Raw genomic sequence first — 234,341 nt, forward strand, 5'->3', positions numbered from 1 at the left:
AGAAATAAGTAAATGGCAGTTCAAGAGGAACCTAGGTGATATGGCTGAGCTTGAACTTTACCTATTGAGAAATTACAGGTAGGGGAATAAAAATGACCAGACTTGAATTTTAGTAAGGTCACTTAGGCAGTAATGTGGAAGATATATGGAGGAGGCATGGAGCAACTGAAGCAAGGAAATATTAAGAGCCTACTGCAGTAATCTGGGTTTGAACTTAAGAGGGCCTAAGAGGGCAGGTAGTTGACAATTTACAATCTTGTGACACTCAAAATGGTCTTGATTAGCAGCATGAGCACATTTGAGAAGCCTGTCTGAAATACACAATCTTGTGCCACATTCCTTACCTTTAGAATCAGTGTTTTAACAAGTACTCTGGTGGCTCAAATGGTAAAGAATCTGCAATGCAGGACACCTGGGTTCACTCCCTGGGTCGGGAAGATCCCCTGGAGAAGGGAGTGGCTACCCACTCCAGTATTCTTGCCTGGAGAATCCCAGAGGCGGCTGGTGGGCTGCAATCCATGAGGTTGCAGAGTCGGACACCGACTGAGCAACTAACACTTCCAGGTAATCTGTATGTCTGGGAGGGAGAATCATTCAGACAGAATAGAAACACAGTATGGGCAGTTACTGGAGACAAAAAAAAAATCACTCTTAGGTGTGGTCAGTTTGAGGTGTTTATGGAACATTCAAGGAAGCTGCTCCATAGCAGTTGAGTATGTGGATCCTGAGGCTGGGTTGGAGATGCAGTTTACCATTTATCAATCTGTTAGTATTTGAAGCCATGGTCCGACCCAAGTTTCCTGGAATCTGCCCAGGAAATCATATCATTAGGCAGAGGGCCCAGAGGGAGCACTAAGAAACATCATTATTTAAAGTTCCATATAGCGAAAGGTATCCACAAGAAACAGAAGGAGGTTCCAGTGGGAGGTCTAAACAACGTGAGAAGTGGGAAGAGTTCCAAGTGGCAGGATGGTCAACATTCTCATTTTCCAGCAGAGCTCACATAAGAACAGACAAAAGTCCATGCATTTGGCAATCTTGATGTCAAAGTAAAGCTATGGGTGGAGATTATTTCCCATTAGTTCGTTCTTGACCTTAGTATGTGGGGATGCAATTTAGTTTCTGCTTTCAAAGTTCAGATGAGTAGAGTATGTGAGAGGAGCTTGGTATGGAGCCACTTTGCAAATGTTCTCTCTTCCAGTAAGATGGTAAATTCTTTGAGGAATAAGGAAGGCACATAAAGATGAGTAAGACCCAGTCCTAACCCTCAGCGTTTATAACAAATAAGAAATAAGGTATCCATAATACAAGATGGGACATATATTATAAAATATAGGGATTCAAAAGAGGCATATACTACATCCAAACAATCAGAAGAGGCTGCTTACTTCCCCTAAATTGTTAGTACAGAAATGTGCTTACTTAACATTTACATACTTAACACTTAAACTATATTAATTGCTGACTTTTCTCTCAACAAATCTGATGAATTATTAATAAAGTCCCACTTATTCCAAAATCCAAGGAAACTTCAAACTCATTCATGAGATATTTATTAAAATAACACATTTAGGGAAAAAAATCAATACAATGTATACATCATTACTGAAAACTGTATACCATCATACAAAAAAGGATTTTATTTTGGGAAGTCGATTCCTAATTTATGGCAAGTTTTACTTTAGAAATAAAACCACAAAACAACACAATCTAATTCAATCTTAAAGGCTGGCATGCTGAGCAAGGAATGTTCTTATTCTTTGTAGGAGTTCCTTCTTTACACTGTCAGGTACCAGGGCTGAAATATAAAAATAAAAACATAAGAGTAAGACGGTTCCAATTAATATTTATCAATTTGAGATCTGGTACTTTATTCAGGATTACCAAGTGAAATTTCATAAGTAACCCTCATGCTTCAAAAAAAAAGACATCTGAGAAAATAAAGTATATTTGAAATTTATTATTTGAAAGAACTATCCAATATCTAAAAATATACTGCACATGTGAAAATTCTTTAGGAATAGAAAAGGCCTTTCTGAAAGAGAGGCTATAAAAGATTGCTAAATCTGATTCAAATGGAACTTCATAAGCCTGGTTAAAATCAAACAAAAAAACAGAGAAAGCACTCTTACAAAAACAGGGTAAACTCTACTCTACAATTTCTTCAACTTGATATGAAAAAGATCAGCAGGCTTACAGAAAAATGATGAAAGGAGAAGCACACAGTTCTTGAATGTCAAAAGAATTTAATCTCACAACAGAAATGAAAATTAAAACTACCATTCAGATAGCATGTTTTACCAATCAGACTGGCTCAAATCCAAAGGTCACTAATATATGTATTGGCAAGACTTAGGGAAAATTGGCCCTGTTACATTGGCTGGTGGGAGAATAAATTGATACAGCATATTTGGGGAGATAATTTGGTGATACTGTATTGAAATAAATGCATATATTCTCTTAAATCAACAAAGATGCAAAAGCTTCAACAATAGTTGCTTCTGTCATATGTTCATATTTCAAATCTTGAATCATGTGACTGACTCTATTACCTACTCTGAATATTAAACCAAAAATGGGGAAATGGGAGTTCCCTGGTGGCCTAATGGTTAGGATTGCAGGCTTCACTGCCATGTGGCCCAGGTTCATTCCCTTGTTGGGGAACTGAGATCCCAGAAGCTGCAAGGCACAGCCAAAAAAAAGAGGGGGGGGGGGAAAAAAAAAGGGGGGGGGGGAAAGCCCTGATCCTTGAAACTTAATATTAAATGTCAGTTATTAAATCTACACTATTTCCCCCCTTTCTGGCTACTAATAAACAAGGACAAGAAGGAATTAACTTTAACCTCTAAAGTTATTTGCTTGAATCCAGAGGAAATGAAATATTCAGATATAATTCAATATTTCTACAACAAATTCCACAAATGACAGAAATAAGACAGATACTTCTTTTTATAAATTTAGTATAAACCTGCCAAATAAGGACTACATAATTAAGTCCACTGGAAATGTGATCAGTATGTATATTAAATATACTTTTACTCAAAATTATGATGACTGAGAACAGATCAGCTGCCTTGGGGTTACGGATGAGGTGTGACTATAAAGGAATAGCTTGAGGGAGTCTTTTAGAATGAATCTATACATGGTATAAAGTTCATAGAACTGACACTAAAAAGGGTCAATTTTACCATATGTTAATTTAAAAAAATACTTTCTTAACAATAAAAAGAAAATATTTATTTTTACTTTTCTTTTTTGCTAATTCTCTAGCAGGGGAGCTATAAGGGATTGAAATATCCAACACACAAGCACTGAAGGAAATACAGAGATAATTTCTACCCTGTTAACAGATGTACTTCTTAAATGTTAACAGATTAAGCATAAATTACAGAAGAAAAGTAGAAACAAAATATAGAAATTCATTTAAAAATATAAATCCATGGGGAGGGCAATAAGTACTGCCCCTGCCCTGAAATATGATTGATTAACAAAGTTATGTTTTAAAAGATGGCTGGAAAGGACCATGGGATGCTATAGCTCTTTCCAGGTGGTAGCAATTCAGGGGCCTAGTATTCCCTAGTAATAATTTCAAAGTGATTTACTTTTCACACTTCAATTCTTTTTACTTTTTCTGTGTGAAGAAACAACTAATGGGTTATCTAATTTACCTGCTTCCACTTATAACTACAACCACCCCCTACCGCCTTCCTCAAAATAAATGAAAATAATCTAGTTACACCTAATTATTACATATAGACTTAACATTATTTCCTGTTTCTTTTGGTTTCTCTTAACAAGGTATTAAAGGGAGAAATTAAGAAAGCAGCTGAAGTGTGAGTCTTAAACATGAATTACCCAATCGTGAAGTTACGGAGCTACCAGATTCTTAATTAGACATACAAGAAGACAATTTTGTTTATTTTTAATAAGGAAAGCAAGCAATGACTCATGGGTTGGTGTAAAACACTAAATTATTAAACATCAGGCTAAACTTTACAAATCCTAGCTTCCGGTAATATTTGCCTCTATAAAAAAATCCCAAATTTTAGAAATTATCTGTTTTAACAACCATATCAACTTACAGGGGTATATTGTTTTAAGAGTACAAAACATTTTACACTTCATTTGTTACTCAAAACTGTGCAAGAAAGTTGGCGAGGCAACTATAACACTTTCCAAAGAGAAGATGCAAGTATACCCACATAATTTTAGAAAGAGTGCTTTTCCTTGTTAAAAAAAAAAAAGAAAACCTGAACCAGCAAAAGAGAAAACAAATCATGTCTTAGCCCACATTTCCTTTCACACAATTTGTATTCCTTACCTCTGCCTTTTGGTGTGATTTCAGCCACCAAGTCATCAACAGTAACGTGTTCTAGTCCCTTTTCTTTAATTACCTCTTATGCAAAAGCAAAAAACAAATCATATCATTTAAAATCATTATCTGTAAGAAAGATTTTCATAGAGGAAGGGTTAAGATCATGTTTTTAGAGTCCAGACTGGTCTTTAAAAAAAAAAAAAAGAGGACACTTCTTTTTTTCTTTCTAATGAAGATTTAGTTCAATCTTAAACACAGCATGTATTCACCAGGTCCAAAACATAAGACAAACAGTTGTAACAAGTAGAATGAATTTGAACTGTAAATTCAAATTGCCCAAAATTAAAATATGGAACAACTCCTTTGCTCCTTTCTCTTTTCTATGCTGGACCAAGAGGAGGAGGAGGAAAGCAGTTAGCACTTACTGGACCCTTATTATGTGCTGGGTGCTTTGCAGTATTTAATATTCATGATTATCTAATGGCCTGCGCATTTTTCCCACTTTGAAAGTGAGGCAAGTGATGCTTAAAAATTAAGTAACTCATTCAAACACGACTTGAAATCCAGCTCCAGTCTTACACCGAAGGTCTATATGACCTTAAACTCTATGCTTTTGTTAATTTGGCACACTGCCCTCTTTGGATTAACGATATCAAGTCTCTATTATCATTACCATTTGTAGAAACCATTACAATGAGAATTCATTATAAATATCCAGAATTCCATCATGCCAAAAGCTGAGCCAGAAAGGAAGGAGGCTCACCTTAGTGACTTGTCGAATCTAGCTAATGGCATCATCATCAATACCCAGTAATTTCACAAGCTTCCATTTTATAATTTAAAAAATATAAGTAATTTTCTAAGAGCTTTTATAGATGATTTTTTTCAAAAATAACACTAGTAAAGACAGGAGATAAAATTTCTATAAGTCTGCCAGCCAAAACATGCTCAATATGTTACTAAGAAAAACTGACTAGGAATCACTAATGTTTCACTTCCAGTAGGCACACTGAGAAAGGTGGGATATTTCATGCCAGAGGAAATCTTGCCTCAATTGTTTTAAGAGAAACACAAAGAAACATTTCTAAAATTTAAGGAACAGGTCTACATATGATCACTCAGTGCAAGTAGTCTATACCACATGATTCAATTTTCTATTTGTGTAAAACTATGCTTGAACACTCAATATATCTTAAAATACTGATTGTAATTTTTTCTAGTGAATTTCAGACCCATACAGTTGAGAGCAATGGAATTAGCTTATCTTCTAAATGAAACTGATTACCTTTACAGTGTGCCTTCAACTGATCCTTCCAGCCACATTCAATTAATTTAGCTCTCAGCAACTCTTTGAGGCTGTTGAAAAAGAAGTGTTTCCAAATTAAACTACAGCAGCGTACAGTATCTTAGATAGGAATGTTTGAAGCAAAGCTTCACTGTTCAATGCAATATCCCCTGCCTTCTGGTTACAAAACTTTTAATTTAACCATGATCTAATCTTGGTTCTATCACTAAAAAGTTCTTTGATCTTATGTGAGTCTTTTAAATGCTGAGCCTCATTTTCATCATCAATAAAATTCAGTCAAGTGGATGGGACACAATACTTCGTAAGAAACCCTACTTGGGTCTTCTTAAACACTTTCTACTTCCCTCCACCAACAGGAATATTGTGGGTTTTGTACAACTTCAAAAGGATATTAGTTGAGTTTGAAGCAGCTGTACTTTTGAAAGCTTCAAATCCCAGAATCCATTCTTTAACTACAAATTCTTAACCGTTAACTATCTTACTGCCCCATTATCCCTCAATCTTATAGATTTCCCCCTCCCTTTTTCTCATTACCCTTCTAAATTATACACTAGCTATGTTATGTGTTGGTAGCTCGGTCATGTCTGACTCTCTGTGACCCCATGGATTGTAGCCTGCCAGGCTCCTCTGTCCATGGAGTTCTCCAGGCAAGAATACTGGAGTGGATAGCCATTCCTTTCTCCAGCGGATCTTCCCGACCCAGGGATCGAACCCACGTCTTCTGCATTGCAGGCAGATTCTTTACCGTCTGAACCACCAAGGAAGAATTTTAGTTACTACATTAACTATGGTATTTCATTAATTCTAAGACTGTACTTTCCCACATTTTAACAATCCAGTCATTGGCCTGCCTATCATAATTTAATTGGCAGTATTTTCCTTTCTTAATGGTTAAAAAAATAATGGTATGTATTACAACTAATGACATCATGGGTGCAAAAAAAATTTTATCTTCTGCAAAACCTACTGCTATAAAGCCTCAATCTTCAACCTAAATCATCTCATTTCTAAGCTTAAACATGTCGAGTCCCAAGCCAAACTGCTTCTTTTTCAATATTCCTAACATCCACTACGTGGCCTTTCCATCTTGATGTTTAATTAAGTAATTTAATCTTAACAGGACCAAAACCCAACTCGTGCTTCTCTTCCACCTCAAGCTGTTCTTACCAGAAAGGCAACTCCATTCGTCTTGGTGCTCAGGCTAGAAACCTTGGCAGCCTCCTTCACTCAGTAATTTTGATAACACTAATATCCAATCTATAAGCACATCCTATTGGTTCCAGTTTTTAAACATATACCTGAAATTCAAATGCTTTTCACCACCTCTGCCATTACTAGATAGTTCAAGCCACCATCTTCTCTTGACTGGACTGCTGCCAAAGCCTGCTGACTTGTTCCCCTGCGACTTCCCCTGTACACTGCCTTCTCCTCTCCCAGCTCAAAACCCTCCAAGGGTCTCCCAGTTTACTCAGAATGCAATTTCAGGTCTTTACTATAGCCTAAGTGACCCTGCATGGTGGGCCCTCTCCCCAGTGATGTCTCTGACTTTACTGTTTCTCTCCCTTACCCAATGGACTCGGTCTCAGTGGCTTCCACGGGTTCCTCAGAAGGCCAGGCAAGGGGATGTCCTGGCAGTGCAGTGGTTAGGACTCGGTGCTTTCACTGCAGGGCCCTGGCTTCCATCCCTGACAAGGGACTGAGGTCCCACAAGGTGTGTGAAATGCCGCCAAAGAAAAAGAAAAAAGCCAGGCAAGCTGTCTCAGGACTATGGCTCTTGAGTCTCCCCACTCCCTCAAATCTTTCTGATCTCTTTATCAGTGAGGTCTACATTTTTTCCTTTCTATAACACACCTGATTATTCTCTGCTTTACTTTTCCTCTAGAACTCCTCACCATCTGACACATTGCACATGTATTTTCTGTCTCCTTCCATTAAAATGTAAGCAGTATAAAGAACAGACTTCATTTTGTTCACTATTCTATCTTCAGACCTTAACAGGACATGGCAAATGGTAGAAACTCAGTAACTTAAAGCTACGTGAATGAAGACAAATGAAAAATAATACATAATCCCCTACAGCCATTCCTGGCAATACTATCCTCTTGGTTTCCCAAGGCACTGTTTTAGAGGCTTTCTTCTTCCTCATTCCTCATTATCAAGGGCTGTTGATTTTACTTAAAAAAAAAAAAAACAACTTAAGTTCTTTCCTATTTTGCTATTTTACTTTTAGCCTGATATTATCTCTGCAATCTATCTTTAGTCCTTCAAATCTCCTTCACACTGCCAAAATAACATTCCTAAAGTGCAACATGATCTAGTCAGTCTCTTAAAATTTTTTAGTGCCTCCCACCACCTAAGGATAAGTCAACAAATGTTTTTGCAAACCTACCACCTATTTTTCTGCCATTTTTTTGACGGTAAAAACACTCTGCAACTCTGGTGTAAGAAATCTGGGTAAGGGCTCTAGCATGGAAATGTGAGCTAGGCAAGGTGGATCATGAATGGAACAAGGATGTAACCAAGTTAAGTCCATTGCTGAAACTACTAGGAGAAAGGTAGTCTTAGCTGGAGATGTACGTTTTGAGCTCCTAATTCCTGCAACCTTGTGTGTAGTGCCTTCTGGAAAATAAAGCCAACAGAGGAAAGTAGACATGAGAGAGGAAAATAAAGACATATTCTTGGTGACACTTTTTGAGAGACTGGACCCAGTGGTGCCTGAAGCACCTTCAAACCCTAGACTTTCAGTTACACGATATTATACATTTCCATTAGTTGAGCTAGTTTCTTATCTTTTTTAATGGAAAGATTTCTGATTATACAAAAACCACATTTCTCCTGTCCACTGTCTTTCACATTTTAATTGCACAGTTCCCCCAGAATATTATCATATTAGAACAAATTTCTTTGACTTTGCATATTTGTTTCCATCTGCCCAGACTGTCCTTTCTCTTTTACTGTGCTGGGGAACAACTAATTCTTCTCTGCCAGACAAAGTAATACTTCCACCATTCTGGGAGGCTTCACTGATCATCTTAAACTCCAGGTAGAAGCTGAAAGTTCCCTCTTAGGGAACTTATGAGGATTTCTCTCATACAATTTATCACCCTGCTCCTGGAAGCCTTTTTTGATTCTTTAGCCTCTCCTCTGCACTTGCAAACCTGTTCATTCTTCAGATGTTTACTTGGCAAATTATGTGCTAGGTGATGATGCTGGGTATACAGTCTCTGCTGTGGAGGAACTCAGATCCTACTTATACAAACTAGCAAAGTAGGCCACTATAATACAAAGTAATTAAATGCTATGACAGAACAAGGTATTTGGGAATTAACAGATTCCTGGAAGAGATGATATTTAAATTAAAACCTGATAATGAGCTCAAATCAGTTAAAGATGGGGGGAAAGAATAATATTTCAGAGAGTAAGAACAGCAAATGCACTCTGAGGATATGAGAGCTTGGTAACTGAAACTGGTTCCATTATGTTGACTCTCTGTTAAAAACTGGGCAACATTTTATCTCCAATGGCAGTTACTTGGGTATGTATTTTTCTTCTCCTTTAGACTACACATTTTTTGAGAGAGAGTCACTTCCTGTTCATCTTTGTACATGATTCACTTCCATCCAAGTCTTGCCATATTGAACAGACCTAAGCATTTTTTTTTAATTGATGTTAGGAATTGAAGTTTTGGATAATCTCAATTTTCTGTAATTATTTCTACTAACATCAGTATTGTTACTTGATAACTAGATTCTTGTAATATAACAAAATTATAGTTTAAAGATGTTAAATGTAATTTATTAACACAATCTATTACTTACCGTTCTCTTTCTCCAGTTTCTATCAACTTTTGGTTAATCGCTGCTCTCATCTGCGCATCTTTGTTCATCTTGCTAACCTGAACATCAACATGTATTTTCAGATATAGAACACTTACGAAGCACTGTCTTCTAAATCCTCTAGGCTAGCACCTCAACACATGTTACAGTCTATCAACTGAAGGGGTGATAAATTTCAGCAATGTGTTGACAATGTCATTACTCTCAATATTATTTACTGTTTCCCAAGAAGTCATAATGATGAACTTTACAATTCCCCCCCCCATATACCCTTCATTAATAAGTCTTTGGATAATAACAATTACTGTACATTTATTAAATGCATATGTGCCTGGCACTGAGCTAATGTGTTTTTATCTCATTTAATTCCCAGATCTTATTCTTTTATGTAAGTAGTATTAACACAGTTTATATTTTACAGGTGAGGAAACTGAGGAGCCAAGATAGAAAAGTGAACTCAGATACTGTGACCCCAGAAGCCCCCAAATACTCTAACAGCACATAATAACTGACTGTTAATCATTTCTGCCTCTTAATTAAATGCATTCAAAATTTGGGGGAAGCTATATAACCTGAATATCAATAAAAGATTAAGTACAGTTGGTGACAAAATTTCCAGGTAAGGCTCTTAATCGCTTTACTCTTCACTAGGATGTACAGAATTACAACCGCCAAACTAGCTGTGTGTGGGTGTGTATGTTCTTTATCAAAACTTGCAGGTTGGGATAAAGAAAAAAGAAATCTCAAATAAATTTCTAACTTAGAAAATTCTTAATTTTCAGTAAAAACAGACAACCAAAACGATGTAGAAATAGGAGGAAGGTTAAGTTGTAAAACTTGGAATAAGCTAACGTTACCCTACTTATCTGTCATTAACTTGAGAACTTTTGTCGTCTCCCAGCTCGCCGCCTATAAGAAACCTGAGAGTGGCGGTGAGTTTTCAGAGTTGTGTTTTTTTTTTTTTAATGCAACAGGAAAAGGAGAGGTTGAGAAAGAACTAGGATATGTTTGCTTTTGCAGTTGGAGGCTAACATTTTCAAAATAACACTAAGGTCTACAGTCAGTACCTTCCCTAGAATACTGAATTTGATCTTGCCTTCGCCCCGACACTACGGATAGTGACCTTGGACAAGTCAGTTCTTAAAGGCCTCAGTTTTCTCACTGGTAAAACAAGGGCGCTAGGGGATCCCTCCCAGTTCAGACATTCTTTGGGAAAATAGAATAGGGCGGAGACAGCGGGAGAGGCGGGAGGGGAGGAGCCAGAAAACAAAGCGAGGACTGGCTTCAGGCCAACTCCGGTAGCACGCCCTGTCGGAGAGCCCTACAAGGCCCGCGAGCGCGGGTCGGGGAAGCTAACGAAAGACAGCACATCGAAAGGAGCCTGGGCTGGGCCCGGGTCCCGGCCCTGAGGACCACGGGCATAGCTCACCACCATCACCGCGGGCGAGGGCCGTCCCTTCCCAGCGACGAAATGACCCTTGCGCTGACGACCGTTACCTACCACACTCTTCGGCTGCCCGGACCTAGACCCTCAGTAGCTCGGGCACCTAAGCACACAGAAAGCTAGCACACGCATTTCCGGGGCGGGGTCTCGCCACCCTGCCTATAAAGTGAGAATTTAACTAGCGCGGGCCGCCTCCTGGTCGCTCAGCCTTCTGGGTAAGAGAGTCCAGATCCTGCTGTCGGACGGCCACTGAGTTCCCGAAAGACTACATATCCCAGCATGCAACAGAAACAACTTTCTCGTGGACACTACATTTCCCAGAAGGCACGCTACGCCGCAGTGTTTTCTGGGATGAGAACCACGCCGCCTCCAAGCCACGGTGCTACCAGGGAAGCGCGGACCTTTCAACGAGAGGTTTACTAATTCTCACGCTGGGCCCCTGGAAGGCGATGGAGGTAGCCGCTAATTGCTCCCTGCGGGTGAAGAGACCTCTGCTGGATCCCCGCTTCGAGGGTTACAAGCTCTCCCTCGAGCCGCTGCCCTCTTACCAGCTGGAACTTGACGCAGGTGGGAAGCGGCGGCACCCTCTCGCACTCTGTTCCGTTCCCCTTTCTTGTTTCCTTCGGCGCGACCCGTCGTGCATTTTCTTCTTTGCTGACTTCGGCTAGCCAGGCGTCTGTGGCTTTTCTCACGGTCAAGCCGAGCTGGGGTTGACCATGGCTTTCTTTGGAGAATGACGCCCATCCCCGACCCCCAAGGGAGTCGCCTTCGAGTAGCTCTGGCGTAGCAGGACCGTGGGTTCCGTGGGGTCTGCTGCCCGGGCTCCGAGAGCCTGCCCAGGGTACTGCCTAGGCGCCGCCCGCCTGTCGGTCCTGGTCTGATCCCTGCTGCAGAGAGTGCTCAGGACAGGCTTTGCTCTTGGAGCATCCTCTGTGTACGTTGAGAAGCCACATCTCTTTGGAGGACCTGCTCCTGTCCTCTGGCTGAGACCCAATTCTTAGAAACTCCATTGCAGTTATAGGCTCTGTCAGATTGAGGACTCTGTCGTAGATTTCATCTCGAGAAAAAAATGGAGACGAGTTGGTTTAGTACCCACACTTCTACTACTTATTTTGTTTATCTGTCGGTGGCGGGAATAATCGTCCCCGTTTTTACAATGTAACGAGTGGCATTTTTGTTGACGATCAAGAGCCCAGAGATTGCATTTTTAATACGCAACCCTGCTGATTCTGATTCATGTTGTCAGTGGATCACACTTTGAGCGATAATCTAGAGTTAATAGGTTTTATAGTATCAAGCAAGGGTTTATTCGTTTAATGGATAAATTATACAAACTCAGCAACCTCTCTTGAGAGCCTGTTTTATGTTACATGCTGATACAATCAAGATGAATATAATACAGTAATGTAAAGTTGCTATTGTCTAGCTAGGAAGAAAAGTGTAAGCCTATAATTACAAGAGGATGTGGTAAGGCAGTGATTGGAATATGTACAAAACATAGTGATGGTGTTTCCATGTTTGTCAAACTAGCCAGAGACATCTAGGAAAGCTTCCTGAGGGAGTTGATATCTCAGTTGGGCTTTAAACAATAGGTAGGAGTTGATCAGGGTAAGAGACAATGAGCTTGCTGTTTCTTTTCATTCCTTCTCCCACCTTACATAAATAAATGATAACTCCATGTTAATTAGCCTTACATTAAAAAACCACCTCAAAACTCAGTGGCTCAAAACAGTAAGCAGTTATTAGTGCTTGTAAGTCTCCAGGTTAGCTAGGTGGTTCTAGTCATGACTCGGCTTTCTCATGCATTTGGGGTTCTCTGGCTTATAGGCTGCTGTAAGATGATTTCAGATGGTCTCCTCTTGGTTTGCCTCCATGCGGTCTCTCATCCAGCAGGCTGCCACAGGCTTATTCCAAGAGACAAGCAGTGCACAAGAGTTTTTTCAGGCTCTGCTTGCAGTATGTTTGTTGTTGTTCCCCTGGCCAAAGCAAGTAGTATAATCAAGCGCAGAACGGGTATGTATGGGAAGACTTCTAATGCAGGTCGTCATAGTCATTTATGCTTTAGTCATCTTTGATGTATTTCTTTTTTTTTTTTTTTTAATCTCTGTAGGGAAAGAGCAAATTAGCCAAGATCAGCAAATTAGTAGTGGTCAGGCTCTCGCCCCACAGCCTCGCTCTTGCCCCACGTTTTGTAAATACGTGGTTGTGTAACAGCTGAGATCATTTCCTGCACTGTGCCGGTGCAGTGCCCCATATGAGCAGCACCTGAGAAGCCCTCGGCTGCGTTACAGCTGTGTCCGCTAGGTCAGCCGTGAGAGGAGAGGATACGGTGTTCCTGTTTCTACGGCTGCCGTACCAGTCAGGAGACAATAAACGTGTCTGCCATTCCTACAGGTCCTTGAGTTTTCTTCCATCATCCCTGCTCATGCCTTGCCTACCGTGGGTTCAACAGTGCGCAGTGAGGAACAGCGAGACAATCACCTATTCAGTTTCTCAGCAAGGCCTGTCAACTCAAAATCTTGTCTTCTCCATGCCTCTACCCTGGTCCAAATCATTGATATCTCACCTGAACGATAGTACCTTCCTGACGAGTCTTCCCACTTTCGATTTTGGGCACCTTCATTCTATTCTCTTTAAGGTAGCACTTGTGATAGTTTTTCATTCTTTCTTTATTTAATATTTGTTTCCTCCACTAGACTGAGCTCCGTGGATACAGTGGTGTTTCTCTTTTGCTCAGTGCTCCCTCTGTAGAGACAGTGGTTGGCATAGTGGATACTCAGTACATTAGCTGAGTGAAGAAGAGAAGAAGTTGTTGAGGTCATTCCATTCCTGGGAAAGCATGAGCAAAGGGGAAACAATTAGACTTTGTGCAGGGCACTACTGCAGTGCTGTTTTGCAGGAGCAAAAAAATCTACTGGGAGAGTGAGAAGATTTAGGTAGGTGAAGGCACTTTTTATCTTTGGCTTTTTTTTTTATCCTGTGAGTCAGTGTTTCCCAGACTTTTCCATGGGCAATTACCAAGTAAAGCTCAGCTGTCATAGATTTACCAGCTTTTTAATTTCCTTCGTGGAGCTGTTTCTTAAAAACTATCATGTCCTCACCCACCTTTTCATAATCAAAAGGATATTTTGACACCAAGAAAGCAGGAAGCAAAATATCACAATAAATATTCCTATTAATTGAGTACATTGACTTTGTGAAAAACTAAGATATTCTTTTTCTCCCTCATTTCACCAGTATTGGTCTTAGATTATTGTTTGGGATGCACAGGTGGAGGTGATGAGGTGTTATTTACCTTAAGGTCTTAAGTAGAGACGGGAAATCGCTAAATTGGGGATTGAATAGTTCAGTCTTCGGGTCTTTCCCTGTGGCTCAGAGGCAAAGAATCTGCCTGCCAGTGCAGGAGACATGGGTTCAATCCCTGTGTCGGGAAGATCCCCTGAAGGAGGAAATGATAACCGACTCTAGTATTCTTGCCTGGGAAATCACATGGACAGAGACACCTGGCAGGCTACAGTCTATGGGGTTGCAAAAGAATTGGACACATCTTAGCAACTAAACCAGGAGTTCACTCCTAGGCTCTGGGAGATTGAGTTTGGAGGATGAGGGGAGTGGAGACAGGGATACCAGTTTGGAGGCTTTGTGGTAGTTCACATGAGCAGCTTTCATTAAGAATTACTTGAGGATGATGAAGAAAAGGTTAATTCTTTTAAAAACTGCCATTTCTAGAGAGATTGTGAGATGATTGAGCTGCTCCTCCTGATGGTTTGATTTCTTTTATAACCAGCCCAGGGGGTTTCAAATGAATTCAACAAACTGTTGGCAGGCTCCTCTGGTGTGTGACGCTCTGCATTTGAGATGTGAGAATGAAGGTGGGGTGTCTGGACTCAAAGAGCTCAGAGCATTAAGTTTTATTCTCTTGTCTTATGTGTTGTTAAATTGCTCTAAAACCCGCTATGCTACCCCCTGTGACATTGCATAAATAGTAAATGTCACTCTGTCTTTTTCTATCCCAAAGGACTAAGCAATAAAAATCTTTTGTATAAAATGTAACTACCCTTTGACCCAGCACTTCCATTTCTGAGCATTTCTCTTACATTTTTTTTTTTTCCCCTAGACTCTCCACTTAGTAACTGTATATATTTTTACTTAGCTAACTCATACCCCATCCTTTCATCTTGGTTTACAAGAAAGTCAGATTCCTTTCGTGACTGTTAGAACCTATACTATAAAATCTGTACAAATTAGAATATGTACTTTTCCATAGACCGATTCTTCATAGACTTTATCGAATTTCTCAGCATTTGGTATCTGTTTTCTCTACTAAGACTATTCTCTGTTGAGAGTCCTGTATCCATCTTTTTCAGTGTTTCATCTCTGGGGCTGAAGCATGATTGATTAGTAGCAGATGATTTTATATCACACACAACATTAAACAGCTTTTGTTGTTGTTCATTCACTCCGTTGTGTCTGACTCTTTGGGACCCCATGGACTACAACATGCCAGGCTTCCCTGTCTTTCATTATCTCCCAGAGTTTTCTCTAATTCATGTCCGTTGAGTCCATGATGTTATCTAACCATCTCATCCTCTGTCGCCCTCTTCTCCTCCTGTCCTCAGTCTTTCCCAGCATCAGGAACTATTCCAGTGAGTTGGCTCTTCACATCTGGTGGCCAAAGTATTGGGAGTTTCAGCATCAGTCCTTCCAATGAATATTCAGGGTTAATTTCCTTTAAGATTGACTGCTTTGATCTCCTTGCTGTCCACGGGACTCATAAGATTCTTCTCCAGCACCATAATTTGAAAGCATTAGTTCTTTGGCACTCAGCCTTCTTTAAGGTCCAACTCTCACTTCGGTACATGACTGCTGGAAAAACCATAGCTTTGATTAGATGAACCTATGTTGGCAAAGTGATGCCTTTGTGTTTTAAATATGCTGTCTAGGTTTGTCATAGCTTTTCTTCCAACAAGCAAGCGTCTTTTAATTTCATGACTGCAGTAACCATCCGCAATGATTTTGGAGCCCAAGAAAATATAGCCTGTCACTGTTTCCATTGTTTCTCCATCTATTTGCCATGAAATGATGGGACCAGATGCCATAATCTTAGTTTTGAATGTTGAGTTTTAAGCCAGCTTTTTCACACTGCTCATTCACCTTCATCAAGAGGCTCTTTAGTTCCTCTTCATTTTCTTCCATGAGGGTGGTATCAACTGCATATGTGAGGTTATTGGTATTTCTCCCAGCAGTCTTGATTCCAGTTTGTACTTCATCCAGCCTGGCATTTCGCATGATTTACTCTGCATATAAGTTAAATAAGCAGGGTCACAGTTCACAGCCTTGACGTACTCCTTTCCCAATTCTAAACCAGTCTGTTGTTCCATGTCTGGTTCTAACTGTTGCTTCTTGATGTGCATACAGGTTTCTCAGGAGGTGGGTAAGGTGCTCTGGTATTCCTCTCTCTTTAAGAATTTTCCACAGTTTGTAGTGATCCACATAGTCAAAGGCTTTATTGTAGTCAATGAAGCAAAAGTAGATGTTCTTCTGGAATTCTCTTGCTTTTTTATGTGCTCCATTGGATGTTGGCAATTTGATCTCTGGATCGAGTTTCTGAATCCAGCTTGTACATGTGGAAGTTCTTGGTACATGTACTGTTGAAGCCTAACTTGAAGGATTTTGAACATTACCTTGCTACATGTGGGGCTTCCCTTGTGACTAAGAATCCACCTGCAGTGTGGGAGACTTGGGTTTCATCCCTGGGTTGGGAAGATCCCCTGGAGAAGGGAAAGGGTATCCACTCCAGTATTCTGGCCTGGAGAATTCCATGGACTGTGTAGTCCATGGGATCACAGAGAGTTGGACACGACTAAGCAACTTCCACTTTCGCTTGCTACATGTGAAATGAGTGCACTTGTGTGGTAGTTTGAACATTCTTTGACATTGCCTTTCTTTGGGATTGGAATGTGGCCAGTCCTGTGGCCACTACTGAGTTTTCCAAATTTGCTGGCATATTAATTGCAGCACTTTCACAGCTTTACTGAGATATAAATGACAATAATCTACAGATATTTAAGTGTATAGTTAGTTTAGACATGTGTCCCTATACACTTAGGAAGTCATTACCACAATCAAGAAATTAAACTTAGCCATCATCCCCAGAATTTCCCTTGTTCCTTTTTGTATCTGGCCCAGAGTTAGTCAGGAGGGAACAGTTCAGTTCAGTCCAGTCGCTCAGTCGTGTCCGACTCTTCGCGACCCCTTGAATCACAGCACGTCAGGCCTCCCTGTCCATCACCAACTCCCGGAGTTTACTCAGACTCATGCCCATCGAGTCGGTGATGCCATCCAGCCATATTATCCTCTGTCGTCCCCTTCTCCTCCTGCCCCAATCTCTCCCAGCATCAGGGTCTTTTCCAGTGAGTCAACTCTTCACATGAGGTGGCCAAAGTACTGCAGTTTCAGCTTCAGCATCAGTCCTTCCAATGAACACCCAGGACTGATCTCCTTCAGGGTGGACTGGTTGGATCTCCTTGCAGTCCAAGGGACTCTCAAGAGTCTTCTCCAACACCACAGTTCAAAAGCATCAATTCTTCGGCACTCAGCTTTCTTCACAGTCCAACTCTCACATCCATACATGACCACTGGAAAAACCATAGCCTTGACCAGACGGACCTTTGTTGGCAAAGTAATGTCTCTGCTTTTTAATATGCTATCTAGGTTGGTCATAACTTTCCTTCCAAGGAGTAACTGTCTTTTAATTTCATGGCTGCAGTCACCATCTGCAGTGATTTTGGAGCCCCAAAAAATAAAGTCTGACACTGTTTCCACTGTCTCCCCATCTATTTCCCATGAGGTGATGGGACCAGATGCCATGATCTTAGTTTTTTGAATGTTGAGCTTTAAGCCAACTTTTTCACTCTCCTCTTTCACTTTCATCAAGAGGCTTTTCAGTTCCTCTTCACTCTCTGCCATAAGGGTGGTGTCATCTGCATATCTGAGGTTATTGATATTTCTCCTTGCAATCTTAATTCCAGCTTGTGCTTCTTCCAGCCCAGCGTTTCTCATAATGTACTCTGCATATAAGTTAAATAAGCAGGGTGACCATATACAGCCTTGAAGTACTCCTTTTCCTATTTGGAACCAGTCTGTTGTCCCATGTCCAGTTCTAACTGTTGCTTCCTGACCTGCATATAGATTTCTCAAGAGGCAGGTCAGGTGGTCTGGTATTCCCATCTCTTCCAGAATTCTCCACAGTTTATTGTGATCTACACAGTCAAAGGCTTTGGCATAGTCAATAAAGCAGAGATAGATGTTTTTCTGGAACTCTCTTGCTTTTTCGATGATCCAGCGGATATTGGCAATTTGATCTCTGGTTCCTCTGCCTTTTCTAAAACCAGCTTGAACATCTGGAAGTTCTCGGTTCACGTATTGTTGAAGCCTGGCTTGGAGAATTTTGAGCACTACTTTACTAGGCATGTGAGATGAGTGCAATTGTGCGGTAGTTTGAGCATTCTTTGGCATTGCCTTTCTTAGGGATTGGAATGAAAATGGACCTTTTCCAGTCCTGTGGCCACTGCTGAGTTTTCCAAATTTGCTGACATATTGAGTGCAGCACTTTCACAGCATCATCTTTCAGGGTTTGAAATATCTCAACTGGAATTCCATCACATCCACTGGCTTCAGGAGGGAACAGGGAGGAAGAAAAAGGCTCCCCTTGTAGCCCACCAGGCTCCTCTGTCCACATGATTTCCCAGGCAAGAATACTGGAGTGGGTTGCCATTTCCTTCTCCAGGGAACTTTCCAGTCCAGGGATCAACCCAGCTCTTCTGCACTGGCAGGCAGATTTTATTTTATTTTTTAAACCACTGAGCTACCGGGGATGCCCCTAAGGTTTATAATGTACATCTTTAAATTATTACATGGTGCATTCAAATGATATTTTATTATTTCATGTATAGTTTAAGAACCTTACAAAAGTATACTTCCATTTCTCTCCTTTATGCTTTGTCATGCGTTTTACTTTTACATATTACTATCAACTTACGTTGTTGTTCAGTCTCTTCTGTGTCCGACTCTTTGGGACCTCATGGACGCCAGGCTTCCCTGTCCTTCGCTATCTCCTGGAGTTTGCTCAAACTCACGTCCATTGAGTTGTTGATGCCATCCAACCATCTTAGCCTCTGTTGCCTCCTTCTCCTCCTCCTGCTGTCAATCTTTCACAGCATCAGAGTCTTTTCCCCTGAGTTGGCTCTTCACATCAGGTGGCCAAAGGATTGGAGCTTCAGCATCAGTCCTTCCAGTAAGTATGCAGGGTTGATATCCTTGAGGATTGACTGTTTTGATCTCCTTGCTGTCCAAGGGACTCTCAAGTCTTCTCTAGCACCACAATTTGAAAGGATCAAATCTTAGGCACTGAACATTTTGTTTAAATAGTTAATTTATCTCACATGTAACTCCATGGCTGATTCAGGTCAATGTATGACAAAAGCCACTACAATGTTGTGAAGTAATTAGCCTCCAACTAATAAAAATAAATGGAAAAAGAAAGAGATGTAAAAGTAGGGGAAAAAATCTTAACATATTTACTCCTATAGTTGCCATTTTTGGTGCCCTTCTTTCCTTTATGTTGATCCATAGTGTTATCTGTATAATTTTCCTCTGCCTGAAGGACTTTTAATATTATAGTGTGGGTCTTCTGGTAATGAAATATTTCAGCTTTTGTGTGTCTAAAAACATTTTGCCTTGGTTTTCGAAAGATAATTTTTTGCCATGTACAGAATTTTAGGATGATGGGTTTTTTTTTTTCTTCAGTACTTTAATGATTTTACCCCTGTGTCTTATTACTTTTATTGTTTCTCATGAGAAATCACATGTTATCCTTTGTTCTTTTATGCATGATATCTCTTTTTCCTCTGGCTGTTTTTAAGATTTTTCTCTTTCATACTGATTTAGAGTGGTTTGATTGTATTGTGTGTTGATATGGTTTTCCTCATGATTCTTGTGCTTGGGGTTTGCTGAACTTCCTAGATCCTTGAATTTATAGTTTTCATCAGTTTTGGCAAGTTTTCAGCCATTATTTCTTCTACTCTTTTTTTTTTTCCCCTTCTCTGTTTTCTCCTTTAAGGAATCTAGTTACCCATTATTTATTGATTTATTCATTTTCGGCCGTGCTGGCTCTCCGTTGTTGCCTGCAGTCCTTCTCTAGTCGCGGAGCACAGGCTGTAGGTACGTGGGCTTCAGCGGCTGCAGCCCGTGGGCTCAGGAGTTGCAGCCCACGGCTCTAGAGTCCAGGCTCAGCAGTTGTGGACACGGGCTTAGCAGCCTTGCGGCACATGGGATCCTCCCGAATAAGGGATTAAACCACTGTCCCCTGCATTGGCAGGTGGATTCCTAACCACTGGACCTGCAGGGAAGTCCTCGTTACCCATTTTTAGATTATGAGACGTTAAACCCCAGCTCGTCAATGCTGTGTTTATTTTTTCTGTTTTTGTTGTTTTGTTTTTTGTTTTTGTTTGTTTTCGGCCATGCTGTGTGGCATGCAGGATCTTCGTTTTCCAACCAGGCAGCCTGTGCCCTCTAAAGCAGAAGCAGAGTCTTAAACACTGGACTGTCAGAGAAGTCTATTAAGTCTGTTTTATTTTGGATAGTTTCTATTTTCGTGCCTTTAATTTCACTCTTCTTTTCCAATGTCTATTCTGTCATTAATTCCATCCAGTGTATTTTTCATCTTAGTTTTCATCTCTCGAAGTTTGATTTAAATGATTTTAATATCCTTCATGTCTCTAGTTGTCATTATGAACATTTGGAATGTACTTTAATGTTTTATCCTGCTAATTATAACTTCTGTGACCGTTATCTGTTTGCATCTGTTGATTGATTATTCTCTTCATTGTGGGTTTTGTTTTCTTTCCTCTTTGTGAATCTGGTAATCTTTGGATGCAAAAAGTTGTGAATTCTACCCTATCAGGTGTAAAACACTTTTGTATCCTTATAAATCATCTTGAACTTTGTTCTGTGATGCAGCTGAGTTACTTGGATTAATTACATTAACTTCCCTGGGTCTTGTTTTTTTTTTATTTTGTTTAGCCAGGTCTGGAGCAGTGCTGAGTCTGTGGCTGAGACAGGACTGTTCTGAGTACCCGGCCTATGAGTTAGGAGTTCGCTCTGCTCTACCTAATGGGAACGGTCACCGCTCCCAGCCTTGTGTGAGTTCCCATCGCTACTCCCTCTAGTCCCTTCAGTTGGTCCTTTCCCTGGCCTGAGTGGTTTCCTCAAACAGGTGCCGTTAGTCGTCTGCTGAATATTTGAGAGAGGCCCTCTGCCGATCTCGGGAGTCCCTCTCTGCGGCTCTCTTCTCTGGTACTCTGCCTGGTGATCTGTAGCTGCCTTGGTCTCCCAGACTCTCAGTTCAGGTTCCTTGACCCAGGCAGTGGGTCACGCTCTCCTTCACTCGCCCCTCTTCGTGCTATGGGCTGGACACTCAGTCAGGGCACTAAGCTGGGGCATAGTAGAGCTGACCTCATTTGTTTCTCATCTCTTAAGGACCACTGTCCTTTGTTGCCTGTAGTCTCATGTCTTGAAAATTACTGTTTTATATAATTTTGTCTGATTTATTTTGCCTTACTGGTTGTTTCTGAGGGAAGGATAAATCTGGTCACTACTATTCCATTTTGGCTGCTCAATACATGTTTTTAAGTGAGAGAGTAATTTCTGTAGAATATTAGAGCTGGAAATAAAATTGAAATGGATTCATGAGCATAATGAGAAAATGGGAGTGTAGACTGTTTTTTTAGAGAAGTTTGAGAAATACAGGGCGGAAGAGAGTTCTGCTTTGAGTGCAGAGCAGAGGAAACCATTCTCATGTGTTTTGTGAGTGCGGAGTTTTTTACATATTTAGGTGAAGGAGAAGGGGCCAGTGAAAAGGAGATAACCATCTTGGCAAATAGATGGGGAAACAGTGGAAACAGTGGCTGACTGTATTTTTCTGGGCTCCAAAATCACTGCAGATGGTGATTGCAGCCATGAAATTAAAAGATGTTTACTCCTTGGAAGGAAAGGTATGACCAACCTAGACAGAATATTAAGAAGCAGAGACATTACTTTTTACAAAGGTCTGTGTAGTCAAGGCTATGGTTTTTCCAGTGGTCATGTGTGGATGTGAGAGTTGGACTATGAGGAAAACTGAGCGCTGAAGAATTGATGCTTTTGAACTGTGGTGTTGGAGAAGACTCTTGAGAGGATCCCTTGGACTGCAAGGAGATCCAACCAGTCCATCCTAAAGGAGATCAGTCCTGGGTGTTCATTAGTAGGACTGATTTTGAAGCTGAAGCTCCAATAGTTTGGCCACCTCATGCGAAGAGCTGACTCATTTGAAAAGACCCTGATGCTGGGAAAGATTGAGGGTAGGAGGAGAAGGGGACGACAGAGGATGAGATGGTTGAATGGCATCACCGACTCAGTGGAGATGGGTTTGGGTGGACTCCGGGAGTTGATGATGGACAGGGAGGCCTGGCATGCTGCGGTTCATGGGGTCTCAAAGAGTCGGATACGACTGAGCGACTGAACTGAACCAAACTAAACGGGCCAGTGAAAAGGAGATAACCTGAGGAAGGGCACAGAAGAGGCAGAAGAGAAGGAAATCATCAACAGCTATGTGAGAATTAGCCTTGGAAGGGAGAAGAGGAACAGGGAAATTAAAAATTAACACTCTTCTTAGGCATCATATAGCAAATGCTTCACATGTTTTCAATATAAACCTGTCAATAACTTATAGGATAAGTATTGTTCACTTCTATGACAGGTGAGAAATCAGAGTAGACAATTAGTTAACATACCCTTAAGCTGCTCATCAGAGGCTAACCTGACCCAAAAGCACATACTCTTCTTGGTCCCTGGGCTGTTTCTTCAAGGCAAGGAGAATAAAAGCTGGCTAAAAAAATTTTAGACAATAATTAAAATAAAGGGAGAGAAAAGCCATGTAACCGTTGTTTTGTGTAAGTTTACTATAAAATTCATGCCTACTCTTCTGGAGGAAAATTTGGGGAAAAGCAGATCTAAGTATGATGGTACAGAAGCATTATATAAAAGTTTAGCGGGAGCAGTACTGCTAAATCTAGCCTTGCCTTGTTCTATACATTTGCTTCAGAACTAGCTATACAAACTTGTACTCTTGCTTCCTTACATCTTTATGTGAAAAGAGCAAACTCGGCAGCTAGGTGAAAAGAAGATAAATGGTCTAAGAAGTGACCTTTGTAAAGTAATTCAGCCTAATTGTAAATTCTAAGAGGACAAGAAGCTGTAATTGTGGCCATCCTTAGCATCCTTTGGACAGGGATCATATCTGTTTTATTTACCACTATTTGCTCAATGCCAAACACCATGTCTGGCACATGATAGACATTCAGTAAATGAATTTGTGAATGAAAATCTATAGATTTTTGAGGTCCCATGCATGCTAAATAAGAAAGGTAAAGATTAAGGGAGACTCCCCTCTTGTTAGGCTCCAAGTGCTTTTTAAAAGAATAAGAAAAAAGGCCTTTCCAGCAGGGCTCTTGTAGTATATTTCCAATAATAAAATAGTTTACTACACTGACTTCTTAGCTCTTTGTTAAAGAGGTCGCTCATCTTCAGTCAACTCACAGAGCCAAGCTAGCTTGGAGACTCCTAGCCGTCCTCTCCTCCTGTAGGCTCCACAGGAGAGCCCTGCTGGTGGTTAAGCTCTGTCACATTCTGGATGTTGCTTTTCTCCTTTCATTTCCTCTACCTGTCTTTTTATGCTTGAGATGATCGACATGGTAAATGCAGTAAATTTAAGTATTTAATGTGCCCTTTTCTTGTGTCCTAATAGATTACACAAATTAATGTTATCAGAATGCAGCAAGACTGAGACTATTTCATGGTTTCCTAACACGGTTTTCCAGATCTGTACATTCACAGTCGAGTACACATTTGTACTAAGGCAAAGGGCTAAGTCTCTGGCTTGTTCAGGATTGCCCAGGTCTCTGGCACAAGTATGAAGAAAATGTTTGTGTTGTATCCTTGCCTCATGTTACTGCTTTGCGCCATTATGTTAGCGTGTACACTTCCTGCAGTATCAAGTTTAATCCACACAGTGGTGCTAGAAAACCAGGAATTGATGATTGTTTCTAATCAGCGTGTATGTATTTTTAGCTTCCATATAAAATAAACGCTTCCTGGAGTTACGTAATAAGTTGCCTCAGGCCCTATCAAATCCAGCATAAAGTTACAATGATTTTTCCTCTGACAGGTCTCTAAACCTCAGCCGTTCTTGCCTGGATGACTGCAGTAGCATCCTGGTGGCTCTTTCTGGGTTTCCTTTGCTCTGCTCTGTTTTCCGTCTTTAGTTATAAGTAAACCTTTTGTAAATTTGAATCTGGACCTTACTCTCCTACTTAAAAGCTCATACATGAATTATTACATTGAGTTTATCAGCAAAGATGAATATTGCAAGGCCTTTGGGATCCACCTTCTGCCCAGTTCTCTAGTAGCTTCATGCATCTGTAGCCTTTCCTTGTGCAGTTCTCCTTGTGATAAGTGGGGTGTGGGTGTGTGTGTGTGTGTGTAGGCGTATTTAAGTTAACTCTACCTTACCCTTGTGTGGGCACATGCGTGCCCAGTCAAGTCAGACTCTTTGCAACCCCATGGAATGTAGCCCGTCAGGCTCCTCTATCCATGGGATTTCCCAGGCAAGAATATTGGATCCGGTTGCCATTTCCTGCTCCAGGGGATCTTCTCGACCCAGGGATCCAACCCATGTCCCTTTGGCTCAAACTTTTGAAAGCCTTCATTAATCTCCCCAAGTAGATCATCCAGTAATTTTTCTCTGTAAAATTTATTGCAGTTTAATTATATATTTGTTTGATTAATTATATACATATTTACATTTATATGGGTCTTCCCTCGTAGCTCAGCTGGTAAGGAATCCACCTGCAAAGCAGGAGACCTGGGTTCAATCCCTGGTTTGGGAAGATCTCTTGGAGAAGGGAAAGGCTACCCACTCCAGTATTCTGGCCTGGAGAAGTCCATGGACTGTATAGTCCATGGGGTCGCAAAGAGTCAAACATGACTGATCAACTTTCACTTCACTTCACTTACACAAATATATAATGTATTTATTTGATTATTTGCCTAATGTCCATTTCCGCACTGGATCACAAGTGTTAAGAAGATAGATTCTGTGATCTTCTGACTTTTAAAATATTTGCTGCATAAATGTAAGTCAGCCAGTACTCAGGATAGGTATTAGAAGCAGGGACAGGTGAGCATTTGGGAAAAAAAGATGAAAATACTTGCAATCAGAATATAGTAAGGTGAGTTTCATAATGAAGGTAAAGTACCGGCCTAGTTTAGTCCATTTATGTATTTCCTTTTGGAACAGAAATTAATTCTAGGTCATGGGCAGCCCTGAACTACAAGGGTTTCTATCTACATAGAAGAGAAGGAGAAGTGGGAGACAGATTTAAAATTGTAGAAACAGCTAAGAAAGTAGATCTTATAAGTTCTTATAATAAGAAGAGTTGTAACTATGTGAGTTGATGGATGTATGTGTTAAATAAACTTACTTGGTAATCATTTCACAATACATTTATCATTATGTTGTATACGTTAAACTTATACAATGTTGTATATCAATTATATCTCAATAAAGCTGGAAAAAAGTAAAATTATGGAAGTCTCTAATGTCCTAGTGGAAAAAAAAAAGCACTGTTCTTTCAGTAGGAAACCTTGTTTCTGTTCCAGATATGATATTGTTTTGTTCTGTACTCTTGGGAAAGATGTGGTATAATGTTAGAGTAGTCACCATTTACACTTCATTTGTTTCCATCATTATATAATGAGATAATAAAAACATTCTCTTTATTTCTTAACATGTAGTAAAAATGAATGAGTTAATAAGAAAGGATTTTTAAAAGTACAAAAACACTTTATAATGTAGTGCACTTAATATTTGCCCAGAAGACAGAGACTCTTTCAATTTTAGAATTTCTCTGTTCTTTTTATTTATAACTACAAGGCTGCTGCTGCTAAGTTGCTTCGGTTGTGTCTGACTCTGTGCGGCCCCATAGGCGGCAGTCCACCAGGCCCTGCCGTCCTGGGATTCTCCAGGCAAGAACACTGGAGTGGGTTGCCATTTCCTTCTCCAACAAGGAAGAGGTACCTAAAAGAAAAGAGTGTGGTGTGAAAAGCTCTATCTCCCACAGCACTGTACTATAACTTCTGTAAGGGAATGGCCTTGTCAGTTTGATTCATTGTTTACCCTTTGCACACAGTGCCTAGTTGGTGCCCAGAAATTGTTTTTGAATGAATAATATAAGTAAATTGTCCTGAAGGACTTGGTAATTAGTGTTCTGTTTTTTTTTTTTAAACTTTGTTGGCATTCTGCAGAAAAGAACAATCTGAGCAAAGCTCTTGGTTTTATGTTTATTTTTCTTATATTTCAGCTGTGGCAGAAGTAAAACTTCGAGATGATCAATATACACTGGAACACATGCATGCTTTTGGAATGTATAATTACCTACACTGTGACCCATGGTATCAAGACAGTGTCTACTACATTGATAACCTTGGAAGAATTATGAATTTAACAGTGATGCTGGTAAGAAAAAGATCTATAATATTAGGATTTTTCCAATAAATTTGATCTTTAATTTTCATTTTTCATCTGATGGCCACAGAATTGAGGTACACATACCTTTAATATATGGAATTGTATCATCAGTTTGTATAAAGCTTCATTTTGTTTAATTCAACTTTAATTTTTCCCTTCATTCCTGTTACTTTAACTTATTCCCCTCTACTCCTACCAAGGCAACTACTTAATTTATTTTATATCTCAATATTGATATAACTGTTCATGTCTGCTTGTTCTATGTGAATTAGCCCTGACGATGACAGTGGATTTATCTGTGTTTTCCTTTTGGTTAACTTTTGCATTATGTATTTTTAAGTATGTTAATTGAGAATAGATCTTTTAGGATTGATTTGTCTGCTGTGGATCAGTCCTTTTAGTGTTATAAAATATCCCTGTTTACCTTTGGGCTTTGGGAATAATTTCTGTCTTGAAATCTTCTGATATTTAATATAGCTGTCCTGGCTTTTTGTTTGTTTAATTAGTATTTGTCCTTTCCTATTCTTTTTCTTTGAGTTTGTATGTGTTAGTATTTTTAAAATGGGCCTTGTAAAGAGCATGTAGTTAGGTCTTGTTTTTTAATCCAGAATGACAATCTATGTCCTTTAATTGGCTTAGTACATTTATATTTAATTACTGTTATGGTTGAGTTTATGTTACCATTTTGCTAATTCTCCCTGTTTTGTCCCATCAGTTTTTTTGTTCCTTTGTGTCCCTCTTGTCCCTCTTTTTCTTTAAAAAAATTTTTTTATTAAAATTCTACTTTATTTTCTCTTTTGGTTTTTTATTTAAACCTGCTTGTGTTATTGACTGTGAGGACTACTCCATTTCTTCTAAAGGATTCTTGCCCACAGTAGTAGATATAATGGTCATTGAATTAAATTCACCCATTCTGGTCCATTTGAATTCACTGATTCCTAAAATGTCGATGTTCACTCTTACTATCTCCTGTTTAACCACTTCCGATTTACCTTGATTCATGGACGTAACATTCCAGGTTCCCACGCAGTATTGTTCTTTAAAGCATCAGACTTTACTTTCACCACCAGTCACATCCACAACTGGGTGTCGTTTCCGCTTTGACTCAGCCTCTTCATTCCTTCTGGAGCTGTTTCTCCACTCTTCTTCAGTAGCATATTGGGCACCTACCGACCTGGAGAGTTCATCTTTCAGTGTCATGTCCTTTTGCCTTTTCATACTGTTCATGGGATTCTCAAGACAAGAATACTGAAGTGGTTTGCCATTGCCTTCTCCTGTTGGACCATGTTTTGTCAGAACTCTCCACCATGACCCATCCATCTTGGGTGGCCTTACATGGCATGGCTCACTCATAGTTTCATTGAGTTAGACAAGGTTGTGATCCATGTGATCAGTTTGGTTAGTTTTCTGTGATTGTGGTTTTCATTCTATCTGCTGTCTGATGGATAAGAGGCTTGTGCAAGCTTCCTGATGGGAGGGACTGGCTGTGGGGGAAAGTGGATCTTGCCTTTGGTGGGCAAGGCCATGCTTAATTCAGTTCAGTTGCTCAGTCGTGTCCGACTCTTTGCGACCCTATGGATAGCAGCATGCCAGGCTTCCCTGTCTATCACCAACTTCTGGAGCTTACTCAGACTCATGTCTGTTGAGTTGGTGATGCCATCCATCTCATCCTCTATCGTCCCCTTCTCCTCCTGCCGTCTATCTTTCCCAGCATCAGGGTCTTTTCCAATGAGTCAGTTCTTCCCATCAGGTGGCCAAAGTATTGGAGTTTCAGCTTCAACATCAGTCCTTCCAGTGAATATTCTGGATTGATTTTCTTTAGGATGGACTGGTTGGATCCCCTTGCAGTCCAGGGACTCTCAAGATTCTTCTCCAACACCACAGTTCAAAAGCATCAATTCTTCGGGGCTCAGCTTTCTTTATGGTCCAACTCTCACATCGGTACACGACTACTGGAAAAACCATAGCTTGACTAGACGGACCTTTATTGGCTTAGTAATGTTTCTGCTTTTTTATGCTGTTTGGATTGGTCATAGCTTTTCTTCCAAGAAGCAAGTGTCTTTTAATTTCATGCTGCAGTCACCATCTGCAGTGATTTTGGAGCCCAAAGAAATAAAGTCTCTCACTATTTCCATTGTTTCCCCATCTGTTTGCCATGAAGTGGTGGGACCAGATGCCTCGATCTTTGTTTTCTGAATGTTGAGTTTTAAGCCAACTTTTTCACTCTCCTCCTTCACTTTCATCAAGAGGCTCTTTATTTCCTCTTCGCTTTCTGCCATAAGGTTGGTGTCATCTGCATATCTGAGGTTATTGATATTTCTCCTGGCAATCTTGATTCCAGCTTGTTGCTTCATCGAGCCAGCATTTCACATGATGTACTCTGCATATAAGTTAAATAAACAGGGTGACAATATGCAGCCTTGGAGAAGGAGATGGCAACCCACTCCAGTATTCTTGCCTGGAGAATCCCATGGACAGAGGAGCCTGGCAGTCCACGGGGTCGCAGAGAGTCGGACACAACTGAATAACTGAGCACTACAATATACAGCCTTGACGTATTCCTTTCCTGATTTGGAAACAGTCTGTTGTTCCATGTACAGTTCTAACTGTTGCTTCTTGCCTGCATACAGGTTTCTCAGGAGGAAGGTCAGGTGGTTTGTTGTGATCCACACAGTCAAAGGCTTTGGCGTAGACAACAAAGCAGAAGTAGATGTTTTTCTGGAACTGTCTTGCTTTTTCAGTGATCCAACGGATGTTGGCAATTTGATCTCTGGTTCCTCTGCCTTTTCTAAATCCAGCTTCAAAATCTGGAAGTTCATGGTTCATGTACTGTTGAAGCCTGGCTTGGAGAATTTTAAGCATTACTTTGCTAGCGTGTGAGATGAGTGCAATTGTGCGGTAGTTTGAGCATTCTTTGGCATTGCCTTTCTTTGGGACTGGAATGAAAACTAACCTTTTCCAGTCCTGTGGCCACTGCTGAGTTTTCCAAATTTGCTGGCATGTTGAGTGCAGCACTTTCACAGCATCATCTTTCAGGATTTGAAATAGCTCAACTGGAATTCCATCACTTCCACTAGCTTTATTCCTAATGATGCTTCATAAGGCCCACTTGACTTTGTATTCCAGGATGTCTGGCTCTAGGTGAGTGATCACACCATTCTGGTTATCTGGGTCATGAAAGGCCATGCTTAGGAAATGTTTAATCTAATTTTCTGCTGACAGGTGGGACTGTGTTCCCTCCCTATAGTTTGGCCTGAGGCCAAACTATGGTAGGGGTAATGGCAGTAATGGGGACCTCCTTCAAAAAGACTTATGGCAGCACACTCAGGACTGTTGGAGTCAGCTCCTAGGATGGTCAGTGCCCCTGACCCTGCGGCAGGCCACTGTGACCCACGCCTCTGCCAGAGACTCCTGGACACTCGCGGGCAAGTCTGCCTCAGTCCCTTGTGGGGTCACTGCTCCTTTCTCCTGGTGCACAAAAGGTTTTGTTGTGGTATTTTTAATTGTTAGTGTAGAGATTGTCGTACTCATCCTTAACTTATCCTACTTTTCTTTTAATTAATGTTATTCTGCTTAAAAACAATGTAAAAACCCTACAGTAATATAATTCCTTTACTTCCCTTTCTGTCTTTTGAGCTATTGTCATACATTTTGCTTCTTCATATGTTGTAAACTTCATAATACATTGTTAATGTACTTGCTTTAAGTAATCAGTGGTCTGTTAATAGTTTCCTGACTGCTCCTTGCTCTTTCCAGCTTTCTTGTATATTTCATCTACAGAATTTATTTGCTCTTAACACTAAATTAAGTCCTTAAATATTTCCTTTATGGCAAGGAATACACTTTTTAACATGTAATTTTAGAAGAGGTAATGCATTCATGTGATTTAAAAAACAAGAAATTTAAAGAGATATTTAGTAAAGTCTTTCTGACCCTCTTTTTATCTGTCCTTTCCCTCTATTACTTCTTTTGACTAGTTTTTTGGTATATTCTTCCAGAGGTAGATTTGTGTGTGTATGTATGTGTTTGATTTTTATTTTTCTGGCAAGTATAAGCATAATGTGATATACTTGTTTAAAAAATACAAACTCTTCACCTTGGCGACTATAGCCTATAATGCCCTTTTCTCCAGCTTCGTCTTTCACCACTTTTTACCCCGCATTCTAACGACACCATGTTACTAAAATCTGCCTTGTGCCCCTCTGTCTCCAGCCCTTTACCTTCTCTGATTTCTGTATTGGACTGCTTCACAGTCTTCACTTAAGTTTCAGCTAACCATTTCATCTAGGAAGCTTGCCCTGAGGTCCTCCCTTTCCTCCTCCAGGATATTCAAACCATTAGTCTCAGATCTGCATGGACTGTGAGTTTATCTGCATAGGGCTAGATAATAAATGTTACAGGGTTTATGGACCAGACAGTCTTAAGTCACAGTTGCTCAGTTTTGCTATAGTAGTGTGAAAATAGCAATTCATAATATGTAAACAGTGAGTGTGGCTGCATTCCAGTAAAACTTTATTTACAAAGACAACAGGCGAATTTTTAGGCTTATGGAGTATAACTTGCCAATCCTTGATCTAGGCTGTGTGTCTTATATTTTTATAATCCTAGTAGCCAACAGAAGTCTTAATCAGTATGTTTATAAAATGGGTAACAGTTCCTTAAAGCTTACTGGCTTTACACTTTTGATATGATCTTATTATTTCTTCTTCAGATAAAAGTGTGAGTCTGGTTTGTTGAGATAGTATTACTGAATAAGAAATATTTATTTCTCTTCAACAAACATTTATTGAATACTGCTACCTGTCACCATTTAAGTGAGGATAGATGTAGAAATAGTGTGGAGGAGGAAATAGTTTACTCCTATGCATGGTCAGGAGAGGGATGCCAACAGGGTCACAGGGCCAAAAGCTTGGTTTTATCAGTTCACTCATTGATAATCATGATTTTGGATACTAATTCCAATTCAAATCACAGGATTGGAAATTTAGAGAATTAAAGTTCATGACTGCATTTGAAATACCATAGATAAGTAGTGTGGCCTACTTATCAGTATCTTTTTCTTCTATTGAAAAGTTTCCTTAGGAAATAAAATTATTTTATTTGGTGGCTTTTTTTCTGTAATTTTTTTTTGATAGCTTACTTACATGGAATCAGAGCAAAGACTGATACATCTTTGATTCCTTATCCTGTCCCATTGTCTAGCTTCTAATAATTCATTATAGTTCCTTATTAGGCTTACTGTCTCTTTGCCTATCTGTTGACTCATTAAAGACACTGTGTACACATACACTGTATATACACTGTGTACTGGGAAAGTGTGTACAGGCCAGGTAGCCTGTACACAGACACGTTTACTCTTTTGCCCACATATGATCATACACAGCCATACTCTGCATATGCATAGTTAGCATTTTATAGTGTTTTTTAAATTTAAGGACTCATATTTTTTAGAGTCCGTTATGCTTTGTTTCAGAAGACAAATCTAAAATCTGGATAGTTTTTAAGAATATTGACTAACGGAGCCTCAGTCTAATTTATACTGTTCACTTGACATTCAAAATGTTTGTTGAATATGCAGTATATGTTATGCATTATTGTAGGCACTGAGAGTGCTGCAGTGTACAAAATAAAGTCTCTTCTAGTTTATTAATTTCCAGTAGAATGTGAACTGATCTGCTTCCTTTCCTTGCTTTCCCAATTTGAACTTGACATTGAAACAATAACCTTTTTTGTATGTTTGTACGTGTTCAAAGCAATGTACATCTTTCTAAATGTGTATTTAATATGTATTTAATCTGTATTTAAATATGTTTAACTTCCTAGTAAAATTAGACAGATTCCCCCCCCCCCCCCCTTGGAGAGCAATAAGGAAGCCATAGTTTTGAATGCGTGACTTCTGGGAGAACTTCTGCAAGTGGCATTCTTCCCCGGTCCTCAGTTGTCACTCTCATCCCTGAACTCCTTTAGCACTTCATGTGTATTCTCTTTTAGGCAATTGGATTACAAAGTCCTTTTAACTATTTAGTTGAAAAGACATAAAATACACTCTAAATATAGTTTATTAGCTCTTCTATCAAGAAGACCTACATTTATCTATATACCTTTTTCCCCCGCCAACTAGTAAGTGACAGCTGTATGCTTGAGTGAGAATCCCCTGACCTGAATGCTAGTTTCTGTAGGTCATATCTCCTGGGCTGCCAGATGTCCCCAGAGAGGAGTCCTCTGGTTTCTTGTCTGAGAGGTTTAAGGCCTGATTGTGGCTTTCTGCTATCCAAAGAAAAGAAAAGAATTTGTAGTCTCATCTTTTGCATTCCTCTGTTTTCTTTCTGTGGTGTCCTTCACTCCTGTAGTTACTGGGCCTGAAGGCCAGAGTCAGTCTAATTAAAACTTTCAGTGGAGAAATCTCGTCTTTTGATAGATAGAGTGAGTTTATGTTAATTCGGGGAGAATTGGCATTTTTGCGAACCTTCTTTTTTATTATATTTTGTTTTATGTCCTTAAAGTAAGATTTTTATCATTCTCCTTTGGTCTTATGCTCAAGTTTAATTTTGACTATTTTATGGTTTTTGCCTCTTGTTAATATAGTTTTTTCTGTTTTCGTTCCTAGAGGTTTATTGATAAAGACTATTTGTTGTATAAGCAGTCACCTTAATTGATAATTCAGTGATTTTTACCTGTTCCCATTTAGGCTTTCAAAATTGATAGTTCCGTCATTAGCAAAAGGAAATGGTTTTGTCTCTCCTTTTCTAGTATTTGTGAAAGTAGAAAAAACATTCCTGTGTCATTTCCTTTTTGTCTTCTTGAAGAACCTCTGAGACAGTGTTGAATAATAGTGGGGATTGCAAGTATCTCTGTTTACCTTTTGATTTTAATTGTAATGGCTTTTAAATGACTTGAATACTCACTATTGGTTTTAGATAGCCCAGCTGGTAAAGAATCCACCTGCAGTGCAGGAGACATGAGTTTGATCTCTGGGTTGGGAAGATCCCTGGAGAAGGAAAAGGCTACCTACTCCAGTATTCTTGGGCTTCCCTTGTGGCTCAGCTGGTAAAGAATCTGCCCGCAATGCAGGAGACCTGAGTTCTGATCCCTGGGTTGGGAAGATCCCCTGGAGAAGGAAAAGGCTACCTACCCCAGTATTCTGGCCTGGAGAATTCCAGGGAATTCCATAGCCTCGCAAAGAGTCGGACATGACTGAGTGACTTTCACTTTATTGTTGTAAACTTGCTTCTTTCAGTTTCTATTCAATATTTTTATTATGCCTGATGAATTTTATTGTATGCCTTTTCAGAACCCACCTATTGTTAATGATTGTGTGTTTTTATTATCAGTGTAGTAAATTAAATTTCTATAGTTAAAAAAATTCCTTAAGTTTTGCAAATTAATTATTTTAGGTTAGAATGCATTATTCTTTTGATATATTGTTGAATTCTATTTGCTGACATTTTATTTATAATATTTGTATTTGTTTTCACAAATTATAATTTTTTTTTATTTTGATTATGTTGATAACAGGCTTTGATTAAAGTTTTGTTGGCTTCCTTGAATTGTAGAGTTTTCTGGAACTGAAATAGTTTAGAATTGGAGTAATCTACTCTTTATATATTAAATAAAAATTCTCTTCAGACCTGATATATATCCTGTTCTTTTTAATGGTAATTCTCTAACCACCTATCCAGTTTATTCTGTTGTAATTGGTTTACTCAAACTCTGTTTCATGGGTAGTACTATATATTTTTGCTAGGAAAAAAAATTATCTTTTCTCTCTTTCATTTTCCTTAATCAAACTTTACAAGGATATCATTATTATTTTATTTTTAAAGGACCATATTTGGGATTGTTTTAGTTTTCTGCTTAAGTCAGCTTTTTGTCTTTGGTTTTCAAACTGTATTGCACATGAGAATCATTTGGAGCAATTGATCAAAACAAAAAGCTAATTTCAGGTTGTGGTTCCCAAAGATTCTGATTCAGTTTGTTAGGGTGGGTTGTGCTCTGGGAATCTTCATTTTATCAAACATCCTAGATGACTTAGCTTCTGGTTTGGTGACCAAGTTTTGTGAAACTCTGCACCAGTGGTATAGAAGAATACTACACTATTATTTTTTTGATCAGCAACAAAGGAAATCAGCTAGCTCTTTGAATTATATTGGGGGCAGGTGGAGAGTATTGGCTGCTGTGGTTATACATTGGCTTTTTTTTTTTTTTTTTTTTAAGCAGAAAACAGTTCTTCCATACCTTTTATTGTCTGATTTTTTTTTTTTTTTTAAGTCAAAGGCACACATGCACAAATCTCAGGGAGGTTTTTATTTGTGGCTGATTTACAAAAATGACCATCCTTGTTAATTTGGGCTAAACATTATTGTGGTAACAGTGAATGAAGGCTGTGGGGCCTAAGAAAGGAAATCCACAAGTTGTTTAACCTTTCGATTTTATCAGGAGCCAGCAGGTGGCAGCAGGGCAACACAGGTTTATAGAGGCGTTGTACTGACAAGGTCCGAACCAGCTTAATTTGTGGGGTGTGTGTTCAGTCGCTCAGGTGTTAGACTGCAGCCCGCCAGGCTCCTCTGTCCATGGATTCTCCAGGCAAGAATACTGGAGTGGATTTGCCATTTCCTTCTCAGGGGATCTTCCCAACCCAGGGATCGAACCTGCTTCTCTTGCGTTTCCTGCATTGGCAGGAGGATTCTTTACCACTGAGCTACCTGGGAATCTCAGCCACAAGCCACTGAGCCAACTTGTGGTTTACAGTCCTTAATTTCAGAAAAATGTCAGTTGAGAGGAAGTTCACTTAGGAAGTAGAAAAATTCCAGTTCCTTAGAAAAGCAAAAACAAAGGGGAAAAAGTGTTTAAAATTTGATTCTTTATTATATTGTCATTTTATCATATTAGGGCTTGTTTTAAAGTACTGTGTTCTGTTTCTTAATATTTAGGGGATTAATTCTGTCCTAATTTCTTTTATCTGAAAAACTCATGTTTTTACCAGTAAAGAAGAGCATCATCTTGTGATGCCTCTTTAAATTGCATGTAAAGGTCCAGAGGAGAGTTACTAGATTCCATCTGAAGCATGCACTTTTGAGGCTGTGTCTCAGAGTTACTGGTTACAGCTACTTGCTAGTCCAGCTTAGTTATTTACCAGTATATTCTTGTCTAGACCTGAGTCCAGCTTATGTTCTACAGTTGAATTTACTAGCAGGGAACCAGTGATTTATCTGGTTAAAGAAAAATGAGAGGTGTAAAGTTCTTGGAACTGTGTGTGCCTAATACATTATTGAAAGCTTTGTGGTACATAAAGACATTACTTAATCAAATTACAATTAATTTAAAACACCTTTTCTTACAGTTCTAGCAAAAAAAGTGGGGGAAAGAAGGAGGATATAGTAAGATTTTGTTCCCTTCCAAATAGTTATTAGTGATGAAAGTCTTCCTCTAGAAAAAGATCACTCCCTTTTCAAAGGGCAAGTTTTTAAATATCAGTGTCTTATAGTAAATGGCATCCTTGTTTAGTTTGACCATTCTTTTTAAACTTGAGTAGTGTTTTCTATAAATGTACATGTATTAGAAAAAAGCTCTGTTAGTTCAGAGCTTCTCTTCTTATAGCTGTAACTAAGAGATCTCCAACTGTTTTAAGATGTTTTCATAAATACGTGGTTTATGTATTAGTACTAATTTGCTGTTTGTTTAGAGTGTCCTTTGTACACAATATGTGGACAGTGAGATTTTTGTAATATGTTTCATTGACTCAGGAATCTAATTAAAATACCATATAATGTATTAGCCTGAAAGAAAAACTGAGTATAGTAGTTTTGCTCATACCAGAGGGTTTTTTTTTTGGGTGGGGGGAGGTGTTACTCTATAAGTTGTGTTCACTTCTGATGTATCATTTGTTTAGAAAAACTTGAGAACTGATTTCTTCTCAAGAAAGTGTGGAATATAGGAAAGACCAACTTTTGGAGTTCAGTCAACCAAGATTTGAATATTGGCCCTGCCATTTCTAGCAGTGGAGTTATAGGCAAATTATTTAATTTTTTTGAACAGAGCTTTTTATCTTCTTCAAGTGGGATAATAATTTCAACTTCATAAGGTTTGGAAATAATTAAATGTGATGGCAGAAGTCAAAGCACTTATTTAATACAATACTGTACATTATTATCATTCAAGAAGTACTCCATCTATCATTGAAATTTTAATTCTTCCACAATTCAGCTGTGTAATGTTATCTCAGAATGATTGTCAGCAGCTTTGAACATAGTAATGTTAACTTTTTTTTGACTGAAAGAAGAAAATGATTGGTTGGGACCAGGACATTATAGATGCTAATTACATAAAGCTTTATTATTAAGATGCTGTAGAACTGTTAATGGAGGGTATTCAGAAGTAATTTAGTACTCTAATTTGATTTATTAATGCAGAAGAAAATATTTTGTTGCCTACAGTCCATTTAAAATTAAAATGTACTCTGAAAATTAGGTTTCAAAAATCAGGAGCATTTTAGGTTCTTTCACATAAACTATCATTTAACTTTGACATAACTGTGTGTTTTCTTTTGCATTTTTAATTATTTTTGGCTTCACATTTGTATATTTGAATATCTTAATCATTATATTGGATTTTGCACTCATTTATCTGATAATCATAGTCCATGGGGTCGCAGAGTCAGACACGACTGAGCGACTTTCACATTCATATCCGATAATCAGATGCCTAGCAGTCTCAGTTATGTGAGGCCTTGTATTTAAAAGAAAATGGCTTAAAGCCTTCTTTAGGATGGAGCATGAAATGAAGAATGATCCTTTCCTAACAACGGTTCCCTAGCTTAGATGTTGTGAAGGGCATGTAGTGGGGGAGACCACTAGAAACTTTGCTTTGAAACAACTATTTTGAGGAAGAAGTTGCATTTTATTTTAACTTATTCATATCTTTTAATTATGTATGTCACATGTAAATTATTTAGTGTTTTAAAAAAAAAAAGTCAAGCAATGTATTGAAGCAGTAATGGAAATTTTCCCTTCACCACCAGTCTCCTTTACCAGCAGATCTCGTTTTCCTTTCTAACAGTAAACACTAGAAAAGCCTGATCTGTCTATAGCTTACTCTGTGCTATGATATCATAGTGTTTGTTCCAACATAGATGGATTTATGTGTTTTCTGCATCTGCATTTATTTTTTTTTCAGTCATTATCTTAATGTCTTATAAATCTACTCAGGGGACTTAGTGGTCTGGTAGTTAAGACTTTGCCTTCCAATGAAGGGAATGCAGGTTTTCAATCCCTGGTCAGGGAGCCAAGATCCCACATGCCTCACAGACAAAAAACATAAAACAGAAGCAATATTACAACAAATTCAACAAAGACTTTAAAAATGGTCCACATAAAAAAATCTTTAAAAAATTAACTCTACTTTAGTGTAACTAAGTTATTTGGTATTCCAAATAATGGTTGTTCCAGTTAACCATTCATCTGCCAGTGCACTCCAGGCAAAGATGCCAGGTACACCTTTATATTTGAACACACTGGATTTATTACTTTGTGAAGCAGAGGAGGGATGTGTACGATGGGGAACCACAGGGTGTCTCAGTAAGAGGATGTTAGAAACGCCATTGTAGGATTAGGCTTGTATTAGATGGTTTGGGGAGAGGATTTTAGGAACTGGGGCTTTGCTCTGGGTTGGCTACTGTTAGGAAACGGGATAATTCCATGATGGGTATCTTAATAAGTCTTGTCCAGAAGGAGGGGAGACTGGACCAGGGCTTAAGCTGTGATTAGTAATATTGGCATGGATTAGGATCCTATTTGAGGCTTTGACAACATTCATATTTTATATGTATTCAGTTACCATTATGGAGTGATGCTGTTTTAGTCTTGTTTGGTCATAATGACAAAGTGTCCTCGTCAGACTGTGTCCTCGTCTGATGATGATGTTCTGTGAAATTGTTTATCAGGAAAATATAGCTGTTAGTGTCACGTCAGTTTAGTTCAGTCACTCAGTCATGTCCGACTCTGCGACGCCATGAATCGCAGCACGCCAGGCCTCCCTGTCCATCACCAACTCCCAGAGTTTACTCAAACTCATGTCCATCGAGTAGGTGATGCATCCGGCCATCTCATCCTCTGTCATCCCCTTCTCCTCCTGCCCCCAATCCCTCCCAGCATCAGGGTCTTTTCCAATGAGTCAACTCTTCACATGAGGTGGCCAAAGTACTGGAGTTTCAGCTTCAGCATCAGTCCTTCCAATGAACACCCAGGACTGATCTCCTTCAGGAGGGACTGGTTGGATCTCCTTGCAGTGCAAGGGACTCTCAAGAGTCTTCTCCAACACCACGGTTCAAAAGCATCAATTTTTCAGCGCTCAGCTTTCTTCACAGTCCACCTCTCACATCCATACATGACCACTGGAAAAACCATAGCCTTGACCAGACGGACCTTTGTTGGCAAAGTAATGTCTCTGCTTTTTAATATGCTATCTAGGTTGGTCATAACTTTCCTTCCAAGCAGTAAGCGTCTTTTAATTTCATGGCTGCAGTCATCATTTGCAGTGATTTTGGATCTCAAAAAAATAGTCTTTCACTGTTTCCACTTTTTCCCCATCTGTTTCCCATGAAGTGATGGGACCAGATGCCATGATCTTAGTTTTCTGAATGTTGAGTTTTAAGCCAACTTTTTCACTCTGCTCTTTCACTTTCATCAAGAGGCTTTTCAGTTCCTCTTCACTCTCTGCCATAAGGGTGGTGTCATCTGCATATCTGAGGTTATTGATATTTCTCCCGGCAATCTTGATTCCAGCTTGTGCTTCTTCCAGCCCAGCGTTTCTCATGATGTACTCTGCATATAAGTTAAATAGGCAGGGTGACAATATACAGCCTTGATGTACTCCTTTTCCTATTTGGAACCAGTCTGTTGTCCCATGTCCAGTTCTAACTGTTGCTTCCTGACCTGCATATAGATTTCTCAAGAGGCAGGTCCGGTGGTCTGGTATTCCCATCTCTTCCAGAATTTTCCACAGTTTATTGTGATCCACACAGTCAAAGGCTTTGGTGTAGTCGAGAAAGCAGAAATAGATGTTTTTCTGGAACTCTCTTGCTTTTTTTGATGATCCAGCGGATGTTGGCGATTTGATCTCTGGTTCCTCTGCCTTTTCTAAAACCAGCTTGAACATCTGGAAGTTCACGGTTCACGTATTGCTGAAGCCTGACTTGGAGAATTTTGAGCATTACTTTACTAGCATGTGAGATGAGTGCAATTGTGCGGTAGTTTGAGCACTCTTTGGGATTGCCTTTCTTTGGGATTGGAGTGAAAACTGACCTTTTCCAGTCCTGTGGTCACTGCTGAGTTTTCCAAATTTGCCGACATATTGAGTGTAGCACTTTCACAGCATCATCTTTCAGGATTTGAAATAGCTCAACTGGAATTCCATCACCTCCACTAGCTTTGTTCGTAATGATGCTTTCTAAGGCCCACCTGACTTCACATTCCAGGATGTCTGGCTCTAGGTGAATGATCACACCATCATGATTATCTGAGTCATGAAGATCGTTTTTGTATTGTTCTTCTGTGTATTCTTGCCACCTCTTCTTAATATCTTCTGCTTCTGTTAGATCCATAACATTTCTGTCCTTTATTGAGTCCATCTTTGCATGAAATGTTCCCTTGGTATCTCTAATTTTCTTGAAGAGATCTCTAGTCTTTCCCATTCTGTTGTTTGTTTTCCTGTGTTTCTTTGCATTGATCTCTGAGGAAGGCTTTCTTATCTCTCCTCCTTGCTATTCTTTGGAACTCTGCATTCAGATGGGAATATCTTTCCTTTTCTCCTTTGATTTTCGCTTCTCTTCTTTTCACAGCTATTTGTAAGGCCTCCTCTGACAACCATTTTGCCTTTTTGCATTTCTTCCATGGGGATGGTCTTGATCCCTGTCTCCTGTACAATGTCATGAACCTCCGTCCATAGTTCATCAGGCACTCTTGTCTATCAGATCTAGTCCCTTAAATCTATTTCTCACTTCCACTATATAGTCATAAGGGATTTGATTTAGGTCATACCTGAATGATCTAGTGGTTTTCCCTACTTTCTTCAATTTAAGTCTGAATTTGGCAATAAGGAGTTCATGATCTGAGCCACAGTCAGCTCCCAGTCTTGTTTTTGCTGACTGTATAGAGCTTCATCTTTGGCTGCAAAGAATATAATCAATCTGATTTTGGTATTGACCATCTGGTGATGTCCATCTGTAGAGTCTTCTCTTGTGTTGTTGGAAGAGGGTGTTTGCTGTGATCAGTGCGTTCTCTTGGCAAAACTCTATTAGCCTTTGCCCTGCTTCATTCCGTACTCCAAGGCCAAATTTGCCTGTTACTCCAGGTGTTTCTTGACTTCTGCTTTTGCATTCCAGTCCCCTATGATGAAAAGGACGTCTTATGAGTTAGTGTCACTAGCTCATAGCAAAACCAAGTCCTCGCTGATACTACCAGGCTAGCATTGGATGTCAGGTGCTGCTCTTCTCTTCCTCACTATTGATAAACGACTAGATTGTATCTTAGTTTTTATTAACACATTTTGTCATTTTCATTATTAAAATAAACATTCTTGTTATGTGGATCTTAGTGTACATGTGCAAGTTTTCTAGAAGTGGAATTGTATTTGTTGTTGTTTAGTCACTAAGTCGTGTCCAACTCTGTTGAGACACCATGGACTGTATCCTGCCAGGCTCCTCTGTCCATGGGATTCTCCAGGCAAGAATACTGGAGTGGGTAGCCAGACTCTTCTCTGGAGGATCTTCCCAGCCCAGGGATAGAACCCGTGTCTCCTGCATGGGCAGGCAGATTCTTTACCACTGAGCCACCTGGGAAACCCACTAAAGGGTGTATAGCACATCATAAAATTTGATTTATAATCATTGTGAAATGCCTATACTTCTGTTCCTACCAACAGGGCACCTTAGCCAAGAATAGAGATTAACAGTCTAAGATTTTTTTTTTCCTGGCTAATGGAGGTATATTATTTTAATCATTTTTTTTTTTTTCCTAGTGAGTTTGAATATTTTGGCCTTTTTTTTTAAACCATAGTTTTCCTGTTCATATTCTTTTACTATGATAAAAAAAATGATAACCTTGTCATTCTTGTTGAGTTTTAAAGGCACTTTGTATGTTATATATACTGTGTTATATTTGTGGCAAGTATTTGCCTTCCTGACTCCTGTATGTCTTTTATTTACTCATAAGAAGGCTTTCTGCACACTGAGATTATTAAAACAATCTTCTAACAAAGCGACTTTACTTTTCTCTTAAAACATTTAGATAATTGATCTATCTGGAATAAGGAATGTTTTTGTATAATTTTTTTCCTAAAATTCCCTAATGTTCCACTATTATTTGTTGACTAGTCCATTTCTTTCACAATAATTGGAAATTCAACATCATGTTTTAAATGCCTACACAGGCATTAGCTTGCAGTAAAATTTCTCTTACTTGCCTTTCACTTAACTGACTGGATTAACTGATATTCTCTCTTCTCTTTTAATAACATACTGACTGAAGACGACAGTAAGCTTGATGTGTATTGCTAGTCGGCTACTCAGTTCTCTGCTGTTATAATTCTGTTACTGCTAGCTGAGTTTTACATCAGTAATAATCAGATTTTCTCATTCTAAAAACTTGTCAACTGTGTTTGTTGGTGCATTTTCATTTAATGCAGTATTATATAAATCAGTAAAACATGAGTACAAAAAGAAGGAAAGGTGCCCTTTTAAAGAAAACAAAATTGCATGCTTTAGAAAGAAACAATGGGTCACTAAAAAACTTGAGGCTAATAAGGACATGGTTTAATTAATTAAATCTTTCTTAGTGTATGTGTATATATATTAATCTAAACAGTTCTAGGAGCAGGGAATGAAATACATGAAAAGTGAAAGTCACTCAGTCGTGTCCAACTCTTTGTGACCCTGTGAACTATACAGTCCATGGAATTCTCCAGGCCAGAATACTGGAGTGGGTAGCCCCTCCTTTGTCCAGGGGATCTTCCCAACCCAGGGATTGAATCCAGGTCTCCCATGTTTCAGGCGGATCCTTTACCAGCTGAGCCACCAGAGAAACCCTGAAATATGTGAGTCAAGGCTTATTTCTATACTGCAGGAAGACCTGTTAACTGAAAACTAAAACAACAATAAAAATCGAATACAGTTTGATGTATGAGGGGAAGTTTATTTTCTGAGTTGTAACCCTTCTTTATATATTTTTTTGTAAACATTTTAATGATGTAATCCATCTTACTACTTTATATTATGGGCTACCCAGATGGTTCAGTAGTAAAGACTCCACCTGCCGATTCAGGAGATATGCAAGAGACACGGATTCGATCTCTGGGTCGGGAAGATCACTTGGAAGAGGAAATAGCAAGCTACTCCAGTATTTTGGCCTGAAAAAAATCCCATTAAGAGAGGAGCCTGGTGGACCACAGTCCGTGGGGTCACAGAGAGTCGGACACGACTGAGCATGAAGCACGAGACACTATATTTATAAAGCATGAGACACTATATTTATAAGGAGACACTAAATTTATAGCATATTTAAAAATGTGTTAACAAAAACACAAGTTGTTAATGCATAACATAGCATTTTCATACCACAGAGATGTCTGTGTAGGAATTTAGAGCATGATGTGATATTTCCAACTAGGTAAAAATACTGATCATTAATTTTAAACTTAAGAATGAAGACTAGATTACTGCATTGCATTTGTTATCTATTGCTGTATAATAACTTACTTCAGGACTTAGTAACTTGAAACAATAAACATTTGTCATCTCACAGTTTCAGTGAGAAATCAGAATGGCTTAGCTAGGTGGTTACCTCTCAAGATTTCTCAAGAGAATGTAGCCAAGATGTCAGCCACAACTGCAGTGATCCGAAAGCCTGACTAGAGCTGAAGGGTACACTTCCAAACTTCACTCACGGGCTGCTGGTGGTTGTCAGGAGCCCTGAGTGCCTCCTCACGTGGGTCTGCCGCATGCAATCGAAGAGAAAGAGCAAGGTACAAGATGCAGTCTTGTATGACCTAACCTAAGAAGTCACACACCGTCACTTCTGTTTCTTACAAGTGAGCCAGTGGGAAAGCTCGTACTCAAGCAGGGGACTTGGACACCTACTTGTGAAGAGGAGAGTCACCAGTCCACTGCTGGTATTTTTATTTTGTGCGTTTTGTGTCAAGGAGAGGGAGGGATTCATTCATAATATTCTGCTTCTGTTTAGGACACTGCCTTAGGAAAACCACGAGAGGTGTTTCGACTTCCTACAGATTTGACAGCATGTGACAATCGCCTTTGCGCATCCATCCATTTCACATCTTCTACCTGGGTTACCTTGTCAGATGGAACTGGAAGACTGTATCTCATTGGAACAGGTGAACGTGGAAATAGTGCTTCTGAAAAATGGGAGGTGAGTTGTTTATCTTCAGACTTAATGCTGAGTCTGGAAAGTATATGCAAGTTAGATCTTAGTGATTTTGAAATAACACCTTTTTAAGGATGGTTTACATGTGACCTCTTGATTTTTATAATATATAGTGTTTTGGATATCTTTTAAATTATAAAATGTTTACCTTTTATGAAACTGATATAGTAGCTATTCCTGTTTTGATCTGGGGTGAGTGCAGTTGTCAAGAATTGCATTTGTTTTTCAGCAAATACCAACTGAATGCTTTGTAAGTATAAAGCAGTATCTTAAGCATTGACCTTGCTACCTTCTTTTTTGTAAAGAGTTGGCCAGAGAATTACATTGTCACGTCTTTTCTCCTTTTCTCATGTTTTATTCTCAAATATATTTACAAGCCTAGGACACTTCTACTGCACCACTTGGCTATCTGATATGTTTAAACTAGTCAAATAGTAACTTTACCAGAATATTCCCTATTTAGAAAAATATACCATCGCATCAGTTCAGTCACTCAGTCATGTCCGACTCTGAGACCCCATAGACTGCAGCATGCCAGGCTTCCCGGTCCATCACCAACTCCAGGGCTTACTCAAACTCATGTCCATAGAGTCAGTGATGCCATCCAACCATCTCATCCTCTGTCATGCCCTTCCCCTCCTGCCTTCAGTCTTTCCCAGCATCAGGGTCTTTTCCAATGAGTCAGTGCTTTGTGCCAGGTGGCCAAAGTATTGGAGTTTTAGCTTCAGCATCAGTCCTTTCAGTGAATATTCAGGACTGATTTCCTTTAGGATGGACTGGTTGGATCTCCTTGCAGTCCAAGGGACTCTCAGGAGTCTTCTCCAACACCACAGTTCAAAAGCATCAATTCTTTGGCCCTCAGCTTTCTTTATAGTCCAACTCTCACATCCATACATGACCACTGGAAAAACCATAGCTCCTTTCCTGATTTGGAACCAGTCTGTTGTTCCATGTCCAGTTCTAACTGTTGCTTTTTGACCTGCATACAGATTTCTCAAGAGGCAGGTCAGGTGGTCTGGTATTCCCATCACTTGAATTTTCCACAGTTTGTTGTGATCCACACAGTCAAAGGCTTTGGTGTAGTCAATAAGGCAGAAGTAGATGTTTTTCTGGTATTCTCTTGCTTTTTTGATGATCCAACAGATGTTGGCAATTTGATCTCTGGTTCCTCTGCCTTTTCTATATCCAGCTTGAGCATTTGGAAGTTCATGATTCACGTTCTGTTGAAGCCTGGCTTGGAGAATTTTGAGCATTACTTTGCTAGCATGTGAGATGAGTGCAATTGTGCGGTAGTTTGAACATTCTTTGGCATTGTCTTTCTTTGGGATTGGAATGAAAACTGACCTTTTCCAGTCCTGTGGCCACTGCTGAGTTTTCCAAATTTGCTGGCATATTGAGTGCAGGACTTTCACAGCATCATCTTTCAGGATTTGAAATAGCTCAACTGGAATTCCATCACCTCCACTAGCTTTGTTCGTAGTGATGCTTCCTAAGGCCCACTTGACTTCACATTCCAGGAATCTGGCTCTAGGTGAGTGATCACACCATCGTGGTTATCTGAGTCATGAAGATCGTTTTTGTATTGTTCTTCTGTGTATTCTTGCCACCTCTTCTTAATATCTTCTGCTTCTGTTAGGTCCATACCATTTCTGTCCTTTATTGTGCCCATCTTTGCATGAAATTTTCCCTTGGTATCTCTCATTTTCTTGAAGGGATCTCTCATCATTCCCATTCTGTTGTTTTCCTCTATTTCTTTGCACTGATCACTGAATGAAGCTGTCTTATCTCTCCTTGCTGTTCTCTGGAACTGCATTCAAATGGGTATATCTTTCCTTTTCTCCTTTGCCTTTAGCTTCTCTTCTTTTCTCAGCTGTTTGTAAGGCCTCCTCAGACATTTTGCCTTTTTGCATTTCTTTTTCTTGGGGATGGTCTTGATCCCTGTCTCTTGTACAAGGTCATGAACCTCTGTCCAGTGTTCTTCAGGCACTCGGTCTAGCAGATCTAATCCCTTGAATCTATTTGTCACTTCCACTGTATAATCACATAAGGGATTTGATTTATAACTGTAATTATGTACCAATCTCCAAGATGCCATTTTTACTTCAGTTTTTTTAAAACAATGTAACAGGCTTAAATCTGAGGGGCAGGTTTGGATTTTAGTAATAATGTGAAATTAGTTTCTTCAGAGCCACAGGTTTTGAAAGTAGAGTGACACTGAGTTGTGCTAATAAGTACAACGTGATATTGCTGCCTTCTAAATTTCAGCAGATGGCCTTTAGTTCTAGGTAGCTAAAGTGATACGAATTTAATATTTTACATCTTATAAAACATATTTATCAGACCCACAGTTGCCTGTAGACACTGGGCTTTAATTATTTGAGAAAAACCAACAAGCCTTAGTGGTTTACCTTTCTTATTGTTATACCAAATGCTGCACTACCAAATTGCGGTATGTTCAAAAAGCTAAACAAAAACACAGTGAAATACTAGAACAAGAGCCTATTTATAGGAAACCTTTGCAGTCAGTTGCAGTTTTAAACATTCTGTTCCTGCCTCCAATAAATTTTTCTTTTCTTTTCTTTTTTACTGAGGATGTGTGGTATAAAGCAGCCAGCTACCTGAAACAGTTGAAAAGAATTTGGAGAATGATGGACAGGAATGATATGAATGAAAATGTGTCTGTTATCAAGCTATGTGGATTCTGTTGGTTTTCAGTAGGAAGAAACACATTGACCCTCTTCACCTTCAGATTAAATAACACCATGTAGTCCATCAGAAGAAAATTCATATGGGTTTATGGTTCATTCAGTTTCTGCTATGTATATCTCCTTGGCCCATATTAGGTCTTCAATAATATTTTAAAAATAAATTAAAATTTTAAATTTATTCCATATCCTCTTCAGTATATATACTGCCATAATGAATTCAGTCCTCTCTGGGGAGGTGGGAACAGTGGGGAAGTTATGAGACCAGGGCATTAACTGAAGTGGAAGGGATACTGTGGGGTATTGGTCACTTTGAGAGAAATAACTCAGAGTTTTGGGACTTTGCGGGAATTGGTGTAAGAGAGGAGGCTAAAGGTGGAAGTGATGGGGGCATGGTATGGCATAAGGGGGCCCAGCAAGCGTGGTGTTGATGACTGAAATGTAGAAAGAGAAATGAAAGAAGGCAGGGAATGTGTGGCCTCTAACGTGATGGGAGTGCTGTTTATCAACAGTTTCACAATTGATTTGCCAGGCTTGTCAGAGGACTGGAAACATCAGCCTAGGGATTGTTAAAAGTCCTGACATGGTCTCTTCTGGCCTCACTCACATGAGAGAGAAAGAGCGGGAGGAAACAGTAAACTGGCTGCTTGGACTTGGCAAAACTTAACTGCTGTTTCTCCCTACTCTTATTTCCTCTTGTCTCCCAAGCAAAAACAAAACCCACTTAACCAAAAATATGTCTGTCTTCTCTTCTCAATTTTGGGTATTTAAGAGAGGGCCTGCCCTCCGCTCACCTATGGAAGAATTTAGAATTGATTCCAAAGGTCTGCTATTTGAATAATTTTGGCAGAGTTGCTCAAACACAAAGGGAAATTAATGACATTAAAGCACACTTTTCTTTTTCCTGAACTCTAGTTATAACTTGCAATGTTTTGTTAGATTTGGTGTACAGCAGTGATTGAGTTTTATATATATATTTATATTCTTTTCCATTGTAGTTTATTTCAAAGTGTTGAATATCGTTCCCTATGTTATACAGTGGGACCTTTTTGTTTATCTGTTTTATATATGGTAGTTTGTATCTGCTAATCCCAAATTCCTAATTTTTCCCTCTTCCCTCTTCCCCTTTGGTAACAATAAGTTTGTTTTCTGAGTTTTTTCCTGTTTTGTAAATAGGTTAATTTGTATCATATTTTAGATTTCACATATAAGTGATATCATATTTGTCTTTCTCTGTCTGGCTTATTTCACTTAAGTTTGATAATCTCTAGGTCTATTCATGTTGCTGCAGATGGTGTTATTTATTCTTTTTATGGCTGAATAGTGTTCCTTTGTATGTATACCACATCTTTATCCATTCATCTGTCTGTCGATAGACATTTAGATTACTCCCATGTCTTGGCTGTTAGCTGCTGTGAGCATTGGGGTAAAGCACCCTTTTCTTTATAAGGCTTTCAGGTAGCAGCCCACATGAGGGGATTCCAGATACAGGTTTAAAAAGAAAAAAAGAGCTAATTCTTGTGTTTCAGTTAGATTTGTATTCAGCTATTTATTTTTTCATTTATTTGAAAGACTTGTTTAGAAATCAGTCTTAAAACCTTTCCTATTCAGTATTTAACAAAAATATAACAGTCTTTTAGATTATGTGTTGTAAGAAGAATTTGATAAGATTTTGTACATCTTTCCATGATGCTTTGATTTGCTTTTTTTTTTTTTAGAAGAAATTTAAGGATTTAGCAGTTAGTGGAATTATCTTTTTAGATGAAATGAGATCTTCTGTTTCTGAACAGTAAGAAAGTTTTCATGATTTGTTCTCCAGTTCCTTTGACTCTTTGTAAATTTATAGAAAACAAACAACAAAGCAAACCAAAAACAATAGGAAAGCAAGCACACACACACGTATATACAACAGTATTCAGAGACTAAGAAGAAGGCAGAAATAAATTAGATATGAGATATGATTAATGTATTAATATATATCATATAATGTATAAGATAATATATAACATAAATGGATGGGTATAATATTATATATTAATATATCAATAAATTAGATATGATATCTAATAGATATGAGACAGGGGAAGAGATGCAGTAAGGGAATATTGACCTCATTTCCTCTGTATGGAGCACTCTTTTTCACTTGGCAATTCTTTTCTAGATTGCTTTTAATTCCCTTTCCCTTGTAAATGCCATTTGGAGGCCCTGTTGTTTTCTGTGAGTACTGATCAGTTTTCTCTGTTAAACAAGTAGATCTTTTCTAAAAGTTATTTCTTTAAGCAGTATTTTAAACTTGTAAGCTTTTATTTCAGGGCTTTTTTGTTCTTGTGTCCTTGCAGTAAACAGTATCCAAATTACTTACCGGATTGTCAGAATTCTGTGTTTTTCTTCTGTGCTCAATGCATTCATGTAATATGTTTTTGTGAATGCCATCTTTTTTTCTTTTTTGTAGATTGTATTTAATGAAGAGCTTGGGAATCCTTTTATCATAATTCACAGTATCTCATTGCTGAAAGCTGAAGAACATTCAATAGCTACTCTCCTCCTTCGAATAGAGAAAGAGGAATTGGCTATGAAAGGAAGTGGTTTCTATGTTTCCTTGGAGTGGGTCACTATTAGTAAGAAATATGAAGGTAAAACAACAAAATTCTGATCTCTCTGCAGTGGTTGCCATAATTCAATAGATTTTGAAATGCAAAGCTGTTCCTGTAAATGCTGTTTGCTTTTTCTTAGGCATTGTGTTGTGATTCTAGTACCTGCCACCCATTGGAATGAATATTTATAGGTAGTTTCTCCTTAGGTATGGATTATAAAAAAAATTATGTGCTTCCACAGTTGAATACACGTTTTGTGTAAAAGGAGACACTATTACATATTTTGGAAGAATTTAACATATGTTTTTAATGTATACAAAAATATATGTTAATATGTAACATTAAGCACAAGATTTGTTCTTTGAAATATTTACCGTAATTTGTTCTTCCCAGTGTTGTAGCTTTATCTCTAGAGGAACACAGTAACTTAAATCTTTAGATTAGATGTTGGAAACTTTCTGTGAAGGGCTAGGTGGTAACCATATGATCTATCACAGTTATTCAGCTAGGATCTTGTGCTGCAAAAGCAGCTGTAGATGAAGGCATAAATGAATGAGTATAGCTGTTTGTTTATTAACACTGATGTTTGAATTTTATATAATTTTGCATGTATTTAAATATTCTTTTGATTTTTTTTGAACCATTTAAAAATGTAAAATTTATTCTTTAGCTCAAAGGTCATGGTTTGCAGATCCCTGCTTTAGACAAATAAAAGCTTTGGTTTTTAAATCAAGGTCCACAACATGGGAGAAATCACCACGGGTGTTCTTCCTTCTCTGAGACTCTTGGTTCCGTGACAGCCTTAGCTCAGCCCACAGTGGCACTTGGCTGCAGCTCCTCGGCTTCCATTCTCTTCATCTTTGTTTGCTTCATTCAGCTGGGCAGTTATATTTAGACTCACCTTTCTTTTTTTCTCTCCAGCCAATTTTAATTATTGTAATTGTAGAAACGTTCTTTCTGTGGTTCACTTTAACTTTTCTGGATGTTTCAGTTCCTTTTTTCCCTGAATTACTAATATAATTGTGTTACTTTTTATTTTCTAATGAATATAACAGAGCAGTGTTGTATTTCTAGACTGTGTTGAGTGAAACATTTGATAAATTACATTTTGTGGTCAAGTAAGTTTGAAAATGTAGGCATACAATAGCCACATTTCACATTAAACATAGTTAAGTTTCTAAAAATCTTGAGTAAAAAAAGAAAATGTAATTTTGATCCAGCCTTTCCCAACCCATTTAGCCATGGAATTCACTTGAGACCCACTGTTTTCTATCCCATGTGTTGGGAAAAACCATCCTATAAAATACAGAGTGTCTAAGTTTGGGTCTTTAGAGCCAGGTAGGACTCTGCCTTGCATGTACCTATGAAAGAAAAATAGTAATTTTTACTTCATGAAATGAAAAGTCTATTCTTAAATATATATGAAGTGAATGTGTGAAGGTAGGTGAGGATTTAGAGAGAAAAATGACATATTTTAGAATGGGTTGTATTATGTATGTATACGTATTATCATGGGAAGGATTGAGGGCAGAAGGAGAAGAGGTCGTCAGAGGATGGGATGGCTGGATGACATCACTGATGCAGTAGAGATAAAGTTGGGCAAACTTCGGGAGATGGTGAGGGACAGGGAGGCCTGGCATGCTGCAGTTCGTGGGGTCACAAAGAGTTGGACACGACTGGGTGACTGAACAACAACAACATAGTATTATGCATAACTCATGATGTTTAGTTATGATTTTTTGACTACTCAGTGTGAAGCTTATAAGTACTACCCACTGTAATAAACATTTTGTTATCAAAAGTAACAATGTTAAGTAAAGGTATGGACTCAAATGTTTGAGTACTTTTAAAGCAAAAAAAAAGAGAAAAAAAAACACTTACTTTCATAGAATAAATTCAGTTAGTTTACCAGAAAATTTCAGAATGCAGTTAGTTTTTCCTATCTTTAAAATTCTAAGTACAATTAATTATATTTTATGGCAAATAGATCTATATCTGAATGTATATAAAAATTATTTTTACCGTAAAAGTTATTTCATTTTAAGAAAACCTGCTAATGGGCAGAAAATAGTCCACACCACACTTTTTCCATTACCATCAGTTTGTGGCTCTTGTCAGAAGACACCTCTCATATATGGGCTGAGAAAGTAGACAGGCTGTAGTCAAGGAACGGGTAGATTTTTCAGAGCTTGATGTTCAGGTAAGTAAGTCACTTTTACAATTTAGAGCCCTGCTGTCCAATAGAAATTTTTCCAAAATGGACATGTTTGCGTGTGAGCCACTCAGTGTGATAGCAGCTAGGTATGCGTGGCTTCTGAACACTTAAAGTGTGGCTTGTGTGGCTGGAGAAGTGAATGTCCATTTTTACTTAATTAAACAGCTACCATGGCCAGTGGCTACCACATTAGACATCACAACCTAGAACAAATTTCATCAGACCCATTTTTGAGATTTTATTTACAGAATATTAGGTTGTAAATTTTTTTATCCTTTTCTAAAAAGATACCTATAGTCTGATTTTTAATAGTACATTTAAAATATTTAATTTAAATTAGAATTATATTTGAATATTTTCAGATATTTTTATTATAGTTTTTTGTTAATAATTTTCTTGTTCTAAAATGCTCTATTTTCTCACAGATAATAAAAAATATGAAATGGCTAAGTGTAATATTCTCCGTGGGAAGTCCGTGCCACATTATGCCGCTATTGAGCCTGATGGGAACGGTCTGATGATCGTCTCCTACAAGTCCTTTACATTTGTTCAAGCTGGTCAGGATCTTGAAGAAAGTAAGGATGAAAACATGTCCGAGGAAATCAAAGGTAATTTTACTTTGAATCTCCATAGAACTCCTGTGTAAAATAGACCTGACTTGTCCTCTTAGCTGGGTTATGAGTTTTACCAGGTCAGGATTGCCACTGAATTTTTCTTTGTTTTCCTTTATATTTCCCAGAATAGCCTTTCATAAAATATGCCACTTAGGTAGTGTGAACTGGTTAAATTTAATACTTTCCATAATTAACAAAAATGTTTTTTAAAATCTATGTATTATCTTACCTGATTAGATATTTAACAAATACTTAATGAATAAACAAATACTGATGTCTATTTGTTGTTGATATTTGAAAATCCAGCATATTAGTATCATAGATAGTAATTTTTAAAAATAAGGTAACCTCTTTTCATATGAAAGTGAAAGTCGCTCAGTTGTGTCCAACTCTTTGTGACCCCATGACTATATAGTCCATGGAATTCTCCAGGCCAGAATATTGGCGTGGGTAGCCTTTCCCTTCTCCAGGGGACCTTCCCGACCCAGGAATCAAACCAGGGTCTCCTGCATTGCAGGCGGATTCTTTATCAACTGAGCTATCAGGGAAGCCTCTTGAGATAGGTATGAAGAGGCTTATAGGCTTATCTCTTCATATAGGTATGCTAATTACGTGTTCTTCCCTTTCATACTGAACTGAAAGAAAGTTCCTAGGGGGTAGAATCACTTAAGTTTTTTCAGTCTTGGATGAATGAATGAAGGTAATGTTTTAGAATAAAAGGGACTTTCAGATAAGTAAGGTGAAAAGACAGCCCTCAGATTGGGAGAAAATAATAGCAAATGAAGAAACAGACAAAGGATTAATCTCAAAAATATACAAGCAACTCCTGCAGCTCAATTCCAGAAAAATAAATGACCCAATCAAAAAATGGGCCAAAGAACTAAACAGACATTTCTCCAAAGAAGACATACAGATGGCTAACAAACACATGAAAAGATGCTCAACATCACTCATTATTAGAGAAATGCAAATCAAAACCACAATGAGGTACCATTACACGCCAGTCAGGATGGCTGCTATCCAAAAGTCTACAAGCAATAAATGCTGGAGAGGGTGTGGAGAAAAGGGAACCCTCTTACACTGTTGGTGGGAATGCAAACTAGTACAGCCACTATGGAAAACAGTGTGGAGATTCTTAAAAAACTGGAAATAGAACTGCCATATGACCCAGCAATCCCACTTCTGGGCATACACACTGAGGAAACCAGATCTGAAAGAGACACGTGCACCCCAATGTTCATCGCAGCACTGTTTATAATAGCCAGGACATGGAAGCAACCTAGATGCCCATCAGCAGACGAATGGATAAGGAAGCTGTGGTACATATACACCATGGAATATTACTCAGCCATTAAAAAGAATTCATTTGAACCAGTCCTAATGAGATGGATGAAACTGGAGGCCATTATACAGAGTGAAGTAAGCCAGAAAGATAAAGAACATTACAGCATACTAACACATATATATGGAATTTAGAAAGGTGATAACGATAACCCTATATGCAAAACAGAAAAAGAGACACAGAAATACAGAACAGACTGTTGAACTCTGTGGGAGAAGGTGAGGGTGGGATATTTCAAAAGAACAGCATGTATACTATCTATGGTGAAACAGATCACCAGCCCAGGTGGGATGCATGAGACAAGTGCTCGGGCCTGGTGCACTGGGAAGACCCAGAGGAATCGGGTGGAGAGGGAGGTGGGAGGGGGGATCGGGATTGGGAATACATGTAAATCCATGGCTGATTCATATCAATGTATGACAAAACCCACTGGAAAAAAAAATAAAAAATAAAAAAAAGGGACTTTCAGAAGAAGTTTGTATTTGTATGCAAAGAATTCATGTTCTAAATATTCAGGATAACATTTCTCTATAATCATTGCTGTTCATATTTCTGATATTTATAGTCAGAGAATAGTATATTTTACTTAACAGATTTGCACAGTATTTAACAATCATATGTATTACTCTTTGAAGCTACCCTTTTTATTACTTTAACAACTTAATTATTTAAAATAAAAATCAGTTTCACATTTTTATGTACTTACATAGCTCTTTAGGGTCTCCCTGAGAACTCACTTGGTAAAGAATCCACCTGCAATGGGAGACCTGGGTTGGGAAGATCCCCTGGAGAAGGGAAAGGCTACCCACTCCAGTATTCTGGCCTGGAGAAGTCCATGGACTCTGTAGTCCATGGGGTCACAAAAAGTTGGACACAACTGAGCGACTTTCATTTTCGCACAGCTCTTTAAAAAATAAATTTGTTGAAAAATATTTGAAAATATTTTAATAATAAATACTTGAAAAATATTTTCTCCAGGTTTATAAATATGAACACCTGAATATAAGAGTTGTGTATGGTGGCCTTTTACTTCCCCTCTTAACAGCTTACTTTCCTCACAAGTGATTTTTTTTTCACAAGATCCCTTTCTGAATAAATTCTACTGCTTTGTCTTAGTTATAATGTTAAACTCTCCTGGAGCTTAGCCAGAGTAGCTATTTGTATTACTAGACCACATGCCCTTTAGGACTCCTTTGGTGAGTGGTTGAGGAAGAATGAAGGACTGCCTTCATCCTTGGAACCAGTTTGCCTGGTAGCTAGGCCCATGTGCTTCCAAGACAGATTTGCAGCCTAGTTGGAACACATCATGTTTTTGTTTTTTTGGAACACATCATGTTTTTAAATCACTAGCCACTAGTGTTTCTTTCATTGACATCTCACGTTACGTTTGAATTCCTCCTGAATTTGTTCTTCTCTTTTAGTGTAAACCACTTCCATTTTAGTGTAAACCCTTCAGTTTTTCTGTTTTCCTTCTAATAAACGGCCCTTACTTAACTTCTTGTACCTACTTCCTCTTGGGAAATTTCTTCTATATTTATTTTAATATCATCAGACTTTCACAATAAGAAAGGAAAACGGTTGTAACTTTAAAATTATGGATAGTTTGTTAATTAGCATGCTTTCTTTTAAGCTCTCTTCTGAGTATATATGCTGGTTTCATTTTCTGTAAACTTCAGTTAGACTGATATTACTTATTACCTGGGCTTCCCAGGTGTCTCAGTGGTAAAGAACCTATCTGTCAGTGCAGGAAACACAGGTTCGATCTCTGGTTCAGGAAGATCCCCTGGAGAAGGAAATGGCAACCCACTCCAGTATTCTTGCTGGAGAAATCCCACGGACAGAGGAGCCTGGTGGGTCTCAAAGGAGTCAGACTTGACTTAGTGACTAAACAACACCAATGTTATGTTTCTTTCTGATGAGTGAGTAGACAGATTAATGTTTATGGATGCTACTGAGCAAATATTTGTCCATTTTACATTTACGCCCTGCTTTCTTACTTCATGGTTATAGTATTATGGGCCTAAAAGTGTTTCTTAGGTAGATAGCTTTTTAGGAGCCAAGCATAGGGGATAGTGAAGAGGTGAAAGGAGGATTCTTTTACTGGGAACTTAGGCTAAATATACTGACAGCCCTTCAATTTGCTATGAAATTGCTTTCACATTGTGGGGATAAAATAGGCAATACTTTTATAAGGAAAATATATATTTTATTTTTGTGTGGATGTCTGTCCCACCAAATAGTTGTAGTCTCCTATATCAGAGAGTTACTACATTGCCCCAACAGTGGCAAATCAAGGTTGTGATGAAAGTTTCAGGCAGGGTTTATGACATATTTGGTATTCTTTTAACTTGGAATCCTGTGTGTGTGTGTGTGTGCATGCATGCATGCACGCATGCTTGGAATCCTGTGTGTGTGTGTAAGAGGAAGAGGGAGAAGCAGGGATACTGGGAGGTAGGGAATAAAGAGTTGCTATGATTTGTATTTTATGAGTGTATATCTTCTAGGGCATTAGGTAAGCCTGGAACAGGGAAATGTCAAGTGTGATTGCTACAACACTTTGAGTGAAAATTCCCCAAGGAGATCTCTATGTATTTGTTCATAATTACTTTTTTGTGAGAAGATCACTAGAAAAGATGCTAGATAGGTGTTCTTTTGTATGTTCTAGTTTCTGATTTTGTATGTTATGTTGTAGTCTCTGTGTTTTTTTTTTATTACATAATACATTTTTCTTTTCCAAAGAACCTCTGTATTACTGGCAACAGACTGAAGATGATTTGACAGTAACAATACAGCTTCCAGAAGACTGCACTAAGGAAGACATTCAAGTACAGTTTTTGCCTGATTCTGTCAACATTGTACTGAAGGGTCAGAGGTTTTTGGAAGGCAATCTCTTTTCATCTATTGATCATGAAAGCAGTACATGGATAATTAAAGAAAATAATAGGTATTTTTTTTTTAGTTTTATTTATATTTGAAATTTTACCCTTTATTATTTTACTTTTTTCTTCTTTTTATCCTTTCTGCAGTGGTTACATCAAGGGGGAATAGGCTCATCGATACTGCCGATTATTTTTCTTAGGATAGATTAACAATGGAGTTACTGTGTCAAAGAGCGCGGCTGTAGTTAAGGTTAAAGACACTCGCTTAGGTGCTATTTGCACTACATTGTCATGCTTTCCATTTCAGCTTTGGATACAACAGAGTGACAATAATAATAAATGGTTGAAAATGACTATTTGAATTTTCACATTTTAAACTTTCTAATGGAAATAATTTTTTTCTACTGACTTTTAATTTGCTAACTAGATAATATATTCCTGTGCTTACTGTTCATTGTTCAGTCGCTCAGTCTTATCCAACTCTTTGCAACCCCACGGACTCCAGCATACCAGGCTTCCCTGTCCTTGGCCATCTCCCAGAGTTTGCTCATACTCACGTCCATTGAATTGGTGATGCCATCCAACCGTCTTATCCTCTGTCATCCTCTTCTCCTGCCTTCTGTCGTTCCCAGCGTCAGGGTCTTTTCTAAGGAGTCAACTCTTCGCTTCAGGTGGCCAAAGTATTGGAGCTTAAGCTTCAGCATGAGTCCTTTCAATGAATATTCAGGGTTGAGTTCCTTTAGAATTGCCTGGTTGGATCTCCCTGCGGTCCAAGGGACTCTCAAGAGTCTTCTCCAACACCACAGTTCAAAAGCATCAATTCTTCCACGCTCAGCCTTCTTTATGGTCCAACTCTCACATCCATACATTACTAGTGGAAAAACCATAGCTTTGACTAGACGGACCTTTGTCTGCAAAGTCATGTCTCTGCTTTTTAATACACTGTCTGGGTTTGTCATAGCTTTTCTTCCAAGGAGCAAGCATCTTTTAATTTCATGGCTGCAGTCACCATCTGCAGTGATTTTGGAGACCAAGAAAATAAAGTCTGTCACTGTTTCTGTTGTTTCTCCATCTATTTGCTATGAAGTTGATGGGATCAGATGCCATGATTTTAGTTTTTTGAATGTTGAGTTTTAACACAGCTTTTTCACTCTCCTCTTTCACTTTCATCAAGAGGCTCTTCAGTTCCTCTTCACTTTCTGCCAATAAGGGTAGTGTTATCTGCATATCTGAGGTTATTGATGTTTGTCTTGGCAATCTTGATTCCAGCTTGTGCTTCATCCAGCCTGGCATTTTGCATCATGTACACTGCATTTAAAGTTAAATAAACAGGGGACAATATACATCCTTGTCTTACTCCTTTTCCAGTTTTGAACCAGTCAGTTATTTTATGCCTGGTTCTGATTGTTGCTTCTTGACCCACAGACAGGTTTCTCAGAAGACAGGTAAGGTGGTCTGGTATTCACATCTCTTTAAGAATTTTCCACAGTTTGTTGTGATCCACACAGTCAAAGGCTTTAGTGTAGTTAGTGAAATGAAGTGAGTCTTGATATGAATCTAAATGCTGAGAGTCTAAGAACTGTATATCTAATTCACAAAGTTTTTTAGGCTTTAAATTGAACAGATATCCTGAAATCATTTTATTAATGGAGATAATAAATTAATGGAGATAATAATTTGGTGACTTGGTTATATTTTTTATATATATTGTTTAAAAAACTCTATATCCAAAAGGTTCTTTTAAAAATATTTTATATTTCCATATATTCTATTTAAACATATCTCACTAGTGTGTGCGATTTGAGGATAGCATTTTTAAATTGGCAAACCAGCTGGAACATACTGTTAAATATAAGTCATCAAGCAGTAACTGAGCCAAGATTTAGGAGAAGAACTGGACTATATGCAAAAATAGATTCAACATTTAACACATGAACATAGACCAGTATTGTTTTTCCATGAAATTTGAGGTGCTTAATTACTATTTAATGTTACAAAAGATAATTACAGTGATGTGTGTGTGGTATCATTGGTTTAAAACACATGATATTTTTATATTATTCGTCTCATTTTTAATAGTTAATGTTCTAACTTTGAAAGGATTTGCTAACTAATCTGTATTATGTATGGAGCTATGTATCCCTTTTTGCTTGGATGGTAGGATGTGATTCTAGTTTTAAAATGTAGAAATGCATATATGCTAAAAGAGTGACTGAATATGCAAATTTAATGATGGTTCATAAATTCTTTATAAACCAAGACTGTATGAACTTGTTGACTTCTTTAGGTAGCAACTGACTAAGAACAGTATTTATACATTCTGGTCAGTAGGTACAAGTTCTTTAATAGTTATTTACATATATTTTTTCAGAGAGGCAGAATAGTGCAATAGTAAAGAACATGGACTTGGAGCCAGACTGCTTTTCTAGCTTGTGACCTGGGCAAGTTACTTAACTTCTCAGTGCTTGTTTTGTTATTTGTAAAGTGGAGATGCTAATAGTACTTACTTTCTTTGTGGTGAGCCATAAATGAGTTAAAATATGTAAAGTGCTTAAGACAGCACCTAGCATGTGGTAAGCATTAGGTAAGCATAGCTGCTGACATTGTTTTTATCATCATTAATCATCCTCATCTTTTGAGATTAGCTTTCTCCTTAGAAGATAGAACTATATCTGGGCATTATTAATTGCAGTGGTAACTTTTAATGCCAATGATAGAAACTCATTATGTAAGAAAAATATTTTGTATAGTCTCTTTAAATAAAAGTAGTTTTAGAAAATTTTAAAGTGCTGTAGTTAATTCATGAGGTGGTGATAATACCCTTGAAAATAGCTGATAGGTTAACATGTTCTATTTGATAATTATGATAATAGTTGTTATTGTGTTCTTGCAATTGTTTCCTTGCAATTGAGTTCCAGGGCATGGGTTAGTATGACCCATGTGTACCAGAGATGGCACGTGGAAAAGGTTGCTTTGCCGTGGAACAGGTGCTACCACCCTCCTTTTCTCTGTATTACCACAAGATACTGGATTCTCTTTCCTAGTCAGGAGGCACATGGGCAATTCCCTATCCCATGTCCACAGTCTGCCCTGACTCGCCTCTCTCCCCCTTTCCCGCTGTATTAGTCCTTAATCTTAGAGTTCCCTTATGGGTTCTTTTTTTATTGATTTAAGCTGCCTGATCTTTAGTAATCATATTATGACTACTAGTTTGGTGATAGTGAAGGTAATTGTTGGCTCCACACACAGAGAGAGACCTTTAGTTATAGGCCCTTTCCAGTTAACTTTATGTGCCCATCACCCCACCTCCATTCCCCAGTGAAATAACTCATAGGTACATGCTGCTTATGTTTCCATTACTTAAGATTGGTAACAGTCAGCACACCTAAACTGCAGAAGTGCTTTCTGAGGGTGATTTGACTCTTGCCCGTCAGTCCCGTGGTATTTTCTTATTTTTTAAGTCTACCTTGTTTACGCCTGGATTATAGGTTTTCCATCATACTAAAATGAACATGATTTTTGGTAAAACATTCTTGGGACAGCAGACGGATAATTTCTACGGAAGATTCTTCTGTTTGATATTGGTTGTATAGTTTGTGTAGCTGCTTAATGTAACATAACTTTCCTCATTTTACACATCTAGCTTGGAGATTTCCTTGATGAAGAAGAATGAAGGCATGACATGGCCAGAGCTAGTGGTCGGTGATAAACAAGGGGAGTTTATAAGAGACTCAGCTCAGTGTGCTGCAATAGCCGAACGTTTGATGCATCTGACCTCTGATGAACTGGTAAGCGATTGCAATCGTAGTGGGACTTCCCAAGGATTCAGAAGAATGTGGGGATTATACCATGTTTTTCAAACATTATTTTGCTTTTCCTAATGTAAAAGACATTAGGTCTTACTGACTAGTGTTTGAATATCGCTTGAAATTCTAATATTTATTCCCTATTCACTAACTGAATACATATATGTGTGTGGACATGTTGTACATTCAGGGTAGGTGTGCATGCATGTGTATATGTATATGTGTATCTCTTGGTCTCTCAATATATGTAGAGAGAAAGGGAGATATGTAATTGATCCTTGAACAATGCAGGGGTTAGGGGGCCCACCCTGTACACTCAAATATCTGAGTATAACTTATAGTTGGTCTTCTATATCTGCTGTTCCACATCCTCAGATTCAACCAGTTGCGTATTATGTATTTCTGTAGTGTGTATTTTAAGTTCAGTCGCTCCATCATATCCAGCTCTTTGCAACCCCACGGACTGCAGAACGCCAGGCTTCCCTGTCCTTCACCAGCTCCCAGTGCTTGCTCAAACTCATGTCCATTGAGTCAGTGATGCCATCCAATCATCTCATCCTCTGTCATCCCCTTCTCCTCCTGCGTTGTCTTATAAGTAGACCCTTCCAGTTCAAAGCCATGTTGTTCAGGTGTCAACTGTATCAGCCCACATATCTGTATTCTCCTTAAGAAGAATTGACTGACCAATGCTGACAGGGACAAAATTTTGATTTTATACCCTACTTTGCTAATAATCTATTTGTAATCATTGACATTTTTTTTGGTGATCTTAGAATATCACAAGGGGTGTGTATATATACATACTACATATAACTATGTTTTTGTGTTGAATATGTTCCTCCTCTGATAACATTTAAGATAATGTTAAGAATTTGAACAAATACAGCAGTACACTAGAACTTCAGTTATCTTCATTTACCAGATCTTACATCAGCACATTTAAAATGTCTGACTTATTGCCATCTGGAATTATAGCAATGAGGAGGGTTGTATAAAGAAGTATTTATACTGTAGAGTTAGTTGCATCCTAAGATAGAAAAGAAAGATTAGAATATTGAAAGTAAATGTCTCTGACAAAAGAAAACATGACCAAAATGGAGAAACCATGTTTCACATTTTCCAGCATAATGGAGAATTTCAAGAATCACTGAAATTTTATGTACGACTACAGAACTTTGATTTCATAGCCTTGTTACAAGTCATACAGACTGCATTTCTCTATGCTCATTCATTCAGCAAGTATTTATTGTGATAGTGCTCTGGGGATATAATTATAGAGACAGTAATGGAGGTTTGTTGTGAAATTGTAGATAATTGCTGCTAACTGCCTTTTAAACTTGATTTCAAATGAATGTTGTTAAATGACCAAGTTATTTATGCCTGAATACTAGTGTATTTGTTAGTTTAAAAATAACAGAATTTTGTCATCTCTAACTGAAGGCAGTTTTTGTTTTTCAAATCTTTATACCTTTTCTTGCCTTACTGCATTGATTAGAACCTCTAATCCACAGTAAGATAAAATTACTTTTTTACATACTGCTGGTTTGATTTCCTGGTATTATTGAAGAGCTTTACATCTCTGTGAGGAATATTGGGGTCTATAGTTTTTGTTTTGTTTCTTTACTTTTTGTATGTGGATAATGCTGAGTTCATAAAATGAATAGGGAAGTGTTTCTGTCTTCTGTTTCTGGAAGAGATTGTAGACTTGACATTATATCTTTTTAATGTTCGATGGAAGTTTCCAGTGAAACTGTCTGGAGTTATCTTTTTTTGAAGGTTTTAAACCATAAATTTAAGTTGTTTAGTAGATATTTTGGGCATTTATTTCAATCGACTTTATTTTTCTTCTTTTTTTTCAGTTTCCAGTTTCGTTCATTTCTGTTATGACATTTATTACTTTCTCTTTGCTTGCTTTGGATTTATTTTGCTATTTTTTTGAAGGTGAAAGCTTAGATGATTTTTTTTTTACCTTCCTTTTTTAATGAAAACATTTAATTCTGTACACTTCCTTCTAAATACTACATTAGCTGCATCGTCCAGATTTTCTGCCTGTTTGTTTAATCCCATTAATGATTGATTTGATTTGTTGCTGGCTTTCAGTTTTTTGCCTGGCTGGTTTATTCTTTGTCTGTTCTTAAACCTAGGGCAGAACTTTTCACATATCTTAGCTTAAAATGTGGAATGTTTACCAGGGTTTCTCCTCCTGTGTAGGCCCTGATTTCTAATATTTGTCTCCAAGTACCTTGACTATTATCAAAATTCAGCCTCTTAGCCTTTTATCCGCTGCTTTCCCTTGTCTTTTTCAGCTCAGCTTGAAATAGCAGATGGCTTGAGGAAACAGCACGGAGTCTTGGGTTTTCTTACTTTCTCTTTTCTCTGTAATCTTGTCTTTTTCAGTACTGGCTGCCTCAACAGTCCTTAGCTTTTAATTTTTGCCCTCTTATTTCTAGTGTTAGTTGCTCCAATTCTTTGGTACCCTATGGACTGTAGCCCACTGAGCTACTCTCTCCATGGAATTTACCAGAGAATACTGGAGTGAGTTGCCATTTCCTGCTCCAGGGGACCTTCCCTTCCCAAGGATCAAACCTGCATTTCCCATATTGCATGCAGATTCTTAGCTAAGCACCTAGGGAAGCCCCATTTGAGTAACTGAAAGGGAAAGGGAGGGAGGGAGAGTACCTTCTGTTCTACTGGATGTACGTATCTTCTTGAGTCACTGTAACAGAATGCGTGCATGCATGCTAAGTCAACTTCAGTCGTGTCCAACTCTTTGCAACTCTATGAACTGTAGCTCGCCAGGCTCTGTCCATGGGATTCTCCGGGCAAGAATACTAAAGTGGTTAGCCATTTCCTTCTCCAGGGATCGAACCCGAGTCTCTTATGTGTCTTGCATTGGCAGGAGGGTACTTGAGCACTATAACCACCTGGAAAGCCCATGGCCCAGCTACTTGCTGGAATTACCTTCTAACCAGCCACTGTAATCATTGTTTTTTTTGATATTTAGAATGGAGCAGACAACCATAGCTAACTGGCTCTATATCTCAGCTGGAAATGGACAGATCTGATAATGTCTGTAACTGAGACATTTAGTTTCAGACCCTTGCGGGTTCTCAAATTCTGAATAACATGACTGTATTTTGGCAAACTAGGTATGTGGATATTTTATCAGTTGCTATAGAATTGTATTTCTGTTACATGCATGTGAATATACAATTTATAACTTGAGTAATCCTTTTTCACTCTTTGAGAGAAAAACATCAAACAGTGATTTTTGCAGACAGTGAAACATACTAAAATCAGTGATTCCATTTATCTCTGCATTTAACTTCTTTTAACTATACCTCTGTGTTTTTGTTTGGGTGGATATTTGTGTGTGTGTTTTAATGTTGATTCTAGAGATTATGGTGTACGTCTTCAACTTATGACCATGTGTCTTCAACTCATATCTTGAGTTCATTTAACTCATATCTTGGGAACTTTATAGTATAATTCTGTTCCTCCATCCTTTTTATTACTTTTGTCATTTTATTTCTACCTTAAATAAACTTTTAATATGTTGTAACTTTAGTCACGTGTCTTTTAAAGAGATTAAAAACTCAGTGTGGAAAAGTCTTGAGTTGATCCAAATATTTGTCATTTCCTCTTTCACACTGTTTATTCAGATTTCCATCTGATGTCATTTTTTTCCAGCTGAAGAATTTTCTTTATCATTTCTTGCATTATATTCTGCTGGATAAATTCTTTCTGCTGGATGATTCTTTTGTTTTTCTGCAGACATACATGTGCAAAATGCATGCTATCTTCTTTCAAAGCTATTTTTCTTAAATGTGTAAGACACTGTTGACAGGTTTTTTACCTTTCAGAGCTTCAAGCATACTCCATTGTTTTTTGGCTTGTATAGTTTCTAATAAATCAACTGTCATTTGTAACTTTGTTCCTCTATTTGTAGTATGATTTCCTCTTCTGACCACTTTAAAATTTTCTCTTTATTACTTAGAGAATGATTTTATTTTTCTTATTTTCAGCAATTTCATTGTAATGTGACTTACTGTGATTTTTTTTCTTAATGTTTGTTATGCTTGAGATTCTTTGACCTGTAAAATTATGATTTTCATCAAGTTTGAAAAAAAATTGCCATTATTTCTTCAAATTTTTTTCTATTCTTCTTGCATCCTTAAATACTTACATGTTAGACCATTTGATATGGTTCCATAGGCCACTGGGGTTCTTATTTTCTGTGTCTGTTTTTAGTTTTTGTCTCCTCTGTGCTTCATTTTTAGATGGACTCTTTTATCTTTTACTTGGGTTTCCCTGGTGGCTCAGGCAGTAAAGAATCACACCTGTAGTGTGGGAGACCTAGGTTTCATCCCTGGGTTGGGAAGATCTCCTGAAGAAGTGAGTGGCCACCCACTTACTCTTGCCTGGAGAATCCCCATGGACAGAGGATCCTGGCGGGCTACAGTCCATGGGCATAGAATCAGACCCAGCTGATTGACTCAGCACAGCACATATTACTGTTTTAGAGAGACTGTTGCATTTTAAATAGACTCAGACTGACTTGTTGTCTTTTCTTCTGCCATGTCTAATCAGCTGTCAGTACCATCTATTCTGTTTTCCGTTTGAGATGTTGTATTTTTATATCTAGAATTTCAGTTTAGTTCTTTTTTATATCTTCTGTATTTCTCAGTGTTTGTTTTTCTTTATATTTCTGAGTATATAGAGCATGTTTATAATAGATGTTTTCATATCTTTTTCTGCTGGTTCTGGCAGTCTACTATTTTTGTGACTATTTTTGTTTAAGTTTTTATTGGTCCTGAGCCTGAAATTTAATATTTCATTATTTCTGTAATCTCAACATCTTTAAATATGAAAACATTAATTCTCTTATTGTTTATTTTCTTTTCTGGTCCAAGAATCCAAATCCAGATAAAGATAAACCTCCTTGTAATGCTCAAGAGTTAGAAGAATGTGATATTTTCTTTGAAGAGAACTTCAGTTTATGCAGATTTGATGGCAATACATTAAAAACTACTCATGTGGTAAGTTCTTGATAATGATATTTATAAAAATTTGTGAATAGAGAGAAGTTATTCAGATGAGATGATAAGTGATTGACTAAATACTATTTTGCAAAGATAGATTGATTGGCATTTACTGTCTGTGAAAAATTTCTTCATTTCCTAAAGTAGCCATCTTTTCACACCATCACCCATAATTAAACAGTGTTGTATGTTTGATACTATTGCATAGTGATGTCTTTCAGTGGTTTTTTTTCTGTGCAGGTTTTTTATATGTAGTTGTGCCTGCAATATATGACAACTTAATGTCTAACTGTTCCTCTCCTTCACTGTCCTTTTGTAATATTTTTTAGATACTTAACTTTTTTAAAACTAATAGCTGGATATTATGATACTCAAAGGAATTACAGAAAGGAGCATTTCTGGATTATACCTGTGTAGAGAAGTGATGTGGAATGGCATAAGATCAGTGGGTAGAAAAGGTATCATTGAAGTTTGTTTCAAAATTACTTACTCTTAAGATTAATTTCTACATCTGCTGTGGTCTCACCCCATCAACATATAACACAAATAACTTCTGAAAAGCACAGAGATAACATTTTGCTTACCACAGTGTACCTAACACCTGTCAAGGGTTCTGATTCTGATAGGTGCTTAAAAACATTTTTAGACTGATCTGTTGGTGACAATCATAAAAATGGTTTCATTTCCATCTTGGATCTCACGAAATTTGCATGTACTTTTATGTCTCCTGTTCTTTTTCAGTCACTCTTCTAATTGAACAGAGTTCTTGATCATATTATTTTATGTAATCTGGTCACTGATCCAAAGCCCAGATGATCAAAGTTCTTAGGTTTTCTTGGCATTTTGCTTCTTAGATGTTTTTTAGTTCTGACATAATCCCATAGATAACTCCCTTAATTATGAGTAAAGAAGAGCCATTACACACTCTTACTGCCTTGGGTTAGATTTTAGAAAATTATTCTAAGTACTACTGATGAAAAACTCTTGAACCTTGACCAACTGTACACTATTTATTCTTAAAGAATCTGGCCTTTCTTCCTAAACTTATAGTCCTAGGAGCTATAACTTTTAGATACTGTTTCCTGCCTAACTTTTATAGAGAAGGCACCTGATCTTAGATGTCATAAAACGTTACTGTTTTAGCTTAGCTTCTCTGAGAATTTTACTTCATCGTAGTATAGTAGTACTAAGTAGTATTGATCAGTAGTTTAATCTTGGTCACTGAGAGGCATCTAGTTAATGATACTGCTCGCTATTTTGTTTGTTTAACATACTATAAGTTAAAACCAAGGACTAATAGAAGGGGACTGAAATAAAACCTTTATTACTGACAGATTAGGGTACAAATGCCCTGTCTGCTGACTAAATCCTAGAATTTAGCAAATAGCACCTAACCTTAGTCACAGGCAGTGCCAAACCAGATCTGGCTGACTCTGGTGGGGCTCTGGAAGCATCTTATTCTCTGAGGCCTGTAGCTACCTAGAGGAAAAAGTTGATAGAGCAGAGAAGAATATACTTGGAATTTTCTTCTTACATTTACCACCCAAATGTCACTTCACTCCTTAAGGATTTATAGAAGGTGAAGTGTTATAGCTGTGGACCTTCTCAGTGTCATAGAAATATACATCAGGAGTGGGAAAGAAGTAAAATACATAATAAACAGGGATAATCCTTCTAACTTTGAAAAAAAAATTTGGATCTGTAGAACTGTATTTCATCTTTTTATTTTGCTGATCTGTTAGGCTATAGTAGGTGAGGTTTACATGAGATCAAAGATAGAGCCAGTATTAGGAACTAGATCTGTGGACTTTCCAAATGTTTCACCATAATTTTCCCTAAATATCAGGATCATAAATTATAATTTCAAGATTCTAAACCACTACAGTCTGAATAAAATGTGTTCCCATAGAGCATGAATGATACTTATTATAAGCAGGTCCTATCTTTGGAAAGTTAAGAAATATATAAACAATCCCTCATTACATGAGTTTATAGGGACAATATTTAATTAAGTATTGCAGCATTTTTTACATACTTTAAATATTTAATCAGAGTTCAGTGTTAATATCTCATTTAAGTATAATAATGTATTCTTCTGCTCCTTTGTTATAAATTAATTGACCAGATATAGATGGGTTTATTTCTGGGCTGTCTGTTTTATTCCATTGATCTATGCATCTGTTTTTTTTTTTTTTTTTTTTATGCATCTGTTTTTATGCCAGTATTTTACTGTTTTGATTATTATAGTTTTGCATTATAGTTTGAAGTCAAGGAGCATGATGCTTCCAGCTTTGTTCTCTTTCTCAGGATTGCTTTAGCTGTTTGGGGTTTTTGTGGTTTCATACAAATTTTAGGATTGTTTTCTTTTTGTGAAAAATTCCATTGGAATTTTAGAGAGATTGCATTGAATCTGTAGATTGCTTTGGGTAGTATGGACATATTAACATTATTAATTCTTACAGTCCATGAGCACATTTATTTATGTTTTCAGTTTGTTTCATCATGTCTTACAGTTTTCAGTGTACTAGACTTTCACCTCCCTGATTAAATGTATTCCTGGGTATTTTTTTCTGTTGGATACAATTGTAAATAGGGTTATATTCTTAATTTCTCTTTCTGATAGTTCATTATTAGTGTATAGAAATGTAACAGATACCTGTATATTTTTGTATCATGCAACGTTACTGAATTTGTGTATTAGTTCTGACAGTTTTTTGGTGAAATCTGTAGTGTTTTGTAGATACAATATCATATCCTATCTGTAAAGTGACAGTTTTACTTCTTTTCAGTTTGGATGTCTTTTCTTTTTCTTGCCTGATTGCTCTTCTAAGACTTTCAATGTTTAATAGAAGTGGCAAGAATGGCTATCTTTGTTCTTGATCTTAGAACAAATCTTTCAACTTTTTACCATTGAGTATGATGTTAAATGGGGGCTTGTCATGGATGGCTTTTATTATGTTAGGGTAAGTTTCTTCTTGAGGGTTTTTAAATAAACACACAAGGGGTGTATTTCAGTGAACCCTTCACTAAAGGGACGCTGACTTTTGTCAAGTGCTTTCTGCGTCTGTCGAGATGATGGTATGATTTTTATCCTTCATTTTGTTAACATAGTATGTGATTGCATTTATTGATCTGCAGCTACTCAACCATCATTGTGGCCCTGGAATAATTAATCACTTCATGTTGTATCATCCTTGTAATGTATATTGAATTTGACTTGCTAGGCTTTTCTTGGTTTTTTCATCTGTGTTCATCAGGGATATTGGTCTGTAGATTTCCTGTTTTGTGGTGTTATTGTCTGGTTTTGGTATCAAGGTAATGCTGAGCTAGCAAAATTAGTTAGGATGTGTCCCCTACCCTTCCCCCTCCCCAAAAAGAGTTTGAAAAGAACTAATATTAATTCTTCTTTAGATGTTCAGTAGAATTCACCAGTGAAGCTACCTGGTCCTGGACTTTTGTTTGTTGAGAGATTTTGGTTACTCCTTGCTAGTAATTGGCCTGTTCAGATTTTCTGTTTCTTCATGATTCAGTTTTGGTGAGTTAGTTCATTTCCTCTAGGTTGTCCAATTTGTTAGCATATAATTGTTCATAGCAGTTTCTTATACTTTGTTGAATGTCTGTGGTATGAGTTGTAATGTCTCCTTCATTTCTGATTTCATTTCTCTTTTTCTTGGCATATCTACCTGAAGCATTTTTAATTTTGTGTATTTTTTTCAAGAAATCCATTCTTAGTTTTATTGATCTTTTCATTGTCTTTTAAGTCTCTTATTTCATTTATTTTTACTTGGATTTTTTTGTTTTTTTCCTTCCTTCTACTAACTTTGAACTTGGTTAATTTTTAGTTCCTTGAGATGTATGTACAAGTTAGGTTATTTGAGATCATTCTTATTATAGGCAGTTATTACAATGAATTTCCCTCTCAGAACTGCTTTTGCTGTGTTCCATAAATTTTGGTGTATTGAATTCACATTGAATTTAATCTCCACATATTTGTAAATGTTTGAGTTTTCTTCTTATAGTTGATATCAAGTTTTTTGTGGTCACAAAAGATCCTGATACTATTTAGTTTTGTTAAATTTATTAATTCTTGTTTTTTAGCCTAACATGATCTATCCTGTAGGATGTGCTATGCATGCTTGAAAAGGGTGTTTATTCTGTTGCCTTTGGGTGGAATGTTCTGTTTATATCTTTTAAGGCCATATGATTTAATGTATCTTTTAAGGCCAATAGTTCCTTATTAATTTTCTATCTGGATAATATGTGCATTGGTGAAGGTGGCTTATCGAAGTCCCCTATTATTATTGTATTGCTGTCTCTTTCTCATTTTAGGTCTGTTAATGTTTGCCTTATATAGACAGGTGTGCTCCTAAGTTTGGTTCATAAATATGTACAAATTTTTGTTGGATTGACCCTTTTACTATTATATAGTGACCTTCATTGTGCCTTATTGTAGTCTTTGTGTTAAAGTGTATTTTGTCTGACATAATTGAGCTACCTCCACTTTGTTTTGGTTTGCCTGGAATATCTTTTTCCATCTCTTTACTTTTAGTCTTCGTGTTTCCTTATATGCAGTGAGTCTCTTATAGGCAGCATATAAATGGTTCAGGTTTTTTAGTTCATTCATCCAGTCTTTTGATTGATGGTTTTATTTTAATCAATTTACATTTAAAGTAATTATTAAGAATGTATTTTCTGTTTTGAAGTTGCTCTTTTCCTTTCTTCTTCCGTTGATTACTTCTTTTGTGATTTAATTTTTTTCTCCAGTAGTATATTTAGATTCCTTTATCTTCTTTATATTTACTTGAGGTTTTTGCTTTGTTGTTACCATGAAGCTTACATAAAACAACTTACGTTTATAACACTCTATTTTAAGTTTATAACAACTTAAGTTTGAACAGTTCTAAAGCTCTACAACCCCTACCCCATGTTTTGTTTCTGATTTCACAATTTACATATTTTTATCTTGTTTGTGTGTTAGTTGCTTAGTCATGTCTGACTTTTTGCGACCCCATGGACTGTAGCCTGCCAGGCTCCTCCATCCTTGGGATTTTCCAGGCAAGAATACTGGAGTGGATTGCCATTTCCTTCTCCTGGGGATCTTTCCAACCCAAGGACTGAACCTGGGCCGCCTGCATTGCAGGCAGACTCCTTACAGTCTGAGCCACCAGGGAAGCCCATTTATCTTGTTTATCCCTCAGTAAATTGTTATATCTTTGTTTTTACTACTTTTGTCATCCTGTCTTTATAAATTAACCCACACCCTTTACAACCTAGATGATTCAGAATTTTACTATATTCTGTACATTTGCCAGTGAGATACATACTTTTATGGTTTTCTTTTTACTAATTAGCTCCATTTTGTTTCAGCTTAAAGAAGTTTCATTGACATATCTTAGGCCTGTCAATTGGTGATGTACTATTTCAGTTTTTGCCTGTCTGGAAAATTCTTTCTCCTCGCATTCTGAATGACAACTTTGCCAGGTAGAGTACTCTTGGCTGGAAGATTTTTCCTTTCAGCACTTTGAAAGTATTGTGCTACTTCCTTCTGGCCTCCATAGTTTCTGCTGAAAAAATCTGCTCATAGTCTTATGGGGTTCCCTTGTATGTAAAAAGTTTTTTTCTTGCTCCACCTCTTTAGCTTTTGATGCATTAATTACAAGGTGTCTTGTGGGTCTGACTTTGGGGTCTTCATATTTGGAACTCTGTGGGCTTCCTGGGTCTGATTATCTGTTTCCTTACCCAAATAATGGAAAATTTCCACCATTCTATCTTCAAATAAGTTTTCTGTCACTTTTTCTCTCTCTTCTCCTTCTGGGGTTCCATAATGTAAAAGTTAGTCTGCTTGATGTTGTCCGTTAAGCTGTCTTCACTTTTTTCATTCTTTTTCCTTTTTGCTGCTCTGATTGATTGAGTTGAACTATCCTAAGTTTGACCTCAGTGATCCTTTTGTGTCTTTTTATCTTCAGTTTATTCAGTTACTGCATTCTTCAGCTCTGTGACTTTTATTTGACACTTTCTTTGATCTTCTAAAGCTTTATTGAAGTTCTCACTTCATTCGCTCCTACTTCTCTCAGTCTCGGTGGGCATCTTTATGACCATTATTTTGAATTCTTTATCAGTTAAATCACTTATTGCTGTATCATTAAGGTCTCTTTCTGAGGTTTTATCTTGTTTTTCCCTTTGAAGCATATTCCTCTGTTTCTTCATTTTCTTTGACTTGCTGTGTTGGTTTTTGTCCATTAAATAAAATAGCCACCTCTTCCAGTTAAAGAAGTGGTCTTGTAAAGGAGATGAAGCTTAATTGTTCCACTGTGCCCCTAGTTCTTTGTTGCCTCTCAAACTTTGTGATTGTCCAGGCATCTTATTTTGGCTTTCAGTAGTTGAGGGTGTGCCAAGACCTATTAGCGTCCCAAAATGGAGGATCTCAGTCAGCACCTGAATTCAGTCTGATTGGAAGCCAGACCCTCAGACATCACCTTTTAAAGTATGCAAATATGTACAGTCCTGTGGACTGTAAACATAAGTCCCGCTGTCCACCAGAACCAGATGATCTAGAGGTGTACCCTGAGCAACAGGCACAAAAAATTGGGGCACCAGATGAGTATACAAGCTCCTTTCCTAGAAATACCGGTGACTTAGAGTAAGGCAGAGGGAATGTGCAAAGATGGCAACCACTGGCCTCAGCCTCCAAAAAGCAACTCAGTAATCTTTTATATACATCACACCAGAAGCCTATCATTACTCTGAAGCTCTAGGACAGGCAAAGAGTCCTTTTTCACAGAAAGACTGGGAGTGTATCTTGCCATCTGCATTAAGCCCTGATAGTGGTAGCCAACTAGGAACTGTCTCTAATTGCTATAGTCCCACAGTACCCGGAACACAAGTCTCACTGACTACCAGACCCAGGCCAACAGTGAGCATCCCCTGGGCAGCAGCCACAAAAACCAGGGTACTAGATGGGAAAGCAGGGACACCAGATGTGTGTACAAGGTTCTCTCTGGGAGATACTGGTGCTTTGAGGAGATGCAGAGGGAGAGTGCAGGAGATAGTGCTTACTGGCCTCTGTCCCTAAAGTGTATTTCAGTAGGCTCCTAGATGGGTATTGAATTAAAAGCTTGCCCCTCCTTCATGGGAGGAGGTGTGAGTTCAGTATCCTTTTTCATTGCTATCTTGAACCAGTATCTCAGTTGAGTTAAACTCGAGGCCAAAGTTTTTTTGTATAATGACAAGCATTTTGATTTTTCTATTATGTCACTTTTTATGAATATAGGCCAAGATTCAGTGAAATAAAAATGCATAAATGTTGATGTTGGGAATAAGTGGACTGATAATAACTGGAACATCTCCAACAAATAATACTCAGTCCATCTTTTCAAAAACAGATTTGGTAGGTCAGTGTATTGTGTGCAAGTCAAGGTCTAGCTGGTTAAATGTAGCTTGTACAAAAATAGTGTCTTGTTATACCCAAGAGGTACCACTTGGCTTGTCACTGGGCAAAGGAATGAAGGAGGCTCTATTATTGTGGCTATTCAGTAGTACATCCATTTTAGGCTTCAAATACTTGGGTAATTTGTACTCTTTTCTGCAGTGTTTATTTCAAGTTTCTCTTCATTTGTTGTGACTTTGGACAATTTGAAATTCCCTACACATGGAAAGGTCAGTGTATGTCCTAATTTTAGAGAAGAAAAAGCACTAAAACAGAAAGGTCATGACTCTGTATTGTAAATGACAGGTTTCCCAAAATACAAATTCCCTCAATGAAATGTAAATCAGGGTTAGAGTATGGCATTTGGAAAATAAAATGTTAAATGAATATATGTAGCAACATAATAAAAGAGAAATATTAAATTTCAGAACTGAAGAAGAAAAGTAATGAGATGTGATCACTGGGGTGTAAAGCTCAAGTCAGAATTTTAGATATAGTTGAAAATGAATTATTTTTGCTTTTTTCCAAAATATTAACCACTAGCCACATAGCTTTCAAGCAGTTGAAATGTGGCTGGTTTGAGATGTACTGTAAGTGTGAAGTATACAACCAGATTTTGAAACTTAGCGTGAAAAAAGAATATGAGATATGTTCTTAATAATGATTTTTTATATGAATGTTCATGTTGAAATGATAATTGATTAGTTAAGTAAAATGCATTTATTAAAATTAATATATCCCATTTCTCTTTTTAATATGACTACTAGAAAACATAAAATTTTGTAAGTACCTTGCATTTTATTACTGACAGACAACACTGATCTATAGAGATCAAATTAAATACAGCCTTTTGTTCAATCAAAAGGTGACAGGATGTTTTTAAAAAAAGTAAACTACAGTGAATTTTGCAGATCATGTGGTGTTTGTCATTCACTGCTTAAAACCTGAGAATGAAACAGCTGAAAAGAATATTTGTAACTCATAAGTCATTGAGACAGCAAGCAGAGGAACAGGAAATAGTTCATTTAGATTAATATCATTAAGAAAAATAGTAGAAATTGCAGTGTATTCTGTATACTGATTCTTTCAAAAAGATATTAAGAATAGGATCAGAGTTTATAGAGAAAGGAAATACATTTAGAAAGTATCTAAATCAGTGGTTCTCCAGCTTTCAAGCTCCTTGGGGTACTGAATTTATAATTTATTTGATTACATCAAATTTGACTATAGTAGCAATGAAGCTGTGTAATAATTCCCCTGCTTTTATGATCAGAGTAGATGTATATCTCTGTTACAGTGTCTGAAAATGGGAGGAGACATTTCCTACTGCTAGTTGTTACTAGAGGATGGACCTGAATCTGACCACTAGATTGATGAAGAGGTGTTCTCTTCTGGAAGAGTTAGCAACCACCAGAGCACCATTTAAGCAGCTGACTATGAATCAGCTTCTTCCCTGGAAGCAGTCTGCACCCCTGTCCCCAGTTCTTGCTAATTACCAGGCAGTAAAGTAGGGGACTATTCATTGCCTGATTTACTGTTCAGTTTGATCTGCATGTTTGTTACTAGTCCCCACAGACTTCACTCAGATTGTATAAATTGAACCATCAGTTCAGTTCAGTCACTCAGTCGTGTCCGACTCTTTGCGACCCCATGAATCACAGCACGCCAGGCCTCCCTGTCCATCACCAACTCCCAGAGTTTACTCAAACTCATGTCCATCGAGTCGGTGATGCCATCCAGCCATCTCATCCTCTGTCATCCCCTTCTCCTGCCCCCAACCCCTCCCAGCATCAGGGTCTTTTCCAACGAGTCAACTCTTCCCATGAGGTGGCCAAAGTACTGGAGTTTCAGCTGCAGCATCAGTCTTTCCAATGAACACCCAGGATCTCCGTTAGGATGGACGGACTGGTTGGATCTCCTTGCTGTCCAAGGGACTCTCAAGAGTCTTCTCCAACACCACAGTTCAAAAGCATCAATTTTTCGGCACTCAGCTTTCTTCACAGTCCAACTCTCACATCCATACATGACCACCAGAAAAACCATAGCCTTGACTAGATGAACCTTTGTTGGCAAAGTAATGTTTCTGCTTTTTAATATGCTGTCTAGGTTGGTCATAACTTTCCTTGCAAGCAGTAAGCATCTTTTAATTTCATGGCTGCAATCACTATCTGCAGTGGTAATGGTAAACTACTCAATCTTTCTTCCTAGGACCAAGAATAAGATAAAGGATTGTGCTCTCATCATTGAAATTAAACATTGCATCTGATGTCCTACTTAGCACATTAAGACAAGAAAAAGAATTCTATCTTTATTCAGTCATTATCCTGTACATGAATATACTTACTTATCTACCAAAAAGCACTAGAAAAAGAGAATTTATAAAAGTTACAATATAAAGTCAATGAACTTTACTTCTGTGTAAAAGACAAAACATATTGGGAATCTAAAAAAGTATACTTTAATTACAGTAGCTTCCATAATATGAAATAATGGTATTAAACTGAACACTAAAAACTTCAAAATATCGCCATGAAACAAGAAGACAAACCTAAGTAAATGGAGACATACAATGTCCATGAATGACAAAACATTATTAAGGTATCAATTCTCAAGTTGGCCTACAAATTAAATGCAATTCCAATAAAAATCCGAGCAAATATTTCTGTGCAAATTGAAAAGTGACTGTAAAGTTTTTTCAAAAACAAAACCAATTTAGGAAAATAAAAACAAAGGTCAAGACTAGAACTATCTGACAGCAAGACTACTACAAAGCTTTAGAAATCAAGCCAGTATAGCACTCTCTAAACAAGGGATCAGCAAACTTTTCCTTAAAGGGTCAGATAGTAAATACTTCAGGGCTAAGGGCCATATGGTCTCTTTTAAAACCACTCAACTGTTTATATAGTATATAAGCAGCCACAGACAATACACAAATAAATGACTATAGTTTTTATTCCAACAAAACTCTTACCAATCAGGTGGGGGGACAGGTAACCAGTAGGTTACTTATCCTGTTCTAGATATAAACCATTTGCCACAGACATGTATTACAAATCTCTCTTCCTCACTGCACATTTCCTTCTATACTCTCATAATGTTATCTTTTGATAAACAGATATTCTGAATTTTGATCCAGCTGAACACATATTTTTTAATACTACCGCATAATTGCACTCATCTCACATACTAGTAAAGTAATGCTCAAAATTCTCCAAGTCAGGCTTCAGCAATACGTGAACCATAAACTTCCAGATATTCAAGCTGGTTTTAAAAAAGGCAGAGGAACCAGAGATCAAATTGCCAATATCCACTGGATCATCGAAAAAGCAAGAGAGTTCCAGAAAAACATCTGTTTCTGCTTTATTGACTACGCCAAAGCCTTCGACTGTGTAGATCACAATAAACTGTGGAAAATTCTGAAGGAGATGGAAATACCAGACCACCTGACCTGCCTCTTGAGAAACCTGTATGCAGGTCAGGAAGCAACAGTTAGAACTGGACATGGAACAACAGACGGGTTCCGGACAGGAAAAGGAGTACGTCAAGGCTGTATATTGTCACCCTGCCTATTTAACTTATGTGCAGAGTACATCATGAAAAACGCTGGGCTGGAAGAAGCACAAGCTGGAATCAAGATTGCCAGGAGAAATATCAATAACCTCAGATATGCAGATGACACCACCCTTATGGCAGAAAGTGAAAAGGAACTAAAAAGCCTCTTGATGAAAGTGAAAGATTAGAGTGAAGAAGTTGGTTTAACACTCAACATTCAGAAAACTAAGATCATGGCATCTGGTCTCATCACTTCATGGGAAATAGATGGGGAGACAGTGGAAACTGTGTCAGACTTTATTTTGGGGGGCTCCAAAATCACTGCAGATAGTGATTGCAGCCATGAAATTAAAAGATGCTTACTGCTTGCAAGGAAAGTTATGACCAACCTAGACAGCATATTAAAAAGCAGAAACATTACTTTGCCAACAAAGGTTCATCTAGTCAAGGCTATGGTTTTTCTGGTGGTCATGTATGGATGTGAGAGTTGGACTGTGAAGAAAGCTGAGTGCCGAAAAATTGATGCTTTTGAACTGTGGTGTTGGAGAAGACTCTTGAGAGTCCCTTGGACAGCAAGGAGATCCAACCAGTCCGTCCATCCTAAAGGAGATCAGTCCTGGGTGTTCATTGGAAGGACTGATGCTGAAGCTGAAACTCCAGTACTTTGGCCACCTCATGGGAAGAGTTGACTCATTGGAAAAGACCCTGATGCTGGGAGGGGTTGGGGTCAGGAGGAGAAGGGGACGACAGAGGATGAGATGCTGGATGGCATCACCAACTCGATGGACATGAGTTTGAGTAAACTCTGGGAGTTGGTGATGGACAGGGAGGCCTGGCGTGCTGTGATTCATGGGGTCGCAAAGAGTCGGACACGACTGAGCGACTGAACTGAACTAGATGAGGGGTGTTTTTTTGTAATTATTATCAGAGTTGATGTATAATGTTGTAAATTAGTTTCAAGTGTACAGCAGAGTGATTCAGTTACACATATACATATATCCTTTTTCAGATTTGTATTCCATTTAGATTATTAGGGAATATTGAGTAGAGTTCTCTGTGCAATACAGTAGGTCCTTGGAGGTTATCTATTTTAAATATAGTAGTATGTATTTGTCAAAACCAAGCTCCCAAATTCTTCTACCTCCCCCACCTGTCCCTTTTGGTAACTATAGTTTGTTTGCTGAACCTATAAGTGTTTTGTGCTTTCTAAGTAAGTTCATTTGTGTCATTTTTTAAGATTTCACATAGAAGTGATATATTGTTTTTCTCTGTCTTCACTTAGTATGATAATCTCCATCCATGTTGCTGCAAATGGCATTATTTCATCTTCTTAGTGGAATATTCCATTGTATATATGTACCACATTTTCTTTATCCATTCGTCTGTTCATGGACATTTAGGTCCTTCCATGTCTTGGCTATTGTAAACAACGCTGCAGTGAACATCAGAGTGCATGCATCCTTTCTAACCATGGGTTTCTCTGGATATTTGCCCAGGAGTAGGACTGCTGGATCATATGGTACCTGTTTTTAGTTTTTAAGGAATCCCCATACTGTTCATCATAGTGGCTGTACCAGTTTACATTCCCACCCACAATGTAGGAGAGCTCCCTTTTCTCCATACCTTCTCCAACATTTATTATTTGTAGATTTTTAATGAAGACCATTCTGACTGGTGTGAGGTGATACCTCATTGTTGTTTTGATTTGCACTTCTCTAATAATTAGTGATGTTGAGCTTCTTTTCATGTGCCTCTTAGCCATTTCTGTGTCTTCTTTTCTCTCTCTCTCTCCTTTGAATGCACAGCTTGCAGGATCTTAGTTCCCTGACCACAGATTGAACTTGGGCCCCTGGGAGTGGGAGTGCTGAGTCCTAACCACTGTACTGCCAGGAAATTCCCTGTATGTCTTCTTTGGATTAATGTCTGTTTAGATCTTCTGCCCATTTTTTGATTGGGTTGTTTGTTTTTTTGCTATTGAACTGCCTGAGCTATTTGTAAATTTTGGAGATTAAGCCCTTGTTGGTTGCATTGTTTGCAAATATATTCTCCCATCCTGTGAGCTGTCCTTTCATTTTGTTTATAGTTTCCTTTGCCATGCAAAAGTTTTTGAGTTTAATTAGGTCCCCTTTGTTTATTTTTGTTTTCCGTTTCTTATTTATTTTAAAATAATATTTATTATTTTACTTTCCATTACTCTAAGAGACGGATTGAAAAAGATTGCTGCAATTTATGTCCAAGTGTTCTGCCTATGTTTCCCTCTGAGTTTTATAGTATGTGGTCTTGTATTTTGGTCTTTAATCCATTTTGAATTTATTCTTGTATATGGTGTTAAAAAATGTTCTAGTTGCATTCTTTTACATTTAGATGTCCAGTTTTCCCAGCACCACTTATAAGAGACTGTGTTTTCTCCACTGTATATTCTTGTCTCCTTTGAAGTGAAAGTCACTCAACTGTGTCTGACTCTTTGTGACCCCATGGACCCCAATTCTCTATCCATGGGGTTCTCCAGGCAAGAATAATGGAGTGGATTGCCATTTCCTTCTCCAGAGGATCTTCCTGACCCAGGCATTGAACCGGGTCTCCTGCATTGCAGGCAAATTCTTTATTGTCTGAGCTACCAGGAAAGCCCAAAAGTCTCCTGAGACCTCTTCCTTCCCTGCTGTTTTTTGAGGCCCAAGAAGATCGTGCTGTTTTCTGTGTTAATACATTATGTGTGCTGTGTAAGGTATAGTGTGGGCGAGGCAGAAAAGGAAAGACAACCTCAACAGAAGTAGGTTACCTTTATTCAGGCAAAGAGGGGCGACAGTCGGCCTAACGACCAGGCTGAGCCCCGAGAGGAATCAGGGAGGCTTCGTACTTATAGGGAGGTTTGTGGAAGCGATAAGGGAAATGTTAATCAGGCTGGATGTTTTGAGTATTCTTTTGTTGAGATGACATGTGTAGTTGGGCAGGGGGTGATAAGTCTTCTGGGCATGTGTAGGGGATGGGCAGTTTCCGGAGAGGGGGCGATAAGTCTTCTGGGCAGGTGTAGGGGTTGGAAGGTTTCTGGACAGGGGTTGATAAATCCCAGATAGATGCAACCAGCCTGGAGCACCAGGGTGGAACTAAAGTTCTGTTTTGTTTTCTCCGAAGTTAGATGATTCAGCAAGGGGCCTTTGAGACTGTTGTTCTCTTTTCTAGGCCCAAAAGACTCCTTCATGCTGTGCTTAGTCACTCAGTCATGTCTGACTCTTTGGGGCCCCATGGGTAGCCCACCAGGCTTCTCTGTCCATGGGGGATTCTCCAGGCAAGAATACTGAAATGGTTTGCTATGCCCTCCTCCAGGGGATCTTCCTGACCCAGGGATCGAACCCAGGTCTCCTGCATTGCAGGCAGATTCTTTGCCGTCTGAGCCATCAGGGAAGCCCATGAATACTGGAGCAGGTAGCCTATCCCTTCTCCAGGGAATCTTCTCAACCCAGGGATTGAACCCTCCTCTCCTGAATTGGCTGACAGATTCTTTACCACTGAGCAACCTGGAAAAATCTTGTCTCCGTTGTAGGTTAACTGACCATAGGTGCATGGGTTATTTCTAGGCTTTCTCTCCTGCTCCATTGATCTGTATTTCTGTTCTCACACTGGTACAACACTATTTTGATGACTGTAGCTTGCAGGATGGCCCAATCCCTCCAGCTCCATTTTTCTCAAGGTAGCTGTGGCTGCTCAGGGTCTTTTGTGACTTCATACAGATTTTAAGACTTTTTTTTGCTCTAGCTCTATGAAAAATAACATTGGTAATTTGGTAGGATTGCATTGAATCTGTGCATTGCTTTGGGTCATTGCTTATGGTCATTTTGGCAATATTGATTCTTTCAATTCAAGAACATTGATATATCTTTCCATCTACTTGTGTCATCTTTGATTTCTTTCATCAGCATCTTACAGTTTTGGAGTATAGGTTTTCTGTCTCCTGAGGTAGGTATTCCTAGTGTTTTATTCTTTATGATGCAGTGGTAAATGGGGTTGTTACTTTAATTTCTCTTTCTGATCCTTCTTTGTTAGTGTATAGAAATGCAACTAATCTTTATTAATTTTGTATCATGTAACTTAACATTCATGGATGAGCTTTAGCACTTTTCTGGTAGCATCTTTAGGATCTTCTATGTATAGTATCATGTCATCTGCAAACAGTGACAGTTTTACTACTACTTCACCATTTTGGATTCCTTTTATTTCTTTTTCTTCTCTGATTGCAATGGCTAGGACTTCCAAAACTGTTGAATAAAAGGAGAGAGAGTGGACATCCTTGCCTTGGTCCTGATCTTAGAGGAAATTCTTTCAACTTTTCACCATTGAGCATGATGTTAGCTGTAGGTTTGTCATTTATGGCCTTTATTATGTTGAGGCATGTTCCCTTTATGCCCACTTTTTGGAGAGTTTTTATCATAAAGTGTTGAATTTTGTTAAAAGCTTTTTCTGGATCTATGGAGATGATCATATGGTTCTTATTCTTCAGTTTGTTACTGTGGTGTATCACACTGATTGAGTTGTGGTTATTGAAGAATCCTTGCATTCCTGGGATAACGTGCATTGGATTGTGTATTATCCTGTTAATGTGTTGTTTCTAACTGTGGCCTTTTCTTTTCCATTTGGAGAAGGTCCTTCAGCAGTTGTTGCAAAACTGGTCTCCCGGTGCTTTAATTACCTTTTTGAAGATCTTGCTAAGTATAGTCACATTCTGAGGTGCTGAGGGTTGAAACTTCAACATATGAATCTAGGAGGGGATACAACTCAGCCCATAAGAGTATCCGTCACTTAGATTTCAGTAATTATTAACATTTTGGCACATTTTTTCTGTTTCTCCTTTTTTTTTTCTTTAAACATTCAGGAGTAAGTTGACAACACCATGCCCTTTTACCCCAGTGCCTCACATATATACTAAAAACATTTTCTTACAGAGCCGCAATACAATACAATTCAGGAAATTTGACGTTGATATACATTAATACTTTTATCTCATATAGAGTTCATATTCAGATTTTAACAATTGCTCAAGTAACATACTTTACAGCAATCCCCCCAGCCCCCCCCCCCCCCCCCCCCCCCCCATGATTCAGGATCCAGTCACATGTATCATATTGCATCGAGCTGTGGTGTTTCTGTAGTCTCTCTCAGTTTGGAACATCCAATTAGGCAGCCTTATGACATTGACTTTGTTTTCTACTTTTTACACTATTTCCGTTACTTCCTCGAGGTCAGATTCTGAGTTTGCATTTTTTCCAGGAACCTTATATAAATGATGTTTCACATTAGGAGGTACTTGGTTGATATTTACTGTTTTTCTCCTATTGTGGCATTAAATATGATTACATGGTGTCCACCAGGTTTCCCTATTTTAATAATCTTCCCATTTGAATTAGTAAGTACTTTCTATGAATGTTAAAGTAGTCTTTGGAAAGGACTTAGATTTTGTCATGTCCCTGTTTTTTCCCTCTCTATACTGGCTTCCAATCTTGTCACATTTAGAAAAATGTCTAGGATCCTCACTGTATTTGATATATTCTAAATTGAGTGATCAGTGTACACATATAACATGAATATATCTGAGGCAAAAATTTCACAAAACAGTAGTACCATTATTGTGTGTGCTCAGTCCCTCAGGCATATCCAACTCTTTGTGACCCCATGGACTGTAGCCCATCAGGCTCCTCTGTCCATGGAATTTTCCAGGCAAGAATGCTGGACAGGGTTGCCATTTCCTACTCCAGGTGGTCTTCAAACCCAGGGATGGAACCATGCAAATCCCTGACGTCTCCTGCATTGGCAGGCAAATTCTTTACTACTGTGCCACCTGGGAAGCCCAGTGTAACATTGTAGTCACTCAGTCGTGTCTGAGTCTCTGTGACCCCACGGACTGTAGCACACCAGCTGCCTCTATCGATGGAATTTTATGAATAAAAGTACTGGAGTGGGTTGCCATTTTCTAATCCAGGGGCTCTTCCTGACCCACGGATTGAACCCTCATCTCCTGCATTGGCAGGTGGATTCTTTACCACTAGCACCACCTGGGATACCCTATTCGTATTGTACAAGACATTTTTCAGTACTCTATTCCATACTATTTTTAATGAAGTAAAATAGAAAATTGTCTTCTTGGTCTAACTAAATTGATTTTGGTACCAGTATTGAGACCATAGTTAAAAGTCATTGCTCTCCAATACTGACTGTCTCTCATTTTTTACCATTTTTTCCCCTAGCTTTCTTTTATTAAGCCATACTGGCCTTAAAGTCAAGATTTTATAAAACATTTTGGTAGTTTTCAGACATTGATTTTAGACATACCACACATGTACAACTTTCCAACACAACTGACCAAGCAGAATACACGTTATCAGCTTTTTAACCTCAATCTCTTAACCACTTGAGTTTGAGGATTCTTCCCCCATAAGGTGGGAATTCCTATGTAGTGAAGGTTAAATAGGATTAAATAATTTGCTATGAAAAAGTATTTATTGATCTCTGCCCAGTGAGAAATCAGTAAATCTTAAAATCTTTGTACAGAGATCCTAAAACCTTTGTAATTTCCTAAGTAGTAAGAGCACTAGGTTTTTGGTCTTTGATCCTGGTTTCTAACATTGCTCTTAATTCCCTTGAAATTTCCTGGGTGATAGGAATGGCTTTTACTCCAATGAGGCAGTACTTTGTGGGTTCCTAGATAGTTTCACGATGGGAGCTGGTCAGCAGAAAGACCACACCATGATCTGAAGACTGGAACTTTCAGCAGTAGCCTTCTCCTAACCTCCAGGAAGGAGAGAGAGATTGGAGACTGAGTTAATGATTAATCATGCTTATGTGATGAAATGTTTGTAAAAATCCCAAAAGGACAGAGCTTGTAACACTTCTGAGTTGAGCACATGGAGATATACTAAGAGGGTGGTGTGCCTGACAAGGGAATGGAAGCTCTGTTCCCTTTTCTCAGTAGCTTCTGCTATGCATCTCTTCTATCTGAATGTTCTTGGTTATCCTTTATCATATCCTTTTATGGTAAACTAATAAATATAAGTGTTCCCCTGAATTCTGTGAGCCATTTTAGCAAACTATTGAACCCAAGGAGAGGGTCTTTGGAATTCTTGATTTATGGTCAGTCAGTCAGAAGTATAGGTGGCAAGTTGGGATTTGTGATTGGCATCTGCAGTGGGGGTGGTGGGGGAGCAGGGGAGTCTTGTGGGGCTGAGCACTTACCCAGTGGGATCTGATGCTGCTTCCACATAGGACACCCACCTGGTGTCAGAGAACTGCTGGATATGTGAAAAAACCTATACATCTGTGTCAGAAATGTTTTGAGTGTGGTAGTATTGTGAGAAAAAAGGAGAAATGGGGGGCGGGGGTGTTTTTCCTTATTCATTAGATACAGATCAACTCAGTACTTCATGGGTAGTAAGAACAGAGGTGTTGTTTTAGTCTCTTAAGTCTTGTCGAACTCTTTTGCTACCCCGTGGACTGTAGCCCACCAGGCTCCTCCGTCCATGAGATTTCCCAGGCAAGAATACTGGAATGGGTTGCCATTTCCTTCTCTAGGGGATCTTCCTGACTCAGGAATCAAACCCAAGTCTCCTGTATTGGCAGACGGATTCTTTACCCCTGAGCTACCTGGGAAGCCCAAGAACAGAGTAAATTTTAGTCATTTATTCTATGTACAGAATATGAATTTGGAATTAAATTTTCATGTCATTAACTTTTTGGTCTGACCTCCCAAGAGATACATTATTTATGAATAGATAAAACCTTTTCCTTAATACTGCTTTCCAGTTTAATTTGGTAATAACAGTGATTAAAGCTTGTTTAAATGTCTTCACTTTGACATATGATTTTCAGAAGTCTTTAATTGCTAAGTGAAGAGTATTGCAAAGAGAAGAAAAAGACAGTCAGTTGACTACTTGAAATTCATGTTCCAAGTTTTTCTATAGAGAATGAGTAAGTGAAGTCACTAAGTCATTTCTGACTCTTGGAACCACATGGATTGTAGCCAGCCAGGCTCCTCTGTCCATAGAATTCTCCAGGCAAGGATACTGGAGTGGGTTGCCATCCCTTCTCTGAACCCAGATCTCCTGCATTGCAGGCAGATTCTCTGCCATCATTTTACTCTAATTGTAATCTTCACTGGTACTTCAAAGATAAATGCTACCTTTTCTATAATAAACATGAGAATAGAAGAAATGAGGATTTCTATTTTATTGGTCAAAGGGTTTTATGAATCTGAGAGTTTTTTTTAAGGCAATAAGATTGTTCGGCATTAACAAAGAATGAGTTTTTCAAATAAATAGTATAAATTAATTCTTCGCATTTAAGTGCTAAAACTATCTTTAAGGCTTATTTATAAAATGGAATCTTAGAAAATTTATTATTTACCCAAAATCTTATGTAGAGCATTCTGAAGAGAAAGTAGCATTTTATTGATTGTTGAATGTCATTAGAGTGAACATTAATTACCATGCTGTGATGTCTGTATAGTAAAACCCCTGGGAGCCTTTGATGTTAAGTCGGTTCTTTAAGCAGTCTCAGTCTACTGCATTAAAAAGTTGTGGTTCTGCATGGTTTTTGTTTTTTCCACTGCTAATAAGCTGTTGGACACTGTTCTTACCTGTGACAGTGTCCTCCCCAGACAGACATCCTTTTTCTTCTTTCTTTTTTGCTGTCGCATTTTACTTTCAACTACCAAAGTAAACAGTTGTGAATTCAGTGGGATTTGTGACATCTGTTCTTTTTTTTTTTTTTAATTGAAATGTTGACTTTTCTGCTGTACTACAACAAAGTGACTCAGTTATACACATATATTTTTTATGTTCTTTTCCATTGTTATTTATTCCAGGATATTGAATATAGTTCCCTGTGCTGTGTAGTAGGTCCTTGTTGTTTATTCATTCTATGTGTAATAGTTTGCATCTGCTAACCTCAAACTCCCTGTCTGTCCCTCCCCTATTCACCTTCCTCTTTGGCAACCACAAGCCTATTCTCTATGCCTGGGAGTCTGTTTCTTTTTTGTAGATAGGATCGTTTATGTGGTTTTTGTTGTCACATATAAGTGATATCATATGGTATTTGTCTTTCTCTTTCTAACTTACTTCACTTAGTATGATCATCTCTAATTGCATTCACATTACTTCAGATGGCATCATTTCATTCATTTTTATGACTGAGTAGTATTCCATTGTATGTATGTTCCACAACTTTATCCGTCCACCTGTTGATGGACACATGTTGTTTCCATGTCTTGGCTATTGTGAATGGTGCTTCTGTGAACATCAGAGTGCACATATCTTTTTGAACTATAATTTTGTCTGGATATATGCCCAGGAGTAGGACTGCTAGATCGTACGGTAGTTCTGTTTTTAGTTTTCTGAGGAACCTCTACACTGTGTCCCACAGTGGCTTCACCAGCTTCCATTCCCACCAGCAGTGTACCCGGGCTCCCCGTGCTCCACATCCTCTCTGGCATGCTTTTGGTACACTTTTAATGATGGTCATGCTGACTGGCATGGGATGGTACCTCATTACAGTTTTGATTTACATTTCTCTAACAGTGATGTTAAGCATCTTTTCATGTGTCTATTGGCTGTCTGTATTTCTTCTTTGGAGAAATGTCTGTTTAGGTCTTCTTCCCATTTTTCAATTGGATTCTTTGTTTTTTGTTGTTGTTGAGTTGCATGAGAAGCTTATATATTTTGGAAATTAAGTGCTTGTTGGTTGTATTGTTTGAAAATATTTTCTCTCATTCTGTGGGTTGTCCTTTGTTTATGGTTTCCTTTGCTGTGCAAAGCTTGTAAGGGTCCATTTGTTTATTTCATTGTTATTTCTTCTGCCTAGGGAGACTGACCTAAGAAAATATGGGTACAGTTTGTGTTAGAGAATGTTTTGCCTATGATCTCTTCTAGAAGTTTTATGGTATCTTGTCTTATATTAAAGTCTTTAAACCATTTTGAGTTTATTTTTGTACATAGTGTTAGGGTGTGTTGTAGCTTCATTGATTTACAGCTAACTTTTCCAGCAACACTTGCTGAAGAGATTGTCTTTCTCCTGTTTTATATTCTTACCACTTTTGGTGAAGATTAATTGACCTTATGAATATGGGTTTATTTCTGGGTTCTTTATTCTGTTCCATTGATCTGTAGATCTCTTTTTGTGCTAGTATCACACTGTTTTGATCACTATAGTTTTCTTGTATTGTCTGAAGTCTGGAAGGGTTATGTCTCCTGCTTTGTTCTTTTTCCTCAGTGTTGCTTTGGCAATTGCTGGGGCTTTTATGATTTCATATAAATTTTAGTTTATTTGTTGTAGTTCTGTGGAAAATATCATGGGTAATTTGATAGAGATTGCACTAAATCTGTAGATTGCTTTGAGTAATATGGCCACTTTAACAATATTAATTTTTCCAATCCAAGAGCAAGATATATCTATTTCTTTGAATCATCTTCAGTTTCCTTTACTAATGTTTTATAATTTTCAGCATGTAAGTCTTTCACCTCCTTAGGCTTTTTCCTGAGTATTTTATTTTGGGGTTGTGATTTTAAAAGGTAGTTTTTAAAAATTTTCCCTTCCTGATATTTCATTGTTGGTATAAAGAAATGCAACCAATTTTTATATGTTAATCTTATGTCCTGCTACCTTGCTGAATTCATTTATCAGTTCTAATAGTTTTTTGTGTGGAATCTTCAGGGCTTTCTATATATAGTACCATGTGATCTCCATATAGTAACAGTTTTACCTCTTCCAAATTAGAACCTTTTATTTCTCTTTCTTGTCTGACTGCTGTGGCTAAGCATTCCAAGAGTAAATAAAATAGAAATGGTGAGAGTGGGTATATCTTTGTCTTGTTACATATTTAAGCTGAAAGCTTGCAGCTTTTCACTGTTAAGTATTGCCTATGGGTTTGTCATAAATAGCTTTTATTATGTTAAGATATATTCCCTCTATACCCACTTTGACAAGAGTTTTTTATCATAAATGGATGTTGGATTTTGTCAGATGCTTTTCTTTTCCTGCTTCTAATGAGATGACCATGTGGTTTTTGTGTCCTTTTTGTTGATGTGGTTGATATCACGTTGATTGATTTGCAAATGTTGAGCCATCCCTGTGAACTTGGGATGAATCTACTTAGTTGTTCTGTGTGATCTTTTTTATGTGTTGTTGGTTTCCATTTGCTAGTATTTTGTTGAGAACTTTTGCATCTGTCTTAGAGATATTGGTCTGTAATTTTCTGTTTTAATGTTATCTTTGTCTGGTTTTGGTGTCAGCATAATGATGACTTCATAGAATGTCTTTGAGAGTGTTCCCTCCTCTTCAGTTTCTTGGAAGAGTTTCAGAGGATTAGTAGAAGTCCTTTATATGTTTGGTAGAATTTGCCTGTGAAGCCATCTGGTCTTAGACTTTCGTTTGTAGAAAGTTTCTTTAGTACAGATTGTATTTCACTTTAGTGATTGGTCTGTTCAACTTGCCTATTTCTTTTTGATTGAGTTTTGGTTCTTTTTGATTGAGTTTTGGTGGGCAGTACATTTCTAGAAAGTTGTCCATTTCTTCTAGGTTGTCGAATTTGTTGACATGTAATTGTTCATAGTATTCTTTTATGTTTGTTTTTCTTTTTTGAATTTTTGCAGTATCCGTTGATATTTCTCCTCTTTCATTTCTTATTTTATGTGGGTTTTCTCTCATTTCTTCCTGGTGAACATAGCCAGAAGTTTGCCAGTTTTGTTTACTCTTTCAAAGAACCAACTCTTGGTTTTATTGATTTTATTTCCTTTCTGATCTTTATTATTTCCTTTCTTTTGCTGAGTTTTTGTTTGTTCTTTTTCTAATTCTTTTAGGTGGTAAGTTAGGTGGTTTATTTGAGATTTTTCTTGTATTTTTAGGAAGGCCTATATCTAAGGACTGTTCTAATAACTGCTTTTGCTGTATCCCATAGATTTTGTATGGTTGTGTTTTGACTGTCATTTGTCTCAAGGTGTTTATTTCCTTTTTAATTTCCTCATTGACCCATGGCTTTTTTAGTAGTATGTTTAGTCTCCATGTAATTTTTTTTCCCTCATTTGTTTTCCTGTGGTTGATTTCTACTTTCATGCCATTGTGGTCAGCAAAGATGCTTGAGATAATTTTTATACTCATAAATTTGTTGAGTTTTGTACCCTAGTATATGGGCAGTTCTAGAGAATGTTCCATGTCTACTTGAATGTGTATTCTGTATTTTTTGGATGTAATATCTTAAAAGTATTTTGGATGTAATATGTTTAAAATTGCCAAATTCAGACTTAAATTGAGGAAAGAAGGGAAAACCACTAGACCATTCAGGTATGATCTAAATCAAATCCCTTATGATTATACAGTGGAAGTGACAAATAGATTCAAGGGAATAGGTCTGATAGAGTGCCTGAAGAACTATGGATGGAGGCTTGTGACATTGTACAGGAGGCAGTGATGAAGACCATTTCCAAGAAAAAGAAATGCATAAAGCAAAATGGTTGTCTGAGGAGGTCTTACAGATAGCTGAGAAAAGAAAAGAAGTGAAAGGCAAAGGAAAAGAGGAAAGATATACTCATCTAAATGCAGAGTTCCAAAAAATAGCAAGGAGAGATATGAAAGCCTTCCTCAGTGATCAGTGTGAAGAAATAGAGGGAAACAATAGAATGGGAAAGGCTAGAGATCTCTTCAAATTACAGATACTAAGGGAACATTTCATGCAAAGATGGGCACAATAAAGGACAGAAATGATATGGACCTAACAGAAGATATTAAGAAGAGATGGCAAGAATACACAGAAGAACTATACAAAAAAGATAGCCATGATGATGTGATCACTTATCTAGAGCCAGACATCCTGGAATGTGAAGTCAAGTGGGCCTTAGAAGCATCACTACGAACAAAGAAAGCTAGTGGAGGTGATGGAATTCCAGTTGAGCTATTTCAAATCCTAAAAGATGATGCTGTGAAAGTGCTGCACTCAATATGCCAACAAATTTGGAAGACTCAGCAGTGGCCACAATACTGGAAAAGGTCAGTTTTCATTCCAATCCCAAAGAAAGGCAATGCCAAAGAATGTTTAAACGACTGCACAATTGTACTTGTCTCACATGCTAGCAGTGTTCAAAATTCTCTAAGCCAGGCTTTGATAATATGTGAAGCGTGAACTTCCAGATGTTCAAGCTGGATTTAGACAAACTAGAGCAATCAGAGATCAAATTGCCAACATCTGTTGGATCATCGAAAAAGCAAGAGAGTTCCAGAAAAACATCTACTTCTGCTTTATTGACTATGCCAAAGCCTTTGACTGTGTGGATCACAACAAACTGGAAAATTCTTCAAGAGATGGGAATACCAGACCACCTGACCTGCCTCCTGAGAAATCTGTATACAGGTGAAGAAGCAACAGTTAGAACTGGACATGGAACAACAGACTGGTTCCAAGTCAGCAAGGGAGTAGGTCAAGGCTATATATTGTCACTCTGCTTATTTTACTTCTGTGCAGAGTACATCATGAGAAATGCCAGGCTGGATGAAGCACAAGCTAGAATCAAGATTGCCAGGAGAAATATCAATAACCTCAGATATACAGATGACACCACCCTTGTGGCAGAAAGCAAAGAAGAAATAAAGAGCCTCTTGATGACAGTGAAAATGTTGGCTTAAAACTCAAAATTCAGAAAACTAAAATTTTGGCATCTGATCCCATCACTTCATGGCAGATTAGATGGGGAAACAGTGGAAACAGTGAGAGACTTTACTTTTTTGGGCTCCGAAATCACTGCAGATGGTGACTGCAGCCATGAAATTAAAAGACAGTTGGTCCTTAGAAGAAAAGTTATGACTAACCTGGACAGCATATTAAAAAGCAGAGACATTACTTTGCTGACAGAGGTCCATCTAGTCAAAGCTATGGTTTTTCCAGTAGTCATGTATGGATGTGAAAGTTGGACTATAAGGAAAACTGAGCGCCGAAGAATTGATGCTTTTGAACTGTGGTGTTGGAGATCTTGAGAGTACCTTGGACTGCAAGGAGATCAAGCCAGTCCATCCTAAAGGAAATCAGTCCTGAATAAAGATTGGAAGGACTGATACTGAAGCTGAAACTCCAGTACTTTGGCCACCTGATGAGAAGAATTGACTTCATTGGAAAAGATACTGATGCTGGGAAAGTTTGAAGGCGGGAAGAGAAGGGAATGGCAGAGGATGAGATGGTTGAATGGCATCACTGTCTCACTGGACATGAGTTTGAGCAAGCTCCAGGAGTTGGTGATGGACAGGGAAGCCTGGCGTGCTTCAGTCCATGGGGTTGCAAAGAGTCAGACATGACTGAGTGACTGAACTGATCTTGATAAGTACCAGTTAACTCTTAATTGTTCTATTGCGTCATTTAGGATATCCGTTGCTTTATTGATTTTCTGTCTAGAAGATCTGTAGATTGATGTGAGAGGGGTGGTAAAGTCTCCTACTGTTGATATTATTGTATTCCCATCAGTTTTCTCTTATGTCTGTTAGTATCTGTTTTCTGTATTTGGGTGTGCCTATATTAGGTGCTGACAGGTGTAAAATTCTCTTCTTGAATTGATTCTGATCCTTTTATCATTATATAGTGTCCTTCTTTATGGCCTTTGTTATGAAATTTGTTTTGCTTGATATAAGTATTGCAACCCCTGCTTTCCTGTCATTTCCATTTGTATGAAATACGTTTTTCTATCCCCTCACTTTCAGTCTGTGTCCTTTGCCCTACGGTGGGTCTTTTGTATGCAGCGTAATGTAGGCTCTTGTTTTTTAACCCAGTCCAGCATTCTGTGTCTTTTGATTGGAGCATTCAGTCCACTGACATTTAACTATGTATTTATTGCCATTTTAAACTTTGTTTTCCAGTTGATTCTGTGTTTCTTTGTTCTTTTTTCTTTCCTTTTTCCTTTTAGTGATTTGATTATTTCATTTTATGGTTGTGGTTCTCTTTTTGGTTTTTACGAATCTATGATTTGTGGTTACCCTGTTTTTCAAGTATGTAAACTGCTTCCTATAGTTTCCCATTGCTTTAGACAATGGGTTCAGACACATTCTTAAAAAAAGTCTGTCCATACATTTCCTTACTCTCTTCACCCAGTTTCCTTACTTTGCCTACCCACATTTTATCATTTTGATACCTTTTACATCTTTGTTTATGCTTTTGCTCTTCCTTGTGTTTATAATCACTTTCACAAATACATGCTTTTTCCTTTTCGACCTATATACTGGCTTAAGTGGTTTACTTTGCAGTTGTGATTTCCTTTTTCTTATATCTTCTTGCTTCTTTTCTATTTAGAGAAGACCTTTCAGTATTTCTTTTAGGATAGCTTCAGTATTGCTGTACTCTTTCAGTTTCTGCTTCTCTGAGAAAGTCACTCTCTCTCCTATTTTAAATGATAGTCTTGCTGAGTATTCTAGGTTGCAGATTTTTCCCTTTGAATTGGACATCTTGTTCTTGATTCTTACAGGTTATTGCCCATGCCAAATAATATCTTATTTCCCTGCTGCTTCAAATTAATCATATGTCTTTGCTGTTCTTCAGACATTTTCTACTTACATTTTTTTGTTTCTGTAGCATCATATAAAAGTGCATGTAATTTTCATTGTACCTTTACACTTTTGCACTTCATTTTCATTCACTTAATTAACTAATTAGCAAAATTAGTTTGCTCCAGTTTGTAATCTGATTTTGATTTCCTTTTATTTTGGACAGAATCCTTTAGTCTGGGCTTTTACAGGTTACAAGGAGCAGAGAAGACCTCTCATTATCTCAAGTCATAGATATTTATTGGGAACATATGTGGAGACTACACGGACTTGGGAAACAATCTGTTTAGATCTCAGAGAAATAGAAGATCATTCTACAAACAAATGCCTTTGCAAGTTAGACCTAAAAGAGAAGTGAAATTTTGTTTAGAAAAATAGAACACAATTATGACGACAGAGTATTCCACTTGTCCTGAGAATCAAGTGTCCCTTGCGGTGTTGTGCTGTACTGTTATTATCATCTTATTTGCTTTCCGTGCTCCTATCTGTTACTTACTTTATACTTCATATTATGATTTCTGCTTACTGTAGTCTCTCTGGGTATGTTTTTTGCTTCTCTTCTTTGCTGGCTGTATGAATGTGTTTATTGTTTATTTTTGGCATTTAGACTTAGAATTTTTTGTTTTTGGTCAGCCGTTATTCCGTGTGGGATGCACCTATCCAAAAAAAAAAAAAAGAAACCCCACATCTAACCATTTCATAAATCACTGGATAAAAGATGGTTTCCTTTTAGTTAATTATCTACCCTTGATTATGTTAGGAGAAGCCAAGGTGTGAGATCCTGCGGTTTGCCTACTTGGGTATAGGGAACCTTTTGTGGATTTTGAACTATCACTAGTCTGCTCATTGAAAGTGGTTTGCTTTCTATGCAAGTTTAAAACAGTAAGCAGGAGACTTCCAATTCAGTCTGGGGTGTAGGGACCTGGAAAGAATGTCATTCCGAATGTAACAACAAGAAAAGCCTGGATAATCTGTAAAATCATTACTTAAAAAAAATTTATCAGAGATCTGAGGTTACATGGCAACCAACAAGTTTGAAATAAAGGAAAAACAGGTACCACCAAGAAGAGATTGTATAGGAGAGCTGGTTCATCTGAGCATGTGAAGAAGAAAAGTTTACCGTATAAGTGGGTAAGAAGAATTCAACAAACCTCTAAAGGGCTTGGGGGAGCTAGCAAGAAGTATAGAACCCATGGGATTCACAGATCCTGTTTATGGACCTTGACCAGAGCCTGATGAGCAAGACTGGGGACAGGGGAAGATAGCGGGAAAGCAAGTAGCAAAAGCCTTAAGCTGATAAGGGAAGAACATCAAATCTTAGCATCTTAAGGGCTCAGAAGAATACCCACTGCAGCTGGGGGAAAATAAAAATAATTTTTAAAACACCATCCCTATGTCTGGGGAGGGGCAGGAAATCAACAGTAGACTATTAGGATTAGGATGCTTCTACCACTGAAGATGAGGCAGCACCACTGAAAAGGCTGAATATATATGAGCAAGAAAAAACTAGTAAACTTTAGTAAAAATTAGCAGAACTGAAACCAAAGAGGGTGGAGGTGGGGTGGGATTAAAAAACAAACAAAATAGCAGCATCCAAGAACTGTGGGGCAATAATCTAATAGTGTAACATACATCTAACACTGTAACAACATTGGTAGGTGAAATCCCACTTACCAAAATAGACCATATTCTAGGCAATAAGATGTCAAGAAATTTAAGAGTAAGAATCAAACAGAATTTTCTCTGACCATAACAGAATTAAATGAGAATAATAATTCTTTTCCTAGTTGAAGCTTCCATCTTGAACTAGGAGACGAGCAAACCAAATCCTAAAGCAAGTAGGAGAAAGGAAACTTACAAAGAGTAGAAATCTATGAAACTGAAAACCAAAAATAATAAAACCAGTGAAATCATAAGCTGGTCCTTTGATAAGATCAAGATAGATAAAATAGTAGGCATAGTAACCAAGGAAAAAGACAACATAGATTACTATATCAGGAATAAAAATCGACACATCAGTACAAGTCCAAAAGATACTAATGTGTAATAATGGGGTGTTAAAATAACTATTTTCATATATTTGACAGTTTAAGTGAAGCTAATTTCTTGAAAGACAAGCATTACCTCAGTTCACTCAAAAAGAAATAGAAAGCCTTATTAGTTACATCTGTTAAAGAGATTGAATTTACTGCTAGGAACCTTCTGACAAATCTCCAGACCTAGATTACTTCACTGGTATGCTATACCAAATGAAGAAAAAATACCAATTCTGTACAAACTTCCAGAAAATAAAAGAGGAAGAAACCCTTCTCAACTTGTTTTATGAGGCCAGTATTTACCCCTTTTATAGCAAGGATATGGCAAGAAAAGAAAACTGGAAAAAAAACCACCAGTATCCCTCATGAATATAGGTGCAGAAGTCCGCAATAAAACATTAGTAAATGAAGGCCAACCATAAGTAAAAAGGTTAATACATCATGACCAAGTAGTATTTAGGGAATTAATTCAAGGCTGATTCATCAGCATTCAGATATCAGCATAAATAAGCATATCATCAGACTAAAGAAGAAAACTATTTGACCATTCTAGTGGATGCAGAAAAAGAATTGACAAAACTTAGCATCCGTTAAATTTTTAATAAACTAGGAGTTGAAGGTAATTGCCTCCTAGAAAAACCTAGATTTAACATCGTACTTCATGGTAAAAAAAAAAAAAACAAAAAAAAAACAGTGCTTTCCCCTAAGATTGGTAACAGGCCAGGGTGTTTGCCCTCATTACTCCTCATCAGCGTCACGCTCAAACTCCGAGCTATTGCAGTGAGGCAAGAAAAAGTAGTAAAAGGTATAAATAATTATCAGGAGATTCCAAGAACGACCATGAGAAAAATGAAAACACTTTTTAGGTGTTAACTTAAAAGCAGTGTTTATATGCAGTTCCTTTCTCTACTCTTTTTTTTTTTTTCTCTTTTTTTTCTTTTTTTTTCCTCTTTTTTTTTTTTTCTCTACTCTTATATTGCAACTTTTGAATGGAATGATGTTTCTTTTCCTAATGTGGCCGCTGGCAATCTAATAAGTATCATACATCTTAAATGGTGTTAACTTTTTAATTTAGTTGTATGGATCTAGGATTTTAAAAACAAATTATAATAAACCGTCTGATAATTTACTGTGAGACAAAACATTCCCTTTAAATGAGATGATTTAGACTTCTATCTTTATGTAGTAAGAGTAGTTTATTATAATTTGTTTTTAAAACTCCTAGATACTTGGCTTTGAGTATATTTAAAGCATCCAGATCTTATTTAAGGAATAATTTGGTCACTTTCGAGGGGACAGATCCTCCAACTATTTGCTGAAACATATGTATCATAGAAAGCTATAAAACTGAAAGCAATAGAAATACAGTTGAAATTACAGAAAAAATGGAATTTGACAGTAAAACTTATGATAAAATGTAACATAAAAGTCCAGTTAGTTGGCGGTGATTTTGAAAGTAGACCTCACTTAGCTATTGATTCTCAGGAGCAAAGGGACGCAAAGAGAAGAAATAGTCCGTGAACGCTGTGTGCCTGTCCCCCCTTCTGTAGAGAACAAGCACTGGCCCCTCCCAAAAGCCCTATCCCCTGGCACTGCTGGGGCAACACAGATTGGGCGGGTGTCTCTGGATTCTCCTGTGGCCGATAGACTGGTGGAGAGCCACCTCACGGCTTTCCCGGCTGAACACAGGTCAGGTCTCCACCTTTCATTTTAACCCAACATTTTATTCTCTAGTCTGCTCTAAAACCCATGGAAGCAATTCGGTGTGTATTTTATGTTCTCTGTATTTGGTGTGATTTCTGTTACTTAGGCATTTTTAACTCTAGTAAACAGTATTTGTAATGAAAAATATTACTGCAACTTCTTTCCATTAAGAAAAGTATTCCTGTGGATGGAATTCAATTATGAGTCTCAATCTGATGAGTTTGTATTAAAATGAATTTCTTTAGCCATCAATATTGCAATAAAAATTTTAACATAATAAACATTCTTTACATTTTACTATAAATAGACAGTATGAAGTTAATAACATATAAACAGATCTGAATTTTGAACCCCAGCATTGTGGTTTTTCTGTGTAGCCTAGAACAGGTAACTCAAGCTCTCTCAAGTATCTATAAAGAGAGTGACAGCCTTGTGGGTTATTGAGGTTAATATTTATAATATGCCTGGACGTATAGAATGTGCTCATAAATCATAGTAGCTATTATTCTTGGTAGTTATTATTGCAAGTTAGCATTTGTAAACTTCATATTTGTATTGTGGCTTAAAATACATTCTCCTTATAAAATTGGTGCTTTATATTATGTTTTAAATAAGTTAGTATATATAGTGCAGTGGTTAAGAACATGGACTCTGGATTCAATGTCAGCTGCATAGCTTATTACCAGACTGACCTTGGGCAGGTTAACTGTCCTCAGCTTTAAGATAGACCTAACATTAGCACATTTCTCCCAGGGGCATTATGAAGAGGTAATGAGATTAGGTATGAAAAACGTTTAGAACAGTTGCTGACATGTAGTTCTGTGTGTCAGTTGTCATCATTATTATTAATTACAATAATTTGTTGTTGAGTAAATGATTTATTTTTGTTTTTGTTACTTTTGATTTTAGGTGAATCTTGGAAGCAACCAGTACCTGTTCTCTGTCATAGTGGATCCTAAAGAAATGCCCTGCTTCTGTTTGCGCCATGATGTTGATGCCCTGCTCTGGCAGCCACACTCCAGCAAACAAGATGATATGTGGGAGCATATTGCAACCTTCAATGCTTTAGGTATAAGCAAGCTCTTTGACAACCTTTGACGTTATATCAAAAATCAGTCTTTTTTTTTTTCTCTAAGTTTCTTTTTTTTGGTTTGTTTAAATTTGAGCTGTCCTAATTACAGTTGGATTGACTTGTGCTATAATTTGGTTGCTTGTACATAGTTGATGAATGTTAGTACTTTTGGAACAGTAGGACTAATTTGTTTTTATGTTTGTGCAGAAGATCAGCACAGAATAGAAATCAGAGTGTTTATCTAACCTCTTGAATCATTCTGATCAATTACTTGCTTATTCCAGCTAAGCTGTACAGTATTAGAGTATGAACAAGAGGCTTGGCAATACCCTACATGGAACTTGTATTCAGCTTTCTTCAGAGTAGTCTTCAGTAATCATAGAATTGCTCTAAGGTTAAAAAGCACATTAGGAGACATCTTTCATGGAACTTAAGTGTGAAACAGAGCCATTATAATGCAAACACTTAGGGAAAATGGTGATGCAGAAATGAAATTTATTCTGTAGGATAAAAGGGAAAATACTGGTAGGGCTTGAAACATTTTGAACTACATAATTGTAGACTTATGCAATAATTGATTTAATGTCAAAATACATTAGTATTATGTGGGAGAAATTTTTTATATGAATTAACCACAGCTATTGCTCTATTGAAAGGTTATTTTAAACTGCCAGCAGGAAGTAAAACTATGCATTTTGATTGTTATATATGCACAACCCTAATTATAGAAGATATTTTTTCAATTGTCCCTTATAGTTAGTAATATAGTCTGTTAAAGTGGTTAATTCAGACTCCAAATGGATTTTTATGACCTGAAATAGTTTGATTGAATAATATAGCCACATAATTTCTAGCCTTTCTACTAAAATTCCCGATTTTTTAAGTAAGAGGAAAGCTTTATCTTAATTTTCAGATCCTTCTTTTGTATCCCTAAATCCTAGTTGAGTGGAATTCTATTATGCTTGAGTTAAATCAACATTATATTAGATATGTAGTCTTGAGATGTTATATACATTATTTTGTCAAGATTAGCCTGGAGAGTTAATTCTAAGCTGTCAAATAGGTGTCTATGTCCTTCTACTTTTCCATCCTCAAGCCCTGCTTAATTTTTTTAAAAAACCAGCATTGATCTGCCTGTGCTCCTGGTTCCTCTGGTCATTCATTGTTTGGTGAGGTCTCAATTTATATTAATGTTATACTTCCTCTCTCATGTTTTAACATTCAGTAATCATATACCAACCTGAAAATTGCTGATTTATACTTTAGAATATAAAAGCCCTTTTAAGCTCTAAAGTTTTAAAAGATTGTTTTTTCAAAGTTTAATGAGTTTTCAAAGGCTATCCTAATGGAATTTTTAAATTAGATATTTGAATTTTCTTTTTGATTTTGTTTTGATCTAAAGGCTCTACTTCTGAGAGGTGAAGTACAACAAATCCTGTTATAGTGTTGATGTTGTTTATAAAAATACCACTGATAATACACAAAGTGAGAATGCATTATGCACACACTCCTGAAATAACTTTGTAATAACATCTCTAAACATTTTACCATTTATTTGGTAAGAAAAAAAAGATGCCATCTCTGTGATTTATGTACTCAGTTGTTAAATTGTCATTTAAAGATATTTTGGCATGTGTTTAATGTGTTAGATTTTGCTTTAATTATTTCTGGAAGTTATATGGAAACCATGTTGTGCTTTTCTTGAAGAGATGAATGAAACACTTGTTCCTTAAGAATTAGTGCTTTATTTTTGCACCATTTGGGAAAGATTGATTGTGGCTAGTCATTAATGGTTCAGAATTTTAACTATTGTTGAATATCTGTGGTGTATATTTTTAGTCATTTCAATTTGTAATAAAATTAAGGAAATAGTAAATGTTAAATCACCATTTTTTCCCCTTCTGTTTAATATATAGTTTTTCTTTTTTTGTCTCATATTTCTTGGCAGGCTATGTCCAAGCATCGAAGAGAGACAAAAAATTTTTTGCCTGTGCTCCAAATTACTCCTATGCAGCCCTTTGTGAATGCCTTCGACGAGTGTTCATCTACCGCCAGCCCGCTCCCATGTCCACTGTACTTTACAATAGGAAGGAAGGCAGGCAAGTAGGGCAGGTTGCTAAGCAGCAAGTAGCAAGCCTAGAAACCAATGATCCTATTTTAGGCTTTCAAGCAACAAATGAGAGATTATTTGTCCTCACTACCAAAAACCTCTTTTTAATAAAGGTAAACACAGAAAATTAATTACTCCAACACGTTGGCGTCTCGGTACTGCTAAAGTATTCAGTGGTAGCTGGAAGGCTGAGCAGTTTTGCTATAACCTGTTAAGTTTTACTGTGTTAAATAAAATTACCTGGTATGAATTTTTTAAAGGATGTTGGAAATATATTTGCAATTATGGGTCTATAAACGCTATGGAATGAAGCTGCAAATTTAGAGAAAACAGCTTCTGTAAAAAATGTAAAGATAATATTAGCAAGTATAATTTTTTAAAAAACAGGCTAGAATCTCAACTTTTATATGAAAGATGTACAGTTCACTGTTTAAACAAAAATATTTATCATGTATTCTGTTCGCTGATACAGTTTCTACTTCTATACCTATAGGATAATAGTTAATTCTTGTATATAATGTTAAATGGACCGAATAGCTAGTGTAGAGGGGGATATATAACGGGTACAGCAGGTCTAATATTGTTTAAGTTTGTTGAAGAGACCTGAGGTGTTTTTTCAAAGTAAGTATAGCTTTATTTTAACTTTTATAAATCCACTTGGTCTTCCACAGAATAGATAGAGATGATAGGTTCTACAAAGTGTAGCTCTTACCATTGCCATATAACAAACCACTCAAAAACTTAGTGGTTTAAAACAGGATGTTTTATAATTTGTCATGGTTCACTGATTTGACTGTCTGTGTTCTGCATGGCCTCTCCTCCCCCAGTAAGCTAGACTGTGTTTTTTTCCCATAACAGAGAAAACATTACGAGAGCAATTCCCTAATGCACAAGAGTTTATCAAGCCTGTACTTGCATCTTATTTGCTCATCTTCAGTTGAACAAAGCAAGTAGCCAAGTCTAGAGTCAGTGTGAGGTGAGCATACAAGGGTACAGATAGCAGGTGGAATGACACTGGAAGCCGTTAATGTAACAGTGTACCATACAAATTATAATTTATCCTTGTAGTTCTCCCTGTAGTGCTGCAGTTAAAAAAGTAATCATATTTATACATTAAATATGTCTTGCCATGAATTTTAGTTTCTTACATTATTTTCTTGGATTTTTTTGGTGTGCATTTACCTGGGAAATTGTTTACTTTTAAACCGTTTTTGTATGCTTCTTACATAAATGTCAAATTAACTTTTACAATAGGAGAATTGAGATTTTAGTATGAGACAGACAGTAAAGAAAAGAGATACAAGATTGGAAACATTTGTTCCTAACATATCTCTTGCTTATCTAGACAAGTGTTTGGCTGGATTAAATTTTAGTGAAAGAAGGAAAAATAAGTTTGAGAGACAGAAAGGGAGGGAAAAGATGGGGATTACTTTCATGTTTCAGCACTTTGTCAGAATGCATTTTCCTGGAGAGAAGTATTGGGATACTTGCTACAAAGTTGGGGAAAGGCCTAAGAACTTGTAGACAGTGGAGTCCTAATAGTACTTTTTTTTTTTCTAATAGTACTTTTAATACTAGGAAAGAGACAGACTAAATCACTATCAAGCACCATGAGATCATGAACAGAGAGGGAAAAAAAATGTATGGCTGGACCAAAAAACTGGTGATATTTCCAGAATTTTTTAGTTTAATTGTCAAATTCAATGAAATTATTATTTAGATGGTGAACTATTAAAAGCTTTTGTTATGTGACAGATTTAAGTTTTCTTTAAATACTCTTAGGGAATTTAAGAAAAATACAGATTAATGTGGTGCTTAATTAACCATGTGACTATATATATAAATATATGCAAATTTCCATATGGTCGTCAATTTTCTTCCCTTTGTATATGTTATTTTTAACATGATTAATGTTGAATTGACACCTATCAGGATTATTCGTCCTAAATATTTTTGCATATTGGTCTGTGTTGAGTCATAGGGCTAGAGCACTGATTCCAAGCCATGTTTTCTCAAAATGTTTCAAGAATTCCACAAACATTTAACTTAATTTAGACAATGTTTTAGCATTTAAATGAAGTATATACAAGTGCTATGAATGTAGTACCTTGTGTTTTACTGATTTTACCATAAATTATAAATGGGAATTTATAAACTATTTGATAGTAATAAAATAATATTGTGTTTTTCATATGGAGTCATTTAACAGTATTCATTATATCAACATGTTTAATAGGCATCAGCATGTACAAAAACATATTTTCAGTGCTAAGAATAATACAGTGTTAAGTTAAAAACAAAAAGTCTAGTAATTTCTAGGTGAAGTTTCTCTTTGAATGAAAAAGTAGATGGGAGATTTGTGGAGCTGTTGTATTTGAAAGACATTTAACCAGGGATGGAACCTATACAAGAACAGACAAAAGAGTTGCCAGTGGAAAGGGTCAGAAAGAGGACAGTAAAGTTAAGAAATTAACCAAAGGAAAGGGTCATAAGAGACTACTGTGAACAATTTATAACACCAAGACTGAATCATGAGGAAATAGAAAATCTGAACAGACCATTTACTAGTAGAGAGTTATCCAAAACCTCCCAACAAAAGACCAGGACCAGATGACTTCACTGATGAATTCTGGTGAACATTTAAAGAATTAATACCAATTCTACCCAAACTCTTCCAAAAAGTAGAAGAGGAGGGAACCCATCCAAACTCATTTGAGATGGCCAGCATTACCCTGATACGAGAACTACACCAGGATACCATTGTTATAGCCACGCTTTCCAGGAAACAGACTCAGAAGGACAATGCAGATAGTGCAGTGTAGTTTATTACACTGGCGGGCCCAAGGCAGAGTCTCCTCTTAGCCAAGGACCCCGTCTGGCATTTGTGAAAATCTTTTATACCCCATGTGTACGTGTCCAAGCCCACCACCTACCCCATGTGTACATGTCCAAACAGTCAATAGTCAATAAGCCCGCAGTTACATTCCAACCAGTTAATAATCGATAAGCCTGTGATTACATCCTGATAAATACAAAAAAAAGTTTATGACCTGTCCGGAGACAGGGGTGATTACGGTATGCTTCCTCTTAGGCAATGAGTAGCCTGGATGTGATCTTCAAGGTTTCCCTGTCTGGAGGGGGTCTTATCCTTCCATTGTCATTCCCACAGGCACTAAGCAGAGAGTTCAGAGTCCACTGGAGAGGTGGCACCCAGCCGGCACGGACAGGCCTGAGATGGAGTCCAGGCCCTATGAATTCCTTCTTCATTCCCCCCTCTTGATGCTCTTAGTTTCCATAACGAGCATCACTCATTGAGATATATTGTACCTTAGCCCTCCTGTCACCCACATGAGAGAATGCTATCAACCTCTGGGTTACAAAATTCACAAGGCATTGTAGGAAGCAGGGCCCACAGAGCAGTATGATTAAGATTACTATAACAACAGTACAATGGTTTTCCACCAGTCTCCCTTTACCCAGGAGAGAACTGAAGTCCAAAAGGGAATATTTTCATTAGACATGGCTTTCACTTGATTTTGCATATCCTTCAAGGCAGTAGATACATTTCCAGACAGGTCAGGGATGTACACACAACATTCGACTTTAATTACAGTGCAAGTCCCTCCTTGGGCTGCTGTGAGTATGTCTAATGCCATCCTATTTTGAATTACTGCCTTCCTCATCTGAATTTGTTCTTCGTTCAAAGCTTGAATGGCTTTTGTACTGTCTAAGAGGGCCTGTTTAGTGAAATTAGTTAAGGCCTCTACCTTAACCATGATATCTGTTGTCCCTACAGAGGGTACAAACAAGGCAGCAAGATAGTCATACCATTGGAACACAGATCGTGTCTATCTTGCATGCAGATAAGGCAGGTTTACTGGAGGCTGGTGTAGGCCAGGCTTAATACTGCCATGGGCGAAAGCAAATCTTAATGTGCAACGCCCCACCCAGCCAACTGGTAACCATGGCCATAAGTTAAGCCCACAGAGCCACTGGGTCCCATTGGGGGCTACCCAGTGGATTCCAGGATTATATTTCTAGTCGGAACCGGGCCACTGAACAGACTGATTGGGGTGATAGGTAACTCCCCCTCTTGTCAGTACTCACCGGGAGAGGCGGGTATAGCTTGGGCGGTTCGGTTGGAGCGGGATCCTGGAAGTGTTGGCCAGAGGCTTCTGTCACTGGGATCGGAGCCTGCCCAAACGGCGGCTCTACGAACTCCGGGAAAGCTGGTGGAGGAGTAGCAGCTGTTGCAGAAACTTTACCTGGCCCTGGATCGGGCATTAAGGCGGCCTCCGGTCCTGGTGAAGCACTGGGAGGCAGGCGTGTCATTATCCAGCATGGGGGAGGGGTCAGGTCATCCCCGTCCAAATCTTGTAGAATTTTTTTTTTTATCATCAGTCAATTTTTGTGCCATTAATATTTTTTCCTTTCCCTTCTGGATACAGAACCTTGTCCAAGTAGGAGGGTCTCAAGCTAACCCTAGCCATGAGTCAATAGATGGACATTGATCCAGGTGTCCTGGCTCTCCTGTGACTACTGTATAGATTGCTTCTACTATTTTTAAGTTCACGGTGTTCTCTGGTGGCCATCCTGCTCCCACAGGGGTCCATTCGACCTCACAGAGTATGTGGAGGCAGTTAGGCTTCATCTTCACCCCATAGTCTCCGCCTAATCGCTTCTTTAAATTTTTAATCATGCACTCTGATACAGTTGCCTTAGATTCACTTTCCCCCATCTTGCTTACCTTCTCAGACCTTTTTCTACTTTTTTCGTTCTGTCTACGAAGTTCTCAGTACCCTATGTACTTCTGATATTTTCACTCAGTGACACTTAAATTGCCATTCTGCCTCGTTCCTAATTGGGGTGAGAAGAGCCTTACCTGCCATATCCCAGAGAGAGAAGGGGGATCAGCGTGTCTTTACCTGCTGGTCAGCACAGCTGAACCAGAACATCACATGGTCTGAGACTGTTTCTCCCTTAAAGTCTATTCTGCCTTGGTGGGCTTGATCAGGTGCGGATGAAAACACAGATGGGTTAAATATCTCATGTCCCAGGCCATCTCCAGAAAAGCCAATTCATACTCACTTCTGTTTCCCCCTCCTTCTAGCCTAACAATTCGGGGGGGTCAAGAATTTCACAGCAGATGGGACACCTCCTGGGGGAGGGCAGAATAGGAGCATACAAGGACCAGTTTCCTATCCTAAAAATCCCCTGGCGATCGCTTGGTAATAATTTTCCCTGAGACGGCGTGGACACACCTCCTAAAGGTCTTTCACAAATTTCCTTCTTAAACCCTAGCACGCTCGTCGACCTGTGTACCAAGCAATCGCCACCTGCCTATTCCAGGCTCCTGTGGGTCCCCGCTCTTTCTAGTCCCTCCCAGGGGGGTAATCAGGCCCCCTCTTCTACCCTACTGGGTGGGCTCCTCTTCACCTGAGCGCTCAGTTCCCCTGTTGCCGTTCACTACCTGCCAAAGCGAAGAAACCGGGCTTTGAAAGGCTGAATTCTTCCAGAGGGGCGAGGCGCCTTTCCCCCTCTAGGAGATTCAAGCCACAAAGCCTCGGGGTGGCCTCAAATGAGACCTGTCTCCTCAAAGTGAAGAGTTTCCTGGCCAACGCACCAAATGTTATAGCCACGCTTTCCGGGAAACAGACTCACTCAGAAGGACAATGCAGATAGTGGAGTGCAGTTTATTACACCGGCGGGCCCAAGGCAGAGTCTCCTCTTAGCCAAGGACCCCGTCTGGCATTTGTGAAAATCTTTTATACCCCATGCATACGTGTCCTAACCCACCACCTACCCCATGTGTACGTGTCCTAACCCACCACCTACCCCATGTGTACGTGTCCAAACCCACCACCTACCCCATGTGTATGTGTCCAAACAGTCAATAGTCAATAAGCCCGCAGTTACATTCCAACCAGTTAATAATCGATAAGCCTGTGATTACATCCTGATAAATACAAAAAAAGTTTATGACCTGTCCGGAGACAGGGGTGATTACGGTATGCTTCCTCTTAGGCAATGAGTAGCCTGGATGTGATCTTCAAGGTTCCCCTGTCTGGAGGGGGTCTTATCCTTCCATTGTCGTCCCCACAGGCACTAAGCAGAGAGTTCAGAGTCCGCTGGAGAGGCAGCCGAGCACGGCCAGTACGGACAGGCCTGAGATGGAGTCCAGGCCCTATGAATTCCTTCTTCACCACAAATAAAGAAACTTAGAGGCCAGTATCTGTGGTGAACATAGATAGAAAAATCCTTAATAAAATACTAGCAAACCAAATTCAGCAATACATCTATAGGATTACACACCATGATCAAGTGGGATTTAATCCAGAGATGTAAGGATGATTCAGTATCTGCTCATCAAAGTGATCTACCACTTTAATGTAATGAAGGATAAAAATTATACAGTTAATAGATGGAGAAAAAGCATTTGACAGATTTCAACAGCCATTTATGATAAAAATTCTCAACAAAGTGGGTTTAGAGGGGACATACCTCAACATAATAAAGGCCATATTTAACAAGCCTACAGCTAACATCATACTTGATGATAAAAAAATTTTTTTCTGCTAAGGTCAGGAATAAGACAAGGATGCCTTGCCTACTCTTGCCACTTTTATTCAACATAATACTGAAAATCCTACCCATAGCAATTAGGTGAAAGAAAAGGCATCCAAGTTGGAAAGGAAGAAGTAAAACTGTTACTGTCCACAGATGCCATGATAAATTAAAGACTCCGCCAAAAACACACTTAAAGCCAATGAATTAGGTAAAGTTGCAGATAGAAATGTCAATATACAAAAATCTGTTGAGTTTCTGTACACTAATAACAAACTATCAGAGAGATAAAATAATCCCACTTACAATTGCTTTAAACAAGAAGAATATATTACAAATAAATTTAGCCAAGGAGATGAAAGACCTGTACACTGGAAACTGTAAGACACTAATGAACAAAATGATGAAGATACAAATAAATACAAAGGTATCACATGCTTGTGGGTTGGAAGCAGTTGCTACTCAAAGCAGTCTATAGCTTTAATTCAATCCCTATTAAAGTTCTAATGGGATTTTTCACAAAAATAGAACCAACTTGAAATTTATATGGAACCACAAATGACAGCAAAAAGCCAAAGCACTCAACACATCATTGACTGGAGATGTATTAATGTGGTTTTAGAGAGTGATGGAATTACCATTATTGTGCAGAGTTGTTAGAGCTTAAAATTGATCAAGAGTTCATTAAACATTCACATTTTGCTCCATTAGGCTTTTGTTCCAGTCTTGTATACAGTATAAAATTTTCAGAATTGACACAATACAAAATTTTGAGTAAAGAATTTTAAGTGAATTTTATGCAGATACTTTGAGCAACAAACATACTAGTGTTTCAGAAGATGATAGCTCTTCATAATATAGTTCTGATTCAGACAATGTGAACATTAGACCAACAAAAAGACAAAAAACTTTAGAGATTGATTCTGATACGGAAAGTGAAAACACTTTCACGGTGTTGGAGAGTGCTCCTTTGCTTCTGTAGAAGAGTAAAGACAACAGTTTACAAAAATTAGAAAACTTTACTGGTGTCAGGTGTAACTATTGAATGTAATAACCCCAAAAGTGTTAATGAAATAACAAAATTAATTTTTGGTCAGCTGAAATAAAAATCACTGTCCACAGGTGTTAGTTTGTGCAAAAATTCCCTGGTCAATAATGAATTATGACAAACAGAGGTGGAGGCATCATGCTCCCTGATTGCAAACTGTGTTAAAAAGCTGCAGTAATCATACATAAAAAAATAAAATCATGGCATAAAAACAGAAACAAAGATCAATGAAACAGACTAGAGAGCCCAGAAATAAGCCCATTCATATATGGTCAACTAATTTACAACAAAAGAGCCAAAAATATATAAAGGGGAAAGGACATTTTCTTCAATAAATGGTTTTGGCAAAACTGTACATTCACATTCCCTGTCTTGCACTATACACAGTAGCTCAAAACAGACTAAAGTCTATAATATAAGATCTGAAACCATAAAAGTCCTGGGAGAAAATATAGGTACTCAGCTCCTTGACATCAGTCTCAGCAATGTTTTTTTTTTTTTTGGACCTGACACTAAAACCAAAGGCCACAAAAGCAAAAATAAATAAGTGGAATTGTGTAAAACTAAAAAGATTCTGCAGAGTATAAGATCCCATCAACACAACGAAAAGGCAGCCTACTGAATGGGAGAAAATCATCTATGTGATAAGGAGTTAATATCCAAGATAACTTACACAACTCAAAAATAAAAATCCAATTAAAAAATGAGCAGAAGATCTGAATATATTTCAAAAGACATACAAATGGTCAACAGATACATGAAAAGGAGTTTAGTGTCACTAATCATCAGGGAAATGCAAATCAAGACCACCATGAGCTATCACCTCACATCTATCAATGGCTATTATTAAAAAAAAAAAAAAAAAAACAGGAAATAAGTGTCAGTAAGGAAATAGAGAAAAAGGAACTCTAGTGCACTGTTGGTGAAAATGTAAGTTAGTGCAGCCACTATGAAAAGCAACATGGAGGCTCCTCAATCAAAAGTAGAACTTCCATATAATCCAACAAATCCACTTGTGGGTATTTATCTGAGGGAAACAAAAAGTAACTCAAAAAGATACATACCCACATGTTCAATCAAAAATGACAGAATAGGGGGGAGGAGCCAAGATGGTGGAGGAATAGGACGGGGAGACCACTTTCTCTCCTACAAATTCATCAAAAGAATAACTGAACGCAGAGCAAACTTCACAAAACAACTTCTGATCGCTAGCTGAGGTCATCAGGCGCCCAGAAAAGCAGCCCATTGTCTTCGAAAGGAGGTAGGACAAAATATAAAACATAAAAAGTGAGACAAAAGAGCTAAGGACGGAGATCCGTCCGGGGAAGGGAGTCTTTAGAGGACGTTTCCAGACACCGGGAAGCCCTCGCACTGGCGGCCCTGGGGGAAGTGTTTGAATCTAAGAGGGCAACCTGACTGGGAGGGAAACAATAAATAAAACCCACAGATTACGTGCCTAAAAGCAACTCTCAGCAGAAAAGTACCCCAGACACCCGCATCCGCCACCAGCAAGTGGGGGCGGCACGGAGAGGAGCGGGCGGCATTGCTTGGGGTAGGGTTCGGGCCTGAGTGCCCTGAGGACAATTGGAGGGAGCTTTTGTGAATTGCCAACGTGAACTGTGGGAGAGCAAAAGAGAGAGAGAAAATTAACCGGCCCGAACACACTGCCGGCCGTTCGCAGAACAAAGGGACCGAGAAAGTCCAGAGAAGAGCTCGCAGAATGTGGACTGGCCCAGACCCGCCGGAGGTGGGAGCAGGTCGCGGCGAGACACAGGGCGCAGGCACCCGACCGGCGCAGGCAGGGACTGGGGCTGGGGACGCAGAGGGCAGAAGGCGCACGCACCCGACTGGCGCCGGCGGAAACCGAGATTGGGACCGTGGAAGGGAGTGGGCGCGCCGCACCCGGGGAGAGTGCGCCAGTCAAGCCCCTGGCTGCCTGGACCACTCTGAAGGGGAAGGCACAAGAGCGGACGCAGCCTTTTGTTCCGCGCTTTTGTGGAACACCCGAGGGTTGGAGCTGCGCGCAGCGCAGGGCGCGCTCCATATGGAGCAGCCGGGAGCCTGAGCAGCGCAGATGGAGAAAGCAGCGCCAGCCCCTCCCCGCAGTGCCAGCCCTTCCCCGCAGCGCGACAGAACTAGCTACCTGAATAAGAGTCCACCTCCGCCCGCCTGTGTCAGGGCGGAAATGAGGCTCTGAAGAAACCGGCAAACAGAACCCAAATAAACAAAGGGAACCGCTTCAGAAGGGACCAGTGCAACAGGTTAAAATCCCTGTAGAAAACACCGATTACACCGGAAGGGGCCTGTAGATATCGAGAAGTGTAAGCTGGAATGAGGAGATATCTGAAACTGAGCCTAACCCACACTGACCGCAACAGCTCCAGAGAAATTCCTAGATATATTTTTACTTTTTTTTTTTTTTAAGTAAGGAAAAAAAATTTTTTTTTTAATTTTTCCTTTTTTATTTTTTCTCTTTTATTTTCCTTTAAAATTCCCTATTACTCCCCCATTACTCCTTAACTTTCATTTTCATAGATTTTTACGATTTTTTTAATTAGGAAAAATTTTTTTTTTCTCCTTTTTCTCTTCTATTTTCTATTTTTCTTTTTCTCTTATTTCTTTTAAAGTCCTCTAGTACTCCTCTACTACTCCTTAATTTTCATTTTCAATACACTATAACCTTACCAAAAAAAAAAAAAAGAAGAGAAACCCTATTTTTAAACCGAACTTCATACATATTTTTTAAATTTTTTGTGTGTGTTTTGGTTTTTGTTTTTAATATAGTATTTTTAAGAGTCTAACCTCTACTCTAGATTTTTAATTTTTGTTTTTCAGTATATGATATAAATTGTGAACATTTAAGAATCCAATATTCAGTTCCCATTTTTATTCAGGAGTGTGTTGATTATTCTCTCCCAATCTTGACTCTCTGTTTTCTACCTCAGAACACCTCTATTTCCTCCTTTCCCCTTCTCTTCCCAATCCAATTCTGTGAATCTTGGTGGGTGTCTGGGCTACGGAGAACACTCTGGGAACAGACAACTGCATAGATCTGTCTCTCTCCTCTTGAGTCCCCCTTTTTCTCCTCCTGCTCATCTCTATCTCCCTCCTCCCTCTCCTCTTCTTTATGTAACTCTGTGAACCTCTCTGGGTGTTCCTAACGGGGGAGAATCTTTTCGCCATTAACCTAGAAGTTTTATTATCAGTGCTGTGTAGTTGGAGAAGTCCTGAGACTACAGGAAGAATAAAACTAAAATCCAGAGACAGGAGACTTAAGCCCCAAACCAGAGAACACCAGAAAACTCCTGACTACATGGAACTGTAAGTAATAAGTGACCGTCAAAAAGCCTCCATACCTACACTGAAACCAACCACCACCCAAGAGCCAATAAGTTTTAGAGCAAGACATACCACTCAAATTCTCCAACAACGCAGGAACATAGCCCTGAACGTCAACATACAGGCTGCCCAAGGGGACACCTAACACATAGACCCATCTCAAAACTCATTACTGAGCACTCCATTGCTCTCCAGAGAGAAGAAATCAAGTTCCATGCACCAGAACACCGACGCAAACTTCCCTAACCAGGAAACCTTGACAAGCCAATCGTCTAACCCCACCCACTGGGTAAAACCTCCACAATAAAAAGGAACCACAGACCTCCAGAATACAGAAAGTCCAGTCCAGACACAGCAATCTAAACAAGACGAAAAGGCAGAGAAATACCCAACAGGTAAAGGAACATGAAAAATGCCCACCAAGTCAAACAAAAGAGGAGGAGATAGGGAATCTACCTGAAAAAGAATTTAGAATAATGATAATAAAAATGATCCAAAATCTTGAAAACAAAATGGAGTTACAGATAAATAGCCTGGAGACAAAGATTGAGAAGATGCAAGAAATGTTTAATAAGGACCTAGAAGAAATAAAAAAAGAGTCAATTAAAAATGAATAATGCAATAAATGAGATAAAAAACACTTTGGAGGGAACCAAGAGTAGAATAACAGAGACAGAAGATAGGATAAGTGAGGTAGAAGATAAAATGGTGGAAATAGATGAAGCAGAGAGGAAAAAAGAAAAAAGGATCAAAAGAAATGAGGACAACCTCAGGGACCTCTGGGACAATGTGAAACGCCCCAACATTTGAATCATAGGAGTCCCAGAAGAAGAAGACAAAAAGAAAGGCCATGAGAAAATACTTGAGGAGATAATAGCTGAAAACTTCTCTAAAATTGGGAAGGAAATAGCCACCCAAGTCCAAGAAACCCAGAGAGTCCCAAACAGGATAAACCCAAGGCGAAACACCCCAAGACACATATTAATCAAATTAACAAAGATCAAACACAAAGAACAAATATTAAAAGCAGCAAGGGAAAAACAACAAATAACACACAAAGGGATTCCATAAGGATAACAGCTGATCTATCAATAGAAACCCTCCAGGCCAGAAGGGAATGGCAGGACATACTGAAAGTAATGAAAGAGAATAACCTACAACCTAGATTACTGTACCCAGCAAGGATCTCATTCAGATATGAAGGAGAATTCAAAAGCTTTACAGACAAGCAAAAGCTGAGAGAATTCAGCATCACCAAACCAGCTCTTCAACAAATGCTAAAGGATCTTCTCTAGACAGGAAATGCAGAAAGGTTGTATAAACGTGAACCCAAAACAACAAAGTAAATGGCAATGGGACCACACCTATCAATAATTACCTTAAATGTAAATGGGTTGAATGCCCCAACCAAAAGACAAAGATTGGCTGAATGGATACAAAAACAAGAACCCTATATATGCTGTCTACAAGAGACCCACCTTAAAGCAAGAGACACATACAGACTAAAAGTGAAGGGCTGGAAAAAAATATTTCACGCAAACGGAGACCAAAAGAAAGCAGGAGTCGCAATACTCATATCAGATAAAATAGACTTTCAAATAAAGGATGTGAAAAGAGACAAAGAAGGACACTATATAATGATCAAAGGATCAATCCAAGAAGAAGATATAACAATTATAAATATATATGCACCCAACATAGGAGCACCACAATATGTATGGCAAACGCTAACGAGTATGAAAGAGGAAATTAATAGTAACACAATAATAGTGGGAGACTTTAATACCCCACTCACAACTATGGATAGATCAACCAAACAAAAAATTAACAAGGAAACACAAACCTTAAATGACACAATGGACCAGCTAGACCTAATTGATATCTATAGGACATTTCACCCCAAAACAATCAACTTCACCTTTTTCTCAAGTGCACACGGAACCTTCTCCAGAACAGATCACATCCTTGCCATAAATCTGGTCTTGGTAAATTCAAAAAAATCGAAATCATTCCAGTCATCTTTTCTGACCACATGCAGTAAGATTAGATCTCAATTACAGGAAAAAAATTGTTAAAAATTCCAACATATGGAGGCTAAATAACACGCTTCTGAATAACCAACAAATCATAGAAGAAATTAAAAAAGAAATCAAAATATGTATAGAAATGAATGAAAATGAAAACACAACAACCCAAAACCTATGGGACACTGTAAAAGCAGTGCTAAGGGGAAGATTCATAGCATTACAGGCTTACATCAAGAAACAAGAAAAAAGCCAAATAAATAACCTAACTCTACACCTAAAGCAACTAGAGAAGGAAGAAATTAAGAACCCCAGGGTTAGCAGAAGGAAAGAAATCTTAAAAATTAGGGCAGAAATAAATGCAAAAGAAACTAAAGAGACCATAGCAAAAATCAACAAAGCTAAAAGCTGGTTTTTTGAAAAAATAAACAAAATTGACAAACCATTAGCAAGACTCATTAAGAAACCAAGAGAGAAGAAGCAAATTAACAAAATTAGAAATGAAAATGGAGAGATCACAACAGACAACACTGAAATACAAAGGATCATAAGAGACTACTACCAGCAGCTCTATGCCAATAAAATGGACAACTTGGATGAAATGGACAAATTCTTAGAAAAGTATAACCTTCCAAAACTGAACCAGGAAGAAATAGAAGATCTTAACAGACCCATCACAAGCAAGGAAATCGAAACTGTAATCAAAAATCTTCCAGCAAACAAAAGCCCAGGACCAGATGGCTTCACAGCTGAATTCTACCAAAAATTTAGAGAAGAGCTAACACCTATCTTACTCAAACTCTTCCAGAAAATTGCAGAGAAGGTAAGCTTCCAAACTCATTCTATGAGGCCACCATCACCCTAATTCCAAAACCAGACAAAGATGCCACAAAAAAAGAAAACTACAGGCCAATATCACTGATGAACATAGATGCAAAAATCCTTAACAAAATTCTAGCAAACAGAATCCAACAACATATTAAAAAAATCATACACCATGACCAAGTGGGCTTTATCCCAGGAATGCAAGGATTCTTTAATATTCGCAAATCAATCAATGTAATACACCACATTAACAAATTGAAAGATAAAAACCATATGATTATCTCAATAGATGCAGAGAAAGCCTTTGACAAAATTCAACACTCATTTATGATTAAAACTCTCCAAAAAGCAGGAATAGAAGGAACATACCTCAACCTAATAAAAGCTATATATGACAAACCCACAGCAAGCATCACCCTCAATGGTGAAAAATTGAAAGCATTTCCCCTGAAATCAGGAACAAGACAAGGGTGCCCACTCTCACCACTACTATTTAACATAGTGTTGGAAGTTTTGGCCATGGCAATCAGAGCAGAAAAAGAAGTAAAAGGAATCCAGATAGGAAAAGAAGAAGTGAAACTCTCGCTGTTTGCAGATGACATGATCCTCTACATAGAAATCCCTAAAGACTCTTCCAGAAAACTACTAGAGCTAATCAATGAATATAGTAAAGTTGCAGGATATAAAATTAACACACAAAAATCCCTTGCATTCCTATATACTAACAATGAAAAAACAGAAAGAGAAATTAAGGAAACAATACCATTCACCATTGCAACAAAAAGAATAAGATACTTAGGAGTATATCTACCTAAAGAAACAAAAGACCTATACATAGAAAACTATAAGACACTGATGAAAGAAATCAAAGAGGACACAAACAGATGGAGAAACATACCATGCTCATGGATTGGAAGAATCAATATTGTCAAAATGGCTATTCTACCCAAAGCAATCTATAGATTCAATGCAATCCCTATCAAGCTACCAACGGTATTTTTCACAGAACTAGAACAAACAAATTGACAATTTGTATGGAAATACAAAAAACCTCGAATAGCCAAAGTAATCTTGAGAAAGAAGAATGGAACTGGAGGAATCAACCTGCCTGACTTCAGACTCTACTACAAAGCCACAGTCATCAAGACAGTATGGTACTGGCACAAAGACAGAAATATAGATCAATGGAACAGAATAGAAAGCCCAGAGATAAATCCACGAACCTATGGACACTTATCTTTGACAAAGGAGGCAAGGATATACAATGGAAAAAAGACAACCTCTTTAACAAGTGGTGCTGGGAAAACTGGTCAACCACTTGTAAAAGAATGAAACTAGAACACTTTTTAACACCATACACAAAAATAAACTCAAAATGGATTAAAGATCTAAATGTAAGACCAGAAACTATAAAATTCCTAGAGGAGAACATAGGCAAAACACTCTCCGACATAAATCACAGCAGGGTCCTCTATGACCCACCTCCCAGAATATTGGAAATAAAAGCAAAACTAAACAAATGGGACCTAATGAAACTTAAAAGCTTTTGCACTACAAAGGAAACTATAAGCAAGGTGAAAAGACAGCCCTCAGATTGGGAGAAAATAATAGCAAATGAAGAAACAAAGGATTAATCTCAAAAATATACAAGCAACTCCTGAAGCTCAATTCCAAAAAAATAAATGACCCAATCAAAAAATGGGCCAAAGAACTAAACAGACATTTCTCCAAAGAAGACATACAGATGGCTAACAAACACATGAAAAGATGCTCAACATCACTCACCATCAGAGAAATGCAAAATCAAAACCACAATGAGGTACCATTACACACCAGTCAGGATGGCTGCTATCCAAAAGTCTACAAGCAATAAATGCTGGAGAGGGTGTGGAGAAAAGGGAACCCTCTTACACTGTTGGTGGGAATGCAAACTAGTACAGCCGCTATGGAAAACAGTGTGGAGATTTCTTAAAAAAACTGGAAATAGAACTGCCATATGACCCAGCAATCCCACTCCTGGGCATACACACTGAGGAAACCAGATCTGAAAGAGACACGTGCACCCCAATGTTCATCGCAGCACTGTTTATATAGCCAGGACATGGAAGCAACCTAGATGCCCATCAGCAGATGAATGGATAAGGAAGCTGTGGTACATATACACCATGGAATATTACTCAGCTGTTAAAAAGAATTCATTTGAACCAGTCCTAATGAGATGGATGAAACTGGAGCCCATTATACAGAGTGAAGTAAGCCAGAAAGGTAAAGAACATTACAGCATACTAACACATATATATGGAATTTAGAAAGATGGTAACGATAACCCTATATGCAAAACAGAAAAAGAGACACAGAAATACAGAACAGACTTTTGAACTCTGTGGGAGAAGGTGAGGGTGGGATGTTTCAAAAGAACAGCATGTATACTATCTATGGTGAAACAGATCACCAGCCCAGGTGGGATGCATGAGACAAGTGCTCGGGCCTGGTGCACTGGAAGACCCAGAGGAATCGGGTGGAGAGGGAGGTGGGAGGGGGGATTGGGATGGGGAATACGTGTAAATCTATGGCTGATTCATATCAATGTATGACAAAACCCACTGAAAAAATAAAAAAAAATAAAAAAATAAAAAATAAATAAAAAGAAAAAAAAATGACAGAAAAATCTATGTTTGTTTCCAAGGCAAATCATTTAACATCAGAGTAATCCAAATCTATGCTCCAACCACTGATGCCAAAGAACCTGAAGTTGATCAGTTCAATGAAGACCTACAAGACCTCCTAGAACTAATACCCAAAAAAGATGTCCTGTTCATCAAAGGGGATTGGAATGGAAAAGTAGAAAGTCAAGAGATACCTGGAGTAACAGACAAGTTTGGCCTTGGAATACAAAATGAAGCAGGACAAAGGCTAACAATTCTGCCAAGAGAATGCACTGGTCATAGCAAACACGGTTTTTCTACAACACAAGAGACGACTTTACACATGGACATCACCAAAGGGTCAATACCAAAATCAGATTGATTACATTCTTTGTAGCCAAAGGTGGAGAAGCTGTGTACAGTCAGCAAAAACAAGACCAGGAGCTGCCTGTGGCTCAGATCATGAGCCCCTTATTGAAAAATTCAGGCTTCAACTAAAGAAAGCAGGGGAAAACACTAGGCCAGTCAGGTACGACTTAGATCCCCTACGAATATACGTGGAGGTGATGAATAGATTCAAGGGATTAGATCTAGTAAACAATGCCTGAGGAACTGTAGGCAGAGATTCATAATTTGGTCAGTAGGCAGTGAATATAATCGTCCCAAAGAAAAATAAATGCAAGAAGGCGAAGTGGGCTGAGGAGGCTTTACAAGTAGCTGAGGAAAGAAAAGAAGCAAAAGGCAAGGAAGGAAGGGAAAGGTACACCCAGCTAAATGCAGAGTTCCAGAGAATAGCAAGGAGAGACAAGAAGGCATTCTTCAATGAACAATGCAAAGGAACAGGAAAAGAACAGAAGGGAAAAGACTAGAGATGTCTTCAAGTAAACTAGAAATATCAGAGGAATATTTCATCCAAAGATGGGCACAATAAAGGACAGAAATTAGGTGAAGACCTAATAGAAGCAGAGGAAATCAAGAAGAGATGGAAAGAATACAAAAAGAACTGTACAAAAAAGATCTTAATGACCCTGGTAACCATGATGGTGTGGTTACTCACCCAGAGTCACACATTCTGGAGTGTGAAGCCAAGTGGGCCTTAGGGAGCACTGCTACCAATAAAGCTAGTGGAGGTGATGTAATTCCAGTAGAGCTATTTAAAATCCTTAAAGATGATGCTATTAAAGTGCTGCACTTGCTGATGTCAACAAATTTGGAAAACCTAGCAGTGGCCATAGGACTGAAAAAGGTCAATATTCATCCCAGTTCCCAAGAAGGGCAGTAGTAAAGAATGTTGAAACCGCCAGACAATTGCACTCATCTCCCATGCTAGTGAGGTTTTGCTCAAAATCCTGCATGCTAGGCTTTAGCCTTATGTGAACCAACAACTTCAGATGTTTCACCTGGGTTTAGAAAAGGCAAAGGAACCAGAGATCAAATTACCAACATTCACTGGATCATAGAGAAAGCAAGGGAATTCCAGAAAAACACCTACCTCTGTTTCATTGACTATGCTAAAGCCTTTATGTGGCTCATAACTGTGGAAAATTCTTAAAGAGATACGGCCACTTTACCTGTCTCCTAAACAGGTCAAGAAGCAACAGTTAGAACCTTATATGGAATATCATGGCATCCCATCACTTCATGGCAAATAGATGGGGAGACAGTGGAAACAGTGTCAGACTTTATTTTTTGGGGCTCCAAAATCACTGCAGATGGTGACTGCAGCCATGAAATTAAAAGACGCTTACTCCTTGGAAGGAAAGTTATGACCAACCTAGATAGCATATTAAAAAGCAGAGACATTACTTTGTCAACAAAGGTCCGTCTAGTCAAGGCTATGGTTTTTCCAATAGTCATGTATGGATGTGAGAGTTGGACTGTAAAGAAAGCTGAGCGCTGAAAAATTGATTCTTTTGAACTATGGTGTTGGAGAAGACTCTTGAGAGTCCCTTGGACTGCAAGATCCAACCAGTGCATCCTAAAGGAGATCAGTCCTGGGTGTTCATTGGAAGGACTGATGCTGAAGCTGAAACTCCAATACTTTGGCCACCTCATGTGAAGAGTTGATTCATTGGAAAATACCCTGATGCTTGGAGGGATTGGTGGCAGGAGGAGAAGGGGACGACAGAGGATGAGATGGCTGGATGGCATCACCGACTCGATGGGCATGAGTTTGAGTAAACTCCGGGAGTTTGTGATGGACACAGAGGCCTGGCGTACTGCAATTCATGGGGTCGCAAAGAGTCAGACATGACTGAGTGACTGAACTGAACTGAAATGATCCTCATTAGGGGAATGACTAAGTTGTAATGTTTTTACAGTTGAATCCTATATACTGGTGTTTATAAGAAGATTTTGGTTAAATCCCTCTTTATGGGTCTGAAAACTTCCTGACACTCATATATAAGGAATATTTTTTTTTCCTTTTCTCACGAAAGATGGAAGTCAATTCTAATATATTGACCATTGATTGACTGTAATATATCACTTTACAAGATTTGTGTGCTGTTTTCCAAGAAAATAAGTACTCCTGTGAGAAGTCTTGGTTCATAAAAACATGTTTTTCTGCTCTTTAATGCATCTATTAGAAAATAAGAGGAAAACACCCCTTAGTGTCTTAAAGGGAACAAGAAAACTGAGATGAATATCACCTGGGTTCCAGAGTTTCTGTCATGGGAAGGAAAAGGAGCCACCCTTTCACTTTGCTTTCAGCAAATATTTGGGGTTTAAAAGCAGGCAAGTCACATTTCAAGAGAAGTAACTTGTGTTGGATCCACTGCCAGCCACATCCATCCTGTGTCCCACCTGTCTTTCCCTTCAGCAGACTAGCCCAAGCATGTGTTATGGCTGTGTGTCAGAATGCAAGAGGGCAAGGTCAGTTGCACAAGCGTTTTTCAAGCTTCTGTTCATGTCACATTTTCTAACATCATATTGGCCAAAGCAAATCATAGTTCATTCCAAAGTCAGAGTGGAGTACTCTGAAAAGTTATGTGGCAAAGACATGAATACAGAAGAGGTGAAAAACTGGAAATATCTTTGACATCTTCCACATGTATCCATACTATTTCCCAGCAATATCATAGACTTCTAACCATTTTTCCACCCTGCTTCTTGGCACACACAAATCATATGGCACAGTGGGGGCAGAAAAATCAGGTTGCTCTTGGCCAGAAGTGACCTTGGCTATCCAAGGGCCTAAATATCTAAGTAACTGGTAACCTATTGGCAGCACAGTGATGTAAAGTCTATAAATAGGTGAATGCTTACATCAAAAGTACCGATTATGGTTAAGTGCTGTACTCAATCTCAAGAAAGAAAACCAAAATTATTGATAAAAAATTTAATTTAGAAAAATATACTGGGCCATTTAACTGGAAACCTATAATTATTACTATTTCAAATGGACATATATATTTAGCACTATATCAGCTTTTAAAATAAATTTTGTTGAAGTATAATTTACACACAATAAACTATGCCCATTTAACTTGTACAGTTGGATCATTTTAATGGACTATAAAGAAAGCTGACTGCAGAAGAATTGATGCTTTTGAACTGTGGTGTTGGAGAAGACTCTTGAGAGTCCCTTGGACTGCAAGGAGATCCAACCAGTCAATCCTAAAGGAGATCAGTCCTGGGTGTTCATTGGAAGGACTGATGTTGAAGCTGAAACTCCAATACTTTGGCCACCTGATGCAGAGAGCTGACTCATTTGAAAAGACCCTGATGCTGGGAAAGATTGAGGGCAGGAGGAGAAGGGGACGACAGAGGATGAGATGGTTGGATGGCATCATCAACTTGATGGACATGGGTTTGGGTGGACTCCGGGAGTTGGTGATGGACGGAGGCCTGGCGTGCTGTGGCTCATGGGGTCGCAAAGAGTTGGACATGACTGAGCGACTGAACTGAAGTATGTATTTTGATTTAAAAGTATTCATCTGTAATGATAATATATATTATATGTATATTCATTTTAAAGCCACTGCTATAAAATTAGTTGGAGTGGCCATATTAATATCACATGAAATCAGTTTCAGATCAAATAATACCAGGGATAAAGAAAGTCATTTCATGATAATGCAGGGATTAATCATTTAAGAGGACATAATTCTAAATGTTTATACCCCTAAAATAACAAAGCTTCAAATGCAAAAAGTAAAGACTGGTAAAACTACAGGAATAAACAGGCAAATCAACATTTATAGTTGGAGATCTAAATACCCTTCTTTCAATTATTGGTAAGTAGAAAGGCAGCAAGGATATAGAAAATTCAAACAACGCTATCAACCAAGTTGACCTGATTGACATTTACAGAAAGCATTACCAAATAACAACAGAATAACATTCTTAGTATTCTTAAGAATAAACATTCTTAAGTGCAAACTTATATTTAACAAGGTCATATTCTGGGTCATAAAACAGTTCTCAATAAATAAAAAATGTCATACAAAGTATGTCCTCTGAGCAAAACAGAATTAAATTGGAAGTTAGTTACAGAAAGAACTTTGGGAAATCTCCTGATATTTAGAAACTGCATAACACACTTCTAAATAGCTCAATGAAGAAATCAAACTAATTAGAAAGTATCCAAAATGAATGAAAATGATGTATCAAAATGTGTGATGCTGCTAAAGCAGTATTTAAGGGGAAACTTATAGCACTAAGTGCTTTTATTAGAAGAGAGATTTCAAATCAATAACCTTAGCTTTCGCTTTAAGAAACTAAAAAAGGAAGAGTAAACTCAACCTAGAGTCAGTGATGAAAAACATAATAATATAGAGTAGAAGTCAGTGAAACAGGAAACAAAACATTTGAGGAAATCAATGAAACCAAGAGCTGGTTCATTGAAAAGACTGAAGAAACGAATAAATATTTAGCCAGATCAGGAATAAAAGAGAAGATAAAAATGACCAATAATAGCAATGAGAGAGGTGAGTGAAATCACTACAAATTCTATAGATATTTAAATATGAGCAACTTTATACCAATAATTCAGACAACTTAGAAAATATGGACAAATTCTTCTAAAAGACACAGATGACCAAAGCTCAGTCAAGAAGAAATAGGTATCTTTAATTGCTTTATATCTATTTTTAAAATGGAATTTGTAGTTAAGAAACTTCCCACAAAGACTCACAGACCTGATGGCATGAAAGGTAAATTCTGCCAAACATTTGATGAAGAAATATCAATTTTACACAAATTTCTTCCAGAAAATTGCAGAAGGAATACGCACAATTTATTCTATGAGGCCAACATTACTCTGATACCAAAACCAGGCAAAGATATACAATAAAAGCAATAGACTGATATATCCTGCATGAACATGAATGTAACAATTCAGAACACAATTTTAGCAAAATTAAAAAAAAATAATATAAAGGCAATTAAGAGGGACAATACACCATGACCAGGTGGAGATTATCTGAGCAGTGCAAGTTTGGTTTAATATTTGAAATATATCCTAATGAAATTTACCATTTCAATAGACAAGAAGAAAAAATAAATGTTAAGATCTTTCAGTAAATATAAAGAACACATTAAAGTCCAACACCCTTACTTTGAATCACAGCAAACTAGAAATGAAAGCGAACTTGCTTGACCTGATTAAAGGCTTCTACAGAAAGCTAGCAGCATCATACTTAAAGAGGAAAAATTAAATGTCATCCTTTCCTGCCTCTACCGTAAGGTTGAGAACAGGCCCAGAATGTCTGCTCTCACTGCTTCTATTCAACATGGTACCAGAGGTTCCAACCAGAGCTGTCAGACAAGAAAAATAAAAGGAATCCAGATTGGAAAGGAAATAAAGCGCTCTTTATCCACAGGTGCCATGATCATTTATGAAGGGAATCATCTGGAATTTATAAGTAAAAACTATTGGAGTGATAAGTGAGTTTATCAAAGTTGCAGGAAATAAGATCAATATATAAAATTCAGTTGCATTTCTATATACAGCAACAACCAGAAACTGACAATATAAAAAATAGCATTTACAATAGCACAGTGTTCATAAATCAGTAGAGTTGGTATTGATAAAATGTATCCCCAAGTTCCTAAGTTTGTCTATAGATTCAGTGTGATCAATCCTAGTAGGCTTTTTGTTTCCCTTCTTGGTAGAGTATGGTATTGCAAAGGACCTAGAATACCAAAAGTAACAACAAAGAGTTCTTAGACTACCAGACTTTAGGCTTATTATAAAGCTAGTAATCAAGTCAATGAGCAATGTGATATTAACATCAAGATAAACCAATTGATCCACAGAACAGAGTCTAGATATAGATGCATAAATGAATATCTATGACCAATTAATTTTACACAAAAATTAAGAATAATCTTTTCAACAAATGGTGCTGGAACAACTGGATATCTATTTTCGCCTTTGCAGTAGGCTGAAAAATAGTTACACAAAGGTATTAGGTTCTAACCCCTATAACCTGTGAATATTATTACCTTATATAGAAAAAGGGTCTTTGTGAAAGTGATTATGTTAAGGATCTTCAGCTACACTGAGAGATTATCTTGGACTATCTAGACAGACCCTAAATTCAAATTGCAGTGTCCTTATAAGAAATTATAAACTCACAGAAGAGGCTGTGTGAAGATGGAGGCAGAGAATGATGTGTCCACAACCCAACATGCTGACACCCACCAGAAATTAGAAGCAAGGAATGGATCCTCTCCCAGAATTTGCAGAGAGCATGGCCCCACTGACATCTTGACTTTAGACTTCTGTCCTCAGAACTGTGAGAGAATATATTTCTGTTGTTTTAAGTCACAGATTTTGAAGTAATTTGTTAGAGTAGCCCTATGAAACCTAAAGCCTTACACTGAAGTTAATTCAAAATGGGTCATAGATCTTAATGTAAAGCTTGAAACACTGACACTTCTAAATGATAACATAAAAGGACATCTTTGCAACTCTGGAGGAGGCAAAGGTTTCTTGTGTGTAACACCAGAAGTGAGATCCATTAAAGAAGAAATTGATCATTGAACTTTGTCAAAATTAAGAAATTATGTTCTTGTAAGGATAGTCTTAAGAAAATGAAAAACAAGCCACAGACTGGGAGAAACTTTTGCACACACATATCTAATAAAGGACTAGTATCCAGAATATATAAAGAATAACCAAATTTCATAATAAGAAAAGAATTAAATGAATAAAGTTTTTTAAATGGGCCAAATTATTGAACCTGACATCACATCAAAGAAGATATATGAATTGAAAGCAACCTCATGAAAATATACTCATCATTATTAGTCATTAGGAAACTGCAAAATGAAAGCACAATGAGATAACACTATTGAAATGCCTCAGATTTGAGGCTGATCATACCAAGTTTTGACAGGATGTGAAGCATCTGAAATCTCCTACACTGCTGGTGGGAGTGTAAAATGGTAGAATCATGTTAGAAAATAGCATTTTCTAAAATGTTAAATATACATCTATCATATGACTCAGTCTTTCCACTTACTCATTCTCTTATCCAAGAAAGGTGAAAGTATATGTCCATGTACAGACTTGTACATAGCAGCATTACTTGTAATAGCCAAAGTTGAGAGCAAGCCAAATGGCTGGTGAACAGATAAATACATTGTGATATAGCTATACAGTAAAAATTGCTTGCTAAGTCACTTCTGTTGTATCCGACTCTTTATGATCCCATGGACTGTAGCCTGCCAGGTTCCTCTGTCCATGGAATTCTCCAGGCAAAGATAACCAGGGTGGGTTGCCATTTCCTCCTCCAGGGGATCCTCACGACCTGGGATCGAACCCACGTCTCATGTCTCCTGCATTGGCAGGCAGGTTCTTTACCACTAGCACCACCTGGGAAGCCCATGCAATAAACTGTTACTTGCCAATAAAAAGCAAACTATTAGTACTATCAACAAGGATGAATCACAAAATAATTGTGCAGAGTGAAAAAAAAAGGCCTAAAATGCACTGTATCATTAGATTCATATAAAATTATATAAAGTAACAAATTTATATTAGAACCCAATAAATTTATATAAGTAGGAGGGGTCAAAGAAAAATTATAAAGAGATATAAGGAAACATGGGTAACAGATAATGTTCCTTAGCTTAATTATGGGATAGTTTCATGAGTGAATTCATAAGTCAGACTTTATTAAACAGTATATTTTAAACATGCAGTTTATGTCAATGATTCCTTAATCTACTAAAATTTTAATTTAAGGATTAGGTATTGAGTTTTATAAAAATTTTCTATTGTTTAATTGTATGTTTTCATCATATTTCTGCTTTTACTAATAACATATTGAAATAGCATTGTAATATATACTTCCTCTGTTTGTGGTATCAGCATTCATTCCCCTCTAATTTGGTAGCAATACCATAATTTCTTTCTAAGACCATATATCTGCATTACTGACTCCTCCCTTGGCACCATCACTTAAGGTTAAGTCAGTCAGTACTTTGTATCCCCCTGGTCATAACGATTGGCTCATAGACAGGCACTTGACCTACTTAGAACCAATGATTCACAGTGAGCGTTTGCTGTGATTTCCAGGACAAGGGACTCCCCGGTATCTAAGATTGTAAAGAGTCTGCCTACAAAGCAGGAGACCCGGGTTCCATCCCTGGGTTGGGAAGATTCCCCTGGAGAAGGAAATGGCAACCCACTCCAGTACTCTTGCCTGGAAAATCCCATGGATGGAGGAGCCTGGCAGGCCACAGTTCATGGGGTTGCGAAGAGTCAGACATGACTGAGTGACTTTACTTTCTGGGACAAGGATTTGTCATTGAACGTGAGAATGAAGGGACAGAAACAAAACCAACCTATAGGAACTTACTGTTACTGAAGTAAGGTGAGAACCTCTCAAAATATGGACGCGTCAGCAGGATGGAGCTTAGAGGCTATTAGAGAGAAAATGGGCCTTAATTGTATCATCTAGTCCTACCCTAGCAGTGCTTAAAGCTAGATCTGTTCTTGGACTTTTGCGTAATATGAATCATTAAGTTCTCTTTTTGCTTCAGCCAGCTGGTCAAAAGAGGCCTGATTCCATGGTGAAAAATTATTTTCATCTATAGCTATACTTTTTACATTGAGATTTGGACTTTATTTTAGGTTGTTACCTCTAAGTTTATGGATGATATTTGTTACATTTTTCTCAGTAGCAACAGTAAACAGGGATTTAATAAATTACAAATGCTTTTTAAAACGGGAAATTTTTCCACTCCAAAGTTTTGCTATTCTCCTCAAAAATGTGTATTTATAGAAATAGACTTAGAAAGTAATTTCTTTGGTGCCAGGGAAGGGGGATTAAAGATTTATGGGATCTTTCAATCTTGAAACTGTATTTTCTGACTTTGACATTTTCCCTACGCCCATGCTACAAAAGAGAAAAAATCTGTAACATATTATATTTTTAAGCCATTTAGATTTTTTTCTACTCCTACAACAGATTTTTTAAAAGTATTTGAGATTTACTTTCAGTGTTTGCCAAAATAGATTTCTTACTCCTGGAATAATGGTACCAGGTGAATATTAAGAAGACTGAGTATATTCTTAAAACATTAAAACAAACATTATTCCCTCATATGCCTTTTTTTAAAGAAAAATGTAGTTCAGCATGCAGTGTTAATTCAGTCACTGAAATCACAAAACAAAGAACTTTCAAGGAACCTATATTCTCAGATCTTTTACTAAAGAGCAAATAGGTGTATTCAATGTTTTTTCTGTCTACAAATATACCAGTTTACCAGAGGAACAATAGAGAAGGGTGAGGGTATCTTACTATAGGTATAAGGTAATAAAAGCATGAAGCATATTCTTTTATAATGTTGATATAATACATTCTGCTGGGAGGCCCATTACTGGTGCTTCAGGAACCCGGTAGAATCAAATGTGAGAAAGAAAAAAAAAGAAATCAAGAACTATGAACAACATGTAAGCTGCTTTGGAAAATAGTCTAACAGCTCCTCAGAACTTTAAACATAGAGTTATCATATGACCCAGCAATCCCATGCCTAGATATATACCCAAGAGAAATAAAAACATGTATACTGATGTTCACAGTAGCATCATTCATAATAGTCAAAAAGTATAAACAACCCAAATGGATGGATGGATAAATAATATGTGATACATCTACACAATAAAATACTATTCAACCGCAAAAAGAATGAAGTACTGATACATACCATAACATGTATAAACCTTACAATAAGTGAAGAAAACCAGTTTCAATAGGCTCTACATTGTGTAATTTCATTTCTATGAATAGGCAGATCTACAGAGATAAAAAAGACTGGTGGTAGTCAAGGGCTAGGGAGAAACAGGGAATAATTGCTAATGGGTATACATGTTGGGCAGAGGCAGGGGATGATGTAAATGCTTTAAAATTGATTGGTGGGAGGGGCTTCTCTGGCAGTCCAGTGGTTAAGACTCCACACTTTCCATGCAGGGGCGTGGTTCAATTCCTGGTCCGGGAACTAAGATCCCACATGCTGTGTGGCAGGGCAAATAAATAAAAAGAAACTGAGATTGATTGGGGTGACTGCACAACTCGGTGCCTACCGTAAAATCACTGACTTACATATTTTAAATAAATAGTGATATATCTCAATGCAAACTATCATAGAAACAACACGAGAAAAAGCCTGGAGTCATCTTCTGTGCTAAATATGTATGAGTTTTTAAAACCATATTGATATTTTTGCCTTCAGCTTGTTGAAGTATTTTACTTTTGAAGAAATTTGAAATTTTTGGTTAGGGAAATTGATAAAATCAAGTTGTTCCTGTAATTTTATTGAGGGGGAAATGGTTAGATAAAGTGGTGATCCCCTCTCTTGCCAAAACTCTCATCTGGAATGCTTTTCCTGAATATTTTGAGGATTATTTGGGTGAAAGCACCCTCTTTATGTCAGTGTCTTTGTTATAGTCTACTGATATTTATGTTTTATCTACAGCTAGTGAAGCTATAAGAAATGACAAACCTATGAACATTTTGTTCTTGATAACATGCAGAGTCTGTGAAAACCCCAAAAACCACTATATTTCTGGTTTAGGATTGGAGTCTGCAAAATTCCAAGTACTAAACCCTTCATCCTAAAAAGAAAGCCTATCTCTTGACTTCAAGACTGCAAAGAATCATGGCCCATCTAAGTGATTTTGTTTTTAGAGGAAACTTTGATATGTAAAAATTTTTTCTGAACATGTTGTAAAATAACATCTTTATTTAAGTTTATTGTTTATACATTTTTGTAATAGTGAAAACTACCATTGCTTACATGTCCAGAGTCTAATTGAAAATCATTGCAGAGGGCCTAGAAAAAATATCACGAATATAAGTAAGGTATGAACCTACTAAGTTCCTTTGGACAAAGCGGAAGCATTAGTGAGAACATCCATGCAGTAGAGTTTCTCATGATCTAGAACTTCAAACTTTCTCTTCTTCCTCGCTCTCTCTACCTACTTTCCTCTTTCCTTCTCCTCTTCCTCCTCCTCATTTCCGTGCCTGTCTGTCTGTCTCTCCCCAACCCTTACCTCCCAATGTCAGCCACAGTCTCAGCAAAGTTTCCTCCGTTCACTCAGGTACTCATCTGCTGAACACCTGCCAGGAGGGACCCAATATCTAATAGAAAAATCTATCTGCACCAATAGAAAAACTAAGAGAGTGCATTTGACTGTTGGTGTATTAAGCTGATCTCCTTAATACATAGAGACTTACTGGTTTATACCTCTGTTAACAAAGGCAATTTTTTATCAAAACATCCCATGTCAAAACCACTGTAAAAAACTAACACTCCTATAACAAAAGGTGAAGGTCTCAGATAATGAGAGGTGCTTGACATCTGAGCAGAGTACAGGGAAAACTGTTTGAAAGAGAAGGTTGGTGACAAAAGGGCCTGATGTCGTAATTACCGAGTCGGCTTTATTTTACACTACATGTGGGAGGAAACTCAGATAATTTTGTTGTGCATAATTATGAAGACATCTATATCTGTATCCATCAGTTAGTGATAATGGCTCAAAGTTGGCTGAGTTCAGCACCATAGCTATTATATGTGGGAAGAAAAAGATTCTCCAAAGAGAGCTATTTCCCAAGATTCAGCAAGCTTCAGGTACATTAGTTCATTTATCAAATAGTTCTTGTGTTGTAACAATAGGTTTTCAGGTAATTTTGCTAGGTGCTAAGAATGATTAAAATGTAAACATAGATCTTCATGAAGTTCTGAACTTGATTCAGTGAGTCAGGTTTTTATTTTATTTTTTAGGTATTCCCCAATACCTACACTGCACAGTGGGGAGAATGATGTGGTGAGGGCTGTATGTTGAGTGTCTAGTTTTCAATGCAGGCTAGTTTCTTCAAAAGGTTTTATAATACCTTAAAGAATATACAGTAAGTCACTTTCATACAAATAAATGCCATTCCAAGAGCACATTCCTTTGTTTGTAAGTTCAATTTGTTAATAAGTCCAACAAGGTTAGCCTAAGTACTAAACTAACACAGTCAGCTATATAGTACTGTAATAGGTTTATAATACTTTTTGCATAAGTAATACATTAAAAAACAAACACAGAGGCATTTTTAATCTTCACTACCTTGAAAAACACAGTACAACAGTTGGCATACAGGGCTGGGATCGAGTGAACAGGCAAGAAGAGATGCTGACTGGAGGAGGTAAAGGATGGGGGAGATGGTAGAGCTGAAGGATCGTCAGCAATTGAAGATGGAGGGCAAGCTGCAATTCCACTCACGCCTGACACTGATGGAACACATGTTTGCATCTTTGAAAATTCACAACTTGAAGGTTTGTATATAGGGGACTTAACTGCACAATAGATAAGAATTATTTTGACAATTTGATATTGGGTGTTTAATGAGATTTTTTTTTTTTCCCCTGTAACTGACTACTGGAGCTCAAAGAAAGGAAACAAATGTTGCTAAGCAGAACCTCTGTTCCCACCATGCACTCCTGCTGCCTGCAGGGAATTGTAAAGGGAACTATAGGAAGTCTGGGGCTGGGAAGTAGTAAGTAGCATCACCGACTCAATGGACGTGAATTTGAGCAAACTCTGGCAGATAGTGAAAGACAGAGGAGCCTGGCGTGCTGTAGTCCAAGGGGTCACAGATGACTCAATTGAACTTCAACAGTAGTGAGATTAAAGTAGTGCTGAAAAGTATATCTATATACTTCATCTGTAAAAGTATGTAGACAACAGAGAAACTAGAGGCTTGAGAATGGCAAGAAGGCCATTATAACTGCAAAAGTTCATGAGAAATTGAGTTAGAGTAATGAGAAATAGATGGGGAAACAATGGAAACAGTGACAGACTTTATTTTCTTGAGCTCCAAAATTCCTGCAAACGGTGACTGCAGCCATGAAATTAAGACACTTGCTCCTTGGAAGAAAAACTGTGACAAACTTAGCATATTAAAAAGCAGAGACATTACTTTGCTGACAAAGGTCCATATAGTCAAAGCTATGGTTTTTCCAGTAGTCATATACGGATGTGAGAGTTGAACCATAAAGAAGGTTGAACACCGAAGAATTAATGCTTTTGAACTGTGGTGTTGGTGAAGAGTCTTGAGAGTCCCTTGGACAGTAAGGAGATCAATCAATTCTAAAGGAAATTAACCCTGAATATTCATTGGAAGAAATGATGCTGAAGCTCCAATACTTTGGCCTCCTGATGTGAAGAGATGACTCATTGGAAAATATATTGATGCTAGGAAAGACTGAGGGCAGGAGGAGAAGGGGACAACAAGGGGATGAGATGGCTGAATGGCATCATTGACTCAACAAACATGAGTTCAAGCAATCTCTGGAAGATAGCAAAGGACAGGGAAGCCTAGCATGCTGCAGCTCACAGGATTGCAAAGAATCAGACATGATTGGGTGACTGAACAACAATGACAGTGGCAGTCAAGAAGAGAGGACAGACAGACCTGTTAGGGGACAGGAGAAAAGAAGGAAGAACAGAAATTTCCCTTTTACCATACATTCAGGATTAGGAACAAGTTGTAGAGGGAATACACTGTCTTTAAATTTGGGACATGTTAAAAGCGCAACATTTTGGAACTCTCCTACACTGTTGGTGGGAATGTATTAATAAATTGGTATAGTCTAAAAATTGGTATAGCCACTATGGAAAACAGCATGGAGTTTCTGCAAAAAAAAATAAAAACACCAAAAAACTAGAGCTGCCATATGGCCTGCAATTCCACTCATGGGCATGTATCTGCAAAAAACTATAATTCAAAAAGATATATGTATCCCAGTGTTCAATGCAGCATTATTTACAACAACCAAGACATGGAAGCAACCTAAATGTCCATCAACAGATGAATGGATAAAGATGTGGTGCATATACACAATGGAATACTACTCAGACATTAAAAAGAACCAAATAATGCATTTGCAGCAACATAGATGGACCTAGAGATTATCATACTAAGTGAAATAAGTCATAAAAGCAAAAAATACCATATGATATCACTTATATGTGAACTCTAAAGTATGACACAAAATAATAAATCTACAAAATAGAAACCACTCACAGAGAACAGTCTTGTGGTTGCCAAGGAGGTGGGGAGTGGGGGGGATGGATTGGGATTATGGGATTAGTAAATGCAAACTATATATTACATAGGGAATGGATAAGCAACAAAGTCCTACTGTATAGTACAGGCAATTGTATTCAATATCCTGTGATAAACCATAATGGAAAATAGTATGATTGTCTATCTAACACTTTGCTGTATAGTAGAAATGAATGCAACATTGTTGATCAACATTGTTGATTCAATACATTTTTAAAAGTTAAAAATTCAACCTTTTAAATTTCTTTGAATCTTTTTGTGATTTAAGGCAGAATTTGACCTTCAGAAACAACCAAACCTGTGGGATCTTAAAATAGAAGATAGGCTATTAATACTATCTTAAACTTATGCATTCATCCAAAGGACAGGTTGATACCTTGGCCTTAACGGGCACAGGAGCCACAGGCATTTCAAAATCCTATCTTAAAGGTAATGACAATTTTAACTAATACTACCACCTACAATGCACCAGCCACTGTTCTATCACTTTACATATTTACTCTTTTCTCATAACAACCCTATTATTATTTCACAGAAGAGGAAATTGGAACACAGAAGTTAAGCAGCCTGCCTTAAACATTAGTTCTACAGTCAGTAAATGGCAGGGAAGCATAAACTCTAGCGAGTTTAGCAGCTACTTGTTAAATCTGCTTTGCATACACAGGTGGAAACTTGTCCATATGCTTCTTGCTGACCGTGATAATGATGATGTCTTATGTCATCTATGTCTTATGTTTCTCAGATTTTAAGCAGATAGAATTTGGGTGCAACTGTATTTCTCAATCATTGCTGTTTTTTTTGCTTTTTTTCTTCACTATTGTCAGTCTTCTGTATCTTCAGGGACAGCAGCGTTGGGAAAGTGAGTAATCAAAACTACTCAAATCAATGGGAACATTTGGTTTATGATTTCTGAAGCTCGTGATTTCACCCCATGCTTGGTAGGATGTGTCTAGATAATTTCCACTGTGGTTTCCATAGCACTGCTTTTGAATTCCTTCCAAATGCATGCTTTTTAATGGTTTCCCCAGTGATCTGATGAGTGACTGACCCCAGCTGTATGATAATTCCTAATTAGGCCTAAAAGGGTTATTATAGTTTGGTACAATGAGAAGGAAAACTGCTATCAGACTGTTTCTGAACAACCTTCCTTCTGGCAATGCTTTCTTTATATATATATATATGTATATATATATATATATTTTTACTTTCTTTTCTCCAAGTTTTGCCTTTCTAAATTAATTAATTTATTTTTAAATGCTTCTTGATGTGTTTTAGTTCTCAAGGTATCACTTCAACTTGCGTTAAATCCTGGGCTAAAAGTACTTGTTTACTTACCCAAAGACTTTGTTTTACAAATATAGCAGCCAGCTAAGCTCCCTGATTTACCTGGTGTCCATGAGTAATTCTAACAAAGCAGGAACACCTGTTGACCTATTTGCCAAGTGCCCACCATGGAGACAGTTGCAGTGTCAGATTTTTGAGATGTGAGAACTTCCCTGGTGGGGATTTAACTAGTGGTTTTTACTGCATTCCTGGTAGAACTCTGGAATGATGATTCATAAGAATTGAATCATTGTAGAGAATTAAGGAAAGGAATGGTGTATGCCATCTGTTCCTTAGCAAATGTTCTCACTTTGATGTTAACAAATATTGACCCCAGATCTGACAGCAGTATGTAAGGAAGTATGCCAACTTTTCAAACTGATGTGAAATTAGAAATTAAAGTCAGTTCATGATCATCAAACAACCAAATATAACGGACTGAGTAGGAAATGTGGTTTTTAATAAATAGGAGAATTCAGCATTGCCATAAACACTTTACATTGTTCAAAGAGAAGCTTTTGGCAACTGTACTCCCTACGTTTCTCCAAGAATTGTATTGAAAAATCACATAAAAATAAAACTATTATGTATTGATATTATTCTTCTTCAACATTCAGAAAACTAAGATCATGGCATCCGGTCCCATCACTTCTTGGCAAATAGATGGGGAAACAGTGGAAATCGTGGCTGACTTTATTTTGGGGGGCTCCAAAATCACTGCAGATGGTGACTGCAGCCATGAAATTAAAAGACGCTTACTCCTTGGAAGAAAAGTTATGACCAACCTAGACAGCATATTAAAAAGCAAAGACATTACTTTGCCAACAAGGGTCCGTATAGTCAAGGCTATGGTATTTCCAGTTGTCATGTATGGATGTGAGAGTTGGACTATAAAGAAAGCAATCAAGAACTGATGCTTTTGAACTGTGGTGTTGGAGAAGACTCTTGAGAGTCCCTTGGACTGCAAGCAGATCCAACCAGTCCATCCTAAAGAAAATCAGTCCTGAATATTTATTGGAAGGACTGATGTTAAAGCTGAAACGACTGAGTGACTGAACTGAACTTCACTCAGAAGAAAGGAATATGCTAAATGATCTCAACTCTGAATAGTAATGCTAAGCTGGTTTTACCCATTCTGAGCTATAGAATCTTAATTGCAATAGGCATCCTAAAAAGAGTCTTTAACTTGTTATATTCATTGCTGTATTAGGATATTAATTACTAATTAATGATCACAAACTGTGGTTTTAAACAAAAAATTTATCTTAACAGATCTGGAGGTCAGAAGTCCCAAATGGGTCTCACTGGTCTAAAATCAGGTTGTAGGGGAAAATATGTTTCTTGACTTTTCCAGCCTCTGGAGTCTGCCTGCTTTCCTTGAGTCAGAGTCTTTTCCATCTTCAGAGCCAGCAATTATTACAGGGAAGAACTGACTCCATATTGGATCTGTTCCTTTTACTTGAACCTGTAGCTTCCTGGTGCTTTTGTTCACTAAAAGGATACTGTCCATACATAATGACCTGCCTTGGGACACCTTGCCCCTCTGCCAGAATGTTAAAGCAAAATGCCTTTGTTCAGGACCCTGTCCACCTGTGGATGGCTATAGGAAGGATGATATTAACATATCCTCTCCCGGAGCTGGCCATTCTGGGAGACATTTGCAAGATTAATGGCCTTTTTACTTTATGTCCTCACCTCTCCCATCTCTGTTCTATACAAGAATCTGGCATCCAAACCCCACAAGATGGTTATTTTGAGACATTAGTCTGCCATTTCTCCATCAGTCAGCTTTCTGAATACAGTCATATTCCTTGCCTTAATACCTCATCTCTTGGATTTATTATCCCGCGTGTGGTGAGCAGAGTGAGCTTCGACTAGGAAATACAATGGTGTTGCAGTTTTTCTCCTTATGCATTACTCTGACTCTTTTTTCTGCCTCTCTCTTCTACTTTTTGGGACCCTTTTGATTACATTGGGGCCACCTAGATAATCCATGATAATCTTGAGCTTCCCTGGTAGCTCAGATGGTAAAGAATATACCTGCAATTCAGGAGACCCAAGTTCAATCCTTCGGTTGGGAAGATCCCCTGGAGAAGGGGATGACTATCCACCCCAGTATTCTTGCCTGAAGAATTCTATGAACAGAGGAGCCTGGCAGGCTACAGTCCATGGGATCCCAGAGAGCTGGACACAACTGAGCAACTAACACTTTCACTTTGATTAAATAACCTTATTTTTATCTGCAATCATAATGTCTTTGCCTTGAGATGTAACATATTCACAGGTTCTAGAGATGAACATGTGGACATCTTTGTAGGTTCGGGGTCAGGGGGCACTAATCTACCAACTACAGCTGTTCACAGTCTGCTGCCTAGAGTATATAGATTTTTACATCCATATTTTAGGTTTAAGTTTTTAAAATTATTTTTATTTTCTTATTTTTGTTATCCATACACATACGCACATACATGTAAAGCAATCTCTATCTTAAATCCTGTTTGAATGAAGCACTGTATAAACAAAAATGTAAATATTTACCAAACATATTTCCTATGATTATGATACAAATTCATACATAAAATGCTTATACACATGAATAATAAAAACCTAAAGATCACCCTCATATAAATAGGAAGACAGCAGATTAAAAATATTTCAAAACAATTTCTGGAAAACAAAAATTGGAAGAGGGTTGATAATGAAACAGGTAGAGAAAATGATAACTCCAATACACTATGAGCTTGCTGCTGAAGACATAGGAACCAGTTTACCAAAAGAGAACCCCACTGAGGCTGTGGGATCAGACTGGGTGGGTGGGACAGTGAATGGAACTGAAATCAGAGGGATTAATTACATGTCCCTACACAAATTCAACCATGTTTGTAGGTGTCCCTGTTCACTATCTTACTCACAGAGCAGAAGCAGACAGCTTTTTGCAAGGCACAAACGATTATCGCCTTTTTTTAAGAAGGAGAAAGGAAAACTAGAAATAATTGTCTAGAGACAACTAAGGTTTTTGGTGAAGATTTTGAAGCTTCCAAGAAAATGTTTCTCATTCTAGAGTTTGAGCCTATTTGTAGCTGTGTAAATGGTTTTCTGATGGCTCACAATGAAGTGTATTATACTAACTGACATACTTTGAATTTCCTCACTAGAGTTCCAGTCAAAACTTTTATGTAACACACAGAAATCCCTTGCATTCCTATATACTAACAATGAAAAAACAGAAAGAGAAATTAAGGAAACAATACCATTCACCATTGCAACAAAAAGAATAAAATACTTAGGAGTATATCTACCTAAAGAAACAAAAGACCTATACATAGAAAACTATAAAACACTGATGAAAGAAATCAAAGAGGACACAAACAGATGGAGAAACATACCGTGCTCATGGATTGGAAGAATCAATATTGTCAAAATGGCTATTCTACCCAAAGCAATCTATAGATTCAATGCAATCCCTATCAAGCTACCAACGGTATTTTTCACAGAACTAGAACAAACAATTTCACAATTTGTATGGAAATACAAAAAACCTCGAATAGCCAAAGTAATCCTGAGAAAGAAGAATGGAACTGGAGGAATCAACCTGCCTGACTTCAGACTCTACTACAAAGCCACAGTCATCAAGACAGTATGGTACTGGCACAAAGACAGAAATATAGATCAATGGAACAGAATAGAAAGCCCAGAGATAAATCCACGAACCTATGGACACCTTATCTTTGACAAAGGAGGCAAGGATATACATTGGAAAAAAGACAACCTCTTTAACAAGTGGTGCTGGGAAAACTGGTCAACCACTTGTAAAAGAATGAAACTAGAACACTTTCTAACACCATACACAAAAATAAACTCAAAATGGATTAAAGATCTAAATGTAAGACCAGAAACTATAAAACTCCTAGAGGAGAACATAGGCAAAACACTCTCCGACATAAATCACAGCAAGATCCTCTATGACCCACCTCCCAGAATATTGGAAATAAAAGCAAAACTAAACAAATGGGACCTAATGAAACTTAAAAGCTTTTGCACTACAAAGGAAACTATAAGTAAGGTGAAAAGACAGCCCTCAGATTGGGAGAAAATAATAGCAAATGAAGAAACAGACAAAGGATTAATCTCAAAAATATACAAGCAACTCCTGCAGCTCAATTCCAGAAAAATAAATGACCCAATCAAAAAATGGGCCAAAGAACTAAACAGACATTTCTCCAAAGAAGACATACAGATGGCTAACAAACACATGAAAAGATGCTCAACATCACTCATTATCAGAGAAATGCAAATCAAAACCACAATGAGGTACCATTACACGCCAGTCAGGATGGCTGCTATCCAAAAGTCTACAAGCAATAAATGCTGGAGAGGGTGTGGAGAAAAGGGAACCCTCTTACACTGTTGGTGGGAATGCAAACTAGTACAGCCACTATGGAAAACAGTGTGGAGATTTCTTAAAAAACTGGAAATAGAACTGCCATATGACCCAGCAATACCACTTCTGGGCATACACACTGAGGAAACCAGATCTGAAAGAGACACGTGCACCCCAATGTTCATCGCAGCACTGTTTATAATAGCCCAGGACATGGAAGCAACCTAGATGCCCATCAGCAGATGAATGGATAAGGAAGCTGTGGTACATATACACCATGGAATATTACTCAGCCGTTAAAAAGAATTCATTTGAATCAGTCCTAATGAGATGGATGAAACTGGAGCCCCTTATACAGAGTGAAGTAAGCCAGAAAGATAAAGAACATTACAGCATACTAACACATATATATGGAATTTAGAAAGATGGTAACGATAACCCTATATGCAAAACAGAAAAAGAGACACAGAAATACAGAACAGACTTTTGAACTCTGTGGGAGAAGGTGAGGGTGGGATGTTTCAAAAGAACAGCATGTATACTATCTATGGTGAAACAGATCACCAGCCCAGGTGGGATGCATGAGACAAGTGCTCGGCCTGGTGCACTGGGAAGACCCAGAGGAATCGGGTGGAGAGGGAGGTGGGAGGGGGGATCGGGATGGGGAATACGTGTAAATCTATGGCTGATTCATATCAATGTATGACAAAACCCACTGAAATGTTGTGAAGTAATTAGCCTCCAACTAATAAAAAATTAAAAAAAAAAAACCAAAAAACTTTAATGTAGGAGAGAAGGCCTGGTTAGAAAAGGGACCAAGATACCCAATATTATAGAACATCCACAGTGGCAATCTGCCTGTTTTCAAAAAAAAAAAAAAAGGAAAACTTGTGGTGAGAAATGTTGCTGTGGGAATCCATGTGACAATCAGAGTAAAGAATTTTCCAAAACTGAAGAAGCATCTTCAGACCAAAAGGATTCCTCTAGTGTCCGGGAAAAAGAGTGTGGAAAAGACCCACACTAGGCGAGTATCATGAACTTTCAGAATACCAAGATTAAATGATGATCCTAAAAACTTCAAAGACAAAAATCCAAATCACTTACAAGGAACTAAGAGTTACACTGATATCAGATTCCCTTCCCCCCAATTATACTAGAGAGTAGGAAATAATGGCAAAACAAATTTAAGATTCTGTCATAAGGTTATTTTCTATCTAGAAACTTGTATTCAACAAATTATCAGCTCAGGGCAGAAAACACATATGCTTTCTTGCATTTAAGTTCTGAGAAATTTGAATATTTGCTTAATAAGAATGCAGTCCCACAAGAAGAGAGAATACACCAGGAGGGGGAAGAGTGAAATAGTGAAAACAGTGGGCTCAACAAGTAAAGTAGGAAGAAGGGTCTTGTGAGGTCAGTGCCCAGCAGAGTAAGAGCAACCAATCCATTAAGGAAAGAAAAGGACAGAGGGCTCTGAGAGGGAGAGCTTCTAAAATAAAATTGGCTCAAACTTAGAAAAAGTCCAGAGTCAGAGTATGCTAAATACAAATAAATAGAAATAAATATGCAAAGAAATAGAGGAAAACAATGGAATGGGAAAGACTAGAGATATCTTCAAGAAAATTAGAGATACCAGGGAACATTTCATGCAAACATGGGCACAATAAAGGACAGAAATGGCGTGGACCTAACAGAAGCAGAAGCTATTAGGAAGAAGTGGCAAGAATACACAGAAGAACTGTACAAAAAGATTTTTCATGACCCAGATAATCATGATAGTGTGATCACTCACCTAGAACCAGACATACTGGAATGTGAAGTCAAGTGGGCCTTAGGAAGCATTACTATGAACAAAGCTAGTGGATGTGATGGAATTCCAGTTGAACTATTTCAAATCCTAAAAGATGATGCTATGAAAGTGCTGCACTCAATATGCTAGGAAATCTGGAAAACTCAGCAGTGGCCACAGGACTGGAAAAGGTCAGTTTTCATTCCAATCCCAAAGAAAGGCAATCCCAAAGAATGCTCAAACTACCACACAATTGCATTCATCTCACACGCCAGCAAAGTAATGCTCAAAATTCTCCAAGCCAGGCTTCAACAATATGTGAACCATGAAATTCCAGATGTTCAAGCTGGATTTAGAAAAGCTAGAGGAACCAGAGATCAAATTGCCAACATCCCTGGGTCATCGAAAAAGCAAGAGAGTTCCAGAAAAACATCTATTTCTGCTTTATTGACTATGCCAAAGCTGTTAACTGTGTGGATCACAAGAAACTGTGGAAAATTCTTCAAGAGATGGGAATACCAGACTACCTGACCTGCCTCCTGAGAAATGTGTATGCAGGTCAGGAAGCAACAGTTAGAACTGGACATGGAACAACAGACGGGTTTCAACTAGGAAAAGGAGTACATCAAGGCTGTATACTGTCACCATGCTTATTTAACTTATATGCAGAGTACATCATGAGAAATCCCGGACTGGATGAAGCACAAGCTGGAATCAAGATTGCCAGGAGAAATATCAATAACCTCAGATATGCAGATGACACCAACCTTATGGCAGAAAGCAAAGAAGAACTAAAGAACCTCTTGATGAAAGTGAAAGAGCAGAGTGAAAAAGTTGGCTTAAAACTCAACATTCAGAAAACTAATATCACAGCATCCGGTCCCATCACTTCATGGCAAATAAATGGGGAAACAGTGGCTGACTTTATTTTTCTGGGCTCCAAAATCACTGCAGATGGTGATTGCAGCCATGAAATTAAAAGACGCTTACTCCTTGGAAGGAAGGTTATGACCAACCTAGACAGCATATTAAAAAGCAGAGGCATTATTTTGCTGACAAATGTCCATATAGTCAAAGCTATGGTTTTTCCAGTAGTCTTGTATGGATGTGAGAGTTGGGCTGTAAAGAAAGCTGAGCACTGAAGAATTGATGCTTTTGAACTGTGGCATTGGAGAAGACTCCTGAGAGTCCCTTGGACAGCAAGGAGATCCAACCAGTCCATCCGAAAGGAGATAAGTCTGGAGTATTCATTGGAAGGAGTCATGCTGAAGCTGAAATTTCAAATCTTTGGCCATCTGATGGTAAGAACTGACTCATTTGAAAAGACCCTGATGCTGGGAAAGATTGAAGGCAGGAGGATAAGGGGGTGACAGAGGATGAGATGATTGGATGGCATCACTGACTCAATGGACATGAGTTTGGGTAAACCCCGGGAGTTGGTAATGGACAGGGAGGCCTGGCTTGCTGCAGTCCATGGAGTCACAAAGAGTTGGATACAACTGAGCAACTGAATTGAACTGAACTGAACTGAAATACAAATAATGCAAGAGAGACAATTGCAAGTAGAATTCCTGAGGAAAAACCTGGAGAAGAAAGTCGTGGCTCATATGTGATAAGTGATACATGGCATGAATCACTCAGTAGTGTCTGACTCTTTGTTACCCCATGGACTGCAGCCTGTGAGGCTCCTCTGTCAATGAAATTCTTCAGCCGAGAATACTGGCATGGGTTACCATTTCCTTCTCCAGGAGATCTTTCCAACCCAGGGATGAAACCTGGGTTTCCCTCATTGCCGGCAGATTCTTCACCATCTGAGCCACCAGGGAGGCCAGTGAAGTTAAGTATGTTAATCTTAATTTTCTCATCAAGTGGCTTAAGTCAAGCTATTGTCCTCACCACGGAGGAAACACAATCCAAACACATTGCTTGAATTTTTAATGACAATGTCTATGTAATCATAAGTATAGAAATGATTTTTTATTGGGTCTTAATTTTTAGAGACAAAACAAAAAACCCTGACTATGGTTGCCAGATACAAAGTAAATATTAACAACCTTGCTAAAGTGTCGCCAAAAGAGGATGGGATAAGAAGAGGGAGAAGTGGAGAAATGGCTGAGTGGAGTGTGGCACTAATGTCCTTATCTCATAAAGCAGGGAGCCAGTAAGAGATAATGTCGAAAAGTATCTGGAGCATCTATTTTAAATTATTAAGATCACCAACAGAACAATTAAAAAATAATTGAGCCATGAATGTCACACTCTATGAGGAAGACTATAACAGATGCTGTGGATGCCCTACCCAAATTCCTATAGTCTACCCTGGAGTCTATCAGAGCCTGGTCCAGCACACACTGACCCAATGGTCTCCTGTGACTCTCTCTGTTGGAAATGGGATTGGCCTGTGAACTGAACAGGCCAGAAGTGTTGGGAAGATGGCCCAGGAATAACCCCTCAACCACAGTGAGGATGAGATTCTGCTTTTACTGAGAAACCATCAAGCTGTCTCTTTTTAGAGCATCCCCTGAGATACTGGTCCAGTTGCTCACAAGGGTAACTCACACATTAATCTACCTTTCACTGGTTTTCCCTCCCTTCTGGGCTCACTTCTCATTCCACTCCTGTGCTTCCCAGAATTTCCCTCTCAAATAAACTGCTGCTGCTGCTGCTAAGTCACTTCAGTCGTGTCCAACTCTGTGCGACCCCATATTAGCAGCCCACCATGGTCCTCTGTCCCTGGGATTCTCCAGGCAAGAATAGTGGAGTGGGTTTCCATTTCCTTCTCCATCCTCAAATAAACTTCTTGTACATAAACTCTTGTCTCAGGGTCTGTTTGTAGCGGGAGCTAAACTATAAAATGTGATTTGAATCCTTTTTTTCTCCCCATACTCAGGAGCTGATATATATCATTTACATGAAATGGCACTTTGAGTATATTACACAGTTAGGATGAAAACCACTAGAACAAATTCAAACAGTAACATTAAAAGAGTTTTTCTCTGATGGAGTGAGAGGAGGGATGGGAGATTTTGCTTTTTATTACATAAGTGCCAAAGGGTATAAACAGACCATTTATAAAAGAAAAAGCTAAAACGTGTATAAAAATTTCTCAGCTTCCCTAGTTATCAAAGAAATATAACGAATTATTTTCCACTTATCAATTAGGAAATCCTTAAACACTTGGCAGGTAACAAGGGTGAAGTGAAAGGAGTGCTTTTTTTTTTTTTTTTAAATACAAGGTGAAGTGAAACAAGCACTTTTTCATACACTGCCAGAGAGATTTTAAACTTACATGATCTTCCTGAAAAAGCAATTGAGTGATTTGGTTAAGAGCTTTCATATTTTTTATACCCTCTAACTCTGTAATTTTGTTTCTTGGGAACAATTTCAGATGATGAATCAAAACTACAAACACTCATCCATAAGGCTGAACTGTTATTTACAATTGTGAAAACTAAAATTATCTAAATACTCAAAATGTAGGGGAATTACAAGTAAATAGCATATATTCATACAATAAAATACTAGAAAGACATTAAATATCATGGTTTTGAAGAGTTTTCATTCACATAGGAAAATGTACCTGGTCTAAAGGTGAAGAAGACAGAATATAAAATTAGATATAATTTACCATCTCAAATATCTAAAACGTATCTATTTTTACAAAGACAAGAAAAAGATGCTATGTAACATTGTTACATTTTAGCTGGAATCAGACTTTGAAAGAGGACTTCACTGGAAAATTATCTTAATAAGATAATTATTAACTCCAAACTAACCATTTGGGATTTAGTTCCAATATCGAGATGTACAGGTAACAGATGATGATTTGTAAATTTCTGTGTGTGAGAAAAATGGACTAAAACAATTTTTTTTTGTATTGTTACTGAGAAGAGGCAAAGAGGATGAAGCCATGAGGTGTATGTCATGGCTGTGCCTCGGGACACACCCCCTACCAAACCTTTTGTATAATCCCCTCAACTCACATAATATGACTTTTGTGATTTTTTGGTCATCATAGTGTATGTTTTGTACACAGCATTGCACAGGTTTATGCAAGGATGCTGGGTCCCAATTACTGGAATTGTGGGGATAAGATAAACTTCCAGCAATTAGCTAATGTCTTTAGAGAGGGCTTCCCTTGTGGCTCAGCTGGTAAAGAATCTGCCTGCAATGTGGGAGACCTGGGTTCAATCCCCGGGTTGGGAAGATCCCCTGGAGAAGGGAAAGGTTACCCACTCCAGTATTCTGGCCTGGAGAATTCCATGGACTGTATAGTCCATGGGGTCACAAAGAGTCGGACATGACTGAGCGACTTTCACTTTCACTTTCACACTTGGAGGGGTGGCAGGCAGCTGCGAAGGCAGCCGTGTTCACCACTATACCACCAATTCTGTTAGCATGCAACTTTGGTTTTCACAGGTGATGGGTTCAGAAGTGGGGTTTAGGAAGTTTCAACTACCCCGGAATCACCAGAGTTATACCTACATTGGATTTCCCTTATGGCTCAGCTGGTAAAGAATCTGCCTGCAATGCGGGAGACCTGGATTCGATCCCTGGGTTAGGAAGATCCCCTGGAGAAGGGAAAGGCTACCCAATCCAGTATTCTGGGGCCAGAGGGTCATACAATACACAGTAATCGGCACATGGGAAATCTGCAGAACAAAGCCAGTCCACGTCCCCAGCAATGCCTGATTCTTCAAGTGGCCTTTGTCTCCTTGTAAGACAACTTTCTCATCTTTCCTCCTCCCCCTCTTACCTTTTGTCATCCTTTAAAAAAAAAAAAAAATCCACTTCTCCTGCACCTTTCCACTTGTCTTCAGGTTCTGCTCTTTGCTGGCAAATGGCTTATCACATAAACTCATCTGTGCTAATGTGTGACATCACCCAGGTAACAGAACCTCTTGTTGACTATTAAGGATGAATCTCCCTGTATCTAAACTCTGTTCCCCTGGGCTGAATTACTTTCCTTTAAAAGCCATCTATTTTTCATTAAAATGCTTGCAAATCCTTTGGGTTATTAGGTTTATGGCAGCCCCATTAAGCAGGACAATAATGATTTATGTAAGAATTTGGTCCAGGATCTCTGTTTTGTTCAATAAAAATGCTCAGAGTCTACCCTGCTCTTTTAGCTCCTGTAGCCTTGCATCACAGGAGTGTTTCTCTGTGACTTAAACAATTGCCCTAGTTTGTTTCTCAGGAGGATGTCAGTCCTCCTTAGAATTGTTCAAGATTTACAGCCTGGAAAGCCAAGCTATGCTGCTGCACTCCCTGCCGAGAGAGCAGCGGGGGCTTTGGATCAGGACAGACTTCGGTAAAACTTCCAGGTCTGCCCATGGTGGGCCTTATGACCTTGGGCGAGTCACTTATGAGCTAAAGTTTCCTCGACTGTAAAAGTGGGAATCATACCTCACTAAGAGTGTTGTCCCGATTAAAAAAATACTAGTGAACTCTCTGCCAGGCTGCCGCGTCCGTTCCTTGCCTTTCCCCTGCTCTGCGTCACAAGTAGGCTGACCCCTGAAAACTGCATTTCACAGGTTCCAAGCTTCTAACTGGAGTCAGCTAAGGGGTTGGGGGTTCTTCAAAGGGTCTGGGAACCAAGAAATAATAACCAGATGAGCAGAAAGAGCATATATCCTATTAATTTAAATATACATTGATGGCATTAAGTATCATCCCCCTGAATGGAATGTGTTTTAAGAGTATTTTATTTAGCCATATGGTGATCAATATTCTGTGGGCTTACAAACAGTTCATACTACTCAACAACAACCAAAAAAAAAAAAACCCCAAATGGGTAGAAGACATTTCTCCAAAGAAGAAATTCAGATGGCCAATAAGCACATGAAAAGATGCTCAACATCGCAAATTATTAGATAAATGCAAATCAAAACTACAATAAGGTACCACTTCACCCTGGGCAGTGTGAGGTTATCCATCATTAAAAATTCTACAGAAAACAAATTCTGGAGAGGGTGTGGCAAAAAGGGAGCCCTCCTACACTGTTGGTGGGAATGTAAATTGGTGCAGCCACTGTGGAAAACAGTATGGAGGATCCCTCAGAAATCTAAAAACAGAATCAGCATATGATCCAGCAATCCCACTCTGTCAGGTGAGTGCAGAGAAAAAGACAGTGAGCCGGGCAGTCAGTCAAGAAAAGGGAAATATATTAGAGGGCAACTAGAGGGTGACTGGCCCTTAAGGAGAAGCAGTGTCCTCCCTTTCTGACGGGGTCTTTCTTATACCCCACCAATGAAAAATTCTCTGAAGGGATGGTTAATTTTTAGCCTGTAGTTGAGTCCTGTGGTCACGTAGCCAGAGGTCTGGAATCTGATGGCTTCACAGCTTTGAGAAGGTAGGCACCAGTGAGAAAACAGAATATCATTTGGGCAATTTAGTCAGTCCCGAGGATCACTGTGATTTTATTCTTTGTTTGCGAGGTCAACATAATGAGCTCTCTTAACAGTGAGACCCCACGTGGGCCCTATCACACTCCTGGACATATATCTGGACAAACCATACAAAAGATGCATGCACCCCTGTGTTCACGGCAGCACTGTTCATAATAGCCAAGATGTGCAAACAACTGAAATGCCCATCAACACAAGAACAGGTGAAGAAGATGTGGTGCACATACACACTGCAATATTGCTCAGTGTTAAAGAGAGTGAAATATTGCCATTGACAGCAACATGGATGCAGCTAGAGATGATCATACTGAGTGAAGCAAGTCAGAGAAAGACAAATATAGCTTATATGTGGAATCTAAAAGATGACATAAATGACCTATCTATGAAACAGAATCAGGGACACAGAGAATAGACTGGTGGTTGCCAAGGGGGGTGGGGGTGGGAGAGGGTTGGAGTTTGGAATTAGCAGATGCAAACTGGTACATATAGAATGAATAAACAAGGTCCTACTGTATAGCACAGGAGACTATATTCAGTATCCTGTGATAAAGCATAACGGAAAAGAATATAAAAAAGAATGTATACGTGTGTGTGTGTGTGTGTGTAACTGAGTCATTTTGCTCTGCAGCAGTAATTAACAACATTGTAGTTCAAATATACTTCAATTAAAAATGAATTTAAAAATATTCTGTGGGTTTCATTCACTACTATTATGCTGATACAGAAGTTGAAGGACTAACAGAGTTTCTGTTTCCCTATATTACTGTAGCAAAAGGTGACATATAATCAAACAGCACCCGATTTCCCCTTTGCCTGATTATTTACCTTTCCTTTACTGGCAGGTGCATCGTGGAAATTGGAAGGATGCTGCCTGTCTGTGAAGCAAAGAATGTTGACCCTAAAGCCATCAGCCACTGCAAACTTGAGGGGCATTCTGGATTTCAAAAAGCAGGATACAGGCCCTACATAGTTAAGGTGCATATCAAAGGAATAATTTCAATAAGCCCCAACTCTCATGTCTTTCCATACATAGTAAAGCACTAAAATTATTAACTTGAGATGTCTGTTTTTTTGTGATTAGCAGTAATATTTCTGTCTGACTACATGTTTGGGTTTCCCAGGTGGAGCTAATGGTAAAGAACTCTCCTGCCCATGCAGGAGACATGAAATGCGGGTTCAATCCCTGGGTTGGGAAGATCCCCTGAAGGAGGGCATGGCAACCCACTCCAGTATTCTTGCCTGGAGAATCCCATGGACAAGGAACCTGGTGTGCTATGATCCATAGGGTCGCACAGAGTCGGACACTACTGAAGTGACTTAGCATGCACGTGTTTGCTTTTTTTAAGCAAAAACTCCTCTATATATTCTAGCTTTTCTCTTACCTCTTTGAAACAGTCCCTCAGAGGTATCTGAGAGACTGTATTTTGGGCTATTGTCCTCAGTAAATCTGCCAAATTAAACATAATTCTCAACTTTCAGGTTGTGGATTTTCCTTTCTGTCAACACACAGGACCCTATTGGAATACTTTATTATCATCTCCACACAGCCCTGCTTTACTTGTTCTCAGTTTATGGCAACCATGGCCACCCAGCCTCCTGGGACAGCTATCTCAGAGTCACTGTGGACCCTTCACAGCCTCTCACTGCCAGGCCTGACTCATTTTGAAAGCATCTCCACCAAAGCCTTACATTCCCACCGCCATGATCTCAGACCAGGGCTTTCCCAACTTCAGCGCTGTTGACATTTTGGACTGGGTAAGTCACCCTCGTGGCAGCTGCCCTGTGTGTTGTGGCACGTTTAGCAGCGCCCCGGGCATAGTGCCAGTAGCACTCACCTAAATGCAATCCAAACGTCCCCAGATATGGCCCAGTGTCTTCTTGGGGGACACAAATGTCCCCAGCTACCAATCACAGTCTTAGACTAGAATCTGGAGACTATTGAGAAAGCCTTTTACCTGAGACCTCTCTTATCTCCCTATTGTTAGTAGATTGAGTTTAATCTCTAATACAGTATATGAGGGTCTTGACAGCACATAAAATCTTTTGAAAACTAGCTCCAACTTCTCTGCTCCTTAATTTCAGGTGTCCTATGACCTGATCTTAGTGGAAAAAAAAAGTCTGCCCATACTTCAGAACCTTCTAGGCCTCAGCACTTTTGCAGAGGTTGTTCCATCAGTCAGGATGCTTGCTGCACCTTTCTTTTGGCAAACTCCTGCTCATCCCTAAATGCTCAGGTGAAATATACCACTGTTACCATTTCCTGATGACTCCAGGCATAATTACTAACTGTCACTATTAACCAAGCTCTGAATGACAAGTTCCATCTAGCCAAAGCTATGGATGTCATGTATGGATGTGAGAGTTGGACTATAAAGAAAGCTGAGCACCAAAGAATTGATGCTTTTGAACTGTGGTGTTGGAGAAGATTCCTGAGAGTCCCTAGGATTTCAAGGAGATCAAACCAGTCAATCCTAAAGGAAATCAGTCCTGAATATTCATTGGAAGGACTGATGCTGAAGCTGAAACTCCAATACTTGGCCACCTGATGCGAAGAACTGACTCACTAGAAAAGATCCTGATGCTAGAAAAGATTGAGGGCGGGAGGAGAAGGGGATGACAGAGGATGAGATGGTTGGATGCCATCACTGACTCGATGGACATGAGTCTGAGCAAGCTCTGTGTGTTGATGATGGACAGGCAAGCCTGGCGTGCTACAGTCCTTGGGGTTGCAGAGAGTCAGACATAGCTGAACAACTTAACTGAACTGAAAATGACCCCATCTCCAGGTGACACCTGATGAGTTGCAAGCTGGGTTAAAACCTGAGATTCTTCCCTCATATAGTTTTTTACTTGGGAACAGAACACATTACATCTTTGTCTTTCTGGTGCCTGAAGCTGGCTGGACACTATAAAAAACTTGGAAGCTTTTGTTAGGAAAAATAAGGAGAGAAAAAAATGACATTGATGTGCAAGGAGGAGGAAAATATCAGGTCCTGATGAAATCCACACCCTAGTTCCATACTCCTAAGACCCAATGTGTCGGTGAGATCCTGACATTCTTATAGTACATCCTCCTTTTTGCTTTTGTTAACTTGAGTTTGGCTACTGGCACTCCCTAACAAGCATCCTACATATGGGCTGCACCATGATAGAAGAAAAAGAGGCCATTTTTTACTGGTCTCAAAACAAACAAGATCAAAATTTAAGACAGTGACAGGGACTTCCCTGGTAATCCAAGTAGTTAAGAATCTGTCTTTCAATTCAGCAGATGTGGGTTCAATCCCTGGTCAGGGAACTAAGATCCCCCATGCTTCGGAGCAACTAAACCCAAGTGCCACAACAACAGAGAAGTCTGCAAGCCACAGCTAAGACCTGATACAGCCAAATAAATAAATCCTTTAAAAAAGATAGTGACTTATTAAATAAGATCCTTTCCTGTCTCACCAGACATATTCAGGCAGAGGAGAAAATTTGGAATTTTACTTCAAATGCTCACTCTTATTAAGCCAGGAGACTTTTAAAAAAGATTTGCAAATTTTCCACTACTTAACCTTTGAAGTCTCAAATCAATTTTAAGGGATCTTGTGAAAATTTAAACATTTATCATGACTGGTTTCTAGCTTCTACCTTATCTCCATTCTCCAGCTTTTTCTTTATATATAAATTTGACTTATTTCCCCCTGTTGTAACAAAGATGTTTGAACAAAGATGAACATATATTTTCAAACCTCTTGCCACCTTGCTGATGGTTTGGCAGTTAAAAATATTTTAATTACTTGTGTTTTTGGTAAGAATAAAAATGTGTTATATCAAGATGAATATATTTTCAGTTTAAAAACCAAACTAAAGAAATAGGACATGTGCCCCAAACAATGAAAATTAGTAAAGCTAAGTATAATACAGTGAACCTCTTGACATGGATCTGTGGGCTGCCAAATGAAGCACTGGATTAAAAAACAATTCTGCATGTGCTTAACCCGTCTACAACTGGCTCTTTGCAGGCAATTTTTTTTAAATTATTTATTTATTTATTTATTTATTTTTATTAGTTGGAGGCTAATCACTTCACATTTCAGTGGGTTTTGTCATACATTGATATTATTGCCCAGATAGCAAGGACTTAGAATTTTTTCTTTTTTAAAGTTTTTATTTTGTATTGAGGTATAGCCAATTAACAACATTATGAGTGTTTTAGGTGGACAGCAAAGGAACTAAGTCATACACATACATGTATCCATTCTCCCCGCAAACTCCCCTCTCATCCACGCTACTACATGACGCGAAGCAGAGTTCCATGTGCCATACAGTAGGTCCTTGTTGGTTACTCATTTTTTTTTTTTTGGTTATTCATTTTAAGTATAGCAGTGTGTACATATAGCAGGGACTTAGCTTTTATTCTCACACTCTAACACAGGGCCTGTCTATTTGTAGACATCCAATAAACTTTGGTTGAATGAAGAAAAATGTCCCAGGCTGCCGTCAACTCTGTTGCTTGGTCTATGTCAAGGTTATAGTCATTATCACTCTATTAGTCAAAGGCCAGTTCAGAAAACAGAGACTGTGTTATATATTTCAAACAGAAGGGATTTAATACCACATGAGGACTCTGAAGTAAGCCAGAGGTAACATCTCCATGAAGAAGTCACTCCACCATCGCTCCCTAGAGCCAGGGTAATGGGGTCAGCTTGCAGCTCAGAGCAGAGGCCATGAGGAGTGGAGCGGAACTTTGAAGAGGAGCAGTGCCCAGCGTGGCAGACGCTAGAGCTGAGGGGCTGCAAGGGGGTGGATTCTGGGAGTGCCAGGGAAGCTGGGAACAAGAGCAACTGCTCCCGCTGAAGCAAAGCTGTCAGGAAGAGGAAAAGAGGACAGAAATCGTTTTCTATTCATTCCTCCTTCTCCAGGCTCCCTCTAGCTCAATGTTTCTCCTCTAGGAGTGGATTTTGTTCTCCAGGAGACACTGGCAATATTTGGAGACATTCCTGGCTGGTGCAGCATCTACTGTCGAGACCAGAAAGCCTGCTAAACCTTCTACAGTTCAGGGCTCCCCTGCTCTGTCTAGACAGTGGGACCACCCCCAACAAAGAATTATCCAGCTTGGAAGAGAGATGGCACCAAGATGGTGAAAAACATGGTCCCTGACCTAGCCCCCCGTCCCAAGGAACACAGCTACCAACTATCCAGGGATAAGACACCACTGGAAAAGTCCTAGAACACATGAGTGAGGTTTCGACTAGAAAGCATGGCAGGCAGAGCTGACGGCCCTGAGAAAAGCCAGTGGCGCAGTGGGCCATGGGACTTGAACAGTGATCTGGCTTGACCACTTAAGGAGCTGGGTTATGGCAAGACCACAGACAGCAAGCTTTCCTGAGCTTAAGCTTAGTTTCCTGCTGAACCTGGGGTGTGTGTGGGGGGGGGGACGGACTAGTTTACAGCCCTACTCATTGCGGCGTGCAGCTCTCTCCTGCTTCTGACCAGAAAGCCCCTGGGAACACTTGGAGGCTGCATGGGCAGAAGGAGCTAATTCACAGTCCTGCTCACTCCTCAGGGTAGCTCCTGGCCCTGTCTGACTGCAAAGCCTGGCCTGACCACCTGGAAGGGAAAGCAAACATGTATCTTGAGACAAGAGAAAATGAAAACTCAACATATCCTATCTTATGGAATACAGCAAAAGCAATTCTAAGAGGAAAATTGATAGGGATAAATGCTAAAATTAAGAAACCAAAAAGAACTCAAACAAATGCCCTAATTCTATGCCTTGAGGAAATAGAAAAAGAATAATCTGAGCCCAAACTTGGCAGAAGGAAAAAATAATAAGGATTAGAGCAAAAATAAATGAAATAGAACAGAAAAACAAGAAAAAAGATTTTAAAACATCAACAGTTAGTTCTTTTTTGTAAGAAAAGACAAACTTATAGCTAGACTAACCAAGGAAAAAAGAGAGTACTACAATCAAATAAAATAAATAAAAAAGGAGACATTACAACTGATACCCAGAAATTGAAAGGATCATAAGAAATATTATGAACAACTATACTCTATTTTACCTGGGGCCAAACAATGTCTCCTGACATTGTACAGGAGACAGGGATCAAGATCATCCCCAAGAAAAAGAAATGCAAAAAAGCAAAATGGTTGTCTGAGGAGGGCTAACAAATAGCTGTGAAAAGAAGAGAAGTGAAAAGCAAAGGAGAAAAGGAAAGATATACCCATTTGAATGCAGAGTTCCAAAGGATAGCAAGGAGAGATAAGAAAGCCTTCCTCAGTGATCAGTGCAAAGAAATAGAGGAAAACAATAGAATGGGAAAGACTAGAGATCTCTTCAAGAAAATCAGAGATACCAAGGGAACATTTCATGCAAAGATGGGCACAATAAAGGACAGAAATGGTACAGATCTAACAGAAACAGAAGATATTAAGAAGAGGTGGCAAGAATACACAGAAAACTATACAAAAAATATCTTCACAAACCAGATAATCATGATGGTATGATCACTCACCTAGAGCCAGACATCCTGGTATGTGAAGCCAAGTGGGCCTTAGGAAGCATCACTATGAACAAAGCTAGTGGAGGTGATGAAATTCCAATTGAGCTATTTCAAATCCTGAAAGATGATGCTGTGAAAGTGCTGCACTCAATATGCCAGCAAATTTGGAAAACTCAGCAGTGGCCACAGGACTGGAAAAGGTCAGTTTTCATTCCAATCCCAAAGAAAAGCAATGCCAAAGAATGCTCAAACTACCGCACAATTTCACTCATCTCACACGCCAGCAAAGTAATGCTCAAAATTCTCCAAGCCAGGCTTCAATGGTACGTGAACTGTGAACTTCCAGATATTCAAGCTGGATTTAGAACAGGCAGAAGAACCAGAGATCACATTGCCAACATTCCCTGGAACATTGAAAAGGCAAGAGAGTTCCAGAAAAACATCTATTTCTGCTTTATTGACTATGCCAAAGCCTTTCACTGTGTGGATCACAACAAACTGTGGAAAATTCTTCAAGAGATAGGAATACCAGACCACCTGACCTGCCTCTTGAGAAATCTGTATGCAGGTCAGGAAGCAACAGTTAGAACTGGACATGGAACAACAGACTGGTTCCAAATAGGGAAAGGAGTATGTCAAGGCTGTATATTGTCACCCTGCCTATTTAACTTATATGCAGAGTACATCATGAGAAACGCTGGGCTGGAAGAAGCACAAGCTGGAATCAAGATTGCAGGGAGAAATATCAATAACCTCAGATATGCAGATGACACCGCCCTTATGGCAAAACGTGAAGAAGAACTAAAGAACCTCTTGATGAAAGTGAAAGAAGAGAGTGAAAATGTTGGCTTAAAACTCAACATTCAGAAAACTAAGATCATGGCATCTGGCCCCATCACTTCATGGCAAATAGACGGGCAAACAGTGACAGACATTATTTTTAGGGGGAATCCAAAATCACTGCAGATGGTGACTGCAGCCATGAAATTAAAAGATGCTTACTCCTTGGAAGAAAAGTTATGACCAATCTTGACATATTAAAAAGCAGACATTACTTTGCCAACAAAGGTCCATCTTGTCAAGGCTATGGTTTTTCCAGTAGTCATGTATGGATGTGAGAGTGGACTATAAAGAAAGCTGAGCATTGAGGAATTGATCCTTTTGAACTGCAGTGTTGGAGAAGACTCTTGAGAATCCCTTGGACTGCAAGGAGGTCCAACCAGTCCATCCTAAAGGAAATCATTCCTGAATATTCACTGGAAGGACTGATGTTGAAGCTGAAACTCCAAAACTTTGGCCACCTGATGCAAAGAAATGACTCATTGGAAAAGACCCCGATTCTGGGAAAAAGTGAAGGCAGGAGGAGAAGGGGATGACAGAGGCTGAGATGGTTGGATGGCATCACTGACTCAATGGACATGAGTTTGAGTAAACTCTGGGAATTGGTGATGGACAGGGAGGGATGGCATGCTGCAGCCCATGGGGTCGCAACGTGTCAGACACGACTGAGAGACTGAACTGAACTGATACTCTATAAAGAAGGTAGAGCACTGAAACATTGATGCTTTTGAACTGTGGTGCTGGAGAAGACTCTTGAGGGTCCCTTGGACTGCAAGGAGATCAAACCAGTCAATCCTAAAGGAAATTAACTTTGAATATTTGTTGGAAGAACTGATCCTAAAGCTGAAGCTCCAATACTTTGGCTACCTGATATGAACAGTTGACTCACTGGAAAAGACCCTGATGCTCGAAAGATTGAGGACAGGAGAAGGGGGTGACAGAAGATGAGATGGTTAGATGGCAGCACCACCTCAATGGACATGAGTTTGAGCAAACCCTGGGAGACTGTGAAGGACAGGGATGGCTGGAGTGCTGGAGTTCATGGGGTCTTAAACTGTCAGACATGACTTAGTGACTGAACACTAACAAAACATACTCCATCAACTGGACAACCTAGAAGACAGTGAAATTTCCTGAAACCTACAACCTACCAACACTGAATCAGGAAGATATAGAAAAGCTGACCAGACATGTTACTAGTAAGGAAATTTATCAGTAATTAAAAATTTTCCAAAGAAAAAAATTCCAGGACCAGATGGCCTTGCTGGTGAATTTTACCAAGTATTAAACAAAGATCTAATGCTAATCATTCACAAACTCTTCCAAAATATCAAACACTGCCAAACAAATTTTACAAGATCAGCATTACCCTGATACCAAACCTACAAAAGCACATTCCAATAAAGACAACTAGAGCCAAAATACTTGATGAATGTAGATGCAAAAAACTCAATAAAATACTAGCAAAACAAATTCAGCAGCACATTAATAGGATCTTAAACAATGTTCAAATGAGATTTATTCCTGGGATGTAAGGATGATTTAACATATGCAGATGAATACACATAATATGTCATATTAAGAGAATGAAAGAATAAAACATATGATCATCTCAATAGATGTAGAAAAGTGTTTGACAAAATTCAACATCTGCTGATGATAAAAAAAAAAAATCAACAAATTAGGTACAGAAGAAATGTACCTCAATATAATGAAAGACATACATGATAAATCCACAGCTGACATCATACTCTTTATCCAAGTTTCTACATATGCAGATTCAACCAACTTCCAATTGTGCAGTGCCGTACTATAGTATTTGATTAAAAAATCTGCTTATAAGTGGACCCACACAGTTCACACCTGTATTGTGAAAGGGTCAGCTATATTTGTGCATGCATGTGTGTGTTTGTGCATATATATAGCATAACCTAAATGAAAGGAGATGACAAGGCAGTTTGGAAGTGAAGTTTGCAGTGTCCTAGCCCCATAGTATATGTCAGAGTCAAGCATAAAAGGAACCCGAAATAGAAAATGTAGAAAAAGCAAAACCCAAGAACAATGGGGATCAAGTGGAAGGAAGAAATGTTTTGGTTTATACATTTTTATTGCTAAAAAGAGCATTGGAAACTTATTACTCTAATCTTAATCATTTTATAGTAAGAAAACCAAACCCCAGAGAAGCAAAATGAATGAAGGAAGAAAATTTCTTTGACAGAGATTTACAGATGAAAGAATTGAAGAATCTTATATCCATTTCAGACACTAATTTTTTGTGCTTATGTTAGAAAAACAAATGAATATCTGAAAAGATTTAACATAAGCCTTTTAGGTGGCATAAATTTATAGAAATATAAAGTTTCTGTCTTGGTATTTTTAGGACTATTTGAAGAAAGTGAAAAGGATCTGTTAAAAATACAGGGTTTAAGGTTTTGGTTAGCATTGCTATTCCTAAGAGTTTTTTATATAAAATTATAAAAAAATATGAGGTTGACTTTTTGTTAGGATTACGCATACAAGCAATACCACACAGAAATACCTCTGTCTGGCGTATTTCACTCAGGATAATGTCCTCAGGTATCATCCACATTGTTTGTGGGAAAGTTAAGAATTAACTTACTTTACAAAACAGTATTTTCCCTGGATAAAGACACCAAAAATGTACATAAATTCAATATTTTAGCCAGCAAAAGTTTTTCATGGCATACAGATTGGTAATTAAAAAACCACTTTATGTATTTAGGGAGGCTCAATAAATAAGTAAATATACTGTAAAAGAAAACCAAATTTTTCACTATTGGAGAAAGAAGTTACAAATAAGGGAAGGAGGAAGGCTAGAATATTTTGAAATCTGAGGTACTGGTGTGAACCTATTGCTTTTTTTTTTTCATTTATTTTTATTAGTCGGAGGCTAATTACTTTACAATATTGTAGTGGTTTTTGTCATACATTGACATGAATCAGCCATGGATTTACATGTATTCCCCATCCCGATCCCCCCTCCCACCTCCCTCTCTACCCGATTCCTCTGGGTCTTCCCAGTGCACCAGGCCCGAGCACTTGTCTCATGCATCCAGCCCAGGCTGGTGATCTGTCTCACCCTAGATAATGTACATGTTTCAATGCCTATTGCTTTTTAATACATGTACTCAAATAGACACAGAAATAAATTTGCTACATGTATGTTCATGCACTCGTGTGTATGCATATATGCAACTAAGCTCTGTCTGCTTAGAGGTTCTGAAATAAATAACAACCCGGTGATAATGATTATGCTTAGTATTCAAATCTTGCTTTCTGTGTACCATTCTCCAATATAATGAACCAGTGCTCCTGGAAAAAGTGCTCGATTCCAAGACCGGGATATGTAAAATGCAAGACTAACATGGAACATCTTATGGTTGCAGAAAATAAAGAAATACTTGATAAAAGATCCAGGGAGTGTCAAGTTGAAAACCACTGGAGACAGTCTGACTGAAAGAGCTTGCAATGACCAAAGTTGGAACAATTTGAGTAACCAAAAATAACACTGGTATTAGACTATATTTTAAAGAACAGAATAAAAATACATGAGTTCATGCTGATAGAAATACATTCTTGAATAAATAAATAAATGAAGGCAAAGACACAGCTCTTCCTTCAGAAGAATTCCAAGTAATAAGTGTAGAAGAAATGAGAAAAATAGAAAATAATTATGAGAACACTGCAGTAATAATTGTTGTAGGCAAGAACCATCACTCAGTGCTAAAATTTCTGCTCTAATGTTTGAAGAGATATAAGATATTTGCTCAGTCTCAAATTAAACCCCTGCCAGAATATTAATTATAAAAGAAAAAATTGAAGTACCCCAGTACCATGCTATTCTTGCCAAAAATGTACCATTTCAATTTAGTCTTGAGAAAACACCAGAAAAATTTAAGGGATGTTTTCCAAAATAACTGACCAGTGCTCTTCAAAGTGTCAAGGTCATAATAAACAAGGAAAGACTACTAACAGTCACCAATTTTACAGTTTTACAGCCCTTTATCTATCTAGAATTTCTTCAGATTGTTGACAAATCTACAATCATGGCAGATTTTAACATATCTCTTTCAGTAATTGATAAATTAAAAAAAACTTAGCGTTGCTTGATGAAGTATTTTTTTAATAGCTGCTTCAAAATCTTTTTCAGATAATTTCAACATCTCTGTTACCTTGGCATAAGCATCAATAGATTGTCTTTTCTCTAAGTGTAGTGGGAAAGAGTAGAACTCACTATTTTGCAGGTGGAATCAGCAAGTTTTGATGATTTTGTTTGCATTTCATTACAAGTACATGTGGAGCAAGGATGGAGAGAGTGAGGAGTGAAGAGGAAGGTAGCCTCAACAAATTTCCAAGATCTTTGTCTTAGAAGACTGAGAACACTTTGGCAGCATTTACTGAAACTGGATATAAAAGGGAAGAAAAGAAGATGATGAGTTTGTTTCTCCCTATGTGGAGGTTGTGATGCTATGGGTCAACCATAGAGAGACATCTCACAGGCGGTTGGGTATTTAAGCCTGAGCTCAGAGAAAAGGGCAGACAGAGAAATACAACTTGTGGACTGTTTTTGCCCAGCTGGGATTTAAAACGGTAAAATATGGTTTAGAATAGTTGATCAAAGAAACTGCAGTGAGACCAGAAATATTTCAGAGAGTGGACAGGAAAGGGGGTTAATAGAGATTTAAAAGAAGGAAATCCGGAAGGTGTGGCTGAAGTCCACAGAGTAGAAGAGTTTGAAGGAAGGGAGGACTGCCCATGAGCAGATGCAACAGAAGAGCCCAGTAAGATAATGACTGAAAGGGGCGTTGGTCAATGGTGACACTCACCAGATTCCTTATCTTAGTGAAAGCAGAAAAAGATCAGTGGATTATGGAGTAAAAATGATGCAAGCAAGTGGACTTAATAAGTGTATCCACTGTTTCTTCAATCTTGGTTTAAAAAGGAATGAAAGAATAAATGAGGCATTTAGTGAAAAGCATATGGAAGAAAACCGTGTGATTCCTTGAGTCTGTCAAAAATACTTCTCTAAGCAATCACTGGTATTTGTTTTATCTCACAGGACTAGAGCTTCATCTTGGAAAGTGATAATGGGCTGCAAATATTTAGCAACTAAAGCCCCAGTAACATAAAACCACAGATAGATCTTTGAGAAGCCCAAATCTCCAGAGCTGCTACTTGAAAACGAAAATTCTCCATTAATATTGACCTGCGGTTGCCATGCAAGAGGAGCCAGAGGTAGCTAAGGCTTTGTAAATTAAAAGTAACCCCTTGAATCTCCTCTTGTACACCCTGCAGGACATGGGTACAAACTGCTTCGCTGTCTGAGCTCATTAACCAAAAGCAGACTGCTGCCCTCATCTCCCGCCATGTCCCTGGTGGTCATCACATGTTTGGAACACTAAATAGACCTACTACCAGGCTGAGGCTTCCTTTCTCCCACCACCTGTTAAGAATAGCAACTGTACATGATGCTTGCCTTCCTGGTTTCTTTCTCCTGCTGTTCTCAGTGTTGTTTACAACGTGGGTTCAATTAGTTTCCTCTACCCTTCTAGGAGGAAGCTGATTTTCTAAGGATGCTCTGATTATTAAAAATAGAATCTTAGCAGCACAACTCCAGATCTGCAAGAAACTAGACTCCAACTCAAAATTCTTTCACGGCATAATTTTTTTTCTGGTTTTAGAGAAGCTACCGCATTATTGGATGACATTGCTTTGGAAAGTGATAGATTCAGCCTGTGAAAGTCAAAAAGAAAAGTTCTACTTCCTGTCTCATTCTTTTGTTCTAGCATAAATAGTTTATTTACCTATTGACCTAGCCGGTAGTGTTGACAGAGCGTTCCAAATACTGATTATTGCCTCCAAACCAACAGTTGTCTATAAAGGTGTTAGAAAGGAAAGAACCAAATGTAAACACTCAGTTTTAGATGATAACACCACGAGAGATGCTGTCATTGGATAGGAAGGGGTAGACACAATGGTACTGTCTACCTCTCTACCCCTCAACAGCCTAAAAGGGAGCCAGAGTAGTAATCTACAAATTAAAAAAAAAAAAAAAAGAATGGATGAGAAAATGAAAGCATTTACGTTATTTAATCTGTATAACAGAAATATAATGGGGAAAAAGTGACTTTGTGAATAAATACCCAAGTAAAACTCATGTTAGATGTAAGCTGAATGGTGATGACTCCAAAGAAAATCTGGGTAAACACTGAACTATTGTGCATTTAACATGTGGGGCAAAGTCTGTATGTACATAATTTTGTACAGCAAACAAATGTGGTATTTACTTCAAGATTTCATGATGTAGATTGTATACAAACTTTGAGTACATAGATGTAGCACCTAAAAAGTTCAGCATATTTCCTAAACACCATAAAGCATCTGAGAAGCTTCTTGGAGGTGGGGAGTACCATCTTCCCAGAATGTAGATGTGTTCATCAACACAGAAGCTCTCCGAACCCCATGGTTTTGGGATTTTTATGGAAACTTCATCATGTAGGCATGATTAATTAATGCCTATTACCATAAAGCATTTGAATAAATAGAATTGGGGGGAAATAAATACTTGGGGTAAATAACCTTGGATAATTTGGAGGAGGTCTGTTATTTATTTTTACCCTAAAATTTAAAGCTTAGCAATTTATTTCTTTTAATGTACTAATTGACAAGGGGACTTGAAGTAAAGCATTACTCATTCTCTGTAGATGTTCTTTTCATGCCCAAGTGACTACTTATGGACAGAATTATTCAGGCTGGAAGTGATTAGTTCTATTTTTATTTCTTAGGAGATAAAAGCTGTGTGAGAAAGGAAGTGTTGGCATGTTGACTGCTTCTGAATTGAAGCAAATGTTTTGGTAATGGCCAATTAAGGGATCTTACTCCTCACTTACAATATTTGTAGAGATGGTCGAAGGAAAACACTGTCTCCTGATAGTGGGCTTTTGTAAATTAAAAACAAGAAAAATAATATGTGATTGGAGAAGAGAAGGCACATGATGAAGAAAGCCAGATAACTTCCTTTTATAAACCACCAAGAAACTAGGAGCAATAAGACTTGAAGACTTAGGCTTAACTAGAGCTATTGTTACATCAAACTATATTGAGAAATTAGTCTGACTTATTTTAGGAAGTCAGTAATTGATCAATTGTTAGTGTGATACTGGTAGGGATTTTGGAATTGTGCTGAGTTGTATATATAATACCTTATTTTATTTTGTAATTCAATATATACTTATTGTGTACCAATCAAACTGTAGACACTGGCCTGGTAGGTTAGGGTAGAGTAACGGAAAGACAGGAAGCTTACATTTGAGTTGGAAAGACATACAAGAAAAGGTGAATGAATAAACAAAGTAGTTTTAGATATTACTAAATTATGGAGGCAATAGAGTCATGTGATAAGGCGTAACTTGAGAGAGGAAGTTACTATGCATAGGATGCTTGGGGAACGTCTCTTGGTGTAGGTGACATTTGGACTGAGATCCAAAGGCTGCAAATGAGCCAGCTGGGTAGAGAGCCAAGAGGAAGACCATTCCAGGCAATTGCCCTGAATGAAGGAAGGTTCCTGTTCCAAAGTTCCTCAATGTGGCATTTGGGATAGTTGTATGAGATGTGGTTGGAAAGGCAGAGGCCAAAATAGGCAGCATTTGATGGATCTTTCATGGCAATATGTCTGGATTTTATGCAAAATGCCATGGAAATCCTTTGAAGATCTGGTTTATGTTTTAAACTGTTGATTGGAGTTTCTGAGGAGAAGAACAGGTCACAGAGAAAAGTTAGGAGGCTATTGTAATAGCCCAGGTGAAAAATTGCAAAAGCCCAGGTGACTTTGGGCTAGGACAGTGGCAATGGATACAGATTGAGGTGATTTTAGAGGTAGAAACATCAAGCTTCCCCTTCCTTTCTTCTCCTATGCTTTCCATTCTTCATCTCCCACCACTATGACCACCTGTACTGATTTTTATCTGTAGAGTGTTTTTTAAAGAGGCAGTAGAACATAGTGGGTAAGAGTGATGCACTACTGTTTTTAGGCTATGAGAATATGGGCAAGTTTTTTGGCCTTTCTGTACTTCAGTTACATGGAAAAGAAAAAAAATAGTGTTGATCTCATGTCATTGAGAAGATTAAACAGGATGGCATATGTAGAGCCCTTGGAAAGTGCTGAGCAAGTATGAGTGCTGAGTAATTGTTAGTTCTCATTATAATCATCATCATACTATGTTCTATATAGAAGGCTTGTCTACTACCAGTCTTCAACAAATGTAATGCTGAAATATCTTGTGATGACATGGATGAATTTTCAAATTCAATCAGACTTCTTATTATTTCAATATAATGTGGAAGCCCCAAATTGCAGAACACAAATATGAGAAAAGATACTTCTTCCATGGAATGGTAGGAAGTGCAGAGAAGAATGAGTACGTACACAATTGGTAGATTGATGGTGGAAAAATATTCACTTTGAAATAAACTTTCAGCAAATATTTATTAGGTTCTTACTGTGGGCCAGGCAATTTATTACATACTCCTTGCCTAAACAATTTTTTTGTTCTTAACAACACAAAATCTCTGCTCTGTTGGACTCTCACTCTAGGGAAGCTGAGATGATGGTATTAACTGAGTCTGATGGGTTGGGGAGGAGATGGGAAGGGTTTAAATAGAGGATTAAAAAGAAAAAAAGACCATTCTAGGGAAATCTGCTTTTGAATAGTGGTGCTGGAGAAAACTCTTGAGTCTCTTGGACTGCAAGGAGATCAAACCAGTCAATCCTAAAGGAAATCAACTCTGAATATTCATTGGAAGGACTGATGCTGAAGCTGAAGCTCCAGTAGTTTGGCCACCTGATAGGAAGAGCTGATTCATTGGAAAAGACCCTGATGGTGGGAAAGATCAAGGGCAGGAGGAGAAGGGGGTAACAGAAGATAAGATGGTTGGATGGCATCATCAACTCAATGGACATGAGTTTAAGCAAACTCCAGGAGACAGTGAAGGGCAGGAAACCAGGCGCGCTGCAGTCCATGGGGTCTCAGAAAGAGTCAAACACGACTTAGCACCTAAACAACAACAACAACAACAACAGGGAAATCTGAAAAGTTCTGATGCTCTGTTGTGTTTTAAATGAATTTAAAGTCTAGCTAATTTTGGTCTGGCTGAGTGATTTCTCTAGCAGCATTCAGTCATCTAATGCAGGCATAGAAAGGTAGATAACTGAGTTCATATAGTGGTTGGTTGGATTTGGGGCAATGACTTACACATGATGGGTCTTGGAGTCTAAGTTGGGCTAAGCAGCAGTGACAAGGAGGAGTAAATAAGAAAAGGATGCTGGGCAGGGAGAAAAATGGTGAGATTTACAAATTCTGAGTCTAGACAATTTCAGTAGGAATTAGAGTGAGGTGGTTAGAGGATTAGGGGTTGTGGTCAAAAAGTCAAACATTCTTGAAGGTTTGGCAGGTGTTGTGGTTACTGGTGATAAGGTACTGGGGGCAGCATAGAAGTATGAAACAGATAAGATGGGAGCAAAGTTCATCTTTTAAGAAGGTCAGGAGACTTGGATCCAAGGTATTATCTGGGTCATTCAGAGGCTATGAAAGCCACTGAGTGACAACAGGGGAAGAAATAGAAGAGAAGGAATAAACCAGAAGCTCAAACTCAAATATCTAACAGGACCATGTAAATGAGTGAAGCAAGCCATGTAAAACCTCTTCCCCAGCTCCAGCTGAATGTTGCCAGGCAGGAAAGTGGACTCAATATTGCCAGAGTTCATGTGTTTTTTGTTTTTTTTTTTTTCCAGGCAAATCAGACATTTGGATTTATATTATGTAATTCTTCCCAGTTTTAAATGTTGACAACTAATTTAACTTTTAACGGATACTGGGCAGTCCAGGCAAAACATATTTTTAGGCCAGACTTGGCCCACAGACTTCCACTTTGCCACCACTGAGCTGAAGCCTTCCCTGGATATGGGGGCGGTAGAAGGGTCAATGGGACTCCAGGACATGCATCTCTTAGGAGCAGCAGACAAAGCCACTTGGTGACCAGGACAGATCAAGACAAAAATGAGACCACTTTATAATCATGTCTGAACACAGACAAAGCACAAGCATCGTCCAAGCAAAATGATCAATCATTCCCCTAGCCTAGCTGATATGAGTTACTGCTACATCTTTATTAATCACGTATATAGCCTGGCTTCATTCCTCATGACTTACAGGTATGATTTATTAAGGTAGTCAATCATAGAATTACTTTTGCATCTAGATAGCATCCAATCCAGAGCAGAGCTCTGCTCACCTAGATATTCCCAACACATGCTCAAACAAACCTAACATAAGAACAGATTCTACAGATCCTTCTCTAGCATTTACAGAGCTTCCCCATAGTTCCCCAAGGTGTGTAAATTTCCTCTCTTAGAACAAATCAATAAACTCAGCCTTTTTTCAACTATTGGTATGTTCCTGATAGTCTCTGGCCAGGGGGCATTGCCATGACTAAGGCTCTAAAATTACAAAACTTTTTCTCCCATTGTAATACTCAAATCCCCAATACTTCAATTACCATAGAAGCTATGTACCAAAAGGATTCATTATCAAGAGAGATGGGAACAATAAATTTCATCTTCAACATGACCTTGGAGATATAACCTTAACTTCTGTGTTTATTTGTATGGTGGTTTAAAATCTTGTGACACATAGCACCAGTCCATGAAAAATGCAGTTTCTAGCATGCTAAGTCACTTCAGTCTTGACCAACTCTCTGCGATCCTATGGAGTGTAGCCCACCAGGCTCCTCTGTCCATGGGATTCTCCAGGAAGAATACTGGAGTGGGTTGCCATGCCCTCCTATAGGGGATCTTCCCAACCCAGGGATTGAACCCCGATGTCCCACATTGCAGGCAGATTCTTTACCATTGGAACCAGATGGAACCACAGTTCACTTGACTTCTTGGCACTACAGATTTCAGTGGGAGTTCCTCCTCCTCTTCATCATTGTGTATGCTCAGTCATGTCCAACTCTTTGCAACCCCGTGGACTGTAGTCTACCAGGCTCCTCTGTCCATGGCAGGTATTCAAAGCAAGAATACTGGAGGGGGTTGCCGTTTCCTTTTCCAGGGACTCTTCCTGACCCAGGGATTGAACCCATGTCTCTTGCATAGGCAGGCAGATTTTTTTGCCACTTGAGCCATCAGGGAAGTCACCCTCCATTAACTGACCTGAATAATTTTTTTGAAACTAAGAAAAACTCTAGGTGTCAATTAGGATAAAAATAAAGGCAAAAAGGTTCCAATATATATTGTGGTGATCATTTCACAATACAAATATTGAATTATTATATATCTGAAACTATTATAATGTTGTATGTAAATTATATCTCAATGAAAAAAGTCCTAAGACACAGTCAACTACAACTTGTCACCAATCGGCTCTGTTGGATACTTATTCTTTCCATCATATAATAGCATTTTGGGGTATTTATTATTTACATGGCATTTTTTTTTTTTTTTTTTTAGCTATTTGAGATATAGTGATGATGAATAAAACAGAGAGCTTATAATTGCCTGAGGGTGTGCCTGGGGAATGAGAAAATAGATAAATATATGCACAATATATTTTCAGATTAAAGTTAGCACTATGAAAACTATAGGAGAAAATTAAAAGGCTAGAAATGAGGGGAGGGGAGCAGGAGGAAAACCATTCTTGATAGGATGATGAAGGATTTATTCTCTAAGGAGATGACATTTGGATACCTGAGCGGTATAAATGAGTATAGCGTCCTGATATACAAATGAGTTTAGCATTTTTGTGGCTGGACTGTGCTGATTGGCCAAGGAGTAGAGGATGAGATGGGGTAGGTATTGAAGTCAGACAGCTACATGTGGGACAGGGCATGGAGAGCATTGATGTGCTGTGTGAAGGATCTGGACTTTATTATGGTTGTAATGGAAAGATATTGAAGGAATTTAAACAGGAGAATGATGCAATCTGACTTAAGATCAGTTTGACCATTTAGGGGACTGGAGAGGCAAGAGAGGAAGCACAGTGATAAATATGGCAGTTATAGAAATACCCCAAGTTAGATGGGCTGGTGGCTTGTATTGAGTAAAGGAGCAATGGAAGGAGTGAGGAATGGTCAGATTTAGGGAATATTTGATGGGAGAACTGACATGTCTTGCTGATACATTCAAGGCTGATTCCTAGGTTTTAACCTCAGTAATAGTGAAAAGTGGTAGTATTCACTGAAATGGGGGAAGACTTAGGGAGGAGTGAGTTTTGTGGGCTGATTAAGATTTACCTTGGGAATCCGCCTGCAATGCAGCAGACACCGGTTCGATTCCTGGGTCAGGAAGACCCACTGGAGAAAGGATAGGCTACCCACTCCAGTATCCTTGGGCTTCCCTGGTGGCTCAGCCGGTAAAGAATCTGCCTGCAATGTGGGAGACATGGGTTCGATCCCTGGCTTGGGAAGATCCCCTGGAGAAGGGAAAGGCTACTCACTGCAGTATTCTGGCCTGGAGAATTTCATGACTATAGTCCATGGGATGGCAAAGAGTCAGACACGACTGAGTGACTATGACTTTCGCTCACTTTGCTATGCTTATAGGATGTTACAGGGCCATAAGGGGACACACAAGGGGTTGGAACACAAAGGGGAATATTTGTCTACTTTAGTATGTGGAGTTCTGTAAGTAACTCTAAGAAAGTTAGTTACACCATTCACAAAAACAAGCTTATTCATCAGGAGGCAGCCCAAAGCTACCTAGCCAGTTCTACCCAAGTCTCTTCTAGATTTTTAAGGACAAGGGCCTATTATAACAGGTTTTGTTTTATAATATCTGGACCTTTTCTCCTTTCACCATGACCTCCTTGTTGTGCCTTGTTAATATGAACTCTGGGCATATTTGAAACCTCTCTATACTGGAGTATTCCATAGATTTGGTCAGCAATGATCCTTTCCACTGAGTGACCGAACTGAACTGAACTGATTCTTTCCTGCCCGTTTCCTACAGACATCATCTTCTGGTGTCCTGCCTCCACCAGGAGGTTACTTATGTTCTTTGGGAATGAAAGGTACACACCATGACAGTGATGTTGTGAAGCAGTATTCTAACAAATGAGAAGCTTTTCAAAGATCCATGGGTTTAGAAGCAGGCACTATATGTCAGAAAAACTGAAGCAGAACACAGGAGGAGCAGTGAATGTAGATGTAAAGAAAGGCTATTTAGGGAATTTCAGGAGTTGGAGCCTAGGAGACACAAGGTTAAGTAGTGGGTCATTTGACTATGAGGGAAAAGTGTATCTAAATTAAAGTAGTAGATCTGGAGTTTAGACATGGGAGACCCCTTCTTCTTGAAATACCTAGCTTGTGAAGAAAGAACTCAATTTGGGCTTGAAAGTAGAGAGAACCAATTATAAGGTATGATTACACCAAGAGGGACCCCAGAGGTGGGGCTTTCTGAATGGAAAGAAGTGAAACAGAAAGTACATATGAATAAGTTTGTGTTTAAGCTAGTTGAGTCATCAAAGGCCTATAGCAAATCTAACTCATGTCACTTACGTCTCAGAGAACGCTGTCCTTTCCTTTAAGGTTTAGAAAGATCAGCTCAAATGCCCACAAAAGGATGATGGAAAGTTTCACCACTCCCTCTACATTTTCACAGTTTCTCAGGACACTTACATTTCAAGTACTTACTGGCTGCAATACTGGACAATGCAAGTCGAGAGCACAACTAAAATTTAACTATTAGATATTTTGCTTCCTGAAGTCTTTTCCCTGAGAAAAATTTAAAGGCCCTGGTATTCTGTGGGACATCCTGGCCTCTTGATATCTGATTGTTTCTCTCTCTTCTCTTACTCCCCAGTGTTCTCAGGGAGCAAAAGAGAAAGAAATAACATGGAAATAAATTCATCCAATTTAATTATGTAGAGCAAGTCAGCCTTCTCTAGCCCTTAGCTTGAATTCCAGAATCTCCATGAAATACCGGCAGTTCTTAATTTGCACAGCACTGTTGTGTTAAATCAAACTTGTGAGTATGGGAACTGTATGCTGGCTTTGTACATCTTTTGGCAACTGAGCTAGGACTGCTTGTAGTACTCTTAAGGTTTTAATTTCTTAAGCAAAGACCAACCTTCTAGTCCCTAAGTATTGAGTTGTATATTTACTATTTATAATCTGAGATTTCTGTGCACAGATTTAAAATTCCTCATTCCCAATATTGATTTAGTAGTGTGTCTTGTTCTGTTGGGGAAGTGTTAGAAAAAAAGATTCCATTTTAGGAGAAAAACAGTGAAATTCTCCGAGTTTCAAAGAAATGCCATTTTCCCCCCTAGAATAAAGGTGGCAGAAGTTGCCCAACTGGCAGTTTGAAGTCTCATGTAGGCTTTCGTAGGCTTGCCTATTTTATCACTTCTTCTTATCAAAAGAAACAAGATGGTTGAACTAACTTTAAAAATGTCTATTTTTATATCTGAGATAATTTGTTAATGTCATAGGTTGCAAGCAATCATATTTAAGACATAAACAGAACACTCTTTGACATAAACTGCAGTATGATCTCTTTGACCCACCTTCTAATCAGTTCAGTTCAGTCGCTCAGTCATGTCCGACTCTTTGCGACCCCATGGCCTGCAGCATGCCAGGCTTTCCTGCCCATCACCAACTCCCACAGCTTACTCAAACTCATGTCCATCAAGTCGGTGATGCCACCCAACCATCTCATCCTCTGTTGTCCCCTTCTCCTCCCACCTTCAATCTTTCCCAGCATCAGGGTCTTTTCCAATTAGTCAGTTCTTTGAATCAGGTGGCCAAAGTATTGGAGCTTCAGCATCAGTCTTTCCAATGAATATTCAGGACTGATTTCCTTTAGGATGGACTGGTTGGATCTCCTTGCAGTCCCAGGGACTCTCAAGAGTCTTTTCCAACACCACAGTTCAAAAGCATCAATTCTTTGGTGCTCTGCTTTCTTTATAGCCCAGCTCTCACATCCATACATGACTACTGGAAAAACCACAGCCATGACTAGACGGACCTTTGTTGACAAAGTAATGTCTCTGCTTTTTAATATGTCAAGGTTGGTCATAACTTTCCTTCCAAGGAGTAAGCATCTTTTAATTTCATGGCTGCAGTCACCATTTGCAGTGATTTTGGAGCCCCCCAAAATAAAGTCTGTCACTGTTTCCACTGTTTCCCCATCTATTTGCCATGAAGTGATGGGGCCAGATGCCATGATCTTAGTTTTCTGAATATTGAGCTTTAAGCCAACATTTTCACCCTCCTCTTTCACTTTCATCAAGAGGCTCTTCAGTTCTTCTTCACTTTCTGCCATAAGGGGGGGTGTCATCTGCATATCTGAGGTTATTGATATTTCTCCCTGCAATCTTGATTCCAGTTTGTGCTTCATAGAGCCAGCATTTCACTGAAGCTGCATATAAGTTAAATAAGCAGGGTGACAATACACAGTCTTGACATACTGAGAGCAAAAACAGAAATAAGCAAATGGGACCTAATTAAACTTTCCACAGCAAAGGAAATCATAAATAAGATGAAAAGACAACCCTCAGAATGGAAGAAAATATTTTCAAATGAAGCAACTGACAAAGAATATCCAAATAATCTCCAAAATAAACAAACAGCTCAAGTAGCTCAATATTAAAAGAAATAAAAATTTTAAAAAATGTGTGGCAGATCTGCTCCTTCTCTGTTCTGCTTTGATTTCTCTAACATACAGTGCCTGCTTCTAAATAGACATTTCTCCAAAGATGGCATACAGATGGCCAACAAACACATGAAAAGATGCTCAACATCATGAAATATTAGAGAAATACACATCAAAATTACAATGAGATATTACCTCATATTGGTTACAATGACTGTCATCACAAAATCTACAAACAACAAATGCTAGAGAGGGTGTGGAGAAAAGGGGGCCCTCTTGTTGGTGGGGATGTAATTAATAAAGCCATGATGGAGAACAGTATGGAGGTTCCTTAAAAAACTAAATATAGAACTACCATATAACTCAGCAATCCCATATGGCATATACCCAGAGAAAACCTTAATTCAAAAAGACTCATGCACCCCAATGTTCACTGCAGCACTATTTACAACAGCTAGGACATGGAAAAAAACTAAATGTCCATCAACAAAGGAATGGATAAAGAAGATATGGTACATATATACAAAGGAATACCACACAGCTATAAAAAGGAACGAAATTGGGTCATTTGTAGAGACGTGGATGGATCTAGAGAGTATCTACAGAGAGAAGTGAATTGGAAAGGGAAAAACAAATATTGTATATTAACACATGTATATGGAATCTGAAAAGATTCATACAGACAATCTTATTTATTAAGCAGAAATAGAGACACAGATGTAGAGAATAAAGGTATGGATACCAAGGGGGAAGGGGAGGGTATGGGATGAATTGGCAGATTGGGATGGACATGTATATACCATTGATGCAATGTATAAAATAGATAACTAATGAGAACCTACTACTGTATAGTTTAGGGGGCTCTACTCAATGCTCTGTGGTGACCTCAATGGGAAGGAAATCGAAAAACAAGGGGATATATATACATATAACTGATTCACTCTGCTATACAGTAGAAACTAACATATTATAAAGCAACTATACTCCAATAAATTTTTTTTAATATTAAAAAAAATTTAAAGTCATACTTAAAAGATGCATGAAAAGATGGTACACAATCAATCAGTCAATCAAACAAATTAACCATAGATTTTTGCTAATGGTTTTGTGTTTAGTGGGGTACCAGAAGATGAAGTTGTAATAGCAATTCTAGTGATCATAGTAAACAGATCCTTGATATAGCAAAAGCTAACTTCATTATAAATGCATTTCATTTCTAGAGGATTTATTGTTGTTGCTACTCAGGAAATTCTTCTGGCCAGACTCATTTGTCTCCTTTGATCAGGTAGAGAATCGATGATGGCCTAGAATCTTTAATATCAGTAAATCCAATGAATCCTATGCTTTGACACATTCCTAGACCAATGAAAATTTATGGCTGCAGTGACGACCCTGATGAATTCAAATTCCCTATGTGCCTTTTGAATTAGCAAAGGAAAATTAAATGGTATGCCTTATGCTTTCTCAGATGTAAGGAGTTTGAGATTTTATAGTTCTTTAAAAATTATTAATTCATGTATGTAGTACATAATCATTCCAGGATGAATAGTTGAATAACCAGATCATTTCATTTTGTTACCATAATATATACCAAGTTCACTGTAAAAACAAGAGGATTAAAAATGAGAGGTTTCTCATGCTATCATTATAACAGAAAGTGGAAATGTCCTTTAATAAGATCTAAAATTGAGGGGTTTTAGAGAAAATCTTTTTTAGGGGAAGTGTTATTCTTTTTCTTGTACTCATTACCCCGTCAACAATTTATTTTCATGTACATTTATCTGAGCCTCAAAAGTGAAAGAAGCCAGTTGAAAAAAAGGATGAAGCCTACTGTGCTCTGGCATTTTATCTACTGGACACACAAAGGATATCTACACAGTAAAACATTTTTTTTCCCTTGAAGAGCTCTTTCTTTCTCCTTGCTTCTCTAACCTTCACTATGTAAATAATTTCTAATCAACAGCTAGTTCTGATTTCTCTCCTGGGCCAAAGATCTCTATTTCCAACTGATCAGTGAAACTTTGGCCATATTAAACAATGACCATATTAAAGCTCAGATGTTTTCAGTTGAATCCCCAAACTTCTAAACTACTGTTTCAATGGTATCATTCTTCAGCTTACCTTGACACAAACCTGCAAATTTACCCCTGAATTCTTCCTATTTCTTCTCACCTCTATCCATTAGTCAGCTGACTCTGCTGCTTCTTTAAGAAGTCTTTGCTTCTTGTTCATGCTGCCTTCATTCTAGCTTCAGCTCTTACCTTCCATGTGAATAGAGACAATGATTCCCCATCTGACCTCCTGTAGTATGTGTTTTCCTCCTCCAGCCTATTGTATTACTTCCACCACAATTAATATCCTAAAATAATCAGTGGCAGGGCAGGGAGTGGGGGGAGTGGTGGAATGTAGGCAGTTTGAGATCAATCAGGATAAATCAGGATCAGAAAGGATCTGGCAGATTCAGTGTTGCAGACAGCCAGTGAGAGATCAAGTTCAAAGAGGCATAGACTGGGTAGAAAGATCAGTGGATTTATCTCTGGGCTTTCTATTCTGTTCCATTGATCTATATTTCTGTCTTTGTGCCAGTACCATACTGTCTTGATGACTGTGGCTTTGTACTATAGTCTGAAGTCAGGCAGGTTGATTCCTCCAGTTCCATTCTTCTTTCTCAAGATTACTTTGGCTATTTGAGGTTTTTTGTATTTCCATACAAATTGTGAAATTATTTGTTCTAGTTCTGTGAAAAATACCGTTGGTAGCTTGATAGGGATTGCATTGAATCTATAGATTGCTTTGGGTAGTATAGTCATTTTGACAATATTGATTCTTCCAATCCTTGAACACAGTATATTTCTCCATCTGTTTGTGTCCTCTTTGATTTCTTTCATCAGTGTTTTATAGTTTTCAATGTATAGGTCTTTTGTTTCTTTAGGTAGATATACTCCTAAGTATTTTATTCTTTTTGTCGCAATGGTGAATGGTATTGTTTCCTTAATTTCTCTTTCTGTTTTCTCATTGTTAGCGTATAGGAATGCAAGGGATTTCTGTGTGCTAATTTTACATCCTGCAACTTTACTATATTCATTGATCAGCTCTAGTAATTTTCTGGTAGAGTCTTCAGTGTTTTCTATGTAGAGGATCATGTCATCTGCAAACAGTGAGAGTTTCACTTCTTTTCCTATCTGGATTCCTTTTACTTCTTTTTCTGCTCTGATTGCTGTGGCCAAAACTTCCAAAACTATGGACACCTTATCTTCAACAAAGGAGGCAAGGATATACAATGGAAAAAAGACAACCTCTGTAACAAGTGGTGCTGGGAAAACTGGTCAACCGCTTGTAAAAAAATGAAACTAGAACACTTTCTAACACCACACACAAAAATAAACTCAAAATGGATTAAAGATCTAAATGTAAGACCAGAAACTATAAAACTCCTAGAGGAGAACATAAGCAAAACACTCTCCGACATAAATCACAGCAGGATCCTCTATGACCCACCTCCCAGAATATTGGAAATAAAAGCAAAAATAAACAAATGGGACCTAATGAAACTTAAAAACTTTTGCACAACAAAGGAAATTATAAACAAGGTGAAAAGACAGCCCTCAGAATGGAAGAAAATAATAGCAAACGAAGCAACAGACAAAGGATTAATCTCAAAAATATACAAGCAACTCCTGAAGCTCAATTCTGAAAAAAATGACCCAATCAAAAAATGGGCCAAAGAACTAACAGATATTTCTCCAAAGAAGACATACAGATGGCTAACAAACACATGAAAAGATGCTCAACATCACTCATTATCAGAGAAATGCAAATCAAAACCACAATGAGGTACCATTACACACCAGTCAGGATGGCTGCTATCCAGAAGTCTACAAGCAATAAATGCTGGAGAGGGTGTGGAGAAAAGGGAAACCCTCTTACACTGTTGGTGGGAATGCAAACTAGTACAGCCGCTATGGAAAACAGTGCGGAGATTTCTTAAAAAACTGGAAATAGAACTGCCATATGACCCAGCAATCCACTTCTGGGCATACACACTGAGGAAACCAGATCTGAAAGAGACACGTGCACCCCAATGTTCATCGCAGCACTGTTTATATAGCCAGGACAGGGAAGCAACCTAGATTGCCCATCAGCAGATGAATGGATAAGGAAGCTGTGGTACATATACACCATGGAATATTACTCAGCCATTAAAAAGAATTCATTTGAATCAGTTCTAATGAGATGGATGAAACTGGAGCCCCTTATACAGAGTGAAGTAAGCCAGAAAGATAAAGACCAGTACAGTATACTAATGCATATATATGGAATTTAGAAAGATGGTAATGATAACCCTATATGCAAAACAGAAAAAGACACACAGATGTACAGAACAGACTTTTGGACTCTATGGGAGAAGGCGAGGGTGGGATGTTTTGAGAGAACAGCTTCGAAACATGTATCAAGGGTGAAACAGACCACCAGTCCAGGTTGGATGCATGAGACAAGTGCTTGGGGCTGGTTCACTGGGAAGACCCAAAGGGATGGGGTGGGGAGGGAGGTGGGAGGGGGGATCAGGATGGGGAATACTTGTAAATCCATGGCTGATTTATGTCAATGTATGGCAAAAACCACTACAATATTGTAATTAGCCTCCAACTAATAAAAACAAATAAAAAGAAAGATCAGTGGGTTTTATGCTCTGCTTAGTCACTCAGCTGTGTCCAACTCTTTGCTACCCCATAGACTCTTCTGTCCACGGGGATTCTCCAGGCAAGAATACTGGAATGGGTTGCCATGCCCTCCTCCAGGGGGTCTTCCCAACCTGCACTGCAGGTGGATTTTTTACCGTTTGAGACCAGGGAAGCCCAAGAATACTGGAGTGGGTAGCCTATCCCTTCTCCAAAGGATCTTCCCAAACCAGGAATCAAACTGAGGTCTCCTTCATTGCAGGTGGATTCTTTACCAGCTGAGCTACCAGGGAAGCCCTGTGGGTTTTATAGGTTAAGCAGGAAAGAAGTTGAAGTTCAAGAGTTTTCTGAGAAAGAATCAGGTGGTCAAGTACAGTTAAGTCAAGAAAAGGAGGATTTTGAGTCTCAAAGTAAAATATGGTACAGGTGACCAGGGAGAATAGCTGCTGTATCCCTAGTAGATGGCCAGTTCCCTTATGGCTTGAACTATTTGCTAAAGATCTTGACACCATCCTCTCTTATCTAGAGCATGACTCATATACATATAGGGCTGTCTTCCCATGGCAGAAGGTGTTTGTCTCAGCCCTGTTCACTTCTCCCAGCTGCTGCTGGATGCCCTGGACCTACTGCTGATAACCATAACCAGAGTAGTGAGAGAATTAGGCATGAACTCTGACCTTAAACAGATTAAATTTACTAGTTTTACCTAGAGATCACCCTCTCCATGGTAATTCCTAACTGACACCTTTCATTCGCTCTGACTCCAACCTAATTCTCTAGTTCCATCCTGCTATCAGTCTTTATGTCTAAACTCTCTGCTACTCTGCTTTCTGTCAAAGCTTATCATGGTGATCTGGAGTCAGACTGCATGGTTTGTTTTACCATTATCTAGCTGTGTGATGGGCTTCCCTGATAGCTCAATTGGTAAAGAATCTGCTGTGTGATATGACAAAATCACTTAGCCTAAGTTGTAATTTCCTCATGTATAAGAAATGTAATTTCCTCATTGACCCTGGGTTAACACTATTTGAACTGCACAGGTCCACTTATATGTGGTTTTTTTCCCCCACTAAATACATACTACAATACTACACAATCTGAGGTGGGCAGAATGACACAGAACTGTGGAAATAGAAGGCTGATCATAAGGTCATATGTAGATTTTCCACTAAGGGAATCCTTGCTTTGTTCAAGGGTTAACTATAATGATAAGAGGACCTACTTCATAGGGGGTTTGTATGCATTAAATGAGACAATAAATGAAAAGCATTTAGTATATTTCCTGGGTCTTAGTGACGATGTAAATAATAAATGTCAAACTGATACTAATGCCCAATCTTCACCCATCTTTCAAAGTCCAAATCAAAAGGCTACTACATAATATACTGTGTTGATTAAGAGTGTGGACGCTAGATTTGCATCCTAGCTCTGCCACCTAAACTAGATACATAAGTTTTGCAAATTTCTGCACCTATGCAAATGCTGACAGTATTTCCTACTTCACAGGCTTGTCACTGGGCTCAGGTAGAAGCCGAAGTCTGACCGCAAGACATGATGTGACTGTGTTGCCCAGTACTGCACATTATTACATTATTAACTAGTATTACGTGAGTTGCTGAATCATAAAATGGAAGGGGCTCAGTGAGATTCTATTGCAGAATAGGAACTGCTAATAGATATTGGCTCTGAGGAGGTCTGGGGTCACAAGCAGGTAGGTCAGACTCAGCTGCTTCTATTGTTTGCTGCCTCTCTTTGAGCTCCTATCTTTGGCCTCAGAGAGAATTCCCAGGACTCATTCATGAAGGAGGAAAAAATGTGGGCCTGAGACACTGATATATCTACTTGGGATATTAGCACCAGGCAGGGTTGGATATTACTGCACTACAGCTGCACTTAACGATGGGAGGCTCCAAGAGACAGTGGTGAAAGTGTATTGATATCAAACCAATAGGCATAACTGTAGGTGAAGCTGGTTGCTCACCTTGTCTGGAAAGAGACTCTACATCATAGATCCAAACTGATATATGGGCAGGAGCCAATGGGCTGGCCAGGGGATCAGGCACTGGGAGACCCAATTGGAAAAGTGAAGAGAAGGAAATCTCTGTACATCGATCATTTGGAAGGGCTTCTTTCTCTTTCTGGTGTGTCCTTTCCCAGGATCTTACCATGATTTCTCATCTGCACTATCAGAAGGACTGTGTTTAGAACCCTGGCAATGCCCATTAGCATTCCTTTGTTAGTAGTTCTGCTCAGTGGAAAACAGCAACAACCCCAAATGACAAAACCACCAAGTACTCAGGATCCTGAAGGTTATCCTTCCACATAAAAATCCCTTTGCAGTTGTAGTGCTTTCAGGGGTAAAAGAAACACGGACTGTGAGGGGGCAGAAGGCAATGTAGGCCTCTTGACCAACTCTAGGAATGGGGACTGAAGCAGCTGTCTGATGTTTGTTAATAATTTTATGATCTCTTTTTCATTCTACTCTCTTACATGAAAACTAGGGTTTTAGATTTCAGGTAGTAGGAAAATTGAATTGATATCAACTTACAATGAACGTTTACTCACCTAGGCTGAATAAACAAACTTTTCAACTAGCTGAATGTCCAAAGTAGAAGCTGAAGAGCAGCTTTTGATGCCCAGCACCCAGCACTTTGATGGGCAGCATCAGTTTTGCTTTTCCAGACCTACACCTTTATGCCCCTGTTCTATATCCTAAGAGGTTGACCTGTCTGGGTTACATCCTCAGCCACAGTTGTAAGTTTCAGAGTCCAAAACCCAGCCTTCTATCCACCATATCATACAGGGTTGTATCTGCATGAAGATGCCTTTGTATTCTCAGATGAAGGGTAAGAGACCCAAGTGATTTGGGTGGAAGCTGAGGGGCTCAGGGTCACTGTCCAGAAGCAGTGGTGTGGCAGCGATGGTCAGGTTCTGTGCTGGTATCTGGGCAGCCCTGGTGTGTAGCTGTCTGTTGGTGATGGCCTGGATCCTTATTCCTGATGCTTAGTGTTCACGGCCTCTGGGATCCAACCTAACTCCCCAGTCTGCTCCTCCAGCCTGCTCCTCCAGCTTTCTATCAATTCTCCGAGCCACTAAATGCCTTTGAAATGGGAATCAATAAATCAATTATTTTTTCTAGGTTTCTGGATACACTTTACATTTTAGTGGGTTGAAGGGTGGGGCCAATAAATAAGTAAGCAAAAGAATTATAATTGTATACAGAGACTGAAATAGGTTTACTGAGAGGTTATTTTACATCAGGTGTCCTGGGAAGACCTCACTGTGGAGATGACACTTATGAGGAAATCTGAAGGATAAGAAGGAACCAGTCATGTGAAGATTATAAGAAAAAAATTCCATATGGAGGAAGTGGCCTCAAGGGCCTCAAGGTGGGGAATGAAACCAGCAAGTTTGAGGAAGCAAAGATAGAGTACCAGGGTCAGAGGAATGAGAAAGGGCGGGGAAGGCAGGATTAATATGGCTTGGGGACCATGGTGAGGAGGTTTTTCTAAAGCGTGATGGGAAACCATTGGGGAGGCTTTAAGAGGGCTGTGAGGTGACTGCATTTGTATTTTAAGAATGACCACTTGGGCTACTGTGTGAAGAATGATTGAAGGGGGCTAAGAGTAGAAACAAGGAGATGATATGAATTAACATTATAGCCTTCTGATCTCTACTTGGAAGGTTCAAGAAACTATAAAGGCATCATTTATAGAGAAAAGGGGAGATTCAAGGGTTTCACATTTCAACAGTTCAAGAAGAATTAAGATTTCTGGCTGCAACTCAAGTATTGATTTATCACATTTAATCATAATTGTATTAGTATGCTTGTGTTACTAGTTGATGAAGGGCAGAGACTGGGTCTTATTTATCATTTTCTATCCAGTTGCTATCCCATTGTCAGAGTGGACACAGTAGGAATGGAATAAGTGCTGTCAAATGATCCTGCGCTGACTTTGAATAACAACACACAAGTACTCTTTTCCAGTTATAGAGGCAAGTAAGAGAGACCATTTGAACACCACTTTCTTTTATTCTCATTGATGTTTTCTCCTTTTTCTTTGCTTTCATCTGTGTCATTTTGTAAGATGCAAAATGATTAAATGTAACAGGAGAGAAGAGAGTCAGATATTAGACGGAGGAGCAGAAGCTTCTTTTAGCCTTGGCAGGACATCTTGGTTTTGTTATTTTGCTTTTTTCTTTAGACTGAGAAGAAAACAGAAAAATATGGGCATGGAGAGAGAGAAAGGAGCAGTGGGCTTGAGGTATAATCTACAGTGAAGAAGGGAATAGAGGGGAGAAGAGTGATAAGGGAAAAGGGAAACTGGATGAAGAGATGAGGACATGAGTAAAAACAACCCAAGAAGCTGGAGGAACAGGAACACCAGATAACAGGTCCCTTCTTCTTCCCATGACTCCACTCACACTGCTGGTCTACACCCACACCCATCACACAAACAATGTCCACCTAACACAGCAAGAACCTCTTCGGTGTGTGCAGGTGGTATATCTGGATGAAATGACTAAGTTAGAGTTAAGAGTCTTTCAATTTTGGTTTCATAGCTTTAATTTAAATGCTCCTGCTGTGCTTTATGAGGTCTAAATAGAGTCAGCATATCTGCTCCATAACTTCTCGGCTATTAAGTGTAGATTTATCTCCCTGAGGCCATGCTACCAGCTGTCTCCCTTGGGCACCCTGAGGAGGGTAATATTCATATATGTGGGAATGGAAAGAGTCACGCAAGACTGGTAGAGGCGTGAAGGTCACACACAACTTGAGCTTCTATGGACCAGAGAGGAATCCTTTTCTCCCTACCCCGACCCTTTTGTTCCATGGGGGAAAAAAAAAAAGCAAAAAGATATTTACAACCCAGGTAACAATGGAAATGGCTGTATTGTTTGACATTCATTTGTGTGCTGTGCTGAGTCACTTCAGTGTATCCAACTCTTTGCGACCCCATGGACCATAGCCCAGCAGGCTCCTCTGTCTATGGGATTCTCCAGGAAGGAATACTGGAGTGGGTTGCCATTTCCTCCTCCAGGGGATCTTCCCGACCCAGGGATTGAACCCTGGTCTCTTCTGTCTCCTCTATTGACAGGTGGGTTCTTTACCACTAGCACCAATTCACTCGTGGGGGAAAAAAATTTCTATCCCAGGTATATATCTAGAATCTACCCGGGCTAAAAGATTATGTAGAAAAGTATTTATTCTAGGGTATCAAATGGCTTACACAACTGTTGGGTGGGATGAAGCAACAGATTCTATGTTGGGCTTTCAGGAATGAATCCCAAAGTCGCATGCAAAACTGGGCTTTTAAAAATGCAGCTGACTTGTCTGTGGTCAGTAAGCTGTTGGTTTCAGTCCAGCCACCATTTCTGCAGTCAGGATAGCCTACAATCAGGAAGGTGCTGGCTACTGCTGCCAAAGGTAGAACACCACCAACATCCTTCAATTTTTCTTTTTTGGCCATACCATACAGCATGTGGAATCTTAGTTCCCTGACCAGGGATAGAACCCAAGCCCTCTGCAGTGGAAGCATGGAGTCTTAGCCACTGGACCACCAGAGAAGTCCCCAGTGCCACTTCTTAAAATCTGTACCTATACCTGGGAAATGGACACCTAGTATGTACCAAACAGGAAGGTAATGACTGGACACTGGAACCTTTTCTAACATAGCCAACAGAAAAACAAATGACTCTACAATCTTTGTTGACAGAAAAAACAAAAGCAACAGTAGGAACAGAGTAGGAAAGTAGGGTGACATGCTTCTCACTTTTTACTTCCAGTTTTAGGCAAGTTCACCTTATTTCTAAAATTAAACCACCTCCAGGTCTTGGCAATAATTTATTCAATATGACACCAAAAATACAGACGATAAAACTGAAAATAGACAAGTAGGATTATATCAAACCAAAAAGCATAGTAAAGGAAATGATCAACAGAGTAAAAAGGCAATGAATGGAATGGGAGAAAACATAAGAGGTTAATATTCAAAAAAAATCAGAAACTATTATAATTCAACAAAAAACAACAAACAAAAGACACTAAAATAACCCAGTTTAAAAATGGGCAAAGAACTTGACTGTGTCCCCCTGGAGATTTTAACTCTCAGACTTGTCCATTCCCACAGTTCTGGTTTTCCTACCCTGGCACTGGCTCCAAGAAGGTGAAACACCTCCTGTATTTCTGCTAAGTTGTGATTCTCTGTGTTTGCCTGTTGGCTTCAGTGATTTTGGAGGCAGCAGTTTGTCCTGTGATCTCACTTTTCTTACAGATCTAAGGAGAGTTGTTGATTTTTCAGTCTGTTCAATTTTTTACTTGTTACAAAGGAGTGGTGATTTCTAAGTTCCTTGCGTGCCGAACTAGAAACTGGAAGCTATGTGTTACTTTTTTTATTATTTAATTTCTATTAATGCAACGTGGCACAGTGGTAAAAAATCCGCCTACCAACTCAGCAGTGCAAGAGACTTTAGGTTCAGTTCCTGGGTTGGGAAGATCCCCTGGAGGAGGGAATGGCAATCCACTCTGGTATTCTTGCCTGTCCCCATGGACAGAAGAGTCTGGCGGGCTACAGTCCGTGGGGTCGCAGAGTCGGATATGACTGAGAAACTGAACATGGAAGCAATGTGATGGATAGCTAAGATAAGTAGTCAAGAGGAGTATAATAAATCAAACATAATGTGTTTTTAAATTAAATGGGTTTTTAAGCCTATATTGTGTAAGTTTCAATACAGTGTTAAATAAAGAATTGTATATAAATATTCAGAATTCTTAATTTTTGGATATTATGGTAGCATTTTTCTAGGTACCTTATGGAAGAAGAATATTTTTATTGCTAAATATACCTGGCAATTGATATATAATTTCTTATTATATAATAGGGGATAGAAAGATATTAACCTCTTTATAAGATTAACTAATGTATAATTAGAATAAGTATTTTATGGCCTGATTTGATAATCTGTACTTTAATGTATCTCATTGAATATTGCACATTAAAAGAAATTATAAAACCTTTTTTGTGGATGTACTTTCCATTATAACTAAAAACGATGAATAGTCTTGGAAAGTATTCCAGTTACTCTTAAAAGACAGCATCACTGAGCTATACTACTTTGGCAAGAAGGTGCTTTTCTTCTATAAATATTATGGTATCTGAAAATATAAAGGCAATTTTTAGCTTTTAATGTTTCTTAACAATGCTCTCTTTACATTGCTTTCAGCTCTGTCTCAGGGAGTGATGCATGTTTTGAAAAGAGTCTACAAAAGGGAAGCAGTGAAGACTGTCTGCTCTTATCATACAAGGAATCGAGGAACATTCCTGGAAGGGCCAGCATAGCACTCTATTTCTAATGCCATGTACTTTAGTCTTATCAGATGTGTGTCATTCAAAGGAAGACAGGAAGATAGTGTCTTGATTAATCAACAAAGGACATTCTCTACACTATTTCAGTTATCTTTGGCAGGTACCCCAGATGTTTTTACACCCTAGAACAATGACACAGATTCAGGATGAGTCATGGGGATGTCTGTCTTATGTAACATGGGAGATAGAAGGGCTATTATAAAAAGGGAAGTTGGGGAAGGGAGTCTACCTGATGACAGGAAAAACTGCCCCTGAAAACTGATGATTTAAAAATAGATTCCTCAAAATCAGACCCCAATTGAAGATCGCATCTTACGTCTCTCCTCTGGGTTACAAATGCAACCCCACCTTTGTCTGTCCCACCGAAATTTTGTTATCTTGACTTTGCCTTCTTGGTATGATATTCCAAACCTGCCCCTATATCTTGCTCTGTATATTTTAGCTTCATCTTTGAAAAACTTTCTATTTGTGCAACATGCTGGCCCCTCAAGAGCACCACAGTAGCAACTGGAAATTGCAATAGGACCAAATCAGAGTACCACAATAATGGCTACAGATTGAGTACTTCTTGTTTTAAAAAATCATAAAATACACATATTAGCAAAACCAGAAAATATGAAAAGAAGGGATATATACTGCTACCCAGAAATAACTGAATATTTTTAATATTTGGGTTTTCCTGGTAGCTCAGTGGTAAAGAACCCACCTACAAATACAGGCGATACGGGTTCAATCCCTGGGTCAAGAAAATCCCCTGGAGAAGGAAATGGCAACCCACTCCAGTAGTCTTGCCTGGAGAATCCCATGGACAGAGGAGCCTGGCAGGCTACAGTCTGTGGGCTCACAAATAGTCGGCCATGACTTAGCAACTAAACATCATCATCCCTATCTATATAATGAAACAAATAAATAAATCTTTGAAATTATGTAATACAAAATTTTTTGAATGTAAGATTTAACTTTTCAGCTCATTAAGAACACCTTTCCACTTTAATAAATTGACCTGTACAACATAATCTTTAATGGCTGCAGAATGTCCAACTGAATCACAATTTAATCAGTCAATATCATATAGCTGGATATTCAAGTTGTTTCTAATTTTTCACAATTACAAACAGTAAGTATGTAATGACCATCCTTGTAGCTTAATATTCTCCTACTTTGTTAGTTACTTCCTTGGAAATTACTCCTAGAAGAGATAGTTCTGGGTCAATATTTAAGTCTTTTATACATAACCTCCAGAAAGGTCCTATAAATATACACTCCCACAAGCAACATATGAGTCTCCTTACAAGATTACGTGCTTCACTCGAGGAATGCTAACACAGCAAGCTTTGGTAAAGAGTCTGTGTTAGAGTTAAGAGAGTGTGTAAATTACATATTGATTCGTGTACATGTAAATAATCTTCCTCTAGATGGAAAATTATAGAGACCTATGGTTTTTCTGCCTTACTTAGTAGTTTCTTCATGGCTCCTGTATTCACAGACTTTATAAACAGAGCTTTAAATATCTACTGATTTGTGGCAAACCAGGCAAGATAATTATTCCACCACATATGAAGGCATGTTTTGTTCTCAGCGTCTAGATTGTCTGAGGCTTTGATTAGCTACCCAAGCTGCCGAATCCTGAAGTTTGGCTTATTTTCTTATTTGAAGGAAGTCTACCAACCAACTTGAATGTCAGAAAGTAGCAAAGCAGATTTATAAAGACAAACTATTTACACATTTCAGAGGAAAACTTGGTTTGTATCCTTTGTTTAAAATCATTATGAGGTCAAAGCACCAAGGTTCCCAGTGAATCCAATAAATTATTATTGCCTGAAAACAATTACTAACAGCGTTGATAATAGATAGGCTACTGAGAGAGAAGGTGAAATTTCCTTTTCCTAAAAAGGCATTGAATGATGACTTGAACTGTCATTAATACAGTTTATTTCTTCCAATATTATAAGTATGTGAAAAGGGCACTGTGAACCAATCAATATGAATTGGTAAAAAGACTGTCTAATGACAGAGCAAGATCTAAGAGGTATATATGATGTAGAAGAAGATAACTGGACTTATATTTGAACTTGATACACTTTATTCATTATTTTCCATCCATTTAACAAATATTTGTTGAGTATTTGGGCTTCCCTGGTGGCTCAGATGGTAAAGAATCTGATTGCAATGCAGGAGACCTGGGTTTGATCCCTGGGTTGAGAAGATCCCTTGGAGAAGAGAACAGCAAGCCACTCCAGTACTCTTGCCTGGAGAATTTCATGGACAGAGGAGCCTGGTTGGCTACAGTCCATGGGGTTGCAAAGAGTTGGACATGACTGAGTGACTAACACACAACACACATTTGGATCAGAAGTTGAAACTGGTGCTTAAGTACAATGGTGAGCAACACTGACACCATCTTTTTCTCTCAGACATGCAGAAAGTGGACATTAAAAAGTGAAAATAAGGACTTCCCTGGTGACCCAGAGGCTATGACTTCTTGCTCCCAATGCTGGGGGCCTGGGTTTGATTCCTGGTCAGGGAACTAGATTCCACATACCACGATTAAAGATCTGCATGATGTAACAAAGATAGAAGATCCTGCAAGTCACAACTAAGACCTGGCACAGTCAAATAAATAAACAGTTTTTAAAAAGTAAACATATTTTTAGCTCCAACAAAAAAGAACTTGACAGTCTTCATTCCAATCACTACAACAAGAAAAAGCTGAATAAACTGAACGTGAATAACGTTTCTTGAATCCATCAGAGAAGCGAAACCACAGGGCTAGGTGTCATGCTGAAATATGGAGAGACGGGTGAATTTGGAGAGCCACTGCTGAAATTTACTTACTGATGCAGAAGTTAACTGGTATGAATGTTTATAATGGTGATTTTTACAATACATTAAGATGCATGAGAATCTAAAGAAATCATTTAGGAGGTCAGCAGATCCCAGCATGGAATGCGAACTCTAATTTGTAATAATATGAAACAATTTCACTGAAAGGATTGGGGGGAAATGCTGATCTAAGCAGCACGGAAAATGAGTACAATCTGAAAAATCGAAGGCAAAAACAACTGAACATAAGCACTGTACTCTAGTTGATAAAGTTGCTTCCCACAGGGGCCTGAATTAATAATTTTGATACCACTATACATGCCTATTGGAATTGAACACTTAGGTAAATGGATGACAGATGGGGGGATCCAGGTTCCTCACTGTTAGAGTGGAGTTTATAGATGAGCAAGCAGAACAGACTAGAATGATCCATGTGATAATGGATTAGAGTTAGAAACATCACTATGAACTCATGTTTAGTTGCATATAGATATAGATGGCTATATGTGTGTGTGTGTGTGCACGCATGTGTGTGTACATAGGCTAGTAGATATGCAAGTATACTGACTTATATTTTCTTATTCTTTCAACTGAGATTGCCTAGAAGCAATGATACCCCAATATCATAAGAACATCTAGCATCCAAGTCTTGGGTTTCTAATACAAATTTCCAATAAAAAGGACTCCTTAGAGAAATGGCTGGCTCTTGAACTAGGGCAGGAAATATACATAGTAAGCCTGAAATTTCTTTTGATGTCAGAAATAAGGAAATTCTGAGAACTCCTATCTTTCCCTCAAACACACATTGGAAAATCATTGAAGGTTTGTAACCAAGACAATAACATCCACTTTTTTTTTTTTTTTTTTTTTTAACATCCACTTTTTGAAAATATCCCTGGCTGAAGTATCAGTTCAGTTCAGTCTCTCAGTCATGTCTGACTCTTTGTGACCCCATAGGCTGCAGCATGCCAGGCTTCCCTGTCCATCTCCAACTCCCGGAGTTTACTCAAACTCATGCCCATTGAGTCGGTGATGCCATCCAGCCATCTCATCCTCTGTCACCCCCTTCTCCTCCTGCCTTCAATCTTTCCCAGCATCAGGGTCTTTTCTAATTAGTCAGTTCTTCACATGAGGTGGCCAAAGTATCGGAGTTTCAGCTTCGGCATCACTCCTTCCAATGAATATTCAGAACTGATTTCCTTTAGGATGGACTGGTTAGATCTGCTTGAAGTCGAAGGGACTCTCAAGAGTCTTCTCCAACACCACAGTTCAAAAGCATCAATTTTTCGGTGCTCAGCTTTCTTTATAATCCAACTCTCACGTCCATATACAACTACTGGAAAAACCATAGCTTTGACTAGATGGACCTTTGTTGGCAAAGTAACGTCTCTGCTTTTTAATATACTATCTATGTTGGTCATAACTTTTCTTCTAAGAAGTAAGCATCTTTTAATTTCATGGCTGCAGTCACCATCTTCAGTGATTTTGGAGGTCCCCCAAAATAAAGTCTCTCACTGTTTCCATTGTTTCCCCACCTATTTGCCATGAAGTGATGGGGCCAGATGCCTTGATCTTAGTTTTTTGAGTGTTGAGTTTTAAGCCAACTTTTTCACTCTCCTCTTTCACTCTCCTCAAGAGGCTCTTTAGTTCTTCTTCCCTTTCTGCCATAAGGGTGGTGTCATCTGCATATCTGAGGTTAGTGATATTTCTCCTGGCAATCTTGATTCCAGTTTGTGCTTCATCCAGCCCAGCGTTTCTCATGATGTACTCTGCATATAAGTTAAATAAGCAGGGTGACAATATACAACCTTGACATACTCCTTTCCCTATTTGGAACCAGACTGTTGTTCCACGTCCAGTTCTAACTGTTGCTTCCTGACCTGCATACAGGTTTCTCAAGAGGCAGGTCAGGTGGTCTGGTATTCCCATCTCTTTAAGAATTTAAGAGGTGGCAAGATTACACAGAAGAGCTGTACAAAAAAGATCTTCAAGACCCAGATAATCACGATGGTGTGATCACTCACCTAGAGCCAGACATCCTGGAATGCGAAGTCAAGTGGGCCTTAGGAAGCATCACTACGAACAAAGCTAGTGGAGGTGATGGAATTCCAGTTGAGCTATTTCAAATCCTAAAAGATGATGCTGTAAAAGTGCTGCACTCAATATGCCAGCAAATTTGGAAAACCCAGCAGTGGCCACAGGCTGAAGTATGGAGTGTGAATTAAAGGAGAGCAAGAAGATATGTAGTGAGGGTTTCGGATTAGAGGATGTAAACTATTTTAGACTGGATAAACAACAAAGTCCCACTGTGTAACACAAGAAACTAGATTCAATACCTTATAATCAACCATAATGGAATGTAATATATATATACAAAAGAATGTCTCTATGTGTATAACTGAGTCACTTCCTGGAGCACAGAGATTGGTATGACGTTGTAAATCAAGTATCCTTCAGTTTAAAAAAAAAAAAAAAGAATGCATGTAGGGTAGAACAGTGAAGAGGTCCAGATGAGGGATGACCTGTTTTAGCCTAAAGGTGGGAGCAGGTGAGAGAAGAAGATGGAGTTGGAATTCCAGCTCTGACACTAACAGGCATGACAGGGCAGTCTGGATGTGAGTAAGCCACGACATTTCCTGCCTCTTAATTTCCTCTCTTGCTTCCTCTCTTGTTAAAGATGTGATATTTACAGCAGGATCAAATTCATAGTTATCTCTTAAAAATATTAAATTTCTGTAAATTATCAGTGTTTGTTGTTTCAGAAAATAACATTGTTGGTTACGTCATAAAAATTTGAGGAGTAATTTTCATACTGACTAAAGCTTCATGTTCTGTTTTGATTTTCACATTTTAAGAGAAGTTTTTAGTGCTGAGAATAAAAAACAATGAGATCTTAGACAGGACCAGTGAGGAAAGGTTAAATGAACTGAAATAATTTAGCTTACGCAAAGAAGATTCAGTGGCGATTTGATGACAATTTTCCAGTGAAAGAAACATTACAGAAAAAGACATAGCTAATTATTCTCTCCTTTTGTAAGGATTTTAATGAGAAGAAGTGGCTTAAATTGCAAGGAAGGGGCTAGGAAATACTGTTGACTATCTCTGTGAGATGTACTAGCATGAATTATAAACTTTCCATGACTAAATCTATAAAACTAGGTCAGACAATGATTTGCCGTAAGTATTGTGAATTTTCCTTCATAAAGACAGGTGGTTGGACCAGAAAGCCCCTGGAGGTCTCTTCCAACCCTTTCATTCCACCAGAGAAGGGATTAATATCTATTGATTCTTGCTTGGTGACAGCTGCTTTCATGATGTCCATTAATCCTTCCAATAATACGATGAATTGGGATAATTACTCCTGCTTTAGAGAAACAGACACTTCCTTCTCCTCCTTTCTTTCTGACACCTTGGAAAAAGCATCTTTTTGCATGCGAAGGAAATAATAACTGGGCCCTCAAACTGGGCATCTTTTCATGTGCCGTAGTTAAATAGTTTATAGTCACAGAGTAAGGGGTGAAGGAAATGAAACTGCATTCCTCATTTCTGCTTGGTGGTGAAAAGCATCCTTTTCCAGGCTAAAGAGATTCAGTCATTCCCACTTAATGCTCAGCCTCTCTTGTCTCCTCCTCCCCTATCTGAGATTAAGTAAAGTCACTCAGTCGTGTCCAACTCTTTGTGACCCCATGGACTGTAGCCTACCAGGCTCCTCCGTCCATGGGATTTTCCAGGCAAGAATACTGGAGTGGGTTGCCATTTCCTTAGGGCCTGTGTAATGCCAGGAAGCAGGGTGATGTGGGGATTTCACGGTCATCTTCTGACCTTGCTCTTCCGTCCTGATGGGTTTCTGGACCCAGCAGGATCCACGGGGGTCCAATATCTGTTCCCGCTGCCTCGGCTGATGGCGTCATTTCCTCCACAGGCCTCAGTTATCTGGCCACCACCATCTGGGTTAGCCTATGTCAGTCATGAGCTTTCTTCAGTTTACTATTAATTTTTATGCTTTCTCGGACCTAGGGGCTGTTCGATGCTTTGCCTTGTGGCTTTAGATCTGGAAGAGTCTCAGGGGGATGTATCAGGCCCCCTTTCTATCCTACACCCATTGCTCCTCCACTGCCTGGTATTGTTTGGATCCAGGGCTTCTCTCAGAGACGGGCAGTCTCCTGGGGCTGAGCCCTGGGCAGAAAGGCCATACCCCTGTACTGCAGAGTTCCTCTAACCTGTCTGCCATCTGGGACTGGAATGAGGTGGAGTGTGGCAGCGGCGTGGGTGTTTCAAGGGCATTCTAACTCTTTTGCTCTCCTTCTTTGAGTTCTTGCCAAATTCCCCTTCCACCTTAGCCCATAACAGGTTCTAAGCTCCTGTCTGAGTGTTTGGAAATCTGCTCTTTTCATTGTATATTCTTTCCTGCTCCATATTTTGACTTTCCCAGGTTTTGCTCTTAATCAATAAAAACATGCTTTTAAAATTCCCCCCAATCCACCAGCAACTTCCCACAAAAAAACCAAGCCACAACAAACTATTTTCTCTTTCAATTTTCTGGCTCTTGTGATGGAAAATCGTCACTTTCAAGACTAATTTGGGATTTTTGCTCCAAAATTGACACCTTTTTTTTTCCCCCACTCGATTGCTTTATCTTATTTCTTCTAGGACAATAAACCTCAGCTTTACAGTCTATGTTTTCTGTTTCAAGTAATTTTGAAACAAACATAGAGAAGAGTGCAAAAAAACAAAACAAAACAATGTACAGCTTATTGGTTTACTACAAAGTGATTACTGTGGATACCACCACCTATATCCAGATACCAAGAATTGCCAGCACCCTGGGAACTCAGCCCTTCTGAGAGACTATTCTATTCTACCTTCAAAGGTCACCATTGATCCAACTTCTAATACTATAGGCTAATTTTGTGTGCTTTCAAATTTTATAGAAATGAAATCATGGAGGATGTGTAAATTATGTCTGACTTGTTTAGTTCAAACTTATATTTGTGAGAATCCATCCTATTGCTCTGAAGCGCAGCCCTTCGTCCCCTCTCACTGCTGAATACTCCACATCTCATGTATATCCCATGCTATGTTTATCCATTCCATGACTGTTGGAGATTTAGGTTGTTTCCAGTTTTTTTGGCTATCGAAAACAACACTTCTCAAATCACGCTTGAAAATTTCAGGTGGCACGTGGTCTGCATGTCTGTTGCATAAATTCTTTGAAGTAGCAGTCTTTACCTTTTAACTGGAGTTTTTAGTCTAACTACATGATTATTATTTTAGCAGCTTCTTATCCTGTCTTCCTTTAATGCCTTTTCTATTCTGTATGCTGTCTAAAAATTCACAAGCTCCTGTCACTCAGCTTGTTAAACCACTTCACGTGTGAGCTATTGCTCTGGGGATAAATTACAGACTCTTTACACGGTCTGTAAGATCTCCTATCATGTGGTTCTGCGTCCTGCACCTTTAGCTCTGCTCTTGCCAAACCTGTCCACCTTTCCTAATGGTGCTCTTTCATGAGCTGTTTCCTCTGCTTTAAGCATTCCTTGTCCATCTCTCTTTCCACCCCTGACCGTGATTTCACCTGGCCAACTGGCACTTATTTCTGAAGTCCCAACCTACCATTTCTAAGACAACACTGAAGGTTGAATTGTCACATTCAGAGCACAAAAAACTCAAGCGAAATATGCGAGAGTCTGACTCCATCAACCAAACTACCCAAGTCTGTTCTTCCCAATTCGGATGTATATTAGACCATGCAAAATTCTCAACGGTGCTTGGTGGATATGCACAAAAGAGCCATTTCAGTTCTGAAACAGCTCCTTTATACACCCCATTAATATCCAGCTTACATGACATTTTCTAGTAAAGTTTAGTGACAATAAGGAAACTAGATAGACCATCTCTTAGAAATGACTCCTCTACTTCCCCCTGGAAAATACCAGGAGGTCTCCTGTTTACAAAGGGATTTGACAGTGGTAACTGTTGCTAGGCATCTTGAGGAGGAACAGAGATTTCAGACTTGGGGCTAGTCCTCTCCTTTCCAACTTCCTCATGTAAGCGTTTCCGACCCTCTCCATCTGGACAAGTGTATCAATGCTTTCACAGTTTCTTGTGTTTCTCCCATCTAAGTGACTTCTGACTCAATGCCTGCAAGCCCCTCAACACTGTGAACTCCATTAAAATGGGAATTATACATATTTTATTCACTGTTGTATGTCTGATACCTGGTACCATTGCTGGGGTCTCACCAATGTTTACAAATTGTTAAATTGTTTAAATGTATCTGCTCTTTTAAAATAAAGTTTTTTTGTTTACTCAGTTTGACACTGTTGGTTTTTAAGCTTGTTTGAATAAAGTTTATACATAGTTAACTCTGATGAATGATTCTGACATAGCAGGAAGAAAGATTCATGGGTTTCTTGTACAAAACTTGTCATAATAATTAGATTTTATATTTTCATTGAATATAAAGCATAATATGGCTCTGACCTTTCCAGAGATGTATTATTTATTTCCAGATACATTTCTGCTGACTTTCTCTGTTTTATTGTCTTTCTTTTTGTCAATTTGAAATTTCTTCTCCATTTTTCTATTTCCATCCTCATCTGTTTGTAATTCATATTTCCTTTTTGTCTTTCTTTAAAATCCATTCCCTTTCCTTAACTTTTGTCACCTCAGAGAATTTAAGAAATTAAGTTTCCCTTGTATTTGAATTTAAGATTGAAATATAAGTGTCTCCTTTGTAGAGTTAGTGGTTTTGATCTACCTGTGTTTCACAAAGGATGACCTCTGGTTGACTGGTAAGGTTATGCTAAGACTGAAAAGATTATGGGTTCTGGCTGCTTCTAAGCTATGTCAAAGCATCTCAATGAAAAGGGATATATTCATGCATTTACCTGAATTCAAATACCTTACTCTAGTGTAATTAATGATAATAATATTGTGTTTCTGTGAAAACTGATATTTTCCTAAAGCTAAGGCAGCCTTTGTGAAGGGACTACTATGCTGACTGTTATTAAGTTCTTTTGCATTCGGCCCGTGTGTTCTTTCTTGTGTCATGGAACAGTTCACCTGTTCTCATCCTTTGCTCTAGCACATTTCTCTATTCAAACTACTGCTAACCCTCTGTCCAAATAGCACTTATAACTTATCCTGGTCTTCGCTGAATAAGAACGCATCATTTATGCATTTACCCCTCTGCTGTTAGCCCATTGCATGCTAAGTCACTTCAGTCATGTCCTACTCTTTGTGATTCTATGGACTGTAGCCCGCCAGGCTTCTCTGTCCATGGGATTCTTCAGGCAAGAATACTGGAGTGGGTAGCCTTTCCCTTCTCCAGGGGATCTTCCCAACCCAGGGATCAAACCCAGGTCTCCAGCATTGCTGGCAGATTCTTTACCATCTGAGCCACCAAGGAAGTATGTGCCAGATACCTTGTCAAAAGCTGGAGATACAAAAATAAATAGAACTCGGTGCCTGCTCTTCTGTAATTGATGGTCTACGGTGTGGCCTTCGTGTATCAAATGGCTGCAGGGCTGTGAGATAAAGGCTATAATAAGATATAGTGGTGACACATACAGCCTGTGCTGAAGAGTGAGGGAGAGCATATGTTTTCATCTGAGAGAGTGGTATGAACCGAGCTCCCTCTCAACAAATCCATTTAAGTGTGTGCTTTAGAATGATGAAAAAGAGCCATGCTGAGGAGTCTCCCTGAGGACTAAGTTGAATGTATTGATCCCTGGGATGAGCATATGGCTGAGATCTTCCTTTCATTTTCAGAGCCGGGCGCATCAAGTCAGTGAAGGCTTGAGGGCTTTTGACTCCCTTTTTGAGCGTTATCAGTGAAATTTTATACAAGTTATACTCCTGTCTGTGTATATTCATGTCTCTGTATATTCTGACCAGTGTATACGTAACACAAAGGCAAAACAAGAATGTGAGAGGCCAAACAAAATAAACAAAGACATATTCAGGTGTCTCAGGGAAACAAGTTATGTGATATGACTTCTGGGGCACGAGTCTATTTTCAGTCTCAGCATTTCCTTTTTCTTTAGGACTGGGGGCATGTGGGCAATTATAAAAGAAATAACTACTCTCTCAAAGAGCTGCAGTGCAGGGTGATGATTCAGAGGGAGGGGTCCAAAATCTATAGGATCTGGTCTTAACCCAGCCAGGACCACTGACCACTTCAGAGATGCCAGGTACAATATTTAACTCAGGAAAGCCTTAGTTTGCTCATCTGAACAATGGGGACGTAAATGCAATTTTTTTTTTTCTCTTTATAGTATTATTGTGAGGATGACGTGATGCTTGCTAATGGCTTAATGCATGTGATGACAGTAATGACGATGAAAAGCCGCCCATGTTACAGGAGTGGGGTCTGGCCAGGGGAACCCCTTGGTCCAATGTTGTCAAAGTTTTTAGCATATTAGCATCATGTAGGGCAGGCTTCATGGATGTGTCCCTGTATGAGGCTGTTCCCAAAGAGAAGGCTCCCCAACTTGGAGTAGTGCTCCGCTGTTGTCATATTCTCTCAAATTTAAATAAGTCCTGTATTTTAATTTGAAAATGGGCCCTGCAAATGACATAGCTGGTCCTCACTGGGCAGCGTTTAAAAATCCCAATGCCTGAGCTCTACCCTACATCAATTAAGTCAGAATCTCAGAAGCTGGGATCAGAGATTCTTCTCATCTTTTAAAGTTCCACAGAAGAGTCTTCTATGTAGCAAAGTTGAGGAAACAGTGCCTTGATTTTCTAGCTGATTGCTGGCAGTCCAAGGCGGTTTTTGCCTCGATGGCATATGTCCCCATACTGGGGAAAACTGTTTTAGGTATAAATTTCTAATTCAAGAGAATTCACATATATTCCTTATCTTTGAATCATATCTATATCACATTGCACACACCCATCCATATAGCTGAGTGATGCCTGGCCCTGGAGTCAGATCACAGGAAACTTACTCACTTTAATTTGTCAAGTGGGCCTAAAATAACACATCAGGACTTCCCTGGTGGTCCAGTGGCTAAGACTCTACGCTCCCAATGCAAACCTGCTCCCAGGTTTGATCCCTGGGCCTGGGTTTGATCCCTGGGTCAGAAAGATCCCCTGGAGAAGGGAATGGCTACCCACTCCAGTATTCTTGTCTGGAGAATTCCGTGGACAGAGGAGCCTCGTGGGCTACAGTTGATGGGATCACACAGAGCTGAACACAACTGAGATACTAACACTTTCACTTTCTTCAGGGAACTGGATATCACATGCTGCAACTAAGAATTCACATTTGCAACTACAACTAAAGATCTCTTATGCCACAGCTGAAGGCCTGGTACAGCCAAATAAATAAATTAAAAAAAAAAAAAAAAACACTTACATCACGCAATTGTTATGAGAATTAAGTGAGATAATTCATATTAAGTTCCTACTAGAAAGCCTAACACAAAATAGGCATTCAACATATGTGAGCTATTCTTCATGTTACAATGCCTACAGGTTGTTTTGGCTTGATCATTAACAGGAAACTTTGATGACCTGAAAGACTCCTGCCATGAGAACATCCCTAAGGTACTTGTTTCCAAGTCCATGGTTTGTTATATTTACAAGGCATTTAGTCTGAGGAAGTACAGAGGCTTGAGGCAAACCACATCACAGTGTATAAAGGCAAGCTTGTCCTGCCAAGCTGTCAAATCTGAAGACTTTTCCAAAGCACCATCTGACCCAATATCTCAGACCTCTGCACCTTAAAGAAGACATGGCTAACTGGAAGAGAAAAAACATTCACAACCCACATGGCCTGAGCACGTCAAAACATGCCATCTGTCACTCCTACGCTCTTAGTCACCACCCCAGCCAACAAAAATCTCTCCATCATCAATGAACTTATATTTGTTTGTTGATTACTGATCATTATTTTCTGTTTATTCTGATAGCTTTCATTTTTGGTATGAAGATGAGAGAATGGCTGCTGCAATACATTTTTAGAGCCCCAAGTATGCAATGATGCACATGGATAGGTTTTAAGCCTTAGAGGGGAATGAGGACAAAATGAAATAGAGATGATGTTTGAAGGCATAAACAAACCATGCACTTACAGCCTTAATTTTGCAGTTTGCAATTTTAATTTCCTATTTTCCTCCTTGTGAGGGATTACTTGGCATGTTGCTAGTATCACAGAGGGCAAAAATTATGATTGCCTTTTGGTAGAGAATTGCAAAGAACTGTGTAAATACTAATTTAATTAGAATTCAGCGTGAAAGCCAAAAGCCAGAACTTATTTATCTGCCCGACACCTGGTTGACATGCTTACTTGGCATGGTGGTTCTCAACCTGGCAGTACTTCAGGATCGCTTGGTGAGCCTCAGTGAAATCACCCCAAAACTCTGGCCCCATTTTTGACCAGTTAAATTCGAATCATTGGGGATGGGGTCTGGGAATCATTTTTTTGCCTTTTAAGTAGACAATGTTTTTTTTTTTGGTGCATGTGTTAGTTACTTAGTCATGTCCAGCTCTTTGCAATCCCACGGACTGCGGCTCACCAGGATCCTCTGTCCATAGGGTTCTCCAGGGAAGAACACTGGAATGGGTTGCCATCCCCTCCTCCAGGCGATCTTCTCAACCCAGGGCCTGAACTTGGGTCTCCCACATTGCAGGCAGATTCTTTACCATCTGAGCCAGCAGTTTCAGGTTCACAGCAAAACTGAGTAGAAAGTACAGAGTTCCCAGCAAAGCCCTGCCCTGCTACAGTCACCCCCGACACCAACATCCGGTACCACCGTGGGACAGACATGTGTTTTCACTGATGAGCCTATACTAACACATCATTATCACCCGAGGTCCACAGTTTACATGACAGCTCACTCCCAGTGTTGTACATCCTGTGATGTGGACAGATGTCTAATGACATGCATCCGACACTGCAGAATCATACATCACTGTCCTAAGTGTAGTCAGTGCTCTGATTAGTAACCCCTTTCTCACCCTCTAACCCCTGGCAATCACTGATCTGCTTCCTGTCTCCATAGTTTTGCCTTTTCCAAATGTCATATAGTTGGAAGCATTTTATAAATTGCCTTTTCAGATTGGTTTCTTTCACTGAGTAATATGCATTTAAGTTTCCTCTATGTATTTTCAGAGCTTGATAACTCTTTTTAGCACTGTATACTGTTTTCATTGTCCAGATGTACTACAGGGTACTTATCTTTTCACCACCTGAAGGGCGTCTTAATTGTTCCAAGTTTTGGCAATTATGAAGAAAGTTACTGTGAACATCTGTGTATGGGTTTTTGTATGGATGTAAATTTTCAATTCATTTGGGCAAGTATCAAGGTGCAGATCGCTGGATTGTGTGATGAGTGTGTTGAGTTTTGTAGCTGTCTGGCCGTCTTGAAAAGTGGTTGTACCATTTTGCATTTCCACCAGCAATGAGTGAAAGTTCCTGCTTCTCCACGTTCTTACCATCACTTGGAGTTGTCAGTGTTCTGGATTTTAGCCATTCTAATAGGTGTGTCACAGTATCTTGTTATTCTTTTAATTTGTATTTCCTGATGAAATCCAGTGTGAAGCGTCTTTTTTAGATGCTTATTTGCATTTGTATATCTTCTTTGTTGAGATGTCTGTGTCCAACTCTTTGTGACCCTATGGACTGTCGTCCACCAGGCTCCTCTGTCCATGGGATTCTCCAGGCAAGAATACTGGAGTGGGTTGCCATTCCCTTCTCCAGGGGAATCTTCCTGACCCAGAGATCAAACCCGGGTTTCCTGCATTGCAGGCAGATTCTTTACCACTGAGCCAGTAGCCTGCTTGGGTATTTTGCCTATTTTTAAAGAGAAAGGTTGTTCACTTTCTTACTGCTGAGTTTTAAGAGGTTTTTTTTTTTTATATTTTGTATAATAGTCCTTTATAAGATATGTCTTTTGCAAATATTGTCTCCCAGTCTGTGGTTTGCCTTCTCTTTCTCTTGATGGAGCATCATTTTTAAAAAATCTCCTTTGGTGATTCTACTATGTAGCAGAGTTAAGAACATGGAACCCCAGTAGAAATGTGAGGGATCCTTATAGAACCCTCAAGGGCTGCATGCTTTAGGAGTTGAGAAGGCACAAAAGCAGTTGAAAAACAAAAAAACAAAAAACCACCACCACCCTATTTGATTCTGGTTGGACTGTACCTGTAAGCAAACAATAATGTTGATGTATCATTTAAAAAGAAAAGTGCACACAAACATACCTTCACCAAAGTAGGAATAAGGATTTTTTCACGCTAAAAGCAACTTTAGTGCTGGTAGTTCTCTGGCCCTGAGGGCATCATGGCAGCAGAATAAAATCAGTGCAAAACACAGCGTGGCTTTTCTCTTTAGTTGCTTCTCACTTTTAGGTTTTCTACACTTAACTCAGGCATTCCCCTGGCACACCACAGTTAGACCCGAGCCTCCCTGACAGGCAGCCACACGAGCTGTCCACATTACCCAACGGAGCACAGGGAGTGTTTTTCACTGTGGTCTCTGCAATACAGCCCACCCTCCTCACTATTGTGTTCAGGTTCCTCAGGGGCCAGATACTGTGCCCCACAATGAATGCCATTCCACTTCTGAAAGACTTCTGTCTTGAATTTCTGCCTTTAGAGAACTTCCCACATAATACAGAAGGAATTACAAAAGGTCTCCTTTACTCTGGGGCTTCCCTGGTGGCTCAGATGGTAGAGAATCCACCTGCGATGCAGGATACCTGGGTTTGATCCCTGGGTTGGGAAGATTTCCCAGAGGAGGACATGGCAACTCAATCCAGTATTCTTGCCTGGAGGATCCCCATGTGTTGGGGTCCTTTAATGGACCGGAACCTTGTGGTACGGAGTCGACGATAAGAAAGTGAAAGAGAGAAAGAGAGAGAGAGAAAGAGACAAAAAAGACCCGGGGACCTAAGCTCTGGTGGAGCAAAGGTGCTTTAATGATTTTCCTATGAGTATATATAGGCTGTGGTACAAGAAACTTCTTTCGGGAATGATAGAGATCAGAAAACCAAACGTACAGCAACCGTTACCAAGGAAACAAGGGGTAATGTTAGTCACAAGGTCAGGACACAATCCATATCTCAAGAAAGGGGAACAAGACTAAGCAGTTTTGTCCTAAAGAGAATGTTTACTAAAGGAGACCCAAGCCTGCCTCACACAATGACCTCAGTCCCTGGGAGCAGCATGCTGTTCCGCTTGAAGAGGCACAAAGGACTCATGAGAGACAGCACGTAGGAATCCTCCCGTCAAACATTCCCTGACACCCATGGGGATTCCCCACCAGGCAGAGGAGCCTGGTGGGCTACGCTCCATGGGGTCTCAAAGAGTCGGACACGACTGGACACACACACAGGTACGCCCCTTTGCTGTAATGCCTAAAAGCCTACATTAGTCCAGGACCCGTCTGCCTCCTCTGGAGCCCTGACTCCTGTTTGATTCTGAAACCAAAGGGTCCCCTAAACTACCAAGGCCACTCTTCTATGCTGACTCTATACAGAGAGGAACTCTACAAAGAGACAGAGGGAAGGGGAAAGGATAGAAGTAGAGAGCATTTAGTTATCTGATAACCAGAGTGAGCTGCCCAATATAAATGATCTGTATTAAGCTGTGTGAAGTCTCTTCTTCACCAAGGAGCCAGTGATCCTTAGTTATACAAGTCAGATCATATCACCCCTCTTAGGAATCTCTCATGGTCTCTCAACTCACTAAGAAGAAAGTCCAAAGTCCTTATCATGGTCTACAAGGCTCTATGGGGTCTGCACCCCACTGGGCTCTGCAGTCCTGCCTCCTGTAGCTCAAAGCTTCCATTGCATGGGCCTCCTGGCTGTTCTTAGGATGCACCAAGCCCCTCAGCATGTAATAGCTATTTTCTCGGTCAACTAGGTTCTTCTCAGGAGGTCGGCATGATCCCTCCCCTCCTTATGGGAGATATAAGCTGACCCTTTTATTTAAGACACCACCCCTCTCCACCTGTCACTCTCTCTCCTCTTACCCTGCGCTTTGTATTCCTTCTCATTATTTATATCCACTTGACACACCATGGAGTTTTTGTTTATTGTTTGTCTTCTCCCACTAGAATGTGGGGGCTTCCCTGATAGCTCAGTTGGTAAAAAATCTGCCTGCAATGCAGGAGACCCCAGTTCGATTCCTGGGTCAGGAAGATCTGCTGGAGAAGGGATAAGCTACCCACTCCAATATTCTTGGGCTTCTCTGGTGGCTCAGCTGGAAAAGAATCCTCCTGCAATGCGGGAGACCTGGGTTCAATCCCTGGGTTAGGAAGATCCCCTGGAAAAGGGAAAGGCTTCCCACGCCACTATTCTGACCTGGAGAATTCCAAAGACTGACAGTCCATGGGGTCGCATGGGATCACAAAGAGTCAGACACGAATGAGCGACGTTCACGTTCACTTTCCCACTAGAAAGCAACCTCCCTGAGGGCAGAGTCTTTGTCTTGTCCACTGCTGCATTCCCAGTGCTGAGGTTGGTGATTGTTAGACCTGCACTGGTGTCTAGTAAAGTGTACTTGACATTTGAAAGAGGGATCTTTCTTTTTTTTTTTAATTTATTTTTATTAGTTGGAGGCTAATTACTTTAAAATATTGTAGTGGTTTTTGCCATACACTGACATGAATCAGCCATGGATTTACATGTATTCCCCATCCCGATCTCCCCTCCCGCCTCCCTCCCCATCCCATCCCTCTGGGTCTTCCCAGTGCACCAGCCCTGAGCACTTGTCTCATTCATCCAACCTGGACTGGTGATCTGTTTCACCCTTGATAGTATACTTGTTTCACTGCTGTTCTCTCAGAACATCCCACCCTCGCCTTCTCTCACAGAGTCCAAAAGTCTGTTCTGTCCATCTGTGTCTCTTTTTCTGTCTTGCATATAGGGTTATCATTACCATCTTTTAAAACTCCATATATATGCATTAGTATACTATATTGATCTTTATCTTTCTGGCTTACTTCACTCTGTATAATGGGCTCCAGCTTCATCCATCTCATTAGAACTGATTCAAATGAATTCTTTTTAATGGCTGAGTAATATTCCATAGTGTATATGTACCACAGCTTTCTTATCCATTTGTCTGCTGATGGGCATCTAGGTTGCTTCCATGTCCTGGTTATTATAAACAGTGCTGCAATGAACATTAGGGTGCATGTGTCAAAAGAGGGATCTTTCAATAACACCCCTTAGCAGAGGTCTTTCTCCAGAATGCTAAGGACAGCTGTCCAACATTTCCATCTGAACATCTCAGCATGTTAGAAAACTGTAAGCCACAGCACAACAAGGACTCTATTGTTTGTCCAGCAATTTCTCCCCAGCACCCAAGACAATGTGGGGCTACAGGCTGTGCTCAACGCGTATTTATGAATGTTCAGAACTGAACACTCTCCCACAAGCCTAGCCGTAAACCAGGGAGACAGCCTTGATATCTCCCCATTCTTCATCTCACACATCAAGTCACATGTCAGTCTTTGTGGATTGTATCCTATTTACATCTATGAAATACCATAGATCTCTCTAATCCTATGGCCATTACTCTGGGCTTTGTAAGTCTCTCATTTGCATTATTACAGTAGTTTCCTACCTAATATTTCTATCCTTAACCTAGATTTCCTCTAATTCATTCTTTAGTTGACAGGCTAAAATAGAACTTGTCTCTTGTTTTAGGCTTAAACCTTGTTAATGATTTCACATTGTGCTCAAGATACAGTGCAAACTCTTTAATATGACTGCCATGGAGTACATGATCAGATCCTTGCTTTTCTCTTTCAAATCAGACTCTACATTCCAGACACAATGGCCCAGGGCCCTCTCTGAGCTCTGGACCTCTGCCCAAGGTGGGGGGCGGGTTGTGTTCTCACTGCCTGAAGAGCCTTATTCCCTTCTCTCCATCCATACAACTCACTCCTACGACTGTCTTCATCCCCCTTCAAGAGGGGATTATGTATCTTGGTTGAAGCACCTCCTCAAACACGTGCACTCGTTTGTACCCCCTCGTTCCCCATTGTGTCACCAGCGCCTAAGCCATCCTGGGTTAGGATGACTTAGCAGAGATTTAGCAAATGTCTCTTGATCAGCTAAATCCTGTGACAGTGTAGTGATTAGGGTGTGGGGTGGCCAGAGAGCATACTGTGTTAAGTTTAAGCATCTAGTATTTAGAGCAAGCCCTGTATCTTCACAATGGTTAGTGTCTTAATATGGATGGTGGGAAACACCTGGAGATGGTGAGGGGCCGGGAAGCCTGCTGTCCCGTAGTCCATGGGGTTGCAGAGAGTCTGATGTGACTTGGGGACCAAACAACAGCATGCACTGTGTAGGGCTCACATAGGTATCTCCGGGGCCTAACACTACGCCTGGCATCTTATGAAAAAACACTCGGGAAATGTTTGCAAAATGAAGGTTGCATATAGTATTGCAGCAGAATTTAAAAAAAAATACACTGTAGCTCAACTCTGGTAAAGAGGCAGGATAGCTCAGTTGGTAAAGAATCCACCTGCAATGCAGAAGACCTCGGTTTGATTCCTGGGTCGGGAAAATCCCCTGGGGAAAAGATAGGCTACCCACTCCAGTATTCTTGGGCTTCCCTTGTGTCTCAGCTGGTAAAGAATCTGCCTGCAATGCTGGAGAACTGGGTTCGATCCCTGGGTTGGGAAGATCCCCTAGAGAAGGGATAGGCTACCCACTCCAGTATTCTTGGGCTTCCCTTGTGTCTCAGCTGGTAAAGAATCTGCCTGCAATGCTGGAGAACTGGGTTCGACCCCTGGGTTGGGAAGATCCCCTGGGGAAGGGAAAGGCTACCCACTCCAGTATTCTGGCCTGGAGAATTCCATGGACTGTATAGTTTCACTTCACTTTAGTGACAAGAATGAGAACTTAAAAATTCAAATAATTTTGGTTGCTTTAATGTGAACCACGCCTGCTTGTCATAGAAAGGGTCTCAATGCCAACCACCAAATCATTTCCAATTTTACCAAATTTTTCTAAGATATTTGAACTGTTTTTAAGGGACATGCAAGATAAGTGTGAATGTGATGTTCATGGAATAACAATACACACACACACACATCTTGACTCTGAGGGAGGAAATGTTATAGTGGTTTTAGCTCGTCATTCATGTGTCATCCATAGATTTGGGAACTAATATAAATTAATCTCCCAAGTCTCAGTTTATTAGATTATAAAATGGGGATAATATGTAATTTTAAAATGATGTATTGAGATAAATACTGTATACAGCACTTGATATAACAAGCATAAACTATTTTAGAAATTGTATCTGATTATTACTGCTAAGTATTATTAAAGTTAATCCAGTCACCCATCAAGTAATCAAATTCCTATTGAGCAGTAGTTCATCCTTTGACTCAACTCTGCCCTGAAGCTCTCTAGTCATCCTTTCATCATCCCTAACCTGTCATAATTCCACCTACGTCAGGTCTAGTAATTTAAGGAGGCAAATGTGAAGGATGGGCCTACAATATCCCTAATCTACAGAATTTATGATACAAAAGTAATCAAAGATTATGCATTCTGGAAAGAGAACTAGGAAAACTCTAAGGAGATATCTCTAATGGAAATAGTATTTAAAATTTTAATATTGGAGACATTATGGTGGGAGTTTCAGCTATTTTAACAAAAGCCATAGATGCAGACTTGTTTAGGGGCAAGGTAGATATTTTATGAACACTCCCTCAAAAGACAAATATTGAGGACTGACCAGGGGACACATGTGTGTGAGTGTCAGGATACAACATGCCATCCTGAACTTTTAGCCTATTGAGAAAACTAAGCGGAAAAAACCACCAAAATTCTCCACATAAAGTAGGTGTTAAATTTTCTGAATCTTAACAGCAGACAGCAAAGAAGCAGACTTACCAAAAGGTTTTCTCTAAGTTTCCAGTAACGAGTGATTTAGAAAAACGACATCTGTTGCATCTAGAAATGGACTATTGGGACCAAAACCATTCACTAGAAAACAGAATTTGAACCTACGTTGCAAGCAATTTAACAAATAGTTTCCAAGACTAAAAATAAAAGAGAGAATTTGATTCAACTCTCATGCCTACCAAACCAATATTCTGTTGAATCATGCCAATTTTATTGTTTTTGTTCTATTATGAGTGCTGATCTTTAAAATCCTCCTGAGACAGAGTGCAATTCTGAATGTCATTCTCATTTGATTATGTGTCATCCATAAATGTTCTCTAAACTTGGTGTACTCATATATTTGTTCTTCTAAAATGTAGTTACATTGAAAATTAGAAGACCGACCTGTCCAAGATTGAGTCTCAGTGGCATTATTACGTGATGAAAATATAGTAGTAGGCTTTGTCGTCAGGTCTATTTTGAATCCTGGCTCAGCCACTGATGAGGTGTGGGAATCTGGAGTTACTTCCCTTCTACTGAATGGAGTTGCCTCATATGTAACATGGAAAACATAATATCTTCCTTGTAGATTTGTTGTAAAGAATACATAAGTATTCGATGTGCTCATTACAGAATAGTGCTAAATGTTTTCCCTTCTAGCTTCCCAGACTGTGGGTTAACTCTAATACAGCCTCCTTATAAATATTCGAAAATGCTGCACAGGGATAAACCATGTTACTGATGGAAACGGAACTTTAATTAGTCCTTGGACTCCAAGAGAGACACTGTCAAATTCTGTTTTATGATGAAAGGTGTATCAGAAGAGATCTAGTGTACTTGATGATTAATTAACCCTTTGTTTGACAGTTGATGGGCTTCCCCTGTGGCTCAGCTGGTAAAGAAACCACCTGCAAAGCAGGAGACCTGGGCTCGATCCCTGGGTTGGGAAGATCCCCTGGAGAAGGCAAAGGCTACCTACTCCCGTATTCTGGCCTGGAGAATTTCATGGAGTCCTTGGGGTTGCAAAGAGTTGGACATGGCTGAGCGACTTTCACTTTGACATTTGATGGTTCATAGAACACCAAATGATAATCAAGCACTAATATGCCAGTTGCTTATTGACTGACTTCTATGACTGGCACTTCTTATACAATATTTCATTTAAACCTTAAAACAACTGGATTTAGTTTGCATTTTGATCACCCCTAATTAACAGAGGGAAGCCCTGAGATGCAGAGTTGTACTCACTGAAAGTGGCAAATTCAGTGTTTGAGTCTAAAAACTGGGCATTTTCATTTCATCACTCTGCCCCCCTCCCCAAATCATAGCATTTTTGAAATGTGTTAGTGGTTGAAGGTACAGTATTACTTTACGCACTATGCTCAGCATATTCATATTACAATTTTAAGAATTTGCTTTCCTTTGCTCCCTTCTATGTTCATTTCTAACAATTATAAATTTTATTACTTTAAAAATTTGATTTCAACCTGATAGCCTAAGTAACCCAAACTTACACATCTAAATTGTATTTCTCTCTGCATTCCTGCCTTTCTCCTTCACCCCTTCCCCACCTTTTCCTCTCCTTCCTTTTGTCATGTCACTCATTTAAATATTACACATGCATGTACAAGTATACACATATAGAAATATATCAAAGAACTGCAGACGTCTAGTCAGAAAATGATGCTACAACCAATATGGCCACCTTCCCAGTTTTACCTGTTACTAGCTCTGGGCATTCCACAGTCACTTGTAAACTATGGACATGTGTCTCTGATCTTGGACCATATTTCTTCCACATCTTGCCCATGGTTAAAGTATGTCTGGTCTAGGTTAGGAGTAAAAACTCCTTCATTTTTAGATATATACACTCTAAATGAAAGAAATGCTGTCCAGTACATTGATGGGCAGCTCTTTACTGCCTTTCTTTCTGTGCAAGCAGATTATTAATTAATTTTCTTATATCTGGAAATGTTTCACTAACCATTGAACCAAAGCCTTTGATCTATCAATAATGTACCACATCGAGACTTGGAAAACACTCTGGCTTAGGTCACCATAAAGGCCCAGAGGTGCAGACAGTTGTGGAATGGAAAACAATGAAGAGTCAACATATATACAAATTAATTGTCCAGAAGTGATATGAAATGAAACTCCAATGAAAAATGGATTCCCATGGATAGATATACATATTTTAGAACAAAGGAAACTAACAACCCATTATAATGATACATAATAAAGGAAACTTTAAAATAAAAACTTGAAGAAATTACATTGCTAGTTAAAGGAATTTTCTCTTGCCCTTTTCCATGAGAATTTTTGCTTAAAGTGATTTAGTTGGTTTACTGTTTCCAAAGCTTCTTCATTTGCATCTGGTTAGAGATCTCCTAAAATGATACACGAAAGAATATGTGTGCTATAAAAGTATTTACCTCAAAGTGAATATTAAACAATATTATAAAGGATAGGTCCTCATGAAGATAATGCTTTAATTCATAGCATCAACTTATCCTAAAAATGATGGTAGTCATATATGTTATTAAGAGTAAAATCCTCAGATGCCATGACACATGTACAATAATGCCCCATATTTCAGAAATAGTCCTCAATCTCTTCTATTCTGCTACCATATCAGATACCACATACATGTTATAAGTCATGTCTCAAGGTTTGGATTAGCAAATAATACCAAAGCACACGTGGATAAAACAAGAGCTAAAACAAAAACCACAACAAAATCCAGCCATTTCTTATTTACAAGGGACTCACCCAAAGGAAAGAAAATCAGGACACAGAAAAACTGAAAATAACAAGATGACGAGAAGTACCAGGAAAATAATAACAAAGTAAAAGAAAGTATGGCAGTACTAATACAGAAAAACTATATGTCTATGAATTACTATACCGTGTCTTTCTGGGATGAGAGTATTAGATGAGACAAAGAGATACTGCATATTTCAAAGGTAAAAGATACTTTATAGTAGACAAGTAGATATGGCTTATATACATCTAAGTGCATAGCTATAAAATATATAAGGCAAAATATTAGAAACACAAGAAGAAAGATGCATATCTACAATTGTTGTAAAAAATTAGCACATATTTCTCAGAAATTAAGTGATAAAGGATAAAGCAGATTTAAATAATATAATTACAAACTATATCTAATAAACATACAGAGAACTTTTATAGCAAGGAACTGAAAATATATAGTCATTTTTTAAAATATATGGATGTGGAAAGTCTCACTAAGGAATTGCTAGCCTACTATTTTAGTATTAGTATGCATGCTTGCATGCTAAGTCGCTTCAGTCATGTCTGACTCTGTGTGACCCTGTGGACTGCAGCCTGCCAGGCTACTAATCCACTAGCCCACTAATGAGTCTGAGGAAATACCAGCCCATTATACTAGTCCACTAACTAAATATAAAAAATATTAAAATTAGTGAAATAAGGAGTATTGATCATAATATAATCAAATTAAATTACAGAAATTTATAGGAAAACTAATGACTTAGAAATGTAATCTTTTCTGAATTTTGGCTTGAAAAGGAAATCAAAAGAGAAATTAAAATTTAAGGTATAAGCAAAGACAAATGAAAACATAATTTATGTATAACTGTCACATCAAGGCCATACAGCACATAGGCATATACATATACATACCACAGAGTGCTAGACCCTAACAGAGAAAATGCATTTCTGTATTTAAAAATGATAGGATTGGAAAAGTCAAAAACAACCAAACTGTTAGTTGTCTAGATTCAATGTCAACATACAAAATTGGTATCATTTCTATACATCCAGAATAGGCAATTTAAGAAGTCAATAGAAAAGAATCTCATTCACAGTAACAAAAATCTTAAAGTTCTTAGAAAAAGATTAACACTATGTAAAAGTTGGATTAAAGCTCAACATTCAGAAAACTAAGATCATAGCATCTGGTCCCATCACTTCATGGCAAATAAATGGGGAAACAGTGGAAACAGTGGCAGACTTAATTTTTTCGGGCTCCAAAATCACTGCAGATAGTAACTGCAGCCATGAAATTAAAAGATGCTTACACCTTGGAAGGAAAGTATGACCAACCTGGACAGCATATTAAAAAGCAGACACATTACTTTGCCAACAAAGGTCCATCTAGTCAAGGCTATGGTTTTTCCAATAGTCATGTATGGATGTGAGAGTTGGACTATAAAGAAAGTTGAGCACTGAAGAATTGATGCTTTTGAACTGTGGTGTTGGAGAAGACTCTTGAGAGTCCCTTGGACTGCAAGGAGATCCAACCAGTCCATCCTAAAGGAGTTTAGCCCCGAGTGTTCATTGGAAGGACTGATATTGAAGCTGAAACCAATACTTTGGCCACCTGATGTGAAGAACTGACTCACTGGAAAAGACCTTGATGTTGGGAAAGATTGAAGGCGGGAGGAGAATGGGACAGAGGATGAGATGGTTGGATAGCATCACCAACTCAATGAACATGAGTTTGAGGAAATTCCGGGAGTTGGTGATAGACAGGGAGGCTTGGTGTGCTGCAGTCCATGGGGTCAAAAAGAGTTGGAAACAACTGAGTGACTGAACTGAACTGATTTAAATCCTATCTGAACTAAGCTACACTACTTTAATGAAAGGCAGAAAGGGAGACTTGTATGAATGTTAAAGAATATGAGGGCTTCCCTCATAGCTCAGTTGGTAAATCATCTGCTTACAGTGCAGGGACCTGGATTCGATTTCCAGGTTGGGAAGATCCCCTGGAGAAGGAAAGGGCAACCCACTCCAGTACTCTTGCCTGGAGAGTCCCATGGTCAGAGGAGCCTAGAAGGCACAGTCCAGGGATCGCAAGAGTCAGACACGACTTAGTGACTAAACCACTACCACAAAAGAATACCATGGGGAGTACCACGGGGAGATTCAGCATTGGAAAAATTCACAAATTCATGATTTGATTCCTTTTCAATTAAAATCACAGTAGAAAATTTCATGGAATTTGAGATCCAGATCCTAAAGTTTTTCTATAGGAGAATATGTATAGAAAATTTGGTAAAATAAAAACAAGAGGAAAAAGTAGTAACAAATTTAAAAATAAGCCATAAACCTAAGTACGGTAATTAAGGTAAAGTGGTGTTAGGGCAAGAAAGAGAGGAATGAAGATGGCAAATCCAGAGCCCATCCTGTATATCAAGGAATGTTTTAGATACGAGAGTGTCAATCCAATGAATTCTCCCTCAAACTGCTCTGGGAGAGGCGTTGTCTGATTTCCTCAAAGTAGCACTAGAGAAACACACAGAGAAGTATTTTTACTGCCTTCACGTGGGCAAGACCTTCCTAAGCAAAGCAGAAAACACAGAAATTATAAAGGAAAAGGTTAACAAGATTTCCAACAGATGAGATAAAATATATTGTACAATAGAAGATACCATAAAACACAAAGGACCAAAAGGGAGAAAATATTTGTTACAAATGTAACAAAGAACATTCAAAATATACAAAGAACTCTTATAAAACAGTAATAAGTCAATAAATTTAAAAAAATGACAAAGACCATGGAAAAGCAACTTATAGAAGTAAATAATAGAAACAGACACAGAAAGAGAATGTTCAACTTTATTAGTAATAAGAAAACTGCAATTTAAAATAGTGTGAGTTTTGGGGGGACTTCCCTGGATGTCCAGTGGTTAGGACTCTGAGCCTCTAATGAGGGGGTGGGGGTGTGTGAGTTCAATCTCTAGTCCCTGCCAGGTCGTGCAGTCAAAATTTTTTTCTTAAATTTTTTGGGGGGGATCATCAGTTTAGGGAAATCTTTAAGACTGATGCATTTAATGTGGGTGAAAGTGTAGAGGACTGATTATCTCCTGTATTGTTGATTGGAGTGTAACTAGGTTGAGTCTTTTTTGAAGGTCAATTTAGGAATATATTTCAAGTATATGATATATATGCTCTTTGAGTCAGTAATTACTTTTTAAGGGATATGTCCTAGAATACTTCTGGAAGCTATGTGTAAAAACATCTTCATGATGGTGCTCTGTGAAGTGTTATTTGTGACAGAAAAATGTTAGGAACAACTGAGATGTCATTGATAGACTGATGTAATTAAATCATGGTACAGATATATAGAGCAATCATATGCAGCTCATCAGTGTTCTCCAACTGGAATCATATATGGATTTTTCCTAAAGGGACTTTTAAAAATTAATTCTCAAGGTAGCATGAGGAATACAAGTACAGACTTTAAATATATAAAATTATCTTAAATGGAAAAGAACCAGTTTATGCAATTATATGTTTAAAACAACATTTTTTAAGAAAATAAATTCAAGCTATATATTTGTTCTCTCTCTGAATGCATAGAAAAGATGAAAAATACATGCCAAACTGTTAATATTGGTTACTTTTAGGATTTGAATTAAGATGAAGAAGCATTTAGCAATATTTTTAAAAACTCTACATGATTCTGCTGTGTTTTGCTTATATTTCAATCAGATTGTGTTATTTTTTTTTTTTAAAGTACAGAAAATGAAGAAAACCCTATTATTCTAGGACTTACTTTAATCTTAAGAAATTTACCCTGGGGTGGGAGTTATGAGATTTAAGAAGCAGACTAAGCCATACTTAATCCAAATATATCAATGTAAAATGAATTTTTCATTAGTGATTTCTGAAACCAAGTAGTCAAAGCATTACATTCATGAGAAAAGTCAAACACTCCTTGTTAGCTTTTTGAAGTGTTATTTGTAACTCTACCTAAAATATTCAGGTACTAATCTGCCTTATCCCCTGTCCTGCTATGGACAGAAAACATTTAACATTCATTTTATCACATAAGAAAAGTGCTCCATGAGACAGTTTAATAGTATGAGCCAAGGCACCTCAAAATCCACTACAGTTGAAGGACCGGGAACAAATCAAAAGAGAAGACAAGAAGGGTTACTCCATATAAGTCTACCTTCTGTTCTAATATAAACATTTCACACTTGGGTATATATTTGTAAAGAGGGAAAACACTAATTGGAAAAGATACATGCACCCTAATGTTCACAGAAGCATTATTTACAATTGCCAAGACACAGAAGCAACCTAAGCGTCCATCAATAGATGAGTGAATAAAGAAGACATGATATACATATACACACACACACACATTCATATAATGGAATACTAGTCATAAAAAAGACTGCAAATTTCCCATTTGCAACAACATGGATGGATTTGGAGGGTACTATGCTAAGTTAAATAAGTCAGAGGAAGACAAACACTGTAAGATATCTCTTACATGTGGAATCTAAAAAACAACAACAAACTAGTAGATATAAAAAAATAGAAACAGATTCACAGATATTAACAACAAACTAGTAGTTACCAGTGGGAAGAAAGAAAGAGGGAGGGGCAAGACAGAGGTAGGGAATTCGGTTCAGTTCAGTTCAGTTGCTCAGTTGTGTCCGACTCTTTGCGACTCCATGGACAGCAGCATGCCAGGCCTCCCTGTCCATCACCAACTCCCGGAGTTTATTCAAACTCATGTCCATTGAGTTGGTGATGCCATCCAACCATCTCATCCTCTGTCGTCCCCTTCTCCTCCTGCCATCTATTTTTCCCAGCATCCAGGTCTTTTCTAATGAGTCAGTTCTTCGCATCAGGTGGCCAAAGTATTGAAGTTTCAGCTTCAGCATCAGTCCTTCCAATGAACACCCAGGACTGATTTCCTTTAGGATGGACTAGTTGGATCTCCTTGCACTCCTAGAGACTCTCAAGAGTCTTCTCCAACACCACAGTTCAAAAGCATCAATTCTTCAGTGCTCAACTTTCTTTATGGTCCAACTCTCACATCCATACATGACTACTGGAAAAACCATAGCCTTGACTAGATGAACCTTTGTTGGCAAAGTAATGTCACTGCTTTTTAATATGCTGTCTAGGTTGATCATAACTTTTCTTTCAAGGAGCAAGTGTCTTTTAATTTCATGGCTGCAGTCACAATCTACAGTGATTTTGGAGACCAAAAAAGTGAAGTTTCTCACTGTTTCCCCATCTATTTCCCATGAAGTGATGGGACCAGATGCCATGATGTTAGTTTTCTGAATGTTGAGCTTTAAGCCAACTTTTTCACTCTCCTCTTTCACTTTCATCAAGAGGCTTTTTAGTTCCTTTTCACTTTCTGCCATAAGGGTGGTGTCACGTGCATATCTGAGGTTGTTGATATTTCTCTCGGCAATCTTGATTCCAGCTTGTGCTTCATCCAATCCAGCATTTCTCATGATACACTCTGCATATAAGTTAAATAAACAGGGTGATAGTATACAGCCTTCACATACTTCTTTCCTAATTTGGAACCAGTCTGTTGTTCCATGTCCAGTTCTAACTGTTGCTTCCTGACCTGCATTCAGATTTCTCAAGAGGCAGGGCAGGAGGTTTGGTATTCTCATCTCTTTAAGAATTTTCCACAACTTGTTGTGATCCACACAGTCAAAGGCTTTGGTGTAGTCAATAAAGCAGATGTTTTTCTGGAACTCTCTTGCTTTTTCAATAATCCAATGGACGTTGGGAATTTCATCTCTGGTTCCTCTGCCTTTTCTAAATCCGGCTTGAACATTTGGAATTTCACAGATCATGTATTGCTGAAGCCTGGCTTGGAAAATTTTGAGCATTACTTTGCTAGTGTGTGAGATGAGTGCAACTGTGCAATAGTTTGAACATTCTTTGGCATTGCCTTTCTTTGGGATTGGAATGGAAACTGACCTTTTCCAATCTTGTGGCCACTGCCGAGTTTTCCAAATTTGCTGGCACATTGAGTGCAGCACTTTCACAGCATCATCTTTTAGGATTTGAAATAGCTCAACTGGAATTCCATCATATCCACTAGCTTTGTTCTTAGTGATGCTTTCTAAGGTCCACTTAACTTCACATTCCAGGATGTCTGGCTCTAGGTGAGTGATCATACCATCATGATTTTATGGGTCGTGAAGATCTTTTTTTTTAAGAGTTCTTCTGTGTATTCTTGCCACCTCTTCTTAATATCTTCTGCTTCTGTTAGGTCCATACCATTTCTGCCCTTTATTGTGCCCATCTTTGTGTGAAATGTTCCCTTGGTATCTCTGATTTTCTTGAAGAGATCTCTAGTCTTTCCCATTCTATTGTTTTTCTCTATTTCTTTGCATTGATCACTGAGGAAGGCTTTATTATCTCTTCTTGCTATTCTTTGGAACTCTGCATTCAAATGGGTATATCTTTCCTTTTCTCCTTTGCCTTTCACTTCTCTTCTTTTCACAGCTATTTGTAAGGCCTTCTCAGACAACCATTTTGCCTTTTTGCATTTCTTTTCCTTGGGGATGGTCTTGATCCTGCCTCCTGTACAATTTCAGGAACCTCTGTCCATAGTTATTCATGCAGTCTATCAGATCTAATCCCTTGAATCTATTTGTCACTTCCACTGTATAATCGTAAAGGATTTTATTTAGGTCATACCTGAATGGTCTAGTGGTTTTTCCCTACTTTCTTCAATTTAACACAAAGTATATATAAATTCCTAACTTGCAGTGCAGGAATTAATACCTCCATTTTATGGCTGAAACTGAAATTTAGAGGGCTTTAGTGCATTAATGAAGTGAGTTGCTTATCCCACCAAGTAACATATTAGTTTATGGTTTCTTATTGGTGCCAAAAAGCAGGAATCAAGGGAAGGAGTGCAATGTATTGAAAAAGAGTGCTTTTGCTGGTCTGAAAAACATTCAGTTGAAATTAATGGAATAACGATTCACATAGTAAGAATCGGGTTGTATCAAGGAGTCAGTCAATTTTTCAGGTTAGGCATGGTTAACATTGGTAGTGCTGAGGTGGGCAGCTATCGACATGCTATGACGGGTGGGAAACCAAAGATCTTCCTGCCCAAAGAGTCTTCTCCCATCCTTTCTGGAAAATTCTCTTGGAGTCACTTGTATTGTCATTGTCTCCAAGTGGATCTGGCAAATGAAATAATGGTTCATTGGATTGTGTGATACCTTAAACTCCTTTGCAAAGTAACAGTTTATTTTGATTTGAGGTCTGTCTGGTGGATCTAGAACAGGGGGTCTCCCTGATACGGCATGATCAGGGATCATCTGGTAAAGCAGTTAAGGTAGATTAATAATCATAGTCTACAGAAAATTAAAGGTTAAGTGGCAAAATAAGGGGTCAAACCTGTGTCTTATAATCTAGGTCCTGTCCTTTGTGGATTCTTACATCACTTATCCATTCTCAACTGAAATCATCTTGGCAATTTTTCAGCCCATTAATATTCTCTGACATTTTGAAGGAGGGAGCTAAGATGGCGGAGGAATAGGACGGGGAGACCACTTTCTCCCCCACAGATTCATCGAAAGATCATTTGAAGGCTGAGCAAACTCCACAAAACAACTTCTGATCGCTAGCAGAGGACATCAGACACCCAGAAAAGCAACCCATTGTCTTCGAAAGGAGGTAGGACAAAATATAAAAGATAAAAAGAGAAACAATAGAGTTAGGGATGGAGATCCGTCCGGGAAAGGGAGTCTTAATAGAGGAAGTTTCCAGACACCAGGAAACTCGCTCACCGGCGGGTCCGGGGGAAGATTTCAAATCTCGGAGGGCAACCTAACTGGGATGAAAAATAAATAAAACCCACAGATTACATGCCTAAAAACAACTCCCAGCAGAAAAGTACCCCAGATGCTTGCATCTGCCACCAGCAAGTGGGGGCGGAACAGAGAGGAGTGGGCAGCATTACTTAGGGTAAGGACCGGGCCTGAATGCCCTGAGGGCAATCAGAGGGAGCTAACGTGAGATAGCAACTTAAACTGTGGGATAGCAAGAGAGAGAATTAACCTGCGAAAACTTAGGCACTACCCGCCCCATTCCCAGAACAAAGGACTGAGCGAATACCAGAGAAGAGCTAGCTGGGGGCGGCCCGGCCCATCCCCCGCCAAAGGCAGGAGGCAGGGGGGAGGGGAAAGGGGCAAAGTCAGCCCCAGAGATGGCATCCCCTACCACACTGCAAACAGGCTTCCAGTCTCTAACCAAAGACTTCCTGAGATTCTGGATGGTTGACATCCGTAGGGAGGGTCACAGCCAGAAATCAGCTCCCCAGAACAGACACAAGGCGCACCTGACCAGCGCACCCGGAAACTGAGGCTGGGACTGCAGAGGGGAGAAGGCGCACCGCACCCAGGGAGAGTGCGCCCGTCAAGCTCCTGGCTGCCTGAGCTATTCGGGCGGGGAAGACACAAAACGCAGGCCCAACCGAGTCTGCACTTTTGTGGAGTACCCGAAAACCTGAATCTGAGCGGCTTAGGCCTGGGAACCACGCGCAACTCAGGGCCCGCTCCCTATAGAGCAGCCAGGAGCCAGAGCACTGTAGACGGGGGAAGCACACACCCGTGAGTGGGGGCAAACCCAGTGTGGCTGGAACACTGCGAGTGCTCCCCACACAGGCCAGTGACATTTGTCTGCAGCGCCCCTCCCTCCCTGCAGCAGGACTGAACAAGTGAACCTAAACAAGAGACCACCTCCACCAGCCTGCGTCAGGGCGGAAATTAGACACTGAAGAGACCAGCAAACAGAAGCCAAAGAAACAAAGGGAACCGCTTCAGAAGTGACCAGTGCAACAGATTAAAATACCTGTAGGTAACACCGACTGCACTGGAAGGGGCCTATAGATATCAAGAAGTGTAAGCTGGAACAAGGAGCTATCTGAAACTGAACCGAACCCACACTGCCCACAACAGCTCCAGAGAAATTCCTAGAAATATTTCTACTATTTTTTTTTAATTAAAAAAAATAAAAAAATTTTTTCTCTTCTTTTTTTTAAAGTCCTCTATTACTCCTCTATTACTCCTTAATTTTCATTTTTATAACCCACTATAACCTGGCCAAAAAAAAAAAAAAGACCCTATTTGTAAGGCAAACTTCATATATATTTCTTAAATTTTTTGTGTTTTTGTTGTTTTTTAATATTGTATTTTTAAGAGTCTAACCTCTACTCTAGATTTTTAATCTTTGTTTTTCAGTATTTGATACCAATTTTGGACATTTAAGAATCCAGCCTTCAGTACCCATTTTTACTCAGGAGTGTGATTACTGGTTTGATCACTCTCTCCCCCTTTTGACTCTCCTTTTTCTCCCCTAGATCACCTCTATTTCCTCCCTCCCCCTTCTCTTCTCAATCCAATTCTGTGAATCTCTGTGGGTGTTCTGGGCTTCGGAGAACACTTAGGGAAGAGAGTACTGCCTAGATTTGTCTCTCCTCTCTTAAATCCCCCTTTTTCTCCCCCTGCTCACCTCTATCTCCCTCCTCCCTCTCCTCTTCTTCATGTAACTCTGTGAGCCTCTCCGGGTGTCCCTCACTGTGGAGAATCTTTTCACCATTAACCTAGAAGTTTTATTATCAGTGCTGTATGGATGGAGAAGTCTTGAAACTACTGGAAGAATAAGACTGAAATCCAGAGGCAGAGGCTTAAGCCCAAAACCTGAGAACACCAGAGAACTCTTGATTACAGGGAACGTTAATTAATAAGAGATCATCCAAAAGCCTCCGTACCTACACTGAAACCAACCACCACCCAAGAGCCAATAAATTCCAGAGCAAAACACAACATGCAAATACTCCAGCAATGCAGGAACATAGCCCTGAGCGTCAATACACAGGCTGCCCAAAGTCACACCAAACCCATAGACCCATCTCAAAACTCACTACTGGACACTCCATTGCACTCCAGAGAGAAGAAATCCAGCTCCACCCACCAGAACACCGACACAAGCTTCCCTAACCAGCAAACCTTGACAAGCCAAACATCCAGCCCCACCCACTGGGAGAAACCTCCACAATAAAAAGGAAACACAGACTACCAGAATACAGAAAGGCCACCCCAAACACAGCAACCTAAATAAGATGAAAAGGCAGAGAAATACCCAGCAGGTAAAGGAACATGAAAAATGCCCACCAAGCCAAACAAAAGAGGAGGAGATAGGGAATCTACCTGAAAAAGAATTTAGAATAATGATAATAAAAATGATCCCAAATCTTGAAAACAAAATAGAGTTACAGATAAATAACCTGGAGACAAGGATTGAGAAGATGCAAGAAATGTTTAACAAGGACCTAGAAGAAATAAAAGAGTCAATTAAAAACGAATAATGCAACAAATGAGATTAAAAACACTCTGGAGGGAACCAACAGTAGAATAACGGAGGCAGAAGATAGGATAAGTGAGGTAGAAGATAAAATGGTGGGAATAAATGAAGCAGAGAGGGAAAAAAGAAATAAAGAAATGAGGACAACCTCAGGGACCTCTGGGACAATGTGAAATGCCCCAACATTCGAATCACAGGAATCCCAGAAGAAGAAGACAAAAAGAAAGGCCATGAGAAAATACTCGAGGAGATAATAGCTGAAAACTTACCAAAAATTAGGAAGGAAATAGTGACTCAAGTCCAAGAAACCCAGAGAGACCAAACAGGATAAACCCAAGGCAAAACACATATTAGTCAAATTAACAAAGATCAAACACAAAGAACAAATATTAAAAGCAGCAAGGGAGAAACAACAAATAACACACAAAGGGATTCCCATAAGGATAACAGCTGATTTTTCAATAGAAACTTTTCAGGCCAGAAGGGAATGGCAGGACATAAAGTAATGAAAGAGAATAACCTACAACCCCAGCAAGGATCTCATTCAGATATGAAGGAGAATTCAAAAGCTTTACAGACAAGCAAAAGCTGATAGAATTCAGCACCACCAAACCAGCTCTTCAACAAATGCTAAAGGATCTTCTCTAGACAGGAAACACAGAAAGGTTGTATGAACACGAACCCAAAACAACAAAGCAAATGGCAATGGGACCACACCTATCAATAATTACCTTAAATGTTAATGGGTTGAATGCCCCAACCAAAAGACAAAGACTGGCTGAATGGATACAAAAGCAAGACCCCTATATATGCTGTCTACAAGAGACCCACCTCAAAACAAGGGATACATACAGACTGAAAGTGAAGGGCTGGAAAAAAATATTTCATGCAGACGGAGACCAAAAGAAAGCAGGAGTCGCAATACTCATATTAGATAAAATAGACTTAAAGGCTGTGAAGAGAGACAAAGAAGGACACTACATAATGCTCAAAGGATCAATCCAAGAAGAAGATATAACAATTACAAATATATATGCACCCAACATAGGAGCACTGCAATATGTAAGGCAAATGCTAACAAGAATGAAAAGGGAAATTAACAATAACACAATAACAGTGGGAGACTTTAATACCCCACTCACAACTATGGATAGATCAACTAAAAGAAAATTAACAAGGAAACACAAACTTTAAATGACACAATGGCCCAGCTAGACCTAATTGATATCTATAGGACATTTCACCCCCAAATAATCAATTTCACCTTTTTCTCAAGTGCACACCGAACCTTCTCCAGAATAGATCGCATCCTGGGCCATAAATCTAGCCTTGGTAAATTAAAGAAAATTGAAATCATTCCAGTCATCTTTTATGACCACAATGCAATAAGATTAGATCTCAATTACAAGGAAAAAAAAAAACTATTAAAAATTCCAACATATGGAGGCTAAATAACACGCTTCTGAATAACCAACAAATCATAGAAGAAATAAAAAAAGAAATCAAAATATGCATAGAAACAAATGAAAATGAAAACACAACAACCCCAAACCTATGGGACACTGTAAAGGCAGTGCTAAGGGGAAGGTTCATAGCAATACAGGCTTACCTCAAGAAACAAGAAAAAAGTCAAATAAATAACCTAACTCTACACCTAAAGCAATTAGAGAAGGAAGAAATGAAGAACCCCAGGGTTAGTAGAAGGAAAGAAATCTTAAAAATTAGGGCAGAAATAAATGCAAAAGAAACAAAAGAGACCATAGCAAAAATCAACAAAGCTAAAAGCTGGTTTTTTTGAAAAGGTAAATAAAATTGACAAGCCATTAGCCAGACTCATCAAGAAACAAAGGGAGAAGAACCAAATCAATAAAATTAGAAATGAAAATGGAGAGATCACAACAGACAACTCTGAAATACAAAGGATCATAAGAGACTACTACCAGCAGCTCTATGTCAATAAAATGGACAACTTGGATGAAATGGACAAATTCTTAGGAAAGTGTGTTTCCAAAACTGAACCAGGAAGAAATAGAAGATCTTAACAGAGCCATCACAAGCATGGAAATCGAAACTGTAATCAAAAATCTTCCAGCAAACAAAAGGCCAAGACCAGATGGCTTCACAGCTGAATTCTACCAAAAATTTAGAGAAGAGCTAACACCTATCTTACTCAAACTCTTCCAGAAAATTGCAGAGGAAGGTAAACTTCCAAACTCATTCTATGAGGCCACCATCACCCTAATTCCAAAACCAGACAAAGATGCCACAAAAAAAGAAAACTACAGGCCAATATCACTGATGAACATAGATGCAAAAATCCTTAACAAAATTCTAGCAAACAGAATCCAACAACATATTAAAAAAATCATACACCACGACCAAGTGGGCTTTATCCCAGGAATGCAAGGATTCTTTAATATCCGCAAATCAATCAATGTAATACACCACATTAACAAATTGAAAGATTAAAAACCATATGATTATCTCAATAGATGCAGAGAAAGCCTTTGACAAAATTCAACACTCATTTATGATTAAAACTCTCCAGAAAGCAGGAATAGAAGGAACATACCTCAACATAATAAAAGCTATATATGACAAACCCACAGCAAACATTATCCTCAATGGTGAAAAATTGAAAGCATTTCCCTTAAAGTCAGGAACAAGACAAGGGTGCCCACTCTCACCACTACTATTCAACATAGTTTTGGAAGTGCTGGCCACAGCAATTGGAGCAGAAGAAGAAATAAAAGGAATCCAGATAGGAAAAGAAGAAGTAAAACTCTCACTGTTTGCAGACGATATGATCCTCTACATAGAAAACCCTAAAGACTCTACCAGAAAATTACTAGAGCTAATCAATGAATACAGTAATGTTGCAGGATATAAAATTAACACACAGAAATTCCTTGCATTCCTATACGCTAACAATGAGAAAACAGAAAGAGAAATTAAGGAAACAATACCATTCACCACTGCAACGAATAGAATAAAATACTCAGGAGTATATCTACCTAAAGACACAAAAGATCTATATATAGAAAACTATAAAACACTGATGAAAGAAATCAAAGAGGACACAAATAGATGGAGAAATATACCGTGTTCATGGATTGGAAGAATCAATATTGTGAAAATGACTATACTACCCAAAGCATTCTATAGATTCAACGCAATCCCTATCAAGCTACCAATGGTATTCTTCACAGAACTAGAACAAATAATTTCACAATTTGTATGGAAATACAAAAAACCTCAAATAGCCAAAGCAATCTTGAGAAAGAAGAATGGAACTGGAGGAATCAACCTGCCTGACTTCAGGCTCTACTACAAAGCCAGAGTCATCAAGACAGTACGGTACTGGCACAAAGACAGAAATATAGATCAATGGAACAGAATAGAAAGCCCAGAGATAAATCCACTGCACCTATGGACACCTTATCTTTGACAAAGGAGGCAAGGAATATACAATGGAAAAAAGACAACCTCTTTAACAAGTGGTGCTGGGAAAACTGGTCAACCACTTGTAAAAGAATGAAACTAGAACACTTTCTAACACCATACACAAAAATAAACTCAAAATGGATTAAAGATCTAAATGTAAGACCAGAAACTATAAAACTCCTAGAGGAGAACATAGGCAAAACACTCTCTGACATAAATCACAGCAAGATACTCTATGACCCACCTCCCAGAATATTGGAAATAAAAGCAAAATAAACAAATGGGACCTAATTAAACCTAAAAGCCTTTTGCACAACAAAGGAAACTATAAGCAAGGTGAAAAGACAGCCTTCAGAATGGGAGAAAATAATAGCCAAATGAAGCAACTGACAAATAATTAATCTCAAAAATATACAAGCAACTCATGAAGCTCAATTCCAGAAAAATAAATGACCCAATCAAAAAATGGGCCAAAGAACTAAACAGACATTTCTCCAAAGAAGACATACAGATGGCTAACAAACACATGAAAAGATGCTCAACATCACTCATTATCAGAGAAATGCAAATCAAAACCTCAATGAGGTACCATTACACGCCAGTCAGGATGGCTGCTATCCAAAAGTCTACAAGCAATAAATGCTGGAGAGGGTGTGGAGAAAAGGGAACCCTCTTACACTGTTGGTGGGAATGCAAACTAGTACAGCCACTATGGAAACAGTGTGGAGATTTCTTAAAAAACTGGAAATAGAACTGCCATATGACCCAGCAATCCCACTTCTGGGCATACACACTGAGGAAACCAGATCTGAAAGAGACACGTGCACCCCAATGTTCATCGCAGCACTGTTTATAATAGCCAGGACATGGAAGCAACCTAGATGCCCATCAGCAGATGAATGGATAAGGAAGCTGTGGTACATATACACCATGGAATATTACTCAGCCATTAAAAAGAATTCATTTGAACCAGTCCTAATGAGATGGATGAAGCTGGAGCCCATTATACAGAGTGAAGTAACCAGAAAGATAAAGAACATTACAGCATACTAACACATATATATGGAATTAGAAAGAAGGAACGATAACCCTATATGCAAAACGGAAAAAGAGACACAGAAAATACAGAACAGACTTTTGAACTCTGTGGGAGAATGTGAGGGTGGGATATTTCAAAAGAACAGCATGTATACTATTTATGGTGAAACAGATCACCAGCCCAGGTGGGATGCATGAGACAAATGCTCGGGCCCGGTACACCGGGAAGACCCAGAGGAATCGGGTGGAGAGGGAGGTGGGAGGGGGGATCGGGATGGGGAATAAGTGTAAATCTATGGCTGATTCATATCAATGTATGACTAAACCCACTGAAATGTTGTGAAGTAATTAGCCTCCAACTAATAAAAAAATTAAAAAAAAAAAAAAAAAGAAGACATACAGATGGCTAACAAACACATGAAAAGATGCTCCACATCACTCATTATCAGAGAAATGCAAATCAAAACCTCAATGAGGTACCATTACACGCCAGTCAGGATGGCTGCTATCCAAAAGTCTACAAGCAATAAATACTGGAGAGGGTGTGAAAAACAGGGAACCCTCTTACACTGTTGGTGGGAATGCAAACTAGTACAGCCACTATGGAGAACAGTGTGGAGATTCCTTAAAAAACTGGAAATAGAACTGCCATATGACCCAGCAATCCCACTTCTGGGCATACACACCAAGGAAACCAGAATTGAAAGAGACACATGTACCCCAATGTTCATCACAGCACTGTTTATAATAGCCAGGACAAGGAAGCAACCTAGATGTCCATTAGCAGACGAATGGATAAGAAAGCTGTTGTACATATACACAATGGAATATTACTCAGCCATTAAAAAGAATACATGTGAATCAGTTCTAATGAGGTGGATGAAACTGGAGCCTATTATACAGAGTGAAGTAAGCCAGAAAGATAAATACCATACAGTATACTAACACATATATATGAAATTTAGGAAGATGGTAACCAAAACCCTGTATACGAGACAGCAAAAGAGACACAGATGTATAGAACAGTCTTTTGGACTCTGTGATGAATTGGGAAAATGGCACTGAAACATGTATATTACCATATGTAAAATGAATCACCAGTCCAGGTTCGATGCATGATACAGGGTGCTCGGGGATGGTGCACTGGGATGACCCTGAGGGATGGGATGGGGAGGGAGGTGGGAGGGGGGTTCAGGATGGGAACACATACATGTACACCCATGGCGGATTCATGTCAATGTATGGCAAAATCACTACAATATTGTAAAATAATTAGCCTCCAATTAAAATAAATAAATTTATATTTAAAAAAAAAAGAATTTACCACTTATTCTGTGTGATTCCAGAATAGTTTGCAGATCTCTAGGTTAAAAAGTTTCTCATTGTAGCTGTACATATGTCAAATCACAGTTGAGAATGGGGGTTACCTTGACCTTTCTCAGGGCACACTGTCACTGCTCAGTAACAAATTATTACTTAATAAACGAGCTTTCATTATGCATATAATTCACTGACTGCAACTGGCATGGGTCGATAACTTGGAGAATGTGCCATCTCTCGGGAGATAATGCTTGCACACAGACAGCTGACACCTGAAGGATTTATAGACGCTAATCATTACCTTAGATCACAAAGTTTGATTTAAAAAAACTGGCCTTTGGAGTTCAATGGGCTCTGCTTTAATCAGATCACATTCATTCTTTCATTCAGTGAAATGGATTTTAGCCTGAACAATAATTTATTCAATCATCCACAGAGGACAGCTTAGACTTAGATGTATGCAGGCTATTTGGTCATTCAGGTTGCAATCTGTTTTTGATGCTGGAGGCTGCTCACACAGTGAAGTCCCAGCTGGAAAGCTACACTGTGCACCTGCAAGGTTTTGGGACCAGGTAAGCCCAGCTGCATCTGACTAGCTGACAGGGAAGAGTCACTGGCAATTGATCTTTCTGGAGGTGATCTAGAAAAGCCTCACTGTGAGGAGCTCACCCACAAAGAAGGAAAAGTTAAGGAATGAAATCTTGGTGTGAGAACATTGGGGCATTTTGAATTGGGTAGGAGTGTGACTTCTGGCCCAATCCTCCTGATATCAATCAAGTTATCTGTGAACTCAGACCACAACCATTTTCCTTTTTGGGGCTACTTGCATCTGATGACAGAAATTACCGTAGACTTTTAGAGAGATGCTTTTCCAAGTTGCTCAAAATATAATTTCCCTATAATTTCCTAAGTGTGTAAGCTACTCCCAGGCAGTTCTTGGTCCCTAGCTCCTCTCTTTCCTACAACCACTTCCTCAGAAAAACAATCTCCCCACATGCCTCCTAAGCCCAAGGCTGCTGGCTGCCTGCCATTTATCACCCCTTCCTCCTTCCAGCTCAAATCCTGATTTTGCTCGGGTATTTATCCCTGGACCACACAGTGTACACAATTAACAGGAGACTGACACAATCCCTGGTACCAAGGGTGGATAATAATTAGTCTCAAAGAACCATCACACGGAATTCTCTTGGCAACAGTTACTAATGCAGGAGTGGACTTCTGACTTCAGTTGGCTCCAGCAGCCTAAAGTGAAAGACTTAGATTCCTTCCTTGGGCAGTGGTTTCTCTCTCCCTCCTTCTAGATGAGAACAAGAGACTACATGGCTACAGGTGCTGCTGCCAGTCATCTCAGGACCAAAACAGGAAGCACCCTTAGGATAAAGGAAACACTCTAGAGTGGGGCAGAAAGATAGAACAATCTGGTCTCTGGCATCGTAGCTTGAGCCATGAATCAAATCACCCTGCAGTCGACTGCTGTACTCTGTGCTGTGTGAAATAATCCAGTTCCTTGTTGTTTAAGTCCAGATGAGTCATGGCTTCTCTTAATGGCAGTTGAATCCGTACCAATGGATATATTACACAAACAACTAATTACAAAATTGTGAGTTCAGAATTTTGTGGTGTACTCAAACAAAACAAAGTTAACCTGACTCATTTACTGATTTACATAATCGTCACTCTCCATAATTAAATGTAAATTATAAACAATGTGCACAAATGACTACTTTCCCAGGGAGATAGCTGGAGAATGGGACATGGAGCAATAGAAAACTTACCTTGTTCAGAACTATGGATGGAAATCTTCTATCCCGCTCACTTCTAAGAAAAGGAGCTACATATACATTTGTGATCAATAATGGCTGTTGTTTATTGAGTACTTACTGGAGGCCAAGCAGTGTCCCAGGCGCTTTGTATACAGTTGGAGTCCTGCAGTTATTGAGCTCAGCAGACGTGGAGTCACTAAGAACTGGTTCCCTATAATGAAATGAAAGAGCAGATTGAGTACACGTCTTCCCTCTGCTTCACCCAAATTCTGCACACTTGGATTCCCAAAGATTACTGTTCTCTTAGCAAAATCAGTTTTTCCCAATGTACAACCACTATACCCAAAGGAGCCCGTTCCAGAGGAACTTCTGAACTATGGTATCAACATCAGCCCCTCCACACAAACTCTTAGGTTCTGGAGTTAAGGCTTGGTCAAAAGCCAAAACAGCTACCCTTTTAGGCAGGGCAAATTTATTTTAAGTGTTCCTTTTTCAGGGCAAACACTACCCATGGAATGGACCCTAGTCCCTCTTCCTTGACTGTTTCTTTCCCTCCTGGTGTTGGGCCCCATTTGCCTCCCACATCGACTTCTTCAGCTTTAATGTCTCTGCTTTCCCCCAGGAGACCCTTGGCTGAGACCTCCTTCTGTTTCTGCCAGCTAGGCATTGGGTGCTCCAGGGACCCCAGTTGCATGCCTCTCTGCTTTATTCCTCACCTTTTCCAGAACTGACTGCTTGCACCAGCTCTGCTCTCTGTGAAGCAGGAGGAGGTGACCACAGGAGGGTTTTAAACCGTTACAAGTGGGGCAGGAGCTAGGGGAAGGATGAAGAGCAGTGCTGAGGCCAGGGAGTGGAAAACCCAAGGGAAACCCACCATCGGGCTGCGCCCTGCAGGCCTGCAACGCCTGTACTTGACCCACTTTAAACAAGAGCCCAGAGTCAGTTAGAGACATCAGTGGCTTAATGGAGGGGGGTGCTTACTTGTCTGAAGCAAGGTCCTGGAGCAACAGCCCAGCGTGTGCGGCAGAAGGCGAGCAGGCCATGGCGGCCGTCTTCTCTCTCCGTGGAGACTGCAGGTTATGAGGGGAACCGATATCGGGTGGGTTCGTTAGCTACCAGGGAAACCAGCAGAGGGGCACGCCCCTCCCCGCCCCTCTGATGAGGACAATCACCAGCTGGGGCCTGGGGCAAGTACTCGGAAGGTCAGCTGGGGAGAGGGGTTAGGGTGTAGGGGAAGCAGGCACTGTTCAGTCAGGGGATGGACAGAGAGCAAGAGAGCAGCCATCTTGAGTGGCCTGACTACATGCCCGCTTTCAGAACACAGAGCCCCTCCTTTCCCTAGGGACATTTTAGCCCTGATACTCAATTTTCTACTTTATGTCCTTTCTGAGCCAGGCTAATGTTTCAGCGACTGCACCTGAACTGCAAGTTGCTTATATTTTTATCTTCTTTTTGCAAGCAGCTGGGTTCCTGTATTTTGAAATGCATTGACTTCTGATTCTTGTAGTCCTTCTAGCCCTGCTTGGAGCTCCTGGAGACGCAGGTGCTTCCCTTGCCCCTGCTCGCAGTTATTAAGAGGCCCATGCTGCTCAGTCATTTAGTCATTCATTCATATTCATAGAAAAGCATAAAGGCAATTTGCTTAATTACAGTGCTTGATGCTGCAATGTGTCTCCCAACTTTCTGTGTGTGGTTTCATCTCTGTAACAGGCTCTCTGCATGAATTCAAGACCTTTAATCGCTGGGGAACTTTCTCCCGGAGAAGTCCTATGCAAGGAGGGAAATTGACTTCCAGGATTCCATCTAAAGGGTGCTTTTTTGACTCTGGTCTTACTGGGTTCAGGAGGCCTGGCTGAGCTGCTGCTTTGTTATTTGAATGTGAAAGCCAGAATTAAGCTTCTGGTTTACATTCTTCATCTGCTAATGAAAGTTCTGTTTTGTACCTGCAGGTGAAGATTTAGACTTTGCCCTCTCTGGAGATCACTGCAAAAGAAGAGGATGAATAATTGGATGGTCTCGAAAACATGGGAAGAGAAAGGCTGCAGGCTTTCATCATAAAACTGAATTTTGTGAATCTGTCAGTTAATGTTTACAGATTGTGGGGAAATAGAGTGTGTGGCCTCCCTCCACATGCACTGAACAAATCCAGCCGGTCTAGACTTGTTGAGTAGAATGCTTTGTGATCTCCGTGCAGTCTATAGGTTTTCAAAACAACAGCTGGGAAGTAGAATAAATATCATCGAATACACTTGCTTTTGGCATCTTAAGAACTAGATCCTCCTGTTTTATTTCAAAAAATTCCACTTGTATTGGATGTCAGTTGGTCAAACTAAGCAGATTTTTTTTTCTTTCCAGTCATGTACGGTCTAATGACAGACAAATACATTTCATTCTGGCTCTGCCCCCCACTTATGCCCCCTGAATGCTTGAGGCTACTGTTGAGATATGATCATGAAGCCAAGACTGATCATGTCTGAAGCTGCTATTAGTGTTCTTTGTTTGGGTAGGATTGAACTCAGATCTGAAGTAAGCTAAGGATCCCTTGAGTTTTTCTCCTTCAGCATTTGCTCATAAAAGTTCCAGAAAGAAGAAATAAAGTAGCATATCTACTTTGTTCCTCAAATCTAATCTATTTTCAATATGGCTGTAATTATTATGGACCCTAAACTGGGATTTGGCTTCCCTGGGGACTCAGTGGTAAAAAATCTGCCTGCAATGCAGGAGACATGAGTTCAGTCCCTCCCCTGGAGAAGGGATTGGCAACCCACTCCCGTATTCTGGCCTGGAGAATCCCATGGACAGAGGAGCCTGGTGAGCTACAGTCCATGGGATTGCAAAAGAGTCAGATGTGACTGAGCAACTAAACAACAAACAGATTGTCTCCACTCTTGTGGGTCAATGCCTTTCATTATTTACATTTATGAGTGGATTCATATTAAAGGACAAAAAGACATCAGAGGTGGAAAGCTTTGTGATGAGTGTCTGAGAGGAGAGGTGGGGAGAGGCAAAGGATTATGGTGATTTGTTTTGGCCTTGTTTCCAGGCTGAATCTGATCTTCCTGTGAGAGAATGCTCACAGGTGGATACTGAGAGCTTATTTTTATAGGAATCATTGCTACCCACAGAACATAAGCAGTAGTATACAGAACCAAGATTATTTAAAAACTTGGTATAAATTAGGGGAAAGATGGGGATTTTATATAGATCAGGAAAGAAGTGGAGGTTTTTTGTTTTGGTTTTTTGGCAACTTTCTAATTCTTTATGTCTTTTGAAGTCAGAAGAGATGTTTCCTTGGGCAAATCTACATAGTCATGACGTGAACTGGCAGCCACATCAGCTAGGAGATGCTATCTCTTTGTTTTGCGTCATTAAAGAGGCTTAAGTGGAAGACACATAAGACTGGTCCTGAGCAAAGTGACATACTCCCAGGTCTGCAAGAAATAACTGAAGGGGAAACTGAGGCATTGGTGTTAGGACAGTTGACCAGCCAGGGAAATTATGTACTAATGTTACTGTGACTTTTGTATCTTTTGACTGGTGAAGCCCAGGAAAATCCAGAATACATTTGCTTCTATTTTAGACACAAATGCCTATTTGGGACACCAGGTTCAATTTGTTTGGAAACTGAGAGGCTGTACTTGCTTTAGGCTCTTTGAGTTAATGTCACATTACTGGCAGACAAGATCATTCTTTTTTGCTTCATTTCCATTGTTTCAGCATATTTGCACTCAATGTCTTTTTCTAAAATCTGATGAGGAGGACTTTTCTACTTGTTTTGTGTCACAATAGGAGATTGTACAAAGTGGTATCCTCCTAAGGGTGATAGACTGAAGAGGTCTAAGACTTAGAGTCAATATGCAATCTATACTCTTAGAGGGTATTCTCTGTGGTATAAAATGCTTTCTGTCCATTAAATTTAATTATTCAGTAAACATATTTATTCACATCCCTTAGCAGGTACTTTTGGAAGGTCCATTTTGTGCCAGTTAGTGTGCTGGTCACTACACTTTACTCGATCATGGTGAGCAAAAATGTGTCTTCATTGATTTTCACAGCATCTTTTAGGAGATTTGGGAAAGAGGACTAGGCTATTTGGTAAAATCCCACTAAACTATTTACCTGGGGGGATTGAGGAAAATTTACATTGCTGAAGGTGCTGCACCTCATAATATAAGAACAGACATTTTGGAAGGTAGATAGGGGTAGAGGTGGCAAGGTTGTTTTACTCTTGAATAAAGATGATTTAAAGAACCTACTCTTGTTCACTCAATGTTCAGTGCTTCAAGTGGTGTTTTTTATTTTTCTCATATTCTCCAAGTGTGAAAGATTGAGATAATTAAAGCAAAGCTTGAGATTTACTTAAGCAAGCATTTTCTTGTACATGGCAAGATAAGCTTTATCAAATGGAGTCTGTATGCTAGAGCAGTGGCCCCAGGAATGATTCAAATCCACTTCTATAAGAGTTGAACTTTATAGTCTGTGTGTTTTTGCCCTGCCTCTTCCAGGTAAAGTTGGCCATCACTTGGACCAACAAAGGTAATGGAGAAATTTGCTTTGCAATTATGTACACAAGTATCTGAGTTTATTTTGCTATTGTTCAAAAGGGGACAGACACCTGAATCAATTAGTTCAGTGCTGTCCACACCTTAGCCACTTGTTTAAACTGCATGGTTTTTTGTCTTATCTAATATCAACCCTGGGTTGGGAAGATCCCCTGGAGGAGGGCATGGCAACCCACTCCAGTATTCTTGCCTGGAGAATCCCCATGGACAGAGGAGCCTGCTGGGCTACAGTCCATGGGGTCACAAATGGTAGGACACAACTGAGTGACTAAGCACAGTATTGACATCAAGTCAATACACTGACATCAATGGCATTGTGAATTTGATGAGCTAGTCACATTTTCTCCAATACACATTAAACTTACTATTGAAATGGAAAACATCTATCTCTGTGTTACTTACAATCATCCCATAAAACCACACTTGTACATGTTGGGTGCCACTAATGTTTTTCTGAGCAGGTGGTTAAGAGTCAAATTGCACCAAAATGAAATATTTGGAAGACAAAGAAGACTAAAGAGCCAGTTCTTTCAGTTTGATGCTTTATTGCTCACAACACACAGATTGGAACAGACACAGTGTTTCTCACAGCAGAGCACATAATGCTGTACTTTCTTAAAGAAGAGTCTTTGTCCCACAAGGACACAGAAATTAATTCCTGGGTGATGAAATGAGTCAGCATACAACATTCTAAAATTGACAGAAGGAGGCCAACACATTCAGGAGCACATCAAAAGCAATATGCAAGTCCACGATGTTGTCACAAGTAATCTGAAGCTAATCACTACATGCTTGTCAATACAAATGTAATCTTGAAGCTTAAGTTCATGAAGGGTCTAGGTCCCTGAGCTACCTCTGATGTCTATGGTTGGCATAATTGGATAAATCCAGAGTTGTTAAGGACCTCTGAATAATATACACAGGTATAAATATTTAAAAATGAATGGTGATGATATGATATAGATTAGAAACAAAGCTATATTGGTATATACATATATATACACATATTTTTCACTTCAAAAATTAAGACTTATAAGAATACCTTTAGAATTATAATGCTTACAAGACAAATAGTGTAATATAGCTTCTATACATAATAAACAAAGCTGACCTGTATGTGTTTTACCTCTATATTCTAGTGTACAGTTGACTATTTCCTCAAATATAAGCACATGTAGGTCCTTGACTTCCTTTATTTTCCTTTCCTTGGAGCTTTATTGGTGGTGGAAGATATTAAAGGACAGGCTGCTGCTTTCATTTCTCATGAAGTGGACTTTGGATGCATATCCTTAACATCCAGAGCCTGGCTCTAAAAGTAATTTGTATCTTCCTGGGCTCATTTATCTTATTTCTCTCCCATGAACTGTCTTTCCTTTAACTACTTAAATCAAACATGTCCTTGAAAGAAGTCCTGTGTTCTCTACAAAGTCTTCCTTAATGACGCCAAGTGCCAAAGATGCCACTTTTCCTCTGAAGAGTTCAATTGTTTGTAATCTGAAATCACACAATTTGGCTTCCAAACATGTATTCTGCATTTATTACATTTCCATGTTAATATGTTATCACTAGACTGTAATCTTCTTGAGGACAGAGACAATGTGTCAGTCTTGAATTATCAAATTAGGATGTGGAAGTGCCATTGAAATTGCCAAGCACTATGCATATGTAAGAAATTGTTCGACTCTCATCTAGCACACTTAATGTAGTACCTTTCACTGAGCTCGGGAATGGATGGATGGCCTGGGTGCTCAGTCATGTCCGACTCTTTGTGACCCCATGGCCCACCAGGCTTCTCTGTCCATAGGATTTTCCAGGCCAGAATACTGGAGTGGGTTGCCATTTCCTACTCCAGGGAATCTTCTTGACCCAGGGATGGAACCCATCTCTCCTGTATCTCCTGCATTGCAGGCAGATTCTTTACCACTGGCACCACCTGGGAAGCCCCAAGAGTTGTTTAAAAAATAAAAACCACACAGAACTAGTTCTCTTATTGTGTAAACAAATCTAGAGGCAAATTGGACATCAGCAGAAAAATTTTAAATGTATTACATAGCTTGAAATTCATTGGTTCATTCCTACATTTAACACTTAGGGACATTATCCAAGTTTAGATGATTCATGGAATACAACAATGATAGACGTATTCTCGAAGAGTTTTTCATATAGTTTGTTTTTTAATATTATGTTAAATAAGAGTCTTGAAGATCTCCACTGGGGACATGACTCAATGGCTTTCTTTTTTTTAAGTGTATTTTATTATTATTTTTAATGTTTTCAGGTGTGGTCAGAGGACCACAGGCTTCAAAATTACCTAATAAATAAGAATTTGGGGGCAAGGTCAAATAAAGCACATTTTAAGATAAACTTTCAGATAATCCTTCTGTATATTAAAGTGGGAGTGGATTCTTATTCTTGGCTAAGGAATAAACATTTAGCCTCCTTATTAGGGCATTTTGTGTCATCTCAGGAACACAGATGTTCTTACTGGCTTCTGAATTAAGAACTGTGGTGAAAGGAAACCTATTCTACTGCCATGCTATATTTGTTTTGCTTTTTTGGAAAGTCTCCATCTTTATCAATATCAGTCCACAATATTTTTGAGAAAGTTCATTCTCTTTCGCAAGTCAGAGAATAGCCACATGGACAAGAACTAAGATCATTGTTCTGTGAGGAATGAAATAATCATGTATGGGTGTTGCTTCGGGGCTCAAGTAAGTTGCAGGAGCTTTAGCCAACTGAATTGTTTATCCCATTCATTTAACTTGTATAATTTTCTAAGTGCTTTTATTTCCATTGTATCAGTTGAGAAAGTGTAGTACGGACTTGACACAGATGCTCCCCACAAGGATATATAGGTGATTTTGCTGTGAATTTGCTGTTTATTGGCCATAAAACTGTTTTCTGTTTTCTTGCAGGATCCAGATTTGACAGCTCTCACAATGTGTTGTCCCAGGTGAACCATTTCATCCAGCTTTTTAATTTTTCCAGACGTAATTTCTACAATATAAATCAATCACCTCATATTGGATTTGCCATAAATGTGCTCAGTGTAGAAGAATGTAAATGGGTCTGAAAACATTCTTGGCAAGTCTTTTCAAAGAGTTTACTTGAATATTAAAATCAGAACAATATGATTTAGTTTATATTAGAATAGTCCATTTGGTTCTAATCATCTCCATAACAAAACTATTCCCCAACGGGCACTCTTGTAAATGAGCTTTTTTGCTGAATAATTTGAGATTATAGACCAAACATAAAAACAAAAATATTACAGGGCCATATCTAACCTTTTCCCCCTTATGATCAATGAAGAATTACATTCATCAATACCCCCAGTTATAGTTCATAAAATAGAATCACAACATAAATGATCTTAATTGCTTCTTTAAAACACTTCTGATGTCTCTAATTCATATTCTAAATATTGCCAAACTGTTCTATCTTGAGATGATATATTGATTTGTCATGGAAGTCAATATAGTTTCCTCATTGGGTTGTTAAATTCTTAGAAATGGGAAAAGCCCTTTATTTTCTTAAATTACTGTGGCAGTTCATCACATGTGGAGTATTCTTTTATTGGTTTCTCAATGAAGCTCTGAAATGCCTGACTTCTACTTTAATCTGTGAGGGAAAAATCTATATCAAAGAGCTCAACTTTGCACATGACTCCTCACCATGAAAATGAGGACATAACTTAAATAGAAACTTTAGAAACCTCAGTTTTTTCACAGTTTGAACATGACTTTATGAAACATAGAAGTATTCAGAGCAAATAGAAAGATTTGAATATATATCTTTGATACACTTTTACTTAAGACAGTTCATGTCCAGGTTTAGGCTTCAATGAAGTCAGATATAACTGACTGCTCTGAGGAAAACCATTATTTGTGGAAAGAGAAGAGTTTGATATGGGAGGTGGAGGAGAGAAGAATATATTTATTACTACAGAGTACAGTAAGACTTCTTCATGTGTATTACTCTCAAAACATACTCACTTGGCCAGATCTTGGTTCTGATGGTTATTTACTATGGACAACTACAGATAAACAGAAAACAAATTGCTAAAGACGTTCATCCTCTGCTTCTTCCAAGAAGAACAAGTAATTCAAATGCTAGAAATAAATGTTCGTAGAACCTGGATGGATTGATTGTCTGTGGTGACTCCATAACTTACACCCAGTTCTCTCAGTCCATGAAAAAACATTCCAACTCCTTTGTGAGTTGCAGTTGAGAGATGTAAATAATGTTGAATATATTATTTACAGAATTCATAGAGCCATGGGCAAACTATTTAAAATTTCATTTTTCTCCAAAAATTAATCTTTTCCCTCTTCTTTCATGTTTATATATTTAACATAGTTTAGAGTGATGTATCTCTTCATGGACCACAGCCTTGTTGTGGCGAAGGGCCATGTGTAGCTCAATGAAACTATGAGCCATGCCATGCAGGGCCACAAAAGATGGATGGGTCATAGTGAAGAGCTCTGACAAAACATGATCCATTGGAGGAGGAAATGGCAACTCACTCCAGTATTCTTGCCATGAGAAGCACATGACACTATGAAAAGACAAAAAGATATGATACTGGAAGATGAGCGCCCACCTCCTGCCACAAGATCAGAAGGTGTCCAATATGCTACTGGGGATGAGCAGAGCCAATTATTAACACAAATAGCTCCAGAAAGAATGAAATGGCTGGGCCAAAGTGAAAATGATGCTCAGTTGTGGATGGGTCTGGTGGTAAAAGTAAAGTTCAATGCTGTAAAGAACAATATTGCATAGGAACCTGGAATGTTAGATCTATGAATCAAGGCAAATTGGATGCGGTCAGGCAGGAAATGGTAAAACTGAACCCTGACAGCTTAGGAGTCAGTGAACTAAAATGGACAGGAATGGACAAATTTACTTCAGATAACCATTATAGCTATAACTGTGGGCAAGAATCCCTTAGAAGAAAGGGAGTAGCCCTCATAGTCAACAAAAGAGTCTAAAATGCAATGCTTGGGTGCAATCTCAAAAATGACCGAGTTATTTCAGTTCATTTACAAGGCAAATCATTGAACATCACAGTAATCCAAGTCTATGGCCCAACCACTGATGCAAAGAAGCTGAAGTCGAATGGTTCCATGAAGACCTACAACCCCTTCTAGGATGAACAACAAAAAAAGATGTCCTTTTCATCTTAGGAGATTGGAATACAAAAGTAGGAAGTCAAGATATACTCATAAAAACAGGTAAATTTGGATTTGGAGTGCAAAATGAAGCAGGGCAAAGGCGAACAGAGTTTTGTCAAGAGAACGCACTGGTCATAGCAAACGGCCTCTTCCAAAAGCCCAAGGGATGATTCTACACATGGACGCCACCAGAGGGTCAATACTGAAATCAGACTGATTATGTTCTTTGTAGCCACAGATGGAGAAGCTCTATAGAGTCAGCAAAAACAAGACCAGGAGTTGACTATGGCTCAAATCATGAGGTCCATATTGCAAAATTCAGGCTTAAGTTGAAGAAAGTAAGAAAAACTACTAGGCCATTCAGGTATGACCTAAACCAAACCTCTTACAATTCTACAGTGGAGGTGATACATAGATTCAAAGGATTAGATCTGGTAGACAGAGTGTCTGAAGAACTATGGACACAACTTAATAACACTGTGCAGGAGGCAGGAATCAAAACCATTCTAGAGAAAAAGAAATTCAAGAAGGAAATGTGGTTGTCTGAAGAGACATTATAAATGGCTGAGGAAAGAAGGAAAGTGAAAGGCAAGGGAGAAAAGGAAAGATATAACCAACTGAGTGCAGCATTCCAGAGAATAGCAAGGAGAGATAAGAAGGCCTTCTTAAATGAACAATGCAAAGAAATAGAGGAAAAAATAGAATGGGATAGACTAGAGATCTCTTCAAGAATATTGGAGACATCATGGGAACATTTCATTTAAGGATGGACACAATAAAGGACAGAAATGGTAAGGACCTAACAGAAGCAGAAGACATTAAGAAGTGGCATGAATACACAGAAGTATACAAAAAAGGTCTTAATGACCTGGATAACCATGATGGTGTGGTCATTCACCTAGAGCCAGACATTTTGGAGAGTGAGGTCCAGTGGGCTTTAGGAAGCTTCACTATGAGCAAAACTAGTGGAGGTGACAGAGTTCCAGCAGATCTATTTAAAATCCTAAAAGCTGATGCTGTTAAGAGTGCTGCACTCAATATGTCAGCAAATTTGGAAAACTCAGCAGTGGCCACAGGACTGGAAAAGGTCAGCTTTCATTCCAATCCTAAAGAAGGGTAATGCCAATGAATGTTTAAAGTACCACATAATTGTGCTCATTTTACCTGCTAGCAAGGTTATCTTCAAAATTCTTCATGCTAGGCTTCAGCAGTGTGTGAACTGAGAACTTCCAGATATATAAGCTGGGTTTTGAAAATGCATAGGAACCAGAGATCAAACTCTCAACATTTGTTGGATCATGGAGAAAGCAAGTGAGTTCCAGAGAAACATCTACTTCTGCTTCACTGACTATGCTAAAGTCTTTGACTATGTGGATCACAACAAACTGTGCAAAATTCAAGAGATGGGAATATCAGAGCACTGTTATCTGCCTCTTGAGAAACTTGTATGCAGGTCAGTTAGAACCACACAACGGGCTGGTTCAAAATTTGTGAAAGGAGTACATCAAGGCTGTATATTGTCACCCTTATATTTAACTTTGATGCAGAGTACATCATTTGAAATGCCAGGCTAGATGAATCCCAGGCTGGAATCAAGATTGCTGGGAGAAATATCGGCAATCTCATATATGCAGATGATACCACTCTAATGGCAGAAAGCAAAGAGAAACTAAAGAGCCTCTTGATGAGAGTGAAAGAGGAGAGTGAAAAAGTTGGCTTGAAACTCAACATCAAAAAACCTAAGATCATGGCATCCGATCCCATCACCTTATGGCAAATAGAAGGGGAAAAAGTGGAAGCAGTGACACATTTTATTTTCTTGGTCTCTAAAATTACCATGAACAGTGACTGCAGCCATGAAATTAAAAGACACTTGCTCCTTGGAAAGAAAGCTATGACATAACCAGACAGCATATCAAAAAAGCAGAGACATCACTTTGCTGATGAAGGTCCATCTAGTCAAAGCTATGGTTTTTCCAGTAGTCATGTACTGATGTGAGAGTTGGAACATAAAGAAGGCTGAGTGCTGAAGAACTGATGCTTTTGAACTGTGGTATTGGAGAAGACTCTTGAGAGTCCCTTGGACTGCAATATCCAACCAGTCAATCCGAAAGGAAATCAACCCTGAATATTCATTGGAAGGACCGATGCTAAAGCTGACTCTCCAATACTTTGGCCACCTGATGGGAAGAGCTAACTCATTAGAAAAGACCCTGATGCTGGGAAAGATTGAAGGCAAAAGGAGAAGGGGGCAGCAGAGGATGAGATAATGAGATGGCAATACCAAGTCAATGGACATGCATTTGAGCAAGCTCTGGGAGATAGTGGACAGAGGAGCCTGGCATGCTACAGTCCATGGGGTCACAAAGAGCCAGACATGACTTAGACACTGAACAACAATAACAACAGTGATGTAACTCTGATTTTTTGAGTAGTTCAAAACCATGTGGATTCAGCATTACTATGTCCTCATTGTTATTTCATCATAAAAATGAAACAATTCAAGTATCCATTTAGTGTTTAGTTACACTTAAGTTTTATGACTGTAGTTTCCTTTGATTTAATTAATTGTTTAGCTCAAAGCAGCCATTTGTTTTGGTTTATTGTCAAGTTACATTGTTTTATGCATTTGGGTTGTTTAACAATAATTGCAGAGTTTATATTTTTCTCATTTCTCTTCATTATTTGGAATATTTCTGCTGGAGAGAAGTTCTAGAAATATACTCATAATACTGATGGAGAAGTCTGAAGTGGAAATTTATGTCTGTTTGTTTTATTAATCATCTGTGCCCTTTACCTAATTACTTTAGGTGCAAGATCTAACCAAAGACACTCAGCAATTAATGAAATTGGAAGTAATAAAATAACTCAAGGAATTTTATTAGGTGAGGCCTTAATAGCATTACTTCACTCCTTCAGCAACTTTTAATCTAGCTTTTTATTTTTCATTTGATTATTTGTTAACTTTTGGTTATTTAAGGCAGTATTTTTGATTTAGTACAGTGTAATAAAGAATACCTTAAAAAGTTAGATCGGTGCTGTGTAAACCCAAATATCTATTGGATATTGCATGGGAACATTTAACTTCATAATGGCATTAGTTTTAGAGTGGAAACACTATTAACTGTGTTTTTCATAATGGCATTTGCTTTAGAGTTGAAACACTATGAACTGTGTTCTTTTGAATTTCCCATGTAGTCTAAAACTAACAGATTATTAGCAAATAACTTTTTAAGCATTAAAACAAAAACTGAGCCCATATATTAAGCTTCCAAAGATAGGAAGAGTATATTATGTTCTGTGAATAACATATAAAACTAATCATAACAGTTTTCAACATCTAATATTATCATTCTGCAAAGTATATATATATATTTTTAATTATGCCATCAGGTCACAAGAATGTTAATCAGCATGCTAGCTTGAAAAAAAGGAAAAGAAAAAAGAAAGACATTTCTTCATTTTCTCTCCCTAACATCTACACAATTTGGGGAATTAATCCCTGATCCCTGGTCTTATCATAAGAAAACCACAGCTGGAGTGAGACTGTGATGAAGACAATGTTGATTAATTATCTACTAGCATGCCTGAGACATAGTAGATGTTCAAAGACATCAGTTCTTTCCTGTTATCAAAAAAATCTAGCATATTACAATCCCCCTTGTTAAGTAACTTACGGAACTACAAGCATGTGTCTGTATGCACCCACACACATGCATGTGTGATTTGGGGTTGGGTCACTCTAGTGCTCTATCTGTATGATTCCAAATTCAATCTTTAATCCAGGATGAAAAGTCAGTTAAAATAGATTTCTTAGTGTCATGCATGTAGACTTTTAGGGCATTTCCTATAAATGTTTGCTTGCATTTTTTTACTGCCACAGTGACAGCATAAGAATGTTTTCATGGAGTATATGAGGCCAATTTTCACCAAAGCATATTTGGGATTGAGGTTTTAGATGGCAGAATCTCCATGAAGTGGCATTTAAAAGCTAAAGTTTCCCAAACTGAGTAGCATATTCCTCATAAGCAAGGTATTTGTGTGAGTAATGATCATTAGCAATAGGTTTCAGAAAAAAAGCCACAAGGTAGGGATATACCCTGGAGAAGGAAAATGCGTCTTTCCGGGCACTTAAAAGTATTCAGTACTTTTCAACCCAATCATTAAAATTCAGCTATTACTGAATCAACACCGAGGGCCATTTTGACACTGGGAGATACTGATTAGCCAGATCTTAGTAGATGAGTCAGCAGAAAGGGATTAAAGCAGGACCTGAGAGATTTACATTTGCATCTCTCTAATAATCACTGGAATAGAAGAGCAGGCCTGTTGTAACTGTGAAGATATATCAACAGTGAGATGAAATCAATTTTAGCTCTTTTGAACATAAAGCTGACAAAATTTTTCATTGCTTTGATTTAGAATCTGTAAACAAAATATCACAATCACAAGCATTTGGAAAAAAAAAGAAGAACCTACAAAAGACAAGCAGGCAGGCAGGAAAGACACTTTGCAGACAAGTTAAAATCCAGTGACTACAATGCTCAGTGGGGTCTTCATCTGGAAGTGTAATAGTCAGTCTTTGGTTGACTTAGAATAGCAACTAAGCTTCTGAGAATGTTTCAGACTTCTAAGCTAGATTCAACTAGAAGG

At 38.7% G+C, this 234,341-nt stretch overlaps 2 protein-coding genes across 3 annotated transcripts; one reads left to right on the top strand and one right to left on the bottom strand.

Annotated features, from left to right (window-relative positions):
- Nucleotides 1-661: 661 nt before the first annotated feature.
- On the bottom strand, nucleotides 662-11,045 carry ENY2 (ENY2 transcription and export complex 2 subunit). Of its 2 annotated transcripts, none has more exons than XM_043483651.1 (5): nucleotides 10,887-11,045; nucleotides 9,440-9,516; nucleotides 5,601-5,671; nucleotides 4,322-4,396; nucleotides 662-1,798 (listed from the first exon to the last, which is right to left on the bottom strand). In XM_043483651.1, exons 1-5 carry the CDS (start codon nucleotides 10,890-10,892, stop codon nucleotides 1,722-1,724), a joined length of 306 nt encoding a protein of 101 aa, XP_043339586.1. In that variant the 5' UTR covers nucleotides 10,893-11,045; the 3' UTR covers nucleotides 662-1,721. The 2 variants fall into 2 exon arrangements, with proteins under 2 accessions (XP_043339586.1, XP_043339587.1); XM_043483652.1 differs by having other exon boundaries at nucleotides 10,959-11,040.
- Nucleotides 11,046-11,124: 79 nt separating this feature from the next.
- Nucleotides 11,125-100,798, top strand: NUDCD1 (NudC domain containing 1). The gene is made up of 10 exons (XM_043483733.1): nucleotides 11,125-11,468; nucleotides 26,360-26,514; nucleotides 43,758-43,943; nucleotides 49,116-49,296; nucleotides 51,898-52,080; nucleotides 56,168-56,372; nucleotides 59,951-60,095; nucleotides 65,027-65,152; nucleotides 96,335-96,494; nucleotides 98,446-100,798. Exons 1-10 carry the CDS (start codon nucleotides 11,351-11,353, stop codon nucleotides 98,736-98,738), a joined length of 1,752 nt encoding a protein of 583 aa, XP_043339668.1. The 5' UTR covers nucleotides 11,125-11,350; the 3' UTR covers nucleotides 98,739-100,798.
- Nucleotides 100,799-234,341: the final 133,543 nt, after the last annotated feature.

The sequence above is a fragment of the Cervus canadensis genome, chromosome 12 (assembly GCF_019320065.1).
Source record: "Cervus canadensis isolate Bull #8, Minnesota chromosome 12, ASM1932006v1, whole genome shotgun sequence".
Classification (NCBI taxonomy): Eukaryota; Metazoa; Chordata; class Mammalia; order Artiodactyla; family Cervidae; genus Cervus; species Cervus canadensis.

Excerpts from the sequence above, each read along its gene's own strand:
- ENY2 (XM_043483651.1), bottom strand. Across the intron at positions 4,397-5,600 it reads GTTGAAGGCACACTGTAAAG|AGGTAATTAAAGAAAAGGGA; the intron begins GTAATCAGTTTC and ends CTTTTGCATAAG. Across the intron at positions 1,799-4,321 it reads AATCACACCAAAAGGCAGAG|CCCTGGTACCTGACAGTGTA; the intron begins GTAAGGAATACA and ends TTTATATTTCAG.
- NUDCD1 (XM_043483733.1), top strand. The coding sequence starts at position 11,351 with ATGGAGGTAGCCGCTAATTGCTCCCTGCGGGTGAAGAGACCTCTGCTG. Across the intron at positions 26,515-43,757 it reads TGAATTTAACAGTGATGCTG|GACACTGCCTTAGGAAAACC; the intron begins GTAAGAAAAAGA and ends GCTTCTGTTTAG. Across the intron at positions 56,373-59,950 it reads ATAATTAAAGAAAATAATAG|CTTGGAGATTTCCTTGATGA; the intron begins GTATTTTTTTTT and ends TTACACATCTAG.